Below are 226,549 nucleotides of genomic sequence, written 5' to 3' on the forward strand. Positions count from 1 at the left end.
CTGAATTCTGAAAAAAAAAAATACTTTTAATTGCAAGGGTGATGTTTTGAATTGTTGTTTCAACTTGCCTCGCATCACGCCTTTCTATTTGCCCCGATGAGTTGAACATGCAGAGCAATATCAAACAACCAAAATACAAAAATGAAAACGGATCTGTCATCTATTTTATGAAAATTTTATGATTATGGAAATCATTATGCTTAGGGAAGATCCATTAATTACGTAACGCGAAAATTGGGCATTTTCAATCCCCACCCCCCTCCCCACTATGTCACACTTTTTGTATGAAACGTCTGAAAATTTTGTATGGATCGTCACACGTTGGCCAACCCCCCCTCCCCCTCAAAGCGTTACGTAATTTGTGAACGCTCCCTTATTCAACATTGAATGATTACCTACCGTGAAAATTTGATGAAAAAACTCTTCCAAACATTGTTTTGAGACCTGTTTTATTGGCACGTCAAATAGTTGTTTTGGATTTTGCAAAGAAAGAAAATTTGGGATTGCCTTTGAAAGCTGCAATCTTTCGGGAATGGCAGTCAGAAGGTGCGTTTAGGCGCGTATTATCAGAGCATTCGGTCTTTTCATATCTGAATTCAATGAACAATGAATTCGTTTCAACTTACCCCGCATTTCAACTTGCCCCGGTGTACCTTACTTGGGCTCACTAGTGACTGCCGAAAATGGTACCAGCAGAGAAATTCGGAGACGCATAGTGGCTGGAAATCGTACGTACTTTGGACTCCGCAAGACGCTCCGATCGAATAGAGTTCGCCGCCGTACCAAACTGACTATCTACAAAACGCTTATTAGACCGGTAGTTCCCTACGGACACGAGACCTGGACGATGCTCGTGGAGGACCAACGCGCACTTGGAGTTTTCGAAAGGAAAGTCCTCCGTACCATCTATGGTGGGGTGCAGATGGCGGACGGTACATGGAGGAGGCGAATGAACTACGAGTTGCATGAGCTGCTGGGAGAACCATCCATCGTTCACACTGCGAAAATCGGACAACTGCGGTGGGCCGGGCACGTAGCCAGAATGTCGGACAGTAACCCAGTGAAAATGGTTCTCGACAACGATCCGACGGGCACAAGATCGGCAAGGTGGATCGATCAGGTGGAAGATGACTTGCGGACCCTCCTTAGACTACGTGGTTGGCGACGTGTAGCCATGGACCGGACCGAATGGAGAAGACTCTTAATACCGCACAGGCCACTTTGGTCTTAGTCTAAATAAATAATAAAAATAATAATGCGTAGAACGGCAGTGCACACATTACACAAATTCTAATTTGCTGCACTATGAAATGAATCAAGCGTAAATGAAACTAAAAACGAATGTGAGATCTGACTTGTTGCAAGAGCTAACTTAATCTAATCTAATTCTGGTTGTCATTAAAGGATTTCTTTTCTGTTCTAAAATATAAGTAAGAATTTTCATAGATTCTCATTTTCAAATTCATTCATGGTAATTCTCTACAGACTTCTGTTCATTTATTGCTCCTATTGCACCACAGGAACGATAGCAATTATAGTATTTCCTCACCATACAATCCGTATAAATAAGTAGGCAAAAAGCATTTTCTTACACAAAGTCGATTCTGATTGCATAGTTTGATTTATAATTTTCAGCAAACAAAAACTTACTTCTAAAAGTTTTATTAAAAAATAACTATGCGATATACTTATAGATTCGGTTTTGCGCAGGAAACTAAAAAATAACGTTGAGTTTAAATTAAATAACATATATCACACGCACTTTTCGAGTTTCATTTCTTCAAACACTTTTCCATTCTTCTTCAAGCATTCAATTTATTTTGATTCAATAACAATTAAGCCCAAACAGTTTAATTTCTCTATCGAAAATCCTTTCTATAAATGAGTGTGTTTGGTAATACGTACAAAAGCGATTTTGCGATTTTAATACTGATTTAATTCGGAAATTGTCACTTTCGATCACTACCACAAACCTCTACCCTAGGCTACCCTTCTCGTATGTCACGGCTGAACTTAAACACTAAATAAAACAATCGTAAATCCGTATTCTCTCTCTACTCTTCGTGCATTCATCAGAACGTTGAAATAAAATATATTTGCAGTTCTCTGCTGTTTTCTTAAGAGAGATTGCGATATAAAGTGCGAAAATATCACTGGTACACCGGTACATAGTTGTGTTATTAAATAATTGTTATGCTTGTAATAAATGTAATCGGCTCCGTTTGTTTCCAAACTGGTTTGAAGGTCAGCGCAAACAGATTGTTGTTGTCATATTGCTGTGTATAAAATGGCACTATTTGTCGTATTTTTTTGCGGAAGCATCCCTCCTCAACATAGGTACTCTGTCTACGAACGGCTATAACAGTACATATGTATTTTGCCTATTTCAAAATATAATTAAATTTGAATTTATGACTGTAAATTTTTACTTTTAAATATGGGCATCCAAATAATCATAAATTTAAAAACCAGTAACGAGATGATGAATCTATATAAACCAGAATGGCGCCCAACTTATAATCTTATGATAAGCTGTACAGTGTTATGACCGTTCGTCTGGGGCGAGTAGCTCCATGCATCCGGAAAACTCCATTGTCAACGTCCAAACGTTGACATAATTACTTTAAGTCTCATTCGTAAATATGTATGTATGTGGATGTATGTGTATGTGGTTGGTATGTAGGTGTTTGTTCATGTTCGATATGGTTGATCAACTGCAGTTTCAATCACTTTTTAGCACCGATTCTAGCGGGTTAGGACCTCGAAATTTCGAAGTGGACGACGCCGACAACGATGGCCTCCAACCACTTTCGGAATGGCCCATCCCGCCTACGCCACCGCCCCCAGCAGAACTGCTGGAGGAAATCAGGGAGGATGCTTTGACGGCTGAGCCACCTTCCACGTAGGGCGTCCGCTCAGTTTGCAAGCAATTCAACCACTCGGATAGTGTAATTTTGCGATCGTTATTCACGTCACAATAACGAGGCATTTTCTTGCCACATTTTCGAAGTTGTCTTCAAGTGAACGGAGAATAGGCATGAAATGCTACATCCAGAAGTTTTTCAAAATACACTTACCTTGTTTCAGTGACAAGCTCTCGGAATGTTTTCCACTCTTTCCGTTCCCACACTTTGTTTTTGTTCTTATCCAGAAGCACAAAGCTGAGCGTTGCAATTTTCTCGTCCTCGGTTCCCCATTTAGTGTTGTCCGCCCTGAAGTGGAAATCTTCCTTATTAAGACTTAATTTCTTTAACCTTTAAAAACTTACGCCGTAACCGAATTGCCCGCAATTTGCTGCTTCAAAAAGTCCCTTAAATCCTTCAAGAAGTCTTGCTTCTTGTCATCCGGACAACCTCGCATCTGTCGTCCTCCTACGCCCGGGTACACATCACACTGCGGCCGTTTATCCTTGGTCGACGTTCCGGGAATGTTCTTTCCCGTGTCTTCGTGAACGCACCAGCAGTACCCGGTCGAAAGATAGCACTGAACCCGCTGGTAACGTCCATCTGCGGTACACTCCGGGACGTATAGTGCGGTTGCTCCGCTCTGACGAAAACAAAACCCGATCGATTAGGAAAAACAATTTTATTAAAAAATGAAGGCGCAATATATACCCGCTGTTCTTCCAGTGCGGCGGTACGATCACTCAAGCAGTCCGATTCGGCTTCGCTGTCCTTGAAGATGGGATCTTGGTCGCCCTTCAGATCTAGCGTTGTTTTTCCTTGTAGCACTGAGCTCAAAATGGGGAAGAAGGAAAGATTAGTTTTGTCGGCATTAAGACAAACTTTTGTTTCAAAGAAATTAAGCTACTCTTAGATTTTACAGTGGTCACATTTGAATATAGAACTGCGTCCATAATATTCCTTTCAGCGCCAGCGGTACCGGAATCTCTTCTAAGTACGATTTCTCCGCAGAAAATTCGAGCGAATGTCTCGTGAACATTTTGACGAAGTACAAAACAACTTTTTTTTCCGTAAACATTTTAAGTTTCTTTTCCAGTGAAAATTCAAAGTTGCCTCCATAGATCAAATTTTTCGTAAAATACGAACAAAATTCCAGTGGAAATTGAAACTAACTTCATGAGGGAATTCAGAAAATTTTCCAGTAGAAATTCAAACGAATTCCTTATGAAAATTATGAAGAACTATTTACCATAAGTAGGGGAACTGTTCCATCTCACTGAACATATATTCATCTCATGGTAAAACAAAGAAATACAGCACCAATCTCGTCGCTTCTTTTTGCTAACACGCGTGCTCACTGGTGAAAAAAATCACAAAAATAAGAAGCAAACCAAATTCCTTTTCATTGCTTTGTTTTTGATGGGATGGAAATAGGAGCTATGGGATGAAGTGCCGAACCGTTCCTCTATAATAAAAAAAAGTAGTTAAAAAACTCACTCAAGGGTTGGCTATCATTGACCCAACTAACTGAGCTCCAAATCACCGACAACAGATTTGGATTTCTATTGATTTTATTGATCTCTTGATTTTTAAGTCCGATAGTGATTCCGAACATTGGTCAACTCACATTAGAGCTGGATTTTATTAGCCGAACAGGAAGGAACTACGCTCCACTAGCGGCTCCAATAGACCCACACCAGAATTGGACTAGACCCATACCAGAATTGGAAGAGTTGGATTTCTTTACCTAACTAGATTTAAAAGTGCGTGGGTTCATAAATTAAAAATTCATATTTTTTTATTTTCGCAGGGTAACCGTAGCCTTAGTGGAGGTAGCATCAATAGTAGAGGTAATGAGGGAGATTTATCATAATTATACACCTTACGATGGTTTCAGTGGATGCGTTGTGCTTTAAATAACCTGTTAGGGCTTTTTAACAAATTACGTAACGCTGAAATCAAGCCGAGCGTTACGATCCATACAAAAAAACAAACCTTACATACAAAAAGTGTTACAAGGGGGAAGGTGGGAGTCCAAAATCACCAAATTTAGCGTTACGTTATTTTAGAAAGAACCCTTAAATACAAGTTATCCTAAGATTTCACTTGAAAAACTATTGAAAACAAAGATTTTTCTTAATGAAATTGACTCCCTTGCACCTATAGTGGTGCAACTGTACCTATAGTGGCGAGTCTCATGAGAAATCAATGGATAGCACCACCATGGAAACCAAAATTAATTTTTACCGCCACTAAAGGAACAGTGTACCCATTAGTGGTGCAAGTAATATTTGGTAGATGGTGATGTTAAATGACATCAATCTCATTTTTGTTAGCAAATGTATTAGTTTATCTATTGGGTAGTATATCAAAGCTTTAAATTTCCCATAAATATTCGATTACCGATCACCGGCAGTCTGTTGGTCGTAGAACAAAATCGTTCAAAAAGGTCTCTTATATTTTAGTCTTCTTGCCCTCAAATACATTCAATCTATTCTACAAGTATTCTGAGTGGTTGAAACAGTGACCCATTCTCACTAGGTACTAGGTACTAGGTGTCAAATCAGAATCAAAACTTGGGACGGTCGCGAAATTATGGCGGTCGTGATAGCAGCAATGAAGGACATTTTCTCGCAAGATTCCGACTTTAGTTTATTGCTATTTGTGATGTGCATTATTGGAAATTAATCAATTTATACAGAAGAAGTAGCCGAGAAGAATTTTCCTCAAAGTGCGTAACATAACCGCTTGGCGATGGCTGAAAGTTGCCGTCGGTAGTAGAATCACGAGGGCGCGTCATCAAAGCGGCAAATCATCAAGTGTTGGCGTTAGAGATGTCGTAAAATCCCGATTAATCGATTAGTTACTAATCGATTACTCTTGATTCTTGTCGATTATTGAATCGATTAATCATTGTATAGTAATCGATTCAAAATTAATCGATTATCACAACGATGAATCGATTAATCGAAATAATCAATTAATTTTCGACATCCTTATGATGTCGTAAAATTCTGATTAATCGATTAGTAACTAATCGATTACTCACGATTCCTCTCGATTATTGAATCGATTAATCGTTGGGTAATAATCGATTCAAAATTAATCGATTATCACAACGATGAATCGATTAATCGAAGTAATCGATTAATTTGCGACAACTCTAGTTGGCGTCAGTGGCAATCAAGGGAAATTTTGTGGCAGGATTCTGGTTTTGGTTTTGTTACTGCTAGTGATTGGAAAGGCACATCATTGAAAATAAATGCGTTCTTTTCAGGACCACAATCAGGCATTGAAAAAAATCAGATAATGAGTGTACGGCCTAATCGTAGACGCTTTCTAGATTGTTAAAATTTGGCGTTCGTTGATTCAATATTTAAAGATCTTCATCGCTCACCAATGGGAGACAACTGAGCGAGGCAAATCATTTGGTAACCTATCAATGAGTGTTGCTACTACACGGGGTTAAAACAATTTTGCCTGACCACAATTCTATTAAAGGAAGTTTACCCGAAAACAATTTTCTCTGAAGTAAACAGCATTACCGCGTGATAAATGTGGGCGACTTCCACATAAGTATAAATCACATAAGGCTGGACACGAAATGCTGGTACAAGAAATATGAAGGTAGCATAGAAAGGAATAAGAAGACTTCATTTATTGTTCTCTGTTCTTGAATTTGGATTTTGATTCTTGCCAAGATTACTTTTACATTATTTTTTTTCTCTCTTCTTCCTTTTTTGATCTTCTTTCATCTCTTTTCCTTCTTCCCTATTCTTTCTTCCTGCTTCCTTGTTCCTTTTTTCTTTCATCCTTCTCCCTTTTTTCTTCCTTCACCTTTCGTTTCTCTATCTTCTATCTTCCTCCGTCTTTCTTCTTCCTTCTTTTTTTTTCTACCTTGTTCCATCTTCCTTCTTTCTGTTTCTTTCTTCTTTTTTTCTTTCTTTCTTTTTCTTTCTCCTCTTTTCCTCTGGCTTCTTCTTTCTTCCATCTTCTCTCTTTCGTCCTCGTTCTATCTTCTGTCTTCTTCTTCCCTTTTTTCCTTCTTTTTTTCTTTATTCTTCGTTTTAACTGCTTCCTTCTATATTTTTCCTTATTTCTTTTTATTTCTTCCTTCTTTCTCTTTCTTTCTTCTTCTTTCTTTCAACCATCATTCTTCGTTTAATCTTCTTCGTTCTTTTTTCTTGCTTCTTTCTTCTTATTCCTTTTATTTTTCATTCTTCCTGTTTTCTTCCCCCTTCTTTTTACTTTTTCCTTTCTTGTTCATTCTTCCTTCTTCTTTATACTTTTTTCTTTCTTTCATTTAATTTTTCCTTGTTCCTTCTTCTGTCTTCCTTAATCGTTCTTCCATTTTTCTTCTTCCTTTTTCCGTCTTCTAACTACACTCTTCAATATTTCTTCTTTCTTCCTTGTTCCATCTCCTTTCTTCCATATTCCTTCTTCCAACTTTCTTCTTCCATCTTCCTTCATTCTTTCTTCTTCCCTGATCCTACCTCTTCCTTAATAATTATTTTTTTCCTTTTTCCTTCATGTCTTTCTTCTTCCTTGTTCCTTCTTTCCTGTTCATTTTACATGTTTCTTCCTAATACCTTCTTCCTTGTTCCTATTATTTTCTTCCTTCTTTTTGCTCCCATTTTTTATTCAATTTTTCTTCTTTATTTTTCGTTCTTCGTTATTTTTTATTATTTTATTTCCAGTACCTTATTCTTTATTCTTAATTTTTATTTCTTCATTTATTATTCACTATTCAACCTGTTCACTATTCACCTAACACTATTCTATTGAGACTTCTGATACTTAACAGTTTTTTTTATACTTTCAGCCTTTCGAGATTTCAGTCTTTTGAGTTCAGCCTTATGTGTTACAGCTTTTCGAAGGACACCAGAATGTAGAATATTCTATGGCGCCAGTAGTGGGACCAGTGACGGCCGTCAACGGTTGTTGCGATTTTCTCGATTTGACGATAAATCATCGTGTGGCTATGCTCGGCGTCGGCAGAACTCAAAAGAAAGTTACTCGGTAGATTTGGGTTTTGGTTTTGTCGCTATTAGTGATTGGAAATGCTCGTTATGAAGAATAAATTAATTCTTCTCAAGAACACCATTTTATACAAATGAAAGCTGATCCGAGAAAAAATTTCTTCAAAGTTTAAAACACAATCGCTTGGAGGCCACATAAACATCATTCACAACGATTGCCTTACGTTGTCCTTACCTTGCGGTCAAGTTGATTTTCTGCAATTCACACATTTTTTTTTAAATTTCAAGTACGCCGCTCAATATTGTTCATCTTTAAACCACCAAACCTTTTAATTTTACTCCTTTAATGTAAGATTCGAATTGTTGTCTAAATGTTAAAATATTACGAATTTTATTTCCCTTAGTAAAAAAGGGAGCCTAATCAAAGTTTAGCCAACTGCGCTAAGAGTTCATGCTACGGCTCTAGTGAATGATGAGAAGTATAAAGTGAGAAGTGATAAATTAGGAAGAAGTGTGAATATTAAGAAGTGAGAAAAAAAAACCTAACCTTCTTCATTTCCGTTTTTCTTTCTTCCTCCTTTTTCCATTTGTATTTTTCTTTCTTCTTTCTTCCTTCTCTCTGTTTCCTTCTTTCTTCTTCCTTCTTCGTTCTTCCTATTTTCTGTTTCTTTCTTCCTTATTCTTCCGTTTCTCTTCTTTCTTCCTTGTTGTTTCGACCTTCTTCCTTTTTCCTTCTTCGTTCTTCCTACTTCCTTCTCATTTCCCCTTTATTTTCTCTTTTCTATTACTTTTCTGCCGTTCTACGCATAATTGTCCCATGTTACCTTTGAAGAAGAATCTCAAACTCAAGTCAATTTGTTCCACTGAAAAAATGAAGTTGTTTTTTGATGATAATGGAGACTGAAACCCGTTTAAATTATGCGTAGAACGGCAGTTTTTCCATCGTCTTTCTTCCTTCTGTCTCGTTTCCTATTTCGCAGTAGACTCGAAGTTTGGCGTTTTTGACAATGAAAAAAGTTTTTTTGTCGCCGCATGTTCCTGCTACTTCACATATACTAAATTGTAGACTCCCTTCAGACCTTTCAGAGAGTGTCGTGAAATTTTGCACTTATTTGCACATTACCAAGTTGGAGTCATTTGAAAAAAAAAATCTTATTTGAGGTAATTATATTTAAGAAAAGTCGATTAGAACACTATTAGGTGGATATGTCTCATTATTGAAATTTATTTATATTCAGTGCTTCAACCCACATTGAATGCAACTTGTGGCGTGCAGATCGGATGAGTAAAAGTGCCAACAATATTTTTTTCCTGTACATTTAATGAAATTAAAATATTTTGAACACATTTTTCAAACGCATTCATTTTCCAAGAGAAATACCTGAACCTGAATAAGAAACCCCGCTGAATGTATTCACAAACGATCTGGAATGGCCTTCCGCCAGAGTTGTGTGAAAAGCGAATAAGACTAGCACGTGGGACAGGACCCAGAGTGTAAAATAATCGAAAATTTTTGGTGAAGTCCATTTTTCTTCATTTGTCAGTTCACTTCCGACACATTCATAGTCGGCTCTGGACAGTCAATATTCAGTTGAATATTAGTCATTGAATATTTCTGCACATTTTACAAATTGATAAATTATCTGAAATCTGAACACGATTCAAATGAGTAAAGTGATTTTTCACACAAGACTAAATCCGATTTTCACCCGCGAGGCACTTTCAACGGTAAACATCAACATAAACAATGCTAATTATGTGTTTTTCTGCACATAGTGAATACACTCAGTGACAGTCGAATGAATGAGCTCGTGGAGTAGTCGTCTGACTATGTCATTCTATGTTTTGAATATTCATGCGATGTTTGTCAAAATTCGGACCGAAGTTGCTTCATGAAGATGAATATTTTAAGCTCTGCCTCCTTAGCCGTGCGGTAAGACGCGCGGCTACAAAGCAAGACCATGCTGAGGGTGGCTGGGTTCGATTCCCGGTACCGGTCTAGGCAATTTTTGGATTGGAAATTGTCTCGACTTCCCTGGGCATAAAAGTATCGTCGTGCTTGCCTCATGATATACGAATGCAAAAATGGTAACCTGGCTTAGAAACCTCGCAGTTAATAACTGTGGAAGTGCTTAATGAACACTAAGCTGTGGGGCGGCTCTATCCCAGTGTGGGGATGTAATGCCAATAAGAAGAAGAAGAAGAAGTGGGACGGGATCTGAGACGGATGATCTGTTGATCTTTTTTTACCTTATTTATGTGATTTTTATGCGAAATACAAGTTCATAACATTGATCTGTTGGTTGTTGTGGTTGGCCCTTGGTACCCTTTACTTTGCGAAGTTGTGATAAATTGGAAGTAATCCATTGGTTCTCCAAATTCTGGCACCTCACAATACCCCGGGATCCAGGAGCAGGTTGTCGGCTGGTGCGCGTTAGCGAGGATAGCCAGAATCCATGGGTGTCTCAAATGATCGCTTTGTAGCGACGTGATTACCCTTCCAAATGTCGGTTTGAAGGAATGCGTTATGCCGGCGAATAAAAGGGCTGCACTGCAGTAGTCTTTACCGGAAAGATGCTACGCTGCTTAAGTAGACTAGCCGACACTATTAAATTACTTCTAGGTCAACCCACTGTCTCGATATTTAACCGTCGCGTCGGTTCAGTGTATAACTTACTGGGGGCCAGGGCCGTGTTACTCCCAGCACTGGTGAGACCCCCTTTAACAAGCCTCAGGGTCGGCTCTACGCTCGTGACACTCCACGTTAGAAAAACACTCGAAGTTGTCTCGTGCCAAACTCCTACTTTATTTCGTGTGCACTTTATTTTCCTCCTTGACATCCTACTTCGTTATTCCTTCTCGCATCCGTCCTCAAACACTGGACGACGCTTCCCACTTCCTTACTTCTACCTCCTACTTTCCTCTTCCTTACTTCCTCACTTCTCTTTCTTCTTCGTTCTTCGGGGCCCCGCGCACTGCTACTCCGCTTCCTGTAGACTCTTCGGTTTCTGCAACTGGGCAGGGGTGGATGTCAGCTTCTTCTCGGCGGACTGCAGCCTCTCGTGGGCCCTCTGCCTGTGTCGTGCACCCCTCGAGTGTAGTGACGAACTCGAGGCTTCAGTAGTTCGTTGACGTACTGGGAAAAACCTGGTTTTATGGCGCACTTGGTGGACACACTCTCCTAGGGCAGGTATCGGGTTTTAGAACGGCGGGAAACCGCGATGGCGTTTTATAATAAAACAGCGAGGGGGGTTTTAAAACAAAAACAGCGAGGTGCTGGTGGCACCATGAGGAACACAAAATGGCGATTAGCGAATATATCTGGAGTAGGGCCTGGCTTGGGGTTTCGTGGCCATTTCTGAACAGTAATAGAATTACCTGGATGTATAATCTTTCACACTAACTCCTTTTCACTTTCTCTTCTACAAATTTCTTCAATTTTCCAACTTCTATAACTTTTCTCTGCAAATTCAATAACTTTTCTGTCTCTCGAATCAACCTTTCCTTTCGACAATCACTAGGCTAATGATTTGTCGTTCTTGTGACCGTTGACCCAAAGCCTCTGGCCGTTGACCCATTGTCGCCCATGAATTCCGGCACTCGCAGACCACCCAGTTCGCCACCCTCATGGCCACCCATTCGATGTTTTTCTCGGCGTCTCTGATGGTAAGTAGCGGTATCACTGTCGTCCTTTCATGGGGCAGTGTAGTGTTGGCTGCGTTCGTAGGGTTTGTGGGAGCAGGAACATTTAACACTTGGACAACACACTGACACTTGTTACAAGTGATGTTACTTGTTCCTGTACTACGTGCACAAAAGCGCTGCCACCGACCTTCGTGTTATATCCTCTCTTAAAATGTATCGCGATGGAGTGATTTCTGTTGACTATAGAGGAGTGTCAGAACTTCACTTTGTCATGCCAGTGGACACGAATCTTGGGAGTAGAATGGTCGCCTAGTTTGATACTTGACCTTGGCAGCTAATGACTGCCTCTACAGATGTTGTCACGAACACACTTACTGGCTGTCATTGTAATCCCAATTGAGGTGGCCTAACGGAGTATGACACTGACTGTCGGTAATGTACTAATTAGGCTGCGGCCATCTCTGGTAACCAATAACAGGATATCATCGGCGTGTAGATGACATTGAAGATGGGAAATTAAAGTGAGGATATGAGCCGTGAAATCCCTTCAAGCGAGCTGATTGGGTACTTGGGGAGTCCAGTTGCGATTGAACGCTTTCGAGATGTCTAGGAAGACTAGGTCGGTATGCTTCCCTCTGCTTGACGGCGTCCTGGAGGATATCCCCAAGTCCCGCAAAGTGTGTACTCGTTCCATATCCTGGCCGTTTTTTTGGGATTTTTTTGGGAATCGGAACATTATAGCTTTGTTTCTATTCTTTCAGGAAAGTACGGTTACGTCACGTTCATTCATTAGATCTAGAAACCAGGACCTAGCTGATAGCGATCCTGAAGGTTTGCTGCTAGCTGATCCGAGAGATTTTTTCGTGGAAGATTTAAGCGATATTATAAAAATGTAAATACTCAAAACAGTTTCTAATGTTGGCTATGGGAATTAAATTAATATCGTGGCAGTTCAAAAGAATTTTCCGTGAAAGTTCAAAACATTCTTCGGCAAAAATACGAATTCTCTTGGAACTTCGAGAGCAGTTTCCTTGGAAATTCCGAAGAACTTTTTTTTGTCAAAATCCCGTGATCGTTACCCAGTTACCGCAAGCACGAATGAGTAAGATGAACACAAATATTGTATCGCAATGTATCGCTGGTAAAAAATTATATCAAATATCGCACGCAATTCTATATTCAAATGTGAAGCCAATGAGTTGGACGAACCGATGACCGTTTATCTATTTTCCGTAACCAAACAATCAAAATCGTCCAATTCACCTGCAAGTAACAGCTATCCTAACAATACTTCAAGAGAAAAAAAAAACAGACAACAAATCGAATGACAGATGTTAAGGATGATTGGACAGACATAAATAGGGAGTTACAATTTTACCAAAAACCGAAATTATGTAAGTTTTGTTTCGTTTCAAACATTTTTGAAAATGAAGACAATTCGGCCAAAAGTGTGATTTCGATTTCGATATCTCATGAATGTCTGACTGTGTCAGCGGAGATCTCTGTCTTAGCATCCGTCATTTGGAGGTGGGGGAATGTGCACAACGTGTATAAATACTAAGTAAGATCTAAACAATTACGAGCTTTGCTACAATCTATAAAACCTAAAGAGGATTTTATCTACTGTAAACGGTAAATTTATACACATGTGTGTGTATGTTTGAGTGTGAGTGTGTTGTGGGTGGGATGCAAGGATCAGGACTCAAGAAGTGGCTCGCGGATGGCACAGGACGGGCTGTAGTAACAACAATCGACTCGAATTAGATACATACACAGATTGGGCTGCAGCCGCTTGCCGGCTAAGCTAAAGTGCAGTCCGTTCAGTAGCGTATTATCACTATCGGGCAATTCGTCCGAATCGTCGTCATTTTCTGAGTAATCATCTTCATCGTCAAAATCAGTGTAATCATTGGAGCTATTCTGCTGTGACTCATCGTACCGGAGGAAGCTAGTGCTAGAGCTAGAGGAAGAATGGGAGGAGCCACCGACACCGATTAATGTGCCACCACCGTTGCCGCCGCCGCCGCCACCCATAATGTGTTGGTGCTGGTGTTGTTGCTGCTGCTGTTGGTGGTGGTTTTGATGCGACGATCCAGCGGCATATGATGGTGATGATTGTGATGATGGGTGGTGGTTGTGATAGTTGTGCTCCATCTCGGCTGGATGGTCACGCAGTTGAGAGGGCGGGAATAATATTTTTTTGTGATTGTTGGTGGTGGAGGTGTAGATTTTAAAAGGTTATTTCACGGGTACCGGTTTGAAGAGTAGATAAGAGGTGAGGAAGAAAATGAAGTCACAATTAATTACAAAATATTTAATCACATTTTGTATCCAATACTAAGTCTAATGAAATGTGGAATGTGTTAGTCACCAAAGTTATTCGTATTAAAATTTCGATGAGATGACAGTTCGACAATTGTCTATTCTATTTCCGACATTCGCCCTTGGTTCGACATGGTTGAATTTTTTTGAAATTACAGGCGCTGACATTTGTAATCATCAGGTGGCAACAAAAGGATCTTAAATTAGAAACAGTTGTCAGAACTTTCATCCACAGGGATATTGGATTGAATTTTCATGATGCATGATGAATTAGTAAAAGGTGCTTCAAAATATGGTGGAAAACTAAAAAAAAAACTCCTACGATTGAGGACCAACTTGAACTTACGTGTTAAATTATCCTTGGAAAAACAGTTGGCCCACTCCAGCCGCGACAATCGCTCGTCCTGATCGGCATCACAACTCTTACCGAAAGATCTACCACATCGTTTCGGTTTCACGACCTACCGTTCGAAAAATTCAATCATTAAAACATTAGAATTTCCACTTCGACAAAAAATCTCACCTTCTTGATAAGTCGCTTCAGCTCCCGGTACTCAGGTTTGTCCAGCATGCCATTCCGGTTCCCATCGATGGAGGCGAACTTCCAATCCAGGACGGTTTTCTCGCTGACGGCGGCCGACGTTAATCCTCCCTTCACGTTCTGCTGCACCCGAATGTGTTCGTTCTCGAACAGCTTCAGCAGATTACGGTTGAAGACGGCCCTGTCCATGCGAGAACAGCCTGTTTTCCAAATGGAGAAGGTAAAGGTGTTGAATGTAGGAAGAAACAGGTTCCCTCGTCGTTGTGGAGTGTTAATCCCCTACTTGGACGCTCTTCCGAGGTGACAGCAGAGGCCTAATTCCTGGCCAGTCGATAGACCATGGCAAGGTGTTAAAAAGCAATCCCAAAAGGTATCACTTAAGGCGAAAATTACGATGGTCGTAAAAATCAAATCGAACGCGTGCTAACAAATGCAAAGCTATCCATAAATTATCGGATTGATAAATATTTTGAAAGGCCGGAATGTGTGTTATCAAGCCCATATTAGAGAAAACGTGTGTGAAGGCGGGACAAGGGAACAGCTACAAGCTAATAAACATCAACAATGGCATTACTACTTACTGCGTTTGTTTCTAACCGGATTTCGTGGAGAGGATCGCCGCTGGTTGGATTTGCCCTTCTTCACGCAAACCGGTTTCCCGTGCTGGACCGTCGTATTGGGCAGTGGTTTGCCTTGGCCGTTGACGCACCAGCAGCCGACACTCTCCAGGCACTGCACCGGGGCGTATGTTCCGTCCTCCCGGCAGCGCGGCACAAATTTGACCCCGTACGGCGAGCTGGACCTATGCTGAAGAGCATACGTACGGGACGCGTGGCAAACGTCTGGGTGGGAAAAGGGGAGAACGAATCAGTTACACGTGGAGTTTCCGGATAACTAGGACCTACTATATGCACTAAGGGTATTGGTATTGATCGCAACCCGAGCAGGAGCAACGACCTCGATAACAGAAATTGGTATAATTTAGCCTTGCATAAGAGGTAAAATACCAAAAAATAATACCAAAAACTTATATGCAGAATATTTGAGGCATACCATGCTTAGGTATTTCAATACCAAACGAATAATAATTGGTTATGCATTTGGTATTGAAATTCAATTTAATAATTGAGTGTGTTATGACTTAAGTATTGTACATATTAGTTTTTGGTATTATTCCTTTGGTATTTTACCTCTTATGCAGGGCTAGTTCATAACAGAGTACGGTATCAATAACAGAATTAAGCATTATTGAGCCAATTTCTCCTGCTCGGGAAAGTCTCTCCATACGACATAACCCTTGCAAAAAAGATGCGGCCCGCGGGAGTCGTATGGACTGATATTAAGAGTTGTAAGATAAAATGTATTAATAATATTAAAGAAGCAATTTAAGAGCATAAAACGCCAAAAAATGTATAAATTCTCATTTAGGAAAGATCCATTGTTTACACAACGCAAAAAATAATCTTTTTCAACCCCCTCTCCCTCCCTATGTCGCACTTTTTGAATGCAGCGTCTGAAAAATTTGTATAGATCGTCACACATTAGACAACAACCAACACCCCCACCCCCCACCCTAAGCATTACGTAATTTATGGATGTTCCCAAACGTAATTTTACGCAATATTGTTTCAAAGCAATTTTTCAAAAATCTTTTTCTCTAAGTTACGTTACATGAGTTTGTTTAAGATTGACAAACATTGCGTGAAAAGACTCAGCAAAGACTGTCATAAAATTGTAGAAAATCTCAACCATATGAAATTATTCACATTTAAAAAAAAAGTTGCCGGAAACCTCATGAGGCAAAACGCCTTTTAGTCGGCAGCTCTTAGGGAACAATGGACCAGGCGTCCGGGAATCAGCATTCTGATATTGACAGTGCGTGGAGACGCGTAGTACATTGTAGGTGGGAGGGCGTTTTGCTTCGCAAAAATGTTAGATGTTTCTTTTAAATGAGGAAAAATTTCGGTTTTTTTCTACCCTTTCTATCTGTTATTTTGACACCTTTTTCGCCTAACCTACATAATGTTTGGTCTAGTTTTGTTAAGGCCATCTTGAACATGGCAAATATGAGGGAAAAGACGTTTTGCCTCCAGAGAGAACTTTTTTGGGCCTCTTTCCTTTACAGTGCGAGGTTATGGATAATTGTGTAAGGCATAAAAATGTTAGACATTACGTACGTTACATATTATAAATGTTAGTAATAATTCATACTTCCCATTCTTTAGTTCATACCGTTTTGTCTCAAATCCCAAACAGACTCATATTCCGAACACTCCATTAGATGAAGGTTTATCTGAAGCACTTCGCCATTTTTGCATAAATAAATGAATTTTCTTGACAGGCATACAGATCAAGGGCATTATAAATGTCCAACATCGGAATAACGTTGAAATTTTGCATTTTAGTGCTTTTGGTGGTGTTTGGTATTTGAATCAGTGTTCGGAATTTGAGACAATTTTTACTATGGGTGTTCGGCATTTAAGACAAGGTTAGGATAATAAAAACATTCAGTATTGATAGTTACAATCAATAAAATATGAATATCAATCGCTTATATGAAAGTTCAATTCTTTCGTAAGCTAATGGAATCTATTGATCTATTAAATTATTTGAATTCATGTGCCATCCCGGTTCGAAACACGGAAGTGAGCAGCTGCATCAATCAATCCACCATATTATCCAGAAAATATGGGAGGATAATGAACTGCCTGTCGGCTGGTTGGATGGGCTCATATGCATGATCTATAAGAAAGGGCAAAGACTAGAATGTGCCAATTACAGAGGGATCACCCTTCTGAGCTCGGCGTATAAAATCCTGTCGCGTATCCTGTTTAACAGACTGAGACCGCTTGAGGAGTCCTTCATCGGCGAACACCAGGCAGGTTTTCGTGAGGGCCGATCAACGACGGATCAGATGTTTAGCCTGCGGATGATTCTTGATAAATTTCGGGAGTACAACTTGCAGACTCACCATCTGTTCATTGTTTTCGAAGCAGCGTACGATTCACTGAAAAGAAATGAGCTGTGGCAGATAATGCCCGACCATGGTTTTCCGGCGATCAGACTGATATGTGCAACGCTGGATGGCTCGAAATCAAGTATTCGGATTGCAGACGAAGTGTCAACCTCGTCTTTCGAATTTATTGTTCAACATTGCACTCTATTGCACTATCATCGCACGGTCGTCTGCGTCTAGGCTTTGCCTGGGCTTTGTGGACGACATCGACCTTAGGGATCGTACACTAATTACGTAAGCACTTATGGGGGGAAGGGGGGTCTGCCATTTTCTTACGTTCCATATAGAGGCATTCCACGGGGGCATGTCAGTCGATCCTGAGCGACCATTTCGAAAATATTTGAAACTCTGCACAGTTTTTCAATTTCATCTAAATCGTCATTTTTCGATATCAAATCTTCATATTGAGTCACGACTAACTTTTCAAAAGGGTGTATGTGAAAATGGTTAAAAAATATTTAAAAAGCTGCACAGCAGAAACGGAATGTTCGATTGTTATGATTTTTTCAGCAAAGTTAGACAACTAAATGGTGATTCTTAAGAAAATGTGCACAGTGAAAAAAATTTTTTTTGCCTTTAAAAATATTATTTTGTCACAAAAACTCAAATATCTCAAAACCCTATCTTTTTTTCGAACGTAATTTTTAGGGAAAACGGTCCATGATATTAGCTATCTACCATAAAAATTTGGTGATGGTAAACTAATAAACAAAAAAGTTATGACATTTCAAACATTTCACAATTTTCACATTTAGTGAAAAATTTTTTTCTTTGTAAGTTATTTCGAGAATTGCAGTTTGATGCAGATTTTATTGTTAAGGGACGTGATTTAAACAAGTTGTTTTCATGATATTTTGATTTAATTATTCATAGCATCTATAAGAAACTTAGACACGATCCAGTGTTGTGATCAAAAGTATTGATAGTGTCATAATTTTCATTGCACGTGACTGGCGAAAAATTCTTTTAATAGTGTTGAAACCTGTTGATAATAACGTTGATAGAAACATATCAGAAATGTTATTTTTAAGACAAAAGCTGCAAAATCAAAGATTTATATACACGTGTACGTCTATAGTTTACCTGCAAAAATATACCTCTTAGAGAATAGACTTTATGATCGGGAGGAAACGGGTATCTTCAACAACAACAAATGCATGATAGGTACATACCATGACAATGCTCACGAAAAAGCAAAAAATTACTACTACTAAGGTTGTTAAAGATCTTATAGTAATTTTTTCTTCAGTCACAAATGACACCAAACTAGTCAGTAAAAACTTAAAAGTGATTTTGTTTATTGAAATATTACGAACAACATGAGTAGCCGCTTTCTCAACTGTTGTAGGCCGTTTGATGGAAAAAAGTGTTCAAAAGAGTTACGAAATCTCACCGAAAGCACCATAGATAAACTGAAAGCGACTGGTTATGCTCCAATGTCCACATTGAATACAAATTTACGCATTTGCACGTCCTGCCGTCTAAACGTTGACAAAAGAGCAATCTGTATATCATCGGTTGAGCAGAGCGCAGGAAGTTCGAAAACGACAGCAACTGAGGAATTGCCAGATGTATCGACAACAACTGAGGAATTACCAGAAGTATTAAGTGCTGAGAGCCTTGCCACCGTACCATCAGCGAAATCTGTTTCAACAAATCAATCGGAAGATGAGTGTATCCAAAAGGTCAACATCGAACGCTTTAACGAGGGCATAGCTGGGATAAAAGTGACTCCGATTAAATGGAGTAAGATGGACTACGTTTATTACCCGGAGAAAAAATACCGTGAAATAAACGAAGCTGTACGAAGAAACCTCTTCAAATTAGGACCTGATGATGTGGAAAATACAGACTACGATGAGGTAATTATAAATATGAAGGAAAGGTTCTCGAATGCAGCCACGACAAGGAAAGAAAAATTATTGATTTTGTCGATGCTGCCAAGTTCGTGGTCTATTCAGGATGCCATTGATGAGTTCAAAACCAATAGAAATACAGTAAAAGAGGCAAAACAATTGAAGAATAACTGTCTTTCAACCAAAAATACTAGGTCTAATACTGCATTAACAGATGAGACAAAAGAAATAGTAGTTCAATATTTTGAAGATGATGAAGTAAGTCGAGCTATGCCTGGTCAAAAAGATTATGTATCAGTAAAAAAAGATGGAAAGCGTCAAGCAATCCAAAAACGATTAATGATGACGACTTTGAAAGAAGCGTACACACGCTTCAAGGAAATTCACGATAATATTAAAATAGGTTTTTCCTCATTTGCAAGCCTTCGGCCAAGGCAATGTAAGCTTCTTTCCAATTCAGGAACACATAATGTGTGTGTGCACAAACAAAGGAGAATATTAATCTTATTTTACATAGTTTGAAAAGAATCAATTTAACAAAGGATATTAAAATGTTAACTGGTAGTCTTTTGTGCGAAAATACAACATCAAATTGCTATCTACGATCTTGTTCGGATTGTCCAGATTCTTCATCATTGGAAAATACTTTATTCGCTGAGTTTGAAGAAAAATATATTGATCAGTTATCATTTGAGCAATGGGTGACCACGGATAGGTGTGACATAGAAACTATTGTAAAACCTGTAGATGAGTTTGTGTCATATTTTGCTTGAAATTAGAAAGTTTAATCCCTCACGATTTCATTAAAACAGAACAATCCAGCTTTTTAAAAAATACGAAAAATACATTACAAAATGGTGAATTTTTAGTCATTTGTGATTTTTCTGAAAATTACAGCTTTGTATTGCAAGATGAAGTGCAGTCCCATCACTGGAACGTACAACAAGCTACAATTCATCCATTCGTTATTTATTTTAATGGAAGTACGCAAATTGAACACTTAAGTTTTATTATAATTTCCGAAGATTTAAGACACGATTCAGTATCCGTAAACTTGTTCATTGAAAAAATGATTAACTTTTTACGCGTTGATAAGCATAAAGAAGTCAAAAAGATATATTTCATGTCTGATGGAGCAGCGTCGCAGTACAAAAATCGTAAGAATTTTTCGAGCCTATGTCAATTTAAATCAATGTACGGAATTGATGCAGAATGGCATTTTTGCTACATCACATGGCAAAGGTCCTTGTGATGCTATTGGAGGAACAATAAAGCGCATGGCCACAAGAGCAAGTTTAGCCAAAGAACGTGAGCATCCAATTAAAACTGCGAAAGAACTTTTTGATTGGGCAAATCGTAGAAAAGAAAAAGATTTAACCAAATTATCATTTTGTTTTACTACTACTGAAGAGTACGAAATAAAGGCTTCAGAGCTCAGCGAGCAATTTAATAACGCGAAAACGATCCAAGGAACCCAAAAATTTCACTGTTTCATTCCATTGTCGGAAAATAAAATTAAAGCAAAACTATACTCAAACTGTGCTGATAATAATTCAAGTGTTCGATATTGTAAAAAAATTGAATAAAAAATAAAAAATATGTATTAATAAACTGTTTTCATGATATCATAACCCATACCAAAATTCAAACCCAAAACTCTTAGAGTTTCTATAACAACATTGTGTAACTGCCACATTTAATTTAATACTTAGGATAATATTAATTCATTTTTATTTATTTATACATATAATATTTATACATATAATATACATAATATCGATGAATACATAAATATGGAATATCATACAAACAACTTGTTTAACTCACGCAAGGCCATTAACAATAAAATCAGCATCAAACTGCGATTCTTGAAAAAAAAAATACACGGAAATTTTTTTTTGTTTACTATATGTGAAAATTGTGAAATGTTTGAAATGTCATAACTTTTTTGTTTATTAGTTTATTATCACCAAATTTTTATGGTAGATTGCTAATATAATGGACCGTTTTCCTAAAAAATTACGTTCGAAAAAGATAGGGTTTTGAGATATTTGAGTTTTTGTGACAAAATGATATTTTTAAAGGCAAAAAAAATTTTTTTTACTGTGCACATTTTCTTAAGAATCACCATTTAGTTGTCTAACTTTGCTGAAAAATCATAACAATCGAACATTCCGTTTTTGCTGTGCAGCTTTTTAAATATTTTTGAACCATTTTCACATACACCCTTTTGAAAAGTTAGTCGTGACTCAATATGAAGATTTGATATCGAAAAATGACGATTTAGATGAAATTGAAAAACTGTGCAAAGTTTCAACTCAATAGAAAATCATGAATTAAAAATTTTCTTAAATTTTGATGCTGTTGCTTGGAATCGCTCAGAGGGTGATGATGAGTCATCGCACCACCAGTCTAGAGGTCGGATAGCAAAAACGTTCAAAAAAATTTCTTATAATTATTTTTTTTGATACATTTTATTTAATCTATTCTACAATCCTTCAATGGGCGTAGCCAAAATTTCGGGGGGGGGGGGGCAACTTTTTTAGGTCTTCTAAATTGTTATTTTTTCAGTAGTTTTACAAAACACATGAATATTAGTGCTCGTCACTATTTTCTTCTAAGTTCCAAAAACTTTGAAAACAAATCCACAACCAACAGTAAAGGCCGGCGCACAATGGATCCGGAAGGCAATCCGGAAATTTGACAGCTAGTTTGAATACATGCAGTCAAACGTAGCAACGCACAATGCATCCGGAATGAGTTTGGGGATTGTACTAAACGCAAAGCAAACCGCAACCGCAAATTGTTAGGCATTTCCATGAGAAACTGTTATGGGATTTTCCATGAAAAAAAATTGAGGAATGTCCATGGAAAACCATGAACAGAGAGGAACTTCCATGAGAATTGTATGGAATTTCCATTGAAATTAATAGAGGAATTTCTATAAGAACATTTGAGGGATTTAAATTGGCAAACTGCTAGTAAATTTGTGACGAATTTCAATGGGGAATTCTAAAGAATTTTTATGAGAATTTGTAAGGAATATCCATGAGAAACTGTTGGGAATATCAACAGTAAATTGTTAAAAGTTTCATAGGGCAATTCGAAGAAATTTCCATGGCAAATTGTGAACGAAAATTCAATAAGAAATTGTTAGGAAATTTCATGGAAAATTGTTAAGAACATCAATGAGAAATTGTAACAAATTTCCAAAAGGAATTGCAAGGAATTACTATCAGAAACTGTAAGCGTTTTTCATGGGAAAGTGTAAAGGGTTTGCATGGGAAATCGTGAGGAATTTCCATAAGAAATTGTAAGAAATTTCAATTGGACATTTTAACGAATGTCCATTGAAAATTGAAAGATATTTCAATGGAAATTCCAAGGAAGTTTCACAAGACATTTAAAAGGTGAATCGTAAGGAATTTGAAGTGCCTCCAGGCATTTCTCTGGAATTGCTTCCAAGAATTGCTCCGGAAGTTCCTCTGAAAATTCTTCCAGAAGTTCCTCCAAGAATTATTCTGGAAATTCCTCCAGGTATTCCTCCCGAAGTTCCCGAAGTTCCTCCAGGAGTTCCGCCCGAAGATCATCCAGGAAATTCCTCCAGGAATTCCCCCAGAAATTCCTCCAGGAATTCCCCCAGAAATTCCTCCAGGAATTCCCCCGGAAGTTCCTCCAAAAATACCTAAAAAATGTCCATTGAAAGTTTCTACAGGAAATCCTCCAGAAATTTGTTCAGGAATTACTTCGGAAGTTTCTACAAAACCCTTCGGTTAATCCTCCAAGTGCTTCCAGAAAATTCCTCCGTAAGTTCCCCCAAAAGCTCCCCCTAAAGATCCTCCATGAATTCTCTCGGAAGTTCCTCCAGGAATTCCTCCAGAAATTCCTTAAAAATTTCCTTAAGGTGTTTCTATAGGGGATCCTCCAAAAAAATCTTCAGGAATTCTTTCGGAAGTTTCTACAAAAAATCCTTTGGAAAATCTTCCAGAAATTCCTCCGGTAGTTCATCCAGGAATTCCTCCGGTAATTCCTCCGGCAGTTCCCCCGGGATTTCCTCCGGAAATGCTTCCAAGAGTTCCCCCTAAGTTCCTCCAAGAATTCCTCCGGAAGTTCCTCCAGGAATTCCTCCGGAAGTTCCTCCAAGGATTCTTCCAGGAATTTCTCCGGAAGTTCCTCCAGGGATTCCTCCAGGGATTCCTCCGGAAGTTCCTTCAGGGATTCCTCCGGAAGCTTCTCCAGGAATTCCTCCGGAAGTTCCCCCAGGAATTCCTTCGGAAGTTTCTCCAGGAATTTCTCCGGAAGCTCCTCCAGGAATTCCTCCGGAAGTTCCTCCAGGAATTCCTCCGGAAGTTCCACCAGGAATTCTTTCGGAAGTTCCTCTAAGAATTCCTCCGGAAATTCTTCCATGAATTACTCCGAAATTTTCGGAGGATTTCCTGCAGGAACTTCCGGAACAATTCCTGAAGGAACATTCCCGGGGGAATTCCTGGAAAAACTTCTGAAGGAGCTCCTGGAAAATTTCGGAGGAATTCCTGGAGGAACTTCCGGAGGAATACCTGGAGGAAATTCTGGAGAAATTCCTGGAGGAACTCCCGGAGGAATTCCTCGAGGATCTTCCGGAGGAAATCTTGGAGGAACTGAACTTCCGGAGGAATTCCTGGAGGAACTTCCGGAGGAATTCCTGGAGGAACTTCCGGAGGAATTCCTGGAGGAACTTCAGGAGGAACTTCCGGATGATTTCCTAGAGGAATTTTCAGAGCATTTTCCGATTGATTTTTTGTAGAAATTTCCAAAAGAATTCCTGTAGAAATTTCTGGAGGATTAACTGTAGGAACTTCGGAAGAAATTTATGAGGAATTTCTAGAGGAATTCCTGGAAGAACTTCCGGAGAAATTTCCGGAGGGATTCCTGGAGGAACTACCGAAAATTTCTGTAGGATTCTTTATAAAAATTCAGAAGTTATTGTTTGTGGATTTTCGGAGGGATTTCCTGGAGAAACTTCTTGGGGTGGGGGGTGTGTCTGCTGGAGAAACTTCCAAAGGAAATGTTTGAAGAATTACTGGGGGAATTCTTGGAGGCAGTTCCAAGGGAATTCTTGGAGGATTTTTCGAATGATTTTTTGTATTTTCTTTATGAATTTCTGGAGGAATGCCTGGAAGAACTTCCGGAGAAATTTCTGGAGGAATATCCGGAGGAATTTTCGGAGGAACTTCCGAAAATTTCTGAAGGTTTCTTTATCAAAACTTCCGAATTTAATGTTTGAGGAATTTCTGGGGGCATTCCTGGAGGTACTTGCAGGGGAATTACTGAAGAAATTTCGGGAGGAACTGCTGGAGAAACTTCCGGATGAATGCCGGGCTACGGGAGGAATTCCTATAGCAACTTCCGGAGCAGAGCAATTCCAGGATGAACTTCCAGAGCAATCCTTGGAGGATCTTCCGGAGCATTTCCTGAGGGAAATTCTGGAGTTTCTGGCAGAACTTTCTGAAGAATGCCTAGTGGATTTTTCGAAAGATTTTCCTAATGAATTTTGTAATAACTTCCGAAGGAATTCCTGTAGAAATTTCTAGAGGAAACTTCTAAAGGAAATGTTTTGAGTATTTTTTTGGAAAAATTCCTGAAGGAACTTCCAGAGGAATTCTTGGAGAAACTTCCCGAGGTATTCTTGAAGGAATTTCCGAAGAAATTTTTATATAACTGTAGAAACTTCCGGAGGAAATTTTGTAGGCATTTCTAGAGGAATTCCTGGAGACACTTCCAGAGTAATTCTTAAAGGAAGTTCCAAAAGAATTTACGGAGAAACTTCTGGATAAATTCTCGGAGGAATTTCTGGAGGATTTTGTGGAGAATCTCCTGGAGAAACTGCTGAAGGAATTTCTGGAGAAGGCGTCAGAAGAATATCTTAAGATACTTTCGGAGGATGTCTAGGAGGATTTTACAGGGTGACCACTAAACTTCCATTTTAAAATTCCCGCATATTTCCCGACTTTTTCCGGATATTTTTATTTCTCTTCTCTCTTCTTATTTCTCTAGAAATTCCTGGAATGACTTGTGGGGAAACTTGCCTAGGAAAAACCTGAATCAATCATGATTTTTAATTAACCTTCATCCTCCAATGTCCAAAAATTCAGTTTTAATTATCCTTCAAATTTTCTGAATATATATAAGCTCAAAATCTCGAGCGCCAGAGATATAGATGTCCATTCCGTAATAACTTATTGGGAACCCAACAGCGACAAGAAAATGTTAACTGCTCAACTGTCAAAAACCGTATGCATTGTGGGTTGCTTATCCGTTTTGCGTACGTTTTGTATTTTATTACAAAACGTATCAAACGGATTACAAAACGCAAACTCAAACGCAAACGCAACGTATCCATTGTGCTCCGGCCTTAAAGGTTGGATCACAATAGCCCGTTGCGCATCGCGCTGGGCGTTGAAGTCAGCGTTTTGTACTACAACGCAACGCCAATGAACGTGACGCATTCACGCACACAATGCAACGTTCGCGTTATGCGTTTATTAACAACAATTAAAACAACAATGAATTTAAAAATGCATGATTTATTGAACAGATATTTTTATATAAAGTGAGAAATTATTAATGAACTTAGTATTCAGAGAGAATATAAAATCCTGCATTCTTCCATAAGTTCAAGAAAACTAGAACCATACATCTGAATTTCTAAACAAATCATCTCTGAAATAATATTATGAAATAGGCAGAAAAAACAATATGCAAGCCAGGAATTCCTTCCTTCAGGCTTCAGGATTCTTTAGGAATGCCACCAGCAACTTCTTCGGCAATGTCTTCAGGGAAATTACCATAAATTTCGCCGGGAATTGATCTGAAAATGGCAAAACATACTTTTGCATATAAACAATAAAGAATTAGGGGAACTGTACCGGTTTTGGCCATGTTCCTAATTTGGCCAATTTTGCGAATAACTTCAAAAATAAAGCAATTCGCAAGGGTTTTATTAGTTCCAACAAGAGATATATCCCTCACGCTTCAACGCTGCTTTCAACTGATCGATTATTTGTATTTTTCAGGGTTGGCCAAATTAGGTACTAAGTTGGCCAAAACCGGTGCACTTCCCCTATCCATAAAAAATTGAAAACGATCCATAAGTAACATCTTATTGTTTCCCATCCATCGTTCACACCGCGAAAATCGGACGACTGCGATGGGCCGGGCACGTAGCCAGAATGTCGGACAGTAACCCGGTGAAAATGGTTCTCGACAACGATCCGACGGGCACAAGAAGGCGAGGTGCGCAGCGGGCAAGGTGGATCGATCAGGTGGAAGATGACTTGCGGACCCTCCGTAGACTGCGTGGTTGGCGACGTGTAGCCATGGACCGAGCCGAATGGAGAAGACTCTTATATACCGCACAGGCCACTTCGGCCTTAGTCTGATTAAATAATAATAATGTTTCGTAAAACGCTACCTGAAATCCATAAAATAGTTCGGGGACCCCCATAGAAATAAATTTAAAAACCATATCCATAATTGGAAAAATGTACCGTTAAACAAATGATCCATAAGAAACTATATTTTGATCCATAAAACCTCAAATTTGCGCAATTTTTATCTTGATTATGATCCATAACTTTGGTAATATGATCCATCGTTTTGGTCATATGATCCATCATTTTGTTTATATGTTACATAATTTTGGTGAAATGATCCATGAGTTTGGCCATATGGTCCATAGATTTTTTTTAAAATGTGACTCAATTATTATCGACCTTCTTTCCAAGTGTTATGGATCATATTAGCAAAATTATGGATAATTTGAACAAAATTATGGATCATATTACTGAAACTATGGATCTTCATCACGATCAAAATTGCGCAAATTTGTTTTTCAATTCGGCAATTCATCCGGGAGTTTTTCCGGGAGTTCCTCCGGGAATTCCACCGGCAGTTCCTCCGGGTGTTCCTCTGCAAATTCCTCCGGGAGTTCCACCAGTAGCTCTTCCAGGAAATCATTCAGGCTTTTTTCAGGAAATCATTTAGGCTTTCTTCAGAAATATAGCTGGAAATTCCTCCCGAAGTTTTTCCGATAGTTTCTCTGGGAATTCCTCCGGGAATTCTTCCGGGAGTTTCACCGGCAGCTCCTCTGGGTTTTCCTTTGAGGAGGAACTTCCAGATTAATTCCCGGAGGAACTTCCAGAGGAATTTCCGGGTTAATTCCCGAAACTCCCAGATGAACTTCCGTAAGAATTCCAGGAGGAACTCCTGGAAGAACTCTGAGAGGACCTCCCAGATAAATTCTCGGAAAGAAAACCTAAAGCCTTTCTTCTAAATTCCTGAAGAAAGCCTTAATGAATTCATGAAAAAAGCCGTAATAAATTCCCGGAGGAACTACTGGTGGAACTCCCGGAGAAATTTTCAGAGCAACAGCCGGTGGAATAGCCGGAGTTGAATTTCTTGAGGAACTTACGAAATCCCATTTCCCAGGAAATGCCAGCCAAATATCCTCCAGGAATCCCCGGTGAAGTTTCTGGGATTCCCGGAGGAACTCTTGGAAAAACTCCTGGAGGAGCTCCCGGAGAAACTCCCACAATCACTTCCGGAGGAATGCCCGCAAGGAAGTCCTGAAATGTTATTGGAGAAGTTCCTGAAGGAATTTCCGGAAAAATATCTAAAGGAATTCCAGGAGGAATTAATGGAGAAATTCCCAGATAAAATCATGAAAGTATTCCCAGATGGATTGCTGACGAATCTACCAGATGAATTCCCGGGGGTTTGTTCTGAAGTTCCTGAAATTCCTGGAAGAACTCTTGTAAGATATCCTGGAGGAACTTTCAAATTAATTTTCGAATGAACTTCTGGAGTAAATTGCTAGTGAAACCCTGTAAGAATTCCAGGACGATTCCGCGGAAAAAATCCCGGAGAAATTCCTGAAGGAATTCCTGGAGAAGTACCTGGAGGAATTCCCGGAAAAATACTTGGAAGAATTTCCGGGGAAATACTATTCCTGGAAAAATTCCTGGAAGTAGGAAGGAAGAAAAAAAACTCACAATCACTTCACGGACAATCGTCGTGGGTGGTTCTGAGTCGTACGGTACAACGTCTTTTATTCTTGGAATAATTGATAGACCCGGGCTTATGGCTTGTTCAGATTACAGCTGAATAACATGTTATTCGAAGGTGTTACTTCTGAATAACAAAACCGTTCGCACTAGCATTTTAGGTAATACTATTTGACAGCTGACAGCATGTGTCAAGCGCCAATTTTTTTCGAGCAGTTTGTTGTTTGTTTACAAATATGCAGCGAGATTCTTCAAATTAGAATTCAATTATTATTAAACAATTAATCTGTTTGCGATTAAAGAACTGTTCAGCGGTAATGAGATTTATTAATTAGCTATTTTCTTCGTAATTGCAAGAAGCGGCCCAAGTAGCAATTGCCAGTTGAATAAACATCAGTATGGTCAGATTTATTCAGCCAGCGTTGATTAAAATTATACTATCATACATGATAACATTTGTTCCAGCATTGTTCGCTCAAAAGTGGAGTATTTATTCAACAACTATCAACCTCTCTTCAAATTCACTTAAATAGTAGATAACAATATCGATTCATCGACTTTGTTCAAAAAGCAGGTTTAATGTTAATTCAACTGATTAGGCTTTTTTAATTATGCGTTTCTAAATACATTTATTTCATTACATTGTTACGCTTATTAGGGCATTGTTCAACATATTGGAAATAAGATGAAAAATAAATTATGAGCAGGATACCGGTATCGATCCAACGACCTTTGAATCCCCAGCCCTCTCGTTTACCATCAGCTATATTTATCACCTTGGAAAGTACCAAGCTGAATTAGAAATATAAACCATACGTTGTTGAACAATACTGGTTGAATAGCTGTAATGGGGTTGTTGGTCATTACTCAACAAAATTGCCAACAATCGAACAAAAGCTTAATAGGAGTTCAATGACGTTATAGTTAGTGTAATGTCATTCCGAAAAGTGAATTATCCGTCTTAATTTTATAGTTTGATTTAGTGAGTTGTGAAGCTGCTGCCTTCTATCTACCATCATGGAGGTAAATGTTTCTGCAGATTTCTTCTATCATTCCCGAAGTAAGTATAAAAATAATAATTTATTCTCTAGTGAATGGCTAAGTGCAAATTTTTTTAATAAGAACAAGTCCGCTAAAAATAAATTTATTTGTAGAGTGGAATAAACGTTCGTACAATGTTTAACCAAAGCCATTGTTGCGAATTGTCAAACGTTTATTCAACATTTCAAAATTATATAAATAAATAAAATTGAAATCGGATACAGAAGCAATGATGTTTACTGATAACGTCAATTATTAGACTTCTTAATAAGCTCATGCTCGTCCGTAGATTGTATTAGAGTTTTCAAACGTTTGTTCGATGCTTCAAAAACAAATTATTCAAACATATGCAACATGATGAACAGTCTAAGACGAATTAAGTACTGTCCATTTAATTCCACCAGTTAATTTTCGTTATCTTTGCAGATACGTATTTCGACCACAACTGTGTGGTCGTCTTCAGTGTCTTGTACTTGACTCGACGGCAAGTCGAGTCGGTACAAGACACTGAAGACGACCACACAGTTGTGGTCGAAATACGTATCTGCAAAGATAACGAAAATTAACTGGTGGAATTAAATGGACAGTACTTAATTCGTCTTAGACGGTTTAATACATTCCACTAAACGAGCTTAATATATTTTTCTGATGATGAACAGCATAAACTTTGCAGGTTTAAGTTGTTTGTATTTAGCTAGTTGTTCAATATACATTTCGATTTAAAAAGAAATAAGTCGGTAACGTTTATAAAAGTATAATTCAGATACAAAGCTAAAAGCAGAACAGAAGCTGGTTACAAATGTCAACAATGTTTCCCCAATTTGTTATTCCATTCTACATATTGTTCAGCTACGAATACTTTAATTAAACGTTAGTTCGACAATGATGTCTATTTGTGGTAACTGATTGTTACTTGGGGGACCAAACTCCGAAGGCGTGAGTTCAGTGTGGGATGAAACTGATAGTGATTAGTGTGCGCTAAAAAGCCAGAAGTATTTGTGTGCTTTGTTTGAATTTTATTTTGCTCATTTTTCCTTCGGAAATCGGCTAGGAGCTGTGGTTACAAGTAGGTAATTTCATTAGCTTGTTTACTGATGTTGCTTTCTATATAAAATAGTGTGTATTGTTTGTCTTAGGTTTCGTCACCGGTGAACGGGATGTGAAGTCGAGGATTTCATAAATATTACACAGGCAGAAAGCATCAATGGAGCCTGGAAGGTCAAGATGGATCAGAAATAATACAATGTTTAGCAGCTGCAAGACGAGCCAACGTGAATTCAAGTTAAACAAAATTGTATCGCCAAAACAGTGTGACAATGGAATTCATGGAACAACTTCAGCGCGAGAAAACAGGATTCCTGGAACCCGAACTAACTCGAGAACTACGGTGGAAATTCCAAAAATATTCAGTGCTATCGTTTGGAGCGACTGACGGCTTTTTACTGGGGCTAGGTTGTTTTCCACCCGAAAACATACTAGACTTAACCGAAAATCAAACTTGTTAACTCTGGATTCGCAGTCCTACGCATGCAGTTGAAGGCAGATAGTTTAAGGGCTAAATATATTCCAGTTAATATGAATTAGACGGTTCAAATAAAATGTAAGCAGTCTGAAAATTTATTCTTGTTTTTATTAACTATGGATTCAATTCACTTTTAATCTAGCTTTATTTTTTATGAATTTTAAAATTATTTATGAAAGTTTCCCAAGTAATACCGAATTTAAAAATTGATGTATAACGTGAAAAGGTTTCTGTTAAACATACAGCTTATTGATTGATAGAAGATGTTTTGTATTACATTCTCACGACTTTCTGATAACATGTAATTTTTTGATATTTGTTTGGTTTTTCAAAATGTTTTGTTTTACACTCTCTAGACATAAAACATGTCGCCAGGATGATTTCTCGAACTTATACAATTAACATGTTCACTAATTACGTAAGCACTTATGGGGGGCGGGAGGGTCTGCTATTTTCTTACGCACAATATTAATATAAAATGATTTATCTTGGAAAATTCTTACATGGGGCAGGGGGGATTGAAAACCCCAGAAAAAATGCGTAATTAGTAATTAGTATACGGCCCCTTAGTTAGAAGATATGTAGCTATGATCCACATGTTTGTGTATTTTAATTTATTTTATCAAAATGGAATACTAAAAAATGTTTGCATGTATTTTTTTCATCCAATCCTGTAAATATTTTTATTTGAAATGAGACATTTGTCAACAGCTGTATTAAATTTACAGATCATATCATATTATGTATACAGATCATATTATGTTGAGCGAATGAATATTGAGTATTTAATATTCAATATTTAATATTTAATATTTAATATTTAATATTTAATATTTAATATTTAATATTTAATATTTAATATTTAATATTTAATATTTAATATTTAATATTTAATATTTAATATTTAATATTTAATATTTAATATTTAATATTTAATATTTAATATTTAATATTTAATATTTAATATTTAATATTTAATATTTAATATTTAATATTTAATATTTAATATTTAATATTTAATATTTAATATTTAATATTTAATATTTAATATTTAATATTTAATATTTAATATTTAATATTTAATATTTAATATTTAATATTTAATATTTAATATTTAATATTTAATATTTAATACTTCAAATTTGATACTTAATATTTAGTATTTAATATTTAATATTTAACATTTAATATTTAGAATTTAAAATTTAATATTTAATATTCAATATTTATTATTTAAAATTAAATATTTAATTTTCAATATTTTATATTAAATATTTATAAATATTAAATTTTGAGTATTAAATATTAAATATTGAATATTAAATATTAAACATTAAATATTAAATATTGAATATTAAATATGAAATGCGACAGTCCATCATAAAGTATACCTTGCCAATTTTCAGCTCCGTTGTTCTACACAGCTGATTGAAGAATCCGATAGCAAAGATGGCAAGAAGCAACAAGATAACCGAGTTCAAAACTTTTCATACATCTCACCGGAGACACGAAAATCGAGGAAAGTGCTTCCATCTGTTGCACAAAAACTCAACCATTAATATTATTTTGAAGGTTTTTGTTTATCGTGTATCGAGATTGTAAATAAAAAAAACTCAAACGTCAAACGTCACGAGATTTATTCGTGACTTCTGCTTAGACATATTTTTCTTATAGCTTTTTTCTTTAAAACTCTGTTCTACTCCTCCACGATAACAAGTCGCTCCATACGATTTATAACTCGCTCTACATCCAATGCATAATCATGGTCAAGGGCCAAATGCTTGTCGCGAGTTTTCCTTGGATTTTCGTTAGTTAAGTGTATTTGTTGATCGATGTTGACATTTCCCAATTCAACTTCTCCAGTAACATCTAAATCAACTTTTCAACTTCTTCAGCAATGGTCTAAATCTAATGGAGTTGCTTCTTCGATCGATTAAACATCTATTCCCATCGGAGTTGATATTATTACTGCTGGTTTAACCGGAAAAAGCGAAGGAGCTGCAAAATGCCTTAAGCCAAAATGGATTTAACAGCTGAAATTTGTTATCATTGTTCTTTTAAAAACAGCTTGCCAGTTCAGTTTTAAAGAAACTGTTTTTGGCCATCGCCTTGTGTAAGTTGTTTGCATGGTGCAATGGCTCAGCTGTTATTGTTTTATTTTATTGACATTTCTTCAGAAGATGATCGATTAAAATTAACAGTGTATTAGTTCGGTTTTTGTTCACTTGCGGCGCTGATCGTGTCTCCGTAAAATCATAGAAGTCGGGTATCTTGTTGCTTCTTGTCATCTTTGCCGATAGAAAACGAATAGGAAATCAAAAATGACATTGCCGTATAATCCAATTGGACACGTGAAATGACCAACCACTTGAATGCAAGAAAACATGCGCAGGGCCTTCGGCCTTCAGTCGAGCAGCAAATTCGATCAGTTGTATCATGTTATTCGCAATAACATGTTATTCAAAGGTGTTATTCGGCTGTCAGAAATGTATGCGAATATTACCTTCGAAAAACATGTTATTGGCCGAATAACACCAAAGCGCGAATAACATGTTATTCGGCCGTAGTGCGGATATAGCATTAGTCATTTTGGCTAAGCGTGGCTGAGCGTGATTTTATAAAAGCATTGAAATATTGTGTTTGGCAGAGAACACTGGGTTTTAGAGAAACATTATTAAGATCTAAAACTAATCTTTCCATACAAAGTTATCTCCAGATTTTGGCATCCTAGAGATCCAAGAGGGGGCCCTCCTTAGCCGTGCGGTAAGACGCGCGGCTACAAAGCAAGACCATGCTGAGGGTGGCTGGGTTCAATTCCCGGTGCCGGTCTAGACAATTTTCGGATTGGAAATTATTATTATTATTATAATCTTTATTAAAGAGGTTTTTAGCCCAAGGCTAGTTCACCTCCGAGGATTGGAAATTGTCTCGACTTCCCTGGGCATAAAAGTATCATCGTGCTAGCCTCATGATATACGTATGCAAAATGGTAACTTGGCTTAGAAACCTCGCAGTTAATAACTGTGGAAGTGCTTAATGAACACTAAGCTGCGAGGCGGCTCTGTCCCAGTGTGGGGATGTAATGCCAATAAGAAGAAGAAAAAGAAGAGTAAATTTATAATGCCATAAAGAACGAGCATCACAAAAAATATTCCGAAGAGTGGTTTATGATTTTAAAAGCTATACATTCTAGAAATGGTGAAAAATATGAAGACCCTCAAAATCCACAATACTGAATATACTATTAATGTTATTATATAAACATTTCAAGGAGAATTCTTGAGCCCGAAATATTTCGAGTTGTTTTGAACTTTCATATATTATGAATCCTGGATACCCTAATAAGTTTCTGGGTTGAAATTCAAATTCAACCACCTATTTCTGAATATGATTGGATTGTAAAGTGCGCATGTTTAAGGGAATTAACTTCAGTACCCGTTCAATCTTTCCACAATTTTTTTGTTAAATATTTTGGCTGTACATATGAACAGCACATATTTTGAAATGGACAAATTGATATAAAATTTGCGAAAAAGAATCCACGTGTATTGTAGGGACTCGAAGCCTCAACCTCCTACTCTCTAGATAGGCGTGATAACCCCTACACAACAAGACCACTTAGAGGTCACGTTTGCGGAGAAGCCATTAGAATCCGAGCATTAATCTCCACCGCGGTTAGCTCTTTTTTACAAATTTAATATCTTTCTGATGCTTGATTTGCCCAATCGTCAAATATCTCCCACTTTAGTGTCATAACGGCGTAACTTTTTTTAAACATTTTCGCTTCATAGATGCCCTTGACCTCGTCTTATCAATGCAACGAAATGCGGAAGATTTTATGGTTTGGTTTCATGACACCATTGGATTATTGCTTCAATAAATGCTCCAGAAGCAACAATCACGATTACAACTTATGATTCAGACGAGTTGTTATCGTAAGGGAAAAGTGATGAAGAAAAATAAATCATTGCAGTTACGTTTTATGGTACTAATCGGAAGATAATGTTATCATAGTTCAATTTGTTGAACTAGTTGTGAGTTTTGCGATCTTTACATTGCAATCTACGAGTATTTAAAAAAAATGATGACAGTAACTATTAAATAGAACTTTTCTTGTCGGCATCAGCAAAAACCCCGGAAACTCACCTTTGCATGTCCCCCGATGTTTCAGGCTGACCTGATGACCGCTACACTGCGCCCTTATCAGGTGGCATCGCGTCGGGTAGGTCTGATTGTCCGTGCCGCAGACCGGCCGGCCTTTGCTTTCATCGCACTCTCCACCCTTTGCGGTACATTCCGAGATCTGCAAGCGAAGATATAAACAAACACAAATAGGATTCAAATTACCTTTCCGCACTATCTCGCATCATCTACAACTATATACACGTTTCTCGATGCAACATTCTAATTGGCCAATAATGGTCGGGTAAAAATAAAACAACTCTATTAGCCAGAGAGAAATAACGCATCCATTAAAAGCTCGCGATCGACAACGATCCCAGGCGGCGGTCGGCCGCATCCCCATCTAATGATGCAAAGCGAAACCTGCTACCCAGTTCACAGAGATAGCAGTAACGATGATTTGCCAATAAAGACCGAGTTGGCCTAGCTGGTCGACCATCGCATCGCCAGCGTCGCTCGAATCAGTTCCCAGGAGCGAGCCAGAAGTCAGAACCATTTGGATCACGATCATCTACGAGAAGAGTTATGAGCAGAATGATAATGATGGCGCCAATTGTCATTAGGGTTCGCCAATTGGCCGGCCCCGGTGCTATAAACACTCCCACATTGTATGTGGCGATTTTTTTTTCGAAAGTGAATGACCACCGAGTATGAAAATATATTGAGTTAGAGGTTGAGATGGATTTATCGAATTAGCACAGGGGGAATTCCACTATCTAGGCTAAGGATGTTTTTAAAAGCTTTGATTTCCAATTTTGTTATCGTGAAGTTCTTTTTGCCGGATCCACACTTTGAAATTGATAGGAATATGCACGGGTAAATCAAATGTATTTAGTTAGCTATTTATCTACAAATGTTTCATAGAATATGGCTAGATTTTTAGGAATACTTGAAAATGATTATGAGATCATTGAAATGCTAAAGACTATTTACAAAGGAATTTATTCTATCGCTACCCACAGTGCAATATCAATTATTTCGCTATCTATCTTTAGGTTTTAGCTATCATAAAACTGAATAGAAAATAGCAGCTTTCTCCCTATAAGGGGCGTAATAGTTAGGTATATACCTGTTTACCCTAAAGCACTTGTGAAACTGGAAACCGAAAGATTGAGAGCGGATCGAATCGAATGTACACGCTGCCTGCTGATACTCGTTCAGCTCACACGTTTGTTTACCATATTCGTTATTACATTGTTTATTGATAATAATAAATAATAATCCCATTAAAGTGATCCCGCATGTGGCGCCGGACCAGCCATCATCGATCGGCAATATGAACGAACAAGCAGACACTACAACTGCACACAGATTTCACGCTTGGAGGAAAGTTGACAAACAAAATTGACACTTCGGCCGGCGTCTCTTCGACCGCAAGGCGTGTGTGACGTCAGCTCATCAAATCCCCGTGACTGGTCCCGGTCATTGAATGGGTTCAATCACCGACAAATTGACACGAGGCTCATTATTGTCAAAATGAAGTGGCCCTGCACGTGGCCGCACCTAGGTAAGTTAGCTGGTTGTGAAGAAAGCCCCCAGTTCTAGGGCAAGGAGATCATCAAATTGAATCTGATTGAGCTGAATTGGGGTTTATGCCTTTGCGGATTGTTGCTAGCTGTTGCTGAGTTCATAAAAGGCGCATCTATTTTTCAGCTGCGTCACAGCGTCGTAGTAAAAATCAACTCAAATCGTAACGTTTAATGGGTGGCACATTGACATTTGCAAAATATTTATTGAAAGAATGCAAAGTATTTCCGCCTGAAGAAATGAAATGTTTGTTGTGCGAGCTTACTATTCGAACGAATTAATATCATTATTCCAAGTAACAACATAAGGTATTTACTATATGTCTGATCTTCTCGTTTGTAAAGTTGTTTTTTGAACAACATTATTGCACGATAATGAAGGTAGAACGATGTTGAATACAATACCAAATTTGCATTTTGCAATCAGATTCGCAAAATCTATCTCCCGCAAATTGCTCCCATCAGAGATAAATTTTCAGCGGCATGTCAATCAAGCAAACGCATTCTGATGCGGTTGCAGGAATCTGTATCCCCAATCAACGCGCGCCATTCGTGCCCGTCTTTCATCGCAACTAATTGACAAATTAACCGCAAAAAGACAGCCAGTCGGGAGAAGTAATATAAAAGTCAAAGCAATTAATGAGTCACTCTTCCCCGTTATGACCCCTCCACATCCCAGTATCGAATTAATAATAATGTTCTCTTGACACCGATTCAAAGCTACACGCTGGAAGATTACCGCATCATCGAATTCATTACCAATTCTAAACAAAAGCGTCACGAAAGGAAGACTGGTGCAGTATGCACAACTCAAACATTTTTAAATTTTTTTTGTTATCTTCAATTTTCAATCCGACCTATCGTTTGAATGTTTGCAACACTTAACATTCAGCAAAATGTTTTATATTTAAAACATTTGACACCGCTCTTTTATGATTCGATTATTAAATTCAATTAGAATTATCGTCTGTAAAATAATCTGATATCCGTCGCGCGTGATAGATGCTGAACAATTTTATCGCGCCGGTAATGCGTCTAAATCCATTGGCCTCTACAATTGCAATGCGAATGCTGCACTCGAGCTGCATATAATAATAATCGATCATGTTTGATCGACGGAGGTGTTGAACTGAAGAAAATGACACATTGATTGGGCGGTAGACGCCAGACGAAACGTTCAATTCAAACAGGTAAAGAATTGATTAGTTCGTTTTAGTATGTCGATTAATCAGTTAGCGCTCGATTAGCATATTAAACAATGCCTATATTTCACTAAAGACGCGCTTGATTTGCCTACTAATGCCCGGTTCAAAATTTATGGTTGAGAGTTTCCTACTCGACCATAAAAGGCCAAGATGGTAGATGTTCCTATCGCAAGATATGTGTAGCTGTCGTCAGTATTATGGCTTACTGGCTGGATTTTTGCGAATGTTTTCGAACCTCTCTTCAAATCAAATCCCAACCGCCAATACTTGACTTCTCGGTCGTACCCTGGCTAAAACAAAAAGAGTCGCGTTAATCCAGTTAAGTCATTCTTCCTAATTGAGCTTCGTCAGTAGCAGCCAGTGGCAGAGTTAAAATCAATTAAATTTTATGCGCTTGTTAGAGGGTCCGAAAATTATGGTCCTGCGTGGCCAAACCAACAGCGGAACGGAACACGGAGAGCTGCTTGGATTGATGAACGGGTCATCTGACACACTTGTACTGTGGCGGACGTTTCACTTCTGACTGAAAAACAGAACCAGCCATTGATTGAGACCGTCTAGAAACACAAGACACTGAAAGAGTTTAGGATGCCATCTGGGCCGAATGGAAAAGAACTGCACGATCGGACAAATGGGACATTTCCTTTTGTCATAAAATTTAATTCCAACGTGGCGACGCATTCGCGTGGGTAGGGGAAGGAGGGGCAATATGCCCTAGCTAAGCATAGACTGCTTTTATGCCTTAGCTATAACGATTTTCATGGGTGTTTTTACCTCACGCAACAGTTAAACAATATAGCTAGCTGATGCCATATTAAAATTATAAAAAATCTCAATCATATATTGATAATATTCACATTTAGAAAAAGTGGTGATATTTCGTTGCCGGAAAACTCATGAGGCAAAACGCCTTTTAGCAGGCAGCTCTTAGGGAACAACGTACCATGCGTCGGCACATCAGCATTCTGGTATGGACAGTGCGTGGAGACGCGAGTACATTGTAGGATAATTCCACTAGGGCGTTTTGCCTCGCCGAAATGTTAGATGTTTCATCAAAATGTGGAAAATTTCAGTTTTTCCTACATTTATATCTATTATTTTGACACTTTTTTGCCTAACCTACATAATTTCACGTCTAGGTTTATTAAGGCTATCTCAAACATGGTAAATATAAGTGAATACCCGAAAGTCGTTTTGCCCCGGGCGGCCCCGCGGGTGCGTTTTGGGGCCTCTTCCCCTGCCAACATCGTTCATACGTTCCTGAACTCAAAATCATTAGAACACAAATAATTTTGATTAAGCAGTGTGAGTAAAAACAAAATATGAAAATTTCCTTGGTTTATAGCTTAGCTTGGACGATTGTGTATGTCAATGGGCGTAATTTTCATAATTTAGGACTCCTGGAAAAATTTTAGTCAATTTGGTGGCGATGTAGGAGTAGTGGAAATTGTGATCATATGGAAATGTCCCCCTTCAAATGACGAATGAATTGAAATGTGCATCCTAAACCTCCTTTTTGATTAAGGATTACACCTTTCGAAAAGATAGGAGAGTCATTCTGCAAATTCAAATTTGAGACCATAACGAAAAGTATGGGTTAATAATAACTCAGCCGTCTTCCAACCGATTTTGGAGTTTCTGATATCAATCGATTGACGAACTCTTCCAGATTTTGCCTAACTATAACAATAGATTAAAGGTGCTAAACTATTGAAAAATTTTATTTTGCCTAGCACTGTTGAAAATCGGTAAACCAACCAATTCCGCTTGGCAAGCACAGACATCAAAATCGTACAGCTTGAACTCTCGCACTAGACCTCAGTTCACTTAAGACTTCACGGAAAGCTGTCGCAAGATGACACCGGTAGCAGCTGTCCTACACGGACAAAAAATGACTGGTTTGAAACGACTCACTGGTGACTGCCGAAAATGACACCAGCAGAGACATTTGGAGACGCATAGTGGCTGGAAATCGTACATACTTTGGACTCCGCAAGACGCTCCGATCGAATAGAGTTCGCCGCCGTACCAAACTGACAATCTACAAAACGCTCATTAGACCGATAATCCACTACGGACACGAGACCTAGACGATGCTCGTGGAGGACCAACGTGCACTTGGAGTTTTCGAAAGGAAAGTGCTGCCTACCATCTATGGTGGGATGCAGATGGCGGACGGTACGTGGAGGAGGCGAATGCACCACGAGTTGCATGAGCTGCTGGGAGAACCATCCCATCGTTCACACTGCGAAAATCGGACGACTGCGGTGGGCCGGGCACGTAGCCAGAATGTCGGACAGTAACCCGGTGAAAATGGTTCTGGTGGTGGAGCAAGGTGGATCGATCAGGTGGAAGATGACTTGCGGACCCTCCGTAGACTGCGTGGTTGGCGACGTGTAGCCATGGACCGAGTCGAATGGAGAAGACTCTTATGTACCGCACAGGCCACTTCGGCCTTAGTCTGAATAAATAAATAATAATACTGCCCCACGAACTCCCTTGCAGTTGGTGCTAGTCGATGGCATAAAATTTGGGAGAGTGCCTTGTAGGCGGCATTCAGCAATGTGATTGCGCGGTAGTTGCTACAATCCAGCTTATCGCCCTTTTTGTAGATGGGACACCTTCCATCCACTCCTGCGGCAAAACTTCCTCCTCCCAAATCTTAGTAATGACCCAGTGCAGCGCTCTAGCCAGTGCCTCACCACCGTGTTTAAATAGCTCTCCTGGTAGTTGGTCAACCCCAGGGGCTTTGTTGTTCTTCAGCCGGCCAATCTCCTCCTGGATTTCCTGGAGATTCGGAGCCGGAAGTCGCATGTTCTGCGCGCGTGCTCCTAGGTTCATTACCATACCGCCACCGTTGCCTGCCATATCGCCATTCAGGTGCTCTTCGTAGTGCTGCCGCCACCTTTGGATCACCTCACGCTCGTTTGTAAGAAGGTTCCCGTTTATATCCTTGCACATATCGGGCTGTGGCACGTGGCCCTTACGTGAACGGTTCAACTTCTCATAAAACTTTCGTGCGTTATTAGCGCGGTACAGTTCCTCCGTCTCTTCACGGTCTCGATCTTCCTGCTGGCGCTTTTTCCTCCGGAAAATCGAGTTTTGTCTGTTCCGCGCCCGTTTATATCGTGCCTCGTTCGCACTCGTGCGGTGTTGCAGCAATCTTGCCCATGCTGCATTCTTCTCCTCAACTAACTGCTCACATTCGCCGTCATACCAGTCGTTTCTCTGATCCGGAGCCACCGTGCCTAGTGCGGCGGTTGCGGTGCTTCCAATGGCGGATCGAATATCTCTCCAGCCATCTTCAAGAGATGCTGCGCCTAGCTGCTCTTCCGTTGGGAGTGCCGCTTCCAGCTGCTGCGCGTAGTCTTGGGCTGGTCTACCGTCTTGCAGCCGCCCAATGTTTAGCCACGGCGGACGACTCCAACGCGCGTTGATCACCGTCGAGAGTTTCGAGCGCAAACATACTGCAACGAGGTAGTGGTCGGATTCAATATTCGCACTGCGGTAAGTGCGTACGTTCGTGATGTCGGAGAAGAATTTACCGTCGATTAGAACGTGGTCGATTTGGTTTTCCGTTACTTGATTAGGTGGTTTCCATGTGGCCTTGTGGATATTCTTGCGGGGGAAGAAAGTGCTTCGGACTACCATTCCGCGGGAGGCTGCAAAGTTTATGCATCGTTGGCCGTTGTCGTTCGATACGGTATGCAGACTATCCGGTCCGATGACCGGTCTATACATTTCCTCCCTTCCTACCTGAGCGTTCATGTCACCGATGACGATTTTGACGTCCCGCAGTGGGCATCCATCGTATGTCTGCTCCAGCTGCGCATAGAACGCTTCTTTCTCGTCGTCCGATCTCCCTTCGTGTGGGCAGTGCACGTTGATGATGCTATAGTTGAAGAAACGGCCTTTTATCCTCAGCTTGCACATGCTTGCGTTGATTGGCTGCCACCCTATCACGCGTTGGCGCATCTTACCCAGCACTATGAAGCCGATTCCCAGCTCGTTGGTGGTGCCACAGCTTTGGTAGAAGGTAGCCGCTCGATGCCAGCTTTTCTACACTTTCTGTCCTGTCCAGCAGATTTCCTGCAGCGCTACGACATCGAAGTTGCGGGGATGTAATTCATCGTAGATTATCCTGTCGCAACCTGCGAAGCCTAGCGACTTGCAGTTCCATGTTCCAAGCTTCCAATCGTGACCCTTTATTAGTCGCCTAGGTCGTTGGCGATTGTATCGAGTCGTATTATCTTCGTTCGTAATAGTTGTTTTTAAAGGCGGCTTATTGGGCCTGCGCAAACCTCCTGTCTCGTCGGAGGGCCGTCGTGTCAGGGCTGTTTAGCGTCCCACCTAGCACCAGGACTTGGGCTTGTGCGCTTTGAGCGGCACACGGTCGCTTTGGTGTGGCCTACTTGCGGATACATGCAGCTTTTTATAGAGGTTTAACAGGGCCCACTGTCAAACCCCACCACATCCTAGGCAGATTTTCTACTGTTACCAAATACATTTAATCAAAATGTATCTTATGTCATACTTTTCCAAAAGAACATTGAATGTAAATAGATCTCCGATGCAATTATTGCTTTCGAATGAATCCGATTCATTCTAAAAATTTCCTCATTTGATTTCACAAGAAAATGCGTATACAGCATTCAATCGAAAACAAGAATGTGAATGAAATTGGACATGAAAAAATATGAACCTTGTTTCAATATAAGTTTTTTGATGTTGATGTCATACTGATCCTATATTTGGCATATTTTTTGCTAAAGCATTTGTATATATCATAGCTATAAGTACTTATAAAATATATTCAAACAAATTTCAATTTGAAGATTTCGTAGACCTCACCGCCGGTTAACAACCCCGAAAACTTGTAACATAGTCTGCTATTAAGTATCACTGTATTACGGAAGCTAATTTTCGACTTATGTTGTGCAACAATTAATTTTGCCCATCAGTTTATTCGAAGGCCACCCATAGTGCAATAACAGCCATGTTGATATCTTAAAATATTGTTCATATCTGTGAATTTTTTTGCAAAAATCGCTTACAAATGTAATTACCATCGCTTTCAACAATGTGTTTAATAATTTAGATAATCAGCAATATCACGAAGTAAAATATATTCAACTGTCTTTGGTCAGATTCTATAATGATTCTATATTTTCTGATATTTGATTATCGTAAATAAGAATATTTTACGGCGCGCCAAAATATTTTGCTTTTCTTACCTGTTTTCACCAGAAATTCGAGCGCGCACTTAAATTTGACCCACGCGAACGAATTTTGGAGCATTCATTTTTTTGATGATTATTATTTTTTATTTTATCCATTTATTTTTTTATTTTTATTTTTTCTTTTTGTTTTATTTTTTCATTTATCCATTTCGATAATTTCCTCCTCCTTAGCCGTGCGGGGGCCTCCTTAGCCGTGCGGTAAGAGGCGCGGCTACAAAGCAAGACCATGCTGAGGGTAGCTGGGTTCGATTCCCGGTGCCGGTCTAGGCAATTTTCGGATTGGAAATTGTCTCGACTTCCCTGGGCATAAAAGTATCATCGTGCTAGCCTTATGATATACGAATGCAAAAATGGTAACCTGGCTTAGAAACCTCGCAGTTAATAACTGTGGAAGTGATTAATGAACACTAAGCGCGAGGCGGCTCTGTCCCAGTGTGGGGATGTAATGCCAATAAGAAGAAGAAGAATTTCCTTCAAAACAATAACAGCTGGCTCCACGAAAAAACAAGAAGTTCTCTTTTTTGACAGCGGTTTTATAGCAGTCTTAATATCAGGCTTGAATTTGCTCTAAAGACGTTCTCAAGAGTGGGCCACTTGGTCATCACGGTGTGTTTGTCCGAAGAGGCTTATTTTCAAAAAAATCAGTGTCTCTAAAACAACCACTACACGAAAGTATAGGTTTTCTTTTTTCACGTAGGTGCATTTTTAAAATGTTCTATCGGGGGTCATTTTTTCATACATTTTTGGGGGGGTTAAATCGGCTATCATTTGAGATTTCTATGAATTTTGCACCAAAATTAGTGAAAAAAATAAAAATTGTTCTAGATCCCCCGATAGAGCATTTTAGTTTACCCACTATATGAAAGAGGAGAGCCTATACTTTCGCGTGGTGGATGTTTTAGAGATACTGATTTTTGAAAAATAATATCTCCCCATATAGACACCGTGTCATAACTTACTCTTGTAGTGATCTTCAAGAGGTTATCATTTAGATTTTAGTTTTGAAAATTAATCTCCAGAACTGCTAATAGAGTATGATAAAACTCAAAATGTTACTTGGGATTTTTTTGATTTTTCGCAATCGTAAGGTGTACCCCAATATAGAAAACACAGACTTAGTCCCACGTCAATAAAAGTTAAAACCAAAATTCAATGAAACGCTTTGGTTTTATAATGCTTTTAAGGCACTCTTGTAGAGTAAATAATGGTCTTCAAGAGCGTTATAAAACTAAAAATGCTATTTGGGACGTCTTCTGGATATTGATTTTCGTCGCCGTGTTCTTTGCCTTATTCATCTTCGCTACCATACAAATCATGGAAAACAATTAGACAGTCAGTAGTCCTGTTCCTATAAAATTTCTATTGAGTCAGATTAATTTTTAAAACAATTTGTTCATATTATCTATGATTTTTCAATTGAAAATCATGTATCTATATTTCCCATTAGTATGTTGTTTTTCTTCTTAACATTTCCGCAAACATCAATTTCTGGGTACCGACTGCCCTTTCTTTTGATGATTGCATTCACATGCTTACGATCATTTCTCTAGAAGCACAATGTTTATGGGACGATAATCGCACCGCAGAGATGTAACAATCATCGTCTTTGTGTGCAGGTTCTTCAAGCAATTTCACTCTCCCTCTCACATGGCATCAGAAAGCTGGATGCTGGGGTTGCTGAGATAGGGGGGGAGGAGGCACATCATCCACGGAAGCCATCTCTCCATCCACTTGGAAGCTTTCGCGAGCCGGAGAATCTGTGCCTGCCCGGTCTCTCAATTAGCACTCTAGCGCCGCGAGACCGCGAAACCGGTGAGCTCGGCGAAAATGTTTGCGCTTGATGTGTACAAAACACAGATAATGTTTTAATTACTGGTATTAATAATAATAATAATCAATTTGCTTGTTCAATATTCAACATCTGCGTTCGCGCAGCGCCAGCGGTCGCCGGAGATATAAATGAAACACCGAAACGCATTTGATCAATTTAGATGGCTAATATTAGGCGGATGGCAAACATCGACGCAAACTCGAATTGCGCCAAATGAAATTTAAAATTGACGATTCTGCAACCTGCATGGGACATTGGTTCTCTCATTTGACTCTAATACGAAAGACAGATAAATTTGAAAGGTTAATTTTTAAAATTCAGTTCAAAGACATACTCCAACGTGCAACGACGCCTTCTTTCCCTCGGATCGCACTTGAATCAGTAGCGGGTGGGACTTGAGGGAGAAAAACGGCCGGCCGGCGCCCGACTCCACTTCTCTGTATTTTAACGAGTTAGCGCCGGTCGTTCAGCGAACAAACCATTGCAAAAATGAAAAGCAACAACAAAAAAACGACGATAGAAAACAGAAACGCTGATTGTAATATTTAATTTGAGCTCGCTTATGTTTTTCCTATTATGATTACGATGACGATTTGCAGTTCACCTCCCCAACCGCAATCGCACGCAATTCAATCGCATCGCCGTCAGTCAACCTAATAAGTAACCAACCAACGCTTGGTACCAGGCCATTTCGGTAACGATAAATAGCGGGAATAAAATGGTCAGCTGGTAATTTGAGCAGCTCGTTCGATCGTTTATTATCAAATTCCAACATCGTTTTGTTTTGATTTAAGAGGAAATTTGCATAAGCGCCGCCTGTCAGTCGCGCGCCAGCCAAAAGCCATGAGAAATGCCATCGTCCATTAGCGCCCAGACGATGGACGTGGACGACAACGACCGACCGGGTCCGTCTAGCTTCCCGGGAGTGTATCGTCGTAGTCGGGCACGATGATCAATTCCACGTATTCGGAATTTGCCAATGTCCCAGTGCGGGGTTATTTTTGGAAGCCTCGCACACACATTTCTAATGGCACACTGCTGAGTGGATCGGTCCACGCGAAGACAGGCGGGGTTGGAGGGTAAAAGTAAACAATGATGCACATTAATACAAGCGATAGTCAAGTGGCGCCTGGCTTCGATGACTTATTGAGAAGTGGAGGTTTTTTTGCTTCAGCCGTCTATCCTCGAGACACGGGCCAGGCGACGATCGGGCTTATTTTGATGTATTTGACCAGCATAACGAATTCGGCGTAATCGGACCGGATTGCGGTGACACACGCGATTGGAATTCGCACAGGAATAAACCAGATAGGACAAGATGACAGATAATGCAACTTTTTCTTTAATTTTATTGCCCGCAGATTATTATTGCCCGATTATTGAACATGTCTACACACAGTTGTTAAAAAGACTCATATAAGTGTCTGCTCTGTAAGCCATTTTTAGTAATTATGTATATATTTTATGCACTTGGTAATCGAGATAATTGCTATACATCCAAGAGAGTACTCCTCGTCCGAGGAATACATCAACCGAGGAAACAATCAAAGCCTGTTGAGAAGTTTTGGCGGGTCATGCACTCGAATGTAAGTCCATCAATTCTTGAAAATTGCTTATGTTAGATTTTAAACATCATATCCTTTATTCCCCCAAGAATGTCTTCTTTTGGTATTCCATCCATGTCTGCCTTTCGTTGTTGTCTTCCAAGAAAATGAAGAACATGGTCATAAGAACGTCATTGTCGCTTGAAATAAGCTGATTTTTGGATAAGTATCTAAACGATCATAGTTCATTATATTCTCAATTTTTATCACCATGTTAATTCATCGAACAAGAACCAAAAAAGAAGGATCAATAAATTAACTTGCATGTCAACAGCAATTCAATTTGTCATAAGACAAGTTTGTACAATTCCATTTAATTCCACTACTTTATTGTACGTTTGACAGATACGTATTTCGACCTAAACAGTGAGGTCGTCTTCAGTGTCTCGTATTTGCCTCGACTTAGTCGAGTCGAGTCGAGTCAAGTACGAGACACTGAAGACGAGTTGAGGTTGAAATACGTATCTGTCAAAGGTACAATAAAATAGTGAAATTAAATGGAATTGTACAAACTCGTCTTATGACAACTAAATACAAATTCGGTGAGACGAAAACAAGCGATTTTCGGCCCGAAGGAGAATCTTTTTTCTAAGTCTGTGGGGAGAAACATCATTCACTTGCTACTCTTTTCTCTAGAACAAGCCTTAAAGATAAATGAAAATTGTGCCCACTTGATGAAATTATTTTTCCGTTTCATCATTCTTACGCCTCACTCATTTTTCGCGAAAATTTTCAGTGTGCTTTATAAAAAAAATAAAACCGTAACGGGATTCGAACTCAGAACATCAACAAAAATGGCATTGGGTTGTGCTCACTCTAGCCACACCACCAAATCAACTGCTTACTTGGGATAAGTCATTTGTTCCATAAAGGCTACATAAAGGCTCTCCATAATGCAAACAAATTAGTGAAGGCACGGAAAGGATGAAAGAAGTGAGAAAACGAGCAAATCAACTTTTCGCGGCACTGACAGTGAGGGAGAAATAGTTATCTCTCATCAGGCCTTTTTTCTTTCCCGCAAAATGATTTCTCGGCGAAAATCTGCGTGAGTGAGCATCCTCTGCTCGTGAGAATGAGGGAGCATTACGATCCCTGCTGATGGGAAAAGACTTGGCGCAAGAGCGCTATGAAAGGTTGATTTTGTTCACTTAGCAAGGTGCACTGGAGTGCTTCGCTCAAGCCAAGTAAGTTGGGCTCATTGCAGTGAGATATTTATTCATATTTAAATTCTTGCAGTAAATTTAGAATACTATTTCTTCAAGAATATCAAATTGCTAGTTGAGTAGTGCACGCAGTGCACATGAGGACGAGACGCCACTGTTTTTATATGCCGTGGACCTACCTATATAAAAAAATCCGAGAAAGTCAATGAAATTTCCGAATAGTTTGCTAGCGGAATATTCGCGACTTCCACCATTATACCGAATGGGTCATTTGTCCAAACCCTATTTGGCCGAATGCCGTTTGGTCGAATAGTTGATTTTTTTAATAATATTTGTGTGGAGTAAGACGTTTGAAGTGAAAAGTAAGAAGTGAACAGTAAAAAGCAAGAAATGATGTTCGAAGAAAAGATGTGAGAGGTGAGAAATGAGAAGTGTGGTGAGAAGTGAAATGTGATACACTCTGACTGTCATCTACTCAGTGACTGAGTAAAATTGTATTGTTGACTCATTTTTTGCCTTTCTCGTATACTAAGTATACGTAAAGGCTATATGATCGCTCCAAAAACAAACTTTTTATAGAAGGCCCGGAGACCCATAGTGTTATATACCGATCGACTCAGCTCGACGAATTGAGGTGATGTCTGCGTGTATGTGTGTGTGTGTCTGTGCGCACCCACCCAAAAAAATGTCACTCTGTTTTCAGGTACTTATCCTTAACCGTTTGCAACAGGTTGCATTCGACGCAGAATACTCTATCATTGTTTGCTATTGAAAATTGTCCAGATTGGACTATGGGCTCGGAAGTTATGACTAAAATACCACTTTTTTTATAGTAAAATTGAGTAAAAAAATGTCTCTCATTTTTCAGGCACTTATCCTTGACCGATTTACTTGCAACAAATTGCATTCGACGTAGAATACTCTCCCATTGTTTCCTATTGAAAATTGGCCAGATCGGACTATGGGCTCAAGAGTAATGGCCAAAATACTATTTTTATAATGCACGAGAAAGGCACCATCACCGCTAGGTGGATTAATCAGGGTTTTTCCATGGGAATTTTATTCAATTTGTATCATAAGCGGACTACTCATAGTTTTGAATAAAATTTCCGTGGGCAAAAATAAAAGGACAATACGATTTTATTCAGTCACTGAGTAGATGAAAGTGATGTGGGAATAAGGAGGTGAGATGTGAGAATTAATAGGCGAGAGGTGAGAAGTGTGAGATAGTACAGACCCCATTCGATTTTGGTAACACGTTCGGAACATTTATGTTGCCAAAATCGAATGGCTTTTGTTTTCTCATGATCAGGAAATCAATTTTTCTGAGATGCGCATGCGAAACAAGCGACAAAAGATGATTAACGACAAGGCTTTGTTTTTGTCGGAGTTAATAAAGACAAAGATCCGAAAATCAGCAACAAGTCAGCAACAAAAAAGAAGACAATTTGGTTGCTAACTTTTAATCCCATTATGTTCGGATATCACCAATCTTTCTAGCGAAACACAGTTTTGTTGTTTGTCGCTCTAAGCTGAAAGATATATTTAACGTTAATAATCACTTCGCTATACTTCCATAATGACTACAAACTCACAATTTTGGTGTTCTACCACAAAGCGCAGGTTATGTATATCCCTCTCCTTCTTCTCGACGACAATGTGCAGATCGATTCCAGTAATCCTATCTTTAAATTCAATTGGGTCAACAGAGCCACATCTTTTATATTGTAATGAAAAACTTACAAGTAAACCGGTTTGTTACCGGGTATCTCCAAGTATTCCGGCGAGAACGAAAACTGCTTGATCTACCACCAACAGTCTACACTACCTCCTACATATAATGCCAGTCACAGTTAATACATGATTATCGTAATTAAATTGATTTTCATACCTTGATATTTCGAATTCATTGACCGATCATCTTTTAATCGCTAACCAACTAATAATGAAATAGGGAATATACCGCCGGAAATAAGTATAAAGACAAGCATTATTTTCATACATTTTCATCATGTTTGAGGATCGAAATCTCGATTCCTAGCGATTCGATTTGGCTAAAATTTTACTAGGCACCTGTTTTCAGCTTGAACTTTCGATCTGTGAGCAAATTGTATACATCTCTATTGATTTTGACCTCCGGAACTGGAAATAATTATAAAGACACCACTTTTTTATATGGGGCTCCATACAACGGAACTGTCTTTATAATTATTTCCAACAGAAACGCGTACAAGCAGAATATATGCATAATTGTTACTATCATGGAATCAAAATTTAAGTCATTTTAGGCCTGCTTGCAAAAAATCTGCCCAATCGAATCGCTGAAAATCGAGATATTAACCTCCCAACATGGCCATTTTGTATGGAAACCGAGCTTGTCTTTATACTTATTTCCACCAGTGTATTTTACAAATTTCCTCGATGTCTGATATCAAATTCAACTAATAAATCCAACACGTAAGTTAGCTAGTCATCCTCGATCTGACATTTCGTTTTGTCTTTCCTTCGTTCGCACTAACCCTTTTCACTGACATATGTCACTGTCATCGACTTGCCCTATACGATAATTTTAGCAACAATACAATCTAACAAGAGGCTGACTGCTGGACGTAACATCCCCCCTCCCGTAAAGGGTAGTGAAAGCTAAATCTATTGAACATCTTTACTAGGTACTCCAACGTCCAGTAATGCAAGTTTCACCGCAGGCCTTCTGTACACTCCTGTAGCTGTACGAACCAAAGCTTGACGCACGCGCCCATCACGTCCCAGAAGAACCTTCTCGACTCGTCCTCTAACATACTGGTTCCTTACTGTTGTGCCAACCATGAGCACTAAATCTCCTTCTTGAATATCTCGTACTTCTTCAAACCACCTACCACGACGAGTGATCACCGGCAGATATTCTTTAATCCACCTCTTCCAAATGGTGTCGGTGATATGTTGAACTTGTGCCCAACAGCTTCGTAAATTTGTTCGATATTCATTACATTCCGATGGTGGCTGTTTTCTCCTGACGAACTTCCCAAAAGAAAATGATTGGGGGTCAAAGATTCTTCGTCTGCAGTCTCCAGTGGAAGATACGTGAGAGGACGAGAATTAATCATTGCCTCTGCGTCTAACAATACCGTCTCAAGCACTTCATCCGATGGACGACGTGGATTATCGATGATTGTCCCAATCGCATTCTTCACAGAGCGCACTAAGCGCTCCCAAGCCCCTCCCATATGTGGGGCATCCGGTGGGTTAAAGTTCCAACGTGTATTGGTATTAGTAAACGTACTAGCCAGAACCTCGTTCATTTTAGCGACCTCTTGTCGTAACTGCTTGTTAGCGCCTACAAAACACGTTCCATTGTCGCTAAAGAATTCCGCCGGCGCTCCGCGACGAGCAATAAAGCGCCGTATAGCCATCACACATGATTCGCTGGTTAAACTGTGTACTAATTCGAGGTGTATCGCACGCATCGTGAGGCACGTGAAAAGTGCAACCCAGCGCTTCACTATTGAGCGGCCTACTTTCACTGTTACTGGGCCAAAATAATCTAGGCCAACGTAAGTAAACGGCCTCACAAAGGGTGTTACACGTTGTATTGGTAACTGGGCCATTGGTGGAGGATGAGGAGATGCGTTCGTTACGCGACACTTGACACATTTTCTTGCTGTCTGCTTCACTAGTGTTCGTAAAGTTGATATTTCGTACCGCTGCCTCATCTCATTCACCACCGTTTCATGATTGGCATGACGGTAGTGGCGATGGTACCAATCCACAATGAGAGCGGTGATCGGGTGAGTCTTTGGCAGTATGACAGGGTTCTTCGCCTCGGGTGTTGCATACCATGCCGCACCTATTCTTCCACGCATTCTTATTACTTCTTCGGTGTCGAGGTAGGGACATAACTTGTAGATTAAGCTTGTTTTTGGTACCGAATTGTGTCTATCTGCACTTCCTTGTGTTTTCAGCAGAACTTCCCGCTCAGGGTAGTATACTTCGACTTGCGCTTCTTTCCAAAGCTCACGTTCAGCCAACTTCAGTTCTTCTTGGGTCAACATTCCAGTTGTTTGTAGGCACTTTATGTTTCCGATGAATCTTATCATGTACACTTAGGTTCTCAGCAATCTTCCCCATTAACTGAACCGCAGGAGTTCTATTGATAATAAAGGAACGTATGATGAACATTGGATACATTGATAGCTTCTTCCCTGTTGACATTGAGTTATTGTTTTGTGGCCATTCCGCTTTCGAGAGGTAGAGGAAAGACGGGCCACAGAACTAGCGGCCTTTAGAATCGAAATTTGGTCCACTCCCCCACTTAGTTGCCTCATCTGCTAGGTTTTTTTAGTAGGCAACCATCTCCATTGGTTCATCTTCGTCATTGACAAAATTTCCCCAACTCTAACTCCCACGAATTTGTTGTATTTCCTGTGGTCCGAATTGATCCACGCAAGAACCGTAGACGAATCTGACCAAAGATGAATGCTGACTATGTCATAAGTGTGAGAGGTCGATATTGAGTCTGCCATTCGTGCTCCCAGCACTGCTGCCATAAGTTCCAGCCGGGGCACGGAAAGAACTTTAAGGGGAGCCACCTTGCTTTTAGCGCCGACCAGTGCCACTTCTACTCCTTCGTCACCAGAAACACGCATGTAGGCGACGCACGCGTACGCTGCATCGCTGGCATCCACAAAAACGTGCAGTTGTTTAGCCTTTCCAACTTGGTCCCGAAAATAACACCGCGGAATCCGCAGTTCGCACAGCTTTGGTAAGAAACTAATCCATTGCCACCACCGTTCAGATAATTCTCTATTAATGGGCACGTCCCAATCGATTCCCGTAGCCCAAACGTCTTGGATTAGAATCCTGCCATGAATTAAGTAGAATGTCACAAACCCCAACGGATCAAATAGACTCATCACTAATTTAAGCATTTCTCGCTTCGTTGGGATGTGGGATGACTCCGTAGCCTTAGAGAGACCATCGCGGAATGACAACGTGTAGATGAACTCATCTTCGAACGGTTTCCACCTCATACCAAGTACGGATTCTACCTTTTCGGCTCTAACTAAGCTCAAATGCTTGGCATCTGCCTGTACATTGCGCCGGGCTTCTTCGCTTATTCCCAGCAGAACGTCGTTTGAGTTTGATAAGAAATTGCGCAGGTTGAACCCGCCCTTAGAGTGGATGAACGTAACTTGTTTTACTACCTCTATGGCTTCATCGACGGTTTCAAAGCTGTCGAGGTAGTCATCTACGTAGTGGTATTTAACGATTGCTGACGATGCTTTGGGAAAGGATTCTGCATAGTCTCGGGCATTCGCGTTTTTAACAAATTGCGCCGAGCTCGGAGAGCAAGTTGCTCCAAAGGTCGCGACATCAATTATATACACGCTGGGGCTTCTTCTGGTTTGATTCTCCATAGGAATCGTTGCGACTGGCTGTCTTGAGGACGGATAAGAAGACGAAGAAACATTTCTTCTATATCTCCGGTAACGGCGATAGGGTGCTCACGGAAGTGATACAGAATGGATATAAGGGATTCAGAAGGTCTGGGCCTTTAAGCAGAGCTGAGTTAAACGAGACTCCTTCCACCTTCGCGGCCGCATCCCAGACAACCCGAACCTTTTCAGGCTTTTTGGGGTGTACCACTACACATAGCGGGAGGTACCAAACCCGTTTCGTGTCAAATGATCTCAGCTCCATTGGGGTTGCTTTATGGCAGTATCCTTTAGCCACGTATTCTTCTAACTTCTGATGAACACGAGTTCGTAAACTTGGATCCTTAGCCAACTTTCGTTCCAGCGATTGTAGTCTTCTGATAGCCATGGGGTAACTATCGGGAAATTCCACAGTGTCCGCTTTCCAAAGTAATCCCGTTTCGAACCTAGCCGCAACTCTTCGCGTTGTTTCTTTCAACAACCTATTAGCCCTCTTGTCTGCTTCCGACTCAGGGATCATATATTGGCTTGTGCCGTCCGTTCGATCCAGTGAAAATAATCGTTGAGTTGTTCATTCATCTCGTTATCTGAATCTTGAGCGGCCGGTACATGAAAATTTACCGACACTGTTGGCGATGATGCACGTCCACTGTATCCATAAATTGCCCAGCCTAATCTGCATTTTGCGGCGACAGGTTCGTTATCATTTCCTTCCCGGATCTTTAGCGGTATTGCCAATCTTAAATTATCCAGTCCAATAAGAATTTTAGGCTCGACTTGTACGTAGTCATCCATCGGCAACCCGCGTAAATGAGGATATTGATTAGCTAGGGCTCCATAACACAATGATTGCTTCGGAAGTAGAAGCCGCTCTACAGTGTGTGCATCGTTTATCTGGAATGTATTCGCCGACCCAATACCCTTGATGCGAAAGTTCACTCTCTTAGAAGTCGATTCCTGGCGCGCGATGTTGCCCGTCCATCGGAGTGTCAGAGGCTCGGTTGGCCCGTTCAATCCCATATGCTCTGCGACCGTTCGATCTAGGAGCGTCGAAGATGATCCCTCATCGATAAACGCGAATATCATTTGTTGCTTCTCAGCCATGGATATTATCACTGGAAGTATGCGGAAATACGGGAAGCGGCCACAATTTTGGTTAATTAGGGAACTATGACATGACGATAACCGAGTAGATGTAGTAGGTGTCATTGTCGGATGTAAAAGAGTATGATGTTTCTCGCGACATCCTTCAACGCCACAGCCTTGCCATGTTCGGCATGGCCATTTTTGGTGAAAATTCAAGCACGTGCGACACAGATTGTACTGCAACACTATCTTCATTCGGTCGTCGATGCATTTAGATTTGAATTCTTCACATTCCGCGATACGATGCCCTAACGCATTACACATGATGCATGGTTTTGGTAACTTTTCACTGTCCCACTATTTCTTGCCTCCATGTAGGGGCTTCATGAGCATGGATAAATGCCTTTTCTTTCGACTTCTCGTTTTTGGTGTCAGACTGATCGGTAAGTCGAAGGTGACTTCACTTGCTGCTTGGATAAGTTCATTCATGAAAGTGTTGAAATCAGCGAGTGTCGCACCTCGATGAATTAGTTTGTACCTGGCCCAATCCAATCTCAATTGAGCCGGTAGTTTCATAATCAACTCTTGTAACAAAACAGGATTGGTCAAATGATTTTCCTGGTTAGCAGCTTCCAGATGGACTACTAAGTTTTCCACTGCAAGGCCAAAGTCAATAAGCGTATCTAACTGCTCTGGCTTGGGCGCAGGTACACGGCGAATTCGTTCCAGCAATGAACGAACAATAAGCTCTGGTCGACCGAATCGCATTTGTAGCGTCTTGATAACGTGGGGTACACCGGCGGGCATCATGAGCCGACTACGTACCGTCTCAAGAGCATTTCCACGCAAGCACTTCTGGAGTCTTACTAAATTTTCCACGTCCGAAAATCCGCATGCGACTGTTGTCTCTTCATATGTCCGAATAAACATAGGCCAATCCTCTGGGTGTCCACTAAAAACCGGTAAATCCTTGCCTGTGACTTGCCGAGCAGCTATTTGCATGTATGTAGTCGGCAGCGGTGGTTCCACAGCACGATTGTTTCCTGCATTAAGCGAAAGATTTGAGAGTTTAGGTACGAGATGGCTAGGTCCTGCCACAGATTCGTTCCGCTGTGACGAAGCAAAATTAGCCATGCGAGAGTTTGAGCTGGAGATACGTCTTTGTATATCGTTTAGAGCGTTTTCTTCAAGTGGGTACTGCGATGTGACCCAAGTGGCAACTCTCTCGGTATTCGAAACGTGCGAAGCAGATGACGATCCGCTTAATTCTGCCTGTTGACGCATCAGTTCTTTCTTTTTCTCCATAGATTCACGTCTCAGGAGCGTCTTCTTCTCTTGCAAATCCTTTTGTCTCACCAACTCTGCCTCTCGAAGTTTTGTTTCTTCTTCCATCAAACTTTTCTTCATCTCCAGCTTGCGTTGATTTTCAGCAAACTCCTGTCGTTGTAGTTCCTCTTGTTCCTTCAGCTCCATCTCCCTCAATTGTTCCTCTTCTTCGAGCAGGCGCATCTGGGCTTCTAACGCTGCGGCCTGAGCACTAGCTGTCATGCTTACCTTCGATGTAACAGTCTTATCTGGCTTCTTGCTCCGTGTCTTCGACGCCTTGCTGCCGCCGCCTTTTACTGCTTTCTCCTTCGTCTGCTGGGGGTCCAGTAGATCCGTATGAGACGTTGAATTACATTTGTTGCATAACCAGTGGCGGTCCTTAACGGTGTGATCTACTCCAACACACTTGAAGTGATGCCAGTCACTACATGCATCACAAGCCACCATTGAATCCACGACGTCATGTTGATTGCATGACTGGCAATTGTATCCGGAGGTATTCCCAACTTGCATCTTTGGCGACAAAATTCTTAGAGAATTTGTTCGGATATCACCAATCTTTCTAGCGAAACACAGTTTTGTTGTTTGTCGCTCTAAGCTGAAAGATATATTTAACGTTAATAATCACTTCGCTATACTTCCATAATGACTACAAACTCACAATTTTGGTGTTCTACCACAAAGCGCAGGTTATGTATATCCCTCTCCTTCTTCTCGACGACAATGTGCAGATCGATTCCAGTAATCCTATCTTTAAATTCAATTGGGTCAACAGAAGTAAACCGGTTTGTTACCGGGTATCTCAAAGTATTCCGACGAGAACGAAAACTGCTTGATCTACCACCAACAGTCAACACTACCACTTACATATAATGCCTGTCACAGTTAATCCATGATTATCGTAATTAAATTGATATTCATACCTTGATATTTCGAATTCATTGACCGATCATCTTTTAATCGCTAACCAACTAATAATGAAATAGGGAATATTTTACAAATTTCCTCGATGCCTGATATCAAATTCAACTAATAAATCCAACACGTAAGTTAGCTAGTCATCCTCGATCTGACATTTCGTTTTGTCTTTCCTTCGTTCGCACTAACCCTTTTCACTGACATATGTCACTGTCATCGACTTGCCCTATACGATAATTTTAGCAACAATACAATCTAACAAGAGGCTGACTGCTGGACGTAACACATTATTTTGCATTATCTATGCAGAAATTTTCGGTTTTGTGCTATCGTAGTTTCTGCTTTTATGGAAATATTCGAGAATCTAACTTCGATTACAAAAATAGCATCGTATTCTCGGAAATATCAGAGCATGCAAGCAAATGATTCTTGTCATATTGTGTTTAAGTTCTGATAAAGGTTTGTCGCTAGGTGCGTTTGTCAGTAACATACTCTGTTGATGACAAAGGGTATATTGTTAGGCGTTGCTCGAATATTGATTCCCTGCTCATGATACTTCAACTTTTCTTCACTTTTTGTGACGGTAAACACACTGTAACCCTTTTTTACGCGAATTTTGAAATCTAAACGTTTACACTAACACATTTTCACGCTGTTTTTTTTTAATTTTTTTCGGTTTCGGGGTCTAACCAATTTCTTTTACAAAAATTTTAATATTTAGGCGTTTTTCGTGAAAAAAAAATTGCGCTAATTTTTTACAATTTTCTTTACGTCGGGTTAGGGGTCTAACCAATTTATTTAATGATATTTACGTGGTTTATAAGCAATATCAAAAATAAAAAATTGTGTCGTTAAAATCGAATGTTGCCAACATCGAATGGGGTCTGTATTCCGAAAGGTAAAGCAGGACTTGAGATGTGAGAAGTAATTAAGCGATTAGAGGTGAGACAGGTGAGACTTCATATATTACACTTCTCACTTCTCTCATCTCACTTCTTACTGAACACTTCTCAATTGTCACTTCCAACTTCTTACTTATTTCGTATATTAGGTGAAAAATAGCTCATGCTACACTTTTCACTTGCAATTCTCATTACTCACTTCTCATTTATCAGATTTCACTACTCGCAAACTTAAGAACTCTTTTAACTATTCAGCCAAACGTTGTTCGGACAAAGAGCCTTACATCATAATTCTATAATAATCAAAAAAAATAATGAAAGGTAGAAGTAATAAAAAGAAAAGCAACGTAAAAAGTGATAAGTGAGAAGTTATGAGTAATGGGGAGTGAGAAGTTATAAACAATAAGTGAAAAGGAGGAATCGACAATTGTAAATTGAGACATGAGAAGTTAGATGGAACAAGCAAGACATGAGAATGAGATTTGAGAAATAAGAAGTCTTGCAAGCAGCAAAAAGCAATGAAGAACTGATTTATAAATCAAAATTCTCATTGATAGAAAAAAGAAAAAAAGGGAGTGAAAATGAGATGTGAGAAGAAAGAAGGTAGATCTTAGTATTTAGTAGCGAGAAATGAGAAATAAGAAGTGGGAAGTAAAACATGATATGTGAGAACTCAGAAAGGGAAGGGAAACATAAGAATGGACAAATGAAATATGATAAGCGACACGGAAAGCAAGAAGTAGAATTGAAGAACTGAGAAGTGACAAATGAGATGAAAGAAGAGGGAAATGAAAAGTGAGCTCAGCGAGACGCGAGCAGTAAGAAGAGCGAAATGATATATGGGATGTGAGTAGCAAGAAGTGAGTTACCATCGATCGGACTGAAATCGGGTTCTTCATGATCAGTTTTGACAAAAGCTCGCCTATGAAGCGCCCTATAGCCCCTTTGACTAGACTTGCGCATAGTGTTACCAGATCCGGTTTGACTAAAAAGAGTACATTTACAAAAAGTGAAAATAGAGTACAAAAGAGTACAACCTACAGCTTTTTTTTTTTTAAATTTACAATTCAAACTTGATATTGTACCGTTTTAACTCAAATCTCGAACATGACTACTATTTCGAACAACTGGATTTAAATGACCATTTCATCATTATTCGCGTGGTTCTTTCCACGGAAAACCCATGGAATTTTGAATTCTAGGACGCTGAAAAGCCAGTGCTCGAAATATGAAACATGTTCGGGATTTGAGTCGAAATAGATTATTTTCAACATATTTTTGTTATGAAAATTTGAATAATAATCACAGAATATTTGAAACAGTTTCCTCCTAAACGAGAATTACAAAAATAGACAATTTATAAAATAAAAACTTATGAACCTATCTAATATTTTCAAATTTATTGGGTAAATTGAATCTTCATAGGAAACAGGAAGTTTTAACTTGTCTAATATCTGAGGAATAGCTTTAAAAACTTGAATGGACGCAGTCTGTGATATATTCATCAGGAATTCATCCGGAAGCTCCTCCAGGAGTTCGTACTGGAATTCCTCCAAGAATTCATCTGGAAGATCGTTCAGGAATTCATCGGAAGGTTCTTCCAAGAATCCACTGGAAGTTCCTCCAGGTATTCCTCTGGGAATTTCCTCAGGAAATCTATAGAAGGCTCCTCAAATCACCGACAAATTCCTTCAAGAATACCTCCGAAAGTTTCTCCAGGAAATCTTTCTGAAGTTCTCCGGATGTTCCTCCAGAAATACCTTTGAAATTCCTTTAAGAACCACAGTGTTATTTTCTCTAGGAATTCCTCCGGAAGTTTCAGAAGTACAGAAATACCTAGAAGCTGCTCCTTTAGAAATTCACCTCCAAAAACTTTGAAACCAAATTCACTACCAACAGTAAAGACTGTATCACAATATCGCGCTGCGTGGAGATTTTTCTGGAAGAATAGCCGTCGAAATGTCTAGAAGTAAAACTTGGAGAGAAGAAAAGAAATCCAAAAATAAAAAAATAGTTATGGGTTTCTAGATAAGGAGGAAATGCTATTACATGAAAAGGATTTTCGAAAGGTTTTCAGAGGAGTTTGTGGATAACGGAGAAACTTAGAAGTTCCCATTGGAGCTTCTAGAAGGATTTAAAAGAGAATTCTTGAGCCCGAAAAGTTTCGACTTGTTTTGAACTTTCATATACTATGGATCCTGGATACACTAATATGTTTTTGGGAATCTTTTGAGTTTCAACCATTTATTTCTGAATAAGGTACAGTGGGGGGGCATTCAAATCAATGCGTTGAATAAGTGAAACATGAAATAATGAACCATTTTAACATGCGAGAGTAAAAGTTTATTAACCTTTCAAGTTTATCTTTTGCACAAGTTGTTTTGCGTGCCAATAAATACAAATATTTTTTTATGTTGTTTTCCATAACACATTCAATTAGTGCATTGATAAGTTGGTTTTCTTTGTAGTTTTGAATTCCAGCCACAAAAATATTGATATGAACATCAAAAATTTTGAAAAAAATATTTTATTGCTTTGCCTGTTTTTTACCATGGGTGGGGCAAGTGAAAATTTTCCGACACTGAATGCCTTTCTTTATTTTTCCAAACACAAATAATTTTTATTAAGCGTATATAAACAAATGATATCAATTCGAACTCATTCTAAGGTTTTTGGTTATTACAGTGATACGTTGTAATACTAAATCAGGAACCCAAAGTGCCAAGCGTGTCAGTGTTTTAAATAATCCATGTTTGATAAATAATTCGTGAAAAAATGTTTTTTTTATATAGCTTAAATACAAGAATCACTACTATTGCAAATATATCAACAATTATGATTTATTTTGTTGAAATTTATAAAATTTATTTATTTGTTAATGTAGACTCTTCTACTGAAATCATAAGTGGATTGTTAATGAAACACAATATGATTCCAGGTTTGATGAATATTTCAAAGATAATTTCTCTGCATTATCGCCAAGGTTCATTATCTTACTATAAACCTGCTATAAACCTGAAATAGAAAGTAGTATTAGACACAAATGGAGATGAAATATTAGATCTTAAAAAATTCAAGTAAAGGAAACATAAAAACATAAAAATTATTTAATGGATCCACTCTAAGGCCCTTTGACTTTCATGAAGTGTCAAAAAGCATCACAAACAGATCACAGTTATGTTCTATTCAGTATAATTATCATTTGCATGAAATATATGATCAGAAAATGTGTTCTTATATTGAAAAATCCTCTTTTAAAATCATTTTTTCACTTACCCCACATGTGGGGCAAGTGAAAAATTGAAACCGATTTTTTTGTGTTCCAAATATTTTGTATCCTAAAAGTATTTTTCAAAGATCTTGTTCGCAGGCATATAAAGATTGGATAGATGATTCGTTATGTCATAAATATGATCATTTTCAATATTATATCCAACTTTTATGACTTGATGAACATGAAATATACGATTTCCTTTGCCCACTTGCCCCACTGTACCTTATGGTTGAATCGTAAAGTGCACATGATTAAGGGAATTCATTTCAGTACTTGTTCAATCTTTCCACCATTTAGGGGGGGACGCCCCCTGCCTTTCTCTGGCTAAGACCTTGCAAACTTCTACAGGAGAATGTTCAGAATGTCCACGGAAAGTTTTTCGGAATTTCTGTTTATTAATTATCAAAATATACACAAAAAATTCTGCCAAATATGTTGGTAGAATCATCCATCGTTTACCCAAAATCTTAGATATTTACCCGGTGAAAAATGGTTCTCGAGAAAGGTGAATCAATCCGTAAACTCCTTAGACATTCAAGATTAAATTAATATTTGAGTTGAATAGGATGACAATTCTAGAAAATGAGTTAATAAAATAATTAATAATAAAATAATTAATTATTGCTTACATTATGACCTCAACTGTAAGATCTTCTTCGCACCTTACTCAATATTGATTCGAAAACGGTTGAGATCAAAATCTGCACAAATCCGGCAAGATACATTTAAAAAATGGAATTAAAAAGGAATGCCACTAAACAAGCTTTTCACTGAATTTGTCATGGACAAGATGAGATAATCATAAATAATCCTGGACTGAACTCATATTTGTATGCATTTTGTGTTTATCGCAACATTCAAATAACTGGTTTGCAATTTTATGATAAAAAAGAACATCATCAATCGACAAAAAAAAGTTAACTGTGTCAACAACAATACTCAATGTGCCAAAATGAGATAATCTTATTCACACCTTTTTAATGTCGTATTCCAAGGTTCAGTGCCGGTTGAAGAAAAAAAACAACAACCATCAAATGAAACCTGCCACAGCAACATGCCTAACAAAGCAGGAGGCATAAAATATCAGCAACGCACCTGAGAAGATCCAAGAACCATTCCAAATTCGAGATGTTTGAGTTGAACGCGTGCGAAGAGGACAGTAAGAAGATTGACTGGAACCCAAACACTTAAAAATGGACCCGGGCTGTGTGGTGGTGGTATGTTCCGAATTCGAAATTAATCAGAACATCTCCGAAGAAAACGGTTGGAAGCCTCTCGGGGTGCGGGATGCGAAACCGAGCTAGACTTAGAGGGACCACAACCGAACCGCATGTTTCTGCGCACACCTGAAAGGCAAATGAATTCCCGCTCGTCCGTACCTCTAAAAGAGCAATAAAAAAGCGATATATGATTCGATCGTTATATTCAAAGTTATGGGATAAGACTAGAAAGATAAAACGGAAAGGTAGCAGCAAATTCGAAGAAGTAGAAGGAAAAATGATTATGCGAATCACAATGTGGAGTGGCTGGGAAAGGTTTCAGAGTATCTAACACATATGTTCCTGAGTGACGCGCTCGAAAGAAATCAGAGTACCTATGTTTTAGGCTACTGGTTCGATGAATTTCAATTCAGTGATGATAAAATGCTGTCTAGTATCTCGTACTTGATTTAATTTACGAGTAACTGAAGACGTACTTACGAATGCGATAAAAACGTGTTTGTCGGGATGTTTGGTTGTTCCTTTCGAAGTCGGAACATGTAGTCCAAGAGGATGACTATCTATTGCTGAACATTTATCCACCACATATCGAGTCACATATTCAACATCAGTGTTATCTATGCCAATTGATTTATGATTCGGCATTGGACTAAAATTAGTCAGCATATGATATCATGACGTGGATATGTTTAAACTTTCCTTATCAGTGCTAATCGGGTAAACCCGCTCATCATGGCAAGGAACATCTGAGGGAAGAGGTAATCCAAAGGTCATTTGGCGGAAAGTCATCTGACCGAATTCAACGTTTGGGCGAAATGGTTATTAAGTCGAAAACGGTATGGCAGAGAACAACATACTGCCAAACAGGTAATTTGACCGAAAAAGCGGTTTGTTTTAACAGGTCTTTAGACCGAACAACTTTTTCGGCCGTTTGTTCATTTCGGCCAAATTACATTTTCAGTCCAATGGCTCTTTGTGTCGAACGTTCATTTCGGACAAATCGCAATTCTAGCCGAACTATTTTTTTTTCCGTACACTCATTTTCACCAAGTGGCACTTGCGGTCAGATGGGTTTCGGCCAAATGAATTTATCGGACAAACAACTTACCGCCTTGTGGCTTTCAGCCAGAAGTCCCTTTCCATCGTCGAAAATTACTAGGCGGGAGAACATCAATTGTTCGAATGCCACATGGTTGAATAACACACTAGACCCAAAATCATCTACAGAACGTTTAACCGAAAGTGACGTAGCTTAGCCTAGCCTAGATTGACTGAACATGTCAAAGGTTCCTTCCCCCTTTATTGATCAGATGTGTTTCAGCAAATCCGAATGTGTAATTTAGCTAAACGACTCATACGGCTAAAAATGTGGTTTGCCAAACAGGTCATATGGCCAAAAATGTCGACCCGTTCGTCCGAATGGCCCTTTCATCCAAACGACCAATTCAGAGTTTATCTCGTTCTGTAAAATACCTTATAAACACTTTATTGTTGGTTGTGATTCAATTTCTCATCATACAATTTGGGGCAGCACCGACATTAGTAAGAGGACGAAGACCTTCTTGAGAGCATATCTTCGAATAACATCGATTTATGTAATAAAGGAGATCAACCTACATTTGTAACTATTAGACAGGAAGTAAAGCTCGATCCACTTAGTATTTGGCCGTTTCTTTTCAATTACTGCGGCGCCTCTGCTGGCCGTACCGAGAAGTAAAACATATCACATCGTTGCGGAAGGTTTGTTTAATTTATGGTAAAAGTTTCATCAGTATTGATGCTCACGTTCAAAAGTTATCGAAAATGGAACGCGAGAGATGGGAATAAATTTTGCACACTCACGTTGGAAATCCAACATGGTCAGGAGGAATGATTTCAAAGTATCTAAAATTACCAAAATTGACTGTAAAAACTGTCAAACGTTATCGGAAAACACTATTGCTGGATCGCGTAGAACAATCGTAGAAGTGTAACATACGACTAGAAACTACAAGTGAAAGTCTGCAGAGCAGTTCGGAACCATTTTGGGGTTTCCTTGCGTGATTTAGCGAAAAGGTTCACTGCGCCGTACAGCACTGCTCAAATAATCTGTCGGCCCGAAGGTTTCGAGTCGTATGATGTCAGTAAGCATACCAACAGGACCCTGAAACAGATCCTGGTTGCCAAACATCGCGCAAGAATGCTGGTCGAGCAAGTTCTGACGAAATACAATTGATGTATTTTGATGGGCGATGAAATTAATTTTAAAATTAACTTTCAATTCCCGGGACACAAGTTTTACCTTACCAAACGGAAGGGTAATGCCTCAGGAAAATTCAAATATGTCTATGCAGGCAAGATTGCTCACAAATTGATGGTATGTCAAAGCATCTGCAGTTGTGGAAAGAAAACTAAAGTTTCCATCACTGGAGCGACCATAAATGGGCAAATATACAAGGAGGAGTGTCTTCAGAAGCGATCTTTGCCATCCATTCAATCACACAACTGTCCGGTGTTGCATTGGCCTGACTTAACAAGCTGCCATTATAGACGGGATGTAATGGAATGATGTGACCCGAATGATAATGACGTTATTGAAAAAACTATCAACCCACCAAAATGCCCAAATTTTCATCCCAACGAAAAATATTAGGCAATTATCATTGGGAAACTTGAGAAATGGTGCAACACAATCAGAAAACCATCTTATATGGAGAAGTGGTGTGAAAAAATGGCAGATTAAGTTGACCGCTCTACTGTGCAAAAAATAACGAGTGGTATTGAAAGAAAAGTCCGAGAATTCATCCGAAATGCTAATGAATAATTTTTCGATATTTTTTCCTTCAAAGTTTACTAAATTCCCTGTATAATAAAACCTGAACCACATTTTTATGTACTTTTTTGGCAAAGAAATGTCTAATTTCGTGCGGCCAAATACTAAGTGGATCAAGCTTTATTGGAGAACAATCTGTAGTCCAATGCTTTCTACAAAAATGGAAAAGGATGGCGATACAGTCGAATTGGATTGCCTTCTTAAGACAATATAAACAGTTCATCACTCCAAACAAGAAAATTTCGAATAAATTGCTAAATCTGAAAATAGTTATTGGTAGTAAAGTTTATTGAAACGGTAATACCAGATTGGGGTACTTCGTATCAGTAGACAATGGCAGTAACCCCACATGGTAACTCGCTGATCTGAGTAGATGCAACACTAATAAGGGATATACCACAATAGATCAACGGTCGTGGTTAAAATCCCAAAAAAAGACGGTCGATTCGATCAAACATCAGTTTCAGGAAAATTACTTATTTATTCAAAAGACTTTTTCTGCAAAATGACCGAACGACACTTTCAGGTGTATGTCCATTTGGCCCAAATGGATCTTTTTTGGCCAAATGACCTGTTCGGCCGGACGACGTTTTCGGCTGTACAGTGGTACACATTTGAATTATTTTGCCACCCTCAGCAACATTTTTACCGAGATTGAAACATCCGAAATCTATTAGTTCCCTTACCGACATTTGAAACCATTGCCGAAATCTCAGCTGTGAGTTTCTCGGTAGTCGTAAAAAATAGCCGAATAGTTCAAGTTAATTTCGGCTAAATAACCTACGGTCAGATGAACTTTGGCGTAATAGCTTGTTCGATCAAGTGGCATACTCGACCAAATAACTTTCGGCCTTTCGGCCTTCAGACAGGTAAATATCTTTCGACCGAATGACTTTCCTGTTCAAAAATTTGATTCCAACGAAAAATTCTGTGGATTTCCACGGGAAGTTCTTCTCAGGTCTCACGGATTTTTTTTCAATACTCGGCGTGAATAAATCAGCAGCATGGCAGATTTCAAACAGCGGTGCACCGCTCAAAAAATGACGGCTGCGGTGTGATGCAAAAACTGTCGCAGGCGGCACACCTCTACTTTCAACCAATGTTGGTAAAATCCTTCAAATATCTTAACATCGAGCCGTCATGCTCGAGCAAACTCGTTCGCTATTTTTAAGGAAAACATGACTTTTTCATGCCAAATCACATTGTTTCACCCATTTGTCGGAAAATCATTTCGTTAGCATTAGCGTTGTTACAGTATGGTTCTTAGATTGGGCACTAGTGATACTCATTCCAATCTATATACATACATCTTACATCTTCTTCTTCTATATACATAAAAATGAATTTCTGTCTGTCTGAGCCTTATAGACTCGGAAACTACTGAACCGATCGGCGTGAAAATTTGTATGCAGAGGTTTTTGGGGCCGGGGAAGGTTCTTAAGATGGTTCGATACCCCTCCTCGCTTTGGAAAGCGGGGCTCCCATACAAATGAAACACCAAACTATTCATAACTCGAGATCTAATCAGAGAATAAATCAATTTTAGGCGAAACGAAGTTCGTCGGGTCTGCTAGTCTAAGATAAAAATGAAATAAGCATGAGGATTACTACTCATGGCCACGCTTATTTTTACAGTTACTAGGAATAGGGAAGGAAACGTTGATGTATAACTTACCAAGCGAGAGGCCTCCGATTTGGCGACGCCCTCATAAGTTCTACGGAGTTGGTGGTTGGGTAGAAGAAGGTAGATCATGGAGGTCTGTCTCAACCTGGAAATTCGACACATAGAATATGATGTTTAAATGTTTCTAACTTAAAATGTTTCCCGATGGTTGTCGAAAATTTTTAAACATATAACTGTTTTATTTATTGTTTGCTTTTTCAATGGTCATGATTTATTAAGTCAAATGATAATTAGTAAAAGATTATTTGTGCCTAACTTTCTGCTCAGTAAGCAAAACGAACCCTCTAGGGTCATCAAACACACAAAACGAACCATGTAGTATGAAGATAATTCGACATGGAAAATTTTGGCCTGAGTGGCCAGCCACAGAAGGAAGTTGGGAATTAACTTTCATCTTCCTTTTTCCATTTCTTTTTCCTTCATTCTTTCTTTCTTTTTACTCCATCTTCATTTTTCTTTTTTCAAGGGTGATCGGTATTAGCCATTTTCGACAAATACCGGTATTTGGTGGAATCAATACCGATAAAATCGGTAAAATACCGGTTTTTGTGATAATTTCAAGTATCAAAAGAAATTGTTTTGATTTGGACTTTTGGATGAAAAACAATATTTGTTGACAAACTTTAAATGGAAAATATATTAAGCTCTTTTAGTGGAATGTATTAAACCGTCTAAGACGAATTAAGTACTGTCCATTTAATTCCACCAGTTAATTTTCGTTATCTTTGCAGATACGTATTTCGACCTCGACCTCGACTTGCGAGACTTGTCGAGTCAAGTACGAGACACTGAAGACGACCACACAGTTGTGATCGAAATACGTATCTGCAAAGATAACGAAAATTAACTAGTGGAATTAAATGGAGAGTGCTTAATTCGTCTTAGACGGTTGAATACATTCCACTAAAAGAGCTTTATATATTTTTCTGAGTATAAGATTGCTAATGTCGTTCGTGTTCGCGTGACTAACATCTAGGTTACTTCGACCTGGCACCCAGAGTACCAGTACTACACTGCCGTAATCTGAAAAAGTGACGTATACGCCATTTTCCAAAAATGGTGTTAACGAGTACTACTCATCGAGCTCTTTAACAGTAAAATGGAAAACAGGCATGTTGTAAAATGGCTGTTACGTCACTTTTCCAGATTACGGCAGTACAAGTGTCAAACCGATGTTGGTGATGAAACCAAGCATGCACTACAACATGATGCATTAAATATGTCCAATTGAAGCATGTTGGAGCATAATTTGGCAAAATAATTCAAATGACTACAGCGCCACTAGTGTTCTAGTACTTATGCTTCTACTGTTTGGATCGTCTCTCTTGAATTCATTCCTTAAAAGCATCGAATAAGTGGCGGAAATTTCTATGGCTTAATTTGATCATTGTTCCAACATAAATTGGAGCGCCAAGCTTAAACTCATGGATCCGTTTGAATATAGATAACATATTATTCCAGCGTGTCATGGCATTAGCCATCAATTCAAATTCTTCCGAATTGAGAACGGACATACCTATTTTTGCCGAAAATCGTAATTCACATGTCATCTCCGGAAAAGAACTAGTACCATTTTCATTGTAGAAAAAAGTCATTCGCAGTTTGACAGATGGCAGAATGATAAGATAAGATAAGAGAATGAAGCAACAGATATGGTTAATGACGATGTAGATCGATCTTTGTTGTTGCAAGAACGTCGTCAATGATGCTTACTTGAGCAAAGTTACGCATGCGCGCATTTAATTTTCGGGTACTTATTCAAAAGGACGTATGTGATTTTGTAAACAAAGGTTCAAACCTCGATTTGTCTAATCTGATAGCACTCCCACGCAAACCGGTTTGCGTGGGAGAGCCATCAGATTGGACAAATCGACGTTGGAATCTTTGTTTACAAAATCACATACGTCCTTTTGAATAAGTACCCGAGAATTGTTGTATTTTTGCGCGATGAGTCTTTACTGCTTGTAACCGAATATTTTGTCCCATCTATGCTGGATTTCCTATTTATATAGGATAGATATCCGATTACAGGCAATTGAACTGATACATGTATGAGAAAATTATTAAAGATTTTTAATACTGACAGCCAAATTTGAAATACCAAAAATACCGGTATTTTCCGTCTCTAATACCGGTATTTTTGGTACTCAAAATTGGTCACTAATACCGGTATTACCGGTTTCGGTACTACCGGTTAGACCACCCTGCTCCTTCTAACTTTTTCTTCCTTCCTTCCTTCATCTTTTTAATTTTTTTCTTGTTTCTTCCTTTTTCATTGCTTTGCCTTTCATCTTCCCTTCTCCATCTCGCTTCTTCCATCTTCATTCTGTCTTACTACTCCTGTGAACTTTTCATTTTTACTTCTCTCTTCTTAGTTCTTTCAATTCACTTCTCACTTCTCAATTCTTATTTCTCACTTCGCGCTTCACACTTTTCATTTCTCGCTTTACACACATGATAATGAAACATATTTAAACCATTCGGCTGAACGACATTCGATCAAATTACCCCAAATCTTAATTTTGTCTCTTGTCATAAGACCGGTTTGTACAATCCCATTGAATTCCACCACTTAATTGTATCTTGACAGATACGTATTTCAACCTCAACAGTAAGGCCGTCTTCAGTGTCTCGTACTTAACTAGACTACAAGGCACGACTCGAGTACGGGAGACAGAAGACGGTCTTACTGTTGAGGTCGAAATACGTATCTGTCAAGATACAATTAAGTGGTGGAATTCAATGGGATTGTACAAACTCGTCTTATGACAAGTGGAGACATTCCACTAAAAAGCACAAAATAATTTTCTTAACTTAATTTTGTATTTTACGTGAAATGGGCATTGATGGGCACAAATGGGCACTGCGAAAACCGCGAGGTCATCGTCGTTTGTAATAGCTAAACTAATTCACAATGTTGTGAAAACTCATATATGAATATGTACATTATGTGGAAGATATTGATTTGAAAAATGTATTGGAGGTAACCACTTTTCCTTCGATGGGACTCGAACCCACGACCCTCAGTTAATGAGAAGCGAATAATGAAAATATGTATATGCTACTTAGAGTTACTTTGAGAAACATAATAAAGGTTTTGTTTAACTGTCATTCTACGCCTTTATTAGCTGGGAAAGTGCTATTCTACGAAATGGAATAGGACAGCACTGCTCAAAGGAGAAAATGCTCTCTTAAAATGAACGCATTCGCCCGGTTTAACGAAACTATGCTTTAATGACATTTCGTCGATTGACGTTTGGTCAAATGATACTTGGGCGAACGGACATTTGGTCGAAGGTACATTTAGTCGAAAGTATTTATCAGCATAATTCATCGTGGCCCATCTAGACGAAAAAACATCTGGTCATTTAGTCGAATGGACATAAAGTCGAAAGTGAGTTTCATCATAATGGATCAAGGCCCACTTAGTCGAAAGTTTTCATTTTTTTGAACTTTATTATCGTGATTTTTTTATTTGCAGTCATGATGGGCAATCAGTATTTCTAATCAAGTGTTTCAAATTAAAACAAACGCAGTTCTTTTAATCGAAAGGTCATTCAATTGAAATTTTTTAACGAGGTTTTAACAAAATAAAAGAAATAAATACAAATTATAAAGCCTGTCCACGTTAAATTTCGGACACAGAGACAATGTCCAACTGATTTGTAGCCATTTTATCTCTTTGGACAAGAAGGAAAACCCGCTGAAGGAATAACATAAAGCGAAGAGAAATGTGAAAATTGTGAAAATTAAAAAAAAATCTCATGGGATGATGGGTGTCCGAAATTTAACGTGGACAGGCTTTATGTAACATTTGTCTCAATATAATAATAAAAGGCACATATTTCTTATGAATCTCTTCTCGCTGGTACTACTGGAAAAGAGTCCCGAGTTCTGCTTCATATCGGCGGAAGGCCGATCCGTATTAAATACATCAGCAAACCAGAGTCTATTATATAGAGTTGCGCAAAGAGGATCTTCTTACACTTATTCTGAATGATCTTCTTGTTATTCTGTTTGCAACTTTCATTTTTGTTCAACCCTTAAAGTGACTTCGCGGGAGTGTTCACTGCTAAAGCTTTTTAATTCGATAACCAAGTCACCCACAGAGTGCAAACACGTGAGTTTCTTGTTGCTACTTTATTGGGGGGTGTATTGAAGTTTTTTGAAGCTGTTTCTCGAACAAATCTAATACATTTCAATTCATGCGTTTTAATTCCCCATAATAATCATTAGGCGATAACAATCCTTCCACCTTACCAACAAGCATTTGTTTACTTTGCTCGATAGGTAGACGGTTTGACAGTTCAATAGGTAGATTTGGCTTCACTCTTTGCGTAACTCTATATATAATAGACTCTGCAGCAAACCATCGATATTCCAATAGCCATTAATCCAGTAAAAATTGATCAGTTTAACTCTTTCCGCGTAACACAAAGTTTCCGAGATAATATTTTTGACGTAAACTACGTCTAAGGGGAAGACTCAGATACAGGGTGTAAAACGGAAATTTCCAAATTCGAGACCGTCACGAAATTAGAATAGATTTCAAACGCTAATGGCGTCTTTATCTTTCAATGAATTTTCGAGATTTTCCTATCAATCGATTTGGAAGCTCTCCAGCAATTTGTCAATTCTATTGATACAATTGATTATCAACGTTAAACTATTGAAAATGTTAAACTATTAAACTATTATAAAATGTTATGGTTATGTTCCAAACTGGTATGTATTCTAGCACTGGCACTAGATTCTTCATTTCACCAAACTGTTTTACGCAGTTTACACAACCCTTATGATTTTTTTATATATCCTGGCCACATGTGAACTGATCCACAAACGTCTTGAACACTGAACAAAACATCCGAAGATTTTTTTCCCGGTATATCTTCGAAAGTTGTTTTAGTGAGAAAAGAAGATTGAGCTGAAAAAAAAACTGCAAAAATTTCACCTGAAGACGTGGGAGGACCAAGTAAAGCCACGAAATGCAAATCGCAAACCATGGCGGTTTTTCAGAGGGCGCATTGAGGGATTCTATGCAAGCCTTAGTGGAAGTAACAGAAACAACATAACAAGCTGTAGCAGAAGATTATGAAATTATTAAATCTATACGAGGACGTCAGAAGCTATTATTAAACGGATATGTTTACAACTTAAACAAGAAGGTACATGTTGAAACAGATATTGAACCAAAAAAACATACATTTTTATTATTTATGTAGGTAGATGACGTTCATTATTGGATCTGTGTGAAAAAGCACAGCTAAATATTTTAAGTCGGAGCGACGCTTATTTCGCGAGTCACTTCAGGACACAAACATAATAAAGATATCTGTAAAGAGCATTGCCACCCACCAAACTTATTGGAAAATAATTGTCTGCGCTATAGACAGCTGTTGAAAAAACCGATCGAGTGAAACCCGTGAACCTCCGTCGGGCACCATCAGCGTTTGTGCCAAGAATACGCCGTTAGAGGTTTGTTTTTCATTAATAATATGAGGTGAAGTATGAACTAATTATTTCAAATCAATAGGTTCAGACGATAATTTCGAAACCAGCACAGAAGAAGATATGTCGAAGAAACCGCGAATCAATCAAAACATTAGGATATGCTCCTTAAACGACGGAAGATTTTGAAGAAATTGACGAATGTTTCAAAGAACGGGTCCCCGTTTTTAGTTGGACAAAAATTCACCGAAGGCGGAGTAATATTGATGTTCTGTACTGCAGGAAATTTTATTTTTGTTAAAAAATTACAGACAATGTAAATCGTTAAGCTTCATCCAACCTTTGGATGTTGGATGGAACTTTTGCCACAGCTCCGAAATGTTTCCGTCAAATGTACTCCGTTTTGGCATCCATCGAGACAAAAGAATCGGCTAGATTCTTCCCAATGGTACCTATATTTTTTGCTGCAGTCTAAGTCGGAAGAAACATATACCGACGCTTTCCAGCTTTTGGTCAATTACGCAGCTCAGACCAGTGTCGAGCTCGATCCGGAAGAAGTCATCACTGACTATGAGAAAGCTGCCATAAATGCGTTTCAATCAGTATTTCCTGAAACTCGAACGCAAGGATGTTTTTTTTTTCAATTAATGCCAAAACTCGTACAACAATCAGAACTCGTACAACAATCAATATCCATCCAAACTTCTTAATCAAACCACTTTACACAGTTATGCAAATCAATTTAAAAAGCGAAAATGAAAATTCAAAAAAAAACTCTGAAAACACACAACACTGCTTAGAAAATTTAAATTTCATTGAGTACGATACCTCAGAAAATAGATTTAAGCTCTTTTAGTGGAATGTCTTCAACTGTCTAAGACAAGTTTAGTATTTTCCATTTAATTCCACTACGTTTGTTGGACCTCAACTGTGAGGTCATCTTCAGTGTCTCGAGTCGAGTCAAGTACGAGACACTGAAGACAGCCTCTCACTTGAGGTCGAAATACGTATCTGTAAAGATAACAAAACGTAGTGGAATTAAATGGAAAGTACAAACTCGTCTTAGACAGAGTACGACAATCTGTTAGTTTTAACCTTATATCAGGGCAAAAAAGCGAGCAAGGAGAAAATACCGGTGATGATGAGCACGATTTTCAGCGAAGGAAACAAAATAACTACAATGATGCATTTCTTCCTTCATCAATGCCTCCGCATCGATATTTACAGCATCCACCCTCGGGGCGAACGATTTGATTTATTTGGACAACAATTCCCATCTGCCCATGATGTCCAAACAATCCACAATGTGAGAACGAAGCTGCCTCCCTGGACTAGGATCGCCCGCAGGCAGAAAATTGCAGATTTTATAAACACATTTTACAGTTTGAAAACTGACGGGCTGGCGGTGGCCACTATCGAGAACCAACTAACCGCACACTGGAATCTCCCGATGAGAGAAATGCGTCTGTCTGTTGTCTGTTTGGAGAAAACAACGCATCACGATATGCCACGCGGTTCCAAACAGCGCACTCATCACGTCAACCTGCTGGATGCTGGGACCGCCCGCCCACCGATTTGCTTACCGTACCAAACGTAACGCAACGGCCGACATATTCCTGCGGTCGACCCGAGTAATCGTTCTACATTTATTTGAATCGAATCAGCGGATCGGATCTCTGCGACTATTCAACGGTTGTTTGGCTGCCGGCATCGGTATATTTGTGTTGGCATTTGACAAATAGATTTCAATTAGAATTGTTAATTAGGGCCGTCGCTGAGCTTTGGTTTATGGTACCACAGTCGACAGTTTCAGCAGTGGATTAGATAGAGAGATGCTCACGAGATATTCGCAATTAGAAGACTTTACAAAGTTTAAGTGCGTTTATTTTCTGAGAAAATTTCGCGTTTTTAAACGTCTTTAAGATCATACCCACTCCAATCGTAATTATTTATTTTCTAATCATTAACGAGTAAGCATAATAACAAAAATTTGAGTTTGAACCAGCTCTTAATATAGAAAGGTGTTATAAATAATGGATTAGGTATTCTATGTTTCTTCTATTCAAATTAACTGAACGAAAACAATCCACTAGCCCCTTGATTATTTGTTCTGACCTGCCAGCCTGTCTGCCCCGTACTCAAAGAAACACTTTCCAGAAAACCAATGACGATGATTATGATGATGATAAACTACAGCATCCAATTGAAAGAAACAAACGGAAGAAGAAACCATCGAAATTGAACCGCGGAAAAAAGGTTCAACGCGACTCGTTTTTATTAGCGAGAGACCCTTGAGAAAACTTCAATCGAAGTTCCGAACTCAGCCCGGACCCTGGCCTGGCATACCTACTTCTTGCCGATCTTCCAATAATAATGCCTTCGCCGACTGAATGAGCAGTGCTTCTATCTCCAAAGTACCCGTGTGCAGAAGAAGGGCATGAGAAGAATCGTTCCAAAACGGAAAATGAAGCCAACGATCATCAACCGTTCGAAAGGTTCTGCTAAGAAGCTACTCCGAGGGATCCCTCCACTTTACTTGGTGTGTTCTTATTTACATTTTCACGGCCCGATTTGACTTTATGCTTTGGCCTTTTGGCTTCTGCCTCGTTCCTACTATCTCATTCCACCCGATCACCCGGACGCGGACCCGGTGCGACTGTACATAAAACATAAGCCGAGCACCTTTCCGAACGCTCCGCTCTGCGCACCGCCTTCCACCCTTCCAATCTATGGGTTCTTTCTTCAGCTTATGTTTTCAAGTGGAGTCGCTGTGGCTGGGCTGTAAAACCTAACAACTTCAGGCAAGACGATGATGCTGCTGATGACGGTAAGATCGAAAACCCAGCCAGACATGCCGTCGCCACTCCCTGCCGATTGGCTGCTCTTCTCGCCTCAGCGGGTCGTCCTACGTCCCGGTGCGTCCGCCGTCGATCGTGCACGCGTTCCGCAACTCCGGGCATCCCTTTTCTCGAGCGTACCTCTACCTACTTTTGTGATGACCGACGACCGGCAGCATCATTTAGACAACCACTTTGGGCTGAAGTGGGAAAACAAGAACAGCAATAGCGGTAAGAACGCGAAGCAACAATAATGCATCGGAGAATCACTCTTATGGTCGGTCAAAAAGCGAACCATAAAATCGCCAAAGGAGATTCCGGCCAACACCGAAAGAAGAAAAATAAGCGTGAAAGAGTGAACCTCTTGAGAGGTTGTTGTTAGTTCGATGGTCGGGTATTATTATTCTTAACTTTTGGGATTGTCTTCTTGTTCTCGGGTTCTGTTGATGGTGGCTTTGTTGTTACAAAACCCATCGCCTTTTATTCAGTGAACGAACCGCTGATCGAGATCGACGAAGATTGTACAAAATATGAATTAGTTTTTCATAAATGATTCACTACGAAGAATTTTTCCCGGTTTACTGCTTCAGTGTTTCAAGATAAATAGAAAAAAGCTTCCGAGCAGCCGATTAATAGGGACACGGCAGGTATTTCCGTCCATCGTCGTAGTGGCTAAAACCAACGAAAGCAACGTACATTTGCTAGAACTTCACTATAGCAGAACGTTTCTCCTGAGCCTATGATTTGGTACGTATGAGTTTTACAAAAAAGCGTCTTTTTAATTGGTTTTCGAGACTATGACGAACAGACGAAAAAACCTGCCGTGTCCCTATTTCCAATTTATATGTATCGATAATTTTAATATGTTTCGGGTTAATTTGGTAGTGGCATACCCGCCATTCTTCTTTTTATTGGCATTACATCCCCACATTGGAACAGAGCCGCCTCGCAGCTTACTGTTCATTAAGCACTTCCACAATTATTAACTGCGAGGTTTCTAAGCCAAGTTACCATTTTTGCATTCGTATATCATGAGGCTAACACGATGATTCTTTTATGCCCAGGAAAGTCGAGGCAATTTTCAATCCGAAAATTGTCTAGACCGGCACCGGGAATCGAACCCAGCCACCCTCAGCATGGTCTTGCTTCCTCGCTTTCCGCATCGCGTTTGAAGTTTGTTTGGAAATTAGTATGGGAAAACGTATATTTTTGCATTTTTACTTCTAGTTAACTTTCAGTTCATCGTAAACCAAGTGGCACCATGCGTTAAAGTAAAACCCAAAGGATGCCGAAAGTTGTTTTACTGAAGAAGGTATATTGCTGGGACGTCCACGAAAAGAGTTATAATCCTTCGAAGATTGATTGTTCATACCTTATGCGAAAAATGGTTTATTCTGCCAGCACTGCCGAACTACTTAGACCAATAATTTAACTGAGTGTTATTTCAAAATAGTTGATCTTATAGAGCTTTAGAGCTAATGGAGCTATCCGGAATTTTTCACAATGAAAAATCCGACAAGAAGGAAGATGGGTTTTGCCCTTTGATAACCATAGGTTGTTCGGTAGTGCTGGCAGAAACATTGATTTCTTGCATGTGGTTTGAACAATCAATTTTCGAATCGTAATAACATTTTTTGTGGACCTTCCAGCTACGTACCTTCTTCGGCAAAGTCTTTCGGCATCTTCCAGACTATATGCTAACGTATTGAGTCACGTGATTGATGATAAATTGAAGCCGCTAAGAGCAAAAATGTAAAAAAGCATGTTTTCCCATACTAATCTCCATGTAAATTTAAAACGCGATGCGGCATGCGAGGTTGCAACCAATCGAGCCCATATTTTGCACAGTTGATTGGGGTCCCAAAACGATTCAGAAAAACCTTGATCTCACTTGATCGGACGAAGTTTGCGTTTTTTCATACAACTGCGCCCCACTCTAATACATGTGCCATGCAGAGTAATATTATAAAGCATTTCGCTATCTCGTCATTTTTTAGCGCTGCCGTTAAAACCTCAACATTACTAACAATTAATGATGCGCTATTAAGAAATAAAGATCTTGCGACCATCTAGAACGAGGGAAATGAAATTAGGAAGTGCTTCATATACTACGTACTCAGATCCCAGGCAATAACTAAAATTTGGAATAAAGGGATACATAACAGATAGCATAAAGAAAAAAAAATTTAGGGCAAAATATAAACAGCATCTGCGAATCGTGGCGTAAAATAAATTGGCGACGCTCACTTTTAGTTTTCCATGCAGCATACAAGCTGATTAATAAGCAAATATTAATGTTATACGTAACAAGCACCACATTCTACTCACCGTAGGTTCCGATTTTGGTGGAATCGCGAGGGCCACCTGCAGCACCAGCGTTATCAGACAGGCCACAGCAAGCTTCATCCTGACGCCGACGCTATACAACCGTTCGCCACTTACACTACCGTGCTATGTGATGTAATTTATGTCCAATTGCCAATTTGCCGGCAACCTACAAAACACTCAGCGGCGCGGCGGCTTCTCAGTTCTTCACCGGCTATCGCGCACCAATTCAGCTCAGACGGGCGAACCGGCACCGGGCGCGGTTCGAAAATCTAATTCCTGCTGACAGTTTTGGTTTGATTTATTGCTCTATCATCAGATCTTAGAACAATTCCTGCTTACCCCCGCTGCACTTTTTACTATCGCTGTTGTTTGGTAATCGCAAAAATGTGTATGAATGCACGGGTCCTCACTGCTGGGTTCTTCTTCTCCGTAACGATCAGAGTCGTGGCAGTGCACTTTCGCGCGGTTTGTAATACGGCACTCGCGTTGATGATGTAGTTTTGCTACTGCTTATTAGGGCCGCAGTTCTCGCTTTTTCCACCCTTGAATTGATGCGTTCTTCGTATGCTCACATTCTTCGCAAACACTAGAAGATAGTAATACTTTATGAACACATCTACAGATCGACGACGCACGGTAAACCACCGCAGACTCCGGCTCCAACCGCTCGCACCCTCACTCTACGCAATATGCTTCTTCGGAACACAAATTGACCTGATTTGATAATAAATTTATTTATTTGATTTTCGACGTGTCTCGCACGCGAACTCCAGCCCGACCTCTGAGCAGCTGATGCCTGTTTTCAAAGAGTCTCTCGCGATTTCTTCCTTCCACGGTGCAGCAACGGTGCCGCAAGTTCAACGACGGTCGATCGTTTATTGACTCGTCAAGAAGTATCGCGATTTGATAGCTTCATCAAACGGGGACCTTTACGCCATGTAAGTAAGTAATCTGTGAATTGGGGGAAGAAATGTGAAAACATTAGAATATGCATAATTTATTTCTATTGGGCTATTTAAGAGACTGGCTTGCAGTGATCATATGTAAGGATACTAAAACAGTAAATAATTGCAGAAATCAATTACCAATCTTGCTACTGCATGATTACTCATGCCACAGTACTCAGACAGCACAACGCGACCACCGGGACGTAGATGACACGAACCACACTCAAATTGTTTCAATTATTAAACCTCATAAATTAACCGCATATTTGTCGCTCGTGACTTTATAGGCAATGGGGCAAGTGCATCATCATCTTTGCCTGAACTGAACTTATGACTTCAGTTGGAGTAGATGAATGCGATGCCATCGTTCTATCTGGAGAAAGCGCGTGGGATGCATTCCGGTGCTGATGGCTGACACGCTTCGGATGGCTTTGGAAATTCAAATCTGAGCTCTCATTGCAAACGCGATGTACGGCGCGCGTGCCAGTTACAAATAGTTTTTAGAACGCACCGAATCCGCAAATGGATTCATTTTCTAGAAGAAAGAATAATTTATGAGCTCAAGCTAGCAATAGCTAAAGACTTTCAGCGAATACAATAACAAGATTTTTTATAGATCAATGCATGTACCAGATTGAATGAATCAAGACTTTCGTTTCAGTTGCTAATAATGAGCCGATAATGATAGAAGAAATGGCGATAGCTACGTATGTGCCGCCAATAGAACCGTCAAAAAACAAGAGACCTGTCGAGTAGCCAAAATCTTGGTACAATATCTGAAAAGGATCTGTCTCCTCATCGACGGCGGCGGCAAATATAACGAGCTTTTGAAAAACAAAAAACCCTGATTAATCCTCCTAACGGAGCTGGTGCCTTCCTCGTGCAAAACAAAAAATAGTGCTAAAAATATGAGTGCGCATTTTTGACACACACACACGGGCTGCGAAATGGTGAGTTGACATCAGAGAAGGAGCGACCTACACAGCTCTGGTCCTCACAAGTTCCAATCTCACGCTTCCACGGGTCTTCCGATGACAATCGACCGTCAGCTAAGGGTTTTGTACTTAGTTGGTAGTACAGCCTGGGCACTGTTGTCCTTCTGACATCAGCTAGAGTGAGGGGGTGCGACCAAATGGACCATCATCCCTAACCCCTAATCCCAAGGCGTTAAGCGACCCGTGCCGAGGGGATGCATGGCCAGGGGGGGTGAAATAATAAGCTGGGCCTTTAACGGAGCCTGTGGGGTACCTGGGCACTCTCCACAGTAATTGTCCCTTACCGCGTTATGCTGGTCTCTGGCGTGGTGGACCTCTTTTCCCGAACAACTCGTGGGACTAAAATGGAAAACCAAGTCAATTCTTCAATTAGTGGTAGTAGTGTAGGCGACAACCCCGTCGCAAGAGGTTGGTTGGTCAGGTCTCCGCCAACGGTCTCCGCCAGCAGGTCTCTGCTCCAACGGAGCAGACACAAAAACGGGGGAGACAGTCTCCAGGAGATGAGCTTTCTGAGGGCCGCTCCAAAACGCGGAGGGTTACTACCCCGAACAAGGGTAGTGGGGCTGGGAAACTGAACCCCGGCCAGGTACCTCCAAAACCGGGAGAGGAAGGACCTGGAAAGGTCCGTCCACCCAGGAAAGATGGTGGTAAGGGGTTACGGCAGGCTGAGAGCTCTCAGCCGCTCCAGACCAGGGAAATAGAGGGGGATGACGCCTTCTGGACCCTGGTCAAGAACAAGAGGAAACCGAAGACATCAAGGGCCGAAAAGTAGGCCCAGGCGAATGAGGGTAGCATCATTTTTCACGAATGTCACCTTTTGAAGACTTTTGGGCCTTTTAAAATGCGTGTTTTGCTAGATGAATATCGTCTGTATCTTCTTCCATTGTCGAGTTATATCAATTTTCTTGAAACAACATGATTTTAGTAAAATTGGTAAAACTTGAGATAAAAATACTGTTTTTTGAGGTACACCCTAATCCAATTAGGTAAAATTGCTCTAAATCAGCCAACTTAAGAGGTACAGAAAAAACTTTTTTAGCAAAATAAGCAAAATAAGTAATAAGCTGCGCTACAACTTTGTAAAAAATGACATGTCAGTATTTTGATAAATAAAAAACATATTTTTCTTATATGATGGGCCACCCCATTTTTTTCTAGCACCATAATGATGGCCTTACTATTTTGAACAATTTTGTAGAACGACATTTTTTTCTAAAAAAATTTAGTTTTGGCGTAAATCGCATCTTTCCGCGTAAATCTGTATCCTGGACCACAGTGTATTGCTGAGGCTCCCGAGATGTTCAGATCTACCATGCAGAGATGCCTGGACGAGGGAGTCCTCCCTGAAGCATGGAAAAGGCAGAGCTTGGTCCTATAAGACCTTTTATGAGACAGATCGAAACAGCTGTTTCTCTCGTGTTTATCTACTTTGACAATTGGTGGGAGCCCGTTTGTTTGGTAATTTCGGGCATAACATTTCGATGGGTCCCATCATCAATTCTACCTATTTTACTTTTCGGCTACCAGGGCTTTAGAACAAAGTTTTTCATATGATTCTTAAAACGTGTCGTTAGTTTATTCATACCATTGCATTCTAAGCATGAAAAGCTGAAGAAAACACGAATGAAAAGTAAAACGTTTAAAACATTATTTTGTGTTCGGACCTAACGGAATGTTCACGCAGAATCATATCAAAACAAAACATCAAAAGTAAATAATCGGGCCACCGCGAAACGTCTCATAAAATACCTTATTGCCAAAGGTGGGAAAACCACCGGGGGATCCGTCGGCATAGAGACGAATTTCCTTCCCCACCGTACCAGATTCCGACGGGAATCCTTTCGGGATTCCGACGGGAATCCTTTCGGGATTCCGACGGGAATCCTTTCGGGATTCCGACGGGAATCCTTTCGTGATTCCGACGGGAATCCTTTCGGGATTCCGCCGGGAATTATTTCGGGTTTTCGACGGGAATCCTTTCATATTTCCGACGGGAATTCTTTCAGAATACCGATGGGAATCTTTTTGGGTTTCCGACGGGAATCTTTTCGGGTTTCCGACGGAAATTCTTTCGGATTCCGACGGGAATCCCTTCGAGTTTTCGACGGGAATCCTTTCGTATTTCCGACGGGAATTCTTTCGGGATTTATTCAGGAATCGAAAGGATTCCCGTCGGAATCCCGAAAGGATTCCGTCGGAATCGAAAGGATTCCGTCGGAATCGAAAGGATTCCCGTCGGAATCCCGAAAGGATTCCGTCGGAATCGATCCCGTCGGAAAGGATTCCCGTCGGAATCCCGAAAGGATTCCCGTCGGAATCCCGAAAGGATTCCCGTCGGAATCCCGAAAGGATTCCCGTCGGAATCCCGAAAGGATTCCCGTCGCTTGATACGGCGGGAAAGGTGCTCGAGATTGGTGATACGCAGGTGCGGATGGTCTGGTGGTAACTAGTTTGGTTTCCGGAAGGGTAACACACACACACACAGTCAAGCAGCCAAAAGTTATGACGATTTCTGTCGTCACTTCTTCACATAATTTCTGATTTTTCGTCAATTCGAAAAAGTCCTTGAGCAACTGTCAAAGAAATTCCTAAGGAAATGGATCAAAAATTCCGTCAGCAGTTCCTTTGGAAATTAAGGAATTCTTTTTGAAGTTCTTTCTGAAATTCATTTGGATTTCAAAAATTCAATTGTTCGGAAATTTCTCTGCAGAATTTTCTAAGAATTATTTCGGGAACTCCTCCGTGGATTTCATTCAAGAATATTTTAGAAAATGTTTAGACATGTGTCCAAAGATTCGTTCAGAAAATTATCCGGAAATTCCATTGTATTTTTTTCCTGCAGGAAATCCTTTAGTTAAACCACACAAAAATTCCTTAAATTAATTCTTTCCAAAAATCCTGCAGGAATTTGGAAGAATTTCTCCGGAAGTTCTTTTAGGAACTTTTTGATTTTTTTTTAATTGATTTCCGATGCAATTTCTAAAGGAATTGCCGAAGGAACTCCTTAATGAAGTAAGGAGTTTCAGATGGACTTTTCGGTAGATTTTCTGAAAGAATTTCCAAAAGAACTCATGAAGAAATTCTAAGAAAGTCCTAATGGAAAATAGGAAGAAATATTGCTAGCAAAAATTCTCAAGCCAATTTAATTTCTAACAAAATCCTAATCCGAAGGAATACATAAAGGAATTTCTTGAACAGTTGCTAAAAGAATTTTCGAAGAATGTTTTCAAGAAATTCTGGAGGAAGTTCTGAAAGAAAGTATCCTGAGGAAAATTTCTAAAGAATTCCAAGAATTTCTACCTAGAGTTTCCGCAGAAATCACTAAAGAAATTTCTAAACGAATACCTGGAGGAATTTCTTTCATGAACTGCTGGAATAATTTCCGAAGGAAATTTCTGAAAAAAAAACTCTTAAGGAATTTCCGAAGGAATTTGTTGAAGGGATTTCTGGATTTCCTTCCGAAGGATTTTTTGAAAAATTTCCGGGAGTAATTTTCGAAAGAATTCCTGTAAAAGAAATCAAAGAAATTTCTGAAGGAATTGTAGAAACAATTACTTAAAGAATATCTGGAGGATTTTTTTATTGTATGCTTGAAGAAATTGCTGAACATATGTGGCATAATAAATTGCTTTGATTTCCGGGAATCTAAAGTGCTATTCCAGTTATTCTTTATTTTTACTTTTTGCGGTTCCTGATTTTCATTTTAAAACCACTAAGCAATGGTTCGGATTCGATAAACTTCGTGTTTAATCAATTATTTTGCTTTTTATTGGCTTTTGTAACTTAGATTAGAATATCTGTAGTTAATGACTGTGGAAGCGCCATATTACTGATAACATTATAACAAATTGGCTATTTAGCCTGGACTATCTAAATTGTTCAGATCCTCCTAGACCTAGACGAATGCCAAATATCTACTTAACATTTTAAGCAGTATTTTACTAGATAAAGCTTTTAGAGTTGAAACCCAAACCGACGAACTGTATAGCATTTACTATTTGTATGTCGCCACGCGCCGGTGCCGACTTAACAGCGATTTCGAATTTACGATTTAGCGATTCGAATCTTACAACTTAAAAACATTTTGAATTCTACAGAAATTTATTGAAACCGTTAGAAAAAATCTTAAATCCAAATTTTGGTTTCTTGACTTGATTGAAAAACATTTTCATTGCAATTATAGTCATTTGCGTGATAAAATTCTGATCGGCGGCGCGCCGACCCTAAATCATTGGCGGCTGAATTCTAATTAATTGTATTAGTGGTAAAAACTCCCAGGGTAAAACATTCAGAATCTACATTTGTTTGCGATATCCCTAGCAGCACACATGTTGTAAATAAGCTACTATTACTCATATATTATCAAATTCAGTCATAATACATGAGCTACGTGGATACGCAATCAATGATATATTTATATTGAAGTTACTTTTGTTATTCAAATTAGACCGATACAAATAGTCAATAGTCAACAGTTCAAAATGATCATCGAACTGATTTTTAGAACACTTCCCAAGCTGAAAGACAGTTGTTGTTAGTAAGGAAAGTAAAGTTATTTGTAAATTAACGTTAATTTGTAAATTAAAAGTAGCCTCAATATAGCCTACAAATTGTATAATTTTTTTTTTCTTCAAAACAATTATATCAAGTTAAAGGGATAAGCCAGTCACTTTTAATTCTAAATAAAATTGAGATGTGATCGCAAACATAAAACCACACGCAGTTGGTTCAGAAAATTGTTTCTCTTCGCCGAAGCATACGACAAAAATCAGCCACAATGAATCGCTTTCACGAGCGTCTTCTCACCGCCCATCAGTCTCGTTCGCGCGAAGATGGCCCACCATCATCAGAATCTCAACTCCGTTGTTTCAAGTGACTTAATTTGTTGTTTCCTTATAAAAATGGGCGGCAGTTTATGTGTCAGAATGTGTGTTCTTATGACTTTCTCCTTTTTGACACAATCCAACCGCGTGGGTGGACGAATGGATTTCGGATCCATCGTTGCGTACGTCCCGTCCAAGTGAAACAAAATACGTGGAGAATGTAGATGGGACGATTACGTCGAATGAACTGAGTAGCTGTCTTTGAACTGCAGCACATCGAGTGATTTAAATGGAGTTCCCAACCGATTGATTTGCCTTATACGAATTCTGCACCTACTTGAATCAATGTCATTCGTAATAAAGAATGTGTTGAACGCGAACCCCATGATCCATGAAGAATATCTCTATAGACGACATCATGTAATGAATGAACAAAAAACCGTTTAAGTCAACCCAACGCTGCTATAGTACACGCTGGTGTCTACTGCCATGTGCGGGAATCCTAATGCTGAAAAATGTGTATTTTGCATCAACTGCGAAACGGAGCAAGTGCCGCTGACAAGTGTAGTCTAAGTACATTCATAGGTGCCTGAACACTTGAGAGGGGAAATAAGGGCATAAATCACCCATTCCATTCACTTTAGAGCGGAGCAGGCAGCACCTAACTCCTTGTTTGTAGGTGATCAGCCCATGAGGCTCGGTTTCAGATGCGTTTATGCGATCAGAGAGAAGGGAAGCCGAATGCTGGATCATGTATGAAGAGGTGGTGCCTTTGTGTGACTTGCTTGCACGGTACTGTGTCACTCTTCCAACCCAGTCAGATGATGACGTGCAGTGATGATGGAGCTTTTCTGCTATACATTTGAGCACCGCAAGTCACGTAAATGAATGTGCACGCGTTTGTACTGTTCCATTGACTTGAAGTGATGAGGGGTCTTAATCGATTTATATCACATTAGGCGATCAGCTGTAATAATTGTGGCACTGGATAGCGCAGCGTAAGTTCCGATAAAGCGTGCACGGTTGCACACAGGCATTGTTAACTTGTATCGACGGCGATGGTCAAACATTCTTTGGTGCTTCGAAGGACAAATAATATTAATAATGCTTTATTAGCAACTTGCACAGTTTGATAACTGCTCGTGTCATGCTGAACTTAACTCAACGTATGAATTTTTAAGAATATACTGTGAAAATTTCGAAGGATTTTCTAATAATTTTCCTTGCAAATTCCGATGAATTTCCAGTGGAAATATTGAAATAGTTTGCAAGCAAATTCTGAAGAATTTTCTATGGAAAAAACAAAATATATCCCGCAGATATAACAAAGTATAATCTGTGAAGTCAGTGTAAATTTGAAGAATTTAAGATGTAGATTCCTTCAATTTCCATTGAATCTCTGTATAATAAAAATGAAATGGTCTGTGTTCGTATCCGTATTACTCGAAATTTTTTTTTTTTTTTTAAGCTTTATTTGAGTGATTTTTCAACATATTGAAGAGTTCATCACTACATATATTACTCGAAAACGGCTGGATGGATTTTATTCATTCCTTCAGCTATGTTCGTTATGCACTCTCCAATAGTCGAGATCTGTCCTGGCCACGTCCTTGCGAATGCTGAGGAAGGGGAATGATGGTTTGTTGGACACCTACTTAAGAAAGATGCAGAGAACTCTACGACACTCTCATAGGTGCCACGGGAGGTTTTGGGATTGTGTGTAAGGTTACAATAGTAGGAATCGTCGTTTTGGTAGAACGTGAAACACGGAAAGAACTAAGATAGAAATACAAAGTAGGAAAGGGGCGAGCCCATAGGCGTAACTAGAGTCTCGGTCTAGGGGGGGCCATGGCACCAGTTGGTGGGATGTAATTTTCAAAGGCGATTTAAAGCACTGTGCGCATGGATTGCAATAGAAATTGATTGACTAAGTTTATCGCTCATTTGTCCTAGAACTAACATAAAAAAATCGCGAATAATACAATTGATTTCCAATGATGCTGTGATTGCTTCAAAACGCTGTGTCTGTGTCAACTTGTCTTATCCATGTTACTAAATGTGGATAAGTGTGTAATCTAAGATTCAAGAATCTTCTTCGATCTTCTTCTATCTATAAATGAAATTCGATATGAGTATATTTCTGAAAGTTTTCAAGCATTTCCATGATTACTTAATGCATAAAGATCTCGATTTTTTTGAAACTTGAAATTTTTGAAACTCTTTAGATGTGGAATAAATTCCACGAAATTTTGTCATGATCAATATAAGTATTCATGCAATTCCAAAATGTATGCTATGTGCTGAAATAGTTAAGTACCGATGAACACAAATTTGGAATCCTAAAGTGTTTTTTATGAGTCATAAATTCCATGAGTCATAAAATTATGAGTCATAAATCAAATTCCAGAATAACATAAGGTTTTTGTAGTTACTGACGTTAGGAAGAGGCTTTATTATAGTTTTCTGAATAGGTGAGAGATATCTCTGCAAAAATCAAAGAGACTTGAGAAGCAACCAAATCGATCTGAATTGTGCTGCAAAATGTTTTCTGATACGAACTGGTTTCTAAATCTATTTTTTTATCCTAAAAAACAAATTCTAACTAAAGCAGGCACAAAAGAGTTTTCCGATGATCCTTATGAAATCGCCAAAAAATTAAATGGAACAAGATCTTTTGAGGATTATAAAAATATTTCTTTAATGCAATCTCTGTTGTGAGTGCGAAGGTTGCCTAAGTTTTGTCCTAATACTTTCAATGGAATGCGTTGTTGATTTTTCTGTCATTGTAACAAAGATTCTTAAGTTTTATAATTTTATATCTTTCTGTGCCGAAGATTTTCGAAAGAATGGTCGTTCGAAATTTCATTGACCGGATTTGTGTACATGTGCTCATTTTGATGTAGTTGCTTCAGTCTTTTTTGAAGCGGATGGTAGTTTAATAGAACAGAAATATTTATATCTTAATACAATTAAGTTTTTATGTTTCTGCGACCAGGATACTAGTCAAACAAATGCAGAACAAATTTATTATTTTAAGCTAGCAACTGAATTAGAAGCGGCATTGATTTTAGCTTAAAAATCGAGAAAATGTTCCTGGCGGTCCAACTTAAATATTTCGATGCTTTGCTGAACAAATGGTCATAGATGTGATAACGCAACAAAAAATATGTTTATAGAATTCATAATCAAAATTAAGAAATATGTAGGAAATATGTAAATGAAATAAAAACTGACTAAGTTGGAATTACTTTTCAAAATTTTCTGGGGGGGCCACAAGTAGGTCTGGAGGGGGCCAGGCCCCCCCCGGCCCCCCCCTATTTACGCCCATGGGCGAGCCTAGAATTGAACCCACGACCTTGAGATCAAAAGCGAAACGCCACTGCAGAAACGCCCGGAAATGTTACATGTTGTTCACCAAATCGTGTTTCATCGTGATGGATGATGAAACCGACGTCAAAGCTGACTACCGTCAACTTCCTGGGCAAGAATATTTCGTTGCGAAGTCTAAGTTAGTTATTCCGGACGATGTCCGAACAAAATAGTTCTCAAAATTTGCAAAGAAGGCAGATGATTTGCGTATGTGGTGAAGTAAGCGCTCCCTTCACTATTTCCGGAACAATCAACGGTACTATTTACACCGAAGAGTGCTTCAAGAAGCGTATTTTACCATTCATAAGAAAACACAAAGTATTAACTCTGTTTTGGCCTGATCTGGCGTCCTGCCCCTACGCTAGAAACGTGCTGGAGTGGTACCGAGCTAACGGAGTTAAATTTGGCCAAAATATATGAACCCATCAAATTCACCGGAACTTCGCCCGATTGAAAAATTCTGGGCAATTGTGAAGACAAAACTTCGCAAACATCCCAATATTAGTAAAATAGATCTGTAGTTGAATAAAATATGGGTAAAAACAACAAAAACACTGGGAAAATCGATTGTACAAAATTTGATGGGTGGAGTGAAAAGTAATATGCGCGCATTCGGAATGGGTGATGAAATCGAATAAAACAAATGTTGCAAATCATAACTCGTTAAAAGTTTTTCATTCCCTGAAAATTTCAAGAAAATCCGATAATCGGTTTGATTTTTGTGAGTAAATATGTGTGTGCCATTTTTATCGAATACACCCTTTAGCAAGAGAAACTAAAAAAGACGAATTCCTAACAAAAATCATTGGGTTTGTCACAAATAATTGTTCAAGAAATGTACCGAAGCAGTTCAGAAATTTATTTGCACTTAAAGAAAAATTACAAATTGTGGAAGGTATTTTGCTGATGGAAGATAAAGTTATTGTTCCTGGAAGCATTAAACATGCTGTATTGAAGCTCTTTCATGCTAATCATAATGAAATGACGAAAATGAAACAATTAGCCAGAAGATCTATTTATTGGGGGGAATAAATTCAGACATAGAAGAATTCGTTAAAAGTTGTGAAACATGTGCAAGGAGAGAAATAGTAGGTACCGAAAGTGGAATTTACTTAAACTTGGACACCCACTACGCGTCCATTCAGCAGATTGCACGCTGACTTGTTTTATTTCGATAAAAACAGTGGCGTTTCCCTAACCTCAATCTACCTGTGCACTGGACTTGAATTCAAGGAATTTTCGTACGAAAATGTATAGAATAACTTGATTTTGATCAGATTAAACGATGTTGATAATTTTATTTTTTATTTGGGTTGTAGAAATATCAAAATTTTCATTTTTTGTATTAGTGCACAGGTAAAAAGTGAGGTTACGCGGCGCCACTGGATAAAAATACATTCCTATTAATAGTAGACAGCAGGGATTGAATCCTAAAGAGAAAGAACAAGTCTCTTACTTATCATCTCTGTATACATATACTATATGTAGCATACCGCGAGAGACTTTTTTCGCAAGCTGTCATGATAGAGAACTGATTCGGGAGGCTATACCCCATGATAAATTTCTTTTGCAAAGCTCCAAATGCGGAGAGCACTGGTTCTGATGATGCATTTCAACTTGTTTTACACAGCTGTGCAGTAACCAACACGAAAGAAGCGAAAACAAAGCGATAATCACCTTTTTTCTGTAGGGGCTGCCTATCCGATTCTGTTTTTCGCACTTGTATACAAGTTTGATAAATTTGTTATCATGACTTGTTATGATTCGGAACAGTTTTTGCCTCTCTTTTATCGTTGTTCGTTATCTATTGAGAGCCATTTCTGCAAACCCTGGTAGACAATCATTCAAAATGGCTCGAAGTTGAATGGATGAGGCATGGAACAAATTCTAAATCTGTAATTTGGTCTTTAATTTGCTAGATTTGGTCTTCGGGATGTGGTAGTTACGGATGGTGGTCCACATTTTCAATCTGTTGAATTCATTTCTTTCTTAGAAAACCAAGGAATTAAGATATTAAAAAGTCCACCCTACAATTCCAAAAGAAATAGAATCTTTTTCTAATCAACTATCGTCTTTTTCTTCTTATTGGCATTACATCCGCTCATTGGGACAGAGCCGCCTCGCGGGTTAGGTTCAAAAGGTCGAAAGGCATAAGGTGGAAAGTGTAGGAGAATAAGCAGATACGTTCAACGAGAATATACATATATTTGAAGAAACGATAAACACTCAAACTATAAATTCATATAACAATATTACGAAATATAGAAGTGGAATTTCAGATACAAAAAAACAAATGAATAAAGAATTTGCATACAATATTGAGACAAAACAGATAATATTCTTATTATACCAGAAAGGCAAATGACAAGTTGGATAATAAATTGTGAGATATGGACCTAAGATGAAATTATAGTACACATAATAATAATAAATACTATCAAAAGTTGCCAAAATAATTCAAAATATTGTTTGATAATAAGATAATAAGAATTATAAATAAAATAGATGAAACAAATATTTTCTAGACGTACTGCGTTTTATTAATTTGAAAAAAATCTTAAATTTTTGGTTACTCTAATAGGAATTACCCCGTAGCTTGATCGAACGCGCAAGCAAAAAAAAATATAATAAGAAACAAAAGATGCGCGCAGTTTCCATGGTAACCAGGGGAAGCTAGCCTTCCCCTCGCCTAGTCCAAAAGACTATAAAACGGGCACTCAATGGACAATCGGGTCATTCACAACTCGGACGACACACGCAACGCACGGCACCCTTACTTGGCTTGGCAGCAACGAAGAACCAAGTGACCACCAGCATCGACCTCCAACCCAACCCATCGCCATCGACAAAATTCCCATCCCTACCAAGAAAACCTGCAAGATCCTCGGTGGACAGGAAACTCAATTTCAGTGACCACTGCAACCGAGTACGGGGTGAATGTGCATCCAGAATCAACATCGTAAAGAGCATTTCAAAAAGAAGATCTAGGAGCGACCGCCCAACGCGGCTCCGAGTAGCGAATGCAATCATCTGCAGTCGACTCCTCTACGGCATCGAGCTGAGCAGCCTCAACCTTGACAACCTTATCGCCCTGCTAGGGCCAACATATAACAGAACCATCCGGATAGTCTCCGGACTGCTCCCGTCGACCCCGGCGGATGTGGCATGCGCCGAGGCCGGTGTACTACCCTTCCGTTTCCAAGCCACCGCCGCCCTCTGCAGCAGGGCCATCGGTCACTCCGAGAGAACAAAAGCAAGCCGAAACCACGACCACCTCAACGACAACGCCAACACGGCTCTTCACAACCTCTGCGGTAAAAGCATCCCCAAGATCGCCGGCCTCCGACGCCTGGGACCGAGACACTGGCAAACCCCCCCTCCCAAAGTAGACCTCAAGCTCAAAGAACGCCTCTCAAGAAACCCAAACCCAGCTGTAGCACAGGAAACCTTCAAAAACCGCATCCGGGAAAGGTACCAGAAACACGACATCCGATTCACGGACGGGTCCAAGGCTGCCGGCAGAGTCGGCATCGGAATTTACTCCTCCACCCTCGATGAATCGTACCGACTGTCGGACCGTTGCACGGTCTACTCAGCTGAAGCAGCCGCAATCTTCAGGGCCATGGCCATACCCAGCACACTGCCAATCCTCGTCGTTTCGGACTCAGCTAGTGTCCTAACAGCCCTGGCGTCACCAGCCAGCAAGCATCCATGGATCCAAGCGATCGAATCAGTAGCCAACCGCAACACCACGCTCCTCTGGGTACCCGGCCACGCAGGAATACCCGGCAACGAATATGCAGACGCACTGGCCAATCTCGGAAGAACCGACGGCTTTATGAGCAGAGAAGTCCCGGCAGCGGACGCCAAACTGTGGGTCGCATGCTGAAGAACTCGACCCTACCAGGCAACGACAGCGACAATCGTCGCGAGCAAGTGGTGCTCTCCAGGCTGAGAACGGGCCACACCAACGTCACCCATAACTTGGGTGGCACCAACATACATAACAGATGCGAGGAGTGTGATTGCACTCTGAACATCAACCACATCTTCGGCACATGCCCGATCTACCACACAGCCCGCACCAACAACAACATCTCCAATGCCTACTCGGCCCTGCAAAACAACCCGCTGGACGAGAGGAACACAATTAACTTCCTCAAAGACGCCTACCTCTACACTAGGATATAATAGAAAACCTGGCATCACACCACGACAACCCAACGAATGAAGACCCCCGCATCGAAACTGGACTATTCTCAAGAAACCACGGAACACGACCTGAACCCCTCAAAAATAAACCGACCCGGCAACGAAATTGGACTACTCTCTCAAAAAAATGGAACACAAATCGAATTAACCCTGGAACCCCAATAGACCCCGCAACGACAATGGACACCCTCCGGAATACGCACCATCTATGATGGAACACTGAAAATCTCCTTTTTACCCTTCTTACATCCTAAGAAGGGTATAAAGATCGCTTGAAAAACCGACTTTTTATCCGAGGCTCGGAGACCCAAGTCGTATATACCAATCGACTCAGCTCGACGAGCTGAGCACATGTCTGTCTGTCCGTGTGTATGTATGTGTGTATGTGTGTGTGTATGTGTGTGCGTTACAAAAATCTCACATCAAGATCTCAGCCGTCCGTGGACCGATTTGCACGATTTTAACACTAAACGAAAGCTATGACTTTGTCATTGGACAAGTTCAATATCAAATTGCAATCGGACATTTGGTTCCAGAGATATGTGAGAAATACGAACATGAAGTGTATTTTCAGAAAACTAACAAAATAATGTCACATAAATATCTCAGCCGTCTGTAAACCAATTTGCATGATTTTATCTTTAAACGAAAGCTATGACTTTGCCATTGAACCCATTGTATTTTGTTTTTGCAATTAGACATTGGGTTCCGGAGATATCTCTGAAATACGAACATAAAGCATTAGACGTACCAACTTCACACATTGGTAAAATATGTCCCAACAAGATCTCAGTCGTCCTTGGACCGATATGTGCGATTTTATCTTTAAACGAAAGCTATGTTTTTGTCATTGGACCCATTAATTTTTTTCTGCAATTGGAAATTCGGTTTCAGAGATATCTGTGAAATACGAATATGAGACATATTTTCAGACTACTAATGAAGAATTGTCACACCAATATCTCAGCCGTCTATGACCCGATTTGAACTCTTTTGGGCTTAAACAGAAGCTGTAATATTGCCATTTAAGGCGGCAAATCAAATCTGCAGTCTTTTTGTATTTTTGAAAAATTGGTAAATTTCCAGAAATATCCCTTTTTTTATTTTGAAATCGATAAAAGCATGATAATATCAGTTATTTTATATTCAATTGAAGTTCATATGCATAAAAATTGTAATATGCACTGGGCACACACAACCATTCAAAAGTGTAAGAAGGGTTGCGTTCACTTTAGGTGGATTAAGTCGGGTTTTTATTAAAAACAACAACTAGAATAACAAATTTGTAAAATATACATATATATATATTTTTTTTTCTGATACCAGAGGTGAGCCAGCCGAGGGCTGAAAACCTCTTAAATAAAGACGATAATAATAATAATAAGTGACCACCAGCAAGCGTTCCCGAAGCCTAAGCTCACGAACAGCGACACGGCTGTAGTCACCATAGCAACCACCCACACCTAGGCATTCCGCCCACGAAGACCAAAGCGGTTGTGCGCGGGAAGTTATTCGTTTACCACGGGTGTTGTTGCCATAGCAACCACCCTCTACCCACGCAGCGGCAGGCAGGCATTCGACAAACGAACAACGGACCGATCGGATAGTAGCAGTCGCTGGAAACGACTTGCAGCCATCATCGCAGTAGGCGTCGCGACGGCAGCGTGTAATCACCCATCATCGTAGCCAGCGCGCGCAAGCGTTAGGCTTTCATCGCGCTGATAGAATCAACTCAGCTACGCAACCAACTAGCGGCTATTTGAAGCGGTACGCGGCAAATTTCCGGAAGCCTGTTCATACATCCAATTATTCTATGGATGATTGATGTTTGAACAGGTTAACGGATTATATATAGAGGAAGGGATTTACACAGAGGAAGGGATTTACACAGAGGAAGGGGTGTATAAAAAAACATGAGTGAACTTTTCGCTCTCTAAAGAGTTAAATTAATAATTTTCTATAGCTTGCTACACCTGAAGTTGAGTGATCTCCTTCACTACGCACTATCCGTGCACAAATGGAAGACGAGATGATGCAGCCATCCCGAAGTGGGTCGAACAGAACCCCTGAAATCCACGACAGAAAGGACAAAAAGTTGAAAGACAAAAGGTCGAAGGGACAAATGGTAGAAAAGGACAAAATGTCGAAAGGGACAAAAGCTCGAAAGACAAAATGTCGAAAGGACAAAAGGTCGAAAGGGACAAAAGATCGAAAAGGAAAGGGATAAAAAACAAAATATCGGTAAGATCAAAATTACACAATTTTTGAACAATTAATTAAAATTCATTCAGTGAGTACAACTAATAGATGGATGTTTGGGTTTTCTAAAAATCACATCGATCTGTCAAAATCTGTGCGCATGACGCACATCAAATACATCAATGCGCGTACCTGCGGCGTGCCCTATTTTAATAGATCGAAGTGACATTTAGAATACATTGATATCCTTCTATTATTTGCACTCATTGAATGCATTTCATTTAATTGTTAAAAATAGTGAAAAATAAAAGGGTATTTTTTTGCCAACTGTATAGGACAAATCTGTCTCGCGCAATACAAGTTTTATTCATTTCCAAAATCAACAATCTGCTTTATCTCTAACAAAACTATCTAGACATTCATAATATTGTTTCATAGTAATTTCTCCTTAGCAGTAACAGTAACACCCAACTTGTTATCAACTTGTTCTTGATCGAAATTTTGTCCCTTTCGACCTTTTGTCCTTTTCGACATTTTGTACCTTTCGATCTTTTGTCCTTTCGACCTTGTGTCTTTTCGACCTTTTGTCTTTCGACCTTTTGTCTTTCGACCTTTTGTCCTTTCGACCTTATGTCTTCGAACTTTTGTCATAGATTCCAGCCTCGCAGCTTAGTGTTCATTAAACACTTCCACAGTTATTAACTGCGCGGTTTCTAAGCCAGGTTACCATTTTTGCATTCGTATATCTTAAGGGTTAACACGATGATACTTTTATGTCCAGAGAAGTCGAGACAATTTCCAATTCGAAAATTGCCTAGACCGGCACCGGGAATCGAACCCAGCCACCCTCAGCATGGTCTTGCTTTGTAGCCGCACGGCTAAGGAGGGCCCCTGATCAACTATCGTAATACCCAAGCAACCAAAAGTTCACATTTTACTTAAATTTGTTAGTTCACTCTTGGTTTACATCGAGTTCTAAGCACCTTAACAGAACTTCAAAGTTCACTTTTGCGCTACAGCCATACAAAAAAGTACTTAAAATGCAAGCTGCTTAAGCCAAAACATCCCATCTTATCCGTACTTTTGGTTGCTTGGGTAGTTGCTTTGGAACGGAGGGAAATTTTCCATCAGAACGAATATTTTCGTTTAAACCCAAAACCTTATTGAATTTGATTAATCCTCGTAATAGTTACAAAAATAATTTGTATAAAGAGACTACTGACAAAACAGTAAAAACAAATTTTGAATCTTCTAATGATAAACCAAATCATCCGAATAATTTTTTTTTTTTATTTATTTATTTATTTCTTCGTCTTGAATTATAAAAAAACTGAATATAAATGAATTATAAAAAAAATATAAAAGACTGCTTCTTATCTAATATTTCTTATTCTATTCTTAAAAACTAGTTTAGACACATTTAAATCAAAAACAGCACTTGCACTATTAAACGACCGAAAACAGTTTTCCAGAGGGTTGTTAAAACCATATGACGTCCTGTGACGCTGAATCATAATAAGATCGCGTTCACGCAGATGCCGAGAAGGAGCGTAAAACGTAGCGTTTTGCAATAAATATAGACACTGCACGACATTTTTCAAAATATAAAAAACAAACAGCCTTTGCAGATTAGTCCGACGAAGCGCAAGTGTCTCCAGGCCTATAAGTTTGCAGCGGCTGGAATAGTCCGGGAAGTTTACAGGATCATTCCAGGGAAGCCGACGTATCTGATGAAACATCGTTGAACCTTTTCAATCCTGATAGATTGTGTCACGTGGTATGGGGACCACACACATACTGCATACTCCAAGATACTTCGCACCGTTGAACAGTACAGTGCTTTGAGTGCATAGATGTCCGTGAAGTCCTTTGTATTTCGACGAATGAAACCTAATGCAGCAAATGCTTTCGCGGTAGTCATGCTGATTAAAACGAAGCTTGGTATCAATGGTCACCCCCAAATCGCTGATCAAATCTACACGTTCTAATTGAGTGGAACCTATCGTATACCCATTTTCGATACGTGTATTTCGGCGAGAAAACGATATAGCTTTGCATTTGCTTATGTTGAGAGCCATTCCATTTTCCGAACACCACAGTGGAGTTCGTCTATATCGGCTTGAAGCGCACAACAATCGAGATGCGATGAGATTACTTTAAATATTTTTAGGTCGTCAGCATACAGTAACTGGCCCGATTTTAGCCGACTACATAGGTCGTTTATAAACAGTACAAAGATTAAAGGTCCAAGTACACTTCCTTGCGGGACACCGGACGTAATGGTAAACGCGCGTGAACGAGAGCTATTCAATCTGACGAAGGCCTTTCTTCCACTTAAATATGAGTGCAGCCATTGCGTTATCCAGTCGGGAAAACCCAGATATTTGAATTTCTGGATAGTGAGCTCGTGGGGAACTTTGTCGAAGGCCTTAGATAAGTCGAAATATATTGCATCTACTTGATGTCGAGCCTCGATCTCTTTCAAAATATAATTCTCATACGACATTAGGTTCGATGTGGTCGATCGTTTCTTCACAAAACCGTGTTGAAAATCGGATAGCAGTGGCTGGGATGCGGCGTACAATACGTTATGGACAAGCTCTTCGAAGACTTTTCCCAAGCAGCATAAAATAGATATACCTCGGTAGTTTTCGACTACGTGTTTGTCACCCGATTTAAATATCGGAGTGATGGCGGCCGTTTTCCATAGTTCAGGGAATGATCCCTCATGCAGTGACTTATTGAAGATCACTGCCAACGGTGCCTGCAATGACACAGCGTACTCCTTGATGAACATCGGCGAAAGCCTATCCGTACCAGGTCCTTTTGAAATGTCTAATTTCTTCAATATTGCGAGCACATCGTTTTGCGAAACGACTAAAGGTGGTAGGTTAACAACGAAAGGAAGAATTTTGGCAAGCTAATGGCAGTGTGATAAGCTACTTTAAAAAAACGTTGACAAAAAAGAATTAAGAAGATGGCTAGACGCGAAATTTATGACAAAGTTATCTAAAAATCTTGTCCAGATTTCTCTCAGTGGACATAAGCTAACAGCTCATCGGAATCAGTTAAAAATGGTTTACAATCGACAAGATCAAGCGAAAGTTTTTGTAACCAAAACTACATCGGTCTCCAGGAAACGTCCATGGAGTGTCTCGGACGATGAAGAATTTTTAGGTTTCCCGGATGTTCCGATGGTTCCAGAGAAGAAGAAGAAGAAGTGTCATGTTCAAATGCGGAGTACAATAGTGACAAGATCAAAAGCTGGTTCGACTGTCGAAAGCAATTAATTGTAGACGAAGTTATAAATCTAAGAAGAAGAATCATAAATTTGGTGATACCAAATTTTGTTGAAGTTATTGAAATAAGTATTTGAATTTAAATGAAAAGGTAGTTGTACAATTCTTGATGAATTTAACTAAAAGGGAAAGAACTGTAATGTCACAAGATCTGTGTGTTAAAATCTAACAGTGGGAAAGTACTAAAAATGGAGCTCCGAAGAGAAAAATAAAGAGAGAGTCAGTCGAACTTGAGCCGTATACGTACCCGGGCAGAAACTTTAAACAAAATAACAAAACATGTTATGGACTTGATTAATATAAGAGATAAAAGAACCAGCAACAAAATCAAAAATGTGCACCGAAATATCATTTAAATATCAAGATATGCTATGGATAAGAACTAACTAATGACACATGATATAGATCACTTCTTACAAATAGCATAACTTGATGTCATAATGATATTTTAGTGCAATATATTGATTCTTCTTCTTCTTCTTCTTCTTCTTATTGGCATTACACCCCACACAGGGATAGAGCCGCCTCGCAGTTTAGTGTTCATTGAGCACTTCCACAGTTATTAACTGCGAGGTTTCTAAGCCAAGTTACCATTTTTGCATTCGTATATCATGAGGCTAACACGATGATACCTTTATGCCCAGGGAAGTCGAGACAATTTCCAATACGAAAATTGCCTAGACCGGCACCGGGAATCGAACCCAGCCACCCTCAGCATGGTCTTGCTTTGTAACCGCGCGTCTTACCGCACGGCTAAGGAGGGCCCCTGATATTGTCGCCTAATCTTCTATCTCTTATATCAATCATGTTCATATCTCACTTAGCTACTTTATCAACATTTGATATTATTGAGCTTTTTTCGTCTACTCGGGTATGCGGAGGCAAATCAATCAGTGTATTTAATTCTTATGCTTATCAAGCGAGAAAACCTATTTCATTCCTAATTTATTTATAGCTATAGTGTAAGACAGCGGTTCTCAACCTAGGGTACATGTACCTTCGCCGGGCCCAGGGGGTACCTCGGACAAAAATGCATAATGGCGAATGAATTACAATTTTAATTAAAACTTATTGATAAAGTTTTGATAATTTTGTATTTTTTTTTATTTCAAAACATTGTCTTGTACATAATATGCATGGCGATCAGTAAATCATGGCCTATTGAATCCTGCCCTCTACAACCAGTACAATAGATGAAGGGCTGTGAGACAAAAGATCAAAAGGGCAACTCGAATGAACAAATTTGAAAAATCTTCTCTGCAATCTACCTGATCAAAACAGAATGTTGAATAATATGTTAAGAATATGATTCTTAACTAAAATCTGGAGTCTACAGATTCAGAAGCCTCCATTTGAGAAAAATGAGGATTTTTTCCCGAAAAGCTTAGTTGTTTGGTTGCGAGAGAATTGGAAGCATTCTTCTACGATTCTCGGAAGCCTCCTTCCAAGATGCCCGGAAGCTTCCTTTCAAGTGACACGGAAGACTAATTTTAAGAGGCTTGGAAACTATCTTCCAAAAGGCCTGGAAGCCTTTTTATAAGCTTTTTTAACTGTATCGAAAATCGAAAATATTGCATTGCTTCTTAACAGTAATGGAGTAATTCGACATGCACTTCTACACTAAGGATACGGGGAAGGCTACAATAGATCTAACAACTGGTCGCAGTGGCACACCCGAAGAGGAAAAAAGGCACTTTTCAACAGGCTCGAAAACCTCCTTTTAAGAGGCTCGGAAGCTTACTTTCAAGAGACTTGGAAGCCTCCTTTACAGAGGCCCGGAAGTATTATTTTAGGCTTCCATATTTAAACTTTCTTTTTTTCTTTTCCCCTTCTTTTAAAAGGCTCGGAAAGCTCTTTTCAAACGGCTCGGAAGGCTCCTTTCAAGTGGTTCGGAAGCCATTCTTTAAAAGGCTCGGAATTCTTCTTTCAAGAGGCTTGGAACCGTACTCTCGAAAGCCTCAGAAGCGTCCTTTCAAGATTCTCAGAAGCCTCATTTTAGTGGCTCAAAAGCCTTCTTTCCAGGGGCTCAGAGACCTTTTTTTGAAGTGGCTTGGAAGCATCCTTTTATCCAAAAGGCTCGGAAGGCTCTCTTAAAAAAGCTCGGAAGCTCGGAAAAAAGCTACTTCTTTTAAAAGGCTCGAAGCCTTCCTTTAAGAGGCTCGGAATTCTTTTTTCAAGAGGCTTGGAAGCGTCCATTCAAGATACTTCGAAGCCCCTTTTTAAATGGATTGCAGCCTTCTTTTAAAAGGTTTGGATGACTTTTTTTTAAAAGCCTCGGAAGACTCCTTTCAAGAGGCTCGGAAGTCTACTTTCGAGTGGTTCGGAAGCTTCGGAAGCCTTTTGAAATGAGCTTGAAGCCTCCCTCGGATTTTTTCGTTCAAGAGGCTTGGAAGCGTCCATTCAAGATACTCCAATGCCTACTTTTAAGTGGCTAAAAAGCCGCCATTAAAGAGGCTCGGAAGGCTCAAAAGTGTTTATTCAAAATACTCCAGAGCCTCCTTTCAGGGGCTCAAAAGCCGCCATTCAATAGGCTCGGAAGACTCTTCAAGAGGCTTGGAAGCCTCCTTTCAAGAGCTCGAAAACCTCCCATCAAGATGCTAGGAATTCTATTTTAAAGAGGCTCAGAAGCGTCCTTACAAGACACTCAAAAGCCACATTTCAAGTGGCTCGGAAGTTTTCCATAAAATGGCTCGTAAGGTCTTTCAAGAGGCTCGGAAGCCTCCCTTGAAGAGGTTTAGAAGCTATCTTTCAAGAGGTTCGGAATCCTCTCTTCAAAGAGCTAGGAATTCTTTTTCTAAATTAGGAAGTTTCAAAGAAAATGAAAATTTTAGAAAAGTTTATAGAGAGCCAAATATTTCGTTAGTTTTCAGGTACACTTTTCATATATCTTAAGGGCCTCGATTATTTTCATCTACAGCATAAAAACATAGGGGGTACCTCAATTAATGCGAAAGCTCGGAGGGGTACCTCTCAAGAAAAAGGTTGAGAACCGCTGGTGTAAGATAATAAAGCCAACTTTTCATATACTAATCTCTAATAGACAGGGGATAAAGCCTAGAATATCACTATTGAACTTGATAACGACCGGCCAATTAATAAAAAGATTGGTAGATTTTTTACTTAGTTAAGAAAATAAAGCATTTGTAAACGCCATCAGGTAGGCAATTTTTGTTGGTATGTATCACGCTAAGGCGAAGTGTAACAATTATATCGAGAAAGGCATCATCACTGCTAGGTGGATCAATCTAGTTATAGTTTTGGGCATGTATCCATGGTTCCAACGATTTTAATTGAGTACTGAATAATTCACATTTGTTTATTACCAGACTTTCAAGTAGAAAATTATTCCAAGAACTTGTTTAATAGTGCCTTCAGGCTAGCTAGAACGAATGAATAACATTCAACTTATTATGGATATGAATTTTGACTTCAGCATCGTCTCCATTTTACCATACTTAACTAGGCTTTCAAAATTGAGTATGTATTTTAATCCTAACGAGATGTACAATTCACAAGAATCTCTAACAACTATGATAGAATATGAAAAAAAAACTTATCTGGAAAACTCTAGACTTATGTATATTTTTATTACCTACTATTAATAGTGATGAAGCATCAAGAAAAATGGTTGCAAGACTTTTATAACATTTATGTCATATTTTCAAAATATATCCACAGCGTTCATTTCGTAACACATAGTGCCTCTTAATTGAATTTAAGAAAGTTAAAACTTGTTAAATCACTGTACCTGCCTTCTGCGCCGACGACCTTCTTCACCTCGGAGAGAAAGAATGTCCACCGCGCGCGGTAATCAGTTATCGCCAATTAGCCTCGCCAGAACGGCACCGAAAAATGTCAAAACTCGCATTCCAAGCAACCGACTCGACACCACAAAACAAGAGATCCTCCTTATAACCTGCTGACCAACTGCTTCGAATTACCATCACTTCTGCTCGTCAGAGGCTCGGATTGAGTTTGGTTGGGAAGGGGAAGCTGTGTGAAATACCACTCACGCGCGAGGCTACGGCTTTTTTTTCGGGATGCCTTATTGCCTTTTGTGCCAAACCGAACCGAACCGAACCGGTCGCGTTGAATTCCAGCATCAAACTAAGGAGGCCTGACGACGCTGAAGCTGGAGCTGGCTTCACTCCGAAGAGACGAGACTGAGTGGCGAGCTATGCGGCGGACCACATTAAGCGGCGAACACGGTGTTCTGTATTTTTTGGTTGGATTGTATCACATTCTCCACTTACTCGCGGGATGTACAACCTTATTGGAAGTTTGTTGCTTCACGTAAAGGAAAGTAGTCTACACTGAGACACCGCCAGAATATGGAATAAATTTATCCAAATCATGCTCCACAACTATCGTCAAAACGACCGAAATATAAAAACGAAATCCTTTACTAAAGTTTTCTTCTTCTTCAATGCCCCTACATTCCGGCTGAAACTTGGCCTGGTTTTCAACTTTGTATTCTATTGGCATTTCCTCAGTTTTCAATGGGAAGCTTTTCTTTGCTCGACATTGCATGAATATTGTATATCTTGTGTGGCAAGCACTATGGGTACACTATGCTCAGAGAGTCGAGAATGGCCTAGGCTGCATCGAGAATCGATCTCGCCATCACCGGATTTTGGCAATCCTACCAAGACTAACTGGAGATCTTTACTTAAGTACTTATTTGAAAATGAAAGTTTATCTTGAATTCTACTCCACGTTTCTTCTGCTTACAAATACATAACCATGGATATTCATTTCCAACAATTCACGAATTTCGATTTCCAATAATGACTATTTAGTATAACAGCGTGCCTGCTGCATTCCAGTTTATTTTCAGTGTTTATGTTTAGTTTGCTATGTTTTAGAACAGATTGACTTAAATTATCAAAATTACCTCACATTATTATTGACTTTCTTCCCCTACAAATAAAGGCTAACAAGCCGCTTGGTGGAGAATTGAAGCAACAAAAATTGAAATATGCATGTGCAACTTTATTTTGGATGATACGAGGGTTGCAGAGAAAACGCAAAGATAACGACAACCAAGACTTCGGTTCTCATCCTCAGTTTTGTGTTATTCCAATTTTTGTTCAACGTTCGAAGAAGGGAAAAATCGGCTCAACCCTTTCACCGCACTCTGGCAGAAACAATTTTTGACACTAAATCCAAAAGACACGATATTGATAAGCAATAACAGTGAAAAAGCCACGGAGTGGGACTCTTAAACGCGGTTCGGACATAAATTACGGGAACACTACTTAGCAGGGTCAATCGCGATCATGTCAGTGCATGTGCAACAAAACGAGCATCCCGTCAAGCTGAATCAAGACCAAAAAGTGCATTTGGTCGTCATTAGCAATGCGTTGCAACCGATGTAGGTACCTTCGACCAACAAGAGCAATGTGCAGAAAGTCCAAAAAGATTATTCTGCTTACGCACCTTCGCTTTCTGATCGAGGCTGCTGCACTCTCATTGCTCACGTTCGCACTCTCATTGTTCAAGTTCGCTGATCTTATATCGCCCCCATCTGAACACCGCACCCGGCATCTCCTCAGACGAGGGTCCTTTGCAATTCGGGTAATGATTTTCGATAGTGTCGCGTGGTGGCGTGCAAAAAACTTGTGAGTAGGGCGACATTGAGAAACATCACATATCGCGGATCAGTTATGCATGCGCCCAAAACGGAACACCCCACAGGTGCCCACTACACGATAAAACCGCTCCGCACAAAACGAGCCTCTTTCATTGAAAAATTGAAAATTATTATTAACAATTATTATGTCTTCTTCTTCTTCTTATTGGCATTACATCCCCACACTGGGACGCAGCTTAGTGCTCATTAAGCACTTCCACAGTTATTAACTGCGAGGTTTCTAAGCTAAGTTACTATTTTTGCATTCGTATATCATGAGGCTAACACGATGATACTTTATGCCCAGCGAAGTCGATACAATTTCCAATCCAAAAATTGCCTAGACCGGCACCAGTAATCGAACTCAGCCACCCTCAGCATGGTCTTGCTTTGTAGCCGCGCGTCTTACCGCAATTATTATGTATGATGTTTATATCTACGATATCCTGTTAGTTTAGTACTGTATATCAGCTCAGCTCGCCAACAGGCGATACAAAATCATTTTTTCTTTAATCTTGCGAACGGCTATTAAATTAGCACGAAACTGCTGATTTATGTTATATTTCGGGCCGAAATACATAGGACTCTTTGAAGAAACATGTTCATTATCACGGGAAGAAAATAAATATGCTGTGAACAGGTTAGTAATTTGAATATTGAACTCAAGTTCGATGCATTCGATTGTCGGTGGGAGAGGAGTGCGGGAGGTGTGGGGTTGACCCGTGGAAGGTCCGGTGCCGTATTGACTGCCATCGTGGTACTCTTCCAACCAGTGGTGCGAATTCTCAATCTCAGTGACTGAAATTTGTTGGATATTGATACCATTCCCTTTTCACACTCACTTCCTAGCAGTGAAAACTGAAAATAGTTAGCAGTAACAATCAAAGATAAAGTAACCAAAAGACCTCTCTTCTCATTGCACACGCAGCCCGCACTGACAGTCTATTCAGTTCACTCGCTGCTGTGTGAATGCGACGGCCCTATATAAATGCATGGGTGAATACTATCACTTGAAAGACAATGACAGGAAATTTGTGCCGAATGATCATCAGCTTCAGCCCGCTGTTGGCAAACCGAGTTTGCTAAGCTACACCTGCTTTGTCGTTCTGACTGAAAGGAACCGTCACTCATAGGGGTATTTCGCCATTCTAGCCGGAATAAAGTTAAATTTTCAAAATTGTCCTAGAGCAGTCTAAATATGTCTCAAACTTCTCTGAATAGTAGACGAGCCACTCCTAGAACTAGGTTTTCTATTTAGATTTAAAGTTTTACCACTACACTTCTAGAAATTTAGAGGTTTTTCATTGAGGAATTACCGGTTTTCTCTGTTGAATTTGATTACGTTCGGTATGTTTTATTGTGGTCAAATATTTGACACAGTAATCCACAGATCAGTACATACCATGAAAAAGTAGACAAAATAGTATTATGTCAACGTGTTTTTGACAAGAATAAATACTTCTGAACATGAGGGCTTCCTTCCCGAAGAAAGATTAAAAAACGTTTCGTTTAGTTCCGACACTTGTATTGTTGATCTCTTTTCACTCGTGTACTGTCTCAGACTGACAATGCTCTGTTTTGGTGGGAACCCTGATATTCAAGGGGCATACAGAAGGATACGAGGGGATAACAATTGTTAGTTTCTCCTAAGCTTACAGCTCGGCCATCCTGCACATTTTATCTTAACTAATCTTCCTCATCTTCCAAATACTCTATATCCTCGTATTCGATTTCTGAATCTGAATCAACATCTGGTTGTTTTTCCGCTTTTTGATAGAGCCGCATATTTAAAGGGTCAAAAATCCCTTCGAAACGATTGTTTGATACTTGGTAATTATCTAAGTCAGCTACCACATAACGGTTATTATCGAGCACTTTCTTAATGATATAGGGACCGCGAAACTTTGGCTTCAGTTTACTTCTCTCTCCTACCACATTTGTCCTCCGTAGCATTACCAAATCTCCTGTCTGATAGTTGATATTCTTCTTGCAATGACTGTCGTACATGTGTTTGTTATATTGCTGCTGTTTCCGCATACTTTCGCTAGCTGCCTCTCGAAGACTACCCAAATCTCTATCGTAGTTGTCGTTCTGATCCTGCAAATATTGGGTTAGATCACAATCGATTCGTCTCCTCTGATTAACACCGAACAAAAGAGTAGAAGCCGTCTTTCCAGTAGAGCGATTCACCGTGTTATTCAACAAAAACTCTACATCGGTGAGAACGGTATCCCAACTTTTTCCCGATTCTTCAACCATTTTGCCAAGTAGTGGTACCAACGTATTGTTGTACCGCTCAACTTGCCCATTGGACTTGGGGCATGCTGTTGCAACTTTTACGTGTTTAATACCATGATCTGTAACGAATCGCTCGAATCCAAGTGAAGTGAATGCAGCTCCCCTATCAGAAACGAGTACTTTCGGTGTAGAATATGCATGAAATACGATTTCAATGATAGAACATCAGGAAGCTGAGATATATCTCCACTGCTTCCACACTGATATTCTTCCCTCCCCCTTCATACGGGAGCTTGGCAGAAGGAAGGTCGTGCGATATATGGCCATCACAAATATTGCCCTCCGCTCGCTTTCAAATCGACTTCTATAAAAACATTCTTCATGCCTGCCGTATCCTAACGGAACTATCAATTCTATACTTTCGCCTCTAATGCTATCATGAACATGTACGTCCAAGTTTGGAAGATGATATTAGCATTTCCATATCATTGTAAATCGTTTAACTTCACGTAGAAGTAACACACACGAAATCATTAATTTAGTACGATTTCAATGATTTCATCACCTCTCTGGTATTAGTAGTCTTTGTAGGGAAAAGCTTAATAAATTTTGTACATGCATCCACAATTGCCAATATATGTACATTTTTACCCTTAGTCCGCTCTAAGGGCCCAAGATGATCAACGTGCACAACCTCAAACGGTATCCTGGGCTTATCCACCTCATAAAGATTACCATCGTACTTTTTATTTCTGGGATTGTACGCAATACATGTGACACAAGACTTTGCATGCTCCTGCACTCGTTCACGCATGCGTGGAAACCAGTACGCTCTTTTGATCAGCTCACACACCTTGTCTACACCAAAGTGGCCCATCTGGTTATGGAACTTATTAATAACCGATTGCACCATTCGCTCCGGAACATATACTAATGACTTGCTGCCAATTACTTTGTACACCACCGCATTTCTTACTTCGTAATCCTTCATCTGTTGACATTCAACGGCTTCTTTAATCTTTTTCACATCCGGATCTTGATGCTGAGCAACGCATAATGACTCTTCAAAGATATTCGAAGTACACTCATCTTCTACTAACAAATTGATATTCGACCGTGATAGAGCATCTGCATGTTGCATTCGTTCCCCAGGACGATGAGTAATATCGAAATCATACTGTCCAAGATAGAGAGCCCATCTTGAAATCTTTGGGTTAATATCTTTTTTTTCCAAGGTTTGTTTAAGAGAGTTACAGTCAGTAACGACGCTAAACTTCATTCCAAACAAATAGGTCCGAAATCTTTGCAAGCAGTAGACAATTGCTAGAGTCTCAAGCTCAAAGCTATGTAACTTTGACTCCGCAACCGTTGTTTTCCGGCTATGATACATTACAGGGTGCATCAATCCATCGTCATTCTGCCGCTGTAATAAGACACCACCGAATCCCGACGACGAAGCATCAGTGTGCAATTCAGTTTCAGCATTTGGTGAATATATTCGTAAGACAGGTTTCGAAATCAAGGCATTTTTGAGATTTTCAATGGCCTCTATGTGATCAGCAGTCATCGAGAAATCATTGTCCTCCTTCAAAAGTTCATACAGTTTTGCTGCCTGTACGTTAAAACCCTGAATGAACTTTCTGAAATAATTGATTAGCCCGAGAAACCGTTGAAGGCTTTTTCGGTTGCATGGAATGGGAAAGTTTTAATTGCCTCAACGTGTCGATCACTAGGTTGGATTTGGTTGGACTGGACATCGTAACCCAAATACTCAATCTGAGTTTTTATGAACTGACACTTTGCAAACTGTAACTCCAAATGATTGTCAGCGAGCGTTTCGAGTACTTCTTTCAATGTTTGCAAATGTTCACTCAACGTGTTCGACGCAATAAGCATGTCGTCAATGAAAACGATTACACGATCGTCTTTTATAAATGGCTCTAAAACCTTGGTAATGAATTTTACGAATATAGCCGGTGAGTTAGCGTACCCAAAAGGCAACCGATTGAACTCATATTGTCCACTATCAGTCACAAATGAGGTGAACTTCTTCGATGATTCCGTTAAGCCTACATGGTAAAACCCATTCTTGAGGTCCAAAGAAGTGAAGTACCGTTTACCTTGAAGCTTGGCTACTTGATCTTCAATGACGGGCATTGGAAAATGGTTTCTCTCGACGATTTTGTTTAACGGTTTATAATTTACGCACATTCGGTAAGTATTGTTTCGTTTCCTAGTTAAAACCACCCGAGATGTGTACGGTGAATTGCTTTCGCGAATGATTCCCTGTCCAAGCAAGTCTGACACGATGCTATCTAACTCCTTTTTCTCGAACACACTGAGACGTTGTGGTGATGATGAAAAACCCGTATCTACCTTCAACCGAATTTCAGCATTGAACTTCACTAATGGCCTATCTGGTCTCGGTCGCTTCAAATAGCTTTCCTGTACTAATTGCTCTACTTGAGTTCGACAAGACAACTGTTCGGACTGGTTCTTGAAATAGAATTTCCACAGCAGTGTTTAGGGTTACAGCAGCTTGAAACTAATATTTATTATAAGACATTACTCTCAATCAATTAGCAATAATTCAGTGACTTACATTCTATAGTTTCTCCTCTTCTGATCTATTTACAGGTCCAATAAATAACAATTTCATAATTACTATTTTACTACTTACTATGTATTGTATTCGAAACCACTTAAATTCAATTCTCCTACCGTAAATACTCAACCGATCTTATAAATCTTCTCCGTTTCTTAATTCACTTTCCTTAATTTTGCAGTCTCATCCAATCACTCAAATCAAACGTAATATCTTTCAATTTTCTCCCTTTCACACATCTGTTCTGTTTTTATTTACATTTATACCGTACATATGCATCTACCAAACTTTTGCCTACTCCTCGCTTTCACCCACCAGTGTAGCTTGCTACTAATTATTTAGCGCAGGGGTTTTCGATGCTCGGTGGTGCGTACATACCCCCTCCCCGTAATTCTGGTGGGCTTCCCTCTGTAGCACCAGAGTTACGATGCTGGATTTCAAGCACCGCCAACTTCGCCACCGGCCGCCGGAAATTGCCTCTCGATGTTTTCACCAGCGCTTGTCGCACTCGCCCGTCCGCTCCAGGATACACTTCAATTATTACGCCCCGTGTCCAACTCTTCCTAGCTCCATCATCCGCTATGTACACTAGATCTCCGGTGCAGATTGGTGGAGTATCGGCATACCACTTGGATCTTTGATTGATCGAAGGAACGTACTCTGCTAGCCATCGCTTCCACAGCTTATCCGCCAAAGCTTGCGATCGTTTGTAAATATCCCGCAATGCTTCCGCATCCGCTGTTGGCGAAATCTTGTCCGTAGCTATCTCAGGGCCCTTCACAAAGTGATTTGGAGTCAGAGCTTCACTTGCCTCCGGTCCCAAACCGGCGTACGTCAGCGGACGAGAATTTATTAGATCTTCTGCCTCGGCCAACGTTGTCAGCAGCACTTCATCTGTCAACCTTCTACCATCATTTAGTACGGTCAGCGCCGCTTTTACTGACCGCACTAGCCGCTCCCAAACTCCTCCCATATGGGGCGCACTAGGAGGATTAAAATTCCACCGGGTTCGTGCATCTGTCATTCCGTTCCCGCAAGCGCTATCTATAGCTCGCACAATCTCCTTACTCGCTCCTCGAAAATTGGTACCATTATCGGAAAAATTCAACTGGAGTTCCTCGGCGACAGACAAACCGTCTAATAGCCATCAAACACGCCTGTGTCGTCAAGCCATGCGCAACCTCCAGATGAATGGCCCTTGTTGTCAAACACGTAAACAGACAAATCCATCGTTTTTCCGACCTGCGTCCAACAGATACAGTAAATGGGCCGCAATAATACACACCAGTGAAACTGAACGGGTGCCAACCAGGGGTAATGCGAGCTAGTGGAAGTGGAGCCATTCTAGGGACCCTCGGTGAACATTTCTTCGTCCTACACCATACACACGCCTTCGCTACAGCCTTGACTTCCGATCGAAGATTAGGAATTCTAAAACGCTGTCTGACCTCGTTGACTACGGTTTCTAAATTTGAGTGGGCCGCTTGCTGGTGATAATGCTCTAGTAGCCTTCGGGTAATAGGATGCTTTTTGGGCAAAATCACAGGGAACCTGAGTTCGAAGGGCAGGAATGAACCTTGGGCTGCTCTGCCTTCCATTCGTAGTACGTCCCTGTCATCTATGAATGGATTGTCGTTAAACAGACTACTGCACTTCTCTATCGCCTGTACTTTGCTGTGTGGAAAATCACGATTCATCTTCAAGGTCTTCACTTCTTCCGCATATGTGTCCGCTTGAGCCGCTCGCCATAAATACGTCTCCGCTCTCTGATATTCTTCCCGTTTCAGTGGTACTACTATCGCTGATATAGGTTTCTTCACCATTTGTCGCATCCTCGACGGTGCTGGAACTGCTTCGATTGCTAGACCTTTTCGCTTCTTTTCGCAATTGGACTTAAAACGGTAGACGCACGCTACTGTTCTAACCAGCACTTTCCACCGAGAAATGCGCGACACATCGATGACTGACTCTATTATCGCAGAATCGTGCATCAACAGGCAAGCTCGGATCTCCTCTGTGGTATTTGGTTCTACCATTTCTTGCCTAGACCACAAATCTTCTGGTTGATAAAGGAAGCATGGGCCACAAAACCATGGACCGTTAGAGTCCAAACAACTGCTACTCTTCCATTTCGTCAGGTCATCTGCAATATTATTCTTCGTTGATATCCAATGCCACTCGTCATGCTTCGTGAGGCTTAAAATCTCTCCGATCCTGAATGCCACGAAAGGTTTATATTTTCTCTGTTCCGACTGAATCCACGAAATGACCGTTTTAGAGTCCGACCAGATGAACCTCTGCTTTATTTCCAAAGAATGTGCCTCTACTACTGTATGCAGCAAGCGCGAACCTACAACCGCAGCCTGCAATTCTAGCCTCGGAATTGACATCATTTTCAAAGGCAACTTTCGACCTCGCCATCACCAAACAGCAAACAGGACCGTTGCTCGTCAGAATCCGAAAGTAGGCCGCCGCACCGTATGCATCTTTGCTAGCATCGACGAACACGTGTAGTTGCAAGGAATTGTAGTAAACCTGGTTTGATTTTTGAAAATAATAGCGAGAAACTTTGACGTATTCTATCTCTGGCAGCCTCCTGATCCACCTATGCCATTTTTCGTTGCTCTCATCGTCTATCGGGTGATCCCAATCACTTCCACTTCGCCACAGGTCTTGGATCAACATCTTACCATGGATCACGAAGGGTGCCAGCATTCCCAGTGGATCAAACAGGCTCATGACGCTGCTCATCACCACTCTTTTAGTCGGCCGCCGTTGGCCTGTCATATACGGCGTTAAACCATCCCGGAGTTTGGCCAGAAACGCAAATTGATCGCCTACTGGATTCCACACTATTCCCAACACTCGCTCTAGGTTCGACTCTTTATCTTCAAGAATCTGAAAACATCAATCGTCTGTTTGCTCGCCAATAGTTTGAAGGAATTCCTCGAAGTTTGAAACCCAGTTATGGATCTAGAATCCACCTTTTGCATGAACATACTTCACTTCTTGAGTCCGCTTCACCGATTCTTCAATCGTGTCCACACTATCAAAATAGTCATCCACGTAGTGGTTCTCTACTATCGCTCTGGCTGCTTCTGGAAATTGCACCGCATACTCTTGCGCGTTACGATTCTTAACGAATTGAGCTGTACAAGGGGAGCTGGTTGCTCCGAACAACGTTACGTCTATAACGTAAACCTTTACTACTTTCGATGGACTTTCTCGGAAAACAAACCGCGCTCGCTTATCTGCCTTACATACACGCACTTGAAGATACATCTCTTTAATGTCGCCACCGAATCCTACCATTCGCTCTCGAAATTTTGCTAACACGTTTGGAAGCGGAGTTAACATGTCTGGTCCCTTCAGTAGCTTCGAGTTAAACGACACTCCATTTACCACGGCCGACGCGTCCCACACTAAACGAACCTTTCCCGGCTTCTTCGGGTGCACTACCACGCTTAGCGGCAAGTAGCACACTTCTTGAGGTTCGAACTCCTCCAACTCTTGCTGCGTTGCTACATGGATATAGCCCTTCGATGTATAGTCTTTATTAAATCTCTTACCTTCAGGTACAGCTCACCATCTTTCGCTAGCCGTCTCTCTAATCCTCGAAATCGCTTCAACGCCATCGGGTAGCTGTCGGAAATCGCACTTGCTCCTCTTTCCACAACATTCCCGTCTCGAAACGGTCGCCAACACGTACAGTCGTTTTGTTGAGGATATCCTTCGCTCGCTTGTCTTCGTCAGATTCCGGTAGCAGTGCTACGGAAATCACCGACTCTTCTAGCTTGAAATGACTTCGCAGTAGATCATGCAGCTCTTGATTCGAAACGGCTTCGCAGTGATGGTGTCCAATTACTCCAGAGTCAGATCCGCTTGCAGAGGAAGGACCGTAAATTGTCCACCCAAGTTTTGATCGCACAGCAATCGGTTCATCTGGTTTGCCAATCCTGGATTCGAGAGGTGCATAAAGGTGAATGTCCTTCAGTCCAATGAGGATTTGCGGCGCTCCTCGATAATTATCTGCGACCGGCAATCCTCGCAAATGAGAGTGGTCATTGATTACGTTGGACATCGTGACAGTCTGTTGCGGTAGCTTCAGGTTGTCTACTGTATGAGCAGCCATAATACGGAAACGCTGCGATGAGCCTCTTGCCGATATGTTCAACTCCACTCGTTGTGAGTCCTTCTCTATTCTCGTCACTCCTGCTGTCCAGGTTACTCGAAGTGGCTGCGTCACACCCTTGGCGTGCAGTGCGTGCACCAGCGACTTTTCCACCAACGTAAGACGACCCTTCGTCCAAGAACGCTATAGTGTCCACCGAACAGTTCCCGTTATATAGCGTGACGGGCATCATTCGGAAAATAACCGATTGTCGTTGAAGCGAGTGAATGTTACAGTTTGTGCTGACCGTTTGGTCGATGTGCAGCAGCGGGTTGTGACGTTCATTGCAACGATTCACGTTGCATCGGAAATTCAACTTGCATCGGGCACTTCCGTGTTCGTTGAGACAGAGATAACACAACTTCCACTTTCGTACCGCTTCCCATCTTTCCGGCAGCCTGAGTCTTTTGAAGGCTTCGCAGTTTCGAATCCGGTGATCGCAGCGACCACAAATTCGACATGGCTTTTTTTCCCTTTGCTGGACATTTGTTGACAAACTTGCTTGGTCGCTCGTGTCGGAACTATGCGTGTGCAAGAATCCCTCCTGTTCCCTTCTTTCCTTTTTCCTCCGAAATGCTTGATCGACGGCGACGGTTGCAGTCTCGCTGTACGGTGTAATCTCGCTAGCATCATTGACGATTCGTGATAGAAAATTGGACAAAGTCCGCAGCGTTACGATCTTGGATTTCCTCCTATACCGCACCCACTCCAATTGCGTATTGGCCGGCAGTTTTTCTGTCAGCTCCTGGATCAGCATTGGATTTACGAGATGTGCAGTTAGACCGGTCGCCTCCAAGTGATCGGTGAGTTGCTGAACGACGACGCCGAACTTGATATATGATGCCAGTTTGTCAGCTCTCGGGGAAGGTGCCTTCCGAACGTTCACTAGTAGCATGTTGAGCAACTGATCAGGTCTACCGTACAGCATTCGCAATGTTTTGATAATATGCGGAACTGCACTAGGAAGTAGTAGCCTGCTTCGAACCGCCTCCAGTGCTTGCCCTTTTAAGCACTCCTGAAGTCGAGCAAGATTTTCGACATTGGAAAACCCACACGCTGCATTGGATGTCTCGTAGGCACTTATAAACATTGGCCATTCTTCGAGCCGTCCAGTGAATGTCGGGAGTTTTTTCGACAGAAATTGTCTAGCTGATAGTTGAGCTTTACTTGGTCTATGATAAGTTTCCTTTGGAGCCTTTTCGAAATTCTCTTCCTCTTCCGACGAGCTATCTTCTTCTACTTCTTCTGATTCACCAGAGTATTCGCTGACGCTGCTGCTCTTTGCAATTGACGAGTCTTTTCTTCTTCGGTAGATCTGGGTGGCCCAAAGGGAGTTTGACGCCACTTATGGTCGGAAGTGATGTCAAATTTTGCAGTACCAGTGGAGCCACGTCTGATGCTTTCGGTGTAGAGTACTTTCTGAAGGCTCCTCTAAAATCCTCGCGTTTGTTCGACAGCTCTTCTTTTTCTCGGTCTGATCTACCCGACTTTCGTTTCTCGAGTTTCTCGATCTCCCGATCTCTTGTCTCCGAAATCGCGTCCCTCGACCTTTCCTTCTTCTCGCCTTTTATTCTTTCATCTTCGCCCCCTAAAGCTCCTTCGGTTTTATACTGCCTTTCTACATATTTCTTGACCGGATCAATATTCATTTTCTCCAGCTTCCCGCGAACTTCCTTCCACACTTCATCACGTTTTTTTTTCTGGTGCGCTTCTACCTTGGCCGCTTGTAGCTCCATCTGCTCCTTTTCGTACTCCAAATCCATTTCCCGCTGTTCCTGTTCGGCTTGTTGGCGCATTAAAAACAATGCCTTTTGGTGCTCCAGTCGCTTCTTATGGAGTATCTTCTGAAGTTCCAATGCCCGTCTCTCATTCTCCATCTCTTGCTCAAGTTTCTCAAACTCCTCTCCCAAGCCGACTGGCTTCTCTTTGTCCGCCTCCTGGCGCAGACACTCTTCGCAAGACCACGAAACATCTTTCACTTCAGCGGATACACCAACGCAACCAAAGTGGTACCACCTTTGGCAGTGGTCAAAAAAAACCATCTGACTTTCGTCATCATCCGGTCGAAAACATCCCGCGCAACTATAACCTGTCTTTTCCAGATCTCGATTTGGTCCTGGCATTATAGAATTTTCAAGAATGTTCGGACTGGTTCTTGAAATAGAATTTCCACAGCAGTGTTTAGGGTTACAGCAGCTTGAAACTAATATTTATTATAAGACATTACTCTCAATCAATTAGCAATAATTCAGTGACTTACATTCTATAGTTTCTCCTCTTCTGATCTATTTACAGGTTTCGTTGCTATAGGGTTTCTTCGTGATCTACAATTTTTGTAATCCAATAAATAACAATTTCATAATTACTATTTTACTACTTACTATGTATTGTATTCGAAACCACTTAAATTCAATTCTCCTACCGTAAATACTCAACCGATCTTATAAATCTTCTCCGTTTCTTAATTCACTTTCCTTAATTTTGCAGTCTCATCCAATCACTCAAATCAAACGTAATATCTTTCAATTTTCTCCCTTTCACACATCTGTTCTGTTTTTATTTACATTTATACCGTACATATGCATCTACCAAACTTTTGCCTACTCCTCGCTTTCACCCACCAGTGTAGCTTGCTACTAATTATTTAGCGCAGGGGTTTTCGATGCTCGGTGGTGCGTACAACAACGTTTCCATATTATCTCCCACATCCAAATCCACACCCAAGAGTGAACCACTGGCCAACAAGCATTGTTCGTCAATGTTTCCAAGTAAAAACCATTCCGGAGTTGTTCGATGAGTTGTGTCATGTGGCGCAAAGCAGAGTTTTTGTATGCGGTTTTCTATCAAAAAGCGTCTTCCCAAGATCACATCTATTTGCATTGTGTCATCGGACACGACCGAAAACCGTACTTGGCAAACCCTACCCGAAAGTGTTATTAAAGTGTCAAACTGACCTACAATGTTCACCTTCGACCCGTTCACACCTACCACTTCTTCGTTATTTACATCAAGTAATAAAGCCTTAGGTAGCAATTTTATTTTAATAAGATTAGCATAACTACCTGTGTCGAGCAAAGCCATTGCACGGAGACGCTCTCCAGCTGCTTCGACTTCAATTTCCTGCTGAGAGGATTGGTTCACCGTAACCTGGCTGCCCGATTCTACTCCTTCAAATATAGCGTTGGTGGTGGTTAGCTTTGCACCTTCCGTTCGAACGAATGTCCCATGTTGTGGTGGATGATAGCGAGATGAACAACCGTCCGATGTATGTCCAACCCGCAGACATTTTGTGCACCGCTCTTTGCGCTGAGGCTTTGGACAGTCCACTGATCGATGGCCTTGCTCGCGGCAATTGTAGCACGTCACTTCTGTTCCCGACGATGGTAACACAACATTGGCCCTCGATTGTCTGGCGACGACGGATGGAAGCATCTCCATGTTTGAAGCGATCCACTTGATATGCCGCAACAAATCCAGTAAAGATGTATATTGGTTTGAAAGTAAGCTACGATAGACTTTGTCGTTGCGTAATCCTTTGATGACATATTTCAGCGTGGCCGATACACTGAAATCGCCTTTCTGCGCAATGGCATCTACACGGTAAACATACGATTCGTAGGATTCGCCATTTTCGATCCGCACAGATTCCAGCTCACGATGAATATCAGCCTCATCGTACATTTCCGGGAAAGCAATCACAATCCGATCCTTAAACTGGTGCCAATCGAAAATCCGCTCCTCATGACGTCTATACCAGTTTGCGGCTGCACCCGCCAACCGAGTCGAGGCGTATAGCAGGCACATTTGTTCCGTCCACCCATAAATTACACGAAAGTGATCGATTCGTCGTAACCACTTGCACACGCCGTCTCCTTCCGAATACTCTGGGATCAGGCGGCCCACGTCGTACGGGTGTAATGTCATTGTTGGAAATTGACCTACACTCTGTGCTGTTGGTATAACTCCTCCGCTTGCGCCTCCGGCTAGTTTCGGAGCGTTGTTTCGGTTGAAAATCGTTTTCTCTTCGTCACTGTCCGGGTTATCCATCTTCGTTTCGTCATTCTCCGCATCAAAAAATGGCGGATCGCCCTTCCTCACGGCACCATCTTCCGCTTGCTTCGCAGCCATTTGTCTCGTCAATGGCATCGTCGCGAATTTCGTCGAAATGTCAGGAAATCCGTTTATCTGCACTTCCGTTGTGTTTCCGCGGGGACCGGTATCCCACTTCTGAAGCTGAGGGCTTCCTTCCCGAAGAAAGATTAAAAAACGTTTCGTTTAGTTCCGACACTTGTATTGTTGATCTCTTTTCACTCGTGTACTGTCTCAGACTGACAATGCTCTGTTTTGGTGGGAACCCTGATATTCAAGGGGCATACAGAAGGATACGAGGGGATAACAATTGTTAGTTTCTCCTAAGCTTACAAACAGAAATACAAAAAAGTAATTCGAAGTCCATTTTCGAGCTAAAACTAGTTAATGTTCCTTATATTTTCAATAAGCATAAAATACTTATTCGATGACATTCGGTAATATTTCAGTATAGAGAGAACGCATTTATGTCTATATTTTAGGATCCCGAAGAAAAATCTTGCGCAAATTTGCGCCATTTTGAAAGCGTATGTTTTTAGTTTGGTACTGTATTTAATGGTAATTGGTAATTGGTACTGTATGACCTATATCATACATTCAACATCCCTATGAAAAGAGGACGAGTCATAGAGCAATTTCCATGGCGCCATATTTTAGCTCTATGTTTCCCCTTGCAAACACATAGAGTTGAACTGATTTCGGTAGAAGCGATGACGAGAACGAATTAATAAAAATTATTGTTTTTCAGGGTTTTAAATGGTAAAGCATATGGGTCAAAAAGTGAAAATTAAGAAAACTGATATTTCAGCTAAATTATCATCACAGTATCATAAAATAAGGTGAAATATAGCAGTTTGAGAGATAAAATAATTTATTCCGGCTAGATTGCGAAAATACCCTTATGTGCGTCATAGGCAAAGAGGAGCAGAGAAAAATACAAAACAAAAGAATCACACTCAGCAGGCATTGCTGATAAATTGCACCACTGCTTCCAACTATGTCGTAACCAAGATGAATACACAGCTAGGTGTTGCAGTCTTCCCAATTTATGGACGAGAAGACGAGAACAAACCGGCTGGCTCTCCCATACTAAAATCCAAGATGGCTGAATCGTGAATTTGGCAGATTGCAACACCTAGTGGTGTATTCATCTTGGTCGTAACAGTAATCCTCAGTTATGGTCAAAAACGGATCGTATGGAGTTACACACTTAAAAGCTAAATTTGATTTCGGTAATAGAAAGTGACGAACTTGGTCTGTAAATTACTAGCAACCCTATAACCAGAGACCGGCGGAGTGAAAAACTGTCGAAATGGCAACGTATGAAAATGCACGAAATCGTGAAAACAATACTGGCAGCACTTGAACTTTTTGCTTGCTTCTTATGGATGCAAAAAGTAAACAAGTCGAAATGGAACCGCTTTTGACGGTTCGATTGGAAACAAGATGGCGTCTTCGCCGATCTCTTATTCTAGTATTTCTATAAATTACTATATTACTGATATATCGTCAAAGTTTGACATTTTATATTGTTTTTCTAAACACTCGTTGCCGAGATTCGGCTAAGAACAATGATCACCGAAAGTCGGTAATCTATTTTGCGATCAAAATCGGTGAATTAATATATTTGCCGAGATTCGGAAATGTTTGAAATGTCAAAATCGAAGTTGACTTGAGAACGCAAAAAAAGAAAAAGTAAATTCAACAAACACTTGCTGACAAATTGCATTCTGTGTAAGTTTTTTAATATTATCTATGCGATTGATGCATATAATAATTTAATCTCTTTTGTAGTGAAATAGACATAATATTTTTTCAGCGGCTTTTTGCGATAATGAGCAACAAAGCAAAAATAAGGCACCGCTATTAAGATATTGGGCATTGGAGTCTCCGGTTGTACCTGAGAATCGAGATTCTGAGACGAAGAGATTAGAGTATTTCCGACAAGTGAATGCTTGTGTTATCCATTACTTTATATAAACACGTTGCGCAATGAACGTGAATGACCTATCAAGCAATCTATTTTGAAAACACTCACTGAAAGGCATTTTGTAAAAAAACTTACATCTCTTAATTTTGCTTAATTAAAATATGTCGAAAAGCTAAATTCATATTTTCAGACCAATATGTTTCAGAAATATATATATATTTAGGATATTTGTTGATTTTTACTTTTTTTGCATTATTTTTGAATAACAAGAGAAAAATAATAATTTACTGAATTTCGGCAGAAATATATGCCGAAAGATTCGGTAATTTAATTACCGATATGCCCGGCAAATTTTGACAGCTGGTGTGACTACACGTTTTGCAGCCCAGTCGGCAATTTGAACTTTTAACGAGATTTTTACCGAGCTCTCAGCTGTTGGATTCTCGGCAATCTATTTTGCCGGCCTCGGTGAAAAAAATTAAGTGTGTACATATAAACGATCGTATCTCAAAATTCCGAGTTTCATTTGATTTTACTAAAAATCTAGAATTTAATAAAGCATGGAAAATACAAATTTACGCTAACGACATGAATTTTCAATCTTCACACTGAAAATATTATACACGTTCACACAACGTTCTTTTTCATGTGGATCGAACGTGTTTCATCGACCATCATTTTCACTAGCCATCCACGTTTAAGCCGCAAGATATAAATATGGATTGATACCATAGGTAAAAACTGTGTATATTGACGTGTTTTAAACATTGTTTTCCATAGCAATGATAGATGAAGAAAAAAAATATGGCGCTGAAAGAAAAATTTTGTGAGTGAACCAACCTCTGAATATTGCGAGCATCTTAATGAAGGAAATTATTTATTATTATTAATTTTACTTGGTCTATATAGTTGTATAATTACTTTCTGCCTATCTCGTATTTTTAATATACAAAAAAGTAAGTTCTTGTTATATGATTGAAAATTATAAATTATTGTAAATGTGCCCTACTGTTTCAGGTTTAACCTTTGAACTTCGGAACTGATATTTATGATGGCATTGCATTGCATTATTCAATATTACACAATAATTCAAGCAGCAATTTTAGAAACCTTCACGTCTTCGGAATCTCCTACGCATAATTTTGCTGGTAGACAAGAAAAAATACAAAATTATCACCCTGTTTCAATGATTGACCCGAGAATATATTGTTTTGTTTTGTGTTAATAAACTATTATTCAAAATTCAAGATTGATATGTTTCATTTGCATGTTTTGCGTGTTCGAATCATTACTTTCATTTGTAAATTATAAAGAAAAAAAAATCCCGGATTCTGACATTTTTCACAAAACAATCCATGGAGATTGAACGTGTTTTCCATTTTAATTATCGATGAAATTCATCTGTACCGAACGTTTCATTTTTTGACGTATGCGACTGGAATTCCACGTTAATTAAATATGGTTTACAAGTAGTGAAAATTCACGTGTGAAACCAGTAGCATGAGTGTGTAGAATAATTTCAGTGCAGAGCGCTCATCAATTAGGAAAGAAGCAGATACGAATCTGGTGGATCTGCTGAACGCTCTGAATAGTATGAACTCAGTGTAAAGGTCAGCTGCCTAAATACCAAACGCATTGTACAAAGATTAATTCGGACCTGATAAGAATAAGGATAAATATGTTTGAGCTTCAGTACCGACGCAAAGGCAAAATCAATATTATCTCACTTTTCCTGAAGCCAAAACTGATGAAGAGGCGCTCACTCGGCTATCAATGACAACGGCCTACGACTAGTAAATTTCGCTGCTGCAAGAGAGATGGTCATCAGTAGCACCTACTTTAACCTTCTGTCTGTGCTCAAAAAAACTTACGTTGTCTGTGCTCTGGGGTCAAATTGACCCCAAATTGAAATTGCTATAACTTTTTTAATGTTTGGCCGATTTTGGATTTTTGGGGCTGTTTCGAAAGATAATTTAATCATCTTTCAGGTCGTTACCAAAGATTGACTATTGGTGGGCGGGTACATCGCGGGGAGGGGTTTTAGTGAACAAGGGTACAAAAACAGTGATTTTTCATGAATATTTTAGTTATATCCGAAAATCCTACCCACTTTGAACTGCACCTTTTTAAAAAAGGTTATGCAGGAAGGCGTGTGCTTTGGCATGAGGCGTTGATAAGTTTAGAACTTGGCCGCCAGGTGGTGGTATATTTGAATTCATTATTTTAGACTACTCAAGTAATTCCGATATATAAAATTCTCCTCAGTGCAAATATTCTTATCGCACAAATTTAAAATTTGTTAAAATGGCGTCTTGATTAAAGGTCCTCTAGTGGGAATGGACTGTCTTGTGACGGAAGTAATAATTGAGAATTTTACTAATAGGCGGAAAATTGGCTGATCTTTGGTTACGCATGTAGACCCAAAGGCCTGAATTCCAGCGTTTTCTTGGATGACCTAAAACACATTATGTGAACACATTCTATTATTTGCAGCATCGCTGGAGCAGGTTGAATACAAAGAAAACTTTTGATTAACTCTACCACAACATTTATGTTTGTCAAAAATGCTACAAACCAAAATACATCAGATCTCACATGGAACAATATACCCAAATATAACAGCTCACTAGTGCCGCATCTTAGAAGAAGTGCTCATTATATTGAGCACCGCTTTGTAGTCCTGGACATCCTGAATAATGTTGCCGAATACAACTTGGGTGTAGGTATGAGGGATCTTAAGCTAAAGCAATATTTCAAACATGCAAGAATATTGCAAGTACACTAGCGCCGTCTATTTATAAATTTCCTAATTATTTATTCCGTCCCATGATAGTCCATTCCTACCAGACGAACTTTGTTAAGGACGTCATCTTTGAAAATTTCAAAATTGTGCGATAAGAATATTTACAACGAGGAAAATTCCATATATCGGAATTACTTGAGTAGTCTAAAATAATTAATTCAAATATACCACCACCTAGCGATCAAGCTCTAAACTAATCAATGCCTCATGTCAAAGCCCACGCTTTCCTGCATAACCTTTTTGAAAAGGTGCAGTTCAAAATGGATAGGATATTCAGATATAAGTAAAATAAGCATAAAAAATCACTGTTTTTGTACCCTTTTTTACGAAAACCCCTCCCCGCGATGTACCCGCCCATCTATAGTCAATTTTTGGTAACGACCTGAAAGATGATTAAATTATCTTTCGAAACAGCCCTAAAAATTCAAAATTGGCCAAACATTAAGAAAGTTAGAGAAATTTTAATTTGGGGTCAATTTGACCCCAGAGCACAGACAACGTAAGTTTTTTGAAAAAAGTACACTGTAGCGCATATTTTCAAGATTTTTCAAGCGAATTTGCACCTAGGAGACAGATCTCGGCGAGTTTTAGCAAACTACCAAAAACTAGGAGAATCGGTTGAAAACTAAAAAAATGGCAGCCACTCAAAGTGGCCTGGGGTCATATTGACCCCAGAGCACAGACAAAAGGTTAAACGAAAATACATCCGAAAGCACACCTTTTTTTCCTTGGGCAAGGGTAAACGGAAATCTGCAAACAGACACCTGAGGAGATTAACTCAGGTAGTGTGGGGATGGGATCACCCGGCTCACTAAAACTAAAACCCTTCCGCCAATCCGTATCCAACAGCCCGCAATTAAGCAATACATCAGAGACGCTAAAACGGTGAAATTTGCAACCAGATAGACCATGTTCTGGTAGATGGACGAGAAATGGGATGTTATCGATGTACGGACATTTCAGAACTTGACTCTGATCACTACCTTTTCTTCTTCTTCTTCTTCTTCTTCTTCTTCAATGGCTCTACATTCCAACTGGAATTTAGCCTGCTTTTCAACTTAGTATTCTATTAGCATTTCCTCAGTTATTAATTGAAAGCTTTTCTATGCCCACCATTGCATGAGTATGTAATTGTGTGGCAAGTACAATGGATACACTATGCCCAGGGTGACGAGAATGTTTCCAAGCCGAAAACATCCTAGACCGGACCGAGAATCGAACTCGCCATCTCCGGATTGGCAAGCTTACGCCTTTGCTCGCAAGGTTACTGGAGACCTCTTGATCACTACCTCGTGGTCAGTAAAATTCGATCGCGATTGTCAACTATATAGAGCGAAAGATCACAGCGAACGATGCGTTACAATATCCAGCGATTGTCGGCGGAAGAAGTATCGGCTGAGTACCGCCACAAGTTCGACGAACGAATAAGTACAATCAACGTTAGCGACAACATCAACGATGTATGGGAATCGATCCATGGAACGGTGAACACAACGGGACGAGAAGTGGTAGACACTGCACAGAGGCGACCCAGAACGGGTTGGTTTGATGTGGAGTGTCAGAGAGTGACACACGAGAAGAACGTTGCCAGAAGCCGGATGTTGGTGTCAGGTACCTGATCGAATAGAGATCGGTACAATGAAGCAGAAGCAGCCGAAAAACGAATCCACCACAGGAAGAAGAAACAGTGTGAAGAACAATAGTGATTAGTGAGGCGCAGGAAAGAATGGAGCAGAATGATATGCGGAGGAAGACTGTCAATGGCGTGCGGAGGAAGACAGCACCATCTCCCGTCATTTGCAACAACCAGGAAGGAAATTTACTGAAAGATAAAACAAAAGTGGCTGCCTGGTGGAAGCAACACTTCGAAACTTTGTTGCATAGTGGAAGTGAGGGTGCATCCGTGAACAGATTAAACATCAGCGACGATGGACAAGCTGTGGAGTCACCATCTACACTAGAAAAACTGAGGTTAGAAAAGCCATTTAAGAGCTGAAAAAACAATAAGCCTGCGGGGAAAGACCAGCTCCCGGATGATCTTCTTAAACATGGCAGTGAGCAGCTTTATGAAGTTCTACACCATGTTATGTCGAAAATATGGGAAGATGAGGAATTACCTGCTATCAGGTTGGACGGACTCATTTGCCCTCTCTTCAAGAAAGGGCACAGACTGGAGTGCGCTAATTACCAAGGAATAAGCCTCCTTAGTTCGGCTTACATAATTATGTCCCGTATTCTGTTCAACAGATTGAACCCAAGCAGCACAGATTGTTTCACTATTGAACATTTCACTGTGTTGCAACTATTCGAAAAGAAACAATCTTTGCGTATGTGCCATCAAATTTAACTCTCTTGCAATCTAAAAAGCGCAAGAGGTGGAGCCTACGGAAACATCCTTCGATTGCAGTAAAATTGCAATAACAGCGGAAAAAAATAAAATAAAAATTATAAAACTGGATTTGATTTATGGACCTTGTGATCGATAGTCCTTCACTCTACCACAGCAACATTCAACACTTCGAAGGGACTCACCATAAAAACCATACGATTATGATGTTTTGCACTCGGGTTTCCTGATACTTGATTGCACCATCACAGGAAAAAAATGTAAGTTGTCAAAACGTTGAACGATGCTAAATTAAACATGAAGACACATTCAACATATCTGCAACTTAATTTAAACAAACAATTAAATTTTGAAAGACGCATTGAAGTTACATGGTAAAAAATATGCAACTTTTGCAACAATATGCAACATTTTGTTTCGTGTTTGCAACATGAAGTGCAGTATTCTTTGTTCGTTTGTTTCCAAATGTCAAACACGTACTGCATTGCAATTTTAATTAAACATTGATCACAATTCGAACGTTTTTGACATCTTGATGCAACTTTTTCGTGCTTTGATGTTTTTCCAATGTCTTTAATGAAACTGAATAGAACGACGGATCAAATGTTTACCCTTGATAAATTCCAGGAGTAGAACTTGCAGATACATCATCTGTTTATTGATTTCAAGGCGGCCTACGATTCTGTGAAACGGAATGAATTATGGCAAATTATGCTAGAACATGGTTTTCCGGCGAAACTGATACGGCTAATTCGTGTAACGTTTGACGGATCGAAATCAAGTATAAGGGTTGCGGATGAAATATCGACATCATTTGTTACCGTAGATGGATTGAAGCAGGGTGATGCACTCTCGAATGTGCTGTTCAATATAGCGCTCGAGGGAGCGATTATGAGAGCTGGTGCACAAAGAAGCGGTACCATTATCACAAGATCGCATATGATCCTGGGCTTCGTGGACGATATCGATATTATCGGGATTGATCACCGCGCCGTGGAAGATACTTTTGTGCCTTTTAAGAGGAAGACAGCGAGGATTGGACTCACGATCAATGCCAGCAAAACAAATCACATGGTCGTTGGTAATCAAAGTGGGTTCATTAGTGATAGTTGTAGTGAAATGGTGCTGGATGGTGACAATTTTGAAGATGTAGAAGAATTTGTGTATCTTGGAACATTAGTGACGTGCGATAGTGATGCTACCAACAAGGTAAAAAGACACATTGCAGCTGTGAATAGGACTGGGTTTCGTTACTAGCTTAAGTGCCAAAAGACAAAATTCTTCTTATTCTTCGATGGCTCCATTCGGCCATGAAACATTGACGTTAAAGGAGGCTGATCGGGTAGCTTTCGGACAATATTCGACGCTCCAAACATGAGCGTAAAAATACATTAAAAAATACAAAAATAAATATAATTAATTTAGGAGATTTTCCTTCTTTTTCGGGGTTAAGTACAGCGTACACACGCTCAAACACGCTGGTCCAACATTGACTTCACCCCCGAGAAAACGCTTCGGTTGCTGCTTTGTTTGGCCGTATGTGAAGTTGTTCGAACAACAGTTTGACAGTTGGCTGCTTGGTTTCAAAAAAAAATCCAATCGCTTTGATTTTGGCTTGAGTTTTCGTGGGTGGAGTCAAGGTCAGCCAAACATGCTTGAGGGCTTTTGTAGTGAAGTTACTCAAACCTCCATGGATGTACTGTTGATGGTTGGGCTCAAGATGGCGCTCTAGTTATTTGTGTGTAATATTGTTGGACGATGTTTTGCGCTAAGTTTGAGTTTACTATCTGGCTGCAGCGATCTAACTCAATAAGGTACCAGTCAAAATGTTCAATGCAAGAGATGGCGTTGTTCCAGTGGTAGTAAAATCAAATTTTTATCACTATAAAACTACTAACCAGTGCAAACTAAGTGAGCAAGATCATCTTTTCACCTAATATTGCATTCCTTATCACTAATTTCTTCTAAAACACCACCATTTTCATAAATTTACGAAATACCTCGTTTTCCCATACATTTTATCGATTTCCAACCACCATTCTTCCATGGGGGCCCTCCTTAGCCGTGCGGTAAGACGCGCGGCTACAAAGCAAGACCATGCTGAGGGTGGCTGGGTTCGATTCCCGGTGCCGGTCTAGGCAATTTTCGGATTGGAAATTGTCTCGACTTCCCTTGGCATAAAGGTATCATCGTGTTAGCCTCATGATATACGAATGCAAAAATGGTAACCTGGCTTAGAAACCTCGCAGTTAATAACTGTGGAAATGCTTAATGAACACTAAAGCTGCGAGGCGGCTCTGTCCCAGTGTAGGGATGTAATGCCAATAAGAAGAAGAAGAAGAAGAAGAATTCTTCCATGAGCTCATGGTGAAAATTTTAAAACATAGAGAAGCAGGTTTATTAAAACAGATAGAAACGTCGGTATCGCAACTCAGTGACGAGTAGTGTAAAAATGGGGCACGGAAGGTTGTTGTCTACACTTTTTACTGCTACTGCCAACTGGGAGTAAATTCCATCGAAATAATCAGTCGGTCCCTCACTATTGAATTCCTGGATACTCGTGCAGCCATAGTTGGCCACCTGGCTAAAGTTTGTCGATGGGACTCCCCAGCGTGGAAGACAACTTCACCCTTACCGTTATTGATATCTTATTTAGTCCTGCATTTTCGTACAGCTTTTACTTTCCAACCAGACCATAATGTTTTTCAAAGTGCATAGTTTTTATTATTATTATTATTTATTTAGACTAAGGTCGATGTGGCCTGTGCTCTATATAAGAGTCTTCTCCATTCGGCTCGGTCCATGGCTAAACGTCGTCAACCACGCAGTCTACGGAGGGTCCGCAAGTCATCTTCCACCTTGCGCGCTGCGCACCTCGCCTTCTTGTGCCCGTCGGATCGTTGCCGAGAACCATTTTCACCGGTTTACTGCCCAGCCCACCGCAGTCGTCCGATTTTCGCGATGTGAACGATGGATGGTTCTCCCAGCAGCTCATGCAACTCGTGATTCATTCGCCTCCTCCACGTACCGTCCGCCATCCGCACCCCACCATAGATGATATGCAGAATTGTCTTCTCTTGAACCTCTCCCTATCATGTACTTCGTCTTCGACGTGTTGATGACTAGCCCGATCCGCTTAGCTTCCCTCTTCAGTCTGATGTAGGCTTCCTCCATCTTCTCAAAGTTACGTGCCATAATATCTATGTCGTCGGCGAAGCCAAATAGCTGGACGGACTTGTTGAAAATTGTACCACTCGTGTCAATCCCTGTTCTTCGTATTACCTCTTCCAAAGCGATGTTGAATAGCAGACACGAAAGACGGTTCCTGTTGATGTCTTTACACATATCAGGCTGTGGCACGTGGCCCTTACGTGAACGGTTCAACTTCTCATAGAACTTTCGTGTGTTATTAGCGCGGTACAGTTGCTCCGTCTCTCCACGGTCTCGAACTTCCTGCTGGCGCTTTTTACTCCGGAAAATCGAGTTCTGTTCCGCGCGCTACCCACGGTTTGGTACACGGTCAATCGCAACCATCACCATCATCTCGTCGATTACGATGAGAAACAGTAAAGGAGATAGAATAAATCTCGCTTAACTTTTCAAAAGGACCTAAGTAACATTTTTTTCATGAATTAATTTGAATAGCGCAATCAACAGAATAACATGAGAGTTTTTGATTGCAGTACTCAAATTAATTCATGAAAAAAATGTTACTTAGGTCCTTTTAAAAAGTTAAGCGAGAAATCCTTGCCTCACTCCAGCGACTACCCGGATGGGATCAGACAAAAAGTAATACACTTATATCACTTTATTATAAAAGTCATTGAGTGGTGATTCCAGAAATCTTTCTTATCCCTTAAAGGCGCAAGGCGATGGCGCATCATGGCGCATTTAAGGGTTATTAGATGAAGAACAATGACAAAAGAGAGGCAAAAACTGTTTCGAATTATTACAAGCTGTGAAAACAAATTCATTAAACTTGTATATGTGCAAAGTGCGAAAAAAAAACAAAATCGGATAGACAGCCCCCACCACCGAGAAGTGATGATAAAACGCTCATTTTTGTTGGGGACCATTTTTCTTTCAGACAAGTTAAAATGTATCATCAGAACCAGTGCCCCTCACCAACGTGTTTAAATGAAATTTATCATGGGGAATAGCCCTCCGAATCAGTGCTTTTTCATGGCAGCTTGCAGAAGAGTGACTCATGGTATGCCAGGGGAAGAGAGAGGGGAGTGCAATATGCCCTAACTAAGCAAACACTGCTTTAATGTCTTAGTTGTAATGATTTTCAAGGGTATTTTTGCAACAGATAAACAATATAGCTAGTTGATGCAATCTTCAAATTTCAGAAAATCTCAACCGTATTGATAATATAAAGGATAAGCCTCCCGGAATCCAAAACTAAATGCACTCGCGTTTTCGAGGGCGTCCCATTTAGAAAGGGAGCCACGCACAACTGTCATTTTTATTATTCCAGCTTTGCTGCGTCGCTTCCGTTTTGAATGGGATACTCTTAAAAACGCGAATGCATTGGTTTTGGCTTCCGGGATGCTTGTCCTTAACATTTTCAAAAAGTGGTGATATTTTGTTGCGGGAAAACTCATGAGGCAAAACACCTTTTAGCCGGTAGCTCTAAGGGAACAATGTTCCACGCGTCGGCGAATCAAAATTCTGATATGGAAAGTGCGTGGAGACGCGTAGTACATTGACTAGGGTAGTACGTAGTACACAGACTAGGGTGAAGCCAAAATGTTGCGTTTTGGGGGCTCTTCCCCTACATATCGCAACATATATTCAATCTCATCGATCCTTCTGCATATCACGTCTTCTCGCACTCATTGATTTTTTTACCAAAATGCACTTTAACATAGATCTGATTATAAACAAAAACGTATGTGATATAGGAAGATTGATACTGTCTTTCTTCTTCTTATCTCATCTTTTCGGGATTCGAAAATTCTGTTTTTCAATCTTCAATCAAAACGAAGCATATATTTTGATTTTAACCAAGATAATCATCGTCGAACAATTATTTGTCCAACACTTAAGACAACAATTCATTCAAAAACGTTCTGGGGTTGAAGAAAGGATCTCGTCGAGGACAAACGAATTGTAATTTGGTGAGAGAATTCCATTATTATTTTTTTTAAAACCATATGAACATTATATAATAATATAATTAACCATCAGGGCCCCCGATTGAAGCGATTTGGATGGGAAGAGTGGGATTGCCAACTTCCTATTGTTAACATTTCGTTGATAAAGGGCGGGCTCTTTTCCCCATCTATTGGGTCAATCTGGGAAAGGAGGGCTTGATTATATTATTGATTGTACGAACTTTCTTCTGGAAGGAGATTCTTCACTCCTCCCGTGGATTTCGCAGTGTGTCGTGTGTTTCGGAAGTGTCTCTGCTTTATGGAACCATCCCACCCGTTTTTGGCCCTTCATACAGCAGTTTGATGAAATACAAACAATAATATAATCATGATAAAATCGATTATCAGATATGGCCATAGCTATCGGCAGGTGCCTTGCTACAATAGATGGTAGTATCATCATCATCATCTTCCCCTACATATCGCAAATGTATACAGAGGTGATAAGTGAGAGATTTTATCATTCTCTTTTGCATTCAATCCATGTACACGAGCATGGAGACGCATAGTTGCTCATCACTTTTCTGAAAAAGTAAATTTTGCAAACCCAATATATAGAAAAAAAATGTTTTACTAGAAAGACATAAGGCTGCAGGACAAGCTTTGTATTAGTTCACAAAAATGCTATTTCGTGTCACTATCATTTGACCATTTTGTCGATAGCTATTTGCTTAAGAAAGATTCAATTCAGGATTCTTGATTTGCGGCTAGAGAGCAAAAGTTATGTCAAATAGTTGACAAATCCTCTAAAGCGTAAAAATAACTTGTTTTGACGTAGAATACGTCCTTCGGGAAAACATAGGGGGTTCATTCTGCAGAATCAAATTTGAGACCGTCACGAAAAGTGGTCAGGAAGTATGGGCTAATAATTTTGCAAAGTGGAACAACAAATCGTATAGAATGTTCTGTTCAACAACTCAGTAAATTCTAACAGATGGTTACATAAAAAGTTATGATAAAATTTTCGTGTTCCTTTTTTGGCCACAGTATCACAAGACAGTCAAAGAGACGTTCCTTGTGGGTCACCAGAATTCCGACCACATAGGGAAAAACAAAATAATTAAAAGAAAGTCTTAGAACAGAATATGCAAATCGTATATAATTGCCAACATTCTTAGAATTAGAATTTTTGAATATCTTATAAAACCAATATTTCCTAAAAATCAATACACCATGGATGAATACGCCAGGGGAATATTGATTGTAATCCGAATGCTTCGAATTAATATTCGATTTGATGAATTTCAAATCTACCACAAACAATATAATCAGCAGATCCATATTGATTTATTTCAATTCCGTTTAGTATAAACAAAGCTCTTCCAAACCAAAATTAGCATAACTCACCTGCTGCTGAGCCACGGCCAATATTCAATTCCCAACCACTAATCGACTAATCGGCACAACACACAACGGCAATCCACTTTTCTGCGTTGAATTTCAAAGCACTCCGTTCGCAAATCACCAGACTATACACACATGCTTTCCAGTCAGTTGCGTCTTAGTCACGCTGCCGATAAAACAGAATCACATCCCTTACGCGCGATACTACAGCTAGCGGCGCGGTACAGTCTCTCCTAGGCAGAAAAAAATATCCATATCAAAGTGCCAGATTCCAGACAGTAATCTAGACTCTCTCCGCATAATACAACACACCCCGGAGAATGATTGATAGCTTAACCACTTAGCACAGCCGTATAGTTGTCCGTCGGATAGGTGTCCGTTCTTTTCCAATGCTTAATTCACCGGCATTTACACACGATCCACGCAACCACGTCCAGTCACTTCGACCACAGCGTCCGCACTGAGTAACGAACTTCGCAGCGAGCGCAGATCAAGTCCAGGATCTTCTTCAGAACAGAACAACGCTTCTTTCCCTGCGGAGATTAAGCCTAGTCCTTACACCGTAGGAGATACAACGACGATCACTCTCACTTCTTACCAATTTTCTTTCAAGGGATGACGCTTGGAGGTTCCTCAACCACTAACCGCAGCAGCAAAACGTGTCCGCTACCAAGCGAGTTCAGCACTCGACTGATTGAGTGGGCCTTGCGCTTCTCCAACTGAACACTGTGGTGGTCTGGAGAATGGATGGAACCGCACCGCGATGATGATGCGCTTCTTTCGAATTCCACCAACAACGCAACGTCGGGCAACAAAGTAAAGCGAGAATATTGTCCGCTGATGTCGGAGAGCGAGCTTTTCTCTTAGTTTCTCTCGATAAGTTAGCTCAGATGAGCGAAAGGAAAATATGAAACTTTAAGGGGTGGGCTGGATGGCTTAAAACTGGATAAGGAAAATCAAGGATCTCTGGATATGCTCAAAAATGTGCTAATGGTGTTGTTTGTATAAAAATAATAAACCATATCGGAAAGCACATAAGGACAGAAATAGAATTTTCATAGGAAATGGGTATTATTCTATTCATCATAGGAAAATTGTTTGGAATTTCCATGGATTGTTCTAAGAAAATGTTTTAAACTTATTTAGGAAATTGTTCAGAATATGCACGAAAATTTATTCTGAACTAGTTGACCCGGCAGACGTTGTCCTGCATAGTAGGCGAGAATGTGCGTTCCGATCTGCCCATGCAAAGTTCGCATAGGAATCACAATTTTAGTTTTTCACGATTTGCTCAACTTTACTCGTAATTTTCGCATTAGGAAATATCATATAAACCCGTCGGAAATTATAACGAATGTTTCTGCTGAAGAAATGAAAAAATCCATCAAGCCGTTTTCGAGTTATGCGGATACGAACACAGACCATTTCATTTTTATATAGGGGTATCGGCTCAAACCTTGGCCCATTATGCTACGGTTGAGCACATTTATCGTTATAAATCTTTATATATTGCATTTAGATCCAGAATTTTTCCACCAGCCGGCTTGCTTACATTTGGTTTTGACGCCAAATATCAAAAAACGACGATGAATGTCCGCAATATCTCATTAAAACCAGCGAAAGTCTCGAGAGAAATGGACAAAATGTCGGCATCCTTGTCCCTATCAGGTGGATAATTTTTCAGCCCACTTGGGACGATTTCTGTTGAGTGTTCTTTAAAATTCACACAGAAAATTCTTCAAAATACCCGGGAAAACTCTTCAGGGTTCAAAATGTGGATATCAACGAAAAATGTTGGTAAACGGTAAATGGTTCGAAATTTTCATAGGAAATTCTTTGCAATTTGGCACAAATTTTTCTCTAAAATTTCTATGAAGCATTCTTCTTCTTCTTCATTGGCATTACATCCCCCACTGGGACATTGCCGCCTCGCAGCTAAGGAGGGCCTCTATGAAAAAATCTTCGGAATTTCCAAATTGCACAAAACTCTACAAAATTTTGATTTTTTTTAAGGAAACTTCGGTATTTGAACCGAACGTTTTTCGGAATTTAAAAGGGTTTTTAAAGGAATTTATTTTGTTTTCTACGGGAAATTCTTTATATTGTCCATAAGAAATTCTATGACAATTTCACCAAAAATATTAAATAGGAGGAAGGGTTGTTTGACAGAAAATCTTCGAAGGAAAGCCATTTGGCCGAATAACACGTTAAGCCAAAAGTCATCTGGCCGAATTTAATTTGCCCATAATGAACATTCGAGCGAATCGGTTATTAAATCGAAGACGGTTTGGGTGAAAATTCCATGTGGACAAAGCATTTGCCATAACTCCCAGGCCCAAGGATGTTAACGATCATTCAGTAATTTGCGTTCGATCATTTAGTAGTTTGTCAATAACTCATTCCAGAAGCTGAATTTCAAAATATATTGTATGGTAAACTTCTAGTGCGAAGGTTTTTCTACAACTTTGCCTAATGGTTCGTTATTAGAATTCAACTAAAACCGGAGTTAGAGCGCTAGTTGCAGTAACTCAAACTAAATGATTGGAATTTTGTTATCATTTAGTCTAAGTTACTGAAACTATAACTGTAACTCCGTTACTAGTGGAATTCAAACAACGAACCATTAGGCAGAGTTGTAGAAAAACCTTCGCACTAGAAGTCCACCATAGAACACATTTTGAAATTCAGCTTCTGGAATGTGTTATTGAAAAACTACTAAATGATCGAAAGCAAATTACTGAATGATCGTTAACATCCTTGCCCAGGCCATAACAAGTCATTTAGAAAAGGAAAAAAGAAAGACAGAAACACCGTCCTCGACCAGAGCACAGTGGTTCCCCCATAGGTCATAAATCCAAAAACATGACTATCGAAATTCAACAAGTTATCCCTTAACTGCTGCTTTATGGTATACTATATAAGACGCAATCGTCATTTTTATTGAATTTGAGCTAATATGCTCTGTATAAGGCTTCGAATTTGCTTGGCTTGGCATACCTCATGAAAATTATGTTTTATCTTTGAATTCCCTCTTGAAATATCCTCTGAGTAAATATTTACATTCTTATCTGTCATGTACATGCTATTTCAGCTGGGACCGTCCGCAACCAAGCAAATGGTCAACGAAAAACTCTACTGTGTTTAATGAACGGATTCACAATTTTCTGCTGAATTTAATTATTATCATCCACCAATAAAATATGTTTCCTCTCCTGATCCCCTCCAGAAACATTCCCTGAGTAAATATTTACACCATTATCTATCACCTAAAGGCTATTTCAGGTGCGACCATCTGCGACCAAGCAAATGGTAAACAAATAATTTTTCTATGTTTCTTCGACGGAAAAACAATTTTCTTCTAAATTTTGTTATCTTCATCCTCCAAAAAAGTATGTTTCCCCTTCAAATCCCCTCCAGAAACATCCTCTAAGTAAATATTAACACTCTAATCTGTCATCTAAAGGCTATTTCAGCTGCGACCGTTTGCGACCAAGCAAATGGTAAACAAATAACTTTACTATGTTTCTTTGACGGAAACACAATTTTCTACTCAATTTTGTTATCTTCTTCATCCACTAAGAAAGTATGTTTCCCCTCCACATCCCACATCCTCTGAGTAAATATTTACACTCTAATCTGTCATCATAATCTGCACCATATTATGTCGAAAATATGGGAAGACGAGGAAATGCCTGCTAGCTGGTTGGACGGCCTCATATGCCCTTTCTTTAAGAAAGGGCATAGACTGGAGTGCGCCATTTACCGAGGAATAACCATCCTTAATTCGGCGTACAAAATTACGTCCCGTATTCTGTTCAACAGATTGAGACCGCTTGAAGAGTCCTTCGTCGGCGAATACCAAGCAGGTTTTCGTGAGGGCCGATCAACGACGGATCAAATGTTTACCCTGAGACAAATCCTTGATAAATTCCGGGAGTACAACTTGCAGACACATCATCTGTTTATTGATTTCAAGGCGGCGTACGATTCAGTGAAACGGAATGAATTATGGCAAATTATGCTTGAACATGGTTTTCCGGCGAAACTGATACGGTTGATTCGTATAACGTTGGACGGATCGAAATCAAGTGTAAGGGTTGCGGATGAAATATTGACGTCATTTGTTACCTTAAATGGATTAAAGCAGGGTGATGCACTCTCGAATCTACTGTTCAATAAAGCGCTCGAGGGAGCGATTAGGAGAGCTAATGTGCAAAGAAGCGGTACCATTATCACAAAATCGCATATGCTCCTGGGATTTGCGGACGACATCGATATTATCGGAATTGATCGCCGTGCCGTGGAACAGGCTTTTGTGCCTTTTAAGAGGAAGACAGCGAGGATTGGACTCACGATCAATACCAGCAAAACGAAGTGCATGGTCGCTGGCAATCAACGTGGGTTCATTAGTGGTGGTGGTAGCGAAATGGTGCTGGATGGTGAAAAATTTAAGTGGTAGAAGAATTTGTGTATCTTGGAACATTAATGACGTGCGATAATGATGTTACCCGCGAGCTGCAAATAGGGCTTATTACGGACTTCGTAACCAGCTTAAGTCTCGTAGTCTGCAAACGAAAACAAAACTAGCGCTGTATACTACTCTGATTCTTTCGGTGGCTTTATAAGGCCATGAGACATGGACGTTAAAGGAGGCTGATCGGAGAGCTCTCGGAGTGTTTGAGCGTAAGGTGCTGCGGACAATACTCGGCGGTAAACAGGAGAATGGTATCTGGCGGCGTCGCATGAACTACGGATTGTTATTATTAAGCTTATACAACACGGAAGACTACGGTGGGCTGGTCACGTTGTTCGTATGCCGGAAGAACGTCAAGCGAAGATAATATTTAGTAGAGAACCCAGAAGAGGCCGCAGGATTCATGGAAGGCCGCGTACACGATGGCTTTTTGCAGTTGAAGACGACCTGCGGGCGCTCAATGTTCAGGGCGACTGGAAGCGATTGGCCCAGGATCGAGTCCAGTGGAGAAGGATACTCCATTCGGCGTAGGTTCATCGAAGAGCTGTAGCCCATCAAGTATCAAGTATCAAGTAAGTAATCTGTCATCTAAAGGCTATTTCAGCTGCAACCGTCCACGAGCAAGCTGAGGGTAAACAAATAACAAAATTATCCTAAGACGAGTTTGAATAATCCCATTGAATTCCACCACTTAAGGTCTGTCTCATTTGGAGAATTAAACTTAAAAGTGACAGTTCGAAAATTAAAAAATCACCCCGTAATAAGAATGGCTGGTGCTACCCAGCAATTCCAATACGACATCGATGGAAAATGATTCGATATCTGTCAAAAGTAATCTTGCTCTGCGAGCAGGGTTATTTGATAATTATTGAAATGTCACTTTTAAGTTTAATTTCAGTTTAATTATCCAATTGAGACAGACCCTTAATTGTATCTTGACAGATACGTATTTCGACCTCAACAGTAAGGCCGTCTTCAGTGTCTCGTACTTGACTCGACTTAGTCGAGAAGTCGAGTCAAGTACGAGACACTGAAGACGGCCTTACTGCTGAGGTCGAAATACGTATCTGTCAAGATACAATTAAGTGGTGGAATCCAATGGGATTGTACAAACTCGTCTTATGACAAGTGAAGACATTCCACTAAAAAGCTCAAAATTATTTTCTTAACAACAAAATTATGTTTATTTAATAAATATCATATTTTCTGCTCAATTTAATCGTGTACTGCTCCAATTTATTTTTGAATATCCTTTAAGGTGATTATAGAATGAAGCCCGTGGTGAATTTCAAATTCACCACACGCTTATCTACATACGTTTCCAAAATCCCAAATCTGGCGTAATAGTTTTCGTACAGTGCCGAAACTCAAATTATGATTGTTCAATACATATAACTAAGCAAACGATCTTCCATTATTTCAGCCCCATACGCGTTATGGTTCTTTCATCTCGTGCTCTTGAAAAAAATATAGGAAAAGCACGTGGTTTACAAAATGGCCGATTTCTGGCTTCATTCTATAATCACCTTAAGTGTATTCATATTTCTGGCTACTGCCTAAATGGCATTTCAGTTACCACAGTCTGCGACTGAGCTTGGAAATAAATAATCGATGGTAAAAAATTACCAATAAAGTATTATGTTTTCTTTATCATGGTCAACTTTATGGTATTGAAAAGCATGTTTCTCACCGATTTCCATTCACAGACATCTCTGAGAAGATATTTAATTTTTTAGCAGTCAATAAAGAGCTATCTTTGTGTAGATTATTAAATAGTATATCGTGGGTTATGGATAATTTATGTGCAAATATATTGTATTTAACTTTAAATTGATATATTGAACCTTTTTGCCTTTCTCATATAATAAGTATACGTAAAAGCTATACGTCCAAAAACGAACTGTTATAGGATGCCCGAAGACCCATAGTAGTAGATACCAGATGATATATGCCTGTGCGTGTGTATGTGTGTATGTATGTGCACAAAAAAACTCACTTATTTTTAGGCACTTATACTTCTCGATCAACATTTGGAAAGGGCGTAACAGCCAATATTTATTCCTTCTGATTCTTCGTCTACATATTCAGCAATATATGTGGTCAAAGAATCAGAAGGAATAAATTATGGCTGTTACGCCCTTTTCAAATGTTGATCTAGACTTAACCGATTTGTTCGGAACAAGTTGCATTCGACATGGAATCATATCCTTTTGTTTTCTAATAAGAATTGGCCAGATCGCACAATGGGTCTAAAAGTTATGGCAAAAATACTATTTTTTCATATGCACTAGAAAGGCATTAACACCGCTAGGTGGATTGATCAGGTTTATTTTCGTTTACTACTTTCACAATAACAAGCATCTTCTCACCGACGCATCTTCCTCAAGAATGTAAATTGAACGTTGTGTGTTGGATTTTTGCATATAATACTGAAATCGGCTCCGTAAAGTATGATAATGACTGAGCCTACCAAATAATTAAAAAATAGGCTGTTTAATCCGGAAAATACTAAAAGTACATCATTTTAGCGTATAATTTCCGTAATTTATATTTATGGAACTACTGTGCAGAGGTAGTACAGACTGAAAACTTAACACCTATGCATGAGACAACGGACAGGACATATAACAACTAGTGGACCAGTGGAGAATTTTTCGATCACGAAAAGTTTCCTCCTGACCGGGGTGGAAATCGAACCCACACTCCATAGAACATGCATCTAGAGGCGAAAGTATAGAATTGATAGTTCCGTTAGGATACGGCAGGCATGAAGAATGTTTTTATAGAAATCGATTTGAAAGCGAGCGGAGGGCAATATTTGTGATGGGCCATCATATGTGCCACATATCGCACGACCTTCCTTCTGCCAAACTCCCGTATGAAGGGGGAGGGAAGAATATCAGTGTGGAAGCTGATATGTCTCCACTGGCTAACGGAACTATCAATTCTATACTTTCGCCTCTAATTCTATCATGAACATGTACGTCTGAGTTTGGAAGATGATATTAGAATTTCCATATCATTGTAAATCATTTAACTTCACGTAGAAGTAATACACTCAAATCATTAATTAGTAATAAAAATATTATTTTTACTGATTTAGACTTTTGCCAGAATTTTTATAACATCGGTTCATTCTTGACAGATGCACTATCGTTTGTAACCATAAACAAGGTAGGGCTTTAGGACCCAATTGACCAAAAATGTCGTTTGCTGAACCGGTGCCTACCTGGATACCTATGGTTGGTTACAGCGTCGATACACCTAAGACTGGCGTATTGTAGAGCTACATAATCGTCGATCTTGGGCGATGTTCCTCCAGTTTCCCCGAACTTTTAGGGTCTCCAGGTCCGATTCCACCCCATGTAGCCAGCGTGTTCGTGGCCTTCCACGAAATCACCGGCCTTTATCTGGTTCTCTGTTGAATACACCCAGGTTTTTTTTTACACGGTTTAGTTTTAGTCGTTTAGGACCTTTAGCGTCAATGATAAAATAAGTTAACCTTACGAAAAAAATCAAAGAAAATTCAAGGGGTATTGAAAAAGGTGTGAAATTTCAGGTTAACCGAGAAATGAATGAATTCCAACCGCGTAAAAAAAACCTGGGTGTATTGTTTTCGCTATTCTTTCTTCCGACATTCGCACTAAGTGATCCACGGGTAGAATTAGTGCTTTGTATAGAGCTAATTTTATTTCCGTCATCAGGTTGCGGGACCGAAGCTGGTTTCGTAATCCACACACTAAGTTCATCTCGGCATTTTTTATTCTTTTGCCGAGATCCGCACAGCCGAGCGCTCGGTTCGTGACTTTCTGCTGATATTTCAGCTGAAAAAGTAATTCGTTCACTGCGGCACCCAAAGGAGCCGCCGTAATCATACGTCTATTTAACTGATATTTCAGCAAACGAACTTAAACCGAGATTCGCACAGCCGAGATCGGTGAAAAAATTAAGTGTGCATAAAAGACCATATTCGCAGCAGCAATACGTCTCTCACTTCACGAGAAACGTCATTGTCACATGTCACAAGCGTTCCAAGGTAAAACAAAAATCATCAACAACTTCAAACACATCCCCATCAAGCACTACCTCAGCACCAACACCACTAGGTCTTCCTCTATCTCTACCTGTCACCATGTACTTTGTCTTGGTAGAAGTAATGGTTAAGCCTATCTTCGCCGTCTCCCTCTTCAGTGGGACAAAAGCCTCCACTACTGCTCTGCGATCGATTCTAATGAGGTCGATGTCGTCCACAAAGCCCAGGATAATAGTGCGGTTCCTCTACACGCCAGATCTCTTAATAGAACTCTCAAGCACAATGTCGAACAAAAAATTCAAAAGTGCATCACCCTGCTTCAATTCGTCTAAGGACACAAACGAGGTTGACACTTCGTCGGCAAACCGAATACTTGATTTCGAGCCATCCAGCGTTGCACGTATCAGTCTAATCAATTTCGCCGGAAAACCATGTTCGGTCATTATCTGCTACAGCTCATTTCTTTTTAATTTTTTCACTGAATTACGTACACTGCTTTGAAATCAATTTCCAGATGGTGAGTCTGAAAGTTGTACTAACTAATTCACCAAGGATCATCTGCATAATAATTCTTACGTGAAAAGTAGGTAGGGGAACAGGTGGTAAAATGAACACGTTAAGGACTTGCGTTAAATTCAATCATAAAACGAGGATAATTTGCTAGTTTTACCACTTGGTTTAGCAATTTAACTCATATTCTTATTGCACTGAACAATTTTTTCGCTAATAAACATTGTTTTATATAGTTTTTCATCGAAATAAAAAACATCGAAATTTCGTATGTACAAAAATAGTGCGGGTAAAATGAACATTGCCTGGTGGTAAAATGAACATCGCTTCTTAAACCCTTTTGGAACATTTAATTTTCTTTTTTTACTCTGGCACTGTATATACAACTAATTGAGATTACGAGAGCCTTTTGAAAAATCTGGTATAACTTTTGAAAAGCTCTTAATTATCAAAATAATAAAAAGAAGGAAAAAAGTTTGAAAATATCAATTATTTTTTGATTAAATTTACATATTCAAAGTTTTGTCTTGGTTATTTGATATAGTTTGGTTCTTGAACTTCCGCTTCACAATTGCACAACTTTTGCCATAAATTTGTGAAAGTTTGATACAAGTGTTCATTTTACCCCCATACGTGCCTTGTGATAAATAACTTTTCCTCCAACTATGCAAACCAATAATTTTACTATTTACCCCTGCAACATCTTTGTGAAGGTTGTCCCATTTGCCGCTGTGGTTAGAACAGGTTTAAATCAATGTTATTATGAATTTATTAAGAATTGAAGCTTGCAGAAAAATGGTTAAAAATTACATCAGACCCTATTTTTACGGCCTCGTTTGGTATTTTGGATAGTAATAGCTATTCGTTCGGTCTCAAAACCAACATTTTAGCTCAGGTAGGGTAAATCACTACTTGGGCCTATGGACCCGATTCCCGGCTCACTGCACAGATAACTAATGATTTATACTGTTTGGAAGCCGTAGGTTTACGATTGATAATTTTTAAAAATTCTCCCATTTATCTTTCACAATACTCAATATATTTCAACCACTTGTTTTACTCCTAATTGGTCCAATTGTAGAAAATAAAAATGTGGATTTCAAAACTTCGCTCTCCGTTGCCACACCACTGAGCCGGAGTGATTCTTTCCACTTTTACAAAACGGTATCATCGAATAAACACCTACCTGAAAATCGTCACAGTACTCGATACAACCATTGCTTGAAGCTGTTAATCACCACACCATAATTCTTAACACACGCGCTTCAATTCTTCCTAATTTTTCGTTTCACTAGAACTTATTTAAACATATTAGAATACATTTTAAAATGTATCCTAAAACCGAACAAAAAATCACCTCGGCCCAAGAACTTCTAGCCGCACCGTGCTGCCAAAAGGCCAGGAGTATGAAAATGATCTTTCATCGTTAACAGGAAAACTGTCTAATACGTTGACGCTATCATGTTATTAATAATTCTCTCGATTTCAAAAGATGAAAAGAATATTGTTTTCAAGTGTTTGGAAGAAATTTGGATGAGTAAATATATCTTCTCACCAAATAAAAATGATTATGAATAAAACCATCTGGCATCTTGTTGTCGTGGAACGTGCATATTTTTGTTTACGTCTCATTTTCTACCGTTCCGAGAGAGAATGAGAGTAAAATGTTGAGAGATCAAGTAAAATTTTGTTTAGGCCGGGAACTGGTTTTACGTGTGCCGGAATGGCAAATCGCTGTGACTGAAATGAGTGCTGCACCTCGTTATTTTAAATCAAATAAAAGCTTTTTTGACGATATTTAGCACGAAAAGCTATTTTTTAAGCAGATGTGAACCCCATTGCAGTATTATACAGCCCACAAAATTCAGGAAAAGTTGCTTCCTGTCATAAATATCAATTAAATAATGCAGTCGTACGCATGTTAGGCCGGGAATGGGGTAAGAAACCCTACCTTATTTTATTTCGAGGAAAACGTGTGCATGATTAGCATACGCCTAAATAGTGTTTTAATATAAATATAGCCAACTGTTCATTTTACCACCTCTTCCCCTACTGCTTATTGCCATCCCTCTAGTAGCAGCAAAGGTTACAAGTCGCGGACCATTATCTTTCCGTACCAATAATGACAGGACGAAAGAAACAATCTTTACATCATGTGTTGGGCACTCTCCGTAGGCCTTATCAAGGCTCTCATAGAACTCATCCTTCTCGTCACCAGGCTTATCGTTCGTTGGGGCATAGATGCTGATCAGGCTATAGTTGAAGAATTTCCCCTTCATTCTCAACACGCAAATGCGGTCGCTTATCGGCTTTAACTGGATGACACGCTTCATCTGCTCCCCGATCACCATGAAGCCAACTCCTCGTTCTGCTCTGTCACCGCCGCTATAGTAGATGTGGTACTTGAATGAAGTGTTCGCTATGGGATCCAACGCCCGGAATTCACATTCTCCAGTTCTGGGCCACCGTATTTCCAGGATTGCCGACCTTCTTCAGCTTATGAGCCAGGAACCCAACACGTGCGGGTTCATTCAAAGTTCTCACGTTCCAAGATCCGACTTTTCAATCATTGTTCTCTATTCGTTGCCGGGTATTTTGCTCTACTTTTGCCTTTCTTTGTAACTGTAGAATCTTCAGTAGGCTACCTTACCAGGGTTGCGCTACCTACATCGCGTTGAAGGGGCTGCCTTCTCGATGCTGACACGATAAAGCATTATGTGTACAGTTTTGATTAGAGTCCCTCGCTGGCACTCGAATGATGTTCAGCCGCCACTAACATTGAGAACAGACGTTGTTGTGAGCCGTTCCTAACATGGAGAACAGGCGCTCAGTAAGATTTAAGGCCTCCGACAAACCCCGCTTCGGATATCACCAATGCTGCTTGTAATTTTTCATTTCCGGTGACGACATCGGTCCACAGCTGAGGCTGATAATTTTAATATTCAATTTTATAATATCTTGAGAAAAGGTACATTATAACTTCACCACCAGGAGCTATTCAAACTCAAACCCATGCGACAGTCGAAATTTGGTTCCGACTGCACATTCCATCAAAAGGGGATACCTTCCAAGTTGATTACGCAGTCGTTAAAGGCAACATGCATGTTCGGCTTGCCGATCAAGCCTTTGACCGATTCAAACAACGTTTCCAGTTATATGCCAAAGACGGTTTTGACCTGGTGGACTACAAAGGAAAAACTATCGTGCCAAAGCAAATTTCCAAATCTTTGCTAAATCGACTTCCGGCTTTCTGGCCAATCGGGATGTCACCGATGTATGTTGCTTCCAACGCAATATTAACATTTTTTCTCTCTACAGCATGAGTCTCTAAAAAAATATTTAAAAAAAAATCTAATTAACTTTAAATCCATGATAAATATTTTTTTGTCCCGTTTTTCCACTTTGATTTGGAAAATTTGTGACTCACTCTCACTGGTGAATTTGTCTACCCTGGGAGATTTCCGCTGAAGAAATTGGCAAAAAAAATTGAACTTCTACTGGATCAAACAACTTTTAAATTATCATGGAAGTAAAAGGGTCTCAGACATGTAATAAGTGTCAAATGTGTAATGATAATCGAATTGACGTGATCCAGTTTGCGCAGCGTTGAGTGACTACAAAGTACTGACGCGGGTCGACGCGTTTACTGCGACGACTACTGCCAAATGTTTCCACTGCCATCCGTTGTAGCGCTTCAGTCGCGTGTTCGCCTGTTTTACGCAAGAGTGGACTATATTGTTGATATTTGATTTTAGCCTAAGGACCATTTTGGCAAATGGTATTTTCAATCAAATAACCTATTTAACCAGACGAACTTTTCGATCAAATGACCAGTTCGACGATATTTTCGACCATATGCCCATTTCGCCCAAACATATTTTGGCCTTGTGGCCTCCGCCCAAGCGTTTCTTTCCGTCGTTTGGTCGAAAGTCATTCGGCAGAAAGCCATATGTTAGAATTGAACATTTGTCCGAAACGGTTATTAGGTCGAAAATGATTTGGCCGAAAGCGACATACAGCCGAGAGGAACATTTGCCCAAAGTGATTCTTTGGTCTTTTGGCGGAAAAAAAGGTTGGGCCGGCAAATGTCCTTTTTGCTAAACAACCAATTCAGCCAAATGATACTTTCGGCTGAGTGTCTATTTCGGCCCTTTCTTCCAAAGAAACTGTTTGACCCAAAGTCATTTTCGGCGGTATGTCCCTTTTGAGCAAACAACATTTTTCACCAAAAAACTTTGTGAAAAATTGTTGGTTTGGTCAAAAGGTATTTTAGTTACTAGATAAAGATTGTCGCTGTCGTCACTGTCCGGAACATCTTTGGCTGGCGAGGATAGGGGAGCTAAATGTCAAAGAAGGAAAATCCATACGATTTGACAGGTATGTACCACACATGTTCCGGACAGCAGAACAAGGGGAACCGAAGCGACAATCTTTATCTAGTAACTAAAATATCTTTTGTTTGGTCAAATAACATATTAAGCCAAACAACAAATAACTCTCTGCCAAACAATGTAGCTCCGTTCAAATACTTTAAAAAGAAAAATAAACCAAACAAGTGAAAACTCATAAGACGATACATTTATACCATATTTTTACTTACAACATCTCCATATTGGTATGGCTTGGTATGGTATAACAAAACTGGAAGTGAATAACTAGCTTCAAGTATACCACAAAATCTGAAAAATCTAAAAAAAAAAACATTTGCTGTATTTTGTCCTACAGATCATACTGCTGCGGTGCGTAGTTATTGAGAACGAGTGATTCAACCAAACACGCAAATTCGTTTAACTACAAATGTTGTGGCTTTTTCAAACAGCAGCTTCACCTCATTTGTTATAACAAACACTAAGACGTCACTTTTCTATGATATTGCACTGCGTGAGTTCGGAGAAATACTCATTAGAAACAATTATTTTCACATGAAATTCAGTACCAATTCAAAACTTAGTCCACTTTGAATTTTATCGTCGAATATTGCCATTGGAAAATGCCTATTTTTAACGTAATAAGGAAGCATTCATAAATTACGCAACCCTTAGGGGGAGCGGGGTTGCCAGAAGTGTGACAAGCCATACAACATTTTTGAATGCTTCATACAAAAAGTGTAATATAGGAAGAAGGGGGTTGAAAATGGCCATTTTTTGCGTTGCGTTATTAATGGATCTTCCCTGAGCGCTTTTTCAACTTCCAGTGAATGCTGTTGCTCAAGTAATTATAGCTAATTGAAATTATTCTTTCACAGACCATATGCCAAAACCTCTCTAAGTATTTCAGCACACGATTGTGTTTTTTGCTTTCTAATGTAAAATATGTTAAGTTTCCAAATAAAATCAATGTAAATATCAATAATTAAATGCATGAGTTACAGTAATAGGTGCCAAAATATCAGAAGAATCGGAACTGTGAGAAAAAAAATACTTCTCACGATTTTCTATAAGTAAACACCCATAGAATTGCCTTTTGAAGGTATCGCTAGGTACGTTTCATGAATATGTGAGGCGAAGAGCAGCCGCTATGTTATGCCTAGACTGGAATAGAAATTAGAACTGATCTGAATAATTTTGCACATTTTGAATTAATGTAGGTATCATGTACCATAATAACTACATTCTTCCCCTTCACCACTATTAAAAACAAAACAAAACAGATGATTCAAATTAGAGTAGCTAATATTATCGCACGTTGTTAAAGGTTAAGGAAAATATTATTATTATTTATTCAGACTAAGGCCGAAGTGGCCTGTGTGGTATATAAGAGTCTTCTCCATTCGGCTCGGTCCATGGCTACACGTCGCCAACCACGCAGTCTACGGAGGGTCCTTAAGTCATTTTCCACCTGATCGATCCACCTTGCCCGCTGCTCAATTTGCCTTATTGTGCCCGTCGTATCGTTGTCTAGAACCATTTTCACCGGGTTACTGTCCGACATTCTGGCTACGTGCCCGGCCCACCGCAATCGCCCGATTTTCGCGGTATGAACGATGGATGGTTCCCCCAGCAGCTCTTGCAACTTCATTCGCCTCCTCCACGTACCGTCCGCCATCTGCACCCCACCATAGATGGTACGCAGCACTTTCCTTTCGAAAACTCCAAGTGCGCGTTGGTACTCCACGAGCATCATCCAGGTCTCGTGTCCGTAGAGGACTACTGGTCTAATGAGCATTTTGTAGATTGTCAGTTTGGTACGGCGGCGAACTCTATTCGATCGGAGCGTCTTGCGGAGTCCAAAGTACGTACGATTTCCAGCCACTATGCGTCTCCGAATTTCTCTGCTGGTATCATGGAAATGTAATGTATTAATGTAATGTAAATGAAATGTATTATGTATTATGGATAATATGTCTTATTGTAAAACTTTGGAAAACATTTTTTTTAGCATTTGTTTTCTAATACAATCCTATTTTTTGTGTTTTTGGAGATATGTAGGACCTAATTGTATAAAAATAAGTCGTAAAATATTGGAAGAATGAAAAGAAACGATTGTAAGAAATAATGTTCTTAACAGTTGCACATAATCTTACGAAATTTCAACCATATGAACATCCTAAGAAAGAGAGTGTAAACAGCGCAACGACAGGTTACTGTTATCTGCTGGAAGATAACGGCAATCAGATCATCAGAATTCCGATGTAAATGGGAATCTGCAATTTACAATCAAAATAATACCAAAAATGCACTCACAAAAATTTGTTAAGTTCAGCATTTCCATAAGAAGATATTTATTATAATTTACTAATCGAACTCGAGTCTAATTCAAAACTTTTCAAAAAAACAAAAACTTTTCAAATTTCATTGAAAATCTAACCCAATTACGACCGATCCAAATTTAATTTATAATTCCAACAAACAATTCATATCAGCTGAAAAACAAATCCAACTTTAATCTAAATAGAAGCCGATTCGTGATCAAATCCGCACCAACTCTAATTCACGTTGTCTGTGCTCTGGGGTCATATTGACCTAAAATTGAAATTGTTATAACTTTTTATTGTTTGGCCAATTTTAGAGTTATTGGACTGTTTCAAAAGATAATTTTGTATAGGTACATATTTCATGAAAACCCCTTCTCGCGAGGTAGCCGCCCACTTATGCTAAATCTTAGGTGCCGACCTGAAAAATGATGAAATTATCTTTTGAAGCAGCCCAAAAAAAATCTTAGGTGCCGACCTGAAAAATGATGAAATTATCTTTTGAAACGGCACAAAAAATCCGAAATTAGCCAAACAATAAAAAATTTATAGAAATTTCAATTTGGGGACAATATAACTCCAGAGTACATACAACATAAGTTTTATTTAGTACAGACAGAAAGTAGGGGATGTAATACCAATAAAAATAATGCCAAATATTTTTTATCACAATAAAACTCCAATATTAAAATGAGAGATGTTTATTAGAATACATTTAATCTACAAGGCATAAAGTACAAAGATACCTATATTTTAACTCTCAACACTCTATCTTGGGACAACGTTGTTCGAGACCCCTCTGGTAAATTTCCGTTCACTGAATGCACGCGCCACAACTGACGAACGGAACAAACGTCGCCGTGGATAGAGGAACATCTCTCACGAGTCTGCTCACCACAATCTTCGATGCCGTATATAGCACGGGGATGACAAGCTACGCCATCTTTGTCACATCTTTTCTGAATCACTAATACGAGTGCACTGCGAATGCAACATAAATAATTGCGAGGGTGAAATTGATATAAAACGAACAAAGGCATAGACAGTACCTTGGGCAACTAGCATTCTAAATAATTGAGCAAATAAGTTGAACATTCTTAAGTTTAAAGCATGGAATCAAGTATAAAATTGTTTTAATTGATAATTCGTTAAATTTTTCTCTATTTTCTCATGATTGTATCATGTTGCATTATTGAGTGGTATGGGCGTTTTGCATTATATTCTCCTGTAAAAACGTAAACATTCAAAATTCACGCACATACTATTGCAAAATAAATCAGTATTGGGGTAATCTGACACTGGGGGATAAATTTATCACCCAAAAAAGAACAAACAGGCAAACTTGTCAAAATCCATAGTAAAAAAATTGGATGTCGCTCCTCTGGTATATAGCCAACCAAAACATTCCTCCTTCATCCCATTCGTTCTGCAGTGTACTGTTTTCACTCTCTCGTTTCACTGCATTGATACAAGAAGCTATATACGACACAGAAGCCCCTAGCTGCACGTCAGTCAGTCTCGAGAAAGCAACCCCACATCCTATACAGTTTTGTACATCTCCTGGCATTAACTGCTCTTCGCCTGTGTGTTGGAAACAGGAGTTTTTAATTAACCAATTGGCACAAATAGGAAAATTGCTTCGCTCATCAAGTGCAAATAAATCTGCCCTCTGCGGTGACCCAATGGATTAGTAAATCCCCCCCAGTCAGGTAATGTTGATGTTAAGGATTGCACTTTTGGGGGTGGTGTTGGGTGGTTCGTGGCTGATCCAGCTGGTGGAAACGTCACGACTTCCCAGTCTCTATGAGAAGCACCTGTTCAAGCGCCAAGCCGAAGCCAGCAACGACGAGAACACCGGTCTTTACGATGAAAACGATTCCGTAGTATCGCTGAATGCAGCGAACTTCAACGAGAAGGTCTACAAGCAACCACACGCAGCGTTGGTAGAGTTCTACAACTCGTACTGCGGATTCTGCCGGAGGTATGCTCCGGTCTGGAAGCAGCTGGCAGCGGATATCCTAGGCTGGCAGAATCAAGTGAAAGTGATGGCATTGGATTGCTCCCGGGACGACAACAATGCGCTGTGTCGGGTATTCGAGGTGATGGCCTATCCGACGATCCGGTTCATACCGCCGTACTACGAAGAGGGTCCGCAGAAGATCGGTGAGTCAAGTTGTTACACGTAATCAATTCGCGACTGATTGGTAGGTAGTGTTTCTTAGGCTGCTAACTGATAAGCGAAAGACGCAAAATATCGATAGGTCAAGTGAAAAGTTGTGTTTTGGTACGTGGAACGGTTGCCGGTTGATTAACAATGCGATAAAAGCATTGTGTAATTGATGCAAAAAAAAAAACTTTTTTTCGGTGGATGGTTCATGATCATATTATTATTGGGAATGACTTTCAAAAAATAATCGAGATCGAGTTTTTTCGCCTCAAGAAGTATTCTGAACACGCATTGAGTCTGTGTCGTGTGCTGTGCCGTGCAATAACTACGTACCTATGTACTTGTTTTGTTAAACAGTAATCAAATGTTGATTTTAACTGCTTGGATTTATGACTTCGAGGAATAAACTGTTTTGTTGCACCACATGCACTTTACAAGCCCCCATCATCGTATATTTCTTTAGTCGTCAATAAATTTGCAGCATTTTGCAAATTCAGCATTTATATAACCAAAATATGCGTTTACTTATTGAGGCAAATTGAGTTTTTCTGCGTAGTTTCGTTAAAGCATTGTCACACCGAAACCGACGCAAACGAAGCATATCTGAATTATCACTCAAAATGATCTATTCTCATGATAGATGCGCAATGCGCATGTATATTTGTTGTAGGATACTGGAGTGTTGTATTTTTCAAGAACTATAATCAACGTGATTGATATATGTACTTAATACATATAAGTATGCATAATAATGATAGCATGCGACTGATATTTGAGTTTGTTTTTCATAACATTCGTTGATATTACTTGTGAACGATTGCGTCTGGGTACAATAGGCGTAAATTAAAACTCAATTACTACCTTAAAGATGATAGAAATATTAAAACAATCTATTCTTTATTAAAAACATCTGCATTGGAACTAACTTCAATTTGTCTGCAACTTTTTGTCTATATAAGCAGCATATTTGGGAAACCAACCTGATTTCAATGCGCGGTGAGCCGCTAAAAGTTTATACCTAGAGGTGTGTGCAGAGCCGTAGCGTGGATTATCAGCACTTTTGGCGATATCTTTATTGGGCGCCCTTTATTGGGAAATAAAATGCACAAACTCTACATTTGAAAAACAATTTGTATCATAAAAGAAAGTAGAATAAGAAGGTTTAGTGATTTGAAGATGCTTCGAATAGAATTTAATAAATATTCAGGATATATAGGGACCTGATACCTAAAAGTCTATGAAGATTGTAGAAATTAGCATTTTTTTTGTATTTTTGTGATAGTTTTATAATGTAAGAAACCTTGCGCAGCCGGAAGCAGTTCATAAAAATTACTGAGATTCTTTGCGGCCGTCTCTATAGTGGATTCTGAAGAAAGGAGGGTTTGACAAGCTTTGGGAATTTTATAGATAATTTAGATATTTAAAACAATATTATGACGAGAGGGTCGACGGAAGGGGGGTTCAAAATCACAATTTTTTACATTATTTACTAAACTAATATTTGCTGGTCGTTTCATTCGAAAAAAAAGGAAAAAAAAATCTACCCCCAACCCAAAAACAGATTTTTTTTTCAGAACGCACTGCTAGATCTTGGTGGGTCAATAAAATCCAACTCTGAAGAGGGTCGGTCGATGCTCGAAATCGCTACCGGATCTATTCGGATAAAGGAAAATCTAACTTTCATGTGGGTCTGACGGTGGTTTGGACACTACTGGACATAGTTGGATTAATAATGTTAGGTTAGTTAGGCCAGTGAAATCACGTTCTGAAGTATGTTGTTCGATGTTTGGAATCAATTTAAACCAAATCGGGAGTCGGAATCGCTATTATACCTTGTCGGATCGAATAGATTGACTGGTGCATGAAATCACCATTGGTTATTAGTAGTTTGGGGGCAGTTATGAACCTAGTTTGGTCGATAAATTCCAACTCTGAAGTAGTTTGGTCGATGGTCAAAAATTCCATTGGAAACAGGAGGATAAAAAAAACAACTCTGGATTTTATTAATATTAGAAGGAAAGAAGGAAAGCCAAAATTAAAAATTTCCAACGTTTTGACTACGTCTTATGTAGTGAGAAAGGCGAAAAATCCCAGAATAAAAGGACAAATTTATCTCAAATCCACACAAACCCGTACTCACTAGCTTCTGGTATCAGTCATAGGCATAAAAGGGCCTTCCAGAATTCGGTCTATCGATTGGTAGATGTAGTATGGATTTAGCTCTTGAAAGAATCCCTTCATTGTGGATTAATCCACAATAGCTAAATCGTTTTTTCACTATTTATTTTTCACTGCTGTTAAACATTACGGTTCCGGAAGTCCCATAATCATTATGAAAAATTCAAATTATCGAAATGTGAGTATCAAACTTCAAGATGTTCAAAATTGGTTCCTTTAACCCTTTAACCCGGATGTCCCTGAGAAACAGAAATAGCAGCCAAACTAAGACCAATCCACAAAACATGTTAATGTGGAAATAAAGGAATTTTTGTTTTGCTATGGACCAACAGGAAGGAGTTTGGTTATTACATGACCCCAAACTAACAAGTAGTAGTAAAATTGTTTTATATCTTAAAGAGTTAACATTGATTTCGGCGCCCCCTTAAGGCGGGGGTCAACCTGGCCAACGGCACGCTACGGCGCTGGGTGTGCCGAAAGCTTAGTTTAGGTTAGCTTAGACTGACTGTACATATCAATGGTTGCTACTCCGTGATTTATCAGAACTGGTGCAAATTGCACTACGATCCCAAGTGAATAGTGGTTGGGATTTACCATTCAGTCAGTTTATATTTACCAATCAGTAACATAGATCGGGATTCACCATGGAAAGTGATTTGACCTATGCAACTTCTACAGAGCAGTATATGCATTTCCTTAATTTGTTCAATTGTTCATTATACTGGCCCAGCTTAGTGTAAGAAGAAAAAATGTTGTCGAATTCCACGGGGCGAAAAAATCAATCTCTCAAGATTTCAGCTCAATCGCTTGTTGCATAAGCTGGCGCATTTCATTTCAAGTTCAGCCAAAATGTATAGGAAAATACATCACCGTCACTCATTTGATCTGGAAATTGGTTCTGATTGCTCGATTGAGCTCAGAATTGCAAAAAGGGCCGTTGGTATTTTACAGAACAATTTCACACGATGATTAATTGAACTTTTACTTAGCTTTCGGCTGATTTATTAGGAGCTGGATTGTGTTTTCGGATTTAATGATCGAATCGATCATAATTTTGATCATTTTTTCTGCAATAACAAGTGTTACTGATAAAATCATTCCAATTTATATTCATCAGGTTATCACGTGCAAGTGAAATCGTTTGCAATTTTAAAGGAGCTTGAGTTTTTCATGCAAAATTGCTTCTTTTCACTCATTCACCAACAAATTAATCGAGGCGAAAATACAAAAAAAATCCTAATGTGAGTTATTTGGTTATTTTGTTATTTTGAGGTCATGAGTGCCTCTTGACACTGATTGAAAGTCATTATTTGATCACTTTTTCTGTAAACGACAGACACTATTTGTTTTTTTCGTCTACATTGGACACTAAAGTCACTATTTTGAGCAACATTGATCACTACCAGCCCTGCTATAAGCAAATCCTGACCCAACGAATATCCCCAATATCCAACTCCGTGGTACTTATGAGGGTGTCGCTGAGTCGGGGGCCTCTCATCAACATTTCCTTCCCTTCCCAAGTTACGGTGAAGATGGGCGTGGCCAGGGGTAGTAATCCTCATGCTTTTGTGATTGTTTGCCCTAGATTGAAACCAATTACTACACCCATGACCCATCTTGATTTCTGATAGCAATCTGGATAAGAATTTCAAAAGAAAAACATGAGCATCACTTGTGTCCAATCTACGAAGTACACCGTAACTATGCTCTGATATGCTGCTATCCTATTATACGAGAAAGGCAAAAATATGTATAGTAACCGGGATCCAGAATGGCTTCGGACAAGCAAAAAAGGGTGTAAGATAACTCCCTCAGGCCCATCCGAAGAAGCCTTCCAAATATATTTGGGGTTGAATTTTATATGACATTTAAAATTAAACATTTAACAAATATAGGAGAACCAGATGGGTCCGTCTGTTATAGATAAATTATTACCAAGGAAAGATATTTTTTTAACTAACTTGACTTTGATGACAATTAACATTCTTAGACGCAGGCACAGCCTACATAAATAATCTGGCCTGCTACATCTCCCCCTCTTAGAAAATGTCATAGGAAGAGACCATCTTGGAATTGCAAGATTGCTTACTTTGGAGACTTTGCTACTCAAATGCACGCGGTGTATGACAAATCTACCGAAATACATAGTTGACAGCGCCGAGGTAGGATTAGCAGTCTTTCGATTTTCACAATGTGTGTGCTTCAAGTAATAACGGCTCGGACAATGACCTGTAATTAGGCCCGCATGTGTTCTAAGATAGAGGCCCTCCTTAGCCATGCGGTAAGACTCGCGGCTACAAAGCAAGACCATGCTGAGGGTGGCTGGGTTCGATTCCCGGTGCCGGTCTAGACACTTTTCGGTTTGGAAATTGTCTCGACTTACCTGGGCATAAAAGTATCATCATGTTAGCCTCATGGCATACGAATGCAAAAATGGTAACTTGGCATAGAAACCTCGCAGTTAATAACTGTGGAAGTGCTTAATGAACACTAAGCTGCGAGGCGGCTCTGTCCCAGTGTGGGGATGTAATGCCAATAAGAAGAAGAAGATGTTCTAAGATCTTTTTAGGAAAGCTCTAAGAAGTAAAGCCGATTTCAAGGCATTCAAAGCGGCTTGACGTCGCAAACACAAATTAGAGCATTTCAAAATACAGTCAAACTTCCATGAGTCGATGTCCTTTGACCCGATATCGACTCTTAGAAGCAAATTGTACCATATTAAAACATATTTTCTGGGTTACTGTGATGATTCCTCCAAACAGCTTTTCAAAGATTTCCGATTCCACTTCTTGATATTTCCATGAGTCGATGGTCCTTCAAAGCCGACTCATGGAGGTTTGAATGTAGTTTATATTTCATCTTGAATCACAGTAGGCCAATTACTTTGAGATTACTGCCCCTGGGTCAGCCACCCGGCTTCTGTTTGGTTCTTCAGCCTTGCACCATCTGTGTAGAAAACTGTTGATCCTGATCGTAGATTTGTAACGCCGTTTTTCCAAGAACTACGACATGGATCTATTACCTGTAATAAAGGTTCAAAGTTATATATTTAGCCTTCTTCATTACTTATTATTGAAGGGTTTATTCTAATCATATTTAGAACACTCAGGTGACCTGTAAGTTCGCCTTCCAAGAGGATCGTTGAGCGCCTGATCTTTAGAGCACTCTTTCCGGCTTCAAATTGTATGAATTAATGTAAAGGAAGTACAACAAGTAAGCAATCCAACGCCTTTGATGGTGTACGCGCCAGTTGTTGAGATAGTTGCTAATCGTTGAACTCTGTCCAATTTTTTCTGTGCAATTTTATCCTTTGTTTTTGGCCGCCATACCAATGAAGCATAGGTAATTCTGGGTCTTACAAATAAAGAGTAAATCCAGTTAATCATCTTCGGCTTACGGCCCCATTGCTCACCAAATGTTTGTTTACATATCCAAAGAGCATTTTTATCACTTTGTAGCTTGCTCCAGATGTGTATTCCAGTTGAGTTTCCTGTCAAGTGTAACTCCAAGCAACTTGACCGTTCATTTTTCATTTCATTTATTTAGTTTACATCTGAACAGATAACACTGAATCAACAATTTGATGCCACAATACACGGTTTGAGGCCGCATCTTTCCATCCTCGGATACGCCCCACGCTCGCCAAGTCGTTTTGCACCTGGTCTGCCCATCTCGCTCGCTGCGCTCCACGACGTCTCGTACCTGCCGGATCGGCCATAACACCATCTTTGCAGGGTTGCTGTCCGGCATTCTTGCAACATGTCCTGGTCATCATATCCAAAGTGAAGTTGGGCGAGCTCGTGGTTCATTCTTCGCCGCCACACACCGCCAAAGATGGTCCTAAGCACCCGTCTCTCGAATACTCCGAGTGCTTGCAAGTCCTCCTCGAGCATTGTCCATGTTTCATGTCCGTAGAGGACAACCGGTCTTATTAACGTCTTGTACATGACACATTTGGTGCGGTGGCGAATCTTTTTTGACCGCAGTTTCTTTTGGAGCATGTAGTAGGCCCGACTTTCACAGATGATGCGCCTTCGTATTTCACGACTAACATTGTTATCAGCCGTTAGCAAGGATCCGAGGTAGACGAATTCCTCGACCACCTCAAAGGTATCCCCGTCTATCGTAACACTGCTTCCCAGGCAGGCCCTGTCGCGCTCGGTTCCGCCCACAAGCATGTACTTTGTCTTTGACGCATTCACCACTAGTCCAACTTTTGTTGCTTCACGTTTCAGGCGGGTGTACATTTCTGCCACCTTTGCAAATGTTCGGCCGACAATGTCCATGTCATCCGCGAAACAAATAAATTGACTGGATCTGTTGAAAATCGTACCCCGGCTCTCCGCATGATACCTTCTAGCGCAATGTTGAACAACAGGCACGAAAGTCCATCACCTTGTCTTAGTCCCCGGCGCGATTCGAACGAACTGGAGTGTTCACCCGAAATCTTCACACAGTTTTGCCACCATCCACCGTTGCTTTGATCAGTCTGGTAAGCTTCCCAGGGAAACTGTTCTCGTCCATAATTTTCCATAGCTCTACGCGGTCTATACTGTCGTATGCCGCCTTGAAACCAACGAACAGATGGTGCGTTGGGACCTGGTATTCACGGCATTTTTGAAGGATTTGCTGTACAGTAAAGATCTGGTCCGTTGTCGAGCGGCCGTCAACGAATCCGGCTTGATAACTTCCCACGAACTCATTCACTAATGGTGACAGACGACGGAAGATGATCTGGAATATCACTTTGTAGGCGGCATTAAGGATGGTGATCGCTCGAAAGTTCTGACACTCTAGCTTGTCGCCTTTCTTGTAGATGGGGCATATAACCCCTTACTTCCACTCCTCCGGTAGCTGTTCGGTTTCCCAGATTCTGACTATCAGTTTGTGCAAGCAAATGGCCAGCTTTTCCGGGGCCATCTTGATGAGCTCAGCTCCGATACCATCCTTACCAGCTGCTTTATTGGTCTTTAGCTGTTGAATGGCATCCTTAACTTCCCTCAAGGTGGAGGCTGGTTGGCTTCCATCGTCCGCTGAACTGACGTAGTCATCTCCTCCGCTGCCTTGACTTTCACTGCCTGTACTCTCAGCGCCATTCAAATGTTCCTCGTAGTGCTGCTTCCACCTTTCGATCACCACGTTCGTCTGTCAAGATGCTCCCATCTTTATCCCGGCACATTTCGGCTCGCGGCACGAAGCCTTTGCGGGATGCGTTGAGCTTCTGATAGAACTTGCGTGTTTCTTGAGAACGGCACAGCTGTTCCTTCTCCTTGCACTCCGCTTCTTCCAGGCGGCGTTTCTTCTCCTGAAAAAGGCGGGTCTGCTGTCTCCGCTTCCGTCTATAACGTTCCACGTTCTGCCGGGTACCTTGCTGCAGCGCGACCGCCCGCGCTGCGTCCTTCTCCTCCAGAATCTGTCTGCACTCTTCGTCGAACCAATCGTTCCGTCGACTTCGTCCCATATACCCGAAGTTGTTCTCCGCTGCGTCTTTAATGGCTGCTTTGACTGTATTCCAGCAGTCCTCAAGAGGGGCCCCATCGAGCTCACTCTCTTCTGGCAACGCTGCCTCGAGATGCTGCGCGTATGCAGTGGCGACATCAGGTTGCTTCAGTTGCTCTTGGTCGTACCGCGGTGGTCGTCGGTACCGAACATTGTTGATGACGGATAGTTTTGGGCGCAGTTTCACCATCACCAGATAGTGGTTTGAGTCGATGTTAGCGCCACGATATGTCCTGACGTCGATAATGTCGGAGAAGTGCTGTCCATCAATCTTAACTCTCTTCTGGCAACGCTGCCTCGAGATGCTGCGCGTATGCAGTGGCGACATCAGGTTGCTTCAGTTGCTCTTGGTCGTACCGCGGTGGTCGTCGGTACCGAACATTGTTGATGACGGATAGTTTTGGGCGCAGTTTCACCATCACCAGATAGTGGTTTGAGTCGATGTTAGCGCCACGATATGTCCTGACGTCGATAATGTCGGAGAAGTGCTGTCCATCAATCTTAACGTGGTCGATTTGTGATTCTGTCTGCAGTGGTGATCTCCAGGTGTACCGATACGGGAGGCTGTGTTGGAAGTAGGTGCTGCGAATGGCCATATTCTTGGAGGCGGCGAAATCAGTTAGTCGTTCGTTCGTCATCCGGTGAGCGCTGAATTTTCCAATAGTCAGTCTAAACTCCTCCTCTTGGCCAACCTGAGCGTTCAAATCTCCTAATATGATTTTGACGTCGTGGCTTGGGCAGCTTTCGTACTCATGTTCCAGCTGCGCGTAGAATGCGTCCTTATCATCATCAGTGCTTCCGGAGTGTGGGCTATGGACGTTGATTATGCTGAAGTTGAAGAACCGGCCTTTGATCATCAACCTGCACATTCTTTCATTGATCGGCCACCACCCGATCACGCGCCTTTGCATATCGCCCATCACTATGAAAGCTGTTCCCAGCTCGTGTATGTTGCCGCAGCTCTGATAGATGGTATGATTACCTCTAAACGTTCGCACCATTGATCCCTTCCAACAAACCTCCTGCAGCGCTACGATGCCGAATCCACGGTCCTTCAGCACATCGGCGAGTATGCGTGTGCTCCCGATGAAGTTGAGAGATTTGCAGTTCCACGAATCGAGTTTCCAATCGCTAGTCCCTTTTCGTCCCAGTGGTCTTCGCCGATGGTTCCGGTCTGTACGCTCTTGTTGATTGTTCGTTGCGTATGTTTTTTTAAAGGCTGGCTTGCAGGGGCTGACACCAAACCCCCTAAATTTCCGGAGGACCATTCCTCCTTATGCCCTGTGGACCATGGTGCACAGTTTTACTTGAGTCCCTCTCTGGCACTCGGACGATGATCAGCCGCCCCTAACATGGAGAGCAGACGCTGTTGTGAGCCGATCCTGACATGGAGAACAGACGCTCAGTAAGATTTGCACCTCCGGAGAGGAGCAAACCCTTCCCTTTCAGCATACGACCATAGTTCCCACCGGGGTTGGTTACCCGATCTTCCCTAAGGTTGCTCGTATCCCGGCCAGCACCACGGGGAGGTAGGGATAGGAGTAGCTGGGTAAGAGGCTAAGGACCGCAAAGTGGGGTCTATTTTATTCCTTCAGGTACGCGAAGTACCAATGGTACGCTTTACCCAGCATTTGCCGTGCCAACTTGACCGTATGCAAAAGTCTAAAAGTGTTCCTTCCAATATTAAATCTTTCCATCGACTTTTTTTTTTTCCTTCTAGTGAATAGTATAGTTTACATGGATTAGTAGTATGATAGTAGTGTACGGTCACGGACGGTTAGCGGTAAACTGTCGAAATATTGACATCGTCAGCGGCAACCTTTCCACTGAAGTATTGCCTGGACGAGCCACCAGTTGGTTCGGTAGGGGATGTGGATTGTATTATACGCCCTTCAGCTGTAGGGCCTTCTAATCCGCACGATAGCAACCAAGAAATTATTCATTAACTCTTGTAGCCTTGAAAAAGGCTGTTTGGTTTGCCTTGTCCAGAAATAAGAAAGCGGTTCGATTTAAAACATTGATGTATTCTCATGTGGCTGTCATCCATATCTCGCACAATGGGCTTGTTTTGCAGCCAACATTGCGCGACCGGTCCCCACTGACATGGGAATCAAATCAGATGTTGGTAAACAATACAAATATTACCATTAATTTGACTTTGAGATGTTGGCTGCAAAAACATGGCGTCGTGCCAAGTGGCTGTGTATTCTACGTTATAGTTCACGACAAACTGAATGCTCTGTGAGCGAATGCACATTTCTTTTATACATGTCATTGAATGCAATCTGCTTCCTAATTGGTCGGCCAATCATCGTGCGTCATGTTGCCAAGTCGTCATTCCTGTCGGTACTCTCGTCTTATGCAACGTACACACCAGTCAAGCAGTTTGACGAACATTGACTCCGCCCCCATGAAAACGCTTTGGTTGCTGCTTTGTTTGAACGTGTGTGAAGTTGTTCGAACAACCATTTGACAGTTGGCGGCTCGGTTGGAAAAAATTAAAACGGTTTGATTTTGGTTTGAGTTGTGGTTCAAGGGGGTGGAGTCAATGTTCGCCGAACATGTTTGAGCGTTTGTAGTAAAGTCGCACAAACCCCCATATATTTTTTTGATGGTTGGTGTTTAAGTTGGCGCTTCGGTCGTTCGTGTGTGATATTGTTGGTCGAATAAATTGATTGTTCGTGCCGCTGTTGGTTAAGCTTGATGGATGTTTGCTTTAACGAGAGGTGGAGTCAATGTTGGTCAAACTGCTTGACCGTGTGTACGTTCCATTAGGCTTCTTCTTCTTTATAACGTTACCTTCCGCTAACGGGACTTCGCAGGCCAATCATGCAAGCTATCAATGGGCCTTTTCATGAGATGTTTAAAAACAGCTGATTTTACCGTCAATTGACAGTTCCTCTATGAAAGTGACAGCTTCGGGTTTGCGGGCCTGTTCAGCGGTTGTAAACAAGTGCAGTCTCGGCAGTGTCACATGAAAAGGCTTATTGCCATTTACAGGGCCGGATTTATGGGGGGGGGGGGCGGCCCCCCACAAATCTTATGTACCAAAACCAACATTTTTTTTGTACATTTTGGGGCCCCACATACCGTCGGCCCCGGGGCCCCCTTCCGGCTAAATCCGGCCCTCGCCATTTGGATAAGAAGTGCGTGTTTATTTTTCAAAACATTGTTGTTAGTAGGATGAGGACCGAAAGATCTTTCTATTTTTGTAACTAAATTATGTAATGCAGTCACTGACACGCGTTCTCGTGTTCAGAATGCATCTCTGTCGTCGATTATACTACAACAGGCCGGGATGCCAGATATACAGACATGTCTGTATTTATACAGACTTTTGGTCTTGCATACAGACATCATGCAGATTACAGACATTATACAGACTTTTGATTGATGTTACAGACTTATACAGACATTTGTTAGCTTTGGAGAAAAACCGAGGCAGAAAAAAACATGAAAACCTGAGAATCTCCGATGATGATTCCTGTATAAATTAAAACCTAATGTTGATTCTGAAAACATTACGTAGGAAATCCTGAGAGAAGAACACCAAAGAAAATCGAATCAATTTTTCTGAGGACTCCGGAATTTTTCGTTCGGAATTCTTGAAGTAAGCCTTGAATATGCTCAAATATATATTTTTTGGAATAATTGTACAAACTTCATAAAGATTTTATAAGTAATTCGAAGGTGAACTTGGACACTTGAGTGGAACCAGATTTTGGCGGAGTTGGGGAAGTTTTTGATGATGAAATAACCAACCATATCGAGATTTTCCATTACTCATCGAGAGAGCGAAGGTAGCTCTGAGGCGGAAAACGCAGAACTGAAATTAGCGTTTTGTGAATCCGGGGGACTCGAAAGATGTAGAGTGTGCGCTGAATCTCATAAAACTTATTTCGAATTTTAGATTATTGAAGCCTTGATATTCGATTATATCAAAAATGTATGGTTTTGACTAATTTTCTATTTCCAGTATAGCCCCATACAGATAAATACAGACATTTTACTGAGATTAACATAGACATTTTAATTTAATTCAATTCAATATAATTCAATAGACATTTAAAAATTGTATCTGGCATCCCTGACAACAGGTCACGATTGGTGTTGGTCGTGAGCGGTTTTCATGATTTCTGCTCTACCTCGACCTGCAAGTAGGCATCCGCCAAGTGGAGAAGTGTGAAGTAACTCTCCTTAGTTAATTCCGCGAAAAGATCATGAGGCTGAGGCAGTAGATGACGATCACATCCCAGCGCATTATTCAGCCCCATTAAAAGTAGTCACCACACTTGCAAACCGATATGTTGTCTGCATTGCGTACGACTACTATTGAAGCTGCCTGGTCCGAAAATCGAACCTGAGAAACAATAAAGATGTTCTGAGGTCTTTTCAGTTCTGCATCTGCCTTGATAACTGTAGCGTACCGCACTGGTCCACTGCTATCATTATGATAACTGAGGAAGGCATATTAGAAACACCTTTCGATATTATCTTCTTCTTTGGCATGACATCCCCCACTGGGACATTGCCCAATCAACACTATTTCACGCATGCTCCCTTCACATGTCACATGTCTTCCCTTCAAATGTCTCACAATTGATCAAACCGGTAGCCAATACTTCTAGATTGTTTGTTGTAAAGCGTATGTGACCTAGTTAACGTCTAATGTCTATACGCAAGCTTGTTTCATTTTCGCTTCGCCACAAGCGCTCTGTTCTTTATGTTCAAATATAAAATCATTATTTCTTGAATTCAATTGCGACCATTACTCCACTGATGTTGATTATAAAGCCTTTTTTGCCACGGCATTATTCTTCTTTTCGTTTTCAAAGCAGACCAATGACTCCATTTTAATCTTCCTCATCTAAATTGTAATAAGGCATAGCATAGCATAGTTACAGTGTACTTCGTAGATTGGACAGTAGTGATTCCATATTGCTATTAGCAATCAAGCTGGGTGTGATCCTTGATTTCGATCTAGAGCAAAAATCACAAAATCATGAGGATTACTACTCCTGGCCACGTCCACCTTTACCGTAACTTGGGAGGGGGAGGAAGTGTTGATGTAGTACTTACTTAATTAGAGGCTCCCGACTCAGCGACACCCTCATAAGTACCACGGAGTTGGATATTGGGGAAGGTATTCGTTGATTTAGGATTGGTCTGTAGCTGACAATGTGACCATGGTAGATCTTACACCGTAACACATCACACAACTTCCTCATCTAAATTGTAATAAAATACACACATTACGACTATTCTTGTATCTTGTAAACAGTAAGCCTATATCCATTAACGATTTTTTCAACTTTTTTCCCCATCTTAGGTGTCCCGATAACAGCCCATGCCGAATCCGATGTCATCAATGCTCTGATCGAGAACCTACACAACGTAACCAACAAACCGCCCAAATGGCCTGATTTCGCCCCACTGGAATCGACCATTGCGAAAGCCGATCTTTTCGTGAAAAATGGTAACGCTCCTGCACCAAAATACACCTACATCGTCAACGAAAACGATCCCAACGGGACCACCGTCGGCAGTCAGGTGATTATGGATTTTCTCGATACGACCGTGGTGGCGGTGAAGCGATCGCACAATTCCACCGAACTCAGCGGATTGAAAGTGATCAGTGCCGACACGCTGAGCGAAATCCAGCTCCCCGTGGATGAGTTCACCCGAGATAAGGTCTCGGCTGCCATTCGTAGACACCTGAACGAGCACCACATCAGCGTGACGGAAGTATCGACCAAGGCCACCAGTAAGGAAGCTTCTTCTGAACCGAACATTTCGGAGATTATGGAAAAGAAGCAGGAGGATGCTTTACGGGCGAAAATTAAGGAGCTCGGGCCAGGGGTTCTTTATCAGGCGGATTTGGAAGAAGCGGTGAAGTTTGCATTGTTTCACGAGGTTATCCGTTTTAAGACAATTGAGGGCGAAAGACTATTGGCCTTGCAGCGTTTCCTGAACGTTCTGGTGAGATACTTCCCATTTAATGAAAACGGCATGAAGTTCTTGAAGGAGATTAGACAGTATGTGTTGAATGTGGAGAAAGAAGTCAACGTCGAGAGCTACACCAGCCAGATCAAGAAGTTGGAACAAAACAGAGCCCCAGTGTTTTCCTCTAATCGGTGGATAGGTTGCTCGAGTACTAAGGATGGGCTTCGACGTTACCCTTGTGGTCTGTGGACTTTATTTCACTACATGACCGTTCAAGCAGCCGAATCGGAAATTTCCACAGATCCCTTGGAAATACTGCAGGCAATGCATGGCTACATCAAATATTTCTTCGGCTGTTCCGATTGTTCGAACCATTTCCAACAAATGGCAGCCCGCAACAAGATATGGAATGTAACCAGCAAGGACGATGCCATTCTGTGGTTGTGGTCCAGTCACAACGAGGTCAACAAACGCTTGTCCGGTGATGCTACGGAGGATTCAGATCACCCAAAGATTCAGTTCCCATCCGATAAAATGTGCCCAGAATGTCGTAAGCCCATCCTCACCAATCATCACAACCACCGGCAGTACACACTGCAGGACGGCAATGAGTGGAACGTTTTGGAAGTGCTGCGATATCTGAAGCGAATTTACAGTTTCGACAACAGACACCCGTTGGGTTTGCAAGAAGCAAGTCTGGTTCCGCAAAAGCTAGTCCAAAACGGGCTGGGTGATGACTTCCACTCCAACCGAACCTTTGGCAACGTCCTGAACGAAATGGACATCCGGATGGGTGCACTGCTGTATGTGGCCTGCATCGTGATGCTGGTCATTGCGGTCAAGATGGTGGTCAAGCGAGGCTATCGAAAGAAGATGTACACCCACGATATTTTGGGGAAGGTGTAGAGGGAGGATGATCGTGAAAAGGAACTCAATTCAATGGCTGCTGCTCACTGTTATCGAACTGTTTCGATTTCGTTTTTTCTCACTCGTCAGTCATGAATAGATTTTAAGATCAACGTAGTTAGAGGTGTGCATTCCTTTTTACCACATAACGCAGTGATATTTCAGTGTCAAAAAGGTCGAAACTTATTGCGGATATAGTAATCAATTTAACTGTCCTAGTCCTAAGCAACTAGAAACATCCATCGGAAAGTTTGTTCTCAGATTTTATCAATTTATCCGTTGGAGAGGAAAAGAGCGTGAAACTTGCTTGTGATTTCGAATTAGAATCCGATTTTTTAAGCATAAGCACATTCCAGTAAAATCGGAAAACTAAATACAGTGCAAAATGAATATTGTTTGTTGTATTGTTTTGTTTCAATGATGTTTATCACAGCATTGAGGTTTCGGAGGTCATGGCGGGCTTTGACTTATTAAATGAGAAAATGCTTATAGGACACGTACGTAGTTGGAAACAGGCCAAGTTCCAGTTGAAATGTAGAGCTATTGAAGAAGAAGAAGAAGAAGCTTTATATATGACCTTGGTGCAGTGCAGTGCCTACTATAGTATACTTCTATAGTATATAAGTATACTTCTCGTGCTGTTGTGCTCACCGCTCCATGGATCAACTCCCATAGATCGTTGATGTTGTCGCTAACGTTGATTGCACTTATCCGTTCGTCGAGCTTCTGGCGGTACTCAGCCGATACTCCTTCTGCCGACAATCGCTGGATATTGTTACGCATCGTTCGCTGTGATCATTCGTTCGATACAGTTGACAACCGTGATCGAATTTTACTGACAACGAGATAGTGATCAGAGTCAATGTTCGGACCTCTGAATGCCCGTACATCGATAACATCCGAGAAATGGCGCCCATCCACCAGAACATGATCTATTCGGTTCCAAGTTTCTCCATTTGGGTGTCTCCAGGTGTGCTTACGGATATTCTTTCGTGCAAAGTAGGTGCTACTGATGGCCATCCCTCTTTTTTTTTAACGAAGGTAATGGAAATCTGCAGACAGACACCTGGGGAGGCGAACCCAGGTAGTGTGGGGATGGGATCACCACTCCCGACCCACTAAAACCAACTCCTTCCTCTCCAGTCATTTCCCCGGCCCGCAATTAAGCAATACTTCGGGGGATGACTATTGGGCATTGCGCCCCCTCCAATGACGTACACAAGTGCACGTATGCGCCTCAACTCTTCGACACTCCCCATGCAACACATTTGCACAAGACATACTGGCACCACATGTGCCCCAACACTCACCTGCCTATGCCGCTTGATTGACTGCAACGAGAAGATCAGGTACATGCCGCCATCTCACAACATAGGCAGTCCTCATTCAGTATGGTGCTCACCCCGTCCTGCAACAGAATGGCACCACTTGTCTACCAAGCCGGAGGCGACTCTAGGTTGGTGGCTCCTATGCCGCTCCTACCTCAGCTACGAGGCAGACCCTTTCATGTCTCCTATTTCTGGAAGCCGCAGAGGCATCAACCCCCCGACACTCCTGCCAGTCATAGCGAGACTTTCGTGTCCCCTACTTCTGAGGTGCCGCAGAGGTATCTGCCCCCCGACACTCCTGCCAGGCCTAGCGAGACTTCACTCATTCCGTCCCTGACAGCCGGATCACACTACTGCCTAAGCAGCCACTCTGACCATACGTACCATGCGAGTCTGACTTGTGTGCTCGCTCATACATTCAGTCCCGATCGCTTGCACCACTTGTGCACCACTCTCTTTGACATTCAGTCACTCACTCAGTGGGGGTTGTAATACCCCCATCTCCGATTTTTATCCACTCTGTGCATCGTTTGGGCGTGGAACACCCGGCACGTCACGCGTGCCTAACACTCCCCTACCCGGGCTTGGATACGGCCAATAGGTCTGAAGGACGGGTACTTTGCTGGCAGCACCCACCCATTGACATTTCGAAGCCCAGGTAGTCCTCAGCCAGTGTGGTGGTCTCCCCATCCTGCAACGGGGTCGCACCACTTACCTTACATGTCTCCGATTTCTGAGGTGCCGCAGAAGCATCAACCCCCCGATACTCCTGCCAGACGCAGCGAGACTTTCGTGTCCCCTACTTCTGAGGTGCCGCAGAGGTATCTGCCCCCCGACACTCCTGCCAGGCCTCACCAGACTTCAGTCATTCTAACACTACCGACCATGCGTACCATGCGAGACTTACTTGTGTGCTCACCCATACACTCGGTCCCTCACTCTGTGGGGTATTACGAGTAATACCCCAACTCCCATTCGCTTGCACCACATGTGCACCACTTGGGGGTGTGTGGGTACCACCCACTGCCACCCGCTTGCCGCCGAAGCAGCCCTCACTCTGTGGAACCTCCATAGGCTCCGTTAACGACCTGGCTAATTGTTTCACCCCCCAGGCCATTCATCCCATCGGCACGGGTCGCCTGACACCTTGGGATATGGGGTTAGGGGCTTGTATGCTTTAAGCGGCACACGGTCGCTTGATAGGGTTTGCTTGCGGATATGTGGTTTTTGGGAGGGAATTAACAGAGCCTTCTGTTAACCCCACCACCTCCTAGGCAGAACCCCCTGACTCGCAGATAACTGGGGAGGGGTCGTCAAGCCCTTGGACATGGTCCCTGCTGCCCCCATGGAACTGAACATGCTGCCATAAGGAACAAAGATAGCTCAGTGGTAACGTGATAGGCTCTCATTCAGAGGATTTATGTTCGATCCTCGTGTAAGCCATGGCCATCCCTCTGGCAGCAGCGAAATTTACTAGCCGTAGGTCGTTGTCATTGGTAGCGGAGTGAAGGCTCTCCCTACCGATTATGGGACTGAAAAAGTCCTCTCTACCGACCTGAGCGTTAGCGTCTCCGATCATTTTCACGTCATGCTTTGGGCACTAAATATAGAATACTAAGTTGAAAAGCAGGCCAAGTTTCCGTTGAAATGTAGAGTTACTGAAGAAGAAGATGTTGCGGGATCTAAAAGCTGGTTACGTAATCCGAAGAAGGCCCTATTCGCAGCAGCAATACATCTTTTCACTTCACGGAAAACTTCATTGTCACGTTTCACGAGCGTTTCAAGGTAAATAAACGCCTTCATCAAGCACTAACTCAGCACCAACATCACGTAATTTGTCTCTGTCTCTATGTACTTCGTCTTGGTAGAGTTAATGGTTAAAAGTTTACTTCTTCAGTGGGGCAAATGCTCCACTTTTGTCCTGCGATCGATTTCAATGAGGTCGATATCGTCCGCAAAGCCCAGGAATGTGAAGTTACTGTCGTTCCTCTGCATGTCAGCTCTCCTAATCACGCCATCGAGTGCAATGTTGAACAATAAATTCGAAAATGCATCACCCCCTCAAATCCATCTAAGGTTACACACAAGGTTGACACCCCGTCTCCGAATACTTGATTTATACGATACGAAAGTCTATCATTTCACTTCAAAAGTGGTTTTTCAAAAAAGCTCCGAGACTTATTGTGTTATTGATGAGCTTTTTTAAGTAAAAACTTCTTTCTATCTATTTCCAATAAATAACAATGGAACTAAACTGAACTTATTCATCTTTATAAATAACAAAATAAATAGATCTGATTTTATTCTGGCAGGCACCTTCCGCACTGGTATACATAACATGTCCTGGACAAAAACAATCGGAAAACGAACGCTGTATTCTTGGGTAGATTGGGAAGAAGCACAAACTCTATTATAAATGCAAACGAACAACATACATGAAACTGTTATCAATTTATGCAAATACCAATCCCATGAATGCCACAATTCCAACAATTATTTACAATCCATCGCAGATAGCTACTTACCTTCTTCCGTTTATCAGCAAAGAGGAGAAGAAACATCCGTTCCGAACCTCGGACAGCATCCACGCGCTCCACAACCGCTCACAGCAAACAGGGAAACACGGCACGTCGCTCGGGCGGATAGTCAGCGAAATTCTCCCGATACCACTGGTGCGTCAGCCATGCATTCATCGTTTGATTGGATAGCACCCATGCGAGCACGTACACCGCGGACGTGTTTCTCGCTGTGATGGCATACAGGGCGACGTACATCACAATCTCGAAGAACATATGCGGTGACGACACCAGCGCGAAATAGCCGCCCCGTGGAATGGAGTGCTTCTGGTTGGTCACTTTGCCGGTGCTACGGTCCTTGCGCAGATTTGCCAGTATCACGTTCGACTGAAATTGATACCGCCAGGCGTAGAAAAACACCGCAATCCAGATGGCTAACCGGGGCGTCAGCTCGAACCGGTAGGGAAGTGGGAGTGCATCGGATCGAATGAAGCCTTCGGCTTGCGATAGGATGACGACCACCGCTCCGAAGTAGTGAATGTAGCCCACCAAATAGGCGGATAGGTTCATCTTCAATTTGTTGGAGAACACCTGCACAAACCAGGTTTCGTAGAACCGTCGCCAGCATTGCATCGTGATCAAGGTAATAGCCACCATCGTTTCGGTGGGAGTGGCTAAAATAGAAAAAGGTGTTAATTTCGTTGTTGAATTTAGTTATGCAAATTAGCTTTACTTCTCGCGGTTCGCTTCGTTGTAGCCATAATATCGAGGAAATCAATCACATAGCTCGGCGCTGGTTGTCCTAGGAAATAATTATTCACCATAAAATAAAATCCAGCACCCGACCAGATGGCGGCAAACACATAAAAATGTTTGAACCATGACTTGGGAACTTCCAGCAGCGATACCAAGCGATCCTGGGCTCCTTTGTGGGCATGTTTTCCGTAGCGGAACGTTTGGCTGATAGCCGTTGGTAGATACTTTTCAATGGTGGCTATCAAACTGCCGAGCACAACAATAATCACGATTAGCTGGACGAACAGGAAGTTGATCAGGTTGACCGTGCGAAGATCCAGCAAAGAATCTATCATTTTGATTGGCTTATTCCGACTCGAAACTCGTATCAGCTATGCCACATCACCGGTCGATCACTCTCGGGTCGGTGTATTTTGGATTGATGCACTGAAACATCGGTCACAAGATGAATGAACAGTCGAACACAAACTACCACCAAACATACAAGCGATGGCCTATATTTCCGTAAGGTAACAAGAACAACAGCAAACAACTCACCTGTTTCGCTACGACACAGTGCTGCGAAAAGATTTTTCAACTCACATGGAGACCTATCTCTTTTCACCTGAGGAATGCTTTCATTGAGAATCGCACGACCAACACCACCTGAAAAAAAAACCAGTTATATGTTTATCATGCCGCACGATTTATTAGGGTGGTACTTGTTTTTATTTGTATTTCTTTGCTGAAAAAAGAGCTGAATAATTATACGTTTGTAATTGGACACAAATACGAATCTATATTAAACACATAATTGATTATTATTTTATTGACTATCATATCAGAGATAGTTTATGGAGATGACTAACAAATATAACGATTAAAAGTAGATGAATATTTGATAACTAGATCACACATGAATTTTTATATTATAGATGAATTCTAATTGGGAAATGTTTTTGAAAAAATAATGAGAAAGACAATTGATGATATGTATAGCGGTAGGCAAAAGAGAGTACCTAACAGTCATTTTTATACAAAATTATCAAATTCAGTTGTCTAGATCTAAGCTGTTAGTAATTCTATTTTCCCGAAAATATAACTAGTGTTCAAATATATGTAGAACAACTTGTAGATGCTTTACAATATCAATATCTCGATCAATATGTCGAAAACATTCATCCTTTTTTTTATGACCATACTAAGAACACGGTACAAACTGGAAGCTGCCGTGATTTTTTTTTCAAGACTATTTTTTATGGAGATCAATAATCGATATATTTATTACATGAGACTCTATTACCCATTACTCATTTCAATAAAACAGAATAAAACATATAACCCTGCCATTTTTGTTAGGTAAAAAAATGTATATAGGGGGAATGACGGCTTTGGCAGGTTTTGTTCTATTATTGGCAGGGGTTTTTTTTTATGACTGACTAGGCTCAAATTTGGCCTAAACATTCTTTGCATATCAAAGAATATTGTGGCCAAATTTCATAAAATTTGGTCGACAAAAACCCCCCTGCCAATAATAGAACAAAACCTGCCAAAGCCGTCTTTCCCCCTATGTAATATCAAGAAAAGTAGAAAAGTAAGCTATACTTACATATCTCGCGTAACATATGATTACGGCTTATAAACCAAAACCATGATTTTTGATTTTCTAGCATAAACGATTGCTTTGTAAAAGATTCTTCATCCTAGGTAAAACTCCGTACTTGATATCTCTTAAGAATCACATTTATAGCTATACCACGCAGAATGTTTGCTTACCATTAACTACCATGCAGAATGTTTGCTTTGGTTTTTAGGCCGTTCACTTTATATTGTTTATTTATAAAAACTAGCTTCAAGTTATTTTAAAACGTATATTCGTGCTAGGTTTTCAATATATCACATAGCAGAACTGCTCTGGCTAAGAAATCTATACAAATCCGATGGTGTTACTAACTTTGAGCAAACGGCTTAAAAACCAGACGTGTTGCCGGTAATGCCAGTAAACGGCACGATTTTTGTTTTAGCTGAAATTTTGTAGATTTCAAACGGTTTTTCAATTAATCTCAATCTGCTGTTATAATATAACCATTTACGTATAGCATTGATGTGGTCTTGGCAATGAAATGAGTTTCTACTTCAATAAATGAATAAAATTAGTCCCCTAAAACTTGAACCTCATTTTTCTCAGTTCAGCATTGTTGGTTTTTCGGCCCTAATCATATGTTGCTCGAGATATGATGGATTATAAAAAAAATATGTTTCTTGGGTTAACTGTTGTAGTAGGTACCCAATCGACCTTTTCCGTCACAATTTTTTTCTTGTTTTATTATTTACTCAGTCGAATAGACTTCGAAGTCTAACTTCCCTTATATCATTTCAGGTCAATAGACGAATCCAAGTAAAAATAAGAAGAAGACACACGACGGTGTTAACTTTGACAGATCCTGCAGCACAGCATAGGAAGATAATTTTAAAATGCTTATTCTAAATTCTAGACAAATTGTAATTAAAATCTGATTGATGTACGATACGAAAAAAGTTCTGAATTCCATATTCGGAAGCTTATCTCAATTTTTTGAATATTTTCCAAAAATGTGCCTATCATACAGTTCGGAACTTTTTCCGTATCATACTTCAATCAGATTTTAATTACATTTTGTCTAGAATTTATTATAAGCATTTTAAAATTATCTTCCTATGCTGTGCTGTAGGATCTGTCAAAGTTAACACCTTAACACCGTCGTGTGTCTTCTTCTTATTTTTACTTGGATTCGTCTATTTTTGCCTTTCTCGTATACTAAGTATACGTAAAGGCTATAATTTCACTCCAAAACCAAACTTTTGATAGAAGGCTCGGAGACCCATAGTGTTATATACCAATCGACTCAGCTTGACGAATTGAGGTGATGTCTGTTTGTGTGTATGTATGTATGTGTGTGTGTGTGTATGTGTGTATGTGTGTATGTGTACAAATTTTGTAGACACACTTTTTGGAACTTAGCATTACCCGATTTACTCGCAACAAGTCGCATTCGACGGGGAATGCGGTCCCATTGTTTGCTATTGAAAATTGGCCTGATCGGACATTGCATTTCGGAATTATTGAAAAATCATTGTTTTTTCCCAAGGGTCCCCCCTTGGAAAAAAAAATCAAAATCGAAAAAAAAAATTTTCAAGAATGGTGGGTGTTTGAGAGTGAGACGAAGGGATTTAATGACTCATGTTACATAATTGCTCAGCCCCATATCACCCGAACATCCCCACAGAGAGGCAAACACTCTCACCTAAAATCAGCTTGAATCATTAAATTAATCGATACTTGAGAGTAATAGGCAAGCTCAAACCAGTGCGCAGGAAGCCACGATAGGGTCCAAACACACTAAGGACAAGCGCATATAAATGTTAATTGTTCTGTTTTAATTGTTAAACAACTGTAATAAATGTAAATAGTTCTAAATAAATGATTGTAGTGTTAATGTAAATCATGTTGTTGTGAACCTAAATATACTATGTGGAAAGCGTAAATCTTGTGTTAATTGTGAAGAAGTAAGAACATTCTAAGAGACAAGAAAGGAGCAAAGGGAAATGGCCATGCAGGGAAATCAGTTCGTTTGGTATTTTTCCAAAGACATGTTGGGCCTAGAACAACGATCACTGTCGAAGGTATTAGGCCAAGGCCCCAACAGTGGGAATGCATAGTAATTAATGCAAAAACATGCAAAATGATAGAAAATATGCGATCTATCCCCCTAAAGTGCTTTTTTGACCTTTCCTACACACAGAGAACAAACATAGTTTTTGTAAATATTTTCAACTTTATATTTAAAAGTTGATTAGTTTTCATGAAAATGAAAGTTTTTCATTTAATTTGGAAGTAATATTTTCAATCTGAAAGTGTTTTTCTCCTTTTTGTAGTGTAAATTTAAAAGTGTTTTCTTTCAGTGTGAAAATGTTAGAAGTGTCAGAAAGCGCAGAAAGCAGAAGCAAAAAAAAAACAAATTATTCAGTTGTCAACAAAACTTCACGCACAAACTTTGAACCCGGTGCCGGAGGTGCCTTGACTGCAGCATTTTTTCAGATTGCTGGAAAATGTAGAATCTCAGGATAGAAAAGGTAAGTCGTAAAGGTCACGATATACCAAAGGTCAAAGCCGGGACAATGAGGAAAAATAAATTGATTACAATATGCTTCTTTTTGCACATATTTCCCTAGATGTATAGAACGCGCTACTATTAAAGCGATGGCCAACTTATCGTACAACGGTAAACGGAAGGTAAGTTTTCTATCAATAAAGTTTTGCTTGATGCATATTGAGTTGTTTCTCCCTTCCTTTTCTCTATAGATTTTCTAAAGCTTTGACGAGTTAAATTTGCACCACATAACGCCGAATGCGATATTGATTGGCAGACAACTACTTGCATTTACCGGTGACACAATTTTGTTACGCGAAAACTACTTCAAGCTTACATCGCTGGCCATATCCTTGATCCTCGGAAGTCGTCGTCATTGGATGGTAAGTAAATATCTATACATCAACCACATAAGCCCCCTACGCAATGCAGCGGATCGGCAACGAAAACGGCAGGATGTCACAGCCCAAATCTGTTTCTGTTGCCGTTCCGCTGCATTGCCTTTGGGGCTATCTTATTTCACATTTAATCAGCAAATAATCGACATAAATAGATACAAATAAACTAATGTTTATTCATTGTTTCAGCGGAAAAGATGTGGCACCCATCATCGACTGATCGGGGGATCTACCAGAAGAGAGCTGCCGGAAGGAGAAGCACTCGGTGAATACAAGTACATATAATGAAATAACAAATGCATAAATTCAAATACGAATGACTATTAAAATACATATCTCTAAAATGTGTTCTTGATTTTATTATTGTATTTAATAAGGAAAGCTTCTCACAATATCTAATAATTATATCACCAATTGAAATAAAAGTATATTAAACTTTTGTTTCTTTTTTATGGCGCAACCTTTTCTATTTGACAGTACTACAGTTTATTTTAAAAGTTTGAACTTTGAAATTCAAGGCTTGGGGAAATTTCAGTTAGCTGTTGAACCGAAAGTTGCTATACTTTTGTTTTGATTTTTTACAACTCTCTACGAAAAAGAACCAACGAAACTTTTTATTTTTACCAATGGTTTTTTTAATTGTATCAATGATATTTTTTTGTGTGTAGGTGATTTTTTCAGTACATTTTACGATGCACGAGAAAGGCATCATCGCCGCTAGGTGGATTAATCTGGGCTTTTTTTTTTTTTTTTTGATGTGGTCTATGTAGCCAATGTCTATAATAAATTGACGTAAACCTGTCGGTACAATTATCGTTCAGGTCAAACCGGTCAAACAAAGCAAACTTAAACCTAAACTTTTTCAAAATCAAGGTCAATTTTAATTAGTTTCGAAATCAAATTTGATCTATTGTCGATGCAGATAAAATCAAGAACATGTATAAACTTGTCTCAACTACGTCGCTCGACTGAAATGTCGCTGGTAGAGATGTCGTAAATTAATCGATTACTTCGATTACTTAATCTTAATCTTACTTAATCGATTACTTGGGCGACGCGACGATCCAGCGATGACCCGCATGCTAGCGGGTGCTAGCGAAGTTGGATTTTTCTCACAATCCGTACGTTAAGCCTAACTTCGTAAGTGGTGCGCTGAATAGCGCTTCGCGATATGGAATCAGCGCACTACTTCCGAAGTTAGGTTTAACCTGAGACGAGACCTGCAAAGACGGCTTCTTTTTCCTTGTTTTGACACTTGTTCTTCTTTTCATCACAGTTGATCATCGATTCTCAACTGTTTCCTTGAGTGTTTCACCTAAATCCCGGGTAGAATCTTCTGAGCACAATAAAAGTGTTTGTGATTTACGGATTTGTAAACTTATTTTTATAAAGATTTTCCTATCGGAAATTAAATCACGTATTCATAACAGTTCAATATTAAGCTGTCCGGCTTTTCTAGAATACTTTTCAAAGTGAAAAAGTACTCGTAAAACAAAATCATTCGGAATACTTTTTGAGGGATACCAATACTTTTACACAAAAAGGTGCTGGTTGCATCTGACAATTCGTGACAGCGCTTGCTGGTTGCAGATGAAGTTACATTTTTTCCTCTTTGCAAGTCCCGTCCCAGGGTTTAACGTACGGATTGTGAAAAAAATTCAACTTCGCTATCCCCCAATTCCGGTTTTCAACTGGATTGAGAATATTTATAAATATTTATACAGGACAAAACTAGAAATACTAGAATAAGAGATCAGCGAAGACGCCATCTTGTTTCCATTCGAACCGTCAAAAGCGGTTCCAATTCGACTTGTTTACTTTTTGCCTCCATAAGAAGCAAGCAAAAAGTTCAAGTGCTGCCAGCATTATTTTCGCGATTTCATGCATTTTCATACGTTGCCAATTCGACAGTTTTTCACTCCGCCGGTCTCTGGTTATAGGGTTGCTAGACAAAACCAACCAAATTTCTTGTAAATTCGGCCTTCCTACTTTCGACCACACGAAGCCACAACCTTCACTGACAACTCACCACTTTTCAACTGACGTTTCTAGCTGTCAAAACAAATGCCTCGTCGTCGTCCACAAATTATTTGCCAAATTATTTTATTGCCAGCAAGTTCAACATAAATTCTGAACATATAAGAAAAGCATCGTACATTATCAGGATTTCCATTGTACTGCCACCTTGAGATTCAAATCAATCCTATCGCGCGACCAACCGACAGAGCTTTCGTCCGAAAATGGTGTTCGCCAAATCGTGGGAAGATTTCGAGATCGCCGCCGAGAACATGTACATCGCCAACCCGTGCCAGTGTCGGTTCACGATGAAGTACACCCACCGGAAAACGGCCGTCGTCCTCAAGCTGACGGACGACGTCAAGTGCGTCCAGTTCAAAACCGAGGTGCTGTCCGATCTGAAGAGAATAGAGAAGTTCACCGGCAACCTGATGTGGCTGATGGCGTCCAAGGAGTGAGGCGGGTGTCTACGCTGGATTTGTACCGGGACCAGGGATACGATCGTTCTCTAGTTTATGATAAGTATGGATGTTTTTTTATTGTTATAGAATGGATGTGAATAATAAAAAAAGGAATTTGCGCGAAAATTTCTGTTTTGTGTTTTAATTTTATATTAAAGAATTTTCTTGTACCTACGCATCTTGAGTTCAAGTCATTGGTGGACAAACCCTTATGAGGGCCCCTTTATATTTTTAAAACTTTAATTTTGTGAATTTTGATAGAGGCATCAGTTCTTCACTTACCACCTTTATATAAATTAAGTGGTTATTTTAGGTTTAGGTTTAGGATTAGGTTTTCCTCTTTCACGTAGGTGCATTTTTAAAATGTTCTATCGGGGGTCATTTTTCCATACACTTTTGAGGGGATTAAATCGGCTATCATTTGAGATTTCTATGGAATTTGCACCAAAAATAGTGAAAAAAAATTGTTCTAGATCCCCCGATAGAACATTTTAGTTTACCCACTATATGAAAAAGGAAAGCATATGCTTTCACGTGGTGGGTGTTTCAGAGACACTGATTTTTGAAAAATAATATTTCCCCATAGACAGTAGACACACCGTGCTTTCACAGTTATTAACTGCGAGGTTTCGGAGGTTTCTAAGCCAAGATGTCATTTTGCATTGGTATATTATGAGGCTAACACGATGATACTTTTATGCCCAGCAAGTCAAGCACAGTTCGCAACATCAACCTCTATGGAGCTACGGCCAAAGAAAACAGCTCGTAAAAGCTCCAAATAATGTTTTATAACTATATATATTAGTAAGGTAAAGTGGGGCAAGTGGGATTTGAGATCAAATACCTCATCTCCATTTGTGTCTAACACTACTTTCTATTTCAGGTTTATAGTAAGATAATGAACCTTGGCGATAATGCAGAGAAATTATCTTTGAAATATTCATCAAACCTGGAATCATATTGTGTTTCATTAACAATCCACTTATGATTTCAGTAGAAGAGTCTACATTAACAAATAAATAAATTTTATAAATTTCAACTAAATAAATCATAATTGTTGATATATTTGCAATAGTAGTGATTCTTGTATTAAAGCTATATAAATAACATTTTTTCACGAATTATTTATCAAACATGGATTATTTAAAAGACTGACACGTTTGGCACTTTCGATTCCTGATTTAGTATTACCACGTATCACTGTAATAACCAAAAGCCTTCGAATGAGTTCGAATTGGTATCATTTCTCGCTGAACTTTTCAAAAGGACCTAAGTAACATTTTTTTCATGAATTAATATGAATAGCGCAACCAACATAACAACATCAAAGCTATTGATTGCTGTATTCAAATTAATTCATGACAAAAATGTTACTTAGGACCTTTTGAAAAGTTAAGCAAGATTTGGTTAAATACGCTTAATAGAAATTATTTGTGTTTGGAAAAATAGAAAAATGCATTCAGTGTCGGAAAATTTTCACTTGCCCCACCCATGGTCGAAAACAGGCAAAGCAATAAAATATTTTTGTCAAAATTTCTGATGTTCATATCAATATTTTTGTGGCTGGAATTCAAAACTACAAAGAAAACCAACTTATCAATGCACTAATTGAATGTGTTATGGAAACCAACATAAAACAATATTTGTATTTATTGACACGCAAAACAACTTGTGCAAAAGATAAACTTGAAAGGTTAATAAATGTTTACTCTCGCATGTTGAAATGGTTCATTATTTCATGTTTCACAAACATAGACTAAATTCTTCTATGGCTAGATTTAATCTATTCAACCTTTGAACTAGAACCAGTTTTTTTTTTCTAAATTCATTCTGAATGGCATATGCATACCATCATTCCACATTCCTCTAAATATCCGCCAGGAAACTCTTTGAATTTCCCGTGGATTTTTGAAAGACTTATCAGTGAAAATTTAAAAGAATATTTCTCGGGTACTTATTCAAAAGGACGTATGTGATTTTGTAAACAAAGATTCAAACGTCGATTTGTCCGATCTGAGAGCCCTCCCACGCAAACCATCACCATAGACAGATAGGGGAGGGCTTCGGCTACCTGTTGGTGGTGTTGTTTTGCGTGCGGGAGTGCCATCAGATTGGACAAATCGACGTTTGAATCTTTGTTTACAAAATCACATACGTCCTTTTGAATAAGTACCCGAGATTTCGTGAATTTTATAAGGAGAATTTCCGATAACGAATTTCTTTTCTAAATTTAAGAGAATTGAAATTGAAAATTCAGTTAAAATTATCGTGGAAATTTATAATAATTTCCGTTAAAAAGAAATAAAGGAAATACTCCAAATATTAAACGGGAAATTCTTCTTAATTTCCACAAGTTTTACTGAGCTCCCACAAAAAAAAACCCTTTTGATCTCCACAAGAAATTTGCCTCAATTAATTCTCATAGAAAATTCTTACGAATGTCGACAAGAAATTGAAATTGTTTTGGTGTTAAATAGATATTTCTCAGATCTTCCATGGTAAATTACTACAGGAAAATGTTCTTAAAAGAAATCCGGAGGAAACTTATTACACACCTTCGCTAAATTCTTCCTTGAATTCCTTTGGTAATTCTTCAAGAAATATCTTTGGACATTCTTCCAGTATTTTATCTGAGAATTCCTTTATGAATTTCTCCAAAAAATCGTTCTAGTGTTGTTTCTGAAATTCCTCCCAAATTTCCTACACGAATTTGTCCGGAAGTTTCAGGAATTTCTCCGAAAAATCCTTCAGGAATACCTTTGGAATTTCTTCTAGGAGCTCCTCCGTAAGGTCGTCCGAGAATTCCAGTGAAAGAACATCCAAGAATTCCTTCGGAAGATCCTCCTTAACTACTCCGGTAGTTCCTCCAGCAGTTCTTTCAGGAATTCCTCCGGAAGTTCTTCTAGAAATTCTTCCGAAAGTTCCCCCAGAATTTTCAAAAGTTCACGTTTAAGCTCCTCCACTGATCCCTCCGGAAGTTTCCCCAGAAATTCCTTTGGAAGTTTCTCCAGGAATTCGTCTGGAAGATTCTGTTGCCGAAAAATTCTCCAAGAATGCCTCCAGAAGTATAGTACGGAATTTATCTGATATTTCCTCCAGGGTTTCTTTCGGAAGTTTCTGCAGCTCTATCTCAAGAAGCTCCTCCAAAAATTCATCCAGAACTACTTCCAAGAATTCCTCCAGAAGTTTCTCTAGAAATTTCTTCAGCAATTCCATCGGATATTCCTTCAGTAATTCCTCAGGAATATCGTTCAGAAATTTCTCCAAAAAATCCCTCCGGAATTCTTCCCGAAGTGCCTAAAGAAATTCCTTCTTAAGTTTCTCCAAGAATTCCTTCTGAAAATCCTCCAGCAATTCCTCCGGAAGTTCCTTCAGAAATTTCTCCAGAAGTTTCTTCAGTAAATCCTCTGGGTGTTCCAACAGGAATTCTTCGGGAAAATTCGTATGGATGTTTTTCAAGTATTTCACGATAAATTTTGAAACCTTACAGGGTATTCTTTAAAAATAAATTTGGAAGAATTCCACATGGAAATTCAGTTAAAAAATCCGGTGGAATTTTAACCAGACGAAACTCCAGAGGAAACTCGTTATACATTATCTCGTGAAAATTTTATAGAATATTCTCTTAAATTCTATCAATTTGAATGTTTAAAAAAATAAACATTATTCCACATCTATACAACAACGACATGATTGAATTTACAAACCTATTGGATTTGTCAAGCAGCCAAAATGTTGGCTCAAATACTGAAAACGGCTAAATTTGTTTTTATGCCATTTTTAAATACACCCGATTCTTTATTTACACGGGGGATGCGTTCCGTGTAAAAAAAGTTTTCAGTTCAAAATTTGAAAATTCGTGTAAAGAAAGTTTTATGATTTCTCGACGAATCATGCAAAATGGAGCAACTTTGCAAAAAATTTATATGGGATTTTTTTACAAGGCCGTGTAAAAAAAATCCGTGTAAAAACAGAATTGGGTGTATACAAATTTGAATGCATTTTACATTAGTTTGCAATAATATATGCAAGTCATTTATAGATTCTGAAATGAAATTGCATTGTTTATTGGATTCTATTGTCATGTGATGTGGACACATTAAATCGCGGATTGTGAGATTTTATCTACATAAACCTTTTCTTCCTTTTCATGTGTTGCTCTTTGATGAAAAATATTGAATGCAGTGCTGGCAGAGTCATATTTTCTATCCGCGTTTCTCTTATTCAGGCCTCTAATTTAAACGACTGTGAAGACATTTGAAAATATTCTCTGGCATCCCTGATTTCGACCGAACAATGGGAAACTGGGTGCTGCAGATAGAGCCGCTTTTCTGCTCTCAAGCGAGTAGAGGGATATTTTGAAATCAATCCCATAAGCAAAATTATTTTTCAGTTACTTGGCCGTCAAACACTTCCCGCTCTTCGAATTTCTCTTTCCATGCTGCAATGCGCGAGACTCTACATGACTTTACGATGGTTTACATACATTCCTGCTCCAATCAGCTGTTGAATCTCGTGAACGTAACGTAACGAGTGCTTTTTAATTGCATTCCTACTAATTTTCAATTCGAAATATAATGTGAAAATATTTGTTACAAAGAATACAAAACTTAATCTAAGTTTTTTTTTTTTTTCCCCAAATAATATTGCGCACTTCCCACCTCGTTGGACTCAGCACTTCAGAAGTGCGAGATATTCATAAGTGCGATATGTCAAAATCCTTTGTTCTCCCGGTTGGCGGGCTGATGAACCGGGTGAATCGGGTTGGCGCCAACGAAAGTTGTTTATGTTTTCGAATGAACACGTGGGCTCAGCAGGGTTGCCGGTATATTTGTTTTAACAAACTCTAGAAAATTAATAATGTTTTATACTGAAAGTTAATCCTTTCGCTACTTTTTAATGAGTTATAATTTGAGTTAATTGCGGAAACATATTATGATGATTGCAGTAGTGGTTCAACAGAAGGTTTTACCAATTTTCTTACATTTAGCTTAAACTTGGAACAGTAAAATTATGAAAATCATTTGACATCACTGCTCAAAGTGCGATCTATAATATTCCCAAAAATCCATCGAGAGCTGGAATTGGCAATAACAATACTTCTCAATATAGGATCTGAAACGAACATAACCACAATCTTCAATGTTTGGCTCTGGCACGATAGAAAAGTTTGGCTTCAGTTTGGCAACCAAATCGATGCGAAAATCAAAGATGTTGGCTATTGTCAAACGTAGTGGGTAGGAATTGGGGTGCCAGACACCTGGTCTGAACTCGGCAACTATTGAACCGACCGGCGTGAAAATTTGTATGCAGGGATTTTTACGGCCAGGGAAGGTTCTTAAGATGGTTTGAGACCCCTCCCCGCTCTAGAAGAGGGAGCTCCCATACAAATGAAAAACAAATTTCTGCATAATGTGAGAACTAATAAAGCAAATGAAACCGAATATGGCATGTGGAAGTTTTTGAAGACAAGAAATTTCTCTATGATGGTTCGTGACTACTCCTCGCTCAACGAGGGGAGGGCTCCCATACAAAAAACACACACAAAAAAAACACGCATAAATCGGGAGCTAATCAAACAAATTGACTCCAATATTAGATGTGAAAAAAAAAAAGTTTTGACGTTTGCTCTGGCAAATAAAATCGAATTAGGTCATTAGGCCGAACGGTCATTTGGTAAAAAAATAAACAAAAAGTGAGAAATGAGAAGTACTTCCTTCTTCCTTCTTTTTCCTTCCTTGCTTTTTTTCCTTCTTCCATATTCATTCTCCCTTCTTCCTTCTTTCTTCTCTTTTTATTTTTTCCTTGTTTCTTCTTCTTTCTTTATTCTTCGTCCCTTCTTATTTCTTTCTTTTCCATTTTCATTGTTTCTTCTTCTTTCTTACTTTTTCTTTCTACTTTATCCCTTCTTATTCCTTCCTCCTTCTGTGTTCCTTCTTTCTTCCTATAGTGTTGAACTTAATTTTAAAATTAAAAAAACACTTTAATAAAGAATTTAAAAAAAAAACTTCTTTCTTCCTTCTTCCTATTTATTTCTTCCTTTTTTCTTCTCCTTTCTTCTTTCTTCATTCTTCCTTCTCCTTTCTTACTTCTTTCTCCATACTTCTTCCTTTTCCGTTCTTCATTTTTCTTTTTTCCTTTATCCATCTTCCTGTTCCCTTCTTCATTTTTACTCCATTTTTGCTTGTCTCTTCTTTGTTCTTCCTTCTTTCTTTTCTTTCTTTTTTTCTTCTATTTTCTTCCTTATTCCTTCTCCTTTCTTCCTCTTCTTTCTCCTTTCTTCCTGCTTACTTCATCCTTCACTCTTTTTCCTTCGTCTTCGAAGGAAAAAGCCTTATTTCTTCTTTCATTTTTTTTCCTTCTTCCTAATCATTCTCCATTCTTCCTTCTCATTTATTTCTTCTTCCTTCTTCTTTTTTTTTCTTTTTTCTTCTTCCTTCTACATTTTCTTTCTTCTTTCTTCCTTCTTTCTTCTTCTTTGTTCCAGCTTTCTTCCTTCCTCCTCCTTATTTCTTCTTTTTTCCTTTTCTTTTTCTTTCTTCTTTCATCTTTCTTCTTCCTGCTTCTTACTTCCTTCTTTCCACTTCCTTCTTTCTTCTTCCTCTTTCTTCCTTCTTCTTCCATATTTTTCCTTCCTTCTCCCTTCTTCTTTCTTCCTGCATAAATCGGTCAGTATGCCGAATGAGAAGTGGGGAGTGAGAAGTGTAGAAGAAGGAAGAAGAACGAAGAAAGTTCTTCTACCTTATTCTGCACTTCTAACTCCCCACTCCTCATTCGGCATAATGACCGTTCGGCCCAATAACCCAGCATCAAACGTAATCTGGAAGCAACTGAATCGAACAGTAGAGCTGGAACCGTTGCCGGTACCGGTAGTGGATAAACGGGTATGAATCGGGTGAAAAGAATGTTCCTTCTTGGAGGAGGGAGCTAAACGTGGGAGCCGACTTCGTGCAAACAAGCGGTCAGTTGTGCGGACAAAAATGAGTGGATAGAGTCTGTTCAAATATTACGTTACGCAATAGTGTTGTTCAATTTTTGTTACGCTAAACATAGGGGGTGGGTGTTCTTTAAGATATTGTTATGCGTACGTAACAAATTAATTGCAAAAATATTTTTTTTAATTAAAAAATATTTATTTTTTTAAAAATAGCATAAAGTATACAATAGATAATCATTTATTGTATCGTGTTTCAAATTCTACCAAAAACAAGATTTTTTTTTCAAAAAGCTGTATTTGTTACGCATTACGCATAGGGATGGAGGTATGTAGTTCTGAAATTGGTTACAAATTGTTACGAGGAGGTGGGGGGTTAAAAAAATTACTATCTTAAAAAAAGCATGAAATATACAATACATAACAATTTATTGCACTGTCCTTCAAAGTTATTCTACAAAAAACTGCAGCGAATAAGTCAAAATTTGAATCATTCTTGTGTAGATATGATTAATATACCAGTCGGTGCCAACACAATTCTGAAAGCGCTGATGAATTTCAAATAAATTGTTGAATTATTGGAATAATGTCAGAAGCCGCGTGTTGTTGTAGAGTACAGATCATGTGGAAAGATGAAGATAAGAGACAGGGCTAGGGAAAGGTGATACATCAGACGGCAAGACATCCGAGGTTAGATACACTCGCTTATCTGTTCAGAAAGTTTAATAGTACTATTTGGTTTTTATTACTTTGAACGTTTCGCATTATACGACGATGAAATAAACACGAACAGAGATTATATGCGCATTCGCTAGAATTGCCGTTTTGGTGAAACATAGTTAATTCACTGGTTACAATGCTAAGGAAATCAAATACTTTGTTTGAACACTTATGTGCTCGGTTGTCTCCACATTACGGTAATATTTTCCATGTTATGCTGTGTAATCCATCGATCGAGAAATTTTCAATATAAAATATATATGTTCCTTTGGTTGGGTGGATAAATATTCTTCCACAAGTAATGCTTTCTCTTTCTCGCTATAAATGCGTTTGCTAGTGTAATTATCTTAGATTTTGTTCATTTCTTTGGAATTTTGAATTTACATTTTTATCTTTTGCCTCACACACACATCAGCCTAATTTTACTACCACCTGGCGTTTATATCGAAACGAATATATCCCAATAAGGTCACGACATTACGAGAATTGTTTTGTGTTTCGAGGTTTCTACACCTACCGGAAAATGTCCTACGTTCTAATTTGTGTTTCTCTTACAGATTTCATTTAATGTTGCTGAAACACTTAAGGTGACTGCTTTGCAACTTAGCTTAGCTGCAAAGCGGCTACCGCAAATGTAGCGAGCATTTTGGTTAGATTTGATGGAATATCGGTTTAATATCATATGTTTTCCTATGAGAGGATCGAAATCGAAACAATTGATTTGAATCTTGGATAGAAATCATCTAAGAGCAAAAGGCCAAACGAGTGGATGGACAGATTTCGAGCAACATCAGTAATAGATAGAGGTTCGAAAGATAATAGATTTGGTACGAGCGTTTTAAGGTCTATATAAGTGTTGATTGAATGATCATTCCTAGATTCGAGTCCCATCAAGGATTTTCTTGTTTCCGACGTTCTAACATGGCTGGGCATAGCACTTCCGATGAAGAATATGTAAATATTGGAGAAACGTATTTGTATGGCCGTATTGCGTGTAGCAAAATTGGTAGCGTTTAGGTTGAATTAACGTTCCTCTTCCAGATTAAGTCAAAATGTCAGTGTCACACTCGAGTTTAAGAAATGAGTTTTGTCATTTGCATTCATCTAGTAAAGTTATGTGCAGTATTGTGCTTTTTATGATTCGAATCGGAAATTGTATGCAATGGCAGTGTTTTTAAAACATTTGAAGTTGGGAAAGGAGACTCTTTTCTAGTGAAATAACTCTTTGACTCAATCGGATTTATAGAAGCAATTCCAAAAACCGAAAGTTATTTTTTAATTATGAATAATACTTAAAGAATATAAATGGCAGATTTTGTTTTATAAAGAAGTGGCTATACAAAAAATACTATGAACCATCCCAAAATATACATAAAAGTAACTTTTAACATGTACAAAAATCAAACAAAAACAAGACTTACCAAAAAGTAACATAACATACGTAAAGCTCGTAAATCAACGGCACCATCAATCATCTCCAAATAATGTAGTTGCTCTTGTACGGTCTTTGTAAAATTTACTATGCCTGCTGTTACTCGACGTTACTGCAGCATGCGCCATTGTCGTTCCCGTCTTCGTCGTCGAACTAGTAGATGATGGATCGAAATCTAAACGAGTTAGAACACGCGTTCGCCAACCAATCTGGGGCTCTAGCCAGCGTGTACCGACTGCCAGTAGAGGAAGGGGGGCCAAGGCGGAAAACGTAAATTGTAGTGCCCGAATTCAGTTCGGTCGGAGTGTATTCCAAACGAAAGTGTAGAGCGTAACGCCGTACGCGTACATGGAACGAAAAGGAAAGAAAACGGAAGATTAGAGGAGTTGACCATGCGAGTGAGTGTGCTGTGAAGCTATAAATAGAGTTATGGTGGAATGTAATGAAAACTGTGTTGGAGCATATAATGTAACAGTGTGGCGGGCAAATGTAACGATGAAATGAGTTACTTATGTTATTGTTTTGAACGATGTGTGAAAATTGTTTCGCATTTTCAACTCTCACTATTTTAGCTTCATGTACCAAACATGTATTTGAATAATTTATGCTTATAGTGCAAAGTAGCAGTGACTACTCGCAATAACCGAGTTGTTTCATATTTACTGAAGTTACATGACCTTCCTTAGCCGTGCTATAAGATGCGCGGCTATAAAACAAGACCATGCTGGAGGTAGCTGGGTTCGATTCCCAGTATGGTCTAGGAAATTGAAGTGTTGGAAAAAAGATATGCTCTATCCCCAATGAGGTTGCGATATCAGGAAATGGCAGAGAAATCTTTATTTGCATGTACTCGTTTCGATTTTCAAGTGAAAGTTTAATACATAGAAATTATTATAAGGGGGAGTTTTTCGGGAGCAAGATTGCTCACTGGTTCGATCCGGCAAAAGGTACGGAGCCACTGGTGCTGGTTTCTCGCAGTTGGAGAAAACCCGAGCGAGCCAGGGCTACTGTTTTTAATTTGCACGAGGGAGTTTTCCGGGAGCAAGATTGCTCACTGGTTCGATCCGGCAAAAGGTACGGAGCCACTGGTGCTGGTTTCTCACAGTTGGAGAAAACCCGAGCGAGCCAGGGCTACTGTTTTTGATTTGCACGGGGGAGTTTTCCGGGAGAAAGTTTACTCACTGGTTCGATCCGGCAAAAGGTACGGAGCCACTGGTGCTGGTTTCTCACAGTTGGAGAAAACCCGAGCGAGCCAGGGCTACTGTTTTTGATTTGCACGCTCCGAAAATCTAGCAAACCATGCGCCTCATAAACGATTGTATTAAGGATTTCAAGCAATTCCATGGAAACCAAAGAGGGGGAGAATACCGTACACATACTTACTAGCTGGCTGTCACTTTTAATTTCCCCACTCTGCATAACGTGACTGCTTAGAACACTGTCTTGTCTTAAGACAAGGTGTAACGCCTCGAGATTTGGTGTTGTTTCAGCAAAATTCCTGATTTTGAATATTTTTTTCTGTTTTATTCAATTTTTAACTTTCTCCGGGGAAGTAGAGGCAGGTGTGAGAGGCTGCTTGATAACCCTATCGTACATGCGTATTGCATAGTAATTATGCACTCCTTGTTACATCCCTGATCTTCGCGCATCAAAGCAGGCGTTGCTTTGAACGATAAAGAGTCATCCTCTTTGGTGTTCGAACTGCCGGGTGAGCAGGTTGTGTGCTCGGCGACAGTGCGTGCTTAATAGGGATGTCACAATCACCTGTGCCGAGAATTGTCCGTCGAGGTCGCCAACCAGAGTGGTACGACGGTAGGCTTGCAAAAACATTTGCAATGCACTGTCGAGTGATGCTCCCCTCGAATGGATGTTTCTTAGGCTCCGCTTTACCGTGTCGATTCGAGGATTTTATATTCCTGGCATTTTTCCGACTACGCAGGAGGGATTGCAGTTGCGGGCGATCGCCTCGATATTGTTGTCAATACAGTGTCAGTACAAGAAACTGCAGGTAGCCGTCTTCATGCCAACTGTCCCTTTGGAACTGGTGAGGAACTGCCACATTATTGTGTAGCATCACGCAGCTATCGGCGATGCTGAGCGAAAGATCTGGATTTGTGATTAACTTCGAATCACGTGGCCAGCCTTCATCAGAACGATGTTTTTCTTCGTCACTTGTTGACACTGGAAGTTTGTCTAGCAAGTCGTAAATGATTTTTTTTTCCTGTTCGACTATGCCACTGCGAGCTATTAGATCTGTTGCAGCGTTACCATATCCTTAGTGTATTAGATCATATTATAACATTATAACTATTGAGAAGCAATGCTATCGGTTTCGATGGTTGTAGGTCAATGCCCAGACGACCAATCCCCAGAACCAGTTCCCCAGAATGGTATTTTCCAGAATTCTATTTCCAAGAACGACGAATTCTCCAGAATGATAATCCCCAGAATGCGCCGTTTCCCCGAACAAAAATCCCCAGAGTGACCCATTCCCCAGAAAAAAAAACCCGAATGACCCATTCTCCAGAAACCAAAAACCCAGAATGACCCGTTCCCCAGAAAAAGATATCAGTCTATGGAACCATGTCTTTCACGATTATTTCTATAAATTAAAAATACTAAATACTTTATATCTATTCAAAAATACTTATATTGAAGTACGCATTTGCTCGGAATAAGGCGAAACGACATATGCTGCCTTCTTTTAAAGAACGCATTTGCGAGCATATATACTGTAATATGAAAATGACGCATACACTATTTCCCAAAAATGGTGCTGACGAGTACTAGTCATCGAGTTCTTTAACAGATAAATGAAAAGCTTTTGGCATAACGGCCGTTTGGCACAAAAAAGGTTTATCGTAAGAATATATGACTTACATTTTTAGTATGTGTTTACCTGGAATAAGGGGAAAAGTAAATGATTCCTTATCAGGGAATCAATATTCGAGTAACGCCTCCCGAGTAAACGAAAAAAGCTCATTAATATCAAATGTTGATAAGATAGCAAAATGAGATATTGATATGATTGATATAAGAGATAAAATATCAGACGACAATATCAATATTTTGCACTAAAATATCATGAGGAGATCAAGTTATGCTATTTGTAAGAAGTGATCAATATCATGTGCCATTAGTTTGTTTATATCCATAGCATATCTTGATATTCAAATGATATTTTAGTGCAAATTTCTGATATTGTTGCCTGTTCTTTTATCTCTTATACTGCCTGTAACCGCATAGTTGTCCCATCTTTGCTGGGTTTCCTATTCATATGGGACAGTTATGCGATTACAGGCAGTATATCAATCAAAACCATATCATGTTTTGTTATTCTGTTCATGGCTTCTACCCGGGCTAACAATATACCCTTTGTTGTCAACAGAGTTTGTTACTGACAAACGCACCTCGCAACAAGCGTTTGTCAGAATCCAAACACAATATGATAAGAATCATTAAGCTTCCATGCTCTGATATTTCCGAGAATACGATGCTAATTTTGTAATCATAGTTATATTCTCGAATATTTCCATAAATGCAGAAACTATGATAGCATAAAACCCAAATTTGCTGTAGGGAGAATGCAAAATAACGGGATGAAAAGTTAGCAACAAAACTGTCTTCTTTTTTATTGCTGACAAAACAAATCGGATCTTTGTCATTATTATCTCCGACTACAACAAAGCTTTGTTTTTGTTGTTGGTTCTCTTTTGTCCTTTGTTTCGTACACGCATTTACCCGGAATAACACAAAATAGTAGATGATTCCTTCTTTGAAGGTACGCATTTGCCCGGCAAAAGGCAAAACAGTAAGAAGAAAGAAAGCATAAGAATAGATGACCCATTTTTCAAAAGAACGCAAAAGTCGAAGCGTATATGATTTCTTTTCTAGGCATACGATCATATTTTTTTTTAAATCATAAACGATTTTTCCTTATAACGAGAAAGCATGCATGCATTTGGTTGGAAGAATTCATGAATAGATCATTCCTCCACTCGAAGTCTGCTTAGAGTTTTTATAATTCTTCTAATTTTTATGCCAAATGGCCCTAAAATCATTTTGACTATTTTTCTTTATGTATTATGCTAAACGGTCGTTATGCCAAATGGTCTTTATGCCAAATGGCCCCTGGCTATTCAATTCGCTATGCCAAAATTATGCCATTTGGGGTAGCCCCTTTTCCCGGAATAAGGCAAAACGATATATGCTGCCTTTTTTAAAGCACGCATTTTTCCGGAACAAAGCAAAATAGCATATGGTCCCTTCCTAAATACGCATTTGCACAGAATAACGCAAAAGAGACCCATTTGATTCGTTTGTTAAGGCTCGCATATAATACGAAGGAGCATATAATTACTTTGTTCATATTTAGTATTAATACTTTTGTTTGTGGTTTTAGTCTAATCTAGGAAATGCTGCATTCTGGGGTATGGTATTCTAGGGATTAGAACATTCTGGGAAATGTCTTTCCGGGGATTGTGGTATTCTGGGGAATGGTTTTCTGGGGACTAGTGCATTCAGGGGAATTGATTTCTGGGGAATCTTTTTCTGGTCAATTTTCTGGGGTATGACATACAATCGTTTCGATACGGTTCTTGTTTTGTTTTCGTCGTTAGTGATACACACCAAGTCCTCCAGGTGGATCCAGTCACTACGTTTGTGTGAATGTGCTGGGTGTCTAAAACGTTGTTGAGAAATAATTAGCGCCCATGGTCGCCCCAGTTCGGTCGCGCTGGGATGTTGACAATGGAGCAAACGGAATTCAGTGTGGAAAGAATTGCATTTCACCACATTGACATTGAACCGATACTGCTCAAACCGAGTCTGCAACTTGCTGAGCGATCCTGCTGCGCCTCCCAGGTAGTACCAAAAAGTGTAACGTCATCGTTGAAAGAGCGAATGCCCGGAATGCCGACATTCATGCTGCCGATCAGACGCATTGTTGAATATTCTCCTTCATTAGGCATACGACGATCGGGCCCATTCCGAAAAAATATTAGAGATATGGTTTCTATCGACTAAAACCGGTTTTTTATTGTCGTTCACCAATGGAATGGAACTGGGTGCTTTGTACAAAAACATGGGTCGTTGAACACGTTCGGATGGTCACTCCGAAGCTGGTTAGGTCGTCGAAGCGATGCTGCTGCAAACCGAATCGAATGGCAATGATCACAAATTTAACACATCGATTCAATCGATACCACCAAAAACGTTGATGTTAGGATATGATTTAACAAAACATTGGCCACGTTTGGTTTATCCATTTAGCGTAGCTTCACATAGAAACCCACCAATGAGCCCCACGTGGTTTACCAGATACGTTGACTCCGTTGATCGATAAGGGCATCGTTTCTGATTTACCCAGCTCATGTCAGGTTCATTCGCTAAGTACCGTGACATCGCTTGCAGAGTCGATTTGCAACGACGCTGTAACCACCAGGATACGTTTCCTTCTTCATTTCAGGTCGATTGAGCTAGGCTTTAATCACCGCCGGTCGATTTTGTCATGGAGCCGCTGTTACGTTCTTTGAGGACAACGCAATTGCAGGCAGCGATAATCAGAAAATGGGCAGTCATTGACAGCAAGGTAAAGATGGCAATTCGCTTTCGGTGAACTTTGTGACTGATGTTCCTTTTTCTCCTAGGTTGGATGCACGACGCGACGTACTTTGAATCCGTTGGTTTTTCGATGAGCGTTGTGCCCGCCACGAGATTGATATGTAGCTGGAACTCGTCGATGAACTTCTGGAGACACCTGTGCGTCAACCGTGCCGTCCCTATGCGAGAAAGGAGACGTACCGAAACTTCCGCGTAACGTTATGCTTGAAGACCACTAACACAATCCATTTTTCAAATTCGAACTCCTCGCAAGCACGATTTACTTTCCCCCTTTAGCTGATCCGAATAACGTGCAAACCATTCTTCGAACGTGATACCGTGGAAAGGGACATACGTTGATGGGCTACCTAATTTTGGTTTCCAGAAAGTTACTCAGCGCATTGTATTGAAGCGTTGGAATTATTCCCTGACAGAATTATGTAACTGTCGTTATTCCATTACTTCAGACATTCGTTATCAACAAAAAAAATGTTCTAGTACCCTCTTGCAATTCTCAAACTACATCTACTAAATGAAATGGCTAACTGAATAAAGCTATATGAGTAATAGTAGGACTAATGTATTAAAAAACTTTAATCTACCTTGAAACTCTGCTCTTATTCCCTTCACTGGAATCTATCTATAAATTATCCTTAGTTGCATTGTGTTGTAATGTTGTAGTGTATGGAGATTCGTCTAACGATACTTATGTCGTGTCATGGTCCCATTGTTGCTGAATGAAGAAGTTCATAGAACGCACAAACATGCGAATACGTAGTCAATAGAACACAAAGAAAGTTTAACAAGTTCTCGTAGTAGGCAGTAGCGGATAGTGGAGTACAATATAGGAAGAAGTGGAGATTTCGTTGGGAGTATTTCGTCCGGTGTTGTTTAAACTATCACCTCAGGATGTCATTCGATAAATTCGTCCGAAGGAACCTCGTAAATGGCCTACGTGGGAGGAAATGTGTTGCAGGATTACACATTAAGATAAAGAACCGGAAGAAATTTATACAATTAGTGGAAACAGAGACATAAGGTTTCAGATGCTATACTAAAAGAACTTCTATATGTTAGTTGATTTCTACGATTGCACAAAAATATTCCAATTATGAGTAAACCGACATATTTTGAACGCTCTCTATTCTACCGCTAATGGGATCGCTCGATAGACTAATGTTAATTGCCCACTACATCTATATCGCTTCTATCATTTTTCTTTGTTCTAAGATAATGTGAATATGCTGTGAGCTAAGAATGTTCCGATGTGTGTATGTGTGTGTGAATTTAGATGTACTTGTGGTTCTGATTTACCCGTGAAATGTCCACGCCAGTGATCGATTTGACCAGGTCCGGGATCTTGTTGACGATCTGCAGTACCTCCCCAGTGAGCTTTGCCGCACCAACCTCACCATTACCACTGGATACCATAGTAATCTTCTTGGCCTGGGACAGCGGGGCTGCAACTTCGGCGGCCACCTATTTGGAAAAAAGAAAACGATTTACAATAAGTTTAAGTAATGGATTGAATGGATTCACCTTTGGCAACGTATCCAGCAGCATATCAACCATAGCAGCTTCGCGATATTCTCGCCAGGCTTCCGCCTTCTTGGCCATCTGTTCGGCCTCCGCCTTCGACTTGGCAGCAATGGCAAATGCTTCGGCTTCTCCGCGTACTTTGATCTAACGAAAGTTAACAATGTTTACTCGTCAACACACTATTTCAGGTTTTCGTTCCAACTTACCGCCTCCGCTTCGGCTTCGGCCTCCAAGATGACCCGATTCCTGTTAGCTTCAGCCAACTTTTCCAGCTTGTACTTTTCGGCCTCGGCCGGTCGCCGAATGGTGGCTTCCAACTCACGTTCGCGGCGAGCCATTTCCTGCTCCTGAACGGCGATCTCCTGGGTACGTTCGATAACCTTGATCTGCATCTGTTCCTCCTTGATGCGCTGTTTGGTTTTGGCCGCTTGCAGTTCGTAGGCCATTTCGGCTTCGGCTTTCTTCGTCTGCACCTCCACGTCGTAGACAGCCTTTTTCAGCTCGAAGTCCCGCTGGGCCTTGGCGATTTCGGTGTCGTTTAAGAATCGTGCGGCCATCCGCTGCTCCTCGGCAATGGCTTCCTTGATAGTGGCGTCACAGCGAGCCTCCGCTTCTCCGATGCGAGCGTCGCGCTTAACCTCGGCCGTGCGAGCCATACCAAGGCTTTTCAGATAACCCTGTTAGCACGGAGGGAAATAAGAAAAAGAAGGAAAATACGGAAAATGCACAAAGACGGTGGAGTTACGCGGCGGCATCCCTTGTTGGCAGTGCCGCTTTCAAAGATCTATTCGTGGAAGAAAACCACGGTGTCTATCAACTCAAAACACACGACTCACATGTGATTCACACTTGTGACGGCAACCCATACACACACTCAAACGTTATTCATTTTCCAATTCTCTATTAATAGAAAATTTATTATTTTTAACGGTGCTTACCCAAATAAAATTGAACTAGTGCGCCAATTGAAATTTTATCGGGGCGGCTTGAAAGAACATTTCCAGCCTCCAGAAATTCCGGAAGTTCCTCCAGAAATTTCTTGGGAAGTTCCTCCGGAAGTTCCTCCAGGAATTCCTTCGGTAGTTCGTCCAGGAAGTTCCTCCGCAAGTTCCTCCAGGAAGTTCCTCCAGGAATTCCTCCGGAAGTTCCTCCAGGAATTCCTCCGGAAGTTCCTAAAGGAATTCCCCCGGAAGTTCCTTCAAAAATTCCTTCGGAAATTCCTCCAGGAATTCCTGCGGAAGTTCCTCCAGGAATTCCTGCGGAAGTTCCTCCAGAAATTCCCCCGGAAGTTCCTCCAGATAATCAAAAATATTCGCAGAAATTCCGTCAGGAATTCCTCCAGAAGTTCCTCCGGAAGTATCTCCAGGGATTCCTCCGGAAGTTCCTCCAGGAATTCCTTCGGAAGTTCCTCCAGATAATCAAAAATAATCAAAAATATTCGCAGAAATTTCTTCAGGAATTCCTCCGAAAGTTCCTCCAGGAATATCCTCAAAAGTTCTTCCAGGAATTCCTCCAAAAGTTCCTCCAGGAATTCCTCCGGAAGTTACTCCGGAAGTTTCTCCAGGAATTCCTCTGGAAGTTCCTCCAGCTATTCCTTCGGAAGTTCCTCCAGATAATAAAAAATATTCGCAGAAATTTCTTCAGGAATTCCTCCGTAAGTTCCTCCAGGAATATCCTCAGAAGTTCTTCTAGGAATTGCTCCAGAAGTTCCTCCAGGAATTCCTTCGGAAGTTTCTCCAGGAATTCCCCCGGAAGTTCCTCAAGGAATTCCTTCAGAAGTTCCTCCAGATAATCAAAAATATTCGCAGAAATTTCTTCAGGAATTCCTCCGGAAGTTCCTTCAAAAGTTGCTTCAGGAATTCCTCCAAGAAGTTCCTCCAGGAAGTTCCTCCAGGAATTCCTCCAGGAAGTTCCTCCAGGAATTCCTCCAGGAAGTTCCTCCAGGAATTCCTCCAGGAAGTTCCTCCAGGAATTCCTCCAGGAAGTTCCTCCAGGAATTCCTCCAGGAAGTTCCTCCAGGAATTCCTCCAGGAATTCCTCCAGGAAGTTCCTCCAGAAAGTTCCTCCAGGAATTCCTCCAGGAAGTTCCTCCAGGAAGTTCCTCCAGGAATTCATCCAGGAAATCTTCCAGGAAGTTCCTCCAGGAATTCCTCCGGAAGTTCCTCCAGGAATTCCTCCGGAAGTTCCACCAGGAATTCCTCCGGAAGTTCCTCCAGGAATTCCTCCGAAAGTTCCTCCAGGAATTCCTCCGGAAGTTCCTCCAGGAATTCCTCCAGGAAGTTCCTCCAGGAATTCCTCCAGGAAGTTCCTCCAGGAATTCCTCCAGGAAGTTCCTCCTGGAATTCTTCTGAGAGTTCCTGCAGGGATTCCTTCGGAAGTTTCTCTAGGAATTCCTCCGGAAGTTCCTCCAAAAATTCCTCCGGAAGTTCCTCCCGCAAATCTTCCGGAAGTTCATTCGGAAATTTTGACGAAAGAATCTCTAGAAATTCTTCCGAAGATCTTCCTAAAGTTTTGCAGGAAGGTCCTCCATTAATTCCTTCGGAAGTTCCTCCAGATAATCAAAAATATTCGCAGAAATTCCGTCGAAAATTTCTCCAGTTTCTTCAGGATATCCTCCGAAAGTTCCACCTGGAACTCCTCCGGAAGTTCATTCAGGATATCCTCCGAAAGTTCCTTCCGGAACTCCTCTGAAAGTTGATACAGTAATTTCTCCGGAAGTTCCTCCAGAAATTTCTCTGGAGGTTCCTTCAGGAATTTCTCTGGAAGTTCTCCAGGAATTATACCGCAAGTTCCTCCAGGAATTCCTCCGGAAGTTCCCCCGGGAGTTCCTCCAGATGATCAAACAAAATCTCAGAAATTCCGTCGAAAGTTCCTCCAGGAATTCCACCGAAAGTTCCTTCAGGATGTCCTCCGAAAGTTCCTCCCAGAATTCCTCCGGAAGTTCATCCAAGATATCCTCCGAAAGTTCCTCCCGGAACTCCTCCGGAAGTTCATTCAGGAATTCCTCCGAAAGTTGATCCAGGAATTCCTCCGGAAGTTTCTCCAGGAATTCCTCCGAAAGTTCCTCTAGGAATTCCTTAGAAAGTTGCTCCAGGAATTTCTTCGGAAGTTGATCCAGGAATTTCTCTGCAAGTTTCTTCTGGAATTTCTCTGAAAGTTCCTCCAGGAATTATCCCGAAAGTTCCTCCCGGAATTCCTCCGGAAATTCCTCCGGAAATTCCTCCGGGAGTGCCTCCAGATGAGCAAAAAATTCTCAGAAATTCCGTCGAAAGTTCCTTGAGGATATCCTCCGAAAGTTCCTCCCAGAACTCCTCCATAAGTTGATCCAGGAATTCCTCCGGGAGTTTCTCCAGGAATTCCTCCGAAAGTTCCTCTTGGAATTCCTTCGGAAGTTGCTCCAGGAATTTCTCCGGAAGTTGATCCAGGAATTTCTCCGGAAGTTCCTCCAGAAATTTCTCTGGAAGTTTTTCCAGGAATTATCCCGAAAGATTTTCCAGGAATCCCACTGCAAGTTCTTTCAGGAATTCTTCCGGAAGTTCCTCCAGAAATTCATTCGGTAGTTGCGCTGAAAGATCCTCTAGAAATTTTGCTGTAGATCCTCAAGAAGATTCATAGGAAGGATTCCAGGTATTCTTTCGGAAGTTTCTCCAGATGTTCCTTCAAAAAATTTCTCAGAAATTCCTCCGGAAGTTCCTCAAGGAATCCGACCGGAACATCTTCCAGAAATCCCTTCAGTAGTTTTTCCTGAAATTCCTCCGAAAGTCACTCCATGTATTCACTCGGAAGCTTTCAGAAGTTTCAGAAGGATTTCTGTTAAATTTTCTCTATGAATACGGAGTTCATTCTTTGAATTCCTCTGGAAATTCCTTCAACGAATCCTCCGGAAGATCTTCTGAGAATTCCTACAAATGTTCACCACGAATTCTTCTGGAAGTTCCTTGAGGAATTCCTCCAGAAATTTCGCCGCAGACTACATTGAGAATTCCATTAACAGCTCCTGCATAAATTCTTCCGGATTTTTTCCATTAATCCCTTCGGAAATTCCTACTGGATTTCCTCTGGAAATGCTTTAAGGAAGGCAACCGGGAGTTCTTTTGGGTATTTCTCACGAAATTTCGCCAGGAGTCCTCAAGATTTCCTCCAAAATTTTCTGGATGTTCCTCTAGGAAGTTCCTCCAGAACTTCATCCGAAAGTCCCTCCAGGAATTTACAAAGATCATCCTGTATTCGTTTAGCCATTCTTCTGGAAATCTGATTTCAAGATCCACTAGGAGTTACTCCAAAAAAAATTGCTGTGGATTCTTTCAAAAATTCTTCTGAATATTCTTCCTAAATCTTCTCTATGAGTTCCAACGGAATTTTTTTTTTAGATAAAAACAGCAATTTATCCAGACATTCACACGGAAAGTCTTCCCGGATATCACCCCACCCTCGGGAAATTGTTCCGGTAATTCCTACCAGAAATCTTGATATAGGATTTCTTCTGGAAATGCTTTCAATTTTTCTTCTGGGCACACAAATGATTAACGGGCTTGGTGGTCGTATGGCTACCGCTTCTACTTCATACGCAGAAGGTCGTTGGTTAAAGGCCCGTTCATTCTCATTATGTCCACGCAACAAATGATTTTACTTGAGTCAAAATGAATTTTGAAGCACTGTTTTTTAGTAATCCATTCAATTCCATAATAAAATTCATTGTTCTCATCCACATCTCCGCACGCACCGTACAGAATACGCACAGAATCAATCTATTTGTATAAGATTTCTATTAGAGCGCCTAAAGCTAAGAGAAAGCTGCCAAAAATTGGAAACCAAACACAACCAACTAACCAAATTAAACAAGAAATTAAATCCGAATCGAAAAATCTAAGAAATGCCTTTTTGCTATGGAACTAAAAAATACTATACCGAGTTTGCTATAATTCCTGCTGTCTTAATTCGTCCTAAGTGTATGAACATTTGTTGATATGTTTCGTTGTATTTGTGTAATGTTTCATGTTTTGGCTAAAGCGAGTATGCATTCTTGCAACAGGTGAGACTATAATCGAAAACCAATAGAACAAAATCGTATACAAAAAGCACACCACATCCATGTGCCTTGGTGAGGTAGTGGTCGTGATCAAACAAAACAATTCAAATCCTGTGATTGTTTTGTGGTGTGAGGCGAATTACGTGTAAGTATTTGTGCAAGTGATGTAGGTGTTATGATATGAACTGTTTCGTAAGAATTTCTGCATCACTGATAAGTGTGTCGATTGAGAAACTTTATAATGAGCCTATGCAAACGCAATAGCCGACAGCGAATATCAGAAACAGAACAAGACAGATCAACCAAGGGCGTTGAAAAGTGGAGTCATGTGTTGTTGACTTTCGTTAGTGTTAGTGATAGCAATGTTAGTAGTAGTAGTAATATTAGCGCAAGAAACAATTTTTGGCCATTTGTTCCCTAAGGGTTTTAATCAACATACCTTAGCACCCTTTTACATTTGATTTTCAAATTATTGTAATTGTAGCGGAAAATATACGAAGAAAAAAGAAAGAAAGAAAAAATACACATTGGAGAAAAAACTATGTGTTTCTTTTTCTTTTTTTGAAGGTGATTCAGGTGGTAGGGAACTGTATTACGGGGGGGTTAGTACTGTTACTGAGGATGGTTTAATAGGTGGAATAGATCGAGTAGGTTTAAGATTGACTAAGGAAGCTGAAGAAATAAAATTTATATCTTCTACTGAGAGAACAAGACGTAATCTATGAATGACAAAAAAGCAATAAATTTCAACTCAAAGTGTGCATCCAATCGCCTAAAGAGTAAAGTAGCAAGGCCGCTTGTAAAAATGATTCAGTAAAAACGACAAACGAACCAAGTTGAGCCATTACGAGCTGTATCAGCGTTATCATAAGGAAAGAGCTAAACGCGGCTAGCAAACTGCTGGCGTAATTCGAACAAAGTTTTGATTATCTTTTTTGACTATAATTAAATTGATAAATGTCATGTGCAAACGAGATAAGGAAATCGAACCGTAAATCAAAACAATTTGAAAACAATTTGTGCCAATCCGCGATTGAATAGCCTACTGACTAAGACAAAGGTATGGGATAAGAAACTTGAAATTGTTGGATAATAGGTGAAGAAAAAGACTGATAGAGAGAGAGAGACTGGGACATTTAGGACTATGTCCTGGCGCAAACTTACCTCCTCGTCGCGAATATCCTTCAGCGTGTACGAAACGACTGTGATGCCCATGTTAACCAAATCCGACGAGGCGACCTCAAACACCTGCTTCGAAAACTTCTTCCGGTCCTTGTAGATCTCCTCCACCGTCATCGAGCCCATGATCGCGCGCTGGTGGCCCTCCAGTGTGACCAAAGCAATGTGCTGGATCTCGGCCTCGGACTTGCCGAGGAACTGTTCGCACGCCGTCAGCAGCATGTCCTCGTTCTGGCCCTGTATTTTAACCTGGGCAATGCCAGTCACGGAAATTGGAACACCCTGGCTGGTATAAACGGTGGGACTCTCCACCTGCAGCGTCATCGTGTTGAGGGAGATTCTAAAAATAAACGCGCAAGTAATTACAATCAACTGCCGGTGCGATGGGGACGGTGCCGGTGCGATGGCTTACCGTTGAACTCTCTGCACCGATGGCCACACGAATGCCCGCCCTCCGGGAACCAAGAGTGGTTTCATATGACAGCATCCTGTGGGAGGATGGGTTGAACGGAAATTCAATTACGTCAATTAGCTGATTGATACAACAGGCGGTGGAAAATTGAACAGGTTCGCTGTATGCCAGTGTATGAATGCAAAATTCATGGAGAATAGAGGGGGTTGTTTTGTAGGTGACATATGATTTAAACATTATAACCTGTGATCCATTATCACATGCAAACTAAGGTAATTGGGGTTAACCAACATGTTTTTATTATTGTCGTTTGGAATTTGCATGTGAAATAATTGATTTCCCTTACTAAGTAGCGCAAGCAAAACCATGCTTGTATGAATATTGTTTAACATTTTTTTCCATATTTGTACCTTTAAATTCTGCTGAACGATTTCGAAGGTCCTTCAATGATAAGCTTGTAAAAGGTATAGGAAATTTTTGTTCCCACATTATGTATTTTTTTACTAATGAATTTAAGAATATTCGATCATTCTACACGTAACATTTGAGTGCAGGTAGCAAACTCGTAATTTTATAAAAAATCACCCTAATAAAAACTGATACAAAAAAAAATTGGATGACTTTCAATCAATAGTAAAAAAAATCAATTAGCCATTAAAAACTTTGTTTCCTAGAACAGTATGTGCGAAAACCGCGTTATTGTTCATGCCTAGGTTTAATATTGGAAATAAGGAAAGAAAGTCTCATAACTCGTCCCTGCAGTGTAACTGCCTAGATTTTGAAAATCTATTGAATCAGAATGCTTTATCACTTGTTGTTACGTCATCGTAGGTGTCAAATCATCTTCACATCGAACGTATAATGTGACAAATTGGGTCTTTAGTAGCCTAGCCGTAGGATTGCTAATCCGGAGATGGCGAGTTCGATTCTCGGTCTGGTCTAGGATATTTTCGGGTTGGAAACATTCTCGACTATCGATGGACATAGTTTATCCATTGTACTTGCCACACAAGTGGCGGGCATAGAAAAGCTTTCAATTAACTGAGGAAATGTTAATAGAATACTGAATTGAAAGGCATGCCAAGTTCCAGTTGGACTGTAAAGCCATAGAAGAAGAAGAAGAAGATGAGGAATGTGACAAATTACTTTGGTCTGCGAACACGAATGAAACGATAATTCACAATAATGTGCTAAAATGCTCATAAAATGTCATCCCTCAGTTACATATCGATATTAAGATGTTCGAGACGAGCCAGCCCAGAGTTAAAACTTAATAGTCTCGCTAATAAAGACAAAAAAAAAGATATTAAGACAAAGTTCTTTACTTCTAGTAATGTTGAGTTGTTGGTTCCACACACAACATGTTCATGGACATAATACTTAATCCTATTTTAAGTAAAAAAACCCAGATTAATCCACCTAGCGGTGATAGAGCCTTTCTCGTTTGTTATAAAAATAGTATTTTGGCCATAACTTCTGAGAACATAGTCCGATCTGGCTAATTTCCAATAGGAAACAATGGGACAGGATTCCGCGTCGAATGCAACTTGTTGCTAGCAAATCGATTGAGGATGAGTGCCTTAAAACACACACACACTCACAGCGTCAGCGTGGGTCACTTAACCATCTCCCAGGCTCCGCCGGTAGAGGTTATAGACGGCCCATGGCTTGTGAAAGCGATGAACCGCAAACGCGATGGGCTTTCGGCCTTCGAGGTGGCGACGGAACAGCTGGACGCCATCATCGACTGTGCGTCATCGAAGCATAATATCAGTAAGGAACTCAAGAGGAAACTTCGAAAGTCGATGTTGCTTGCTGAAACTTTGAAAGTCGATGTTGGACGCCAAGCTGGAAACGGCGGTTTGATCTGTTCCAGCAAAGCTGCGAACAGCAAGCACCCTATGGGGGGTTCGAAGTGCCCGGCGTTTAAGCGTGCTGCAAAATCACAGTACAGGTAACGCAGCTAAACTTGAACCACTGTGATGCAGCCCAGCAACTGCTGTGTCAGACAGTTGCTGAATGGGGGACGGATATAGCCATCATAGCAGATCCTTACCGGGTACCCGCCAGGAACGATTGGGTCACCGATGGGTCTAAAATGGCGGCGATATGGACAACGGGGAAATACCCAGTCCAAGAGTTGGTGTCTTCGACACACGAGAGCTTCGTCATTACCAAAATCAACGGGGTCTTCTTCTGCAGCTGCTATGAGCCTCCTCGATGGTCGATCGAGCAGTTCGGTCGAATGCTAGATTGTTTGATGGCTAACTTGATGGGGCGTAGGCCGGTGGTGATTGTTGGCCACAACTACGAAATAAAACACAGTTTTATGGAACAAAAACTTACAACTATTTTATTGTGACCGAGTCGTTTGAAAGTATACATTCGAATGACTGAAAAAATTGGCAAAAGCTCTAAGGCCGTTATGTCTCTACACAGAAAAAGTCTACACGTTCAAGGGCGAGCCGATATCCGATGTACATTCTAACACTCCTCCTCAACGTATATCGGCTATACTAAGTCATCGATAAACCAAGGGCTTTGCTGTGCTGCGTCAATTTTGGTAAACCGAGTGGCTTAGTGAATAGATCAGCTGTGTTCTGCTCCGACGGACAGTACTGAAGTTTTACATCTCCACGATCGCAAACATCCTTTACGTAAAACTGACGTGTTTCTATGTGCTTCGATCTCTTCGATGTTCGACCGGCGTTCACGAATGAAATGCACCCTTGGTTATCTTCATTGACGATAGTTGCTCTGTCTAACTTTTCGCCGAAGTTCAGTAACAGCTGTCGAAGCCAAACTGCTTCCTGGCACGCATCGCTGAGAGCTACATATTCAGCTTCCATAGACGACAACGAGACGCAGGTCTGCTTACGACTGCACCAGGAAATCGCTCCATCACCATACATGAAAACGTAGCCACTCGTTGATTTACGTGATTTCGAATCGCCCGCCCAATCGGCGTCAGCAAATCCCAGCAAGCGATGATTTTTGGTCCCGTCAAAAAATAATTTCCAATCGCAAGTTGTATGCAGATATTTCAGAACTCTCTTGGCAGCCGACCAGTCCGCTTGTGTTGGAGAACTCACTTTCTGTCCTAGTATTGACACGCTGACAGCGATGTCCGGCCTGGTATTCACCGCGACGTATAGGAGAGCGCCTACCAAACTGCGATATTCACTGACGTCTTCAAGAAGTTTACTGTTTCCTGCATCCTTTGCGTATCCTGGATCCATTGGTGTTTTAACAGGCTTCGAATTTGAAAGATCGTATTTGTCTGCGAGATTTTTAATATAACCTTTCAGACTGATAGAGTACTTTCCTTTTTCAGCTGCAATCTCCATGCCCAAGAAGCTACGTAAATCTCCTAGTTCAGTTATTTCGAAATTTTTCTTTAGCTGGCTTTGGACATCCACGATAAGCTTGTTATCTTCGCAGGCGATGAGAATATCATCCACATAAATGAGGACGAAAATCCATTTTCCATCGACGACCTTGCTGTACAGACAGGGATCGGCCTTTCCTTGTTGAAATCCGGCTTGCAACAATACCTCATGGATACGTTTGTTCCAGCACCGTGCTGACTGTTTTAAACCGTATACACTCTTTCGCAAACGACAAACTAATTTTTCTTTTCCCACAGGCACGAATCCGGGAGGTTGGCGCATATGAATTTCTTCCTCCAAATTTCCATACAAATATGCTGTCTTCACATCAAGATGCTTGAGCAACATATGACGTTGAGAAGCCACAGCCAATAACGTACGGAGCGTTGCCTATTTGACAACTGGTGCGAAGACCTCGTTATAATTCAACCCGTAACGTTGATTGAATCCTTGTGCCACCAACCTGGCTTTGTGCTTGACGACTTCTCCAGATGCATTTCGTTTGAGCTTAAAAACCCATCTGCAACCGAGTACCTTCTTATTCACTGGTGGCTCTACCAGCTCCCACGTTTGATTTGAGTAATGGGAACTGATTTCACTTTTTATTGCTTCCATCCAAAGTTTCTTGTCCGACCTTCTCATTGCTTAGTTGAAAGTTGATGGTTCAGCTTCACACAGTTTGGCAAGTTTTGATTCGTAACAAAAACGTTTCGGTGGTACCCCTTTATTACTTCGTGCTGATCGTCTCGGAAATCCAATGAAAAACTCCTCCTCGCTTGATGTGCCGTCGTAGAATGATTCATCTATTTCTGCGAAATCGTTTCCAAATATTTGGATGATCCTCCTGAAAAATGGCCGAATCAGGAGTCGTAACCTTTTCGTCGAACTTGACTTCGATTTCTGATCTTTCTGGTTTACAAATCGGATAGTCTTTATCGGTCTCACAAAATTTAGCATCTCGACTTATATGAATTGTATCTTTGCTACGATCCAAGAATCTAAAACCTTTTCTGTGCTCGTCGTATCCAACAAAAGTCATTGATACAGCCTTCACGTCACACTTTTGTCGCTTTCCCTTGGGTACATATACCAGAGCTTCACAGCCAAACACATGGACATGCTTATAGGATGGTAACTTACCCGTCCACAATTCGTATGGTGTTCTAGAAACTGGGGCTGCTGGAAGACGGTTTTGAAGAAAATTCGCAGTCATCACTGCCTCCCCCCAGTATTTCTTCTCCATTCCAGCCTCAGCGAGCAGGCAACGCATCATTTCTAGTAAGCTTCGATTCTTTCTCTCAGCAACCCCGTTCTGCTGAGGACTGTAGGGGACCGTTTGCTGCAGTATGATACCATTATCTTTCAAGAAACGCTGCAATGACTTCCCTGAGTATTCTCCACCGTTATCTGCTCGTATAATTTTGGGCTTCTTTCCAAACTGATTGTATACGAGATTAACATACTCTCTAATTCTCTCTTCAGCCTCACTCTTCTGTGTTAATAGGTACACCATAGTGAAACGAGAAAAATCATCGATCATCGTCATTATGAATCGATTTCCTCGTGGTGTGCTCACTTCCAGTGGCCCACATAGATCAGTGTGTACCAGATCCAAAACGGCGTTTGTCTTGGTCTCCGATACGGTGAACGGTGCTCTACTCATTTTACCTTCGCAGCAGACTTTACAGACTGATCGAATTCCACAGTCAACTAGCTTCAGGTGCGTTCCCATTTCCTCTCGCACGATGCGCTCGATAGCTCTCGGTTCACGATGATCGAGTTTACGGTGCCACGTATGCTGACAGTTATCTTGATGTTTAACCGCAGCCAGCAGAGCCTTTCCGTGTTTCTTTAGTTGGTACAAACTAGCTTTTCGTTCACCAACAGCAATAATGTTTCCATTCTTGATCACCTTGCAACCATTCTTATCAAAAAACACTTCACAACCTTCGTCCGTCATCTTGCTGACCGAAAGTAGATTCCCTTTCAGAGATGGTACATGCAGAACTCCTTTGACCAAAATGTTCCGAGAATTTCCTTCTCCATCAACGCCAGTCAACCGCACATCACCAGATCCACACGATGAAACCTTGCTTCCATTCGCCAATGTGATCGATGCACCAACATTTGACACTGCCTTGAAATTAGAAACGTCGCTTGCCATATGCGACGTAGCTCCAGAATCCAGATACCATGCAACATCGTTGTTTTGTAGCAGTTCACCACTGGTAAAACAAAACTCTTCTTCGTTCTCCTTCGCTAACTTTGCTTTCTGACTCCTTCCTCTTTGGTCCTTGTATTTGTGTTCTTTCTCCTTCCGATCCTGTGCAAGCTTACGGCAATCCTTGCGAAAATGTCCCTCAAGCTTGCAGTAGTGACACGTTTTCTTCGTTTCTCGCTTTCCAGAAAATTTTTCACTGTCCGCCCTCAAAGCTTTGTTCTGGAGAATTGAGTTTTCATCACGTCTTCTCCACTCGTCCAAGAGCTTTCCTTTGACGTACTCCAGATCCAATTCGTCGTCTTTCCTGCTTTCTAATGCGACTATGAGTCCATCGTATGACTGTGGTAAACTAGACAGCAGGATTGCCATCAACCAGAATGGGTTCAATGTGTTTCCATGCCTTCCAAACGTTGCGATAATTCCATCACACTTGCGATGTGATCGGCCATGTTTCCACCTTCGTCAAGCTGCAAGCGTAGAAGCTTTCGCAACAAGTGTATTTTATTCACCAATGATGACCGGTGGTGAACTTTTCGCAAAGCTTCCCACATGTCTTTAGCGGTTTCAGCTTTCATAACGTGCGTTAGCTGATTGTTCTCCAATGCAAGTCCGATGATTGCTCGAGCTTTTCCATCTTTTGCCAGCCAAGCAGCGTCTGGTAGAACCGGCTTCTGGCAAGAGACCATGTCGTGCAGCTCCTCCTTGATCAGAATCAGCTCCATTCGGAAACGCCACGTAGCATAGTTTGTTTCACTCAACTTTTCCACTACGAATTTTGCGTCCGCCATCTTGAATTTTTCAAGCGCACTTTCTCTGACTTGTTGTTAGCGAAAAAACACTATTTCAACCAAAATTCTATTTGAGCCAAATTCTACCGCACTCGCGCCACGGAAACAGATCTGGGCCTATAACCTGTTGGCCACAACTACGAAATAAAACACAGTTTTATGGAACAAAAACTTACAACTATTTTATTGTGACCGAGTCGTTTGAAAGTATACATTCGAATGACTGAAAAAAATTGGCAAAAGCTCTAAGGCCGTTATGTCTCTACACAGAAAAAGTCTACACGTTCAAGGGCGAGCCGATATCCGATGTACATTCTAACAGTGATAGCGGGGGACTTCAACGCTTGGGCCGTGGAATGGGGAAGCCGATCCACGAATCAACGGGGGCAGATCCTGCTGGAATCACTGGCCATGTTGGATGTGGACTTGGCTAATGTCGGTACCAAAAGTACCTACAGCTGGAACGGGGCCGAGTCGATTATCGACGTTACGTTCTGGAGCCCTGGCCAAACGAGTAGTTAGAACTGAAGGGAAGATGATGGCTACACTTACAGCGACCACCTGGCGGTTCGCTACAGTATCGTATATACGACCAGCATTCAGCGGACGGAAGAAGTGGCGAGGCCTAGCCCTCGTATGTGGAAGACATCATACTTAGAGGTGTGCGCCGGTCCGATATTCAGCGGCGGCGGCGTTTGTCAGAATTTCGGTCGGCGGCGGCGTTTTCGGCTTCACGCCGATAGCCATTTTAGCCGGCGGCGGTGGCGGTGTGAATCGGCGAGGCGATTTGTTTTATTACGTTTCTTTAAGATTTTTTTCTGTTTTTTTCGGGATATTTTCGTTTAATATTTCGAATATCGCCTGAAAAATCTGATGAACTTCTCCAGAAAATTGTTTAAGTTTTTCCAAACTGTTCATTTACAAATTATTTTTTAGATTTTCCACGCGAACTACTTTGAAGTTTCGAGAATTCTTTGGAATTACCAACAAAAGCTCTTTGGAATTCCCAAAGAAAAGCAGGAATAATGTGGGAACTTACATGAGAAATTGTTCAAAATTTTCAAGAGTTTGTTAAAATTTCTTCACGAACCTGTTTGAAATATTCATGGAAAGTTATTATTGGGTTTCTGTTGAGTATTTTTCAAATATACACAGAAAATTCTTCTTAATTGTAGAAGAATGCGGCTTGTAGGAAAAGTGTTTTAACGTTCGCTTTCTCAGTCTAGAATAATAAGGACGACTAGTCCCCATGACCAACTTTAAAACAGGAAATTCTTCAGAATATCCGCGGGCAGGGTTGCCACATATACAATTATTCTGTATTTTACAGATTTTTGGGGTACAGCGGTGACCAAGAATCTGTATATACAGATATACAGATTTTTAGCAAAATTACAGGTTTTACAGATTTCTTGTAGAGTTATAATTAAATTATAATTAAAATTAGATAAATAATATGCACTTAGTAAAATTTTAGGTAATCAATAAAATTTTAGGCTTATAAAATTATACTCTTCGCCAAACTGATCTTATTAAAGCCATTTTCAAATTAGCAAAAACTTAATTTAAAAGACAGAACATGTTGGCTCTGGCAGGTTTTACTTTTTGTTAGCAGTGTATGCAAATCAACGGTTTTGAAACCAGATTATGCTCCGCAAAATGTTCAGACTATATTTAAATACAGGGGTCTCAGAAAAAGTTCAAGCAATAATGAATAGAAACAGTTTTAGCCTTTTTTCACATATCCTGAAACAGTTAATCAATAGTTCTGTTTAGTAAGTTTAGCGTGAGTGAGCAATGTGGTTGGTCCACTAAAATTGTTGCGTACATGGCTACGATACAATAGTTAAAGACGGACTTCATTCACAGATTATAGATTTTACATCTTTTTGAAAAAAAAGTTTTTCCAAAAACCATTTTGGTTGGGTTTAGATGGATACAGATTTTCAATACAGATTTTTTGTCTTGAGATACAGATATGAAGATTTTCTGGAGAAATAATACATTTTTTTTTAATGTATAACGCTGTACATTTTTTTTCTGTTGCTTCTGACGTCGACTGACAACCGTTTGACGTCTAGAATGCGACATTCGCTTACTGAAACGTAAACATGTTGCAGTTATCCAACGACCAGTATTTATATTGGCCATAAGAAATTCTTTGAAAATCCCATTGACTGATAGCAAAATACGGCCGAATTAGAAATGTGGCCGAAAAAGTCGTTTTTCCTAACAGGTCGTATGACCGAAATGGTCGTTTGGCCGAAAAGGTCGTACGACAGAATTGGCCATTTGCCTGACAATGACGTTTAGCCCAACGGGTCTTACAGCCAAATGTCAATTACTGAACGGATACTATGGTCAAAAGTGTTCATCCGCTTGGCCAAATGACAAATGATCTATTCGGTCAAACGACTTTTTCGGCTGAACGGCATTTTCAGGGAAAACTGTTTCGATCAAATTACCAGTTCGACCGAATGTTCTTTTCGACCGTATGTCATTTCGGCCAAACTACATTTTAGGTCAAACCATTTTCGGCCTGATAATAGTTTCAGATAAACGTTCAGTTTGGCTCGGCTTAATGGAGTTTGGCGAGATGAATTTTGATTTAAAGGCCAGTATCAGCTTAAAAAGTAGAGAGGTTACGAAATTCTGTTATATTCGAGGTTACGAAATTCTTGTTATATTGATTTACTTATGGAAATTTTGTGTTTTCTCAATGGGGCGTTTTGATCTCTCTCTCTGGAAAATTCTAATTGCAATTTTCGCCTTAAAAAGTGCTTATTTATTTGTGTATTGTGGAAAATTCTTATTTGTTTATGCACATTTTGCATTATTTATGGAAATTTTATTTTGCTGATTATCATCCTTTCAGTAATTGACATTTAGGCAAATGGCTTTGTCGGTCGTCTGTCGCATCCGACCAATGGAATTTCCCAAGATTTTCTTATGGAAAATACAAAGAATTTTCTGTAAAAATCCAAGGAAATTACTTCAAAATCAGAAGCGTTTCCCGATGAACAGATGATCAAACGTTAGCAAGCCTTATTAACTGACAAAAGTTGGAATGAAGTACCTTGCGATGTTTTGCGTTTGTGCGTTTTAAATCAAATTAAATCAAATCACTTTATTTTGTTTTGTACGTCATACAAGACCGAAAATATCGAGGAAGCATTTTTTTCAAGGGAAAAGCTGTCTGCCGTTCTGGTATTTGAACACATAATTTGACTGTCATTAACATAATTTTTACATTAGATGAGACACTGTTTAACATCAATACACTGTACACTTAATGACTCGACAAACGGTCGAACTGTAATCAATTAATAGGATTTTTTGTGTAAATTTCGAAGAATGATCAACAGAAACAGGAACTTTCAGTGGATATTCCGAATATTTTTCTGTAGAAATTTGGAACAACTTCCTGAGAAAATTCTAAAGAGATTTTCATGTAAATTTCGCTGAAATTCAAAACAACATTCCTTGGGAAATCCAAAGAGCTCCTCTGGGCAAGGATGTTAACGATCATTCAGTAATTTGCGTTCGATCATTTAATAGTTTGTCAATAACACATTCCAGAAGGTGAATTTTAAAATATGTTGTATGGTGGACTTCTAGCGCGAAGGTTTTTCTACAACTTTGCCTAATGGTTCGTTATTAGAATTTAACTCATAAACGGAGTTAGAGCGCTAGTTGCAGTAACTCAAACTAAATGATTGGAATTTTGTTATCATTTAGTCTAAGTTACTGAAACTATAGCTATAACTCCGTTACTAGTGGAATTAAAACAACGAACCATTAGGCAGAGTTGTAGAAAAACCTTCGCACTAGAAGTCCACCATACAACATATTTTGAAATTTAGCTTCTGGAATGTGTTATTGACAAACTACTAAATGATCGAACGCAAATTACTGAATGATCGTTAACATCCTTGCCTCTGGGTAATGTTGGTCAGACTTTTCGGGCGAAATTTAAAAGATTCTTCCTAGATAGTCTAGATAGTCTTCTAGATAGTTATATAGCTAGATAGTCTTCTACTACATGGTTTATTCAGTCAAACGACATATTTGGTCAAACAACTTTCAGCCTTGTGGTCTGAAATCCTTCGCAATTTCCACAGGATTTTTTTCTTAGTTTTTACGGAGAGTTTTTTTTAATTGCATGAAATTTTCAAGAAAAATCGATGATTTTTCGAAAAAGTTCCATACAATTCAAAACATTCGAAACATTCTCTGGACGTGCAACATGATGTTGTAGCGATCAATCAGAAAATTCTACGGAAATTCCAATGAATTTTTGCAATTTCCACTTCAAATTCTGCGGACTTCTTTGAAACGGCGTGGAAAATTATAGATCAGCGGCGTGACAAATTTTAAGAAGGCGGCGCGCCGATGCGAAAATGTCGGCGGCGGCGGCGTGCCAAAAACTGTCGGCGGCGGCGGCGTGGCGCGGCGGCGCACACCTCTAATCATACTTCGACGACGAGGTGTTTAAGGAAGCGCTCCGCCGCGAGCACAATACTCTCGGTCTGAGCGGCGAGCAGCTGGTAACAGTACTCTCGCGTGCATGCGACGCCACCATTCCTAAGAAAGTCCACCCTAGGAATGAGAGGCCATGGCTTACTGGTGGACTCAAACAATTGCGAACCTGCGCCGCGCCTGCCTACGAGCACGCACAGAAGAGGAGCGTGTTTAACGACGGGTGGCGTTCGTGGCTGCTAGAGCCGCTCTGAAGACTGAGATTAGAACAAGCAAAAAAGCCTGCTTCGAGGGCCTGTGTCAAAGTGCCAACGCGAATCCATGGAGTGACGCATATAGGATTGTAATGGCCAAGGCACGTGGGGCGATGGCCCCTACAGAGCGGTCTCCAGATATGCTGGAGAGGATCATCGCGGGGCTCTTCCCACGTCACGACCCAAGTTCCTGGCCTCACTTTGTGGAGCTGCCAAGGGCCAGGGTGGCCGACGAGGGAAAAGTAGCTGTGGCGGAACTTGCGGAGATTGCACAGTCTCTTAGTGTAGGTAAGGCGCCAGGACCGGATGGTATTCCGAAATTCCGAACCTGACATTCAAAGCGGCCATTGCTGAGGCACCCGAGATGTTCAGATCTGTCATGCAGAGATGCCTGGACGAGGGAGTCTTCCCTGAAGCATGGAAAAGGCGAGCTTGATCATATTGCGAAAGGCGGGAAAATCACTGGGGGATCCGTCGGCATATAGACCAATATACCTAATACGGCGGGGAAGGTGCTCGAGAAGATCATTCTCAACAGGTTGTTGATACGCACAGAGGGTGCGGATGATCTATCGAGTAACCAGTTTGGCTTCCGAAAGGGTAAGTCGACCGTAGACGCTATCTTGTCGGTTACCAAATCCGCGGAGATAGCTATCCAGCGTAAGAGGAGGGGAGTTCGCTATAGTGCAGTAGTGACTCTCGACGTGAGGAATGCTTTCAATAGTGCTAGTTGGGCAGCTATTGCAGATGCGCTCATGCGTCTTGGAATTCCCATGTACCTGTACAAGATTCTCGGAAGCTACTTCCAGAATCGAGTACTGGTATACGACACGGAGGCGGGCCGGAAGTGCGTTGACATAACCTCAGGGGTTCCGCAAGGTTCCATACTAGGTCCGGTGTTATGGAACGTCATGTACGACGGTGTCTTGAGGTTGAAGTTCCAGGTGGGCGTGATAATCGTCGGCTTCGCTGACGATATTACGCTGGTGGTCTACGACGAATCGATCGAAGAGGTGTAGTTGACTGCAGCCCACTCGATCGCAATTGTGGAGGAGTGGGTGAGTTCCAGGAAGTTAGAACTGGCTCACCACAAGACTGAGGTGGTTGTTGTTAACAACCGAAAGTCGGAGCAACAAGCAGTGTGATAAGGACAGGCAACTGCGCGGTCACCTCTGAACGCTCCATCAAACTCTTGGGGGTAATGATCGACGATAAGCTCACCTTTGGCAGCCACGTCAATTACGCCTGCAAGCGTGCCTCCACAGCTATAGTGGCATTGTCCCGGATGATGTCCAATAGCTTTGCGGTTTATGCCAGCAAGTGAAAGCTTCGGCCTCGCCCGAGTGTCCGGTGTGCGCAAGTTTAAAGGAAACGGCGGAACACGTGTTGTTCGTGTGCCCACGTTTTCTCGCAACGCGTGACCACATGCTTGCCACATGTGGTCTGGATACTACCCCGGACAACCTAGTTCGACAACCTAGTTAACTGCGAGGTTTCTAAGCCAGGTTACCATTTTTGCATTCGTATATCATGAGGCTAACACGATGATACTTTTATGCCCAGGGAAGTCGAGACAATTTCCAATCCAAAAATTGCCTAGACCGGCACCGGGAATCGAACCCAGCCACCCTCAGCATGGTCCTGCTTTGTAGCCGCGCGTCTTACCGCACGGCTAAGGAGGTCCCCAACAGCCTACATGCGTCGATTCGCTGTACATCACATCGTTCTCGCATTTCTAGAACTGATGATGATGAAGACTTGCACGAATTTTAGCAGATTGATGTTCAGAGTCGATATTTGGACCTCGGAAAGTTCTCACATCGATGACATTGGAAAAATTCCAACTGTCACCCAACACATGAATTTGAGAACATTCTTTATTCTTTATTATTTCTTAATTCAACGGACTAGTATTAGTCTAATTGAATAATTCTAATTCTAATAAAAATAAACTTCACAAATTTTGCACTGGCAGTATCTTACATCACTAAACAGTTAAAATTACTCACAACTTCAAAACACAACATAAAATTAGACGCTAGCTTTTCATTAAATACAACAATATAAGTGATCAATACAAATACAGCAAATTATCTATCATCTGCTTTTCAGGTACATTGCCTCTGCCTAAATTCACGAGATTTAACATTTCTTGGCCAAGTAGACGGCATCATAGCAGTTGATTTCCATTTCGGATTCAATACAATTTTAAATGAGATATAATCTAGAGAGCTGGTATCGACCCATCGCGGTACTAATTTCCTAATGTATTTGCAATCAGTATCACAGGCACCCAGACATCTAGGTACCATCACCTGAACCTCGTCTTCAGAAACACTGCTGTCGATATTTGTTTGCAAAAAAGCGAAACTATTATTAGCACCATTTGATACTCTCGCAAAATCATCTAGAGCTGTTTGGTCCGACGAACCAGATGTAAACCGGGATCACTACAAACGATTTGATTTGGAGTAGAGTGTTTCATAACAGTATCCAAGTTGCATTCTCCATTCGAAGAGAGCATAGACATTATTGAATCAACTTTTGCCTTGAGCTCAATAATGTCATCATGAAGTACACATTTCGGGCCCACAGATTTTTGAACGTTTGCGGTTGATACGTTTCTCTCCTTTTTCTCATTCCTCCACTGTACGAACTCAGTAAAACAATCATCACACAACCAAAAGCTGTTTCTGTACGGCGGCGACACAGCAGCAAGTTGTTCTTTGTTCAACCCAACACAAGTAGCGTGGTAAACTTCGGCGCACGTTCCATTACAATAGATGTGAGGCTGTTCTTTCGTTATGACGGGATGGTGGCACTTTTTGCAATCCATAGCGATCTTGAAGCAACTATATTTTCTAATTTTCACACGATACGGCGGCCAGATAGAGGTGTTGAGATATTGAAATCACGAGTTTCAACTAAAATCGTTTTTTTTGCGATTTCAAATTACAAAATCAACAAAAAATACAAGTCAGACTGAAGAGCAAAATAATAGTCGACCGATCAGCACAACACAGCACGTTCAGCAGCCATGTATGTCAATTAAAGTGTATCCAAGTGTGCTTGCGTGGATGCTTTCTTTTCCAACGACTCGGAGCGAATGAACTCTTTTCTTCCGACCTATGCATTTGTGTGTTATTAATGGAAGTGTTATGTAAATAATATGTAATACAGTTACAATCAATGAATTATTGGTAGTGGCTGGTTTTCTACCTGCCGCTGCCAGCATCCAGGCGCTATGTTATATGCGCAAATAGCCAGCATGAGTTACCCGCAAGAAATTTGTATGGCGAAAGAGATACATAAACTTTTCATGAACAACTATTTGGTACCGGTTATATAGGAAGGTGTCCGCTACTATGCCTACAATTTTTTTTTTTTCGATGAAGAAGCTTAATTGTGAGAAATCAAACCTTAGATGCCTTTCGTCATACTGCTTTCAAAACGTTAACTCCTAGTGTGCAGCTGAAGGCACGCTCAAAGTAGGCGATTCATTGGTAATGAATGAACTACTTTGAGCGTGCTTACAACGGCACACTATGAGTTAACTTTCAGAAATCAGTATGGCGAAAGGCATCTAAGGTTTAATATCTCGAAAATGATCACTTTAATCGAAAAAAGGTAGGCGTAGTAGTGAACACCTTCCTACATAAGTGGTACCAAATAGATTTTCGTGAAAAGTTCCTCATTTTGAGAAAACCTACGTTAGATGTCTTTCGCCATACAAACTTCAGGTGGTTAACTCACGCTGGCTATTTTTACATATACGTTAACGCCAAGGTACGGCAGCGGCGGGTAGAAAACCAACCACTGTATGTGATTCAATCATTATTATGATTCAATTTATGACAAATAAAGACATTCCGCAAAACCAACTCTGAACATATTTTTTTATTTTTACAAATCAGCACATCGTGCTTTCCATCATTCAGTCTGATTAGACATGTATTGATCAGAATGAAATCAGATGGATAAACACAAAACATTATTAAAAATAGATTGTCAAAAAAATCATAACTATGATGAAGCATCGTTAAACATTATATTTTCTACCTCTCAGATGAACGCCACATTACTCCTACTTCGATTTATCTCAAACTGCCGTCACAATCATGACAAAGTGGCAAATTTGTAGAATCGACAGCCTAAAAACCAAAACACAATGCATCTTTCAAAAAAGAAGCCCTATTATATACTGACATAGGTCACATAGGTGCCAAATGCCTGCATCGAGTCAACGAACGTCAACAGTTAAAATCCGCAGCACTACACGCTCTATCTACAGCCTACATATACGTGCACTGCTGTGTCGTGCTGCCTCTGTGATGTCGTCCGTTTCATTCCGGCGGCAGTCAAAAATCGATATTGGAGTGACACTACTAGGGCAGACGAATCCTGATGGTGTGCTCTGCGTTATTAATATCCTTTCAGTTCTACTGGTAGATAGTTTCCTGGTTTGGATGTCGGTAACTGGATACACCTAGTAATTGTAAAAATGAATGAGCTTCTGCAATGCCACCAACAAAAGTGGACATTGTGCTACATTGGCGAGTTTAGAGACAGGCTCGCGAATCGCAAGTCAGTCCCATCTGTATATGGCATCCATGAGTGATGACAAAAGCTTTTTTGACCATCCATGAAATTTTGTACAAAGTAGAAATTTGCCCTTTTTTCATAAGTAACTACCCAATATTTATCTTTAAATTTACATATTACGCTTGTCGAATGTATTACGGTTGCTATCACCCTCCGCGCTTTGCTAACATTACTAAATTACTTTGCTAAACATTACTGAAACATTGCATCTTTGAGTCCGATATGATTAAAATTAAATCCTGTTTTCCACAGTCCCTACTGGGCAAGCATGTTTACTCTTATATGACCTCAACCAGTGGCTCCATTTAGGCGGGATGTTGATATTGGGTTGCTTTCATCCTGAGTTTGTCTGTCGACTGCTTTCATCCCCATCCTGAGCAACATAAACAAATCCGTACTCACCAGATCCTCCAACACACGCAAGTACAAAATAAACTTGCGTCAGTCAAAGCGGCATGTTGTGGTTGATAATGTTGATATTGTGTCACCCCAATCACCACCCACCGTAAACTCATCCCTCTTATCGTGATCTACCCCTGGGAGACACTCCAACCCCACCCACATTCTCCATCAGTATTCCACACGCACACACCCATGAACAATACATGCAGCAGGAAATATTTTTCACAGCCTCTTCCTGCAGGAAAATCAAAATTTTCGCACCTGAAACCACCAGCGCCTCGTTCGGACCACAGGTCACAAAGCCCCACACCATCTCGCCGATCGATCACTGCACAATCTAGCACCAAACTACGCGTGTAAAAGTGGATTTCACTGATTTTTCACACCAAATTCCTGGAGGCGATTAGTCAGTCAGGGCAGAGGAAAAAATCTCATTCAATTTGATGCGCGTTTGACAACACACGTCCACCTCAGTCGCGATTGGAACACATTCTGATTGGAAAATGCGAGAGTACGCGGTTGGATCTTTCTGATGATGATGGCTTCGAAATGTTGGCTGCGTGCTTTGTTTTTTTAGCATCCGTCATCCATTTCGTTCAGTTCTGTTGCACCGCAGATCAATGTAAATTAGGTTCTGCAGCATGACGTCACGAATGAATTCGGTCCTCGTCGAATGAACTTTTTTGACAGTTCAGTAGTACTTTCGACTTACTCCGACAACGGTCGAGCTCGTGATTGGTTGGCTGCCCCTGAGTCCAACAAGAAGTACTACTGATCTTTCACCGGATTGAGGTTACGTACAGATGCTGCAGAACCTAATAAATACTAAGGTATGGAAATCTATATATTGTGTGCGTGCCTTTTGTGTACGGCAAAAAAGCTTTCACTACTACATTCGAACGAGCTCCCATAAGAAGCCGTGCAAATATGTACGTCACCATTTGCTGTTTACTTTTTTCATCATCCACTAATACACTTGCATTTTGTCTTCTTCCTCGCCTTCTATTTAACTCATTGACCGCAGATGAAGCTCGCCGAATTGACGAATTCGAGTGGTAAATAAAAAGACAGTGGAGAAAACACAGACAAACAGGTGTAACACTGATGAAATTCCCAACGACCGAGCTCATTAAAACGGTTGTTTTAAATTCAACTGTTTGCGAGTTTAGCGGGCCTGTAGAGAATGTATCGGTGTCTGGTTATCGTTATTTCATGACCATCATCGACGATTATAGCAGGTTTTGTGTGATGTATCTGTTGCGGAAGAAGGAAGAGGTATATTGCGATTCTTTTCTAAAATTAGCAGAAGGCCAAACAAGTTACGCGCCACTCATCCATGCGCCATGATCAATAGTTGTGCGCCACCGTAATGTAAATAAACAAACGTCAACATATTTATGTTTTCGTTTTTCAACAAACAAAACAAGTTGTGAATCAGTAGCTAATATCATACAGTTCAAAATCAGGGAATAAATCCAATTTTCAATGCAGAGAATCAAACAGGAAGTTTTGGGCCGGCATGCTTCATCCAATACTAAATACCATGCATTATATGCGTTCTTTTTCTTGGGTTTTTCCAAAGTGCAATGTGCAAGGATTTACGGGAAACATCACAGCACAATCAGCAACTGGATTCATTGTTATCAAGAAAATGGACTTATGACTCGTAAGGACCGTAAGAGAGTATTTCTTCAGTTTGGTATTGAGAAGCGACAGTGGATTATTGACCTATTCAAATCTAACCCCACGATGTTCCTGGATGAAGCGAAAGCCAGGTTCGAACACGTCTTCAAAGTAACAATCAGTATAGCTTCCATTTCGAGGATTCTACACGCCGAAGGATATACTTGGAAGGTACTGGAACGAAGGGCCATTCAAGTGCGTGAGGATCAAATTTGTTATTTTGTAAACGAACTTGCGTCGATTGTTTGGGATTTACCTAATCTGTGTTTTTTGGATGAAGTATCCTTGGATAACAGAGGAATGTTGAGAAATAGAGGATATGCTAAGATCGGGGAGAAGCTTATCTATCGTGGAGAATTCAGCCGTAAAGCACGCGTTTCTTTGTTATGTTTTTTGGGACAATCTGGAATTCTCAACACGTACATGACCGATGGAACGTTTACAAGAAAGAAATTCTTCGAGTGTTGTCGCAGCTTTGCAAATAGCGGAGCAGTTAATAAGCACCCAGGTTTTAACTCAGTATGGATTTTGGATGGTGCCAGAATACACTGCCATCATCGTATTGTAGAGTACCTAAGATCTATGGGAATCCACGTTATTTTCTTACCACCTTATACACCATTTTTTAATCCTATCGAATTCATTTTTGGTTACTGCAAAAAGAAAATGCAGCGTAATTACAAAGAAAACACCTCAACTAACTTGATCACTTTCATCTCTGACACATTAAACCAGTATGCATCATTCGACAGCTCAAACATTTTTCAAAAATGTGGATACTTTCCTTGCGGGAAGTTTAACCCTGCTATTGGATTGAATCAAGATGTAAAAGCCATGGGTTTCGGAAATGGCAGCAGTGAGAAATAAAATGAACATAAAATAAAACTTTTCAGTTTTTTATTTCATACATATTTGGAAATCAACTGTATTAAAATCTTCAAAAAAGGTTTCAGGAACTTGATATTCTTACAGATGGTCAATATCCTCGGCATCGACTACTTCATCCGCTAGCTCTCTTCCGAAGCTATCCTCTGCTGCCACAACACTTCCACTCACATCTGTCAGCAACGATTCATTTACGGCCTGCATTGTACATAATGAATTGAGCCGAAGTTGCATAGAGTTTACATATATTGTCAATTTTTCAAAATCGTCCCTAAGACCAACCAACTGTTCCTTGAATCCTTTATTTACATTTTGCGCAATACCAATATCTTTGCGAGTATTGTTCAACACTTGTTGTGAATTTGAAGGCACAGTTCTGAAGAGGTGTATTAGGTGGTGGGGTGGTCCCCGCAGTTTTAATTCTTCTCGTTCAAATGCATCTTTTGTCAGCAATAAGGACGCCCAAACCGACCAGTTTATTTCTGAAGATCTGTAGGAACTTTCGTGGATCAATTTGAGCTCATCGGAAAGGCCTCGAATTGATTGATTAGAAGCCGCACCAGCCCTGTCACGCTCCTCCGGTTTCAATAGCTGCATTCGCAATATATCGTACATATTGGCTGAAGCAACAGAATCTGAGTAAATATGTACGAAAACTTTCATATCCTTGTTGAGGAATTTCTGAATTTTCTCAGGTTTTTCCAATAGTTGGGTTGGTTTGTACGTTCGTTTTGAAGCTTTGCATTGGAACGTGACGAACTTGTCCATGTCCACTTGGTCTGGAGTAGCTTTTTCATGCCAATGGACGGTATATTTATTCGCATCGCCACCAACCAGAGGCTCGAATACGGCTTCTCTTCGAACGTAGCTCGCACAATATTTCCAAACGTATGCATCACTTCTTCGGCGTTTTCACAGTTCACCTGAATATTTCCAATCGATGGTCCAGATTTATGTCCTTTAAAGTTCCGGGTGTAGACTGTTACGGGGAAACAAAACATTTTCTGGTCATTTTCAATATGCCGAGGCTGGTCGTCGATCTCTTCATCGGTATTCCTATTTTCTAGTGGATCAAAGGAGAAATCCTCATCATCCGTTATTTGCTGCTCTGATTCACAGATGATTCATCCTCCTCCAGGAATTCAATGTACATTTGGTCAACATCATTGAAATATTCGTGGGAATCCATTTCCTTTGCCTGTTAATACACAAATTAAATGATTTATCTGTCCCAAATACCTTAAATAATGATTTCTTATTTACCTGAGCTAAGAGAAAAACAACAACATCTATATGATTCGTATCGGCACTTTTGACAGTTGTTTGTGAACAGTCGGATCATTCGCATATAAGGTAACGGATGTATTTTTGTCAAGGGTGATTTTTTTTATTTTTTAAATTGATTTAAATAAAAAGTAAGTTTATAAATTTGAAACGAGATTTGAAATGCTATTTTGACGCTACGCAAATTATTATATGAAAAATGGTACTGTATAATGTACAGCAACTATATTTGTCAGCCAAAAACTTCCAAAAATAAAAATAAAATTTTACCCAACATCGCACAACATACCCTGGCGCATAACCCGGTCATTGAAAGGAAAATCATAGAAATGCTAAAAATTCTCGAGAAGCACAATACCCGAGAAGATAAAAGAATATGTGGCCATGATGAAAACCGAGCCGGTGACAAGCGCGGTGTCATCATCATCAATAGACATACCCAAGTAACCATGAAGCTATATATACTTGTAAAAAACACAGCCCTAAAAGTTGACTTAAAGTGGAAAAGGGCAATTATAAGATCGAATTAATGGTTCATTACTTTGGCATGTTGAAATAAAGCACCAGTAATGCATCGCTGCATTCGTACTGCTGATTTAGGGTATCGTTGTCTGACAGTTGATAAATAAATGCAACAACACATTGTTAAAACAGATCTAATGCAATTAGCATTTGGAATGCCGATTTGTGATTGATATATGTGCAATATTGTAATGCTTGGTGTTACTTGGGTAGCCCGCTGTCATCATTGAAACGCAGTACGAAAAAAAAAATTATAGCCCAGGACATCCTGGCTAGGATCTGGCGATGGGCTAAACAATAGGATGTCAATAGCCTGATGAAACACAATTTGGGTGAACGCCGAAAGTGATCAGAAGCGACCAAGGTGGCGAATATACGGGAAGCAAACTGAGGAACTTTTACAAAAGTGAAGGCATACGGGTGCAGTATACAGCAAGCTACTCACCTCAACAGAATGGAGTAGCCGAGAGAAAGAACCGGTATCTAATCGAGGTGAGCCGGTGTATGCTATTCGACGCTAAACTACCGGAGTGCTACTGGGCGGAGGCGGTAAGTACTGCCGTCTATTTACAGAATATTCTTCCATCGAAATCAGTTCCTACAACGCCGTACGAAATTTGGCATGGGAAAAAGCCAAACGTGACCCACCTGAAAATATTTGGTAGTGTTGCACATGTCCATATCGTGAAGCAAAAAAGAAAGAAGCTAAGCCCTGCATCAATGAAGCTAACTTTCGTAGGGTACTCGTTGCATACCGTTTTTTAGACCGATCGACTCGGAAAGTAATAATCAGTCGAGATGCGAATTTCGTTGAGGAGGACGAAAGCGTCGTACCCGAAGAAGTTGTCAGTAAGGAATTAGAAAACATGTTAAACTATGAGTTGTCCATGAAGCCAGCTGAAGTTCAAGCCACTCCACTGGTCAATGAAACTGAATCGTTGGATGAGTCGGACGTGGATAATGATAACCCAGATGAAGACGATGAGGACCGATTCGAAGATCTTCTCGAGGAACCAACAGCATTTTGCCAGCTCGCTACCGTGATACATTGGGCATGGCATCAGATGAAGTTTCTGAACCACGAAGCTCCGAAGCATTTTGGAAAACAGCGATGGACGACGAATTCCTTTCACTGATGGAAAATGAAACCTGGGAAATCACAACGTTGCCTCCGGATCGTAAGAAAATTGGATGTAAGTGGGTGCCCGGATAAAAAATACAATAGAGTTTCAATAAAATATTATAAAAATACAATACATTTTATTGATGAACATTAAATTCTATTGTTTTATAAACATGCCGATCAAAGTGCCATATTGTTGTTCCAATAGACGTACAATACATTCTATTGTCAGTAAAATATTGGCAATAGATTTACAATAAATTCAATTGAAATGGCAAAAATTTGTTCGAGAAAAAATCGATTTTTTTATTGTAAAGATACATAACAACCCCTTATTTTCTATTGAAAAACTGCCATTTACAATAGGCTTGATGGTTGAAAACAATATTCTTTAATGTTATTCTATTGTGAGCCACAATAGAGTTTACCGTAATTACTATTAATTTCATCGTACTGTTACAATAAATTCTATTGTAATTCTTTTGGGATTTTTTATTAGGGTGTTCAAACGAAAAACAGATGAAACCGGTTACTTGCTCAAGGGTACTCACAAAAATACGGAGCGGACTATGACGAAGTTTTCGCGCCGGTGGCTAAACAAGTCACTTTCCGTACACTGTTAACGGTAGCAGCTGAACAGAGACTTCTAGTCAAACATGTAGATATCAAGACTGCATATTTATACGGCACACTAGAAGAAGAAATCTTCATGAAGCAGCCCCCTGGTTATGAAACTGGCAATCCAGCCGGTGTGTATCGCCTAAAAAGAAGTTTATACGGACTAAATCAAGCGGCTCGAGTTTGGAACAGGACAATTGACGACATTTTCAAGCAAGCTGGTTTTGTGCAGTCATCAGCCGATATGTGTCTACACGTTCGAGTTAGGAAGGGTCGGCGATCGTTTATCCTTATTTATGTGGATGATATACTAGTATTCTGTTCCAGTGAAGCCGAGTTTTGTGCGATAGTGAACCACCTGAAAAAATGTTTCAAGCTTACGGTATTGGGCGACATCAAGCACTTCGTTGGAATGAAGATCACCAAGTTTCAAGGTGGATTGCTTATCCATCAGCAGGTATACATCACCAAACTAGCTACTAGATTTAGTCTGTCAAATGCGAAAGCATTGAGAATTCCGATAGACCCTGGTTACCAGCAAAAGGATTCAGCTGTATTAGCCAACAGTGACAAGTACCGAAGTGCGGTAGGTGGTTTGCTGTATTTATATTGCAGTAAATTCACGACCACATATTTTTTCATTAGCGCACAAATTCTCGGACGATCTGTTAGTCATCCCGCGTTCGAGACTGGACTGAAGCGAAGAGAGTGTTAAAGTATCTTGTATACACGAGCAACTATTATTTGAAGCTAGGATCCACAAATAGAGAATTTGAAGATTACTGCGACGCACTCTGGGCTGGAGATATGCTGGATCGAAAATCAACATCAGGATTTCCAATTTTTTTCAGCGGTGGAGTTGTGAATTGGGCCTCCCGGAAGCAATCCTGCGTAGCCCTATCATCCACCGAATCCGAATTCATTGCTCTAGCCGAAGTATGTAAATAAATCTAATGGATGCTGAAACTGCTCAAGGATCTCGAGAAAATCGTGGATCATCCGATCTGCATACGTGAGGATAACCAAAGCTGTATACGACAGGTGGAGAACGAGAAAGTTGACAAACGTTCGAAGCATGATTGATACGAAGTATTGTTTCATCAAGGACCTGAAAAACAAGAACGTCATTACCCAAGCAACCAGAAGTTTGGATAAGAAGGGCTATTTTGGCTTAATCAGCTCTCATTTTAAGTAATTTTTTGTATGTAACGGAACTTTAAGTGAACTTTAAAGTTCCGTTAAGGATGCTTGGAACTTGATGTGAACCATAGTGAACCAATTAGTTCGGTTAAGAGTAAATTTAAGTAAAATCTGAACTTCTGGTTGCTTGGGTAGCTTGCTGTATTGTCCTATGGAAGATATGCTGGCAGACATGATGACGAAACCGTTAACAAGCGTGAAATTGGGAAAGCTACGTGAAGCAACGGGTGTTTTAGCTATCGATGTCGAGGAGGAGTGTTAGAGTTAACGAATCGTAGCAATCATAATCTATTGATGTAGACTATATGAAATGAAGAGAATAAATAAATTAGTCTTTAGTTAACCGTCATTCAGTTCAGTCGAACTGTGTTTGTCTTCCTATTCCAATATTTTTCTCAGTGTAAAATTGTTATTTTTACAGCGCGAACACCCCGTTTACTTGATTATTATGGGTGAATAGCATTGCGGTGTATCGTTTGGCGTGGCCGTATCTTTCGACAGTCATTCGCCGCGTGAAGTTTTGTGCAAGTACCCATTTGGGAATATTACAAACGCCACGCAGTGTATTATATCCAGAAAATCTGACAATACCCCCGCGCTTTCTGCACCCGTTTACTTGATTTTTATGGGCGAATAGCATTGCGGTGTATCGTTTGGCGCGGCCGTACCTTTCGACAGTGATTCGCCGCGTAAAGTTTTGTGCAAGTGCACTCAGAATAATCTGCACGTAATACATATGTGTACACTAATAAAATGTGATCAGCTCACTTCACATTTGTGATTCATTTTTCTTATAGACTATTGCTATTTCTCATAGGCTATTGTTCTTGCGCCAAGTGGTGCCCCACCAAATAACAATAGCTGGCGACACCAGTGTTTGTTTGTCTAATAAAAATCGTATTGCGCTAATGAAATGTATGTGCAGCTGCTCATGATATTATATGTTCGGATGAACTAAATAAGTTCCACTAACTTCTTGTAGCAGCTGGTCTTTGCAGCAGCTCAAAAACTGAAATGAGTTTTTTTTTATTATTTCATGCGCATACATTATTTGCTATATTATGCATCCCATGATAAACACTCGGATCGTGATCATCTCAATCAGCCTCCGTTGAATCGCGCCGGAGTGCACCCATTTACTTTACATACGGCGGCTATTCAGCTATGGCAACCCCATTCGGCGGCTTATAAAATCCTAACAGCCCAGACTCGCACCCTGTGGAAAAGCTTATGAGCGCGTTGCTGCGCAATCTTTGCTTGCGCGTTACCACCGCGAAGATCTGAGCGTTTGAGAAGAGCGCGACAATATAATACCCACTCTTATAGTGCCCTTCTTCCTTACAATTGCAAATCCGTTTCGACTTCTTCCTTTTCTTCTACTGCACTTTCCTAGCAATTTGAAAATTTATTAATTACAATTGTCTTTTCTTTTTCTGGTTTACTTACAAGTTGATCACCGTACAAACTAGCGTAAACTTACAGTCCGGGCAGTATAATGCAACTGGAATGTTCTGTAAGCTATATAATTTTGTTTGTATTTCAGTAACTAATTACATATTTTTCTTTACTTACAGGCAAATCTTCGGAATTTCTACGTTTCTCAACGATTTCTCCGGCTATCTCTCCTTAAAACACTGGTTTTAGCAAGAATTTATAATAAGCTATTTACACTGCATTCATTAAATTCAACTTTCTGGCTTGTTTTTGTTTGTTCCTTTCCCATATTCGCCTATCGCGCGAAGCGCTGTTTGCGTTTCGCGCAAATTATATTGGCAGAGGGTTCGGCTATTTTACCGACTGCGGACCTAGCACTGTTCAGCGGTGTGAACATTAAATATTACACTAATTTGTTTTAAGTGCGCCCTGGGATAGTGGATAGTTATGTGCGCACATATAGATCTTAAAATAAAAATTTATGGATTTTCGCCAATAAATATGTGCGGATTATCCTCAGTGTACCCATTTGGGAACATTAGAAACGGCGCGGAGTGTATCACATCCAGAGAATCTAACAATAAAGCCCCAAACGCAATACAACGGAACGGCGACGAAGACAGAAAATTTGACAGTTAGCCCATATATTTTCTGTCAAATTTGCCGTTTCTGTCGCCATTCCGTTGTATTGCGTTTGGGGCTTAACATCGAGTGAAGATCTACCCGTGTACTCGTGCAGGTGAAAAATTCGGCGTGTTAACAACGGTGTAATGGTTAAAGTCCTCTGCAGTTTGGCAACGTTGAATAATCTTAACGAACGTGTTCATTCCTTTTAAGCGAATGGCTGCGTTCTTTTTAATTTGGTGTTCATCTCGCATTCATCATCAACAAGCAATCAAAAAATCCAAACGGTCATCAAACACGCAGTGCAGTTCGAAAGAAAAATAATTTTCCGCAGCTTTCGAGCCGAATTTCGCGACCCAGGGTACCTCAAGATAAGTCATAATTTCGTCTATCAATCGAAAATTCTTGTCTCCGTCAGTGGGAGGGAAAAGATCGAGCAGTTCGAGGCTACCCGGCGAGCGAAGCAGCAAACGGCGGAGCCCAGGTCCAGTGGAGAACATGGATGCCAGCAGTGGAATTAACACGAGCAACGGAAAACCGCTCAAATGTAATCAAAACGTACAGGTTTATTTGCGTGTTAGGTGAGTGTTGGTCTTTTCGTTTTCCGCGGTTATTTTTTGGTGCTTCACAAAAGAATTTTCCTTTTTTTCAGACCAACTAATGCCAGGGAGAAATTGATTCGTTCACAAGAAGTTGTCGAAGTGGTTTCAAGCCGAGAAGTGTTGTTGAAACCGACCCTTGTGGATACAAGAGGTTCCAAAAAGTTCAGTTTCGATCGGGCCTTCGACATTCACTCGAAACAGCATGAAGTGTACCACGCAGTCGTTGCGCCGTACATCGAGGAAGTGCTGGCCGGATTCAATTGTACGGTCTTTGCCTACGGGCAAACCGGAACCGGAAAGACCTACACGATGGTAGGAGAGGAACAACCAGAGTTGAGCTCCGGTTGGGATGATGACACTCAGACGGGAATTATCCCGCGGGCTCTGAACCATCTGTTCGATGAGTTGCGCATGACGGAGTTGGAGTTCTCGATGCGAATTTCGTACTTGGAGTTGTACAACGAGGAGTTATGTGATTTATTGTCCACGGACGATACGGTCAAGATTCGTATCTACGATGATGTCAATAAGAAGGGGTCGGTTATCGTTCAAGGTAAGTGCATTGCAGACAATTATTATGTTTTTCGTATTGTAAAATATTGTTTTTGATCTTTTAGGTTTGGAAGAAATACCGGTCCATAGTAAGGACGACGTCTATAAGCTTCTGGCCAAGGGTCAAGAACGTCGCCGGACAGCTTCCACGCTAATGAATGCACAATCGTCCCGATCGCATACCATATTTTCTATCATCGTGCATATCAAGGAGAACGGAATCGAGGGTGAGGAGCTGCTGAAAATTGGAAAACTCAATCTGGTAGATCTGGCTGGAAGTGAAAACATAACAAAAGCCGGTAACGAAAAAGGAATTCGGACACGTGAATCGGTCAACATTAACCAGTCTCTTCTGACGCTGGGACGGGTCATAACGGCACTAGTTGAACGAACGCCACACGTGCCCTATCGAGAATCTAAGCTGACTCGGTTGCTGCAAGAGTCTTTGGGTGGAAGGACTAAAACGTCCATCATTGCGACCGTTTCTCCTGGGCATAAGGACTTTGAAGAGACAATGAGCACACTGGAGTATGCACACAGAGCTAAGAACATCCAGAATAAGCCGGAAGCGAACCAAAAGCTTTCTAAGAAGACGGTCATCAAAGAATACACGGAGGAGATTGATCGACTGAAGCGGGAGCTGTTGGCCACGAGAGACAAAAATGGTATCTATTTGCCGGAGGAGACCTACAACGAAATGGTGTACAAGTCGGAATCTACCACGAAGGAACTGAACGATAAGGTGGTACTGATCAAGGTGCTGAAGGAAGATTTGGCCAAAAAGGAATCCATCTTCAAGGAAGTCAGCCTTAATCTGATAGAGAAGGAAGAGATTTTGCGTCGCACGGAGGACACGCTATGCCATACGAAGCATGAATTGACCACCACCAAGCGATTTCTGCACAAAACGAAGCGGCGCTACGCCGAGAAGAAGGTCGTTCTCGATCGCCATATGAAAACCGAAGCGGCACTGACCAACCAGGCCAAGGAGCTGATTGAAGTCGTGGAAACGGTTCAACAGGATACGAACGGATTGCATGTAAGTCAGTAAAAATGTCTACGAGAATGATACTTGAATAAGATTTTTCTACCTTAGGATACAATCGATAGAAGAAAAAATACGGATCAGCAGAATCGTACGGTTTGTGAACAGTTCGTTGAGCAGCTAAAGAACCGAATGCAGGCAATGGAGGGCAATGTGGCCAAACTCACTCAAAACTGTCACCAGATTTCGTCTACGATTGTTTGTGATTGGGGTAAGTTTGAAGAAACCAGCTTAAAAAACAGCTCAAAATAGTTCTGTCTCGGAGACGAGCCAGCCTCGGGCTGAAAGTCTCCTTAATAAAGACACAAAAAAAAAAAAAGTTCTGTCTGTCGAAGTAACCACTTTTGAATTTATTTTTTAGACAAATACCTTGGCAAACAAAATATTGTACAGCAGGAAGTTCGGGAGAAAATCACAGCTTTAGAATCTCTTTCCGAAACTATATCATCAGAAGGTTTCTCACTTTTGACTACATTTCGCGATAATCACTCCCAATGGAGCTCGGAACAGATAGCACTTGCGCAATCATGCTCGGCAAAAAACGAACGGGCTGTGGAATCGCTGCGAATGACGATCACAGCAAACGTCCAAGCCCTGAAGAAAACACTCGCCGAGCAGGACGAGCAGCAGAAAGCGCTTCTCCTAACCACGTGGCAAGCGTGTAGGGATAGCGAGGAGCGTAATTTGAATTTCTGTTCCTCCCTTAAGACGATGCTGAGGGACATGGACCAGATGGTTGGTCGATTCGGAGACAGTCAAAGGCGTGTTGAGGAATTCGTTGTGTCCTCCAAGAAAGCTCATGAAGGCCGGCTGGCCATTCTGATGTCGATGTGCGAAGAAATCAAAACCGAACAAGCCAATTTGGATCGATTGCGGGACGTCGGTCGGGAGGTTGGACAAACAAAGGCTTCCGTCGGAACAATGATTGAAAACGCCAATCTTGCTGTCGACAAAAATGTTGAAAACTTGAAACAAGATCTCGAACTGATCGAAAATAATACAAAGCAGGTCGATCAGATTCGACAAGAACACAAAGTTATTGTTGAAGGACGCCTACAGAATAATATTCTCATTCCGGTGGAATCGTCAAGTGTCCAGTTGAAAGAATCAATCGACCAACAAAGTAATACACTTCGAAGCTTCGATGAAGCGTCCCGTGAACGATGGACCCAATTTTCTTCCGAATTCGAGCGGCATCAGTCAGACTCAACGGCTAGCCATTCCGCACAAACGCAAGCATTACAGAACCAGTTGGACTCCGACGCCGTTGAGCAGTCTGAGTTTCGCCACACAACGATCGCCTTAAATAAACAGCTTCAAAGGAACATCACTTCCCATCAAAATGAAACAAATGCCAATTTGTCCGAGCTAGCCGTACAGGTGGATCGATTCCATCGGGAGGAATTGAGATTGTACCAACCTACGGGTGAGACTCCCGTGCGAAAGAACGTTAGCTATCCGAAGGACGTTCCGATGACGTCACCGCATGATAGAATAATCCGAAGGTTCTGGCGTGAGCGTGGCATCGCCGATTTGGATTTATCCGCAACAATCAGCGAAGTAAGTAGATTAATAGATCAGTTTTTTATTCGTCAATGTGATTAATGAATGCATTACTTGGTTAGGACAACGAGGATGTTAGTCTGCTTTGTACCAGTCTGAACAACGACGAGATTCGAAACTCGACACCACTGCGAAGCAACGTGCTGGACGAAGATCGGAAACATTTCAAAGATCTACAAATATCGAATATTTTACCCAAGGTAAGAATCGCTATCCGTATCCGGATATTCACTTAGGTACCTATTTCACGTTTATGATTTGCATTAGGACACCATCACATTGGACTGCGAAGACAATAAGGAGAACATGGAAACCATCGTCGAAACTGCTTAGGAGAAACCCGATCACGATGGACCGAGGAAACAAGGTATTTGCGCATAGTGCATTTTTTCCGTTAATTTAAAATAGCTATACTTACTTCGCTTAGATACATTTATTTGAATTTTATTCAGCGCAAATCCCTCATATTGACGTGTACGTACAAGCTTCTTCAAGATACGAAACCCATAGTCCTTCTCTATAAAAGTTTTAACAAGTTGAAATGCATAATCTTACGAGAGTAACCCTATGATTGTTGTACATTATTCACTATTTTGATGAAACTATTTTTTAACTTCTTATAATAAAAACGTGATTTCCGGAGAGGATGCTTGATCTTTTTTAAATTAATTTGGCTTCGAACTCACCCCTGATCTTTTGATAACTTTGAGGCTGACGCCATAGTGAACGAGAATGAAAGAGACGTAACGAATTAGAAACAAGCAAAGTAACGAGGAAAGCGTTCTATGATATGCTGGAAGCGTTTGTAAGACAATTCTTTCTTAGCGAATCCGAATACTGATTAGACCAACATTTGTAAAGGGCGTAACAGCCAAAATTTATTCCTTCTGATTCTTCGTCCACATATATAGGTTTGATTCTATGCCACTGCCCCGAATGTCACTAACCCGAACGCCAGTGCCCCGAATAACCCGTTACCCCGAATGGTCACTTTACTAATTAGGATATACAATTTTAATTATTGGTTTTCGGATTCTAAGTCACTTTGATATACGTCTGATCAGTTACAAAGTCTCGATTTAGGCCGATACAAATATTATTTTATGTCCGACAGCTCTTGGAAAACACGAGGGGGAGAAATAAAAAAAATAAGGAAACGAAAAAAAAGTCCAAAATGGGAATATGTAATTGCATGAAAAATTTGGAATTTTAATGGAAAATGATAGCAAAGAATGTTTAGAAAAGCAAAGAATATTAATATTTGTAATATATTTATGCAGTAATGAACTTAGCACAAACTTTATATAATTTAAAAAAAAACTGGTTTTTATTTCCGTAGAAATTTTAGTTTTTCTTTTCGGGAAAGTTTTTGCAGATGGACTCTAAACTGTTGAATCCATTT

General features: G+C 40.3%; 9 protein-coding genes, 3 long non-coding RNA genes and 1 pseudogene across 21 annotated transcripts; 5 read left to right on the forward strand and 8 right to left on the reverse strand.

The window, feature by feature from the left end:
* Nucleotides 1-1,447: 1,447 nt before the first annotated feature.
* Nucleotides 1,448-129,733, reverse strand: LOC134217964 (SPARC-related modular calcium-binding protein 2). Of its 3 annotated transcripts, none has more exons than XM_062696830.1 (11): nucleotides 129,050-129,733; nucleotides 76,885-77,835; nucleotides 35,013-35,169; nucleotides 14,972-15,232; nucleotides 14,373-14,590; nucleotides 14,196-14,310; nucleotides 13,300-13,686; nucleotides 3,615-3,730; nucleotides 3,269-3,546; nucleotides 3,078-3,212; nucleotides 1,448-3,014 (listed from the first exon to the last, which is right to left on the reverse strand). In XM_062696830.1, the coding sequence occupies exons 2-11, from the start codon at nucleotides 76,960-76,962 to the stop codon at nucleotides 2,723-2,725; spliced, it is 2,037 nt and encodes a 678-aa protein (XP_062552814.1). In that variant the 5' UTR covers nucleotides 76,963-77,835; nucleotides 129,050-129,733; the 3' UTR covers nucleotides 1,448-2,722. The 3 variants fall into 3 exon arrangements, with proteins under 3 accessions (XP_062552814.1, XP_062552815.1, XP_062552816.1); XM_062696831.1 differs by lacking the exon at nucleotides 129,050-129,733 and adding an exon at nucleotides 100,477-100,813; XM_062696832.1 differs by lacking the exon at nucleotides 13,300-13,686 and having other exon boundaries at nucleotides 129,050-129,732.
* On the reverse strand, nucleotides 49,144-49,570 carry LOC134214067 (uncharacterized). The gene is made up of 3 exons (XR_009979630.1): nucleotides 49,509-49,570; nucleotides 49,361-49,448; nucleotides 49,144-49,302 (listed from the first exon to the last, which is right to left on the reverse strand). It is a non-coding gene; the product is annotated as an uncharacterized LOC134214067 (long non-coding RNA).
* Nucleotides 104,047-105,739, reverse strand: LOC134208839 (uncharacterized). Its single transcript, XM_062684782.1, has 2 exons — nucleotides 105,250-105,739; nucleotides 104,047-104,717 (listed from the first exon to the last, which is right to left on the reverse strand). Exons 1-2 carry the CDS (start codon nucleotides 105,737-105,739, stop codon nucleotides 104,047-104,049), a joined length of 1,161 nt encoding a protein of 386 aa, XP_062540766.1.
* On the reverse strand, nucleotides 110,177-113,251 carry LOC134208840 (uncharacterized). The gene is made up of 4 exons (XM_062684783.1): nucleotides 112,754-113,251; nucleotides 111,580-112,689; nucleotides 110,834-111,518; nucleotides 110,177-110,724 (listed from the first exon to the last, which is right to left on the reverse strand). The coding sequence occupies exons 1-4, from the start codon at nucleotides 113,249-113,251 to the stop codon at nucleotides 110,177-110,179; spliced, it is 2,841 nt and encodes a 946-aa protein (XP_062540767.1).
* A 16,463-nt stretch (nucleotides 129,734-146,196) lies between the features above and the next one.
* On the forward strand, nucleotides 146,197-161,837 carry LOC134217967 (sulfhydryl oxidase 1). The gene is made up of 2 exons (XM_062696836.1): nucleotides 146,197-146,917; nucleotides 159,928-161,837. Exons 1-2 carry the CDS (start codon nucleotides 146,467-146,469, stop codon nucleotides 161,445-161,447), a joined length of 1,971 nt encoding a protein of 656 aa, XP_062552820.1. The 5' UTR covers nucleotides 146,197-146,466; the 3' UTR covers nucleotides 161,448-161,837.
* Nucleotides 161,838-165,025: 3,188 nt separating this feature from the next.
* Nucleotides 165,026-166,692, reverse strand: LOC134214068 (polyprenol reductase). 6 transcript variants are annotated; one of them, XR_009979633.1, is made up of 4 exons: nucleotides 166,585-166,692; nucleotides 166,025-166,473; nucleotides 165,301-165,965; nucleotides 165,026-165,118 (listed from the first exon to the last, which is right to left on the reverse strand). XR_009979633.1 is itself a non-coding variant. In XM_062693511.1 (3 exons), the coding sequence occupies exons 2-3, from the start codon at nucleotides 166,380-166,382 to the stop codon at nucleotides 165,379-165,381; spliced, it is 945 nt and encodes a 314-aa protein (XP_062549495.1). In that variant the 5' UTR covers nucleotides 166,383-166,473; nucleotides 166,585-166,692; the 3' UTR covers nucleotides 165,026-165,378. The 6 variants fall into 6 exon arrangements, 2 of the variants coding, with proteins under 2 accessions (XP_062549495.1, XP_062549496.1); XR_009979632.1 differs by having other exon boundaries at nucleotides 165,026-165,153; XR_009979631.1 differs by having other exon boundaries at nucleotides 165,026-165,182.
* A 3,291-nt stretch (nucleotides 166,693-169,983) lies between these two features.
* Nucleotides 169,984-170,902, forward strand: LOC134214069 (uncharacterized). The gene is made up of 4 exons (XR_009979635.1): nucleotides 169,984-170,139; nucleotides 170,239-170,299; nucleotides 170,369-170,539; nucleotides 170,744-170,902. It is a non-coding gene; the product is annotated as an uncharacterized LOC134214069 (long non-coding RNA).
* A 1,688-nt stretch (nucleotides 170,903-172,590) lies between these two features.
* On the forward strand, nucleotides 172,591-173,157 carry LOC134214070 (signal recognition particle 9 kDa protein). The gene has a single exon (XM_062693513.1). The coding sequence runs from the start codon at nucleotides 172,795-172,797 to the stop codon at nucleotides 173,026-173,028; it is 234 nt and encodes a 77-aa protein (XP_062549497.1). The 5' UTR covers nucleotides 172,591-172,794; the 3' UTR covers nucleotides 173,029-173,157.
* Nucleotides 173,158-180,670: 7,513 nt separating this feature from the next.
* Nucleotides 180,671-212,515, reverse strand: LOC134217968 (flotillin-1). Its single transcript, XM_062696837.1, has 7 exons — nucleotides 212,274-212,515; nucleotides 195,878-195,953; nucleotides 195,451-195,805; nucleotides 189,464-189,934; nucleotides 189,258-189,401; nucleotides 189,033-189,197; nucleotides 180,671-182,352 (listed from the first exon to the last, which is right to left on the reverse strand). The coding sequence occupies exons 1-7, from the start codon at nucleotides 212,323-212,325 to the stop codon at nucleotides 182,335-182,337; spliced, it is 1,281 nt and encodes a 426-aa protein (XP_062552821.1). The 5' UTR covers nucleotides 212,326-212,515; the 3' UTR covers nucleotides 180,671-182,334.
* On the forward strand, nucleotides 187,068-188,819 carry LOC134217969 (uncharacterized). Its single transcript, XR_009981204.1, has 2 exons — nucleotides 187,068-187,707; nucleotides 187,766-188,819. It is a non-coding gene; the product is annotated as an uncharacterized LOC134217969 (long non-coding RNA).
* Nucleotides 209,117-209,962, reverse strand: LOC134214071 (uncharacterized). Its single transcript, XM_062693514.1, has 3 exons — nucleotides 209,767-209,962; nucleotides 209,463-209,595; nucleotides 209,117-209,421 (listed from the first exon to the last, which is right to left on the reverse strand). Exons 1-3 carry the CDS (start codon nucleotides 209,842-209,844, stop codon nucleotides 209,117-209,119), a joined length of 516 nt encoding a protein of 171 aa, XP_062549498.1. The 5' UTR covers nucleotides 209,845-209,962.
* A 2,060-nt stretch (nucleotides 212,516-214,575) lies between the features above and the next one.
* LOC134208841 (uncharacterized) lies at nucleotides 214,576-216,163 on the reverse strand (annotated as a pseudogene).
* A 5,476-nt stretch (nucleotides 216,164-221,639) lies between these two features.
* LOC134217973 (kinesin-like protein Klp61F) lies at nucleotides 221,640-225,794 on the forward strand. 3 transcript variants are annotated; one of them, XM_062696841.1, is made up of 8 exons: nucleotides 221,640-221,966; nucleotides 222,038-222,540; nucleotides 222,605-223,578; nucleotides 223,636-223,795; nucleotides 223,946-225,144; nucleotides 225,210-225,347; nucleotides 225,415-225,514; nucleotides 225,575-225,794. In XM_062696841.1, the coding sequence occupies exons 1-7, from the start codon at nucleotides 221,884-221,886 to the stop codon at nucleotides 225,478-225,480; spliced, it is 3,123 nt and encodes a 1,040-aa protein (XP_062552825.1). In that variant the 5' UTR covers nucleotides 221,640-221,883; the 3' UTR covers nucleotides 225,481-225,514; nucleotides 225,575-225,794. The 3 variants fall into 3 exon arrangements, with proteins under 3 accessions (XP_062552825.1, XP_062552827.1, XP_062552824.1); XM_062696843.1 differs by having other exon boundaries at nucleotides 225,600-225,794; XM_062696840.1 differs by having other exon boundaries at nucleotides 225,415-225,794.
* Nucleotides 225,795-226,549: the final 755 nt, after the last annotated feature.

This window comes from Armigeres subalbatus, chromosome 2, assembly GCF_024139115.2.
Source record: "Armigeres subalbatus isolate Guangzhou_Male chromosome 2, GZ_Asu_2, whole genome shotgun sequence".
Lineage (NCBI taxonomy): Eukaryota > Metazoa > Arthropoda > Insecta > Diptera > Culicidae > Armigeres > Armigeres subalbatus.

Excerpts from the sequence above, each read along its gene's own strand:
- LOC134217964 (XM_062696830.1), bottom strand. The coding sequence starts at position 76,962 with ATGAAGCTTGCTGTGGCCTGTCTGATAACGCTGGTGCTGCAGGTGGCC. Across the intron at positions 14,311-14,372 it reads TGAAGCGACTTATCAAGAAG|GTCGTGAAACCGAAACGATG; the intron begins GTGAGATTTTTT and ends TTCGAACGGTAG. Across the intron at positions 3,547-3,614 it reads CCGCACTGGAAGAACAGCGG|AGCGGAGCAACCGCACTATA; the intron begins GTATATATTGCG and ends TGTTTTCGTCAG.
- LOC134208839 (XM_062684782.1), bottom strand. The coding sequence starts at position 105,739 with ATGCAACATGCAGATGCTCTATCACGGTCGAATATCAATTTGTTAGTA. Across the intron at positions 104,718-105,249 it reads GCCCTTAGAGCGGACTAAGG|ATCATGGTATTAAACACGTA; the intron begins GTAAAAATGTAC and ends GATTCGTTACAG.
- LOC134208840 (XM_062684783.1), bottom strand. The coding sequence starts at position 113,251 with ATGGAGAATGAGAGACGGGCATTGGAACTTCAGAAGATACTCCATAAG. Across the intron at positions 111,519-111,579 it reads ACTCGCTTCAACGACAATCG|CGTTCTTGGACGAAGGGTCG; the intron begins GTTATTTTCCGA and ends TGGACACTATAG. Across the intron at positions 110,725-110,833 it reads TCCGACAGCTACCCGATGGC|CAACGCAGCAAGAGTTGGAG; the intron begins GTTGAAGCGATT and ends ATATCCATGTAG.
- LOC134217967 (XM_062696836.1), top strand. The coding sequence starts at position 146,467 with ATGTTGATGTTAAGGATTGCACTTTTGGGGGTGGTGTTGGGTGGTTCG. Across the intron at positions 146,918-159,927 it reads AGAGGGTCCGCAGAAGATCG|GTGTCCCGATAACAGCCCAT; the intron begins GTGAGTCAAGTT and ends TCCCCATCTTAG.
- LOC134214068 (XM_062693511.1), bottom strand. The coding sequence starts at position 166,382 with ATGATAGATTCTTTGCTGGATCTTCGCACGGTCAACCTGATCAACTTC. Across the intron at positions 165,966-166,024 it reads AACGAAGCGAACCGCGAGAA|CCACTCCCACCGAAACGATG; the intron begins GTAAAGCTAATT and ends TTTCTATTTTAG.
- LOC134214070 (XM_062693513.1), top strand. The coding sequence starts at position 172,795 with ATGGTGTTCGCCAAATCGTGGGAAGATTTCGAGATCGCCGCCGAGAAC.
- LOC134214071 (XM_062693514.1), bottom strand. The coding sequence starts at position 209,844 with ATGGATTGCAAAAAGTGCCACCATCCCGTCATAACGAAAGAACAGCCT. Across the intron at positions 209,596-209,766 it reads GTAATGGAACGTGCGCCGAA|CCGAAATGTGTACTTCATGA; the intron begins GTTTACCACGCT and ends AAATCTGTGGGC. Across the intron at positions 209,422-209,462 it reads TACTCCAAATCAAATCGTTT|CTCTAGATGATTTTGCGAGA; the intron begins GTAGTGATCCCG and ends CGGACCAAACAG.
- LOC134217968 (XM_062696837.1), bottom strand. The coding sequence starts at position 212,325 with ATGGTGTGGGGCTTTGTGACCTGTGGTCCGAACGAGGCGCTGGTGGTT. Across the intron at positions 195,954-212,273 it reads CGAGGCGCTGGTGGTTTCAG|GATGCTGTCATATGAAACCA; the intron begins GTGCGAAAATTT and ends ATCCTCCCACAG. Across the intron at positions 189,935-195,450 it reads AGGATATTCGCGACGAGGAG|GGTTATCTGAAAAGCCTTGG; the intron begins GTAAGTTTGCGC and ends CCGTGCTAACAG.
- LOC134217973 (XM_062696840.1), top strand. The coding sequence starts at position 221,884 with ATGGATGCCAGCAGTGGAATTAACACGAGCAACGGAAAACCGCTCAAA. Across the intron at positions 223,796-223,945 it reads TACGATTGTTTGTGATTGGG|ACAAATACCTTGGCAAACAA; the intron begins GTAAGTTTGAAG and ends TTTATTTTTTAG. Across the intron at positions 225,145-225,209 it reads TATCCGCAACAATCAGCGAA|GACAACGAGGATGTTAGTCT; the intron begins GTAAGTAGATTA and ends TTACTTGGTTAG.